Raw genomic sequence first — 288,358 nt, forward strand, 5'->3', positions numbered from 1 at the left:
ATTAAAACCACCCAACCCAAAGCAAAATATTCATTAAGATGTAAAGCTCCAATATTCATGAGAAATGAACTTGAACTTAGATTTATCCTTTGTCGTAAGTTAACTGTATTGCCTACAGTTATAAGTTTGTATAATTTAAAATAGGAGAAAGGACATTCTTCATCTTAGGTGACCAAGGCTTCTGACTTAAGAAGTGTTCAGCTCCAGCATACCTTGTTTTAGAGAAAAGAGGCTGAAGGGGCCTGTGAAATATCTGGGCAAAAGCAAAAGCAAAAGCAAAAGCAAAAAGCCCTCCAAACAGCAATGGCGTACACACCGACACACGGGCACACACACACACAGCACACACACAACCAGCCTGGGAGACACGTTTTTGGGAGTTCTGGTGGAGTCAGGGTTCACCTACCCACGGCAGCATTTCTCAGAGAGAGAGAGAGTTCTGTGGGTGGACAAGCCCCTGAGAGCTCTCCCTGGAAAGGGCTCTGAGGACGAAGAAATTGGACAAGTGCTGCATCCGCCACCTCTCCTCGGAGTTCCCCTGCGTATTGGTCTATTAAAGCCACGGAGAACTTCTCCAGGAAAGACAAATGACTATTTCGGCTTCTCCAGTATTTTCCAACATGTTTGATTATGGGCTTCTTGCCCACTCCCATTAAATTGATTGACCTCGAATGGAATTTCTGTTTCTTGGAACACACTTTGGGAAATGCTGATCCTTGACGTGAAAAGCTGACAACGAAGGGAAGAAAGGATCTGCACAGAGCAAAAGGGAAGGGAATGCTGGGAACCTGAGAATCCAAATTCCGGCACGGTGTTTGGTGCCCACTGTACAGTGTCTGTGATGTCACCTTGAGTTGACATGAGGAACCATAGATTCCACTCTCCCCTCTGCAACCGGTAGACAATTCGCATCCCCATCTGAATCCCACTTTTCTCAATTGTAAAATCAGAGTTAAAGAAATGATCTTGATTGGCCGTTCTAGGCCCAATTATATGATTCTATCTCAGCTATCACAATGGGAGAAGATAGGATTTGCTTGACAAGAATTCTCTTTATAACTAACTTTTTTGGAATGCAAAATAAATGGTGTTTGAAGTAGAAATCCTATGATACAACCACATGTGGATAGGTGATTCTTAACGCTCATTAGTCTGGTCATTTTGATTGAAAACTCAGTCACAGGGTGCAGCCTGGAATACTCTTTAGTGTTAGTGCTTGCTCTCATTAAACACTTAAAAAAACAACAGCCCAGAAACGTTCAGCAGCTAGCTCTTTGATTAAAGCCAAGGGCCAACTTTAAAATTAGTTCTTTTAATTACTTGTCCTTCAGGTTGTACAATCTACATTATTCTTGGTTATTAATCACAGTTTGCACTTCAAAAAAAAATCAAGATGTGGTTGAAATAACTGACTTAATGAAGCTAATATAAAATATGAAGAAATACAAGAGGGCAAATTATCTTGCAAAAGTGTCTATACTTTGCAAATGTCATTGTTTTCCTTTAACAGACAATTAATTAGAGAGAGGAGGTATAATTGCTAGGGAAGCTCAATCATTGATCTGATGTCACCTATGAGCTGACAGTTTCCCCCATAACTTTCATTACCTGGGCTCTGTAATTAAATATGTTGGAGATTGAAGACTTAAAGTCACCTGCAAGTTGCATCCCAAATTATATGAAACAGGAAACTAGATCAGTCCCCAAATGAACTTAAGATGTATTTCCATATTGAATCAAACTACTTTTTCAGGATCCATTTGTAATAGTCACTTTCAGACACACATTTGATTAGGAAAGTAGAAGTCTTGATAATGGAAACGGATAGCATTACAGACTCCTCCCCACAGAGACCTTACCATCAGGCACCACTCCTGCCCTCATCATGTTGGATCTGGTCCACCTCGTGGTTCTCAACTGGGACTGTCCAGTAGATTCACCAGGAGAGGTTTTTATTTATTTATTTGTTGTTATTTTTAAATATATTTTTATTGATTTCAGAGAGGAAGGGAGAGGGAGAGAGAGATGATGAGAATCATTGGTTGGCTGCTTCCTGCATGCACCCTACTGGGGATTGAGACCACAACCTGGGCATGTGCCCTGACCGGGAATCAAACCGTGACCTCGTGGTTCATACGTTGATACTCAACCACTGATCCACATGGCCGAGCCAGGGGAGGTTTTTAAATTTTCCATTGCTCAGGTTGCACCTAAGACGAATCAAATCAGACTCTCTAGAGTGGAACCTAGGCATCAGTATCCTTATAAATTTTCCAGAAGATTCTAATATGCAGCAAAATGTGATAATCAGTGAAGCAGAATAGCCCAGTCAATAAATTTTCAAGTAAACTTGATGTATCGTTTGGTTTGAAATCGGCAGTGTGAAGCACACCTGCTTCTTTTCAACTCTTCTGTAGAAATCTCAACAGAAATGAACAGTCGAAGGTTCTTGTGGACATTGAACCAGACTGGGCCACTTGGAATCCCATCTGGATTTTTGAACAGAAACTGAGAGCTAATGTTTCTGTATGGTGGGAGGTGTGGGCTGTGGAATGGCTGAGTGTTCTGGCATGTGGACTGAGGAGCTGAGAAAGTTTCAGGGGAGAGGGGAGAGAGACAGAGAGAGAGAAATGGAAAGAAAGAGAAGAGAGAAGAGGTGGGCAAGATGAATCAGAGGTAATAATGTGTCTAGATCCCCAGGCAGACAGCTGTCATTTCTGCCTGCTTGGCACCCCTCTCCACTTTAACAGTGTCTTTTTCTCGGTCAGGGACCATACCACTCCCGTTCCATACAGGCTGGGGATAACAGACCAGTGAAGCCCACTAGCCTCTTGCTCCCTGAGCAGAGGCTCCAGGCAGAAAAAGGTGGTGCTGTCATTTTGGTGACTATCATCAGGAGAAAATGTTGGTTCCCGCTGCAGGATCCCCGGAGCTGCCCTGATTCCTGCACCTCCTGCATCTGATCACTCAACAAATCCTTGAATTCTGGGATCAAGGGTGTATGTTGCTTGCAATTCGGTTTCCTATAGTTTTCTTGTTCTAGCTCGAGTCCATTTGGAGGCTTTGTAGCATTCTGTTTTGGGGTTCATGAGACAGACTTGTATCCTTAAGATTTTTTTTTTAGCTTAGATGTTTTTTATATTTGTAACTACACATCTTAACTAGTACAGACTTGACTTCCCCATGTATGTGGATGTTTTGAGACTGACTAAAGCAGGAACAAGGCCTTCTAAGCCCCACTCCAGCCTTCAAGGTCATAACCAAGATAACCCAACTATTTTATCATTCTGCATGCTTTCTGAAGTCCCAGTGATGGATTTGCATTTTGTAAGTATAAAAATCTTGGAGAGAAATTCATAACAAAGCTATACTTTGTGAACAATAAGATTAAAAGCTTATCATACACAAACATGGTCCTACATAATGTATGATCCTTTGCATAGGAGCCCAAATCTACTCCTGAAGAAAGAAGCTCTTATTTCCTCTATCAAACAACATTAAATAAAATTACAGCACTGCCATCAAACCCAACTGTACGCCCGTACTTCTTCATCCCCAATGGTACTCTTCTCTATTAAAAAATCTTTATTAAATAACAACATGTGCCAGCTAATATAAGAAGTACTTCCTTGAGCTCAACATCAATATGCTTGGCACGCACTTCAAGGCCATCCCCTCAAACTCAGGAAGCACACAAGTTCTCCCTGCTGCATCGCAAGGTTACGGTGACATAACCTTGACGACCAAAGGAAGCCTCCCCGCTTTCTCTGGGCCCACGCACGGAAGTGGTGAGGCGTCTGGGGTGCTCAAACGGCTGACTTCTTGTAACATCTGGATCCGTGGAGCTAGGTTTGGATCATATTGTTAAAATTCAGAGGTAATTGGTAAAAAAAAAAAAAAAAAAAAAAAAAGCAGCAAAGCAAAGCACAGTGCTAAGCAGCTTAAGTGATTAACAATGTTGTGATCTCGGCAAACTCTGGATGAACTATAATGAAATGGAAATAGTGGGGCCAGTGCCAATAAAATGTGATCATAAAGTCTGACCAGTGCACATTTCCTTTTTTAAGCGTCTAAGAAAAGGTAAATATTACTTAGGAATATTCTGGTAAAGAAAGTGGGATACATAAAAAGGAGCAGTTTAAAAGGCAGTCTTCTGATCATCATATTTTATTTTTAATACAAATAGGTAATAAAATAAAAGGTACTCAGGTATCATTTAAAGAAGAATACATTTTCTATACACCCAGCCATCATTTACAGATTAACACTGCAAAGTATTTGAATTAATAACTCTTAATTTTTACATAAAATTATATGAAAAAAACAAAATTATACGTAAGATGAGAACCAAAAATAAGAACCAATTCAAAGCCCTAAAATCTTGCCTGTGTATTAATTCCTTCACAGTTCCAAAAAGGCACACACGTCTACAAAAAGGATGTAGTTATTCTTAACATCGAACATTATTTACAAAAGAAATTCACTTCTCTCAGTTACTTCTGATTCTGCGGGCCTGCCCGACACGCACACTGTGGTGTCCACAGAGTCAGAACTGCTGTCCTGCGTGGCCTGGGGGTGGCCACTCTTTGCCCCGGAAGGAGGGGTTACACCAACTCGTAGTATTTCCCAGTCTGGGGATCAAAGTAACAGTTCAGACATGGGTCATACAGAAGAGTCAGCACTTCCTCGTCCTCTTCCACACTCAGGTCTTCTTCACCTGCGGGAAGGGGAACCACAGACATGTTAGCTACTGGCCTCGCCCCAGATTCCTAAACTGCAACATCAGAAGGGTGAGGAAACAGGAATCGCCATCTCTCCCTGGGGACTTTCTTTCCGTGGGTAGATGTCGGTGCCGATGGAGGAGCGCTGCAGACGTGATGAGACGATGCAGTGCAAGGCAGGGAAGAGTCAGCAGTCACAGGCTCGCTTTGGTGGGAAGAAGGAAAACCGAGTGTGGAGAACTGGCAGGGAGGGGGGAGGAGTGGGCCAAAGGACTGAGGGTTATGTGAATCAGGGTTAGGGAAACCCGTAGGATTCAAAGCAGCCGTCATAGTTTTATGCTTCTTCCGGGGCCAGAGCTGTGCAAATGCAAAAGTGTGAATTGAATGACATAATAAAAAACTCAATCCCCATTCATACAGCCTAAAAAGACTACCAAATAAGCATGAATTACGATAAAATGTTTAGAACACACAATACAATATACAAGACAATGTATTATAGAATTATTCATCTGAAACATACTTTTATTAACTAGATTAAATTCAATAAAATTAAAAAATATTTAGAAACATAAATAGGATATATAAAGCACAGAAGGCATACGGAAACACAATGCCAGGTGACCTGTCATTTTATTAACACTGCAAAGTATTTGAATTAATAACTCTTAATTTTTAGTGGTGGGAAGTATGTGAACTTTGCTGGGAATAGTGAGCATGACGAGGTTTTTTGTTGTTGCTGTTGTGACAGCCATTTGGATGGTTTGCATGAAGAGAATTGCTACTGCCCAAGTTATTAGCAAGGTTTGCTTGATTTCCTACAAATGGCATGGAATGAGAAACCTGTTTTACTAGATGACTCCCGTGTACCTTTTCTGTGCCCAATGTGTGCTATGTACTTGGGTACCTGACACCATCATCAGCAAGTGCCTTCTGGGTACTTCTGAAAATCCACGTAGCAGAAATTCAGAGGCTGGGAGGCAAGATCTTCCTGAGCTGGAGAAAACCAGAGCAGGCTCAGGTAGGAAGGACGATTAAGACAATGCTCTTCTGTCTTCCTTGTCATAGGCTACTAAGAACCAAACTTTTGGGTCACGGGCTTACCAGGGGCAGTTTTGGAAGGTGGTGGGCATAGGCAGGGCTGGCATGCAATAGAGGCTCAATAAATACTGACTGTTCTTTGAAAGGGTGAATAAATGATTGTGAAACAAAGCCCGTGAGCTTAAGTGTCATTGCCCAGAGCCGTGGTCGGCAAACTGCGGCTCATGAGCCACATGCGGCTCTTTGGCCCCTTGAGTGTGGCTCTTCCACAAAATACCACGGCCTGGGCGAGTCTATTTTGAAGAAGTGGCGTTAGAAGAAGTTTAAGTTTAAAAAATTTGGCTCTCAAAAGAAATTTCAATCGTTGTACTGTTGATATTTGGCTCTGTTGACTAATAAGTTTGCCGACCACTGGCCCAGAGTCAGGGAAGGTGGTGATAACGGTGGGGCTTCATTTTACCGCCACCCCCAAAATCAGATCAAGCTGGTGCGTGGACCTTGTTGGGACAGTGACGGGGTGGACTTAAGCACCAGGAAGTGGAGCCAAGATGGTGAAGTGCGGGCCTGGAATGGCACCACAGCCATTCCTCTGCCCATCCTCCTGCTAACCACCCCAGACACTCAAGGTGGTTTTTCCCTGCACCAGGCTCCGAGCTAGGTGTTGGGGACTGGGGACGTGGTGATAGGAGAACCAGGCCGTCAGGAGTGTGAAGTGACCCGGGGGTGGGTGGGGGAACACAATCAGCAGACCCTCTAGGCCCTAGAGTCTAGGGCATGTAGTCTGGCAGTCCTTCAGGTGGAGTCTAACAGAGGAATGATTGCGTCTGCCCTCTCACTGACCTCTGGCAGGGCCCTCACTGGTGTAGAAAGCAACTTCTCATGCAGGAGCTCATTTGACCCTCACTGTCCTGTGAAATAGACAGGACTTTTCATGCCCAATTTACAGATGAGGAACCAGGGTCCGCCAAGTTAAATAGCTCATCTGGGGTCACGTGGTTGGTTAGAGGCAGATTCAGGGATGAACCTGGGTTTCCAGACTCTCAGGTATTCTTTCGACCATACTAGCTTGCTGTTTTATTAAGAAGGTGGTGTAACTCAACTCAATTGGGAGCTATTTTATTACAGGAATTTAAACATGAAAAAGAGTAAAATTGTGAAGGTGTCCTAAATTTAAAAAAATCAGGTTTGGAAACAAATTTGATTTGTCATATTTCAAACACCACTGACAAAGATGAGAGCGTCCATGTGGGAGGCAGAGGCGAACAGCTCAGTGAGCCCCAGGGAACGTGACTTACTTACTACACCCAGAAAAGACACAGCTCAATGGAGGTGACAGCGGCCTCTGGCTTCACGTATATAAGGTGGCAAATGAGCGAGAAAGGAAGGTTCTGTGTGGTTCCAGGAGAAAGCAATAGGGTGGCCAGGTGAAGGTTACAAGGGGATAGATTTTGGCTCAGCAGGAGGAAGGATTTTCTAAACATCTGAGCGACCAGGGAATGGAACGTGGACCCTGGGGCAGGTGAAGCAGGGGCTGGCAACCATTTGGGCGCGATTTCGTAGCTGAACCTTGCCTACGACAGGGGTCAGGCTCCAGTGATCCCTGAGGGGCCTCTGATGAGTGTCTGTGACTCTCGGCTGCAGCGGCTTATGTCCGAGAACTGCGACAGGCTTTAGCGAACAGCCACATCACAGTGGCAGCTGACCTGAGCGCCCTGCAGTTTCTTACTGAGAACAGGAGCGCGGAGAAGCAGGCTGCCTGTCCTTCACTTTCTGTTGTCACCTTAAGAGTGGTGCCCAGGGCGCTGCCTCCACCTGCTTCCGCTACGTAGCAGAGATTGGGAATGCTTTTCTAGTGGCTGTTTTATATCGAAAAGGACCCCCGTTAGGTCACTTCTGTACATCAAAGGAGAGTGTGCACTTGGTTTACTTTCACATATTCAACCCATCACCTCTTCCTTATTGGGGCGACTGCAGAGAACAGAACCAAGCCAGTTTATCAATAGGAACTACTGTGTGCCCGCGATGTGGCTGAGCAGTCCAGCTGTAGATGTGACACACACACAAAACAAAAGCAGCCACTACAGGTAGACAAGGAGCTGGACTGGGAGGCGCAACGGCAGAGAGGTGAAGAGCACCGTGGGGCTGCAGAAGCCACAAACCTGGGAGGGATGGGAGCCTGCTGCTTCGGGCCCAGATCACCTTAGGCTGCTTCGCTCATTCCACCTCACAAGCCCTTTGTTTGCTCATTTGTGAAACGGGGAGAACGGTGCCTCTCTCACAGGGCGCGGTGGCAGACCCTGGACACGGGGTGCCAGGCATCGCACAGTGCACTCAGTAGCTGTTCAATGAGGATCATTACCGCTACTATTAAGGATCATAACAATAAAATAAATCACGAACTAGAGGCTGTGACGTTTTTAGTAACACAAAACAGGGGCGCTGGTAAAGCTTCAAGGATGAGAAAAGGGCTCATGGACACAGGCAGTGTGACATGTAGCCAAGGGAGTGGGACAGACCTGGTCCAAATCCCATTTCTACCACTTCCCGGCTGTGGGACATTGGGAAAGTCACTACTCTGAGCCTCACATGTACCGTAAGGATAGTAACAGTGCCTGTGATAGTACACGTGAGAACTAAATAAGGTAACACTCATCACACTCAGTAAGCATTCAATAAATACTGTTATAGTCGTCACCATGGGAAACTTAAGATATTGGAGTTAGACACGAGTGGAATATGTTCATTAATACCTTATTCCCCACCCCAAACTTTATCTTTCTGATTTTTCAAAAGGAAAAAACAGTTGGTTTGAATGAAAAATGAAGACCACAACTAGAAAATCAAAACAGTTTTTACACCAACAATCACATATTTTTCAAAAAGTAAAACTAACTTTTCCGTCAGGTGTAATGCTAAAACCACGTATCGCGGATTATGAGTTAAACTAGCTCAGAGAGCTACATCGGACGGCTTTTCTTGTGTCATCAACACATCGGGGAGATTCTGACTTTGGGCACAAAAGAGTTACAGGCTGTTTAGTTATTTAGTGCATCTGTGCCTGCACTTTCCCCAAGGATAAAGTTTTAAGCTGATGCTATTTTACTTAGAAAACAATTCTTCTTATAACCAGTCAGGAGTTTTTCAAGATGTCAGTAAGGGTTGTAATGAGCCCTGGGTCTTATCGCCTGCTTGCCGGAGTGGGCCCAACCCTCAGGAGTGGCCCTGCTACGCAGCGCAGACAGACGGGAGCAGTAACTGCTGCAGAAACGCGCTCGTCCCGTACACATCTCTACAGAACGCGGACCTCATGCGTGATAACCATGGGAATACGGCAGGTTTTGTGGGGTTCAGTACTAAAGCCTTAAATGGATGAATTTTAAACTCTACCAACACTGGCATTCATACAAACATTGGGTGACCTTATGTATAATTTTACATTGAAATAAGTGCTTTAAACTTACATAAAGGGTTTTGTTTTCATTACAACTTAATTTTCAAAGCCTCCAACTTACATCATTTTGCCATTGTAATCCCTACGTAATGAAATTATAATATCATTAAGCAATTGTCACCATGATATCCAGCAATGGGAAACGTTTTGAAAGGTAATTATTATGCTTGGGTATGGGGTAATTTTCAATTATATTCTTGGATAGTGCAGAGTTTGTTTTTCCCCCAAATGTGAAATTGCTCTATTTAAAGACTGGCTGCAGAAACTCTAAAAGGACAAATTAACAAATAAAGCCATTCTCTCCTACCAGACTAAGAGCATCTGGTCAGGGATCCAAATTACATTTTTACACTTCTGCACACAATAAAGCCATTTCTAGTGAAATAAAATTGCCTTTCAGATAATAATCTATTTATAAACTTTCAGCTTCATCCACGTTGAAATTGGTTAACAGCAATAACTGGAGAAAGACCAATGGAGCCAGACGAACGCAGCATCATTACCCGGCCTCCCCTCAGAGGCCCTCCCCTCAGAGCTGAACGGGCGAGCAATCCCTCCAGGTCACCCTTTGAAAGTCAATTAATACAAGTGCTTAATTACCTATATTTAATGCGTTGTAACTGAAATAATAGAAAACCTATATGCACAAGCTAAGTCTTCAAGCTTAAAAATAAATGATGTGGCACCACTTTATCAGATTTAAAATCTCTGAATCAAGACACTGTACTTGATTTTCGATTTTCTGATGCTGCCATCTAGAATTAAAAAAAAAAGTTAATGCATTTTCTCTCCTATAGATCTTGAGAACAGATTGACTGTATTTTCATGTGCATACTAATACACTATTATTTAAACAATCCAATGGGGAGGGATCACCATAGGGAACAGTCAGCCTTAGGAGCAATAAAGATGACATTTTAGATAAGGTTCTCCCGAGAAGCAGGTGCTTGCAAACTCTCCCACCAGCCTATCTCACAGGAGGGCAAAATTAACTTGCACTAAAGCCTGAGGAAGTCCTCTGAGAACTGCTGAAGTTTGGTTTTCAGCAGATACGTACTCTCAACGGGGAAGATGAATGATCAACAATGGAATGAGAAGAGTGAAAAGATACTTCTTCTTTTAGAAAGCTATATTGTTTTTCGGAAGGCAAATAACATGCCATGATTACAGTTCAGGTTCCATTTGGGAAATAAGTGCATCGCCCCTTTTGTAAACACCGGTGGCAGTATTTTACTTGTAAAGTGCCATTTAAAGTGACACATTGAGGATTTAGATGATTAATTAGGAGTTAACTGCAATTTCATTCTTTCTGGGTAGTTTCCACTTGTAAATGCGCACAGTATATCAAATCATCATGTTGCGCACCTTGAACTTACACAATGTCATCTGTCCATTCTGTCTCCACAAAGCTGGAAAACTCCCACAAAACAATCGTGTGGCTTTCGACTCTGAATGCCTTTTTGTCTCACATGAAGGAAGGTCCCTGCCTGCCTATTGGGCTGGGAAGCCTCAGAGCCCATCACCTCTCAGGGGTCTGGTTTCAGGAGGTGCTGCACTGCAGCTGGTGGAAATGCACCTGGTCCCAGCAAGGGGCGCTGGACCACTTCCTGGGCCCCACCCTCTGGGCCCCTGTGAGGGGTAAGTGGTGGGGTGTGGTTCTGGAATACGGGAGAGCGCCTCAGACACCAGCAATGTGTTCACCTCTCTGCTGGAGGGTCCCCTCCAGTGCTGGGGGTGGGGGAAGGCATCTCTTTATCTTAATGATAGTGTTGATTCTCCCCCCCACTCCCAATCACTTCTATGCAGAGGAGACACCCTGGGGCCCTGCATAGCTGCACAGGAGAAAACATCTCCCTGCTCCAAGGTTAGTCAGGGAACAAAGGGCGATACTTACCTCACAGGGGAGGGGCAGGGATTCTGGATTCAAGAATGTCATAAATACTAATGAAGCATGTCACAAGCTGAGTTGAGGTGGGGGCTCTATGGATAAGGAGAATACTAAAGAAGATACTTTTTTTAAAAAACGCAGAAAGCTTCAAGAAAAAGAACTTCCTAAATGAAAAGAAATTGCAGTGGACATTTCAGCCGTCCAGTTCTCATTAACCCAAATGGGAATTCTGTGGTCCTGTCACAGCGCAGGGCTCAGGGTGTGGAGCGGCCTGGTCAGCGTCTTGCTCCACATTCAGTGGGTCGGTTGACCCAGGCTGTGACCTTAACCTCACCTGTAAGGTGGGGACACGACAGAGCCCTATAACGGGGAGTGCTGGGACTAGTGGTTGTGAGGAAATACACAGGAAAACTCCGCCCAGTGCCAGCACATGGTGGGTGCTTTATTAAGGCTGACTTCTATCATTACTTTTTAAAAATAAATATACTTTTATTGATTTCAGAGGGGGAGAGGGAAAGAGAGAAACATCAATGATGAGAGAGAATCATTGACTGATTGCCTCCTGTATGCCCCTTACTGGGGATCCAGCCTGCAACCCGGACATGTGCTCTTACCAGGGATCGAACTGTGACCTCCTGGTTCAAAGGTCGATGCTCAACCACTGAGCCATGCTGGCCGAGCTGTTATTACTATTAATCATCAGTACTGACTTTTCTGGGAGAAGGTCTCCTTTACATCTTAAATAAATCTTCAAGATATAAGGATGATCCAGAGTAGACCAAATCCTCCTCCTGTTTCCAGGGAAGAAGACTCACTGGTCCACTCAGTAAGTATTATGGGGTGTTTACTGTATCCTAGGTGCCACTGAGGGTGCACAGTTGTTTGACGAAACAGAATGCCTGGTGAGGTAACGAATACAGCGGATTTTAGGAGACTGCTCAGTGCTAGGTAAGTGTGAAATAATCATATGGCACAACATGGTACTCAACACCAGGTAAGTGTGAAGGTAGTCCTCCATCAGAGCCCAAGTGGGCGGCCAGATTCCCCTCTCTGCTGGCTGTGAGGAGCCATGAGATTTCTCTAAGTTCCTTACTAGAAATTTAGATACTACATCTATAAAATAAGCATCTGTTGCCTGTTTATGTCTCATGTGAAATTAATAAACATTCATAAAGGAATATCCTATATGGTTTTGCTAAGCAAAAGGTACAAAAGTGTTATTTTTATGAGACTGGCAACTCTAAGAGTTCTTCTGAATGCCTTTCTTGGTCAAGATCTGTGTCAACTGCAAGAGAGGCTGCAAGCCTGAAGACAGAGGTCATTTTTATTCTACTTTGGAGTTGGTAAGTGTGAATAATTTAAGGGTCACATCTGTAAAGAAACAAATGTCAAATACAAATTGACAACTATATTTCAAGCAAAGTCTGTTCACTTTCAAAAGGACAGTTTGGTAGTTTTCTTGAGTGAGTTCTGAAATCTTACCTTCCCATTGTTACATTTCAGAGGAGCGTCAGGAAGACATTTTTAGTAAGTGTCAGGGCTCCGTGCCCATGGCAACTGATATTCGCAAGCACACGGTGGCCCAGGAGGCGCTGGGAAGAGCCGTCCACTCCTCCATCCGAATGGCCCGAGCGCAGGCTGCTCCGGCTGGCTGGCCGGCTCGGCTGGAAGCCGGGCTGTTCACCTTAAGGTGGCTTTTATACATTGAGACATTCTGGTCCAGAGAGACTGTGGCTTGACAAAAATACAGTAGGGACTCAAAGGCCAGGTAAGGGGTGCCCTCACTGTTGTGGAGCCTGGGGCAAGTTTTCCAGAGTTCTGTCTTGGTCATGCCAACTTCCCCTGCTGTTAAATGCAGTTATGCCTCCCGCTGCACAGGTGCATCTCAGCCTCTTCATCTCTGATTCCTTCCTTGCTCTAAGTCCCAGTGTCCATGTGTATGGGCCAATAATAGTATGCACCTACACCTCATAGGCTATCCTGTGGATTAAAGTGCACACGGGGGCCTGAGTCACAGGCAGATGAAATAAACCTTAGTTATTAGTGTTGTTGCCCTAGAAGTCAGAAGATGGGAGACCCCTGTTCCCTGTGAACCAGCCTTCGGAAAGACTTCACTTCCCAGTGCAATGGTTCTGCTGAAAGGCACTGATGTGGAGGAAGCCTGGGTCCTAATCCTCGCTTGTGTTCTAACATTTGACCTTAGGCAAGGTCAAATTGAGGGAATGGGCTACATCAGTGTTTTGTTTTGTTTTTTAAATATATTTTTTTAATTGATTTCAGAGAGGAAGGGAGAGGGAGAGACAGAAACATCAATGATGAGAGAGAATCACTGACTGGCTGCCTTCTGCACATCCCCTACTGGGGATTGAGCCCACAACCCGGGCATGTGCCCTAGACTGGAATCAAACCTGGGACCCTACAGTCCGCTGGCTGACGCTCTATCCACTGAGCCAAATGGGCTAGGGATACATCAGTGTTTTTAACTGGTTCATCAGAGCCCCAGGGCAGGTTTCTGAGACCCTAACTTCCCCTTTAGCCAAAGCAGTTCTGCTTTTATCTCATATATTGGGATTCCACATGAAATTTCATTTGAAAGAAAGGTTTTTCACTGCTTATAAATAAAGTTTAAGAGCCGTTACATAATGTTGCCTATAACTGCTTTAATGGCTCTAAATTTAATGCTCTCATTGTTGAATTTTAGAAATATACCTAATATACTGAAAAATTAGAATTAGGGAGAAAATGGAAAGTCAGATTTCAATGAATTAGCCTACTTGGTTTTTCAAGGCTATGATAAGAAATGACCAGTTGAACATTCTCTCCCTCTTTCCCTCCCTTTGTCCCTTCCTGTATTCCTTTTAGTGAAAATTCAGAATATCTGATATACACCAGAAACAGCATAGGGTACTCGGACCGAGGAGTGAGCAAAACTGACAAAGTCTCTGCTCTTGAAAATTCAGAGGCTACTTAGGGAAAAAAGACAACAAACAGTAAACAAGTTACAAACTGTAAAAAGGCTGTGAAGAAAGTGAACACAGCGAAGTGAGAGCGACGGATTGCCGCAGATAAGACGGTCCAGAAAGGCCCTTGGGAAGGTGGGCTGCCGGCAAACAGCAGGCCTGGCGATCCAAGCCCAGTGGTCTTGTCCTCCATGCACCCCCTCAGCCCCGTGGCCGTGCCCTAGAAATGGTCAGCAGTCACCTCACCCCTCTGCCACTCCCATGGAGGCAGTGTGGCCTCCTGTCATTTCTGACAAGCCTGGGGAGGGGGGAGGCAGGTCCAGGGCTGAAACAGGTGACCAGAAGTCTGTTGTTTTTTTCCTTAAAGAACTAAGCTACTGAGCCCTTGAGATATTTTAATTTGCTTTTCCTATTGATTAGGAATTCTCAATAGAAGAACAATCTTTCACTTCCTGGTTTTGTGCATATTTTACAGTAAGTAGTCTATTTACTTGGTTCAAAACTAAGAAAAAAAAAAGAATAAAAACAGTGATTGGGCTCTGGGACAAAGCTGCTTGGATTCACATCCCAGCTCCACTAATGACTGTGACCTGGGGCAGGTTATTGGTGTCCTTAGCTGTGAAAAACAACTACACACACACACACACACACACACACACACACACACACACACACAGTACCTTCCTCATGGTGTTGCTGTGAGGGCTAAATGTAACAACTTAGCACGTGTCTGGCACATAGTAAGTGCTAAATTAATGGTGTCATGGAACAGAAACGCAGAAAGCGTCCCAGGCTGCCCACAGCTGTGCCTCCTTTCTTCTTCTGATGATGTAAACTGGAGAACTGACCCCATTATTTTTCCTTGACAAGCACATTCTTTATAAGAGCAGATAAAAATACTATCTCGATATATTGGTAAGTATGAACTGTTCTATGTTGTTTAAAAATAAGCCAATAGCATGTAAAGATAAACCAAATAAGAGACACTGGTTTTTTGATGGTTTTAATTAGCTACAAACCACCCGAGCATATCAGGAAAGGAGAAAGGGACCGCTGACCAAAATCTAGGGTGACAGGCAGAAGGGGTGGCAGATCTGGTTAACTTTAACCAGAACATTTTTATAATCCTCTGAGTTTAATTTGTTCATTTGTCCTCGATGAAAGTTCTGTTTACTTTTAACGTAATTGAGCTCCTGCTGTCAAAACCTCCCTTTGCAACGGGGACTTGACAACATCCTTTCACCTGCTTCTCATAACACACCTTGTGGGTGCCTTTGCTCAAGGACCGTGGTCTCTGTTCCTGTGTCTTATTTAGGACACTTAACATAACACATTATTTGTTCCCTCACAGCAAGGTCTCCGCTGACAGCCAAGATTCTAGTTTTCTGTCATAAGTAATTATAAATGTACGCCTCTAAAAAGATTCCCAATTTGAGGGGCATAATCTATTTCAGATAGTAAATCACAGAGACATCTCTATCCCTGGGGCGACCCAAATGTACAACTCAGATGTATGAGCTTTCACTCCGAATTATCCATGTCTGAAGAAAAATGGATGTTCCACTTTCTCCCTGGGACAACTAAGAACCCCACTCTCCCCTCCCCCAAACTGGCGTCTTTGTTGGAGCAATTTATATTGGTTAAAATTTTTTTTAACCTGATACAGAGCTTCAGTCGTCAAAATCCAACTCAGAAAACCATCTCAGGGAGTCCTGCTCTGAGGCTGTCACTCCAGTTACGAACTTGAGATCCCCCGAGCCCCCCACCTCACGCCCTCTGTTTCCACCCAACGTGCTTTTGTGTTCCTCCTCTCTACACTGCTGACAACCATGTTCCCTACTCACAGCCAGAAACTAATGGTTCATCTTTACAGCTCTCTCCAACAAAGGGTACCCCAGGCAAATTTTCATTCCTGCTTCCTTCCAATTTCTCCATTACTAACGCTACTTATCTTGGCTCTGTGCCAACATTTGCTTTATGTCAATATAATTGGCAATTTTTTTTAAATTAAAAAAAAACAACCCCAAAATAACCTCCAAACCCCACTGTATCTTAACAACAAAAAGCATGAATCTCAGTGATACTGGAATGAGTCTGCTTCACAATAATAGGATGTGGCAGACTGTTCTAAGTGCTCATGTGCAGTCTACCTCATTGGATCTTCGTGAAAAACTTTCAGGTGGGCACTATCTGTTATTAGTCTGACTTTACAACTGCAGTAACCAAAATCGTGAAGGTCACAGCAGGAATTGGTAGAGCTGGAATTCAAATGAAGGTCAGTTTGACACCAAAGTCATGCTCTTCCTCCTTAAACCATATTTTGTCCTGGAGTAACCTTTAGAAGAACAAGGACAATTTCTCTCTTTGTTCTTTTTAGTTGTAAAGAACCCATCATTGTATGAAACGAGGCACAGGTAACTGCTTTTGGGCGTGGGAGTCTAGGCGTTCAGGATTTAATAAAAAAAGTGGCATCTCAAAGTGACCAGTTTTCTCTATTTATAGTTAATTATTTTTATTTTTTTATGCATAGCACTTTTCATATTCCCACCTTGAGCAGTCAAACTCCCAGAAGAATCCTGATGCTGCTCTGCTGGCTGCCGACTGGGAGGAACGATGGGTGGGCTCAGCATGTTTAACCAGTCCCTAAAAAGAAACAAAGAGCCAATGAACACCATGCCTGTAATTCCATATGCAGTTTTTACCTTTCCCTGGATCTTCCTCGTTTATATTTCAGAAAGACAAGATGTTCAAAAGTTAATATTTATTTTATAAACTGGTTAATGTAGAGTCAATCACTTAACTAACTACAGAGCTCCTTGACTTACCATGGAGTTACCTCCTGATAAACCATCATAAGGTAAAAATACTGTAAATTGAAAATGCATTTGATACACCTAACCTACCGAATATCATAGCTTAGCCCAGCCTACCTTAAACATGCTCAGAACACTTACATTAGCCTACACTAGGGCAAAATCACCTACCACAAAGCCTGTTTTACAGTAAGGTGTTGAGTATCTCAGGTAATTTATTATGCTATTGCTTTCATATCACTGTAAAGCCAGAAAATTAAGTCGAACCATCATGAATTAGGTATTGTCTGCAGTTGTTCAATAAATACATCAACTACATAAAGAGGGCATTCTTCTCAAAAGTTTGTTATTAAACTGTAGCACAGTTTCTCTCACATAAGAACATTATTTCAATAACTCAGAAAAAATGCAGCAGAGACAAAGCTCCTTATAACCTCAGGGTAAGAAAGCCTGACAAAGACACATGTCACATGCCACGAATGACAACACTCTACCTGGTGACTCAAAACAGAAGTTAGTCTTGGAGTGATCGTGCACCAGCCACAGTGGTGGGAGTCAGTCTGCATTAATTCGGGGCTCTACAGCAGCAGGGGGTGAAGGAAGGGAGAGTGAGGGAGCCGGGCCCTTGAGTGACTCACTACTTCAGTTCTCCCATTAGGCCTGGGGACAAAACCACTCCGGAGCACCTCCTACATCCCCTCTCCCTCTGCCTCCAATCTCCTTTCCCAATGGCTTGATTTTCCTTCTTCCGCCATTCTTTTCCAGTCCCCTGCTCCCTCTAGTAGACACTAGAGGGTGTGATGCGAGGGGTGACATGCAGAAGATGTGAGTCCCTGTGCACTCTACTTCACCCCTTCTTAGCTCGAAACTTGCTCTTGTGCTTCTTTAGAGAAGGGAGCAAGCAGGGGAATGTGAAGGATTTTACATGAATTCTATTTCTTGCATTGATATAGTACCCTGTGGTTTACCTTATTCTTCTCAACAGAAGCATGTCATCCTGACTAAACAATTTTTTTCCTGTACTTCCTTTAGCCTTTATCTATAATGGGAGATAGTCCCAACCATAACTAAGAGTAGTGGTTCTCCAGGCCAATCCTGGCTTCACCTTTCCTAATGTAAGAACTTGGCCAGATCACTTAACATCGTAAGCCTCATCTATAAAAAGGAGATAATAATACCTCAGCGTTTTGTTGTTAGGATTGAATAAAAAAATGGATGAGAAACATTTGGCATGGCTCTGGGTACAAAGTTGCACTCTATAAATTTCAGCTATTATCACCACCATCTTCATTATCAAGGAAGATCATAGTGTGACTTTATCTACAATGATAAACCAAGGTAAGAATTGGATTCTGTTGACATTAAACCAATAAAGGATGGTAGAATGATTACAAGTCTATATAGTAGAGATTTTCCTTGCAAGCTATTTACGCTTTTTGTATAAAAAGTACCTTAATGTAAAAATTATCCATTTCCTATTTGGAATATTTTAAGATACTTTAAGTAACTGCACACCTCAGCTATTACTAGATTATGGCTAGTGAAATAAGCAAGGTGAGTATGCTGTGTAATTGAATTTCATAGTAACACATTAAGGACATAAAAAAGGATTTGTCATAGACTTCCAAGCTAACGGGGCATTTTCTGATAAGCACTTTTTATTTACTAGTAGTCCATTTAATTATAGTAGACCAAAAATTCCTACATTATAGACAATTACAAGGTCGCACACAAATTATCAGCCCAGTGATCTCATTACTCAGTAAGAATGATGGAGAGCAAGGATGGATGAACAGGAGAAAAATAATGCTGTCCTATGATGATACCCCCAGAGAAAAATTAGAAACTCCACCCAATGGCAGCAGAAGCACCTACTCATGGTCCATGGACATGGGAAAAAATGTCGGTGGGGTTGTTGTGTGACTGTTATGAAAAGCAAGGCATTCACTCCTTAGGCTAAATATTTGATTAATGTTTTTCCTTCTTAGCAGTAGCCATGAAAAGTATAGAGATCTTTAAAAAATATTTTCAAAATTATCAAAAAGTTGTAAGAGTACAAAGAATTCCTTAGTCCTTCACTCAGGTCTCCCCACTAAACATCACACTTGCTTGTGATCTATCTGTCTATCTACCTAGTTATCACCTACCACTACTTCTTTGTCTAGATGGGTTGGTACAGGATGGCCCTTGGGCAAAGCCTGTCTAGCCCACGGCCTGGTCTGTCCAATCTGAAAACCAAGAATGGCTTCTACAGCTTTACATTTTATTTTATATTAATTCTTCATTGTTGAAAGATTACATATGTCTCCTTTCCCCCGCATTGACCTCTCCCAGCCTGCTTCTGCCTCCCAGCACAGGCCCTCACCCCCTGTTGTGTCCACTGGTTATGCTTATATGCATGCATACAAGTCTTTTGGTTGATCTCTAACCCCGCTTCCCTCTCCTGCCTTCCCTCTGAGGTTTGATGGTCTGTTCTGTGCTTCTATGTCTCTGGATCTATTTTTGTTCGTTATGTTGTTCAGACGTTTTTATATTTTTAAATGGTTGAAAAATTTTAAAATAATAATGTTTCATGACACATGATAATTACATAAAATTAAAATGTCAGTGCCCATAAATAAACTTTTATTGGAATGCAAAAATGTTCACTTGCTTATGTATCATCTGCTTCTGTGCTACAGGGACAGAGGGAAGTATTCACGATGGTCCCTGACCTGTCACATGGCTCATGCTGATTTCTCCAATTCTAATACAACCACAGGTCTGTCTCATCTCTCCTCCTTCCATATTTGTAACTCCCCTCTGCTGTGGAGACCTGGCTCCCATTATTTGCACTATTTTTACTATTTTCTGAACTACAGAACACGCCAAAAGTCACTGCAGAATTGCTAAGCAAACAAAACAAACTACCAACAGAAAACCTCTAACCTACTCTCTAGGGTTCTCTGTTTATGGTTCTTCTTATTCTTTAGTCAAAATACTAGGTCCTAATTTACTTGGGCTAGTTATTCCCCCTGTCCCCCTTCAGTGTGGTTACACAGATGGTCCTTGATTTACGATGGGTTGATTTACAATTTTGACTTTACAATGGTGTGAAAGCAATAAGCATTCAGTAGAAACTGCACTCTGAATTTTGATCTTTTCTTGGGCTAGTAACATGCGGTATTATTTTCTCTTGTGATGCTGGGCAGTGGCAGTGAGCCGCAGCTCCCAGTCAGCCATGTGATCACAATTCATACTCTACGGTGTGTTCATATGTTAGATGATTTTGCCCAACTGTAGGCTATCATAAGTGTTTTGGGCACGTTTAAGGTAGGCTGGCTATGATGTTGGGTAGGTTAGGTGTATGAAATGCATTTTTGACTTAGGATCTTTTCAACTTCAGATATAACCCCATCATAAGTCGAGGAACATCTGCATTATTCATTTGAAATATAGCGTCATCAGCTTTTGTTTGTATCACATTTTAGGGTTTTTTCTCATCCTTAATGATTTTTATTACTTGTGTTGTTGTTGAGAATGTTACACATTAACAGTTCAAAAGTCAAAACTACACAGAAAGGCATATTCAGGTAAGACTTACATTTCACCCATCCTTCCAGTCTGTTCCCACCCCTCATCACTTCCATGCCATGGAAATCAATTACATTAGTTCTGGAATTTCCTTTCTATTTTTCTTTTTGCAAAAAATAAGCGATACATGTCTATTTTTTATTCATTATCCTTCCTAAATAAAAGGTGGCATACTATAATTAATTTTTTGCATTTTTATAACTTAAAACATATCCTGAAAATCACTTACATTAGTTCATAACTTCCTCATTCTTATGGCTGCATAGTACTACACTGTGTGGGTGTGCTATCGCTTATGTCACCACTCTCCTATGTTTGGGCATGTTTTCAATATTTTACATTATTGCAAATTAACTGAAAGAATATTGCAATTAATGCTGCAACAAATAACCATGGGCATATCTATTTTTGTATATACACCAAGTGGCCAGATTATTATTATCTCTGAATGCATAATAATCTGGCCACTCAGTGTATATCCTATATAATAAAAGGCTAATATGTAAATTGTCCCCTCGACCAGGAGTTTGACCAGCAGGCAGGCCGGCCAACCGCCCATGTCCCCTCCCCCTGGCCAGGCTGGCCGGACCCCACCCATGCACGAATTCATGCACTGGGCCTCTAATACACACACACACACACACACACACACACACACACACACACACACACACATACACACTGAGTGGCCAGATTATTATGCGTTCAGAGATCATCATAATCTGGCCACTCAGTGTATATCTGGAGATATATCTTCAAGGTAAATTTCTAGAAGTGGGATTCCTGGAAAAAAGGTAAATATATACTTGGTTTTGTTAGACAAATTCCCTCCATCAGGATTGTTCACATCTGTGTTCCCACCAGTAATGCATGGAAGTGTTGGTTTCTTTACAGCCATGTCACAAGAACATGTCACCAAGTTTTTAATGCTTTCTAATATGAGAGATGAGAGCTGGTATCTTAAAGTAGTTTTAATTTGCCCTTGTTTTCATTATGAACATCATGAGTGGAGGTGACTGTACTTTATATTACTACTTATGTATATGCATGTGGTATTTTATATCTCTGTCTATATAAATATTTTGTCAGTTCATATCTTTTGCCCTTTTATCATTTTTTATCTCTTTCTTTTACCTTGTAATTTGTGTTCATTTACTTTGTTCTTGTCATGCAAAAGTTAATTCCTGCCACCCCCCCCCCCCCACTGCCCCGGTAGTCAGATGTATGAATCTTGTGTTTTATTGCCTCAGTATTTTGAGTCATACTATATGGTGTGTGCTTCTTCTGGTGTAAGGTGCCTCTGATTTTATCTTGTAAAAATGATTGCATAATACTCTTGATAAGTGATATTTTAACTTATTATTTAGAAGATTTTATACCATTCAAAAATTTTGATCAAAGCAACTCATTTGTTTGGCTTTTTAACTAAGAAAGCACTTACAAAGTATATTTTGAAGAAAAAAAGGTTTCCATGTTAGCTATAAAATATGAAAACTATCAGCTAAACAAAGTCATCCAGGACTTTTTCTTGCAGAACTTTTGAGAGCCTTTAAGACACTGACTCTCCTGAGGGAGGACAGGGTATACAGCACCACCCACGTGTGTGCATCTGGAACTGTTACATCTCTTGGTATCAGGAGTCCACAGACCACACCTTGAGAGATGCTGCGTCAGGTTAGACCATTTTCTCCTGCTGACATTTTTTTCATTTTACTTTATGTATGTTTAATAATTTTTCTTTTTCAAGAGCATCCCTTTTTGGAGACTTATTAAAAAGCAGAAATGTATAGCCTAGTACCTGTATCTTACATGTTTACATTTTAATGTGATACTTAATGCTGATCCATTGCCTTGACTCCCAATTGGCTCCTTCAAACCTCCATGCCTTCCCTACAACAAGCAGCGAACATCTAATGCGGGGGAGTTCCATCTTGGGCTCACTCAGGCATGCTGGTCTTGGTTGTAGTTCTGAGCCATTTCCTGGGCCTGTTTCTTACCCTGACTACCCATGTCCAGAATCTGTTCTAGCTCTTTGTCCCATCATTTCCATACTTGCCTTGTCTTTGTACTTGATACTAGTACTCTGTTTCAGTTGCTTTCCTCAACCCCAACTAAAATCTCTTACCCAAGGACAGACTCCATTTATCTGGTGTGAAAGCCTCTAGCTCAAGCATGTCAAACTCGCGGCCCACGGGCTGCATGCAGCTCACAACGAATATTTTTGCGGCCCAGCCAATATAACGGTATGCAAGAAACGTTTTAATAAAAATTTCGTAACTTAATTTTTACAATATCCTGTTATACATAATTCTATATAATAAAAGGCTAATATGCAAATAGACTGGCTGAACGACTGATTGCTACGATGCACACTGACCACCAGGGGGCAGATGCTCAACGCAGGAGCTGCCCCTGGTGGTTAGTGTGCTCCCATAGGGGAAGCACCGCTCAGCCAGAAGCCTCTTCCACCTCTGTGGCAGCGCTAAGGATGTCCCATTGCCGGCTTAGGCCCACTCCCCACAAGGAACGGGCCTAAGCCGTCAGTTGGACATCCCCCGAGGGCTTCTGGACTGCGAGAGGGCACAGGCTGGGCTGAGGGGCCCCCCCCACCCCCCTGCCGAGTGCATGAATTTCGTGCACTGGGCCTCTAGTTATTAATAATGAACTACAACGTTTGCTAATGACTATTATAATCGTGTTGCATTCATTTCCCTTATGCACCTTACGCGCGCAAGTGCACCATTTCTCTCCACTAATACTAGCAGCCTATTGCCACATCATTAGTCTTGGATTGACTTGTTTGGTGTGCCCAACAGGAAATATTTCACTTTCAGAGAACAAGAAAAATAGGTTTATTTGCATTACTCTTATTTTTTTAAAAAAATATTTTTATTGATTTCAGAGAGGAAGGGAGAGGGATAGAGAGATAGAAACATCAATGATGAGAGAATTATTGATTGGCTGCCTCCTGCATGCCCCTACTGGGGATGGAGTCGCAACCCAGGCATGTGCCCTTGACCAGAATCAAACCCAGAGCCTTTCAGTCTGCAGGCTGACACACTATCCACTGAGCCAAACCGGCTAGGGCTGCATTACACTTATTAATTTGTGCAGTTATTCAGTGTCTGGTAAGTTAATGTTCAAGAAAAAAATATTAATTTTTATCAAAATGTCCTATTATTTTATGTTAACAATTACTCATTTATTTCAGCCCTTTGTATTCAGCATGTCTCTATTGAAATAAACCTATGTGTCTATGAAAATTGAAGCTTTTTTTTTTTTTTTGTGTGTGTGTGTGTGTCCCACATAAACTTAAACCTTGTTTATTTGGCCTGTGTTAGCCTTTGAGTTTGACATGCGTGCTCCTGCTCCTTTGGTGGATAAGCACCCTTTTCCATCAAGCTTGCTGTCTGAGCATGCTCAGGTCCTTCCTCCTCCTCCTCCTTCCCATGACCCAGGCAGCCCTCTATCCTGCCTCTCCTCTTGAAACCTGGGGGATGGGGATGGTGGGGGGGAGGGAAGGGAAGGACTTCCTGGCGCACCTACACATGCTGAGGCCTGGCACCAGATGTGTTTTACACAAAAGTCAAGACACTGGATTCACATTAAATACCACATAGAAAAATACCATGCAGCTGAAAAAAAATCATACCATCTTGTGAATTTTCACAATGGTCAGATTGACCTAATACAAAAATCTTGGCCAAAAAAGAATCCCACACTGTTTTCATCCCACAGTAAGCATGAATTGAGTCAGAGCTGGGTCAGATATTTTATTTTATTTTATTTTTTAATAACTGGGATAATGTCTTCCATTAAGATGAACTATAGTTCCAGTTCCTTCATTTTAAAACAAAATTTTGTTTATAAGACAATTTTACTAATTATTTGACTAATGTATTTCCTATAAATACATTGTGTGTGTGTACACACACATATACACAATAGATGATATGAGCTTGACAGCTTAATCATCTCTCTACACGTACGACAAATGTTCACTAAAGTCCTGTTTGTCAGGCCTGGGAATCAAAGAGCTCAGTCAGATGGAGAGAGCATCCTACCCATGGGAAAACAACACAATACGGCCATGCACAGGGCTGCTGTGGGCTGGTCAGACCATCCCTTCGTTCCCTTGGAGGAATTCCCCTGTAATAAAACTGTCTACAATATCGTATACATTTAAATACTTATTTGGGGCAGTAGTTCATTGAGAAATCTAAACTATGACAATAATTACTAATATATAGCTCTCATTACAACCCACTATCACAAGGCCTGGGTCAGAGGAGCCAGCCCAGTGCAATACTTAAATAGGAGGTCTTACATGAGGAATGTATCAATCTCTAGCAAAGATTAATGATATTTATTTATCGTTTGGGATCAGTGCACATTTCTTATTCCCTGAAAGAAGTTTGGGTTTTAAACATACGTGGCCAGGAAACAGACAGGGGAGAATTCACAGATACTTTTAAAAAGCTGGTAAAACCTTTTCCCAGAAACATGTACATGAACCCAAATTTTACTTCCAACTCAGGAGGTCAGAGATCATCTGAAGCCCATTCATGGTCTTCTGGACGCCTGAATTAAGGACTTCTGCACCTTGGAGTAGCATGGAGGCAGTGTTTCTAGTAGAGTAAGAGCCCTGCTTGGCAAAGTACTTCCGTAAAGAGCCAGACAGTAAATACATATGTTAGGCTTTCCAAGCCATAAGGTCTCTGTTGCAGCTACTCAACTCTGCTGTTGTAGTGTGAAAGCAACATAAAAAATAAGTAAGTAAATGATCATGGCGGTGTTACAATACAATCTTACTTACAAAACATCCTGCAAAGGGTAGGATTTGGCCCCTGGCTGCAGCTGAGTGACCTCTGCCTTAGAGGAAGGAGCTGAAGAGGAAACTTCTTGGCTGCTAGGAAAATTCCTGTCAATGTTCCTCTCAGCGCCTTTTGAGTCCACCTTTCTCACCATCTCTACTTCCACTTCCAAAGTCCAAGCAACTATCTTGCCTCATGTTATCTGTAGAAAAAGCTCTTAATTGATCCCCTTCTAGTCATTCATTCTGGCTTCACTTCTGTTCTCCATACTGTAGCCAAAATTCTAATCTAATTCAAGTCAATCCTTTGTTTTAAACCCTCCAATGTCATTTGGAAGCTATTGCACTTGGGAGAAAGACCAGAATCTGGCCTTGGAGGCTTTGCATAGAATAACCTCTCTGTATTTTTCCAACCACATCTTGCATTATTCTCCCTCTGACTCACTAGGCTCTAGTAACATTGGCCTTCTCTCAGTTCCCGGGATGTGTCCTACTCCCTACCATCATGGGGCTGTTTGTCCAGGCTGTGTTCCCCTGTGTAGACCATGGTCTCCTCCCCTCTCCTACCCTCCCATGGCCTGGTGAAATCATACCCAACCTTCAGATTTTGGCTCAAGCATCACTCTCTTGGGAAGTCTTCCCTGATGCTCCCTTGCCGTTCTAGCCAAGTTCCTTTATTACTCCTTTTAATAGAGCAACTGTGATCTTCTCATTAGAGCTCTTGTTTCAGCTCACAGTTAATCCTCACTTGTTTGATCATCTGATGAATGCAGTCTTCCCCATTTGACTCTAACCTGCACCTAGCAGAGTGTCTAACACAAAGGAGACACTCCCTCATATTTACCAAATGCCTCTCTGTCAGTCCAGAATACTGAGTGCCACTCAGCGTTCCAAGTTTCCATAACAGTAACCACACAGCTGCTGTGACCTACTCTGTATTTGCCCTCCACCTTGCTTTCTCCACCTGACAGGAGCATGGGATTGTTTCCTCTCATGTGCGTGGTACATACACACTTTGGGGAGAACCTGGGATACACGCCTTGTTTCCTTATAGCAAGACAGAAAAATTTAAGTTTCTGTTTCAGAAAACAGAATACTTGTCCAAAAATATATTTACTAGTATTAAAAACTAAGACAATTTATGTTTCTTTTTTAAAAAAACTTAAACACACAAAAAAGAGCTCTTAGTAGTTTTCTTTATAGGATTCATCTTCCATTTGAAGTAGGAAGCGCAAACCGTAAGTGAGAAACACAAGCTATCAGCTGGGAACGCTTTTGCATATCCCTGAAGAAGGACGAGAATAGGTATTGAGATACCGTTGTTTAATTGTAGTTTGTTTTCCACAGGGTGTCTCTCAGTGATGGAAGAATGATCCCCATCTAAGTGTTGGGGGCTGCTTTCTCCACATTCTCACCACGTGGTTACCTAATCTATACTTGATTACCATCAGTAACTGTGTACTTACTACTTCCAAAGACCACATTTCATCTTCAAACAGCTCTAACTGTTAAAAGGTTTTTTCCTCATGTTGAGGCAAAATCTGTTTTCTTTTCACCTCCATCTGTTTGTCCTACTTTTACGTAACCTTGGCACTCTCAAGAAATAATTCTAATCTCTCTTCAAGACACAGTAGGAGAGGGCTAAGGGACTGTCTCTCCACAACTCCTTTCTCCCCTTGTTCTTGGAACAGCTTCCTCAAACCACATGGCTTTCTGGGAGTTACCATGTTCCTACATGAGCCCACAGTGTCAGTTGATGGGTCCCGATGTGGTCATATGACTTAACCCAAGCCAATCACTGTGCTTCCCTAAAACTTCTGAAACTGCATCTGAAAATCAGACAGTCCCCAATAAAGATGGAAGCCAACAGAAGTGAAACTCAGATGCCACTGGTTACGTATTTCCTATCACATTGAGAAAGCTAGTCTGGAGAAAGAACGAGGAAGCTTAAAGTCTAGATTCTGGGAATGAAACAATGTTGGTACCTCTGAATGAATTGGGAAATTGGGGAGAGGAAACCAGTTTGGGGTGATATAGGAATTTAGTTTAGTACATAAGGAATATGAGGTCTTGTAGTTTCTCTAAGGAAAGGTATGCTGGAAACATTTAGGGATCTATTACTGGGTCCCAGCCTTAGCTCTTGAATATGCTGACATAGCTCCCTACCCATTGCCACCATCCCAGCCTGTACTTCCAGAATCTCTCCCTTGTTTATCCTGCAGCCAATCTGCCTTCCTCTAATCCAATCCAGAGTGAGCTTTTAGGGCAAAATCCAAAATCACTGCATTGGTTTAAAGCTTTGCAGAGTCTGGTCCTTACTATCTCTACAGAATATTTTTGTGCCCTTCCTTCACTGTTTCTACCATACCAACCCCAGCTACAGAGGCAGACACAGCCACATCTTTAGTGCCATTTTAAAAAAATCTCCATGTTAATACTTTGTTACTATTGCACAATAGATTTGAAGACATATGTATATACATACATATATATCCATGAGTAAAAACAATTTAACTCTTTAATTATGAAAAATTTCAAGCATATGTCAAACTCTGAAATTTATACTACTCAGATTTAACAATGTTAACATTTTGCTCAAGATTCTTTTTTTTTTTTAAAGATTCTTTTCTTGGTGCTAACTTTTTAATTCTTTCTTTATTTTTATTTTTTAAAATTTGTTTTACAGCCACAGTTTAGATTTAACACTACAAGTCCTCTGCTTTAACAGCTGAGCTATGAAGGGACCTTCGTTCCTTTTGTCATAATGGCCTAGTACTATAGATTTAATGTTAGTATCCCCCTCAAATTCATATGTTGAAACCTACTCCCCACTGTAATAGTGTTGGGAGGTGGGGCCCTTGGGAGGTGCTAAGGTTATAAGGGTGAAGCCCTCATATATGGATTAGTGCCCTTATAAAAGAGCCCCTAAAGAGCTTGCCCCTTCTGCCATGTGAGGTTATGGTGAGAATGCAGCTATCTAACTATGAACAAGAAAGAGGAGCTCTGACCACACTATAAGCTCCATAAGGCAGACAGACAGTCTGTCTTCTTCACCTTGGGCTTGACACATATTAGATGCTCAATAAATGCTTGTTGAATGATGAATGAATTCCTGTATGAAGCCACGGCTAGAAAAGAAGGACCTAGAGGTAAGAGTGAAAAGATTGGGAAGTGGATGAGTTCTCTGAGAAAGACCTGGCAGATAGGAGGGTAGGAGAACATACTCTGACTGCAGTGGGAGGGATAGTAGGGGCCCAAAAGGCATCTAGTGGAGAACTATATAAGAATTATTCTTCCCAGGCATTTCTTTTCTCCTCCTAAAAATGCTCCCAGAGGATGTTTGCATTCTGGTGACATCTGGAATAGGATCACATCTCTTCCACACAAATGTTGAAAAATCTATTGCATAAACAAGTGCTATATTTTCATCTCTCATCAATCCCTGTGTATTTGAAGACATGCAACAAATACTCATACAAAAAGGAAATCATGCTCTTTCTTCTCCGGCCTCTACAAAATCACCTCTCCTGCCCACAAGTGCTCAATGCTCCAAGAAATCACAGAAATGATTAACTTCCCTTACTCTATTAAATATATTTTACATGTTCTCTGCAGAACTGAATATCTTTCCTGCTTGGCAGTATTTTCCCTCAGGTTAAGAAAATATTAATGACATAGCATCCTGGGACCATTTTACAGACACCGACTCATTAGACATGGTAGATAATTCAATTCTGGAGGCACAAATCCAGGTATCAGCCATCAAATTCAACTACAACATGTGAACAGTAATATCCTATCTGCTTGAGACAATCTGGAAAAAGGCCAATCCCTTCTGTGCCTTCTCAGTGGTGGTATCAGCATTGCTGCTCTACAATTTTAGGTCGAATAGATGTTTCTTGAGCCCATGCTGTGTCACAGACTTTATGCTGGATATTGAGGAGTAAAATGTGGCTCTGCTCTGAGGAATTTAGTCTTGTGGAGGCAGACTATTAAACCAGCATTTAGAAGACAGTGAAGTAAGTATGTTAGATAGAGGGAAGCCCAGAGAACCCTCACAGTTAGGGGAAGGGTTCACAGAAGGCTTTCTAGCAAAAGTTGAAAAGGTTGTTCCTGAAGGGTAAGGATGAGGCAGCAAAATAGAGAATAAAATGGGAGGATATCCTAGCAGGAAGAGCATGTACCACAATAGAAAGGGGTGGAGGTTTGGGGGTACCCATTGTGAATTGATGGGCACTGTGAGTAATATGTGTTGGATGATGTGACTATGGTCAATTGCTGAAGAAGGCAGGGGTCGTTGATGGCAAACAAAGGAGTTCCTACTTTATTCTGAAGGCCCTGGGGATATATTCATGGATTTTGAGCTGGAGGAATCTTTGATTTGCATTTTAGAAAGATCATAGAGGCAGCTATAGAGGGAATAGATTGGTGGGGAGAAGGGCTAGAACGATCAGGAGTTTGTTGTATAATCTAGGCAAGGAATAATGTTATTTTGGAAACTTAATACATATGCATATGAAAATACAGATAAGGAACATAGAACTTTCTCTTTGACAAACTTCATTTCCCATTGTATCAAAATAAGGTTGTGATGTACAGAAATCCCCAGAGGAGACATCTTGTTTTTACCATGCTGTGACAGTGAAGGTCTTCAGCGATGGCAGTTTGCCTTTAGAACCTTACACTCTAATAAGGACTATTTTAGAGTCTTTCTGTGTGGCCCATCTACTATCTCAGTCATATTCAAACAGTTATTGAGGGTACAAGTGCCCAACACTGTGTTCGATATATAAGAATATTGAATAAATGTAAGACATAGTCCCAAATAAGTGGGCAAAGATATGAACAGGCAGGTGAGAAAAAAAGACATGTAAATGCCTCCCCATTCCCTTCATGGAAAGATGTTTGACCATATATATATTTATATAAATGCAAATCAAAATAATGAGCTACAATGACATACAGCAGCTCGGCAAATGTTCTAAAGTTTCATGAAGCTCAGTGTGAGCTGGTAAGAATGTAAATCGGTGAACAATTAGGTAATATCCAACAAAATTACCAAGTAATTTCACTGCTAGACATTTTCTATAAACACATACTTGCCAAGGTCACAGAGATGCCCATGAGGATGTTTATCAGAGCACTGTTTACAATAATGAAAAGCTGGAAACCACCTAAATGTCCATCAGCAGATAACTGGCTGAGTAAATTACAGTAATATCCAGCAATTAATGAAGAAGGTGTTCAATTATATGTGCAAATTCAGAAAGATGTCCAAAATTTATTCTGTAAAAATCTAAAAAGCAAGTTGTATAACTGTATAGAGACTCATCCTACTGAGTTGAAAAAAAAAATATACCAATAAAACACTTCCTTGTATATTCACAGAAAGTTTCTGAAGGATGCCCACAAAACTTAACTGTCATCATACCTGGGAGTAAAAATGTGGAGTGGGGGGTGGGGTGGGAAGAGTAAGACCTATTTTTCACTTTCTATTTTTCTACTCTAGTCGAATTAAAAAAATTTTTTTTTTTTTTTTACTACTTTCTTTTTAAAGGCGGATTCTCTCTCTTCAGGAGCTTGCAATTTGATGGCATCTATAAGAGGACTCCTCGGAAACACAGCTTCAAAACATCTTTTAAAAGTGTTTTAGGTGACAGCACTTACTGGGAACAGCAGTCCCACTGGTCCCTCAACCAATGGAGGAGAGAGGAAAAAGGGGAGCTTTCCTCAGGCCAACGCCATCTGAGCTGATCCTGGCAGCCTTCCCCATTGGAAATACGAACTTCAATGATAAAAGCAGGGCGTTTTGGGTCTTTATAAATAAATGTTGGCAATGTTCCTGAAATTGTCAAGTTTATTTGCATAAACAGCCACTTTAATGCGATAGATATGACTTAAAAAACAGATGGTGGCTTATTATTTGTACTTTACACATCATTCATGAGTCTAATTATTAAAGCAACATGGTTCCTGGGCTGACCTCTGCAATGTCAGGTCTGACAAGTCAATGACATAACCTGACAAAGAAGGATTACAATGGGAAAGCTGGAAGATGCTCTACGGTAGAGAGGAGGAGAGGCTAAAGCCCCAAGGAAGCAAACATACTGACTTTTTTCATTCTAGGAGATGCATTCATGAGAGCATGTGAAAAGAAGTTTAATATTATGTTGTGATCTGCTGTTCAAAGGATTTCTTTTTTTAGTCGCTGGGAGATAAAGGGTCTGAGCGTCATGGAAAACTAAGCAGTGACTCACTTATCCTTTACCTTTTACTGGAGGGGACTCATTTCGGGGTGAAAATTCTCAAGGAAGTCAGTTTATCTCCTCAAAACAGAAAAAACTAATCAAGCATTGTCTGATTAATTAGAGACACTTGAAAAAACTGCTATCAAGGCCCTACAGCTGTAATCAATTTAATCAACATGCACAGAGCGAATCTGGTTTTCTTGATTAACAAAGCTGAATGTTAAACAGAGAAGTTTGACATTGTAGTGCCATTAGCTAAAGCTGCAAATTGAACACTTTCCCTAAATGTTCAAAGTCAGGTCAGGACAAAGTGAAAACTCTTTTATGAGGACCACGGGCATGAACATTCCAATTCTTCCCTTGATATTTCCAAGCAGAAGAATAAGTTTAATCTAAGTAGCAGAAACTTCAGGATGTTTCAATGAAGACAAAAAAGTGATGTGAGATTTCTCTCAGCTTATTGTCATCCAAGTTGGTTACGGAATTCATGAGGAACAGACATGCCAGACACAAAGAGATGACATTTTCTTATTACATTTTTTAAGATGTGAATGTGAAATGCCCCTATATAGTTTCTGATGAGTAAATTGAAAAGTTCAATTTGGCTTATTTTATTTGCCTGAAGTTAATTTAAATGTCAAGATGTCTAATGTAATACTGGTTTAGTAACAGTTTGTTTCTGGCTCTTAAAAAGCACATTTACAACTATAAAGTTGTAATACCATTCCCATGTATTCTTGAAATGAAGGGGAAAGAGTGAACATGGCATATTGTAGTCATTCAATAAATACTTATGGAGTGAACCATTGCAGAGTTAAAGCTTACCCACTGGTAATATATTATGGTAGCTATGATTTTGGCTGGCCAATTCCTTTCCCTCTTCTGAGAAACTAACTCTTCTCTTCTATGGGTAACCCACTTCACATTGTTTTGGATGCTAAGCCTTTCTTCACTCCCAATATGGGGGCAGGCATTAGACCCAAAGCTAGGCCAGAGTCTATTCCTGGGCTTTTGCTGGGTATATAAGAAAGGTTCTGACTCATGTCCACCACAGAGTGCACATGTAAATGACATCTATTGAGTATATTCTCCCAACAGAAAGAAAAGGCTGAGAAAAGCCATATGAAGCTGTGATATTTTTCCAAGAGGTCCTTTAGAATCTCTACATTTTTATGGGAGACTTAAATATTATTCCTTTATCCAGTGGAAGGATGAGGATTTACATTCCAAATAAGTACAGCATTACTGAAGATGCAGGGGAAACAACTATCCCTACAAATATCTGGGGTAACAATATAGCATATAATTTAAGTTGCACAGTTTTTGATATGAGATTGCAACCTTTGGGTTAAACTCTGTGCTTCTGTTTCTTCACCTGGAATATGGGGTAACAGAATTTACCACACTGGGTTGTAGCAGGGATTAAATGAAATAATATTGCATATGGAAACTCTCCCTATCAATGCTTGCTACAGAGATGGAACCAATAAGTAATAGATGCAGTAAAAGTAATAATGTTAGTAGTTATTATTACTTGAAATTACAGAACAAGATTCACTCTTAAGCAACCTTTATAATACCCTTTACAGAGTTATAGGACAGCTATGTGTTAAGTGCTTTGTAACTAAGTTATTAGCAAATCAAGAGCAGAAAACTTTGCAGCCTTTTCTAACTTTAACTAGAGAATAATTGCCTTAAAATTAGAATACAAAATAAAACCTCCTTAACTGTTCTGCAGAATGATGGGATTTAATGGTGCGGAAAGAGTAGGTGGGCTAACTTAATGCTCTAATTCAGCTCTCTGTCTTTTGTAAAGAATAACTGTGGGCATCATTTTCATCATTAAGTCAGATTACCAGATGCCACACTTATGTACTGATTTCCATTTTCCTTTCAAAGTTTGGTTATTCCTTTATTATGTTCAGTAGTCAAATGAAACAATGATATGCTAAAAAGACTGCTCTGTGAGGTGAATGACAATTTAATTTTCCCCCAGCGTTGGCTGGCTGCACAAGAAAATAAAGAACTGGAGAAAGTTGACAGGATCTTTAGCTGTCTAGATTTATTTCCTATCAGTTTCAGGGTGTGTTAATTGTAACATTTCTAGTTAATGAAAAATATTGTGATAGAACACTGATGTGGGTGATAAACGGACTTCTGAACAGATATGATGGTAATATGCTATTTTTAAAACATTGGGAGGAAGTAATCAGAATTCTTTTGTTGCGTGGACCATTCTACTGAGTAAATTGGGCCTGCCAGGGAGGGCAATAATTCTTTCCCTTGCCAAACCACCATCATCATCATAATTATTTATGGTGTTACTGCAGCTGCTATTCAAACTAAATATGGACCTTGTTCTATAGAAAGCTGACATGCTAAATTGTAAACAAGGCAGAAAGATAGAGACATAAAATACCAGAAAGAGCAAACTGACTATAATAGACTAAGAATTACACTATTGATGGATTCTTTTATTCAAGTGTAGCATACATAGAAAAGCACACTAATAAATGTATCAGCTCAATTAAAGATCTCATAGTGACCATAACCACCACTTGGGCCAAGAACAGAACCTCACTAACTCCTCCTACCAATATCACACTCCGGGTTAACAACATCATATAAGTTTCAGGTGTACAACAGTAGATGGTCACTTCTAACACTACCAATCAGTTGGCCTGCTTCTGAACTTTGTATGAATGGAATGATACAATATGTATTCCTTAGTTGTCTACCTTCTTTCCACAAATACTACATGTGTAAAATTCCTCCATGTTTTTGAGTGTATATTGTATAAATATATCACAATTTACTTTTGCTCCCTACTATTGAAGGAGGCCAGGTTATTTCCAACTTAGGGCTGTCGTGGCTGTGTTTATATTGGAAAGCAAAACTTTTTCCTTTCCCACTTGGGTCCGGTGACTTTTAGAGCAGACGATATTAGCAAGGTGATAATTCCCAGGCTCAGGGAATGTCATGTAGGTCAGGAATAGAGTCCTTTCGCTAACCTAGCTGACTAAATGGAAATTCTAGCTCAAAGAAATTATAAATCACGTGCTAATCCCAAGTGGTTGGAGGCCTAAAAATTAACTGACAATAGCCAGATTAGTAGGAGAAAAGACAATTTATTTACATGTGTACCTGGGAGTTGCTCAGTAACAAGTAATTCACTAAATAGCCAGAAATGATAAGTTTATATGCCAACTTAACAAAGGGGGTGGGTTTAGGTCTTCGGGGGGAAAGTATGGAAGGTTCTATTGATGTTTTTGATGCTCATGGGAATGGGCACTCTGTATTTTCAAGAGGCCTTGCTTCAGTCAGGTAATGGAAGTGCAGATAATATTTCTTTCTGCATCTTTTATAGCTCAAACATTTTCACTGTAAAATCATATTTATATCAATTCTTGGGGTCTGAGTGAGTCCCCACAATTTATATATGCTTTTGGGTGAACATACATATATTCCAATGGTCCTATATCTAGGAGAGTAACTGTTGGGTAAAAGGATATGGTATGTTCAGCTTATGTAGATGCTACCAGAACAGTTTTGCAAAGTAGTTGTGTTAATTTACACTCTCATCAGCAATGTGTGAGAGTTCTAGTTTCTTCATATTCTCAACAAACTTATTGATATTTTATGTATCAGCCACTGTAACGGGGCATAGTGCAATCACAGTGTGCTTCATCTTCCATTCTGGGGCATGCTTTTTTACCTTCTTAAGTAGCATTCTTTAGTAAATTCCTAATTTTAATACAGTCCAATTTATCAATATTTTCCTTTATGAATTTGAGACTTGTTAAGGAAATATTTTCCTATCTCAAGGCCATAAAGCTGTTCTTTAAAGTTTCCTTCTAGAATTGTGTTGTTCAACATGGTAGTCACCAACTATCAGTAGCTACTGAGCACATGAAATGGAATTAGTCTGAGTCAAGCTATGAATATAAACACATTGCATTTCAAGGACTTAATACCAAAAACTGTAAAGTATCTCATTCATACAATATTTTTATTTATTGATTGATTTTAGATATAGAGAGGAAGGGATATATATATATATATATATATATATATATATATATATATAAAGAGTCAGTAAGAGTGAGTATGTGAGAGAGAAACTTTGATTTGTTGTTTCACTTATTTATGCCTTCATTGGTTGATTCTTTTTTTTTTTAATCGTTATTTTACTTTATTTATTTATTTTTTTAAATATATTTTATTGATTTTTACAGAGAGGAAGGGAGAGGGATAGAGAGCTAGAAACATCGATGAGAGAGAAACATCGACCAGCTGCCTCCTGCACACCCCCTACTGGGGATGTGCCCGCAACCAATGTACATGCCCCGACCGGAATCGAACCTGGGACCTTTCAGTCCGCAGGCCGACGCTCTATCCACTGAGCCAAACCGGTTTCAGCTGGTTGATTCTTGTATGTGCCCTGACTGGGGATTGAACCCGAAATCTCATATTTTCTCTAGCTTTTCTGATTGCCCTCAGAGGGAAGTTCAGAGTGAAACAACTAAGTATGCCATTGCCAGAGGCAGAACTTACATTAATTAATTAAAAAATACAAAATATATTATGCCTATCATTTAATGCTGTAGGATTTTAATTATGGTTTATGTGGGTAACTGAGTCAGGACTATGGAGAAGGAGCAGTCCCAATCTCACTTTAGTCAAGGAAGGTTTTACAGAAGAGGGGGTGACTTTTAGAGTAGATGATATTAGCAAGGTGATAATTCCCAGGTTCAGGGAATGTCATGTAGGTCAGGAATAGAGTCCTTTCGCTAACCTAGCTGACTAAATAAATGAAAATTCTAGCTCAAAGAAATTATAAATCTCGTTCTAATTCTAATTGGTAGCATTGCCTGGAGTACCTTATTGAGAAGGATTTTAAGTTTACAGTGATGCTCAAAGGGCAAGAAGATTGTGATCCACTAGCAATGTCTGCATTGGACAAAGGATGGGGCATAGCTGCACGTGTGTGTAAGTCATAACATTCCAGAAATCCTATGCAATGATTGAATTATCATGCATCAAGAGTGTGTTAGAATTGGACTATTTGTAAATTAAAATAATTTAGAAACATCATGTAAGAGTACCAAACATGCCATCCCCAAATTATGCTGCTTTGACCTATTATTTTTGACTGAAGATACTTCAGAAACAGTAGACACAGGGAGGGCTCTCTGACCTCCTCCTTTCTATCTAACAGCAAGACATGAAATTTCCCATGGGGAAGGTGCCCTTTATGGTACTGGGCACAACTCAATCACCAAAGATTCTAATTAGCCCAGAGATAGCACCGAGAGGAATCTAATAAAAAAAGCTTTACTGAAACAACCCTTATCTTCCATTAGTTTCCCCCATATAGGTATCCTCCCACAGTCTGCCACCCCTAAAAGCCTAAACCCAATCCCCTTTGTTGTCACTTCTCTATAAATTTATTGTTATGTGTTAAGATGCTATATAAGCTCCAAGTTCTAACCACTCCGTTGAGTTACTCATCACTGATTTTCTCCCATATATATGAGCACTGCACACATAAATAACATCTGTATGCGTTTCTTTTGTTAATGTGTCTTTTGTCAGTTACACTTTCAGCTGCAGAACCTAGGAGGATAGAGGAAAAAAAGTTTTTCTTTTCTCCCCTACAATCACATCACTTCAATTTGGTTGTTGATCAATATTAACGTGGTGGAAGACCTTTAATGGAGGCCCAAAGGACTTTCTATTCAGCTATGATCTATTAAGGTTGTAATAAATGCCCAGCAGAGACAGTGACTCTGCTTTTCAAATTTATGGAAGACACTGGGCTGAGAGAGAGAACAGGTTGGATGAGAGGACTGAGATTCAGAATGATCTTGATAGTCAAGAGAATTGGTTCAGACACTAATATTTATTCCACCAGTATTTACCAAGTCCAACTTTGTGTCAGATCCTGGCATGAAATCCAATGACAAGCAAAAACAGATTTCCTGCCCTCTTCGAGCTTACAGTGCAGAGGGTGAGACCAATATTAATCAGATAATTACACACAAATGTGTCAGTGCTGTAGCGTTAAATAATGCTATGAAAACACATGGTCAGGAACTTGAGGGTTCCCTACAGGGAGTGATGCTTGAGAGGAAATCTAATAAAGCCTATAGGTATTAACCAGGCAAGGTGGAAGATAAGGAAAAGGAAAAACATTCTAGGAAGAGGGAATAATGGGCAAAGCCCTGAGGGAAGCCATTTTGGCTCTGAGGGAGGCAGTTTTGAAAGTGTAGCTAAAGCACAAATCTGGAGAGGAAAAATGGCACAAAAGAAGGCTGATTCAGTGGGCATGCGCCAAACCACTCAAGTCTTGCAGGCCATTGAACGATTTTGTCCTTATCCTATAAGCAATGGGAAGCCATTGAATGGTCTTGATATGGGGGTATCACAGCCATATCTGTGTCTAGAAAAGGTTACTCTGGCTGCTCTGTGGGGAACTGGTTGTGGTGAAAAGGCACATGTGGGTGCAGGAGACCACAGGAGGCTATAGCAATGGTCCTGGAGAAAGACAGTGATAGTTTCAGGTGACCAAAAGCCGAAGATAAGCCATTAGTAGGATATGGGTACTAAAAAAACAAATGTGATTTAAGCTACACTAACAGACACGGTGTCCTGGTCAATGGTCTAATTGTAGTCTGAAGTGTGAGATCACCTTGTTCAATTTAGGTAACATCAATTTGATAAACCCAAAAGTGTCCAAAGGAAGGCAAGTAGGACTATGCCAGAACCTGGAATGGCAAAGTGGACTTAATGCTGGAGAAATGAGACTGAAGGAAAAGACGGAACAACCAAAAAGCTATATTCAAAAGTTTCAAGGGGGATTGTGTGAAGGAGTGATGATTCAAATTACTGTTCTAGAAAGATAGCTAGGAACAAAGGGAGGGGGTATAAGGAAACCTATGGAGACTCAGTGTAAGTAAGGAATGCTCAGTAATGGACTGCCTGTCTCGTGCCATACTCAGCCTACCTCCCTGGCCAAGGTGTGTACAGGAGACTTTTGAACAGATGCTGGGTTAAATAATTTCTATGATCTCTTTAAACTCTCTAAGATTTTCTGATTCACTCAAAGTGTGATCTTATTTGGGAGGAACTTTATTTCTCATATTCCTATTAATATCCTACCACACTACCATCACTTTCTCCCATTTAATAAAAATATATATGTCAGGCCCTGTGAAAACTCTTTACATTCATATCCTCATGTAATCCTTATAACAGCCCTGTAAAGTAGATAACTGAATACAACCCCTATTTTTTAGATAACTTAATTGAGGCTTAGAAAACTAATTTCACAAGGATCTGAATGTGGCATTTTGATTCCAGAGACTGTGCTTTTAATCAGTGCACTATGCTACTTCTTACACCCACTTATTCTACTACATGTCAATGAATGGCATTCTAAGCTTAACAATTTTAACCAATTTCTAAACCTTATATATTAAAGTATGTAAAATGCCTTATTTACAGTGACAAAAATATAGTCAATCTCATAGCTACTATGTAAGTCAGAATAAGGCTAGCTTATGCTGGGTAACAAACAGCTTGGTAACATACAGCCCCCAAGTTCCAGTGTCTTAAAAACAATAAAAGTGTATTTCTTGTTCATGGTAAATGCATATAACCGACGAGCAGGGAACTCTGTTTATCATAGTCATTTAGAGACCAGGCTTATGAAACCACCACCACCTTGAATGTTCATGGTTGGTGGCAGAGGAAAAGAGAACTCTGGTAGAGGGTTTTACACCTGCAATTTAATGCTCCTGCCAAGTAACAATGTAGGCGATTTTGCTCACAGTTCATTGATTAGAACTAGTTGGACTATTTGGCTCCACCCAAACCAGGTGGACTTAGAAAAGCAGTCCAACAATGTGCTTGGAACTGAGAGTTTAGAATATTTGGTAAATCATGTTAATAACTACTGCAGACAATAAATATGCAAGGAAGCCAGAAAACACAACATTTACTATACACATTTCAGAATTTCTACCAAAAAATATGACTACTTCTTTACATTAGCTTGTTTACTTACCCCAAGTTGAGAGTGTTAATTCATTAGGAGAGGGAAAATGTACAAAATGTGCTGAATTCTGGTAAAAGTCCTCACTGTATATGTAAAACACAATTTGAACCATAATCATGTCTGTGATTCAAGCCCTGGGCATGCCATATTAGTGTACTTATTTGCACTTGGGTTACATGCAAGTGTTTAGACAGAAAATGTACTATTTTACTCCCTTACAAGTTTTATTGTACCTAATTATGTAAAGCCATCATTGGTGAGCTAAAGAGAAGATAATGTGAAACAGCTCAAGCCATATATCAGGTTTTGAATATTAACATATAGAAAAAAACCATTTACATACATTATAGAAATTTTATTCTGAAAATTCTTGGCAATGCCACTCCATCATTGTGAAATTAACTAAAACTCTATTATTCATATCCCGATTTTATTTATATAAAAATGTAAACCTCTTAAAACTTTTGCTTTCTAATAATGTTGGTAATAACAAAATAAAACAAGTAATTCACCTTATTTCTTGCTATGAGTCAGAGTACTCAATTCAAATTTGAACTATGTTTATCCACTATCTGTGGGAAAATATAGCTGTTATTCATTAAGTACTCCATGATCTCAACTACAAAAGTAAAAACCTACAATGAAAATATGAAGACAAATCAATACTATCTATGAAGCGTTTCCCTGGAAATAGTTGTTAGAAGATAATGATTTCTTCTTGTAAGTGATTTAAATGCCCAAAGAAAAAGTAAGTGTGGTATTAGTGTGCTTAAAACACAGTTAAAGTTTGTATTACATATGCTATTTTAGGAAAAACTGATTTTAAAAGCCAGTGATATTTCCTATAAGATCATTGCTGTGATATCTTAGATGGTACTTTTTTATAATTTTAAAGCTACATATTTTAATAGAGAATGGTCCAAAATGTTTTTAAGGTCAAACTGAAAATATGTTGATGATTTAAAAATGCAAGCAAAGTGCTTTATTATATTATACTACCAGCATGTTATTGTGGTTTAAAAATATCATTAAATCAGCACAAACCCACACTTATCATTTCCTGCACATTTTTCACACCAAGCTGCCTTCTGACTATGAGTAATCTGTTAATCTGCTCTTCGCCTCACAATTCGTCAAAATGACAGATTCATTCCTTCTCTAATACATAATATCTTCATTTACTGTACGCCTTGCTGCATCTTTCTTTTTTGCTAGCACTGAAATTTAGAAAATCACAAGTAAATTTAGAGAATGTCACATGGGTGGCTGTTCCTGCATGTTTCCCATTTCTTCCAGTATCCCAGCAGGAGAAACTAAAAGTTCTCTGGACTCTTAATGTGAGTTAATAGTATTTCTGACATGAAGGCAATTTCGGGTTTCAGTAAAAGTGCTGTTAAAGAGGTTGGAAGAGGGAAAATGGTAAAATACAAAGTAATTGTACCCTTTACCAAGTCAAAACACTGACCGTAACAGAATTTTCTTCTAATGCTACTGGGCAGTAAATAGATTGTCACCCGCCACCTCTAACCACTAGGTGGAAAGAAAAAGATATCATTTTAAAAAAGAGGAAGAAAGAAGGAAAAAGACAGCATCCAGTAGTTTAGGGATGACTTTACCCACGCAAAAGACAGGGCTGCATTAGCATAAACCGCCGCTTAAGGGAAGTCACACTGTGGTTTTATTTAAGCTGAGACCTTCGTTTTTATCATGATGCTGACTGCCCTCAGGTCAGGCCAGATCTCAGCCTTCTTATTCTTTGCTATTTTGATAATACAAATGATTTTGCTGTTTAAAAATTGTTTGCTATCAATTCAACAGACGGTATTTTACTCTCCCCTCATTTCTTGCTTTGATCCTGTTGCTTGTTAGTCTATAAACTCCACAAATAAAGAGAATGAAGAACTGAAAAATATGAGAGTATGTAATATTCTAGATAGCATTCTTTCATTTTAAGTAAGAGATAAAGCACATCATCTACAAATCACCATTTGGCTTCACTTGTTACTGATCCAGGAGTTAACACATCATAAAACCAAGGTTACAATTGTTAAGCTCAAAGGTCAAAAGCAAAGACATTGTTTACAGCAAAATGAGAAGCTGCCTTCTAACCAGTCTTGTTTCAGCACACACACACATATATATTTCCCATGCACACACCCAACACCCAACAGCAATTTCTTATCCCAAGCACCAAATTGCGTCTGATTTGTCTTAATCAACAGCAAGGTAGTGGAAGGCTTTTAAGAATCAATGGACAAGAAAGAGTCAATAGAACAATAATGTTAGTGTTAATTCAATCAAATCAGCTAGAGGTTGTTTGCTTTTTCAAGTCATTTGAAACAGGCTGGATGTTTGACTTGTACGGTATTTATTATACTGAGTGGGTTTTTATGTGGCAATGAACAGCGAAATACGAAGCTGTAAACATAATATATTGCTTGAGTGAAAAATTATGTTTTAACCTTAATCAATTTCAAAAGTACTGTTTTTCATTAATAAGAGAAACAAAAGAATTATGTACGAGGAAGAAGTAAAACTAACTGCTAACAAAAGCAGAGTGTGAGGGGCAGAGGTTTGGAAAGGCTGCACCGGGGCCCCCAGCACCTTTCCTGAGACAGTCACACACTCACTGCCTAGATGACACACAGGGGGGACTGGTCTGCAATGGGAGGCTGAGAGCTCCCTGAAGGCACACTAAAGCCATCTCTCCACAATGCTCTGCACATAGTAGGTGCTTAAGAAACACTGAATGTTGCTGAAGGTATGAACCGGAACACTTTGAATCGTTTTGTGCTGTAGAGGTTCCTTGTTTGAACAGGGAAGCTATTCTGCATTTACTAAATGAAGGATGGGGTGGCGAGTCCACGGTTGCGACTGGCTGTGGCCACGTAACCCTCATGATGGTCCTCCTCTCCTCAGGTTCATGTCATGCCTGCAGTCCCCCATCGCATCCCCCTCAGGTAGAATGGAGGTGAATGTTATAAACTGAACTTAGTACTTCAACTTTTTAAAGGTGGTCGTTACTCTAGAAGGGGAAGCTGAATCTTTTAATTAAAAGCTGAAACTGTAAAATGTTAGAATGGTCAACAATAGCTTTGGTAATTACTCTTTCACCGGACCCCACGCCAGAGGTAATCTGAGTTCATCATCTGGATGGACAGCAGGGACTGGGGAGGCAGGGAGCGGAGCACTAGTCAGAAATACTGGGACTCTTCAGGAACCATCACTTCAGACATAGAAGCCTTGGGGAGGCGGGGGAGGATGCACTCTGTTGTTCTGGATCTCTCCAGGGAATGGGTTTCATGAGTTTGTAATTCTGGAAAACGTGATAACTAAAATATTGATGAGTATTCCCTCAGTCCTAATGGCTTAAGTCTCTCATGGAGCGCAACTGAAGGGGACTCAGAGTGAGGCCCGAGAGACCTGGTCAGAAAGCAGGCAGACATCTCACCGGAGACACTGAGAGCTGATGCCCAGGCAGGCAGGGCCAGGATGGACAAGCGGAAAGAGCAAAGAAAAAGAATACTGGTCAGGTTGGCAGGGGTGGCACCTAGTCCTCCAGGGTGATGGCTCGTTGGGGCTTGGGTCAGGGTGATTGGGATAGGTATGCGATCTGAACTAACTGGCTCTGGGAGAATAAATGCCCAGAATCAGGACAGAATCAGGCAGGCCAAGTGCCAAGAGCAGAGGCAGAGGAGAAGGGATGGGGCAGGGCACCACCAGCTGCTCAACTCTGTCGGTGAACCATTGGGTCCCAGGGAACCGCTGGGTCCTGGGGAACCCAATGGGAATGGTACCCTTAAGTAGTGCAGGGCATGGTCCTAGGTTCAGAGTGGTCAGAGGTGAGAAACAGGGTGATTCCTGAGGGATTTGGTTTGTGCCAGGGGTGCCTTTAGCTTGGGTTTTCTCTGGGGCAGGGCTAGAGAAGCCATCTGAGCCTGGCATTGGCTGTAAACTGGGGAAGAAAGGGGTCTAGCTGAGTCTCTTTGTACCTGGTATTTATAAAGTCTGTTGAAAAGGTTGGACCAATGGACTGCAGACCTCTGGGAGCAGGAGGGGCATAGAATCACTTGAGTTTAAGAGGCACCAGCTCCACAGACTCAGATTATCTAAAAATCTATCTATCTATCTATCTATCTATCTATCTATCTATCTATCTGCTATCTATTATCTATCTATCCACCTACCTATCTATATCCATCTATCTATATTCTATATCTATCTACTTACATCTATCTATCTATCTATCTATCTATCTATCTATCTATCTATCTATCTGTCTATCTATCACCTATCACAATCAGGAAATTATTCCTTGTGCTTTGGTCCGAAGGAGAAATATTTCTTAAATTTTTTTAAAGATGATCTAAATGTAACCATTTGAAGAAAAGCAGGACTTGCAATTTCTGTATTTCATTTCATTTATTTATACCTTTCTCTCATTTGTACTGGCGGGACAGAAACGTAAGCTGTAGAGGAGAAGCCCATCAGGCTGTGTCCCGACAACTGGCGAGAAAAGAAAGATGAAATCACTGTGATCAGCCCAGAGCAGGCTGGTAGGTTACCACGACAGGCCAGCTCGCCTCCGTCGGGCTGGCTGAGCCAGTGAGAACTGAGGTCAGCGGCTATTAATCATTTGTCAAAGTCTGCAGGGCTTTATCAGATAATTATAGTTATAAGTATGTTTATATCACAAAACATGTGGCAAAGCCACAAAGGATTCAAGCCCTAACACAATCTGCACTGATATTTAAAAATACAGAAGATGATAAATCATAAAGCAAACACTTGAGAAAACCATGCTCTTCATTACTGGGCATTCTAGAATTATCTTCTATATTGTTTATTTCCATAAACATTTAGCCTTACAAAGCCTTCCCCCTTCCCCTCTAATTTTCCAATGAGTTGTAAAAATAGCAAGTATAATCATCATTTGAAAGATTGGTTATCGACTCCATCCATATAAACAGACTACCAGAAAGTAATCACAGCTTATTTTATAAACCCATTTCTGAGCAAAAATATCTTGAGCCATTCTGAAGAATCTACATAAACACATACATAGATGTGCCCAAGGGACAGCTCTAAACCCCACAAACCAAGAGAAGGCATTTGAAAATAAAAGACTTCAGGCTGCACACAGCATCCATTTTCTTCCATTTGGCAGCAGGTTTACATGCTAGAAAACACTTCTCAACATGAGTGAACTGTGAAATTGTTTCCTCCTACCCAACACTCCTCTAAATTGTATTAGATTGTTAGCCACTTCTGCACCTTGTCATCGAGACTGTCAGCGCCCCAAGAGGCAATGCAGGTGGACACTGGAGGCCAGGGCCCCAGCATTTGAGGTGCTGCCTAAATGTTAGTCAGTCTGTTAGGAAAATACAGTGGGAAATATCATGCCCATGCCTAACAATGCAAGGGGCTTTGTTGAAAATCTAGACAAGCAAGAGATTATGGTGAGGTGAACCATGAGTATTTCAATTCCTAGATTGAAAACATTCAGGAAACGATTACCTTTATGTCTCACTCTATCCAGTGTCAAACATTGCCCAATGAGTGCAAGTGAATTCTTTTACTCAGAGGAAAACAATATATGAATATATGCAGTGTTTTAGCTATTTTCATCCTAGTCAACACTTCAAAACCCAAATTTACCTGCTTTGTGGATTGCATTCTACCTTTAACTTTAATAATAAACACAACAAACTACAAAGGTAATTACGTTGCAGAAATAAAAACCTTTTCAGAATAAAATGTAAAGGAAAGGAAAGACTTTGGGCGTATTGCTTGTTCTGTTACATTAATGACACTAACTGAGAGTTGACTCCGTATGTATGTATGTATGTGGGAGAGAGTTATAGAAAACTCTTAGGTCTCTGGTGGTACAGGTATTGCACTGAAGCTGGTGTGGCATTTCACCTCCGGAAGGGCACTACCTGCTCTGCTCTCCATGGACCTGCCTGTGCACATGCCCCAGCACCGTCACCTTTGCATTGCTGTGATCACAGCCACATGGAATCCAGGAACTCAGGCACCCCTTGCTTTTCATCCTTATTCAAAGCCTCTGTAGGCTCACCTTTCAATCCGGATTCAGGGTAGGTGCTTGTTTATCCAAGAGGGTAGACTTACAGACTTCTCTTTTCATTTTAAAATAGTTTTTTCTTATTTATTATCAATATCTTTTAACTTTAACATTTTGCATTTTAGAGTCTAAAACATGGGGTACTATTTGTAAGAAATAAAATAAATACAAATCTTAAGAATCATAACTTTTAATTTTGTTAAATTATGTGTATTACATGATTCAATTTATCCCATTTTATATGAAGATCTATGCTACCCTCATAATTTTATCATCTTTCTTATTTATGGCCCAATAATGCCTTTCTGCCAGTTCTCCAAGCTGCTGAATTTATGAGCCAAGAGCCAAGCCATGTAATCTTCAGGTTTCCTGAACAGCTATATAATGACGTTCCAGAAAACTGGTGGATAACCTGCTGGCAAATGGGATTAATGACATTTTATTTTTTCCTTTAGAATTTGGTTTTTAATTTTATTATGTAAAAATCTAAATTAATTTTTCCTAGATGAATGGACATTTAATTGGTTAAATAAACATATTATCTGTTTAATTAGTGAATTTTCTTATATTCTATCTTTGAGAAATGAATTTTAAATGAGAAATTTAAAGTCACATACTACCACATCTAAACATTAATTAACTCATCCAAGATTATGAAGAATATTTTCTATATAGGGCTCTCTTCAATAGTGGGCCTGGTATTCCTATGTAAAATCTATGAGTCTCATTAAAGTCCCAGAATCTCAAGCTGGGAAAGACTCTCGAGAGCATGTAACTCAAATCCTTTCTACGACACATGAGGGTGCTCATATAATTAGGTGAGGTCTGCATAGATTGAGAGGCTTGTCTAAGATCATTTACTGTGTTAGTAGCAGAATGAGGATGAGAATTAGGGTCCGTTTCCTCTTTTATTGAAACAAAAGTTTCCACTTTTTAAAAAAAAAATATTTTATTGATTTTTACAGAGAGGAAGGGAGAGGGATAGAAGGTTAGAAACATCAATGAGAGAGGAACATCGATCAGCTGCCTCCTGCACACCCGCTACTGGGAATGTGCCCACAACCAAGGTACATGTGCTTGACCGGAATCGAACCTGGGACCCTTTCAGTCCGCAGGCCGACGCTCTATCCACTGAGCCAAACCAGTTAGGGCAAGTTTCCACTTTTAACATTTCTTATTATCACTATCATTTGTTCAGACTACAAATTCTGACTTTGTTATAATTTGGACCAAACCTTCAAAGTTTACTCATATATAGAAAAAGAGTTTGTTAGTCAAATCTAGATGAGCTACATGATTACAAGGAACATATTCACATATCAAGAGATAACCGATTCTAACGATGTTAAAACACCTTTTATATATACTAAAACTACAATCTCACTTTTGAAACTAGTATTATATTTATTTATGATAGTGACAGATCAAGTGTATAGACCAGGAATATTTACAAGAGGTCACCAATAAAGAACATTTACTCTACCCATGTCATGGATATTCTGGGCCCCATTAAAATTCTGTGAACTCTGTAGGTGGTCTCCTGGCTTTTACATGGCTTCGATTTGCTGTTCATTGCTGATCAGACCAGAAGTGGTTACTTGGCCCAAGCTATGTCAATCACATTCTCCTTCCTGAAGTAGGAACTGGATTCAGGCATAGCTTGCCAGCCTCAGCATGTATGTGTAATATGTAAACTCCAGAGCCGTCAGCCAGCCATGTGACTGGAACCAGAGAAAGCTGGTGCGCAGAGAGAAGAATGAAGCAGACCCTGGGAGCAAGTTTCAGGCCCTGCTAAGGCCTGGTTGCCCTTGGTCCCAGGATATAGCCTATATTCTTATTTAACAAATCCCTCTTCTTATTTAACAAATCCATGCTATCTATCTGTCTCTCTCTCTCTCTTTTAGTATGAGCTAAGTTGTTTTTGACACGTCTAACCGATGAGTCTAGTTCAGACACTGTAATAGAGATCACACTCCAGAGCCAGAGCTATGATGCTGTCACTGGTGTTTGGCTCATTCAATGGGACGGTCCACAGTACAGGTGAAAGAGCTTGATAATGAGGTGCATTAGGATAATGAGATGCATTATAATAACTAAGACCTTGTGTGTGCAGCTCGAGATAGACTGATTTTTAATAAATTCCTCGTATACAATAAATAGTAATAAAGCAATTCTGGTTTATACAGATAAACTACCTTATTTACTAGTAGCTATTTATTAGAAAGCCATATGATACTACATATATTTCAAAACTGAAATTCAGATTTCCTTGTCCCTAATGAGCCTGAAACAATGAGACTTCTTTATATTGATAAATGACTCATATGCCAATGACATTTTTAAAAATATATATATTTTATTGATTTTTCACAGAGAGGAAGGGAGAGGGAAAGAGAGCTAGAAACATCGATGAGAGAGAGACATTGACCAGCTGCCTCCTGCACACCCCCCACCGGGGGATATGCCCGCAACCAATGTACATGCCCTTGACCGGAATCGAACCTGGGACCTTCCAGTCCGCAGGCCGACGCTCTATCCACTGAGCCAAACCAGTTTCGGCGCCAATGACATTTTTAAAATTATGAAATAATTTTGATTATGAAAATTTGAAATAAGAAAAGAGAATAACTATTTATACTTGTATAAGCTATTTTGATAAATTTAAAGGTACCAAAAACCATAAAAAGGATTTATGCTTAAAATGTACTAAATATCAAATACCTATTAAATTGAAGTATCTAAGCAAGTAGGGTAACAATGACTAAATTAATACTTAAAAGAGTTTGCCAGGAACTGTGCTAATAACTTTTCATGTATTAATTCATTTGATCCTCCCCAAAACATTATGAGATGACGATGCCTGAATTTGAGTTTAATGACTTGCTCAGTGTCCTACAGCTAGTAAAAGGCCAGAGTGCTATTTAAACCTAGGTAGGTTGTTAGCCAATACACCATAGTCTAGATAACAAAAGTAGACTGAACGAAGACTTAAAAAAAAAAAAAGAACTTTGGAAAGTTCTTTGGTAGTTTTGAAAAACAATTTCATGAAACCAAGAAAAAATGCATAATATAACTAATCTTTAAACAAGGAATTTAGATTTGTAATGATTCTTACCGGGGGTTAGAAGGAGAAGGTGGATTCATTTCTTTCTGATAGTGTCGACCCTGGTTGACAGGCTGTAAGAGACAAACCATTTGTGAGTAAAAACTAATCAGTATCATACTCTTGACATATACTTTCACGGACACTATCATTACTGCAATTTTCCTCCCAGAAACAATCTGCAAGAAGGGGCTGGCTTATTTTAAAGAAGAGTTGAAGGCTGTTTGGGAGATCAAGCTAATAACAAGGTGATGCATATGAGGAAACAGGCCATTTTAATGGCCAGTCAGTGGGCTAGATAGCATCCATGGTGCAATCAAAGTTCATGGTGGATCCTCCTCCTTTCAGAATTTTGTGCTATTAACACTGGTTGAAATTTCCAGATACAGCGAAACCAAACAAGGTATCTTGTTGTATTAATGCTGCATCGCAAGTACAGGCAATAACCCAGAGCCTGGGGGATGTAGATTATATATATTTCTATCTCATTGTTAGTAAGTTTGCAAGGAGAACATCTGTTTTCATTAATGGAACTAGAGGCCCGGTGCACGAAATTCGTGCACGGAGGGGGGTTGTCCCTCAGCCCAGCCTGTACCCTCTCCAATATGGGACCCCTCAAGGGATGTCCGACTGCCCGTTTAGGCCCGATGGGATCGGGCCTAAACGGGCAGTCGAACATCCCTCTCACAATCCAGGACTGCTGGCTCCCAACTGCTTGCCTGCCTGCCTTCCTGATTGCCCCTAACCACTCTGCTGCCAGCCTGTTTGCCCCCAACTTCCCTCCTCTGCCGGCCTGGTCACCCCTAACTGCCCTCTCCTGCAGGGTTGATCACTTCCAACTGCCCTCCCTTGCAGGCCTAGTCCTTCTCAACTGCCCTCCCTTGCAGGCTGGGTGCCTCCCAACTGCCCTCTCCTGCTGGCCATCTTGTGGTGGCCATCTGTGTCCACATGGGGGCAGGATCTTTGACCACATGGGGACAGCTATATTGTGTGTTGCAGTGATGATCAATCTGTATATTACTCTTTTATTAGATAGGATACCTCCAAAGCACAATGAGTAAGAATCTGAAGGTTTATGTGGCTTCTATTTGGTTTCTAGGACAAAGTTCTTTCCTTTACCCACCACTCACTTCTCTCCTTTTACTCTTGAATGTTAATTTCAACATAATTTTTGTAACACCTCTTGAAAAGGATCCCACCAAGTTTTTGATAGTCCACATGATAAAACTTACAGAATAATACAGCATGAGACTTTCATTCTCTCACTAAGTTCTTCATATAACTGTAATTCCTCAGCCTCTAAAGAATGAAAAAGGAAAATAAAAGTGCCTTCTCTCATTCCAAGGCCTTTCTCAGTCAGGCAACCACAAAAAGAAAGAATGAGCCTACAATTCATGTCATGTAATCTCTATCAGGCATAATTCAAATCAAATCCCATCAGGCAAAGTCTGGGATAATTAAAATGTATAAGAGAACAGTGGTGACCTGGGGGAGAACTTATGAAACCTTGTCTCCTGCTTTTGCTGACTATTCTTTTCCTTATGCTAGACTCCAAGTCCCTATCGGGGACTTGGTCAGGCGGCTGTGGGTGCTAACCCACGCCACCTGGATCCGTGATCCGGGACCTGGGCAGGCGTCTGCGGGTGCTAACCCATGCCGCCTGCCATGGTCCGTGATCCATGATCATGGACCTGGGCAGCCTGCTGCAGGCATTAACCCACGCCGCCTGCCCTGCTCTGAGATCGATGATCACGGACCTGGGCAGCCGGCTGTGGGCTTTAACCCACGCTGCCTGACCTGGTCCATGATCCCTGATAGGGGCTTTGAGTCAGCTGCCACTGGCGATGGCTGACTCGAAGCCCTTATCCAGGACCTGGTCAGGCGGCTGTGGGCGCTAACCCACGCTGCCTGCCCTCGTCCGAGATCGGTGATGGTGGACCTGGGCAGGCAGCTACGGGCGCTAACCCACGCCGCCTTCCCTGGTCCGTGATCCCTGATCGTGGACCTGGGCAGGCGGCTGCAGGCCTTAACCCACACTGCCTGCCCTGGTCCATAATTGGTGATGGCGGACCTGGGCAGCCGGCTGCAGGCCTTAACCCACACCGCCTGCCCTGGTCCATGATCGGTGATGGTGGACCTGGGCAGCCGGCTGCGGGCGTTAACCCACACTGCCCGCCCAGCTCTGAGATCAGTGATGGACCTGGGCAGGCAGCTGTCCTGGTCCATGATCTGAGATCGTGGACCTGGGCAGCCGGCTGCGGGCGTTAACCCACGCCGCCTGCCCTGGTCCGTGATCCCTGATCGTGGACCTGGGCAGGCGGCTGCAGGCCTTAACCCACGCCGCCTGCCCAGCTCTGAGATCAGTGATGGACCTGGGCAGGCAGCTGTCTTGGTCCGTGATCTGAGATCGTGGACCTGGGCAGCCGGCTGCGGGCGTTAACCCACGCCGCCTGCCCAGCTCCGTGATCTATGATCGTGGACCTGGGCAGCCAGCAGCGGGCCTTAACCCACGCCGCCTGCCCAGGTCCGTGATCGGTGATGGCGCCTGCCCAGGTCCGCGTCCCCCATCAGTGATGGCGGACCCGGGCAGGCGGCTGCAGGGCCTTAACCCCTGCAGGGCCTTAACCCGGGTCCGCGTCCGCGATCGGTGATGGTGGACCCGGGCAGGCGGCTGCAGGGGTTAACCCCCTGCAGGGCCTTAACCCGGGTCCGCGTCCGCGATCGGTGATGGCGGACCCGGGCAGGCGGCTGCAGGGGTTAACCCCCTGCAGGGCCTTAACCCGGGTCCGTGTCCGCAATTGGTGATGGCGGACCCGGGCAGGCGGCTGCAGGGGTTAACCCCCTGCAGGGCCTTAACCCGGGTCCGCGTCCGCGATCGGTGATGGCTGACCGGGCAGGAGGCTGCAGGGGTTAAGGCCCTGCAGCCGCCTGCCCGGGTCCGTGTCCCCGGTGATGGCGGACCCGGGCAGGCAGCTGCAGGGCCTTAACCCCTGCAGGGCCTTAACCCGGGTCCGCGTCCCCGATTGGTGATGGCGGACCCAGGCAGGCGGCTGCAGGGGTTAAGGCCCTGCAGCCGCCTGCCCGGGTCCTCGTCCCCGATTGGTGATGGCGACCCGGGCAGCCGGCTGCGGGCCTTAACCCCTGCAGCCGCCTGCCCGGGTCCGCGATAGGTGATGGCGGACCTGGGCAGCCGGAGCTAACCACCTGCCCCAGTCCACCATCATGGCTTGGATCTCACTGGCATGGGTGCTGCCCTTTCCCCGGCCATCTTTGCTGGTTTAACGTGTATATTTGCTCCTGGTTGGCTGGTGGGCGTGGCTGGTGGGCGTGGCTGGTGGGCGTGGCTTATAGGTGTAGCGAAGGTGCGGTCAATTTGCATATTACTGTTTTATTAGATAGGATTACACATGTGGATCTTGGGTTAAGGTTGTCATTTCCCCCAAGTGTGTAATAAAACCTCAGGCATTAATCAGAGAGCTGAAAAAATGTGATGCCAATACCCAACAAAAATGTAAACTCTCAAGTTTTCCCTTCACAAGAAACCTTTAAGTTACTATTTCAAAACACAGCTAAACCACCATATTCCATGCAAGCCTTAACTTGCCTCCATCGGAATCTGGTGTTTTCATTTGTTCTATAAAAGGAAAAATTCTATTAGACCTGACACAAATTCTGTTTTTCAACATTAGCTCCAAGTATTTTTCTATGTGACTAACCACACCATGTAATTATAATATGAAGATCATTTTTAATGTTCTCATTTCATGATAAGTTGGAATTTGGTATACATTTTTGAATTGCATTCAAAGGGCTCCAGTTAGTTCCTTACCCAATGGGGCTGGCGTTAATGTTTTCTCCCCCATAATGTGACTCCACAGCACTGACACCAACCAAGAAAAAGTGTGGCCAAGGTGCCTGAACATGGAGAGCACATATTGCTTATTTTAATAGATCCTAAAATATTAATGACATGCGTGATGGGAATTCTTTAGAGTAAACTGTCTTCCTCTATAAATAATGTCTTGGAAGTGTTCCTTTAATTTAAATCGAACACCCTGTATGATGATCACACTCACTTAGCCTGCCTCTCTGTGATGTATCATGAATGTAAATGTACTCAGATACTTTGGTAATTGAACCAATATCAATGCATCACCATTTCAGTGATAAGAAACAACAGCTGGGAGACCAGTGGAAGGAAAATCATGTTATAAGACGTATTTGATCTCACTAGAGAAATAAGACTTTTAGCAATTTGCAAGTGAAATTTAGTTCTAATGATTTAGGCTTTATTATTTCACAGCAAAAAAGGATTAGCACACAAAATGCCGAACAGGTTCTCTAGACCAACTCACACTGGTGCCAAAATACTCGCAATAAAGTCTTCATTAGTATTCCAGTACTTCAGCTGTATTAGGCCTCCCGTGAATGGAACTCTGCCTATGACTTTAAGAGTCATTTCCATAACTCTCTAAGCATCACAGTCCTGACACTCAGCCAAATTTCTATTTGCTTAATTTCATACCATTGATTCTATTTACACCTGTCCCCACCCCCGTATTTCAATGCCTTCTCCCTCCTCTGGGGAATAGAAATGGCTGCAGAATCTACCTTGTTTGTGACTCAGCCACCTCTTAGCCCACATAGACTTGCCCGCCCATGTTTGCTCATGTTTATATCAAACAGATCCAATGATACAAGGAATAAAAGGGAATACAATTAATAAAAGGTTCACACTTACAATGATTTTTAAGTGTCAGAAAACAAAAAAATAACCACTGGAAACTTTTCAAAGTAATAAGGATTACAGATATGAATAGATAAAAAGGTAAATAAAAATACTCACTTAAAATAATTGCAGGCATTGTTATTTGGTCTGAATACTGGATTCTTTAACTTAATTTGTACTATTGAAAGCTAATGACCAATTGTTACTAAAAAAAATTTTATTCAATAAGAAACTTAAATTTAATAATAGCATTTAGACTTATGCATGTAGCTGCTATAAAGGGACTTATAAACCTCCCTGCTAATGACTCAGTGGGGGAAGGATGCGAGTGCCATACTAAATGGGTGGCCCACTTCCCTTTCTCTGCACATCTTCTAATTTTCTAATCCAACTCAGGGACAGGAAGGGATTATGGGAATGATGCAGCTAAGGAGCTCCTTCAAGATATTGCGGTTCCCATGACTTTGCTTTGATACTTTGAAAGGGCAGAGCTTTCACTTGGGTGAGGTCTTTTGGCTTCTAGGCCCAAATCAGAATGCATGAGCTTTGTGTGCTAATCCTTTTTTGCTGTGAAATAATAAAACCTAAATGGTTTCTAAAGCTCTCTGACCATGGGTGGGGGGGAGTGGGAGAATATAGTGGGTTGAATGAAGCCAGATGTCCCTATCCACAGGTGGAAATAGACATGTTTCTATACATATGCAGCAGTAAACCTATTTCTACTATTTCTAGGTAGGTAACATCCTTTGAAAGCACCAGTTAAAAAACTAAAATTGATCTTTTGATTTTGGAATTCAGCCATATTTAGAGAATACTATAAGAAGAAGCCAAGGAACACCAACAGATACCTACCAATAACTGTGGCAATAATGCTAATGGTGGTAACTGATATTTATTGTGCACTTACTGTGTTCAACCCTTGACAGATAGTATCTCATTGGATTCGCACAGTGATTCTATGAAATGGACAGGACAAACAACTCCATCTAACAGAAGAGGAAATCCAGCCACTGGGTGTTAACCAAGGTCATGCCGGCCAGGATATAGTGGAACCATAATTGGAAACCAGGCCATCTGGTTTCAGTTTACCCTCTAACCGCTAGAGAGTATGTACTTAGTCCAGCTGGGGCTCACCTGGAGTGGTGAATACCTAAGTTTTTATATAACAAATATGACAATCTCAGTTCAGTTTACGTCAGGAAAAAAAAAGGGGTACTGAAGTACATTTATTTGAAATATATAAGACTACCTCTTTACCATAAATTCATTTGATTTCATTCCTATGACATATTACTCTATATTTAACATTAAAGAAACTAAGTGTTGTTACATTGCTAATTTTGGGACAAATATAAGATGTAATAGACAATACTTTGAGAATGAGGAAGGCTAATTTCATGCAGCTCAGTACTGCACTGACTCTAACACCAGTTATATCACCCTATAGTGCCATGATGTCCGCTCCTCTGAGTTACCTACAGCTTAGCTCAATCAACTATTTACCTTTTTAGTTCAGGATTAAAAGAAAACTCATTACACCTAAAGACAGCGGAGAAGTTCATGAATCTGCAGGTCAGAGCAAATTAAGACCTATTAGAGCCTGAAATGCCAATATATTAGGTATTACATATTGGACACAGAGCAGCCAGCAATCATCAGGTAAAAACTGATAAGCTGATGAGCAAAGAAATGGAACAGATCCTAGAAACTCAGGACCTCGTCCTTTTGGTGGCGCTGTTGCTATGCACTAGTGTCAGAAAACCACCGTCACAGAAAATTAACTACCACTGAGCACAAAAGAAGCTCTGCTTTTCCACGATCAAGCTGCTAGAAATTTGGGGGTGAGGGAGAGAAGTAAAGGCTAATTAAAAGAACAGGAGATAAGATAATTCTGTCATGTTAAAAGGTAAAGACAATATTTTCATGTTGTATGTAAAATCTTATGAAAATGGCAATAAAGTTGCAAGGTTAATCAAGACCATAAATAACGTGTCACCATATGCTTGTAATTTTATTAAGTGCGATTTGCCTCGTGTTCCTCCAAATATGCTCTGAAATATGCCATTTGATGGATGCATGTGATGAGTTTCTTTTCTTTTTTTTTTAAACGAGCTGAGGGACTAATGTACTTGGTTACAGGAATGGTGGCTTTGAGGCCCTTGCTTGCTTACAGGCTAGCATGCATGTGAGGCATGCTTTTCGAGAATCTAGGTTATAGATGGGAGAGAGAAATAATGAAATAATGAAAGAATTGATTTTTATAGTTCTGAAGGAGTTGGTCTGGATTCTAATGGTTAAGCTCATATTACAAGAACAACAGAACCTCTGCCCACTCTTACAGCCCTCAGTGTCATAAAAAAGGGAAATGTCCTAGAAATCTTTTCTGGTCACTCAGGTGGCCCTTGGAGGAGAACAGCTCTGGGGAGCAGCAGATTATAGTCAGCCTGAGCGTCCTCTGTTAGGCACAGGACACATGCACCCCAGGCTCTCATTCAATTTTCATCATGCCGGTACGAGGAAGGCTCTTCATTATTCCCATTTTATAGGCAACTGTGCCAGTAAATGAGCCAAGGTTGGCTGATACAGTCTATATTTTGGTCATCACATGAACCTGTCTCCATTAATAACTATCATTTTTCTTAAAAAGACACACACACACACACACACACACACACACACACACACACACACACAATATAGTTTTATGCATTGTCAATCAAAATCCCTCACCAAAATAAAATGCACTTAGAACTCCATTGTAACCAACTCCTAGCGCCCCTCCCAAGCTTGCCTGGGGCCCAGTTTATGACTAAAATCTCATGAGGGCTACTCCTGACAAAAACCCTCCAAAATTGATTACCTGTAGCTTGGTTTCCACAGAAGTTGTAAAGTATTGTTTTAATTGAATTTGGTTCTAAGTTAGAAACTTTGAAAAATTTGTCTGTCAAAGGCTAGGGGATTCTCAGCAGGCTTGATTTATTTAGCGCGAGATGCCCACAAAAGCCAATCTGCTATGAGAAATATGGTTACATTTAAGTACACTTTTAAATGACTAATTTATAACATCTAAACACCATTTAAACAGTACATATTACTCTGAACTGTACAGATGCTGGGGGAAGCTGAGGAATCAAAGCTTGTAGTAAACACAATAGAATTTGCTAAAGACCTCATTCTGGTTCTAGACTGCACTGTGTGTAAAGTCCTGAGATAAAGATGCTAAACTGAATGTGACCTGCCTAAATCTCCTTTTAAAATTATTGGTCATTAGGCCCTGTCCAGAGGGAGACTTTTCCTTTATGTGTATATATAATACCCATTTATCAAATCTGGGATGTAAACTATTACCTGCCTCTTTAAGAATTTATTTAAGCAAAGAAAAGCTCATTTATTTTAAAATTTTGATAAAAACTACTATTTTAGAGTAAAAAAATATTTAAATACTAGAGGCCCAGTGCATGATTGAATCATGCACGTTTAGGAGGGTAGCTGGGTGCCTGTCCGCTGGTGCACCAGGCCTTTCGGAAGCCTCCGCTGCGCCTGAGGCTTCTGAAAGGCCTGGTGCACCAGCGGACAGGCACCCAGCTCCCCCTCTTTTGATGGTCCGCGGTGGGATGTGAGCTCGCTGCCCCAGAGGCCCCTTCTGTGCCGCAGCACAGCCATGGCGCAGACGCTGAGCTCCAGCCGCCGCTGGCGACGCGAGCTCAGTGTCCCGCTGGCCCAATCGGCCACCCTGGCCACCCCGAGTCCCGCTCCCCCGCGCCTCCTGGCCAATCGTGGGCATAGCGAAGGTATGGTCAATTTGCATATTTGTCTATTATTAGGTAGGATTATTGATTGATTATTCAACCAATGAGTAACAACCAGCCAAGACTGAGTGTGACCTCATGCCAGGCTCTCTGTTCAGCATAGTCCTGCCTTTAGGGAGCTTACAACCAGATGTGGGGGATGTTGGCAACAAGGGTACCTGATGTGGTCAATGCTATCATTGAGCCTGAAGGCAACGGGAACCCAGAGAAGAGATAATTCTGTGTATGGTGGCTGAGGGTCAGAAGCGTTTCATGCAGCAGTGACATTTGAATTGGGCCACAAAGAGTGTTTAGGAGAAGAGGGATGGAGGGTCCCCAGGCAGAAGGAAGAGGCATGAGCAACGGCATGATTGACATGATCTGGATGAAAGGCATGGCAAGCTGCACAGTGTAGCTAGAGCATGGAGTAGTTAGTTCTGTGTGTGTTGGGTGGGAGGTGGGTGGTGAAGCTAAGATAAGTGAAAACTCATTTCAAGTCTGGTTCAAGGTAATGAAGAAACCAAGGTACAGCCACGAAGTTATCTTGTTAAAGGAGAGACTCCACCTGACTTCCATAGATTTACTGCTGTTCCTTTTCAAACTTGGAATTCCTTTCTCTTTCTTTCTACATGGTGAGTTTGCGTTCATTCCTTTTAAAAACACTTTTATGTATGTATGTATGTATGTTAATCCTCACCTGAGGATATTTTTTTAATTTTTTTTTCCTTTTTTTAATTTAATTTTTATTTTATTTATTTATTTTATTTATTTTCTTTTTTGTGAGGATATTTTTCCCATTGATTTTTCGAGAGAGTAAAAAGGAGGGAGAGAGAGAGAGAAAAACATTGATGTGTGAGAGACACATTGATTGGCTGTCTCCCGCTTGTGCCCCGAATAGGGCCAGGGATCAAACCTACAATCCAGGTACATGCCCTGGATTGGGAATTGAACCCAAGAACCTTCAGTACACGGGCCCACACACTAACCACTGAACAACACCGACCAGGGCTGCTCTGGTTCTTGAACTCTGGTTTAACGGCGCTTTTTTCTGTGAAGCATGCCTGAAACCAACACGTAGAATGAATGCTGCCTCTCACTTGTTCCCAGAACTCTATTCTATCATCACTCACTACCCTGACTGACAGGACTCTGCTTCCCTGCAGTTTGGTGAACATCTCAAGGCAGGTAAAGCTTTATTTGTATCCCCAGCATAGTTCACAGCATGTGGTACCACTCCAACAAAATGTGAAATGAATTGATGTGACACAGACAAGCTAGGCTGAGGTGAGAGTCACCATGGAGATATTCCTGGCTCTAGTGGAGAAAGGAAGGTATGTCTCTCATAGTGAGGCCTGGAGAAGGGCTGCAGAAGACTCTGGAGCTAAGTCTTGTGGGATAAACAGGTATAAGGTACAAGGATATGTGCAGAGTGCATTTCGGGACTCACAACTGGGACTAAAGCTGGGAGAGAAAGGTGGGGAGCAGCGAGAGATGAGATGAGAGGGGGCAGGTCTTAGATCATCGGGGCCCTGCAGGCCAAACTAAAGAGGCAATGGGGGGTTGTGAAAAGGTTTTATGCAGGGAAGAGATAAAACAGATCTGGGCTTTAGAAAGATCACCAATTTGAATAATAATAATAAAATTACCACTAACATTAATTTATTAAGTGCTTATTATGTCTCAGATACAGTGCCAAGTGCTTTTCCAAGGTCATAGCTTGGATGTGAACCTTGGCAATATGATTTCAGAGCAGATGCTCCTATCCCTCAGGCTATGCTGCTTGGACTGGAGATACAGAGGTATTAGGAGACTGTTGAAGGAATTTGCATAAAAAATAAAGTGCCAAGGTTATGGTATAAGTAAGGAGGGTTAGGAGGTAAAAGGAAGAGACGAGACTCAGGATTTGGAGATCAAGTAGATGTGGACCCCAAAGTAGGGGGAGGGGTTTTCCAAGTTTCTGGTCTGAGTGCCAGCCTGGATGGTAGCCATCACTGAGCTACAAGAAAAGCAGGATATTACTGTGATAAATAAAGTTATGAGTTCTTTTGTTCTTTTTCACGGCCCCTGGACAACTTCTAAAGAGAAAGGTATGAGCTCTCAGAAAGACCACAATAGTTCTTGTAAATTGCTATTTAAACTCTCTATGAGCAACAAGATGCAGGAGTTCATTAAGAAATGTAATTTTCCATTTGGCGATAGTTCCGATATTGAACTTGATGCAGTAATAAACACATCTTATGAATACCAAAGGTAGGCTTTTCAATTATTTTCTCTAGCTAGAATATTTCTATTTTTCATTTGGTCAAATAGAGGGGTTATTAAGTTCATTATCAATGATGTTGTTTTTGGGCAAATACTTTTAGAGAGGAGTAGTTGTCATGCATGAGGACTTCAGTCCTTGCCAGACAGGACAGTGATGAGAACACTGTATCCAGGGCAACCGAGAGCTCAGCCTTTTCAGTCCATAAATAAGCATCCCTCAGCTTGCTCTTTGTAATGTTGGCCTCCAAGCTGCTTCATGACAGAAGGAGCTTGTTCAGGAGGCCACTGTTCCCTTTCTTTCTTTTGGTTTAAATACCTGCCGAGGAATGTTTTATAAGAAAGTCAATGTTTCAATTCCATTGTAAATAGCATTGGCAAAAATATGCAACTTACACTGATGCTTTTAGCGCTGGCTGCAAGGGTACTGTGAGTACCAACCAGCACACAGGGTATTTTTGCTGCATGGGTAGATACTTTTTATGCTTGGACATTCAATTAATGAAAGCACAACTAAGGCAAGAGAAACCTGGAAGGTGGGAAAGGTGAGGAAAAAGAACACTAATGAAAAATGAACAGCATCTCACTCTACCACACACACACACACACACACACACACACACACACACACACACACACCTCCTTAGAGCCAATTTAAATTCCTCCTCCATGGACTTGTAAGTTCCCTCCAGAGCAAGAATATCACCTGCTTGATATTGGTAGCACTCATTAGACGAGTGAGTCACATGGAGAAGTCACTGGCTCATGGTGGTCAGGAGCTCAGACTCAGGAGTCATGCCACACTAGTTCTGAGTCACTTTACTCAGGGCTCCATTTTCCCATCTGGAAATGGGCCTTCCCAGTACTCACCACAGGGGACAGCAGTGAGGAGGAAGTTAGGTTAACACCTGTCAGGCCTAGTGCCGGGGCCTCTGAGATTTCTAAGATCTACAAAGATGTTGGAAACTTGGAAAAAAGCTGGCTTTAAAATTCAAAAAGAAAATTGTAAAATTAATAAATATTTAATGAAATACTTAATACAGAAGTTATACATTGCCAACTACACTAGAACTCAATCTTTATATATTTTAATACATTATATAAATATGAATCAAAGTTACACAATTATATATTTCCTTTAAAAAATTGCTGTTGGATAAAACGTTTACTGTTGGATTAAAGTGTATTTTAATACGTTTGATCTGATGTTGAATGTGGCCTTATATGTAAATGTCCCTTGGGCCTAGCCAGGTCTTAAAATGTCTCTGGGTGCTTAATAATTATGATTATTATAAAAATGAGTTATTACTCTGCTTCACAATAGTTCTTGTGCTGTACAGACTGTTTGTTGAAGCTTCTGCTTTGTATTTCCAAGTAAGTCAGTAGGTCCTGTAGGACAGTATTGTGGAGAATGGACCTAGTCAGAACACTGGGCTCTGCTCTGGGGTCCAACACTGACCGGGGTGGAAGGTGGGCCAATTTTAGTTCCTTCACCTGAAAACCAGGAAGACTTGGAGCTGCTCCGAGTCCTCTGCCGTCCTAGTGTGGATGCTGGGCCGTGTTAAAGCGCTCCACCTGTGTGGGCAGATGGGCAAACAGGAGCCCCTGACGCATCCGCAGGCCGACCGTGCCCTCAAGCGCAGGGAAGAGTCAGTAAACATCTGTGGTTTCTACAGAAGGTTCTTTTCTGACCTTGCATCCAAGCAATCCTTAGAATATTTATAGTCTCTTCCTATTTGTTCATTCATTGAACAAATATCAACCCTCCTGTGTGCCAGGGCTTGTACAAGGAGCTGGGGATGCAATGGGACATCTAGAATCTACAGCTAAATTATTCTTGTTTCTTTCAATGTGTGGTTTTATATATTAACACACAATTAGCATGCATTATTTGAGGTTAACTAAGACAACTGAGAAAAGTCAATGCCCCCACACCTGACAGACTATTTCCGAATGGGCTCTGAGTGTTGCTCATAGTGAGGATGCTTGTTGGGCCCTGGTTTTCCCAGGCAAGGAGGCTTTGTAAGGAAGGAGCTTGCTCCTTGTTAGGGCAATCAACAGACCAAAGCCCAGGACTTACAGGTGGCAGGCAGGAGTTCCAGGTGGTGGTGTCGTCACTGCTGGTACTTATGCTGACGTTACAGTTGTCCACCTGGGAGGCACTCAGGCCATGGGAAGCCCCCGTGTCCTCCAGATCATCATTCTGCTGCTGCCGTAGGCTTGCCAGCATTTGCAACTCAGATTCACTCATCTGGCTGGGCTGGTAGTTTCTCCAGTCATATTCCTGACCAAGAAAGGAAAAAGATGACAGAACAAAGGGTCACTTCGCCTTTCTTAATTTTATAGGCTATCATCAAGTGCTCTAGCCTTACCCCTGATATGGCTCCCCAGTGACAGAGGTCATGCCCAACATGCCTTTATTGATGCCTACCCTACCTGCCTGACCTTGTCTTTTTGCTCCTGACATGTCAGCCACACTGTGCTTCACTAAGATTCTCTAAAGCACTAATGTCTGCATTAGTGCCTGTTCCCATGCCAGTCGCTGGGCCCCATCTGCTGTCTAACTCCGAGGTATTTTTTAGTCCCAAATTATGTTACTACCTTGAGGAGGCCTTTTCTGACAACCACAAACTGGGTCAGCTCCTCCACTTTATGGGCTCACACAGAAGCTTAAAGTATTCATTTTTAGCATCTATCATAATTGCAGTTAGTAATTGGTCTTGGCATTCACAGGTGGTCTATGAGCTCCACAAAGACGGTCTTACTCCCACTATACTGCCCATGTCTGATGCTCAACCACTATTTGAGGACTGACTAAATAAACAAAAATTCAAAGCAGTTAAAAAAAAGAAAAATCGCTTCCCATAAAAATGTCCACGTTATAAGACATTGATGAATTTCATCCTTGTCATTATGACCAAATACATTCAATTTACAGTAAGATTGAGCATGACTAACGCTGTCAAAAGCCATCAAATAAAATATGAACTTAAGATGGGAACATGTAGGTCTGAAAGCCAGAAAGACCTCACAGCTACAATAAACACTTTTACTGACATGGACTTTACTATATTAGTACATGAAATCTGTCAGGCACAATTCCCCCCTGTTCCCCCCCCCCCCCCGCCCCCGCCCACCAGAATAGTACTACAAATCTTTAGAGGCTAATATAAATATTATTTTACTGTAGAGCGAAGAAACTGGCATATGGAATTTTTAAAACCTTTCCTTTCTCTCTGGCCTAAACCAAATTTGATAACAAATGTTAATTTCAACATTGCTAAGTGTTAGCATCATATATGAATGAGCATTGTGATTTACACCCAGGCCATGCAATCTCTAACAGGAGAGTTCATGAGCATTTGATAGCTTTGAGATTCTTGGGACAAAATAGACATCATGAGAAGATGAACAAAATTTATATTCCAAAGAAAAGCACTAAAAAGAAAAAAGGGAAATATAAATAGTTTAAATTTAAAAGAAATAGTTGGGGGAGCAATAAACACAAGAAGAGATGCTCAACATCACTGTCATTAGTGAAATTCAAATCAACACCACAATGGATACCATTCACACCCACTAGGATTGTTATAATACAAAAGACACACAGTAACGAATGTTGGCGAGGACACGAAAAAACTGGAATCCCCATACACTGCTGGTGGCAATGTAAGATCGTGCAGCCACATTGGATAACAGTTTGGTGGTTCCTCAAAATGTTAAACCTGGGCCCATGGCCCAGTAATTCACTGCTAGCTATATATCCAAGAGAACTGAAAACATGTGCTCATATAAAAACTTGTAAATGAATGTTCATAGCAGCATTATTCATGGTAGCCAAAAAGTGAAAACCCCATCATGTCATCAACTGATGAAGGGATGCTTGTTTATCCATACAATGGAATATAATTTAGATATAAAAAAATAATGATGTACCGATAAACCATGAAAACATTATACTAAGTTAAAAGGTCCTAGAGTATATAAGTCCATTTACATGAAATGTCCAGACTGAGGAAATCCATAGAGACAGAAAGCAGATTTGTGGCTTGGGGGAGGAGAGGGATTGGAGGGTGACAGCTAATGGGTATGGGGTTTCTTTTTGGGGTGATGCTAATGTTCTGAAATTACATTGTGGTGATGGTTACAGAATTTTATGAATATACGAAAAATTCCTGAATTGTATACTTTAAAAGGGTGAAGTTTATGGCATAAAAGTTATATTTCAATAAAAGAGCAGTCAGTAATCAGATGTGAACACAAGACCAGTCACTTGACTTTGGGCTCAACAGTGATCAAGTGAGTTGCTGTTCTGCAAGAAATGGAACTAAATGTTCTCAATCTGTCAAACAGGTATTAATATGTGGTATGATTAACCCATCTATTCATTTATTTATTGACTCCACAACCTGTACTGTGCCTGAGGTATACCCCAGATGCTAGGATGGAAAAACAAGAGAGAATGGGGCAGTGGATAAGCCAGACAGATCCATTCTGGGCCCTAGTTTCACCATTTACCAGTTGTACATGATGGGGCAAATTACCTAACCTCTCTGTGCCTAGTTTCTTCACCTGCAAAATGGAACCATAGTATATACCTCATGGAATGTTTGGTTAATGAAATGAAATACTGTATATCAAATGCTTAGCATAGTACCTGACAAACTAAGGGTCTTCAAACTTATGATTTGTACTTTTATCAGCAAGTGTTTGAATATGTACTTTCCAATATGTAGGTATATATAAATTAAACACATGTACAACTATATTAAAATAGTATGTATAGTATAAAACACACATAAAATTGAAATGAAAATGGTTAGGCTTAAAAAAAGAAGTGGAAATAGTTAAAACATTTTATTCCTGAAGCCCAATGGATTGTTCCTGGCACATCTTCTAGCGTGAGTACAATTCTCTTAGGAGACCACTGAGTTGGCAATCAATACATATGCTCCTGTTATTATTATTCTTTCCTCCCATTTTCTCTGTCCCCCTTCGTCCACTCATTCATCCATTCTGTGCTATGCTGGGAGCTGGGAGTATAAAAAAAGCAAGACACACATCTGTCCTCATGGAGCTCAAGTCTAGAAAGGAGGCGTAACAGTTATTCTCAAATGTACTGTGATCAACACTACAACAGCGACATGTCTAAGATGCAGCACAGCCGGACTAAGTGCTCAGGAGATTCAGAGCCTCCCAGAAGTCCACAGTGGCATTTGATAGTAATTCAATTTATTGACCAACGGAATGGGCAGCCGTCAGAGGAAGTGAACGCTCTCTACCACCCGCAGAGGTGAAGCAGAGGCTGGGGAAATAATAGCTGGCTGCAATATTGCAGTAATCTGGCATGGTGAAAATGGCTTGACATGTTAATCCATTAATTTATTCCACAAATACTTACTGAGACCCTGTTATGTGCCAGGAACTGTTGGTGCTAAGTTTGCTTAGACCTCTGTATTTCTATGACTTTATGTCATACAGTAATAATGTATTCTGACAACACCCTGGAAGGGGCAGCCAAAATTGAGCTGAGCCAAAGAAGTGACTTTCTCCAGGTTCATGAGTAGAGCAACTGGTGGCAGAGACAGGTAATTAGCTTAGTCCCCTGATACATTCTTGATTTGCAATCTCTTAAACCATATCTAAATCACCAGAAAGGCTAAATTATTCACTTTTTAAAGAAAGGATTGCAATAAAGTCTTCACATTAAAGTGGACTTCAGCCACAAGATGTCATCTAACTAAATTATGCATCTGCTGAGAGGCAAAGTGCTTTATGTAATTCTATCTCTGAAAGTCTCAAAATGCTATGTATAATACAATTTCATCTCAAAATATCCTTGTAAGAAAGAGGGGAGACTTTATCAATCAGATGGTTTAGGAACAAGGTAATAGGCACAGGGCTATATAATTCAGCTGTGTTCAGATTCCACGCAAGCCCTTCCATCATGAAGCCATTCAAGCCTTTTGTTTCTAAAGACATTATTAGGAGCCTAAGACAGTGAAGATGCAAACACAAGTAAGATATGGCCCCTGCTCTCACAGGCCTTCCAATCTAGTAGGACAAAGCTATCAAGAAATGAGCATAAAATAAGTACACATATCTGAAGTATAGTATTAATAATAAAACAGAACCCTGATAATGGTTAAAAGGAAAACTAACTTCAGCAAAATCATAAAATACAACAAACAAAAATAACCTTTCAACTAGAGGCCCTTTGATCTCTCTTCTCAAGATTTTAAGACAGACTAGCTTAATCAATCAAACATCGACCTACAGAGTTTTGTGAGCCTCAGATAGGAACTGTGGGAGACACAAGGCTAAGTTTCCAATGGTGGCATAGAGCCGAAATGAGACATGGCCATGGGTTAATAGATCAGATGAAGAACCTCATTCTATCCTACAAGGATGGGAGTGTAATAGAATTGGGAGAAAACTGGGTCGCTATTCTCATTCTGGAGCCTGTAAAATCTCATCCTCTCCTTCTAAATCAGGTTTGCACCGTGACAGTGCCTGACACCCACGCATAGGGAACATCATGTAACAACTCTTAGTAAAAGGTCTATAAGCAATAGCTGACTATGTGAATTCTTTTAAGTTATAGCAAGACTCTAAGGGATGGTGGCTGTTAGAGTAGAATACAAAAGGCAATGTGAGAAAAGGGAAATAGTCAGTCTGCCATTCAGAAAAGAGAGAGTTCACTTATAGAACCAGTGAAGGCTTCATGAAAGAGATTTAATCAAAATCTTATAAGACCAAATGGCTTCCACTTTGCTGCCCAAGTCTTATGAAAAATCTAAGATACCAGTTCCCAAATGGAAACTGCAAATGCCATAAATAGTAGAATGGATAGTGTGAGAGTCCACACAGTAAAACACTGTAAGCAATGAAATGAGTGATATACTGAATCTCACAAACAAGATGCTAAGTGAGAGAAACCAGACACAAGAGAGTATACATTGTGAAACTAGTCTTGGGAATCAGGAGTAGGTTGTGAGGGGACAGTGACAGAAGGGGGTGAAGAGAGGGAGGGAGCTTGATTAGGCTTCTGGGGTGCTGGTATTGTTCTCTTTCCTGATCTGGCGGATGGTCACTAGGGCTTGTTCAATTTGTGAAACTTCATCAAAGTATGTGTTTACTTCTCCATGACCAATGAGAGCACGGAAGTCTAAGACTTTCCTGAAAAGTGATTAGTTGTTTATCATTGGCACTTACTCGGGGCTGTCTCAGTGAGAAAACATGTGGCTGGGGTGTCAGTACCATTGGTAGTTTAAATTTGTATTTATTGTTAAGAATTTTGATGCTGTAATTAGAAAATTTTGGAAGTTTTTTGAACTCCCAAATGACAGCAAGAAAAGTAGAAGTCCATTTTCCAAAGATAATTTTAAACTTTAATTGGCATTTAATTTGAAGATTAATGTCCTCTCTATTGCTATTTACAGACAGTGTTTAATTTCTATGCTGATATTTTAAATAACGGCTGATAGTAAATTAGTGGTCCAGGGCATCTCTTTGCCAGCTAGCGCTCCATGAAGACTTGTTCTAAATTCCTGAGCTACATACCCCACACAAGCTTTTGTCCTGATTCATTGGGGACGCAGCCCACTGACAAGAATGAAGAGAAGACAGAAGCCACAACATGAGCTGTAAGTGACACATACTTGAGGACATAGCTCATTCACAATGTATGGCAGCTTGCAGTATGTGTTTCAACAGGCAAAGCGGTAAATCAAAACTAAAGACCAAGCCACGGCACAACTTGAAAAACTTTGCTAAACTTAAGGGATGGAATTTACACAGTATAAATCAGGAGTCAGACTGTTAGAAAGAACCAACTGTATGTCAATGGCATACACAGGGTAGGCTTACCCAGCTCCACTGCCACCTCTGAAATGTGTCTCATAAACATTTCAGCTTGAGACCTGGAGACACTTCACAATCTCTGACTCAGCCTGTACTTCACTATCAACACACACTACTCTCTTAAGAATGTCTCAGGTAGAGAATTCTTGGGTAATTAAACCCAATGGTGGCAAAATTCCTTGCAAAGAGAGTTCTTTTTATCTCATATATGTGGATCTCTCTTCTTTTTGGGGGAGCAGGGGGAGAAGAATTTTTTAAAAAGATCTTTATATTGATTTATTATATTTATATAGACTATCCTTTTAATCTGTGACCTATAAATGAATAAATACATACATTTTGCCTTGGTAGTCAGAGAGCTAATTTCAGGAGGGATTTTCTGACAAATATAGCTGAACTCTTATTAACCTAAAAGAGTTGATAAACAATTAGTAATTTCTCAGCACCTATTTTCTGAGTTCAAGGCACTCTCTGATTTTCACAATAAGCTATAGAGTGGAAGGAAGCTAGTAAAATAAAAGGGAACCGGTTTTATATTACATCCAAGGATATGCCTTCTACAAGGCGAATGTAGCCTTGTGCATAGGCAAGTATAGTAGCCATTCAATAAATGATAGATTAAACTATTATTTAAAGAACCTGGAGGAAAACAATTTCTGAGACTTCTCATAGAAATGAAAATAGCAGAGGTAAGCCAACGGACGCTCTTGAGTGGGAAGGCGATAACATTGGGTTTGAACTGTTTGCGAATGTAAAAGCCTGCTTGTGATACAGTGATGACAGACAGACTAACACCTGTGCATGGCTTCTGCACACTGAAATACTGAAGAGCTGCACGTGGCAAGAGAAGTGATGCTGTCACATGAACACAGAATTTAATTCGGGGGTGGGTTGACACTGCTCAGTCACTTACTAGATGTGAACAAGCTAAGGCCTCTCTGCTTCCTCGTCTGTCAGACAGGAATAAGTAAGGCCTCGCGTGCCGGGTGGAGATAGAGACTGCAGACAAAGCGAGGGGCACTTTGTAGAGGGCCTAGCACATGGCAAGTACCCCAGATCCTTAACCACCATCAAGATTCTTAAGCAAAGACTTTGACCTCGATGTGTTTAGGAAATACTCAGTCTAGTGTCTGTTACTTAAAATGGGAAAATGGTAAGTCTGACTTGCTGCTATTTAAAATTAGGCAAAGCAAGACACCAAAGACGATGGATTTCTTCAATAAACATTTGCTTAGTAGGATGCATCAGAATACTGGAGAACTGACAGTGAAATGTTAGAGTGTGTTGGCTAAATAACCAATGCATTTTCATTGATCCGTACTTCTGATAGTCTCTTAAATTTTGTCAAGTCTCTCTATCTACATTTCCTGAAACTTTTGAGAACTTGAAATTGCTTGCATACCTAGCTGCTCAGAAACGAAGACATCAAAATGTCTGGATGACATCTGCAATTCTCTATCAGTGACCAAATTTTGGACCATAATTCCATCTTAGATTATTTTAACATACTTCTACTCTAGACCATTTTGCCTTGGTCAACAACTAAATTAGACACTAGGCACAAAGAAAGTGAAAGGAAAAAAAAACCACTCGATAGCATCAGTAGGAGTTTGGATTGAAAATATTCAAAAAGAAGGCAGAAGGCTAGGAGCAAGTTCCACCTGAGAAATTTCTATGCTTAATGCCAATTCTTAATTAGTAGCACAATTGTTACTTGATTACCAAATTCTATAGCTTCAGCAATATGCCCAGCAGTACACTGACAGATGAAACTGAGATAATTACCTTGTTTTTCAGAGAAAAGAAGTGGTTTTGAGAAAACTTCAAATATTAGACTCTTTTCCAAAGGCTATTAATTGGTAGGAGTGTCCAATTTAATAAACAAAACATTCCTACCATGGTTAATATGGTTTATGAAATGCTACTAGTCCTGCCCAAGTTCAATTCACTCTATCAATCCCAAAGCTACCCATATGTGGGATCCCCTTTCCACGTCCCGCATGGTCCAGGGTTCCGGTTCAGGGTTCGAGTTCTGGAGAAGGGGCCGCCCACAAATGAAAAGAGACTAGAAGAAATTTAATTTGGCGATATGAGGGGCCAGGCGGTAGTCCAACTCTAGCGGGAGAACTACCCTCTGCTCTGGCCCTGCTATCCCTTTTATTGAGGCTATGGGGAAAACACCTTAGGCAGGAAATAACAGAAATATACACAAGATAAACAGAGGTGGAGGCTGCTTCAGCCAACAATGTTTAATCTAAAGGGTGAGTGGTTAGAGCAATTTAATGTTGTTGACAGCCTTCCTGGCTTCCTGTCCACATCTCTCTATTAGTGAAACAGTAATTGGTTTCCGGCACCCATCTACAGTTGAGCTCTGGGAACATGGTTGGCACACCGAGGGTGGTCTCTATGGAATGACTGAAGAGACATCATGTCCAGCTTCTGAATATTTTTCTCTCTTCAGGGTACCCCTGAGAAAATACCCATGTGTAATATGGCAGAACTGACCCATTAATTCACTCTGACGTTAGCATTCAATTAATTTATAAACAGAGGAAGCACACATAGTCAGCACTTACTGAACAGTACCCAGAACCAGTTCATGGAATTTTACTAAATTTGAAAAGGTTTCATTTGTGTCAGCACACCAGGTATACTGATTACACTTCTAACTACTCAAATAGATAGAAGAAAATATCCTGTTGGATTATGGGCTAAGTGTTCTACATGTACTATGTCATTTAATACAACAATCCTATGGAATAAGTATCATTTTCTCCAAGTCTATAGATAAGGTAACTGAGGCTCAAAGAGGTTAAGGAATATGTCCAAGGTCACTTAAGTACGAAGAAACAAACCAGGACTCTAATCCAGGTGTGTCTGATATGAGCTGCTGCTCTAAACCAGGAAGTCCACTGCTCTTGACTTCTTGGTTTTAAAGAATGAAAATGTAGATACACTTGACATAGAATCCTATTTGGGGAAGGCCCTGAGGGGAAAGCTGCACACCAGGTGGCCCAGAGCAGCATGAGGCCAGTGAGCACCTGTGGTGGAAGCTGCTGAAGGAGGGACAGTCACCCCTAAGTAAACCTGCACCGTTGGGCCAGGGCAATGAGCATGTGAGTAACACACAGGGCAACTGGACCCAAAGCAGGTGTTTTGCAACAATGCACTATTGTTGTAGCTAAAGCAAGTCAGGGGTCAGAAAGACATTTATGAATTCTTCAAACAATGGAGTATTGTTGGAATGACAGCTGCAAAGGCATACTTGAGTGGCAAATTCAAAGGAAGACAGATGGCTTCCCTTTGAACAAAGAGTAATATATACCCTAGAAAACACAGAACTTTATATAAGTGGAACAATGTTTTAAACATTCTGAAATAACTTACAAATTCACTTTTCTCTAACTTTGTAGAACACCAATTGCATAGAGGAGTAAACTTTTATTACTTTTTAAAAATATGATGATAAATATGTCCTGCTCCACTACTGGGATCAAGTTCCTCAAGAAGGCAGTGAAACTCATCCTTCTTCATTATCCAAAGTAAATTGCTTGACCTGGAGAGTATTATGCTAAGCGAAATAAGCCAGTCCGAGAAAGATAAGTATCACATGATCTCACTCGTATGTGGAATCTAATGAACAAAATAAACTGATGGACAAAATACATCCAGAGACATAGAAGCATAGAACAGACTGTCCAATCTCAGACGGAAGGCAGGTGTGGGTGGGGAGAGAGGAACCAGGGAACTTAGATGCATATATGCATAGCCCATGGACACAGACAATAGTGTGGTGGAAGCCTGGGTGGGGTGGGTGCAGGGTGGAGGGGGCCAATGGGCAAAAAAACCAACAACACAGGGAACATCTGTAATACTTTCAACAATAAAGATAAATTAAAAAACAAACAAACCACAAAGTAAAGTGCTTGATGATTAAGGGGAAAACATTATTCCATGGCCTAAGATATCTTTAAAAGTGTCCTCCTATAGTTCAGTTTTGATTTTCAAAAATGGAAATGTGAAAATTAAAGTCAAAAGTTCTATATGAATCATTTTATAATTTTTTTTCCTATAAAAAGTCAGATCTTTATTTTTCCCCCTACAGAGAATAGCTGGATTTGTAATTGGTAGCTTATTTTTTCATTATGAAAATAACCATTTTTCCATAAGCTCAAACTTTTTCTGGAGCCATAAAGTCTGTATATACATCTTTTTTGTTTGTTTGTTTAAAGATGCACACAATGACATTTGTAGGTTTAAAATGATTCACTCAAAATTGTTTGAATGCAATTATATATGTGGAAAATTTGAATTACCAGCTATCTACATTGTTGCAGTATTACCCAGTGGGCTGCACTTCTTTCTTAATTAAAAATATCTGAACTTGCCCCAACCGGTTTGGCTCAGTGGATAGAGCTTCGGCCTGAGGACTGAAGGGTCCCAGGTTCGATTCCGGTCAAGGGCATGTACCTTGGTTGCGGGCACATCCCCAGTAGGGGGTGTGCAGGAGGCAGCTGATCGATGTTTCTAGCTATCCCTCTCCCTTCCTCTCTGTAAAAAAAATCAATAAAATATATTTAAAAATATATCTGAACTCTATTAAAATATGAATAAAACATTGTAAGGAAGAATTTACCAAGCAGTTAGCAAATCAATTTCAGTAAGCATTCTTTAAGAATTACTAGTATCCTCCATATCAGGGGATTAGAAAGACAGTTGTCCTGTACCTTCTTCTTCTTCTTCTTTTTTTTTTGGTAAGAGCCTTTAATTTTCCTTTATCATAAAGTTGCTTCATGCTGGCACTTTGCCAGAGCTCAGGGATGTCCACTTATAATTCCTGATTGCAGCACCTTGAAGGCTAAGTGGAGGCTCAGATCTGCCTGCAGTGATCCACAGCCCAATAAATGACATGATCATCCACCCCTCTGGTTGCTCAAGTTCCAAACCTAATGTCATCTTCGATTCTTCCTGTTTCCTCTTCCTTAAATCCTGTCAGTCCTACCTCTCAAATATGCCAGTAATCTGCCACTTCTCTTCATCTCTACTCTGAACTATCAGAGTGATGCCTCAACTGCTCTCCTTGCTTCTGTTCCTGCTCTGAGGAGACTTTTTGAATGTAATGCCATTGCTTGCTTAAAACCTTTCAAAGACTCGGAATAAAGGCCACCCTCCTCACTTTATGTGCTCTGGGCTCTGTTTACCTCTGACCTCATCCTCTTGTATTTTCTCCATGCCCATATATCCCAGTTACCATGGACCCACTTTATTCCTCAAAAATGCCATTTCAGGAGCTTTCTACTTACTGTTCCTGATGTCTAAAGCACTGTTCCCAGGTTCTTTACAGAGCTGGTTTCTTCTTAAATTACATCTCAACCCAAATGTTACCTGAGACCTAAAGTACCACCATTCTGCCCAAATCTGCCACTCTATTACATCACCCTGGTTTTCCCCCCTACACCTTTATATAGTTTACAATCATTTTATGTATTTGGTTGTTACTGTCTGTAACTCCCAACAGAGATAAGTCCCCTGAGGAGACGGGCCTTATTGTCTTGGTCAGAATATCTCTAGCACCCGGGAGAATGTCTGCATGATAGCTGTTAACGGAAAAGGAGATGTTCTTACTTATCCCAGGAGTGGAACCAGAATAGCTGTATCCCACCACCTGGAGGTCCTTTATTTTGCAGGCCCAGCTTAGGTGGCAGAAACTGCCATGAACCCGTCAGCGCTCTACATAAAGGGACTACCGCTAGTCAACCAAGATAACTTCACACCTGCATTAATATTATTAGATGGACTTCTAGTCCCAGGATAACTCTCAAAATTTTCTTTCTGCATTAGTACATTTCCTATGAGTCATACCAGTAGAATCCTTGTAGCCTGTCTGAGCTGATCATGTCTGTGTTAGAATTTAATTCTTGAGCCACACTAGTCAAAGTATTAAGTCTTAAATATCTTGAAAGAAAGAAAAGTTTTCCATTCAAATTAAATCCATTTGTAGAGGCAATTAGGTAAAAGAAAAAAGATCCAGATGGGAAAGAAAGTAGAATTATATTTGCAACAACATGATTTTATATATAGAAACTCTTAAGGAATTCGCAAAAACATGGAGAGAACTAATGTTCAGCAAGGAAGCAAGATAGAAAATCAATAGAAAAAACAATTGTATTACTACAAGCTAGCAATGAACAAGTCAAAAATAAAATTAAGAAAACAATCCCATTTACAACAGCATCAAAAAGAATAAAATACTTAAGAATAAATTTTACAAAACAAGTGCAAGACTTGTACACTGAAAACTACTAAACATTGCTGAAAGAAATGAAAGACCCAAATAAATAGAAAAACATCCCATGAATTGGAAGGCTTACTATTAAGATGGCAATATTCCCCAAATTCCAGCTGCCTTTTTTAAAAACAGAAATTGACAAGTTGATCCTCAAGTTCATATGGAAATGCAAGGGACCCAGCCAAACAAAATCAGGAAGAATAAGGTTGGAAGAGTAATACTTCCTGATTTCAAAGCCTACTGCAAAACTGTAGTAATTAAGGCAGTGTGGTACTGCATGAGGATAGTCATATCGATACATATATAAAAGCCTAAGTGACCGTTTGACCAGTAGCTATGATGTGCACTGACCACCAGGGGACAGATGCTCAATGCACAGGCATGGAAACATGGAACAGACTGATGAATCTCAGAGGGAAGGGGAGAGCGGGAGGAGCAGTAAGAGATTAACCAAAGATCTTATATGCATACTAGAGGCCCAGTGCATGGATTCATGTACTGGTGGGGTCCCTCGGCCTGGCCTGTGGGGATGGGGCTGAAATCGGCAGTCCGACATCCCCCGAGGGGTCCCACATTGCGAGAGGGTGCAGGCCAGGCCAAGGGGCCCCACCGATGCATGATTCCGTGCACCAGGTCTCTAGCAGATCAACAAAAGAGAATTGAGAGGTCAGAAGTAACTTTGGCATGTATAGTCAACTGATTTTCAAAAAAGGTGACAACTCAATAGAAAAAAAAGTCTTTCAATCAATGGTGCTGGCACAAATGGATACCTACATGCAAAACAATGTAGTTGAACTTTCAAAATAATTAATAAAAATTAACTCAAAATGGACCATAGGACTAAATTTAAGAGCTAAAATTATAAAACTCTTAGACAATAACAGGAGAAAATGTTCATGACCCTGGGTTAGGCATATAACACCAAAAGCACAAACAACTGAAGGGAAAAAAATAGATAAACTGGACTTCATCAAAATTAAAAACTGTTGTGCTTCAAAGGACACCATCAAGAAATGAAAAGACAACTTACAGAATGGAAAATATTTGTTTATCATATAACTGACAAGGAACTTGTATCCAAACTCTTACAAGTGACAATAAAAAGACAATAATCCAGTTTAAAAATAGGCAAAGGATCTGAATAGGCATTTCTCCAAAGGAGATATATAAATGGCTAATAGGCACATGAAAGATGCTCACCATCTTTAGCCATCAGGGAAATGCAAGCCCCAACCACAATGACACCACACCACAGGAAGGCTTAAATAAAAAGACAGACAGTCAGAAGTATTGTCCAGGATATGGAGAAATTGGACCCCTCTATTGTTGATGGGAATATAACATGGCACAGCCATTTTGGAAAACGGTTTGGCAGTTTCTCAAAAGTTAAATGTAAAGTGCCTTATGGACCAGCAATTTTACCCTTAGGTATATACCAAGAGTACTAAACCGCATGCCTACACAAGAACTTGCACATGAATGTTCATAGCAGCATAATTCATAATATAGTTCCAAAGTGGAAACAACCAATGTCTACCAACTAATAAATGAATAAGCTAATACGGCATATCCATATAATGAATTATTATTCAGGCATAAAAAGGAAAACCTGCCACCACATGGATGAACTTGAAAAACTTAAGCTAAGTGAAAGAAGTCAGACACAAAGGCCATGCTTCCACTTACATGAAATGTCCAGAATAGGCAAATTCATAGATACAAAAAGTAGACTGGCAGTTTCCAGGAGTTTAGGGGGACTGTTAATAAGTATGAAGTTTTTTGGGGGGTGATGACATGATTTAAAATTAGATAGTGGTGATGGTGGCACAACTGTGTGAATATACTAAGGAAAGACTAAATTCTATATTGTGAGAATTAAATCTTAGTAAAGCAGTCCATAAAAACCTATGGGTTTTTGGGATCTGGGGAAAATCCCTCTGTGGAGCTAACACACATGACACTTTTTAGAGGACACTTGTTTCCACAGATTCTTACCTGCAAACATCAAGTGGAGAGAATGTTGCTCATTAGAACCCCTTCACTATGACCTCGAATTTCCTTTTAAATGGTGTCTCTGGAAGAGCACTCCACTTTCCTTGTAAACTCACTCCGAAATGGGGCAGACCGCCCTAGGCCTTCAATAATTCTATCTCCTATTAAACTGAAATGATCACATTCACAAATTGAGCCATAGATTGTAGTGATTTTGTGGGCTGTTAGAGATCAAATTTTATTAGTCTGAATGTTGACACTGAGGGCAAAGCTCTCTGCACAAATGGGAAGCAATGCCTTTGTGCCTCTATCCCCTCATCAGAGACAAAGCTCCTCTCCCTGTCATTCTCTGAAGCCACTGCTGTTAGGGTTTGTGGCTGTAAAATGGACTAGTACCAACTCAGAGGGCTCCTGAGCAGAGCAGACACGGGTCAGGCTTGTGCTGTGAAGTTTGCAGTGCGTGGCTGTAAGAAAGCTCTCCTGAAATAATGCAAATGACTTCTGGAAACTGTCTTATCCTAAAAGCTTCTTAAACGAGGAGAATGGGAGGGCAAGTTCCTGCTCTCTCTCCAAACTTCAGCCCCTTTGCTCCCTCCCTTATTCCCTGGTATTATCAGAAAGCACTATTTTTCAGGCAGTGGACTTGCTGAGTGTCCAGGTACTTAAAGTCCATTTGTGCCAAAGTCCCCAAGCTGATTGTGATGCTCTGATTTTTATCTCTACAGGAAGATTTAAAAAATGGAAATAAGCAACCTTTGGGATATATAGGATGACAGATTCTACCTAATGGAAGGTGGAGGCAAAGAAATTAGGGAGAAAATGGAGTGGAATGCTCCTCCAAGACTTGCTCTGGTTCTGTTTTTGGCAGCCCAGCATGGTAGAATAAATCTCTAAGGTTAGTTATTGGCTGCATTCCAATCATTAGCACAGCCAAAGAAAAAATGACAGAGAGAACAAGAACATTTGTTTTAGAAATATTTTCAAAAATAAAACATGCAAAAATATTATTGACTACTTTCATCTGAAATCACCATAAAAAATCCATTTTTATTAGGTTAAGCGATTTACTATTTTTTTACACGCACACATACAAACATGCACACAAGCATAAGAAATAAAAAGGGGAAAGTTCATTTGTTTTATTTTTGGATGTTTCTTAAAGAGAGACCATTGCTTTTATGACTTAGTGCATGTTTATGCAGAATAGGATGGTGGCCACAGCCAGTAGTTCTAGACACAGAAAATTTAGCTTCAGGTTGTGACTCTCAAACCAACTGTTGTCCTGGAAAAAACTGTGTAACTATTCCAAACTGCAGCTTCCTCATCTGAAAAAAAGGGGATGATAACAGTCTCTCCCTCTCGGGGTCATCATGAGGATTAAATGGAATGCTTCATGGAAAAGGCTTGGTACAATGACTCCCATGTGGTAAATGTTTAAGAAATATCAGCTATTTCTATTTTATAGCTGATGATGTATATGTGTCTTACCTGTGCTAGGTAATAATTAATCCACTCTAAATTGCTTAGAATATAATTGAACCAAAGCTTTACATTTTAACACGTTTGGAATACTTAGGACATGACAAAGAGAAACACTCTTTAATGTTTAGAAAATGGAATATAAGTGTCATCTGTCCTGCATAGTCTCTGGTTTCTAAGTGCAGCTACGGGGGAACTGAAGGAAGAAAAGGACAACACAGGAAGAAAAAAATCAATCTGATGGACATGAAGATAGCCACCAAACTAGCCTAGGGATTTATTCAATGACATTGCTTTACTGTTAACCTTCACTCATACCATTTATTATTTGGAGAACTGCTGCAAAGTGAATAGAATAATGATGTTTTTATGGCTCCTAATGTAGATTGTTATTGAAAATCTGTCAACTTTACTGGCAAGCCTTTGGCTCAAAAATAAGATCTTCATTTATAATTTGCAAGCAGTGATGACTAAAATAATGAGAAGTAACTGGGAAATAAAAAAATAACTATTATGATAATTATCTTACTCATTAAAAACATGAGGCATTCTATTATCATTGGGATGTGCAATACTCTTTAACAGCTGCTGTTAGTGAGCTAAAACACATCTGAATAGGAAAGCAACTACATTACTGATCACCCAAATGATGAAAAATAGATACTGCTGAGAATGTGTGCAAAGTGGAACGGAACAGAACACAGCAGGATGGGCGCCCGCGTATGTAAACCAGGGTGGAACCACTTACTGCTACTCCAGGAATCGGTCTCAGCTTCTCCTCTGAGATTTCCTTCAGGGAGGCTTTGTTCACTGAAGCTGGCACTTGGTGGGCTGGTGGGTCCTTTGCTTTGATAATGGGATCTGGAGCATTCTGAGAGGGTTCACTGCTTCTTCCAGGGGGAGAAAGGCATGGCACAGGCACCAAACTCGGTTGAAAGCTGTTTCTATCTATCTGCTGCACCAAGAAATTCTGGCTTTCTGATGCTTCTGCTTCTGTGTAGGCACTTTTTAGATATTCTTTACTTGTCCACCTTGCAGCCTTTCCCAGCATGCTCTCTAATGTTAACTGAGTTAACCCTGAAGGACTAGTTGTTGGACTAGGAGAATCCTGGACACTGTAGTTACCCTATACAGGGGGAACAAAGTGAAAATCATTGTGAGCTGAAACATGTGGTGAATAAATTACTAGTATAATTTCTTAATAAGTTAATATATTCTATGAATAAACCAAAATATATACATACTAGAGGCCCAGTGCATGAAATTCATGCACGGGGATGGGGGGTGGTGTGTCCCTTAGCCCAGCCTGCAACCTCTCCAATCTGGGACATCCCTCTCACAATCCAGGACTGCTGGCTCCCAACTGCTTGCCTGCCTGCCTTCCTGATTGCCCCTAACCGCTTCTGCTTGCCAGCCTGATCACCCCCTAACCACTCCCCTGCCAGCCTGATTGATGCCTAACTACTCCCCTGCCAGCCCAATTGCCCCTAACTGCCCTCTCCTGCAGGCCTGGTCACCCCTAACTGCTCTCCCCTGCAGGCCTGGGTCCCCCCCAACTTCCCTTCCCTGCAGGCCCGGTCACCCCCAACTTCCCTCCTCTGCCGGCCTGGTCACCTCTAAGTGCCCTCCCCTGCAGGCTTGATCGCCACCAACTGCCCTCCCGTGCAGGCCTGGTCCCTCCCAACTGCCCTCCCCTGCTGGCCATCTTGTGACAGCCATCTTGTGTTCACATGGGGGCAGGATCTTTGACCACATAGGGGCAGCCATCTTGTGTGTTGGAGTGATGGTCAATTTGCATATTACTCTTTTATTAGATAGGATAGAGGCCTGGTGCACGGCTGGGGGCCGGCTGGTTTGCCCTGAAGGGTGTCCCAGATCAGGGTGGGAGGTTCCCTTGGGACATGGGGTGGCCTGGGCGAGGGGCCTGTGGTGGTTTTCAGGCTGGCCACACCCCCCGGCGACCCAAGAGGAGGCCCTGGGTCTGGGATTTATTTATCTTCTATAATTGAAACTTTGTAGCCTTCAGCAGAGCCCAGGGCCGGCCAGAGCGGGTGGAAAGCTTGGCTTCCTCCATCACCGGGGGCAACCCAAGCCTCCTGCTTGCTCCGTGGCCAGCCGCCATCTTGGTTGGGTTAATTTGCATACTTGCTCCTGATTGGCTGGCGGGCGTGGCTAGTGGAGTGATGGTTAATTTGCATGTTTCTCTTTTATTAGTGTAGATATTTTATTTTATTCTGCAATAAAAAATATGAGTTCCCGTCGAAACCGGTTTGGCTCAGTGGATAGAGTGTCGGCCTGCGGACTGAAAGGTCCCAGGTTCGATTCCGGTCAAGGGCATGTACCTTGGTTGCGGGCACATCCCCAGTAGGGGTTGTGCAAGAGGCAGATGATTGATGTTTCTCTCTCATCAATGTTTCTAACTCTCTATCCCTCTCTCTTCCTCTCTGTAAAAAATCAATTAAAAAAAATATATGAGTTCCCAGACAAGCTAAAGGAGTTCATCACCACCAAACCACTATTGCAGGAAATATCAAAGATTCCTCTTTGAGAAGAAGAAAAAAGATGAATAGAATGTCAATATATATCAACAGTTATTTTAGATGTAAGTTGATTAAATGATCCAGTCAAAAGACATAGGGTGGTTGAATGAATAACAAAACAAGACCCTTGCATATGCTGCTTATAAGAGACTCACTTCAGATCAAAAGACACACAGAGACTGGAATTAAAAGGGATAGAAAAAGATATTTCATAAAAATGGGAAAGGGGCATAGGGGAATAAAGCTGGGGTAGCAATACTTATACCGGACAAAATAGACTTTAAAACAAAGGCTATAACAAGAGTCAAAGAAGGACCCAGCAACTCCACTTCTGGGTATTTATTTGAATAAACCCAAAACACTAATTCAAGAAGACACATGCATCCATATGTTCATTGCAACATTATTTACAATAGCCAAGATGTGAAAGCAATGTAAGTGTCCATCAATAGATGAAAGGAAAAGGAAGAAGTGGTGCATACATACAATGGAATATTACTCAGCCACAAGGAAGAATGAAATCTTGCCATCTGCAACAACATGGATGGACCTAGAAGATAATATGCTAAGGGAATTAAGTCAGACAGAGAAAGACAAATACCATATGATTTCACTTACACGTGGATTCTAAAAAGCAACACAAACAAACAAACAAAATGGAAACAAACTCATAGACACAGAGAACATTTTGATGATTGCCAGATGGGAGAGAGGTTGGAGCAATGGGTGAAAAAAGGGAAGAGATTAAAAAGTACAAATTGATAGTTGTACAATAGTCATGGGGATGTAAAGTACGGCATAGGAATATAACCAATAGTATTGTAATTACTATGTACGGTGTCAGATCGGTACTAGATTTATCAGAGTGATCACTTTGTAAAGTTATAGAAATGTCTAATCACTGGATCATACACCTGAAACTAACATAATATTGTATGTCAAATGTAATTGAAAAAAATAAAAATAAATAAAAATTAGGTCTTTCTGAAAAAAAAAAAAAAAGAGTAACTAAAAACAGCAATGTAAAAAGATACAAATTATTTGCTAAGATGCCCTGCTATATCTACCTCTGATCCGAGTAAGGCACATTTTTTTTAACCAGTGAGTAACAAGAGAACATTTAAAAAATAGTCACTCAAATATATTAATTCATTCCAAAGAATGTCTAAAGAATAGAGGATTCATAGAAAGTTATCTAAAATATCTAAGAATTTTATATTTGATTTCCTGACAAACTAACACCATGGGAAGAGAAAGAACTAGAATTTATGGCAATTAGCATATTTAAGCAGGAAAATGCTACTCTAAAAAAAAGTGGGCCTACTGAAGTATTTTTGCCTTATATTATTGTAGGACAGTTTTATTGTTCAAAAGAAGCAGATAATAGAACATGTTTGGTGAAACAGTTTTCTTACATGAAAATTTCAATTACAAAAAGTGTTTTCCCTCTACAAGATATAAACCTCATTAATATAATTATTGGGAAAACTGAAAGTGAAAGCTAGAATTTTACAAATATATAGTTCTGGGATTACCCCTAGAAAAGCAAAAATTTTAATTTTTAAAATTTTAGAAAAGAAGGATTAAACATAAAATCAATGTCCATAAGGTAAATAATGGAAACAAGAAATATAGTACTACTAGAGGCCCGGTGCACGAAATTCGTGCACGGAGGGGGGTATGTCCCTCAGCCCAGCCTGTACCCTCTCCAATATGGGACCCCTTGAGGGATGTCCGACTGCCCGTTTAGGCCTGATCCCACCGGGCAGTCGGACATCCCTCTCACAATCCAGGACTGCTGGCTCCCAACTGCTTGCCTGCCTGCCTTCCTGATTGCCCCTAACAGCTTCTGCCTGCCAGCCTGATCACCCCCTAACCACTCTGCTGCCAGCCTGTTTGCCCCCAACTTCCCTCCTCTGCCGGCCTGGTCACCCCAAACTGCCCTCTCCTGCAGGGTTGATCACCTCCAACTGCCCTCCCTTGCAGGCTTGGTCCCTCTCAACTGCCCTCCTTTGCAGCCCGGGTGCCTCCCAACTGCCCTCTCCTGCTGGCCATCTTGTGGTGGCCATCTTGTGTCCACATGGGGGCAGGATCTTTGACTACATGGGGGCAGCTATATTGTGTGTTGCAGTGATGATCAATCTGCATATTACTCTTTTATTAGATAGGATAGAGGCCTGGTACAGGGGTGGGGGCCAGCTGGTTTGCCCTGAAGGGCATCCCGGATCAGGTGGGGGTTCCCTTGGGTTGTGGGGCGGCCTAAGCGAGGGGCCTGTGGTGATTTGCAGGCTGGCCACGCCCCCTGGCGACCCAAGCGGAGGCCCTGGTATCTGGAATTTATTTTCCTTCTACAATTGAAACTTTGTAACCTGGAGCGGAGCCAAGCCTGGGGCTCCCTCCGAGGCCGGCAGCCATTTGTGTTGGGGTTATAATTGAAACTTTGTTGCCTTAAGCGGGTGGGCCCGGCCAGGGTGTGTGGAAAGCTTTGCTTCCCCTGTTGCCGGCGGCAACCCTGGCCTGCTCTCTCAAGCTCCATTCTGCCGCCATTTGTTTGAATTTGTTTACCTTCTATAATTGAAACTTTGTAGCTTGAGTGGAGGCAAGGGCAGGCAGAAAGCTTGGCTTCCTCTGTTACCTAGGAAACCTTGCTCTCTGTGGCTGTAGCCATCTTGGTTTGGGTTAATTTGCATACTCGCTCTGATTGGATGGTGGGTGTGGCTTGTGGGTGTGTCGGAGGTATGGTCAATTTGCATATTTGTCTATTATTAGATAGGATTTTTCTTAGTAGATTTTTTTGCTATAAAGTAAAATTAAAGAAACAAACGTAATCATTGCTGATACTTGCCATGGTAGATTTTTCCCATTTGTATTATCTATTTAAATATATAATAAATAAATGGATGTTAAAATGATAAACTTAGAACAAAAATATCAGTAAAAACAGAGTACATTTTAAAGATATTACTTGATATCTATGGAATGTGTATCTTCTTAACAGTCACAAAGAATCAAATACCCAGTAATTTCCACTGTTTGGCATTTGTAAACAAAATATTTGAGTGACTGATTAAATTGTTCAGTTTCTTCCTGAATGTTTGGCCACCATACACGCTCAACACACAGGTCACTATCTAAGGTAACATTTCCCTTTTGGTAGAAGTGAAGTATGTATGTGTAAAGAAAGATGAGAGAGCCTGCTAAAGGTTGGGCACAGGGCAGGAGAGGAATTTATCAAACCTTTCCATTGGAAGTGATCTACCTATCTATGTATCTATTTATCATTGTTCTGCCTCTCTTCCTTTCTTCCTCATCATGGGCTAAAATATTGCTCCAGGCACTGCAGACACTGGGAATATAATGGTAGACCACAACTTAATCCCGGCCATCCAAGGACTTTTTCCTGAAGGCAACCAAGAGTCATAGAGTGATTTGAGGCAGAGGAATGCCACATTGGCACAAAATAGAAGGCATGGGTATGATTTTTGTGTGAATATTTTTTGTGGGATGTCTAGAATGTTCTATGGAGATAGTAGAAAGGGAGACCAATTAGGAGATGATTAAATTGTTATAACCAGAAACAATGAGGTGGCTGTTAAGGAATGGTGGTGACAATGGGGAGGTTGGCTGACTTGAGGGTTCTATAGAAGGCAGAGTGTTATTCTTTGTGACTTTGGAAAGCTTACATGGAGTCTGAGATCCCTAATCATGCCATGTTATAATTCTTTCTTATAGGAAGTAGGTGAGATTAGCAGACAACAGGGCTTTTATGAAAGGCACACTCAGCTCTTAGAACCTTCCGTAAGAAATAGCTTGCCTCTCTGTAGTAAGGAATGAAAATTGTGAAATGTCTAAGGATTTTTTATGAATATTTCTTTTTCTTTTAAAATATATTTTATTGATTTTTTGCAGAGAGGAAGGGAGAGGGATAGAGAGTTAGAAACATCTATGAGAGAGAAACATCGATCAGCTGCCTCCTGCATACTCCCTACTGGGTATGTGCCCGCAACTAAGGTACATGCCCTTGACTGGAATTGAATCTGGGACCCTTGAGTCCACAGGCCAATGCTTTATCCACTGAGCCAAACTGGTTAGGGCATGAATATTTCTTCTTGGTACTCATTCTGGGGCTACATTTTCCTTCTCTATGCTGGCTTGATCTTCTGATACATATATGTATTTCTTCATAAATGATAGAGAAACAAATTTTCCAGAGTCCCAGATAGAGTAAAGAAAAGATGGTGGGTGGGTGTCACTCCATGGGCTTTTTCACCTAAGGAGGGGCGACTATTTCTGCACTTACAACAGTCCTGCAGGCGATGGGCAACCCTCTTGCTGTCACTGGGTGAGCTGTCCTTTACCATCAATCACTCTGTGAACTCTGAGGATATTCACAGGGTTGAAGAACCCTGCCTTCAGGCAAAATCAAACAAAAAACAAAACAAAACAAACAAACACAGAGAGTGCCAGAAACCTAAACAATGCCTGTTGCCCCAAATTACTAGGGAATTGAGTGGCTACTCGTACAATTTTTGTTTCATATAGATAAAAAAAGAATAAAAGTTACTCTTTTTTGGAGAAGGAAAAGAAAGAATATCAACATCGCTGAGTCTTAGTTCTGAGAAAGTATGGGTGGAACTCAGATTTGTTTTTATTTTGTTTTTTAAAATTCAGTCTGCCTACTAGATAGTGCTCTGTCTCCTCCAACTTTTTAAAATTTCAATTTCCTATAATTATTACAAACAATTGGCAGTAAAATTTCTGTGACCAAAAGACCCTCTACATATTCATTTCCATCATATTAAAAAAATTAAAAGCATATACTGTGGATTTAAAACATACTGGACCTAAAAAATAGGCTGGTAAGTGAAGAAGGTATAATGATGACTCTTTGGGCTCAAATCTTTGGGTCATCCTGGGACTCCATTGTGTATATGACATAGGCAGAAATTAAGAGCTTTTGCAATAAACATTAGTTCAATAAATATTTATTTAGACTCCTGCTCTGTGTAAGGCATTTTCTAAGTACTATGTAAAAGTCACCAGGTTCGAAGGACATGGACACTGTCCTCAAGAGAAATAAAGTCTATAGAGAGATAGATACCTACAAAGGTATTGATTTCATAAGGAAGAAGTAGAAAATGTAATTTTAAAAGCTTCAGATGTACTATGATGAGAATTTAGAGGAATGCATGAAAAACCAGATGTTTGCTACATCATTTAAAAAACACTTAAAAAATCAATCCATTTGATAGGAAGCCTATTTCTTCCATCTGTGGTAGGTCAGAGTACAGCCTCTCTTCCTTTCAGTAGTTTACTCAGTTGTAAAATACTTCTTTTTGCTTGGCATGAGCAGTGATTATATACAGACATATTCATGAGCGTGTATATGGACATTCATCTCACATTTTGCCTAATGTGATGGGCCAAGTAGTGGAGATGTGCCAGGAAGTGGACAGATTTAGCTGTGTTCCCTGGTGAGCAGTATCTTGGTTGTATTGCATTTCCACAGTAATATGTTTCCATGCTGTTTTAAATATATGGAAAAGACAAATAACTGGAGAATCTGGACAGGATACAAAAGGCTAGCTTATGTTGGCTGCCTCAGAACCACTAAATCTGGTTTATCCCAGATTCTGAAAGGAGAATTAAGATAAATGAGAAAGGCAAGATGATATATGAGACTGATATTTTGATTTAAGTTGGGTCAGCCTCTTCTTTAGAGAGGAAATAAACGGAGAATAAAAAATAGTGCAGTATTTACTAGAAGCAGTGCACTGGTAAACCCTATTCCTTTCTTTAGTAACTAGAGGCCTGGTGCAAGAAATTCATGCAGGGGAAGGGGATCCCTCAGCCCAGCCTGCTGTACCCTCTCCAATCTGGGACCCCTCAGGGGATGTCCGATGGCCGGGTTAGGCCCGATCCCAGGATCAGGCCTAAACCAGCAGACAGACATCTCTCTTGCAATCCAGGACCACTGGCTCCTAACTGCTTGCCTGCCTGCCTGCCTGCCTGCCTAATTGCCCCTAACCCCTCTGCCTGCCTGCCTGCCAGCCTGATTGCCCCTAACTGGCCCCCTGCTGGCCTGATCGCCCCTACCTTGCCCCCCTGCCAGCCTGATCACCCTTACCTTGCCCCCCCTGCCAGCCTGATCGCCCCTACCTTGCCCCCCTGCTGGCCTGATCGCCCCTACCTTGCCCCCCTGCCGGCCTGATTGCCCCTACTTTGCCCCCCCTGCTGGCCTGATCGCCCCTAACCGCCTATGCCTTGGCCCCCAGCCAAAGCCACAGTCTGGCCTCCCTCTGGCAACCTAGCCGATCAGAGGAAGGCGCTGCCCCCAACACACCGCTGCTGCTGCCACTGGCAGCCACAATGACTGCCTGAGCCTCGAGCTGGCCCTGGGCAAAGGCAGCCGCCATCTGTGGCTTGCCTGAGCCTCAGGCAGCTGCTGCGGCTTTGTCTGGAAGGACGTCCGGATGGTTGTCCAGAAGATGTCTGCCCTAATTAGCATATTACCCTTTCATTAGTATAGATGCTTTTGCCGCCTTACTAAAACAGATGATATAGGTATAGATGATGTTTATTGATCTCACATATGTAACTCATTTGGGCTCTACCATGCTTTTGGATTAATTTTTTTTTATATAACATACATTTGTTATATATGCAAAAGAAGTCAGCTTACTATGATCTGATTGAAAAACAACCACTTTTTCCCCTTTGGTTTATGATTTAGCTACTGAAACCTGTACAGCAATTGCATATAATTTGTCAGAGTAGTAAAGAAATTGTCAAGCCATTTTCACATTCCAATAATCTGTTCATTTGTTTTTCAGAAGAACAAATACAAAATGCTTTTGATTTAACTTGATATATTTTTTTTAAGTCCCAAATCTCTTGAACTGTTTGTCTTCTGGGCTAAGAAGCATTTGCTTGTTAAATATTCAATCCCGCCCCAGTGCCAGGGACATCAATGGAGTTTGCCTGATTAACTGTAGCACAGCATATGCAGGCTGAGGAGAGAATGATTTCCCCAAGGAGCCAGCACTTCCTCTGTTGAACTACTTTCTTAAAAGGACATGCAGATGGGCATTTGGATAAGTTCTGGATGCACAAAACCGATTGCTCTTGCTGAGCTGCAATTTCAAAAAGATAATTTTAATGACTCTTGAGGGCCATCTACTTGGAGCAGATGGGACCCAGGCTCTTTGTATCACAACTTTAATGTTGAGTGAGTTAGGATGGAACCCTGTTTTAGGCTTTGTAAAAGTGAATGATTGTATTTATTTATATTTCAATTGATGTTTTAATTCAGTCCACCATGAATAATGTCTCATATAATGTTCTTGAAAGTTCTGTAAAAAATACATCTGCAATATTCCAAACACACTTTGATGGCAGCTTTGAATGTGTAATTGAGATCGAGTCTGCAGGGGTTTTCACTTTTGTCCAATATTTTTTACTAAATGTGTGAACTGACAGCACCTTTTACTAGCAGACAATAGAGATGATATAGGTATATATTTCCAATGTCAATCAAAGAACACAGTTATTTGCATAAATATAGCTAAAGATATTAGTTATAACAGAAAAAAATAGTATCTTCTTTGATAATAGCAAGATTAACCACTCAAATGTATCTTAAATGTCCTTACTAAAAATCATCCCCAAGAAGTATTTCTACTTCAACTTCTTGATTTTATAGGAACCATACAAGTAATACAGTTTTCTCTGGGTAGCAAAGATAATTGATAGTGGTGTCTTATAATGCATTTTACTTGCTTATAAACAAATAAAAAGTAAATGTGGCTTTCTAACAAGCAACTAACCTGCAGCATGCTTGATATTAAAAGTGGTTGAGCAAATTATTTTTGTAAATATCTTTACCTATAGCCAATGATGCTTCACACACAAATCATAGCAGAAACTATAGGGACTGTATGGGACAAGCAAACATCATCATGTGAATATTTGGGAAAAATGATGAGACTTCCTCACTTGTTCAAGACAAAAACATCTTTTTCTCTAAGCTAGATTTCATGTTCTTTTAACTAGTAACATTTTAAAGACTTTATCTGCAAATTCCTATCCACACTAAATATTTATCTGCGATGTTTATCTTTTAGCAGGAGCTGTAGAATGTTGTTCTCAATGAACAAGAGTTTTATAACCTTCTTTACCTGCCTATAACAATGAAGAGCCAAGTCGCAGGAACCAAGGGGCCTGTGACTTTTCCAGAGGAGAAAAAACCTTCAAAGAATAATAAAGATGTAGATGTGAACAGCTTAAAAGAACTACTCACACAGCATAATATTCAATTTGCATGGTAGGTTTAGATAGTATGTATGCTGTAATTTATAATATACAGAAATAAAAATGTCAGGCAATATATTCATAATAGGGTCCTTCCATATTTTTCCCAATACATAAATTGATGGTTAGAAGTCTTTAAAGGCTATGCAGAAATACAAATAAATGAAACAGTGTTCCGTGCCAGCACAGCCAGGTTCGATAAGCCTGAGAGGGGGCGGTGAAGGATTAAGAAAAGGCAGACAAGAAAAGAAAGTTGGGTCTGGGTGGAACGCTGCCCTCTCTTATGGAGAGCTAGCGCCAGCGCCAGAGACTACTAGCTGAGTCTTTATTTTATAGCCAGTTTCCAGGCTCTTGACAACATTCTCATGGGTTTCGAACCTACTCCATTACATGCACCTGATCAAGCTTTGTTTACTTGCTGCACCTCCCGCAGCCTGTATCACTCAGCCACGTGGGACCACAGGTTTGGACCATAGGTTCAAGCTTACAACTATAGTCTTTGGCTATAGTTGTGCTGGGACTTGCACGTGGCTTTGTCAGGAGCGGATCGTGCCCTCTCAGTAGTCCCAGGCTTGAACCTGTCCAAATGCTATAGCCACTCTCCACAAAACAGCTTAACTACCAAGTGCTAAAAAAAAATCTTTAAAGCAACAATACCAGTAAAGCTGAGAGGAAGGACTAAAAGAGTTTCCTCAAAAAATTAAAAATGGAATTGCTGTGACACAGCAATCTCACTTCTGGGAATATATCCTAAGAAGCCAGAAATACAAATCAGAAAGAATGTATGCACCCCTATGTTCATAGCAGCATTATTTACAAACCTAAGATCTGGAAGCAGCCTAAGGTGCCCATCAGTACATGAGTAAATAAAAAAAAAAACTGTGGTACATTTACAAAATGGAATTCTATGCAGCTATAAAAAAGAAGGATTTCTTACCCTTTGCGATATCATGGAGGGACCTGGAGATTATTATGCTAAGTGAAATAAGCCAGACAGAGAAAGACAAATATCACATGATATCACTTATTTGTGGAATATAATGAACAAAATAAACCCATGAACAAAAGAGGTCCATGGAGGCATGGAACAGATTGACAGACCTCAGAGGGAAAGGGGTGGGAGAGAAGAGACAATATTAACCAGAGAACATATATGCACATATGCACAGTTCATGGACACAGACTATAGTGTGGTGAAGACCTGGGGAGGGGAAGGGACTGGGTGAAGGGGGGAAAAGGGAGAGAAAATGGAGGGCATCTGTAATACTGTCAACAGTAAAAAGAAAATGGTCCTTTTAATTTGATGTTTGTAGCTTTGTACTTTAGGCCTCCAAAAGTCAGATCGAGAGAAGATCTGAAAGCTTCCTAGCTAATCTGAACATGTAGTCAGGACACATAATTCAAATATGGGTAATTTTTGGCTCAAATGTTCCAATTTGGACTGTTATACAAGACAAATTACTTGTCCTTGCAAATATCTGCTTCAGTATGTGATACACAGCCAGAGTTTGGGAAATGACAGTATTTCTAAGTCAAAAATTAAATTAGGGGAGCAATAAAATACTACTATAAAGCTAACTACTTCAAGTTGCAAACCAGATGTATATACTTAGAAGCCATATTGAGAATAATGGTAAGATACAAAACAGAGACAATAGCAGGAACTCGCTTCTTTCTTTTGGAAGCCGCAATAGTGTGCAAGGCACTCTGTTTTGCTAGCTATCCTGAGATAATTCATTTTACATGGCAGTCTTGATTTTACAGCTCTCCACAAACTATATTTCCATACTTTGCTTTTCCAGTAAGATGTACAACTTCAAAATTAATTGAGTATCAGGGATGTCTGTATATATGACTGCGTAAAGAATAAGAACACATACAAAAAATTCATACTTTTGAGGCTTTCACAGTAATGAAGATCCGAGATGTGAATTAATTATTTTAGAAACTTAAATTACAAAGACAATGTATCACTTAAAGCTTATTTTAATTAGCCTTTACTATCAAATGTGCTTTTCCTCTATCATAATAACATGATTTAAGTTTGCCTAATTTATATGCTACCGAATCCATCTACTTTCTCTTTAAAAATACTCAATTGTCTAACAGCAAATAAAGTCTTTTAACTACAAGTTATAAACAGGTTATAATAAGTGATATAATTATTACTTATTCATCTATTATTATAACATAACATGCTTTTCTTAAGTATAATTATGTTACTCTAAGGATACAACATTCTAAAATAATGCAACTAATAGTAAGGGAGCCTAAAGCAACTAAACTGATTTTTCTTCAAAGACTATATGTAAATAAACATGTTAAATTTCGAATACAATTTCTCATTGACTTATATAATTAATAAATGGGAGAAGTAATCTTACAGAAAAAGAATTTACAAAAAGAAAAAAAGCCTCAAGTGAACCAATCTGATAAAGAAGCGATCATTACAAATTCTAGAACTTGTTTAAACATCGCCTGGCATTTTGTTGTTCATATGTTTTGTATTTTAGTTTTTACTTTGCTATTGCCTCTAACAGCAAACTTCAAAGCTTGCATAATATGGCGAGGCTTCTGCCTCTCTTTCTGGCTGTCCTACTTAACAGGCTCCAACTAAAAGTAGGCCAGGCAGGTGTTAGCAATGACATGGCCCCACCACAGACTCGAGCCATCTGCTCCTGGTCAGGGCACAGGGGTACCACATAGCTATGCCAGTCAGAGCTTAGGTAATGCATGATCAATTCCTCTTCAATTTTATGTAGTTGGTAATAAATGTTGAAGGATGCCAGGAGTACATTAGCTTATAGCAAAAGAAAGTCATAAAGTAATAACATTAAAATATTCAGAACTAATATTTATTTCCCCATGAAGTTCTATTGCTTCTTCCCAAGGCTTATCCTTATGTGGTGTTATTTAAAGGGCAGTTTCCCCATAAAAATATCTCAAAGTTTGTCAGAGAGCTACCCTTTCCTACCTGCCATCATAGTGACTCTTTTGGGTTAGGTAAGAAAGATGGTGCTGTGGCTATAGGAAGAAAATGGGTCTATCTGATAATTAATGAAATGGTATGAATTAATTTATCAGATTAGCCAATTAATACTGTAGGAGAATAGACTGCTGCAATGGGGGCAATACTAGATGCTGAAGACAAATGTCCATTTTACAGTTTTATAGCTTAAGGTTATTCAGGGTGAAAGGAACAAAGATGTCCATAGCAACATTTAAAGTGCTGGCATCAAATGTACTATTTTATGCATAAAAGAGTTTGTAGTAGGTTAATGTTTGATATGACTGATAGTTTCATCACACTCAGAAGCAAGGGTATTATTAAAAAATGATCTCCCCATGCACTTTGCTACAGAAACTCATTAAAAGTTGCAAAAAACCATAATTACTGACTGAACAATCTCACTATATTCTCAACTGGCTCTGAAGGTAGGAGCTATGGATTTAATCTACATCCCACTGTCCAAAGGGGATTCTTGATCAGTTATAATTATTAAAACAAAGTTTTATAAGCACACACAAGTTTTCTAATTATTTCTATAATTTCTGCATAGAAATGATTTATATGATTTTACTAAACCATAATTTGACTGTAATCTGCTTTTTAAATACTATTTTTTTCTAGAAAATATTGTCTATTACTTAAGAATAAAACTAAATAAATTTCACAAATAAATTCATTTTATATGGGGAAGAAGGAGTTATAATGTTTACTTATTCATGTTTCAGAACTATATTCAGTTTGTTTTTTAATATATTTTAAAAATTTTTTTATGAATTTACTAATTTATAAGATATATTTATATTCTAAATAATTGCAAACAAAAACCTCCTGTAAGGCAAGTCCCAGAACTAATCCATGATTCATTATCTAAACTTTAATTGGCACAACTTTTGAAATTCTAGGACCATATGGAAAATAATGAGTCCTAATAGGTCTAAGGTGATAGGATGGCAGGGGAGCAAGGAAGCCAGAAAACCATCAATTCAGAATGCCTAGCAACTGCAACACCATTTCCCCAGAGATCCAGAACAATGTGTTCTCAATGTTTTACTGGTTTTGCTATCATAAAACTAACCCGCATATTACTTCTCATTCTGTGTGAGACAACGATTAAAGTGAAAAGACAAAAACAAACCAAAAACTGGTTTCTATAATTAAAAATGAAATTGGCTGGCTGTTAATAAAAAAGGCAGCAATTTAGAGTTACCATAACAACCTGAGGCAACTGTTGACTGACATTGCAATCTGCTGCATTTTTATAAATAGCAGTTGATTTCCCCTCTTTTATTTTAACTAGTTTTAGTGCTTATTGGAGGTAATGGAACAACTGTGCTTTAACATGATTTCACTCATCAAGCAGTGTACCTCTTCGCTGCTGTCTTCACCATAAAAATCATCCTCCAATTGGGTCACACTGGTATCCTCTGTTAGATCCAGAATAAATGGGCACCCCTCTGGGGACATGTTCTGAGTCTTTCCATGAGGTGCTGATCGCGGTCTTGATGAAAAGGTGAAAACATCCTTTGGGACAATACAGGTCTCCTCTGCCTGCTGGTCCTGCTCACTCTCCTTGCTGGTTTCCAGCCACAGCTGTGAGTTGTGGCAGGAGTCATCACCCAGAAGAGACTGTCTGCTGGACGCCAAGTGGGGAATGTGATCATCACTGTTGGGAAATACCCATTCATCTGACGTTTGGAAGAGACGACAAAAATTAGAGTAGTGTTCCATGAATGTTATTTTAGGCAAGTAGGTTAAAATTTCCTGTTATTGAAACAGATTTATTAAATAACACAAAAGCCAAGGATGGCAATTTATCCACCATCAGGTAATCTGCCAAACATTTAACCCATAGATCAGTGCCTACAGCTCTGGGCAACTCACATACACTTCCTCACCATCTGAGTTGAAACACTGGCCAAGACATTTATAAGTTTGAAATAATTATCACCTGTCTTGAAGCAAGTTCTTTATAGCACAGTTTCATTAATTTGACATTCCAGAAGGGGGAAATCATCCAAAATTAAAGGGGCTGACTTACTAATGTCTTCTTTTAACTGAAGGGCAGGGTGCTTAACAAGCCTCTTTAAACAAGTGTGTGGGCATTGTCTGGCTGGATTATAAATCATGGAGGAGAGGAAACCATGAAAAAGATAACAGCATTTCTTTTCCATTCTACCGAATGAAACAGGAAACTTCACAGACTAAGCTGAGTAGACTTTTCAAGTGATAGTAAATTCACAGAAATATTTGCTAATGTGACTGGTGGATTCTGCTGGTGAAAAAGACCTTTATATTTAATTTTAGGAGAGAATGTTTTGATATGAATTTTTTTTTGCACAGCATTATTTGTTTTCTTTAAAAATACTATATACTACCACTGAGATACATTTTTTAAAATCAAAACTTTAAAAAATTATAATCTTTTCTCAACACTGAGGTAGATTTTATAATTATGATCTAGGCAAGCTGGAAATGACAAATCTATATAATGACATAATTAAAAGCATGCCTTTGTTTAGAATGACAGCAGAAGAGTTGAGCATTTTTTCTAACTTAGTTTATTTTTCATGCAACTTATTTTTCTGCATTATGTCACAATGTGGACATGTTTATTTTACCCCTGATTCTTGAATCCTATTATATTTACCATCACAATAAAAATATTGTAGAGATAGCTAAGATTTGCTAACTTGAAACTTTAAAGCTTTTACTACAAAAGCACAAGCAACAAACAAAAAGACCTTTAAAAAATAACATTGGTGACACAAATAAAATTGTATTTATCACAATTGTATTCATCGGTTTCTTAATCTAAGACTATCATTGTATAGCAGAATTTGCCTATAAAAAGGGTGATAAATGCACATTTCTTAGAGAAACTCTATTAGGGACAAGGCTTTCACATTTTCAGGGACAAAGTCTAGGGAAATGGCCAAAGGCAGGCTGCATGTACTTCACCTGAGCACCTCCATGGGGATGTGAAGGCCCCGAGTCAGTGTAGCTGTGGGCAGGTGGAATGAATAGATTCACTGGGCTGTCCTCTTTTGGACAGCAAACCCCTTTGTATGGTGCTAAGCACATAGCAGGTGCTTTATAAACAAAGTTGGTGCTTTAATAAAGGTTGAGAAAAATTAAAAACCCCCTATGTGTTGCATTATGTTCATGGATATGTAAAAAATAATGGAGGAAAAGATACAGGAATCTTCATTATGCAATTAAACAACTTGTATGACCTCTTGCCAAACATATTACTAACTGTCAAAAAGTCAAGGTAAAAGGAGTGTTTACACCGAACAAACTCTAATTATCTCACTACCACATGCTTTTTTGGAATTTGTAGTTTTACCTCAAATATTTCCATATCAATGTAATGAATAATTTGGTGTGTTTTCTTAGGAAAGTATGTAAATGACTGTGTAATCACAATATTGCAGCAAACAAGATAAATGCAAGAATGATCACCTAAACATCTAATTAGTTTTTCTACACAGTCAGATTTATGCCGAAGACACTAATTACGCCTAACATTTTAATGAAGGTTTCAACATTGCATAAATAAGACTGACAAACTACAAACAATTATAATTTATTTTCCCTTCTCCCTTGCTCAACAACAATTTGCAAAAAAAAAAAAAAAAAAAAAGAAAAAAAAAAAGAACCCCTGAAACAATTTGCCTTTGTTAAAAGTACTACACACCTGCTAGGCAAGATATGTGGATGGGCTCAATGCTCTACAACCAGCCATCTCCATCGTAGAGAGGACTGAAGAAATGCAACAATTACCTTTGGGCAGGGTGACAATGTCATGTGAAAACTTCAAAGTCTTAAACTTTCATTCTGAACAGGACAAACAGTGCATTAAAACTTGAAAATAAAAATATTCTTTCATCCACTAAAGTTTGACATAAAATTGGGGTTAAAATGATAGATTTTAGCAAATGACTGCATCATGGCTTTTCAAAATGACTGGGTTTGAAATATTTAACACATTCATATCTTATTAATTATTGACAATTATGGCATAAAAAAGATGCAAACCTGATTCATCAGGAGACTGTGGAGCTGGAGTGCTGGGGCTCAACGTCCCAGCTCCTTGCTGGGACTCAGTGATGAGGACAGCTGCTTTATCTCCATTTCTGCTATTTCCTGAAGAACTGCCTTTAGTAAATAAATAGTTTCCATCATATTACTTTTGTGATATTTATAAAAATTATTTTTTGAAGAATAGTATTAATTTGGCGTACTTTACTATATGATTATTGTAAAGCAAGCTAGAGGTGACACTGCAGGTTATATGCAATTTCTTTTCAGTAGAATGTATTAAGATGAACTCAGCGGCATTTTTGTAGAGGCTCATAATATAATCCCTGAATATTTGCATGGGGACATTTTAGATTTAAGTTTTACAATATGTGATAAAAGAAATTCTAAAACCCATGTAATTTTTAAAGGGTCTTATATTTTTTCCCATTGGTTCTACATAAAATGGAATGTTTTCTTTAAATTACAATTGTTACTGAACTCCCTCCACTCCTTTAAACCAAGCTCTTTCCTTCAGGATCCTAAGAAAATGGGTAAGGCATTAGTTACTGAAGAATTAATTTTTCTATCTATTATTTTGTAAAAATAACATGAAACCTAGCAGGCTGAATTATGGCCTACCCAAGAACCCTACATTTTTGAGAAATTATGCTAACAGGTGTGCACATGATACATTCTGGGCTTGATTTAGGATAAACTAATGCAGGTGTAAAGAAATGTACACATACATGCTTCAAATCCATCATTTAAAAAAAGTAACTACAATAGCCACCTATATTTGTCTAATGCTTTACTGGTTGCAAAGAGTTGAAATTTTAACCTACATTGTAGTATCAGATGGCAAGGAGTTCAAAGGGAGAGGCAGAAAAAAAACACCCAACCGAACAACAACAACAACAAAAACAATGTGAAAAGAGCTCAATGTAAAAAGAAGAGCCATAAATGAAACATGAAAAATTATGAGTTAAGCCCAATTTCAGTAAAGTCTATAGTCAGGAACTTCCTCTATCAAATGTGGGCTTTAAAAAAAATAATAACTTGAAACTTATTCAGCCTTTGAGAGTAGAATCAGAAAGTCCTTTATTTCTGTGGTACTGTCTATTTAATCCAGCAAATCTCTGTTAGGACTCTAGAGCAATTCTTTTGCAGAAAATTTGATTTCTACAATCCCTATAGAACAGACATTTAGATTTTAAATGAATTGGTTCATATTTCTTTGAAACTTACAACCTGCAGAGAGAGATTGCATTGCTCTGAACAATATACAGATATAAGATAGCATTGAATTAGTGCCATACCGCTGGGTGTCTCTGTCCTTTCTCTGTTGGTGCTTTTTAACCGTAATCTTCTCCTGTTATTATTCTTATCTGCTGATGGTTCTTGAGGGGGATGTGGATGCATAATATGCAGATTGGCTGGTACATTTTCGTATCAAAGAACAAAAAGCCAGAACAGAAAGTACTATATGGTTTGAAATAACTCAGTAAATATAATTATAGCTATAATGAGAATGTTCATGTATCATTTTGACATTATGTAAAGCTGTATAAAAACTTATTCCTTCACAGAAAATAGGTGTTTATTCTTATTCTAACATTAGGATTGTATCAGGTTTTCAAAATTACCAATACATTTTATTCATGTGACATAATCTTATAGAGAGCTACAAGTAATCTGATTAATGTTAATCATGCAATATGCTATATTAAAAATATAAAAAATGAAATTGACAGCCAATACTGAAAAATTATTGCTTCCTTTAAAAGAGAAAGCATAGTTGCCTGGTTGTGGGTTGTGGGCTTGATCCCCATTAGGGGGAGTTCATGAGGCAGCTGATCTATGTTCCGCTCTCACATGGATGTTTCTTTTTCTCTCTCCCCTTTCCTCTCTCTCTAGAACTCAATAAAAATATTAAAAAATTAAAAAATAAAAGGAAGCATAGTTAAGTATGATGCAATGAGAATTTAGAGGGTTGTTTCCAGAAGAACGCTAGAAGACTGATATCAAACCTAAAGAATTCTTAAGTATAATTTAATTCTGTAATAATATATTCATAGCAAGCAGCATTTAATGTTTACTGAATGCTTAATTTCTTGGCACAATATGACTGAGTTTTTCTCATTAAAACCTCACAATGACCCTTTGAAGCAGCTGTTATTGACCACTACTACTATGGCCAGTAGTAATTGTATCCCCATTTTACAGATGAGGAAACTGAGGCTTACAGAGTTTAAAAAACTTGACCAAGGTCTCACAGATAGTGGTAGGTCTCACAGACAGGTGGGGCTGGGACTGAATATCTATGTTATTCATTTCCTTGCTCAGTTTAATACTCCATGGAAGATATAATTTATAATAGTGTTCATTAATTTCTAAATCAAATAAAATGAACTCAAATGTCTCCATTTCAATTCTCACAAAGTCAGACCAGTAAGAGTAGAAAAACTGACAGGAAGTGGGTTCCGGTCTCAATTCCTTCCAATGATTACAGACTGCAAATCGCTGTACCTCTCTGTTAACTTTGAACTCTCAATCTATAAAATGAGATGAAGTCTTTTCTTCATCAACAGGGTTGTCTTAGTATTAATAAGAGAAGATAAAGAACACTTTACAAATGAAAAAGATTAATTAAAAGATAAAATTAAGTTAAAAAAACTTAAAATGCACATGACATTCCTAAAATGTAGTGATAAAAGGATGTTATATTATTTCCTTAGCAGTCATCATAAAGTAAAAACACAGGGTAGTATAAGAATTTGAAATAATGGAATAAATAGAATGATAGGTTTCAGAGGATATATATATATATATATATATATATATATATATATACATATATATGAATTCTAAACATATTTCAATATCTATGTGGTAATTGTCTGGACTTAAGATCTAGTCATAAATATAATTTCAATTTTAACAAGGACATTTCTCACTATTTTCAGTAGCTACCAATCTTTATGCATGATTCATTCTTACCACGAACAGGTACAGTCAGCTTTATTTGGCGAATATTTTCTTTATCTCCTTGCTCCTCAGACTCAGAAATCAGCAAAGCTGACATTTCTGCACTGTTAACACACCTCTCTACTGTGGATGGCTGGCATGATCGGTTATTTTTGGACCCAATGGATCTTATTGTCTATAAGGAAAAGAAATTAACTTGCACATTTTAAAATATAGGAACTGCATTTATTTCTAGAACCTACATGGAAGAAATAATATTTAGAGAAATAAAGAGTGAGGAAAAAATCTAGAGGAAATGAGAAGGTTCAAAGTTGTTAGAGAGGGAAGTTATGAAAGAAAATTAGAAACAAGGAGAGAAATAATAAGATAAAAAGACAAGTCTCCTAGACATGTAAATTAAAATGTGCTTATTTGCTACACTCCATCTTTAGGAGGTAGGAGTTGAGGTGAAAATCACTGTGATTTTCAGAAATTCAGAGGAAATTAAAAATAAAAATATAACATTTGAGAATCTGTTCAGTGTAAGGTTTCTGGTGAGGATCCAACTCCCTCCTGAAGGGAACCACAAACTGTGCTCACATATATTTTTACCTTTAAGTTTTGTGAACACATTTAATGAAAAGAATACTCAAAATTGTTAAGTGTGTTGACACGACAAAAAGAAAACAGTTTTAAGGTCTTTTAAAGTCCAGACTTTCTGTTCAAAACTTACTCAAGCCTTCTGCTCTTGGCATGTAGTCTCTCAAACCCCCTCATTCTACCGCATCCAACCCCGCACTGGAAACAACCCTTCCCTCCCTTGCCACTCACTGGAGATAAGCTCCTCAACCCTTGCTCCTACCTCACTGGACATCCTCAGGTTATTTCTTCTGCCAGAGAGTGGAGGTGGCCCAAGAACTCTGGATCCAAAGGCGATATGACAAACATCTTGATTTTTACTGTTCCGCACACTACCTGTCCCTCTGTTAAGGAACTGATCTGTTTTGTTAAAGGAAGGTAATAACAGTAGATTAATGAGTGTAATGGCACTTATTAAAAATGCAGAGATAGGGGCCCAATATCAGATTAGATCTGTACAATTAGAATCTTGGGCACAGGGGTGGGCAGAAATCTATAATTTTAACAAGCTCACTATCATTTGAGAACTACTACCACAAATATTTTTCCTCAAAGAAAAAGAGAAAGAAAAAGAAAAGTGGGAAACTACTAAAAAATACATCTTATTTTTCTCTTTAAGGGAATAATTTAAATAAAACGATCCAGCTCAACTGAACAAATATTTGCTTGAGTACTCTCTCAGGTATTTCCTAGAGGTTGTCAATGACACAAAATAGATAAGACATATTGCTTGCCATCAGGGAGTCTGAAGGGAGGTGATAGTACAAGTAAACGTAACTATAACATAAGGCAGACCACTGGGAATGAAGCACAAGTGACCTCCTGAATGGACCTTGAATGACTGAAGAGTTCAAAAATAAGAGATGTAGGGTGCCCTAGGCCAGAGAAAGTGTCTGAATGAAGGCATGGAAGAGCAAAAGGGTAGGGTATGCTTGGGGAATAATGAATTTACCAGTTTAGTTGGAAGGGTGGACTAGGGTCACATTGCAAAGAGCCTTTACATGCTAAGAGCTTACTCTAAAGTTGGTATGCAACAGGGAATCACTGAAGGTTTGGGGGAGAAGGAGACAACTGGTATCACCTCCAGAATTAGGCAGGTATGCTCACCACACCCTGCTGCCTTTTCCTTCCGGGCACACAGATACATTATATTTCTGAGCCTTCCCTGTAGTTCCATGAACCATGTGACTGAGTTCTGATTAATGGAACGCGAAAAGTGTAAACCACTTCCTAAAACCCCCTGCATAATCCTCTGTGCTCTCTCTTCCCTCATCACTTGACAAGATGCAAAAGATTCAGTGAAAGGCTTTTCCCAGAGAAGCCACTAACTAGATGAAAGGAGCCTGGGTCTCTAAATGACCCTATGGAAGGCTGCCTAAGGAACGCTTGATTAGACCAGAACTGTGTGGTTCCTTGTGACTGTAGTTAGCCTCCACTCACCAATAAAGCAGGTGAGGGTGATGGGCCTTGCCTCAAAATACTGCCCACAACCTAAAAAACTGTCTGGTGTGCCCACTTGCAAGACAGGACCAACTGGAATATGATGTTGGCTCTGAATGAGTCCACATTCGTTTTATAGTCCTGGACATTTAAGAGCTACTGACCAAAAAAAAAAAAAAAAAAAAGTACCTAACGAAATAAAAAGGGCTTCCTCACATATACATAAAAATAGAACATTACAACTGCAAAAACAATATTTCCAAACAAGCAACCATGATTAAATTTCCCTCATCAGTCCATTCAGTTCTCTGTAATTGTTCCTCTGGATCTTGGGTCAGTGAACTGCTTTCAAGAAGCCATCTGCTTTCAGACTAAAGAGTCCTAGAAATCCTGACTCAGTCCACTGGTGTGGTGTGAAATTTGTCTAAGCTTTGCCAGCTTGGAAGTCTGGACCCAAGAAGCTTTTCTGAAGTATCTATCAGTAGTTCAAAATATTACCATTGTAATTAGGTATTAATAACAGGAAAAAAAGAACTAAGGGAAGGCCAGACATTATAAGCATGGCCATCTGGGCAGCTTCACTAGGAAGCTGCAACTTTACTCTCCCCAGGGAACCACTGATCCATTCCCTCTGCAGACCCATCACTGAGGGAAGGGACTGGACAAAGGGGAGCTGGGCACATGTGCAATAAAGTCTGGGTGACATAGGAAATGCACCTGTCAGTCTAAACTGGGACAGAAATCATTGGCCAGAGGGGGTGGGGGCCACTACAAGCCAGTGAAAATTTGGAAATACATAATTCCCAGATAAAGCAGTTCATACGCTTGGGACTCTTGGCTCTTGTTGCCCTCTTGCAGTTGCCTGTGTTCCTAGAAGCTGAATGGCCCATGGCCATGTGGACCCCATGTCCCATGAAATGATGGACTGTAGCGGGGACCACAAGCTAAACTAGCTGATGCTGGATTAGACCGTGGAACGAAACTCTGAGCAATGGCTTTAATCCCAGCTCTACTGAAGGCAAAATGGACTTCTTCCTTGGCGGGACAGAGAGAAATGGGACCTGGGAAATTCAGGAGTTTAATTCCACAGAAATAAAATTTTCTACAATATCTCCTCCTCCCGTACAAGTCTCAGAAAATTCCTTTTCTCCTGACATCTCAAGAAGCCTATTCCCACCAGCAACCGGTGGGGGCAAGGATAGCTCCCCAAGGATAACAAAACACCTGATCCTTTCTGAAAGTGTCCCTGAACACACAAACCGTGGCGTGTAGCTTACAGCACAGCCTTCTTGCTAGCATCAGAATAAAACAGAAACTGTCTGTAGATGATTACCTTAGATCAGGTTGCTGTTAACAATACCATAGAATGAATGGCAAGAGAATAGAAAAAAAAGAGTCACTGGCTTTCTGTCTGACCTATTTCCCTGAAACATTCCTACAGACAGCTAGCTGGTCTCATTAGCCTCTGCCGTAGAGCTGCAATTTTACGTGTGGGGGAATTAAAAACCACTTTTCCAGGCAATAGCATGAGAAAAGGAATAAAAGTTGTGAAAACATGCTGTACTTAGAAAGCTCCAAATATTTTGATCTGAGTGGGAGCAAAATGTGTGTGTTTAGGGTATTTTGGGTCTGTTTTAGTGTTTGTAATAATAAAGGAAGCCGAAGAGATGGGCAAGGGCTAGATTGCGGAATCCATCTGAGAGACTTCTGCTGGACAGAAGATCTGAGGTGGATGGCTAGGTGAGAAGATAAATGATTCCAGTTTTCTTCAAATTCCCGAAGCCCTAATAGGTAAAAGACATATTCTATTTGTCCAAATGGCAGAATCAGAAGAAATGAGTACAATTTAGGCAGTGACTTTTCTGTCACTTGGAAGGTATTCAAGCAGATGCCTGGAAAGCTATTCTGAATACTGTAAGGCAGATTCAGATATCAGGTAAACTCCCTAATTTCTATCTCTAGTCTGTGCTCTCTTTTGAGTTTCACTCCTGTATCCAGTACCTTCTTGACCAGGGCCTCTTGGATGTCTCAGAAACACATCAAACTGAAAACTTGGTCTAAAGAGTGGTACCAAATCCATCCAGGTTGAAAAGTCAGAATCTAGGTGTCATTCTTGGCAGCTCCCTCTAACCTCTCCATATCCAATCCATGTCTACTTCTCTCCATCTTCTCCACCAGCAATGCAATCCAAGCGACCATCATCCCTCTCCTGGATGATTTAAAAGCCTCTCAAGTGATCTACTGTATCTACTCTGGCTCCCTGTCCCGTGCCTTCTCCAAAATATAGCCAGAATGGTCTTACTCAAACATAAATCTGACTGGGTCATTCACTTTCCTTACTTAAAATGTTTCAATGGCTTCCCTGCTACTCATAGAATTAAGAAAAAACCCTTAAAATCACCTGCAAAAATCTGCATGTTCCATCCTCATATCCCTCATTTTCTGCTCTCTCAGCAGACGGGCATCCTCAGTTCTTCCTGCCTAGCAGAACATTTGTATATGCTGGTCTCCGTGGCTATAAGAGTGCTTTCCCTCTTGGCTGTTAAGTTTCTGCTCATGTATCACTTCCTCAAAATAATCTTCCCTGACGTCTCTGACTAGGGTAAAGTCCCCCAGTACAGGTACTTCCATAAACTTTCCTTTGCATAACTTGTCAGAATTGCACTTTTACATGCATTTATGGGTTTCTCTGATAATGTGTGCTTCCGTAGATATAAACTCAGTGGCCTGTTTTGTCACCCCTAAATTTCTAGCACCTAGACCTGTGCCTGACACAAAGTACATAATAAAACCTTGCTGAGTAAAATGAATGAATCATTAAATGTAATGGGTCAGAATAGAGGTTGGATTGAATGACTAAATATTTCTAACTATGATTAGAATTTCATTTTAAGAAAAATCCAATGGAAGGTTTTATGTGTAAAACTAGGAGAAAGACTGAACAGAACTGGACAACTGCCAGGAAGTGGGGGATGAGAGAGAAGGGTCAACAGTGAGCAAGACATTGGTATTTACATAAACGGTGTGTGGCTCTCAACATCAGCAGTGCTATGGCACCAGAGTCAGATGCCTATTCAGGTTATAGGAGAAATTTCGTAGTGTTAACAAATAGACATAGCTATGTGTGAATCTGTATTTTTTTCCCCCCAGTCATTTACAAATATCCATTTAGTCAACAAAACACTGTTAGTCTCTCAGGATCAATAATGGAAAGAAATGACACACAAATTACAGATCTTTTGTGACCAGTAGAACAAATCCTAACCTATTGATTTTGTTCTCAAATGTGGATTTCCCAGAAAAAAATAGCCACTGAGGGTACTGAAGGGCTGTATGGAATATGGCATAGGCCTAGATGGGAATTTTTGGTACCATAATAAGAACCGCCCCTCCTTTTTCCCCCAGTGATGGAAACCATGAGGGTGTGGGTGTATCTTTCTGTTCAAACATCTTACAGTGGCAATTTCCTTGATGTTTTTTCATATTCTTTATCTATATGCAGGTTCTCCCATTAAGTAGTTAAGTTCGAGTAGAAAGACCACTGATTTGGTACTGTATGTACTCCCATCTACTGAACCAGCATAGCACGTGGTAGACAATGGATAAATCTCACCAAAATTGAGGATAGTATCTATGACTAAAAAGAGGATTTTGGGGAAGGAGTATTGAAAAAATCACATTGAAAAAGGTACAACTGTCTTGGGATGCAATGTGCATAGTTAATACTTTATGACATGTTTGAAAGTTGCTAAGAGAGTAGATCTTAAAAGTCCTCATCACAAGAAAAAACTTTTTTGTTACTATGTTAACTAGACTTATTGTGGTGATCATTTCATAATTATGCAAATATTACACCATTATGCTGCACACCTGAAAATAATATATAATGTTTATGTGAATTATACCTTAATAAATTTTTTTTAAAAAATCATACTGACACAGTTCCAATTATAATTACAACAAAATAAACATATCAACTAGTTCATAGTTATTTAAAATATTAAAATTCCTAAGTACCTTGAATTTCTCAGGAATTTCTTGCTTAGTGGTAGTTACCCATTGGATATTAAAGACATATTTAAACCTGACATGATATAATCCCCTAAATCACAGAAAATTACGTGATTCTATATTTTTATAAGAGCATCTACTATCAGATTTCTCTAAAGAATAATATAACACTGTGTATTTAAATTTACATTTATTTTTTAACTTTTACAAATTTTAATACATTTTCCCCCCACAAAGCAAAGTATACCAATACTCTACTTAGTTTCTCTTTTGTTGTTCCACTTATTTATGCATTTATTGGTTGACTCTCATGTGCCCTGAGAAGAGATCGAACCCGCAGCCTTGGCATATCATGACGACGCTCTAACTAACAGGATATAAACATGTATCATACTATGTATTTACTATAATAGGGTCCTAATTAAAATCTACAAGGAAAAGTAATTCAGACCTTTGGTTTCTAAAGTAAAACGTAGAAGGGACAAAGTTTCTATAATGATAAAAGTCTTAAAAGAAAACTAAAAGTAGAAATGCATACCTTTTGAATTCTAAAAGGAGCTCTTTTAAGAGCTGACATCAATATGCATAACATAAGGTTAAAATCAAGATTAGATTAAAGCCATGCTCTAGGCAGTTCATTTTTTTGAGTTTGTGGAAAATGAACTTGGTGTAGGTCAGAGATGTTACCATTAATTATTTTGCTATTTTACTGAGGGGTACATGCCTTTGTAGTTAGATTATAAAACCTGAGGGTCTACTCTCTAATTGTCCTTTAGAAAAATAAACATTCATTTTTGTCTCAAGATACAATGTTGTAATTATTATAGTCATTTCTGTTTGCAGGGATTTCAAAGCTTAACCAGAAAATCCGACTGAATTTTCAACTCTAATCATTGAGGGGTCATGCTCAAGACTTACATCTATTATCTAATAATCAAATCAGAATTAAACTTCTACTAGAATCCAGACTTTGAATTAGATTAATTTTATTTTACTAGATGTGCATTGGTATAAATAATGTGAAAAATACAAAAGAAAGGCTTATCTAGTAAAGCAATATTATTTTAGACAAGGTACCCTTTCTAAACCTCACCTTCTTTAGTTATAAGACTGGGAAAATAATTGCACTTAAGTAATGTATTTTTTGTTATATTACATGAAACATGCTAAATACTATACTTAGTAGGGAGTAAATGCTTATAAATATGTAATAAATATCTTCCCTCTTGAATAGCATTTAATAATTTGCAAAGTCCATTCACAATCCTTTATTCTCCCAGTAGTGACTGAGGCTCACAGAGATAAAGTAATTAGTGAGTGGTAGAGCTGGGATAACCAGGCAGTGCGGTTTCACCAATGCATTCTTAACTACTGCCCTCCATTATGATGCAACTAGAGGCCCAGTGCATGATTAAATCATGCACGTGTAGGCTGTCTGTCCGCTGGTCGGGACCAGGTGTGGCTGGCAGCTCCGAAGTCCCTGGGCCCCTAGGGCGAAGCGGGGCAGGGGCATGGTCCTCCTGCGGCCGGAGCCCAGGCCGGGGTCTTGCCTTTGCCTCCCGCCCAGGAAGGCTGGGGCCGCCGCCGCCTCCTCTGCCTTCCGGCTCCCTCACGAGCCCTCCCTTGGCCGGCCCGAGCTGCGTGGAAACCCGCATCCTCTGCGGACACCACCGCGCACTCCTGCGGCCCAACTGCCACCAGACTCCTCCCCCGGGAGCCGCGCTGCCCGCCCGCGCTGCCTCGTCAGCTGGGGCCTCCAGATGCCCGGCTGGCTTCCCCAGAGGCCCCTTCTGTGCCGCAGCACAGTCATGACGCAGACGCTGAGCTAGCGCCGCCGCTGGTGGCGCAAGCTCAGTGTCCTGCTGGCCCAATCACTACCCCGGCCACCCCGAGTCTCGCCCCCGCGCCTCCCGCTGGCCCAATCGTGGGTGTAGCGGAGTGATGGTAATTTACATATTACCCTTTTATTATGTAGGATTTCTATTACTTTTAAGAATTAGTTTCTGGGAAGCCTTCTTCTGTTATAGGAAACTTCTATTTCTAAGCCAAATGATGGAAGTTATATGTATATGTATATGTATATGTATATGTATATGTATATGTATATATGTATATGTATATGTATATATGTATATGTATATGTATATGTATACTAGAGGCCCGATGAACAAAATTTGTGCATGGGTAGGGTCCCTAGGCCTGGCCAGCAATCAGGGCTGATCTGTGGGGTGACCAGCAGGGCAATCAGAGGCCCCTGCTGGCACCTGCCTTGGCTGGCCTGGGGCCTGCGGACTGGGGGCAGCTCCTGCATTGAGCATCTGTCCCCTGGTGGTCAGTGCATGTAATAGCAACTGGTCATTCCACTGGTAGTTCTGCTGTTAGGTCGATTTGCATATTAGCCTTTTATTATATAGGATGTATATGTATATGTATATGTATATGTATATGTATATGTATATGTATACATCTGGAGGACCTTGACTATTACACTATGTAAAGGGTTTAGTGCTTGGAACACAGTAAAAACTAAAATAAAGTTAGCTTTAATGATGAAGACAATGATGATGATGATTTGTTGCTTAATATACTTACCTGCTCAAATTATTTGGCTAGCATTTGATTCAGTAATTTGATCACTTAATCAACCAACTTACTGAGCTCCCGACATGTAAAGCATTGAGCTAGGAGCTAGGGATACTACAATAAAGAAGACTCTGAAGTTTTTAAGCTCAAATTCCAGAATGGGAGACAGCAATAAGCAAACAAGTAAACAAGAAAATATCAGGTAATGATAAGTGCTGTGATGAAAATAAAAATAGGGTGATGTTATAGTGTGTCTTGGGAGTTATTGAAAGTCATTGATGATTCTAATCCCATGTTCACTATTAGTAAAAATGTATGTCAGCATAATTCATATTGATATAGCATGAATTATGATATAGTATATTTCATTATTAAATAATAAACAAATTTAATATTTATTTATATACTTAAAGATTTTATTTTGCCAATAATTCTGGATCCCCTTCCCATTATGTATTTTATTTAATTAATTAATTAATTTTGCCAGGTTAGTGTTAACATTTATTTAAAAATACACAAAATAGAAAATTTTTACATCCAAGTGTGATAACCTCACTTATACACTGTTCCATACTCACCTGATTTTGTTTGCATCCTTATGCAAACATTCAGAATAGATACCGTATTTTCCAGCGTATAAGACGACCTTTTAACCCAGGAAAATTTTCTCAAAAGTAGGGGGTCTTATACGCTGGAAAATAACGGTAACCCACCCATCATTTGGCAATAACTCACTTTAATTCTAAATTGTAAATACTAGATTTGATTCTGGTTTTTTGCTACGGTTCATGTAAACAGTTGAGACTGATACATAAAGTAGGTTGTCTCGGTTGACTCAAGAGTGTGGAGAAGGTCTGAGTAAACAGGAGGTGGATAAAGTGCTAAAGGACTGCTGTGTAAGCAGTGGTGGCATGTGGTACCTTAAAGGGACAGTACAATCTTGACAGGTGTCACAAACCACTACCCCAATGAATCTCAGCCCTAGGAAGGACAGCAGAGCCAGCAGAGGTGGAAGTAGAGTCTCAGTTGCTTCAGAAGACAACAGAGCAAGAGGGACTGACCATCTCGAGGCCTATGGCATTGCACTGTTCAGGGGACAGAGGGGATTGCATTCAGCCAGTGCTAGGGTCACCTTCAGTTGCATCGCTCCCAGAAGAGACCATCAGAACCTTCTTTGCAGTACAATTTGAAAATCCTGGTTTATTTTGGTTATTTGGTTTTATTCTCATAATAGAGTGTATTCTGACATGGGCAGGATGATGAAAATCATGGTTTAATATTCTACTTTTCAAACTTAATACCAACAAGGTCTAAGTTATGTTTACAAGATTAAAAAAAAACCCTCAAGGTTTTTAATATTTAAAATGCCTAGAAGCCCAATATTTCATCTTTGATGATCTATCTATCTGCTAAGACTTCTGCTAATTTCATTAAACAAACCAAATTGAATTGTTTTACTGTTAGGTTTCTATGGCCACTTTACCTTGTAAAACAACCCATTATGTATTTTAAATGCAAATATTGATATAAATAGATAAATATATTTTAATTTAATAATAATTCTTTGGATTTTCAAAAGACAGAAAAGTGTACAGAAGAAATCAGAAATGCCTCATAATTGTAGCAATATACATCTGTTGACATAATCATGAATATATTTAGAAAATTAAAATTCTCTAATAAAGATATAATATGAGAAATAAAAGTCTTATCTTTCCTCCACTGCCTCTACTAGTCCCTGTCCTAAAGGTAATTAAGTTTCTGATGTTTCCTCAAAAATGTATACATATACCAGCATCCATAAGCACTATCACTGAGATCATATAGAAACAGCATTCTTTGTCTCCATTTTTTGCTGATTGGCATGGCTTAGAGACCTTGCTAGACCATCACAAGAAGATTGGTTCATCTATACACCTGCATACACAATATCTTATTGTGTGCATATTTAATCAATTTCCTATTATGTAGAAATAGTTTGTCTCTAGGTTTTTGTTATTATAAGCAATGCTGTAATAGACATCTATGGGAAAAATATAAAGGTTGGAATAAGTCAATCCTGCAAAATTAGCACAATTATCAAACTGATTAAAGGTATTTTCATATTTAATATTATGTCTTGCATATAAAAGTTTTTTTGACATTTGGCAGAAATACCACAGAAAAATTAAAATTGACTCTATAAATGATTTGTGCTATTACAGACACTGGATCACTATCCATACTAACTTCCTTTCACATCTAAAAATTTTTAATGAAGGAATGTGATTAATTATGCTTCATTTTTACTAAAGACAGAGAAAGAAGATATACATTTCAAATGTAAGAGGTGGCTGAGTTTACTCTGAATTAGGATCAAACATTGCAACTAGAAATTGTGGCATCTCTATAACCAATAATCCTAAAACAAGGTTTACCAAAGGTCTGAATTTAGAAAAGAAGAAACAAAAATAAAAAGAGTGTCTTGTTTTTTCCTGAAGTCAGAATCTTACTCCTTTTTTGTTTTTAGATTCTACTTTACAGTAGATTTTGTTACTTGACTCAAATTTTACTTTCATAATGTGGAATCCAAGAAGAAATTTTAATAAGAACCTCAGTAATGCCAACTACAGTTAGATGATTATTTCCTGGTTTTTCTAGATGCATTAATTCACCTATTTGCGGTTGTGCTAGGAGATAGGGATGCTTCTTATTTAAAAGGAGCAAAAGTCCAATGAGACTGCTGCTGTGGAAAGGAGGGCGCTTGAGAGAACTGCCTCCTAATTTTTAAGAAATTATTAGTTTTGATTTGTGCTTAGTGGACTATCACGTCTTGTCATTAGTAGCTGAATGATCAACTTCAATAACCAGACATGATTCTCTGGTTCAATGAAACTGGGGTCCCATTAATGAAAATAAGATAATCAGGTCTCACAGTCATCTGCAGACTAACACTCACTAGCTAATGTGTACCAGGAATGGAATTGGCAAGTGAACAGTACAAATGTGTGGTAACACTGGCTTTATGGAAATACAATTATTTTATTAATTTTGTTAAATCCTTTTGATCAAGTTATAAGATATTGAATAAAAAGTACTCTAAAACAGAAGTTTCAATGTTTCTTTTAAAAAATATTTGTATTTATTTCAGAGAGGAAGCGGGGGTGGGGGAGAGAGAGAGAGAGAGAGAGAGAGAGAGAGAGAGAGAGAGAGAAACGAGAAACATCAATAATGAGAATCATTGATTGGCTGCTTCCTGCACACCCTGTACTGAGGGTAGAGCCCTGACCAGGAATCAAACTGTGAACTCCTGGTTCTGAGGTTGATGCTCAACCACTGAGCCACAGTGGCCAGGCTGGGCTCAATGTTTTCTTTTTTCTTGGGTAAACATGCTGGAAAGCATCCATAGGAAACCCCTACTTCTTCCTGCAGCAGCTTCATAAGGGATCTCTCAATATGCGCATTTATAATAAAATATAATTTACACGAGCACTGCACAGTCAATTACAAAAACACCGTCAGTTCTCATGCAATTCAAATCTCAGCAGGGGGAGTCCATTTTTTTAGAAAGGCACAAAAATACCTAGTTCATATAAAGAAATATCTCCTGGCTTTTATGTGATTAAAAAGTCTGTCCTTAGGCACTATTCATAAGCTACATTTTTCAGATAAAATATCTTACACAGAGAACAAAATTATTATTATATTCATCTAATTTCAAAGCCCACACATGTCAAAATTAGCAATTGAAAATTATTTATAGGTTCATGGCCTCTATTTCCCTTTTTATGCTATTATAATTTGCACTAAGTTCCTTAAGCATCTTTATAACCATTAAAAAAAATTATTTGTAGAAAGAGAGCCACAAAGTTCAATATATGTTCATGTAATCTTAGCTGCCATACATGTGCAATGAGATTTACTTAAGAGAAATAATAATAATCTCTATGATTATAAATGAATATTAAGTATAATTGGGATTCACAGGGCAGAAGAAATATGCTATTAGATTATTATTACTTTTTTGTATATATGACTCAAATTATGCATTGAGAGCCCATTTATGAAATTTTCAAAATATGAACTAACATCTTCTTCTACAAGTTGGAATCAAATATGGCCTATGAAAGTTTCTGTTTAATTTTGATTTAATGATGCAATTAATATTTATTCAATTTCCTTTTTAATCTCAGGCATCATGTATCCTTGAACTTTAAATAAAAAAGACACTTAAAATATTTGGCTATAGACTTACATTCTCTTTTAAAGACATAATTAATTCTTAAAACATTGAGATACAGAGAAGACAAATAGCATTTACAATCGCATAGAATTATCTGATAGGCTTTACAGCTTAATCATTTCTATTACTGAAAGCTATCACAGCCTATTAGATGCACATAGTGTGTTTGCTTATAGAAAATACTCTTACTCATTTCATTCTGTGGCAAATCTTCCATTAAGGTTGAATTTTAACCCAATGTGTTTAAAATGGCTGTCTGTGTAATGGGATCTTTTTCATCCTTTTATATCTTTTCTAAATGTCATGTAATGAAAATGGATTGTATATATCTTTCTCCCCCCACCCATCTAAAGATAGTGCACATAATAAATGTGCAAATTGTCACTACTTATGCCTTCATTGTTATAAAAAATTCTGCCCAAAGTTGGTAATTGTGGAAGCAGGTGATGGAGATATGGGGGTTCATTATATATTCTCTCTACTGTTCTGTACGTCAGTAATAGTAAAAAGCTTAACAATGTAGTGCCTATTTACACATGGTCTTCTGCCAGGGTTTACACTGAAAAAGTTATAACATCAATCCCAATTCTTTAGAAATATAACATTTAGGACATGTAGTGCTGATGATACATTAGAAATTCACCAGACTAAATGAACATAGGATAAATACAGAGTAAAACTGAGTCCATTTTTTTGCAGCTCATTCATGTCATCCTGGGTATCTCCTTTTCCTATTTCTATGTTGACCTCCCAAACTTTGGCCACTCTCCCCTCCCCACCTGTTATCTGAGAATCACAAAGTCCTGCCAGCTTTCCCCTGCAGTTCCTCTCAGGGTCATTATGTCCCACTTTCACAGACACTTGCTGCAAAGACATTTTAGTTGTAATCCTTAATCTCTGGTCTCACTTGACTTACAAATTCACATTGAATCCTGACATCAACTTCAACTTCCTAAAAATAAGTTATCATTTCTCTACTTTAGGAACACGAGGCACACTCTTCTTGTTCCCAACACAGCTGTTCTGCCCACTCAGGCTATTCCTCCTAGCAATCCCTCAGGAAACTCCTCCATGAAGTATGCTGTACCATCTCTCACATCCATAAATCTTATTATTTATTTATTCATTATAAACACCTATACAATAATTTACTGAATACTTTCAAAATCTACTTCCTCCACAAGTGCCCTATTAGGACCATTTCACCCCCTCTGAATCACTCCAGTGTTTATGAGTATCATCTAAACCATACGACCTTTGTGGGGATAAGTGACTCAGTGGTTCTCAACCCTGCACATCAGAATTGCTGGGGGAGCTTAAAAAAATTCATCCCAGGCCAATTAAATCAGAATCTCTTGGAATGAAGCATAGACATTATAATAAAAAAATTTTGGTATCAGTTATTTTGAAAATATCTCAGGTGATTCTAAAATACAGGAGGTTGAGAACAACTCATCTAAATAATATTAGGCTTCTTGATTTGTAGAGCACTATTCATTCATTTGGTCAGTAGCTACGGTGACTACTGCAGGGGCAGAGAACTGGCATGCACTGGCATGTTTTGTTAGGCTTACAAAAAATTTAGACTGTTGATAATATTTTAAAATTGGGAGATTTCTCATAAACATCGGGATACCATTCTTGGGGAAAAAAAGGAAGAACTGTGAGACTGGGCCTGCATTCCAGCAAGGCAGCACTTGGCCAGAACTGAACTGCAGTTTCCCCTTCTCCAGCACAATGAGCTTCTAGTTTGCTGCAGCCCTCACCACTCCCTACAGCTCCCTCAAAGGGGCTGAGTGTGCAGAAACCGGTTTGGCTCAGTGGATAGAGCGTCGGTCTGCGGACTGAAGGGTCCCAGGTTCGATTCCGGTCAAGGGCATGTACATTGGTTGTGGGCACGTCCCTAGTGGGGGATGTGCAGTGGGCAGCTGGTCGATGTTTCTCTCTCATCAACGTTTCTAACTCTCTATCCCTCTCCCTTCCTCTCTGTAAAAAATCAATAAAATATATTTTAAAAAAAGGGGGGGCTGAGTGTTATTCCCCACCAACTGTATCATTTGCATAGTAGTTAATTTACTGCTTTAATAGTAGAGAACACATCTTTGATGCACTATCTCAACCCTCTTTCCTAATTCCCCTCCACTACCAATAAGGCTCACTTTTGAAGTAGAAAATGTTTCTATGTGTCAAATATCCAGGCATCCAGGTCACTATTTATTTATGTTTTCTGACTGGCCTCTTTTGTAATTTGAGTCTGTAGCACCTGGCCCGGGGTAATCAGCAAGCGCTGTGTTAGAAGCTAGGGAAATAGAAGAATGAGGAAGTCATACTTTATTGGGGAATGCAGACATATGAAAAAGTACTGCAAAAAAAGAAAGTAAGAAAAAGAAAAGGGGGAAATCATGGAAAGAGAACAATGCTTGTTAGAGTTAGGAAAGGCTGCATAGAAGAGGTGGCCTTTGAGTTGGGTCTAGAACAGTGGTTCCCAACGTGGGGCACATACCCCACAGAGGGGCAATTTGATTTTTAAGGGGTCAATTCGAGAATGAGTTATTAACAGTGAATGTTTTGCATTTTTTAATGGTTCTAGGGGCCTCATATATAGTATATAAATATATATTGTGACATATTTATGCATTTCAGTTATTTGTTATATGTTTTGAAACTTTATTTGCTACTTTTTCATATCATTTCATATTATAATTTTTAAACAATTTCTTAGTGATTTCTTCCTCAGTATTTCAACTGTCCTTTCGTTCTTTTATTTTTCTCTTTCATGGATGCCATGTTCTTTGGAAGCTTGTTTAGACCAAGTTAATGGCCTTGTAGGCTCCCTCCACGTGAATAGGAGTTCACTTTTTGAATAATAAGAATTATATGTCACGGGGGGCATCAGGATTTTAGAGATGCTTAGGTGGGGCATGGCCAAAAAAAGGTTGGGAGCCACTGGTCTAGAAAGATAAATGGCGAGTTTTTCCAAGCAGAAAGGCAAGCTTTGAAGCCATTTTAGGCCAACGAAACAGCAATCCCCAAATATGAACATGTGAAAGCCCACAGGTGAGAGCCCAGAGTGCTGTAGGTTTGGGATAGGGGAGGCTGGCTTTGTGTGCGTTCCCAAGGGTCTTTTCACGTTGCTTTCTAAGATAGTCGGTTGGAAAGGCATTTAATTTAAAAAGTCTTTAATTAGAGTGACAGGATCATATTTCTATTATCAGAAAGAGAGTTCTTACAGCAATGTGGAGATTAACTGGGAGGCTAAGATGAATGACTCGGGACCAGAACAATGAATGAAAAACAAGACAGAATAGACAGATTTAAGAGATGTTTAGGAGGTATAAATGGCAGCATGTAGGAAAAGGAGAAGAATAATTGAGGATGTTTTGATTTATTATGTAAAAAAATCAGGGAAAATTTTAGTTGCTAAAAAGAAATTTAAAATAATATTTCACTGACATGAGTCAATGCTGAAGTGTAGTATTTAACTTCAAGCTATAAAGAGTAATTGCAAGGTTGTTTTTTCCCTTTTCTTTTGGTCTTACAAATAATTATGCTTGTAATTTAGGTGCCTAAGTGCATACCTGATTCTGCTGAGCTTAGAGGATGACCTCCGAGTTTTATTATAGTTTGGCGGAGTTTGGTCATGTTTAGCAGCTGTGTGACTTGTGGAACATCTGTCGTTAGTTGGCAGCTCCGTGGAATAATGTCTGTAGGCTCATCTGTTGGAAAAGGTACACCATATCCAGCTGGAAATAAAGACAAACATTCAATCCCCAAATGTAAGCCATTTCTGCCAAATGGACAGATCTTATAAATGAAACCAATTAAAGTAAATCATTTTAGAATATGATTTTGGATGCATTGCTCAACCTTATATCCTTGGCTTTCTCATCTGTAAAATGAGCCTGATAATTTTACTGCTTATTTTCTAGGACTGTACAAGGATTAAATGAGAGAGTATATAACATATTGGAGTAGGTTCAGAGACTTGTGCAATAAGTAAGAGTATTCACTGGAAATAGCTTACATTTGTTTTTAATACTATAATGTACCTTGAGAGAAGAGCTACTTAGGTATACTTCATTGAAGGTTTCTGGGATTTCACTGGCTCATTTATACAAGATCAGTAAGTACAATGATGTTACTGAATAAGCACTACAGCTATTTATGAACAAATTAAATTTTTTACTTTTTATTTTGAAATAATTTTAGATCTATAGAAAAGTTACCAAAATAGTACAGAGTCCCTCTATGCCCTTTACTCAGCTTCCCCTAATGTTAACATCTTATCTTTGAATATTTTCAAAGGAAAATTTATAATAATAATATAGTATTTTTATTATAATTTGTATTCCTAATGAGATTTGATATTGTTCATATATACTTATACGAATATGTAAATTTTAGTTTTAGTAAATTTTCTGATTATATTTTTAATCTATTTTACTATTAGAACACTTTTCTCATTTATTTGTATGACCTTTTATATAGCAAAGATATCAAGCCTTGTCATATGTAGCAAGTAGGAATTAAATTGGCCTTATCATTCAAAAAAGCAATTTTACTACATGTATCAAAAGCCTTTAAAATGTACATGCCATTTTACTCAGTAATTTCACTTTATGAATCTATCCTAAAGTAAAAAAATAAAATAAAAGAGTCAGACAAAGGTCTATGTCAATATATGTTTATAATTTCTGAAAAATAAACAGCTTGGATTTCCAGTCACAAGAAATTGTATTTATGAAGATGGCTTAGTGATATGGGCAAGACTCAAGATAAAAAGTTAAATGCCCTGGCTGGATGACTCAGTTGATTGGAGTGTTATCCTGAACACTAAAAGGTTGCAGGTTTGATTCTCTCTCTCTTTCTCTCTCCTTTCCCCTCTTCTCTCAAATCAATAAAAATATATCCTCAGGTGAAGATTTAAAAAAAGTTAAATGAAAATTATATATATAAAACTCTCTCAACTGTAGAAAATCAGTAAAGTGTATAAATGGCAAAAAGACAAGGAAATATACCAAAATGTAAAGTAAGTTTTGATGGTTAGCTTAAGTATAGTTTTTATTTTCTTCTTTATATAAATCTTAAAATATAGTGCAAAAGTTTGTTTGTAAATATGTGAATGTGAGTAGTAAGAAAAATTCAACCAATCATCCCTCAAAAACCATCCTATGTAAGTGTAAACACTAACCACGTTAATACAGGCAATCTGAATCTTACAGGAACGTGGTTGACAGGCAAATCAGATTTCACATTAAAAGGCTCAAATTCCCTCTGTGTCTGTCACCTTCTCTTTCTATATATCTACTCTCTCTTTGTACCCAGAACTGTTTCACTACTTATTGGATTATTATTTGAGAAAAACTCTTGGCAGTATAAAACCTTCCATAAAAGGAGAGATAAAAAACTATTGCTTTATTAATTTAATATAAAGACTAATCATTAAGACCATTTAATTTAGCAACTACCAACTCTCAAACTTTCTTTGAGACTTTGTAGACAATACATGAAAAGGGGCTTTAGTTTCATTTTTGTGAAACCACGCTATGCCCTGCTGGTGGTTGGATGTTCTGATAAACCTAAGTGGATGTTAACTCATCTCCCCACCACCCACCTCACCACTAACCACCCCCACCATGTTAAATTCCTAGGTCATTTTATTTTATTTTATTTTTTAGCATTTATAGCTTAATTTAAAAATAAGAATTCTGAAAAAGAGCATAGATAATGCAATAGAAAACAGTGCTATACTGTGAGTAAATAGAGGGCATGGTCTGTCTGCATCCATTCATTTACTCATTCAACAAACACTTATTGAGCCTCTATTCTGTGTCAATCACTCATGTAGTGGCTGGGAATCTAGTGGTGACTCAAGAGTGATTCTGTCCTGGCCTTCTTGAAGCTTACACCTAGCAGAGAATAGGAAACTAATTATAGGTAAATAACTATTTAATTATAGTTCTGTTAAGTGCTCTGAAGGAAAAGTTCAAGGTGTTATGAAAGAGGTAATGGGAAATCTACCAGTATAGGGTATCACTGAAAATCTCTGATAAAGAGACATTTAACCTGAGTCAAAGGATAAATAGAAAATGGCCTGGTGAAATGGGGTGCGAGTGGGTCATTCAGATAAAGGGAACAGAGCCTTTGAAGACTGAAGGCAAAAGGACTCTGATGCATTCTAGGAACTGAAAGAAAGACAATTCTGTCAAAGTGCTGCCAGCATGGAAGAGAATGGAGGGATAATCCCACTGTATATTTAGTGCTGCATCTGGTTCAAAGAGGATGCTCAATAAGTGGTCATGGACAAAAGCCCTTAATAACAGCTGACCCAGATGAAACACAGCTGCCAAGCCCTCTTTGGTTGTTCTTTGTCCAGCTACATCCTGAGAAGCAGTACTCCATACACATTTTATTTGGCTATCACAACTTTCTCCCTACATAGCAAATAACAAATCAGGCCGGCAATCAGATACTATGGGGCCAGGGCCTGCCTGCATTGTTCCTCCAGACAAGTTCTATCTTCTGGAATAGATTTGGTTTCCAGACTGCTTGATTAGTGTCTGAAAAATGACATAGTTGAATTTAAACTGCTTTTGTTAAAATACTTTAGATTTTAACAAATCTGAAAGAACATAATGTTGGCTGGAATGGTCAGCTCAGAATGACAAAATGGTACATGAAAGGGAAGGCTATGAGAAAGCTGCCAGATTTGCTCATGCAGTATCCAAACACAACCAGATGGTGTCTTTATTTTTATTTATTTTTTATGTCTTTGCTCCCAGTATAAGTCAATGTATCATTAGGATGTTTGAGTGACCTTGTAACCCTGTTTGCCATAAAGTCACCAGAAAATGAACCATTCTGTAGGTGTTTAATAACTTTGATGAGTATCTTAACTAGCTTTAAAAATTAAGTCATCAATTTTAATATATATATAAAGTACTTTATACATTAAAAATCATCTCCCTTGTAAAATAGGGAGATTTATAAATCTGTTTTGGTCATGGTTTCTCCTAATTCATATAATTTAAGTAAGGACTAATTTTATAGTAGTTCACTGTCCCATACTCAATTATATTAATCTTATTAATATGGGGATAACCTGCAGTGGCTAACACAGTGCCTTATTTATATAAAATCTCACCTCTCTAAAACACCAGGGAGAGACAAGCAGAAAACACAAAAGTCTCTAACTGCCAAAATATTTGTGTTAGTTTGTTGGGTCTGTTATATCAGAATATGGTAGGCTGAGTGGCTTATAAGCAACAGAAATTAATTCCTCACAGAAATTAATTTCTCAGCCTCCAGAGGCTGAGAAGTCCAAGGTCAAGGCACCAGCAGATTGGTGTCTGGGGAGTGTCCTATTCCTGATTCAGAGATAACCATCTTCTTGCTATACCTTCACAAGGCAGATGGGGTGAGAGAGCTCTGGGGCCTCATTTATAAGGGTACTAGTCCTATTCATGAGGGCTCCACCCTCATGAGCTAATCACTGACAAAAGGCCCTCCTCCAAATACTGTCACTTTGGGGATTAAGTGTCAACATATGAATTTTAGGGGTTATAAACACTTAGTCTATGAAAATATTGATACAAAGTCAGTTTACTTTTTGTTTGTTCATTCATTCACTCGCCATATAACTGTTAGATTTTTCTCTAGGCCCAGCATGGATTCAAATCCCAGCCTTTATGAAGTTTACTATATACTGAGAAAGATATTATTATGCAGTATACTATAGGGGTTAACAGTAACAGGAGCAAGGGGTCCTGGGTTCACATTCTAACTCCACCACTTATTAGCTGTGTGGCTTTGGCAGAGTAGTTTATCTTGTTGTGTCCTACTCTCCTTATCTCTAAAACATGGATATAAAAATACTCACCTTATATGGTTATTGTGACGATTAAATGTGTTAATGTATATAAGGGGCTAAGAATAGTCCCTGTTACATAAAAAGTGTCACATAAGTGTTTATTATTAACTAGAGGCCTGATGCACAAAATTCGTGCAAGGGGCTCAGCCCTCACAGCCCCTCGTAGTCTTGGCCGGCCCTCACAGCCTCAGCTTCGTCTGGAAGGTTGTCCGGATGGTCGTTCTGCTGTTTGGTCTAATTAGCATATTACTCTTTATTATATAGGATAACAGACAAATACTTATGTAAAATTTTTCATTACAATGTTGACAAAAATCACCACAAGTATGTGCTTTTTATAATAAACTAGTGGCCTGATGCATGAAATTCGTGCACGAAGGGGGAGAGGTTCCCTCAGCCCAGCCTGCACCCTCTCCAATCGGACATCCCCCTCGAAATCTGGGACTGCTGGCTCCTAACAGCTCACCTGTGCCTGCCTGATCGCCCCTAACTGCCTCTGCCTGCCTGCCTGATTGCCCCTAACTGCCCTCCCCTGCTGGCCTGATCTCGCCCCCAACTGCCTCTGCCTGCCTGATCTTGCCCCCAACTGCCCTCCCCTGCTGGCCTGATCTCCTCCCTAACAGCCCTCCCCTTGCTGGCCTGGTTGCCCCCAACTGCCCTCCCCTGCTGGCCTAATCTTGCCCCCAACGGCCCCTCCCCTGCCAGTCTGATCTTGCCCCCAACTGCCCTCCTCTGCCGGCCAATTTGGTTCTGATTGGTCCCCTCCTAGGCAGCCATTGGCTCCTCACACTTCACCCAGATTTGATTCTGATTGGTTGGTTTCTATGCCAGTCAGCGTCTCTGGGGCTATCAACTGGGCCTGTTCAGAAAGGTGGGGCTGATCAGCAGCCCCGGTGGAGGCCTGGAGAGAAATGGAGGCACGGCTGCTGGCCAGACTGGGAGAAAAAGAGAGGCAAGTGCTGATCAAAAGCTGCCACAGAGGCAACATATCAGTCCCTGCTTCTCTCTTCAGGCCTCTCTCTGGCCCTGATTTGCAGCCCCCTCAGCAGTCAGTGCTGGGGCACCACGCCTGCAGTGGAAGCAGTCAGCGCCTGCAGTGGAAGCAGTCAGTGGAAGCAGGCAACCCAGCACTGACTGCAGGACTGACTTCTGGTTGGTTGAGCCTTGGTCGTTACCAGTTGTTAAGACCCAGGGTTTTTATATATTAGGAAGGTCTTGATATTTATAGGGATAAATAAACCTGGATTATAACCAAAACTTAGCTATCCTGAATGAATCCTTTCGAGTTTTTAAAGAACTAATTTATTGAGGAGAAATTCACATTCACATAAAATTAAGCATTTTAAAGTGAATGATTCAGTGGCATTTAGCAAACTCACAATGGTGGGCAACCACCACCTCTATATACCTCCAAAACATTTCTGTCATTCCAAAGTAAAATCCCATACCCATTAATCAGCTACTGCCATGCCCTCCAGCCCTCAGTCCCTGACAACCACAAATCTGAATTCTATCTCTACAGATTTATCTACTCTGGACATTTGGTGTCTGCATGTATACCACATACCACATTGTGTTTATCCAATCATCGCTTAATAAACATTTGGGCTGTTTCCACATTCTGGCTATTATGAATAATGCTGCTATTAACATACATGTACATGTATCTGTTTACCCTTCTTTTTAGTATATACTGCAGAGTGGAATTGCAGCGTCATATAGTAATCTATGCTTATGTTTTTTAGGAACTACAGCAACTGTTTTCACAGCAAGTGAACCATTATGTGTTCCCATTAGCAATGTGCAAGGGTTCCAGTTTCTCCACACCCTTGCCAACACTTACTTTCCATTAAAAATCATTATAATCATCCCAGTGAGTGTAAAGAGGTGTCTCATTGTGGTTTTAATTTACATTTCCTTAATGACTAATGATGTTAAGCATCTTTTCATGTGTTTGTCATCCATTTGTATATCTCCTTTGGAAAAATGTTTATTCAAGTCCTTTGACCAATTTTTAATTGGATTGTGTGTCTTTTTGTTGAATTATAAGAGTCAGTTACATATTCCAGATACCAGATTACATCAGAATATACATTCCCTGTATGTAGAACCAGAATATATATCTTATCTTGCAAATATTTTCCCCCCACTTTGTAGGTTTTTCAATTTGATAGTCTCCTTTGATGTACTAAAGTTTAACTTTTATTAAAGTCCAATTTATCTATTTAAAAATGTTTGTTGCTGTGCTTTTGGTGTCAGTCATATTTAGGAATCCTTGGTCAAATTGAAGATACTGAAGATTTAGCTCTATTTTTTTCCTATTAGTTCTTATAGACGGGGAGGGGAGGCAAAAGTAGATTTACAGTTGTGAGTACATGAAACACAGAGTTTATTCTTGTATTATTCTTGATTAGTATTGTATTATTTGAATTACAACTGTAGACCTACTTTTGCCCACTCTTGTATTTAGGTCACTGATCCATTATGAGTTAATTTTTACATATGATGTGAGGTAGGGGTCCAGCATCATTCTTTTGCATGTGGTTGTTCAACTGTCCCAGAACCACTGTTGAAGAGACTATTTTCTCCCCATTGAATGTTCTTGGCATCCTTACCAAAATCAGATGTATGGGTTCATTTCTGGGCTCAATTCTATCCCATTGGTCTATATGTCTATCCTAATTGTGTTATACTGTTTTGATTACTGTAACTCTCAGGTAAATTTTGAAATTTGAAAGTGTGAATGCTCCAATTTTGCTATTCTTTTTCAAGATTATTTTTGGCAATTTGAGTCCCTTCTAAATACCTTATGAATTTGAAGATCAGCTTTTCCATTTCGGCAAAAAAGGCCACTGAAATTTTGAGGGAGATTGTATTGAATCTTTAGATCCCTTTATGTAATACTGACATCTTCACAAAATTGTCTTGCAATCCATGAACATAGAATGTCTTTCCATTTATATGGATTATCTTGAATTTATTGTAGCAATGACATAGTTTTCAGTGAAGTTTTTCACTCCCTTGGTTAAATTTATTTCTCGATATTTAGTTATTTTGGATGCTGTTATAAATAGAACTGCTATCCTTAGAGTTTTTGAGATGTGAAGTTCTATCATAAATATTTAATAATATTTAATTATAAAATTGATATTTTAATTGAATAATTGTGTCTGGATATACAGATATTCATGACCCATATTTGTGGGATCTATCATTGGCTGCTGGGCACCTCTGCAATGCTAAGATTTTATCCCCTTTCTTGTCCTACAGTAGTTTGTTAGGAAAGGACATTTTGAGTTCAGTTCCCAAATAGGAAGGAGTGGGAATGAAGCTTTAAACTGATGAGATTGGGTCTGATGTGCACTCACCTGACCTGGAGATAAAGAGAGAGGTAGGAAAATACTCAACAATGTTAATTATTAAAAACACTAAACCATTCTAGTTATTAAGAAAAGTAAACTGTGTACTGTGGGGAAGGAAGAGTTAGTCAGAGACTTGGCCTCGAGTTCCACCTCTGTGACCTCAACAACACAAGATGCCTCATAACTAATGGGCCTGGTTTCCCTCCCATGTATAATTAAGACATTGGATTAGATGACCTCTAAGGCTCTTCTCTGCTCACTGAGTCTGTTAATGCAAGACATCAGTGATTATAGTTTTTTCTGTGGCCTTTGAAGAGATAATTTTCTTCACATTGCTTGACACTCAATAAAAGTTTATTGAATACAACAGTAAATGAATAATCGAATGAACAAACAATTAGCCAACCCTACTTCATTAATTCACCAAACATTTATGACAGGTTACTGATGTCAGTTTATGTGGGAGAGATAAAAATATGGAGACCCAACCCATTCCCTCAAGGGTCTCTCAGAATGAAATCATACCTTTAATTATTCTCTTTTTGCATCTCTAAACACCGAACACACATTTCCCAGTACTGATACTTTAGAAAGAATACTGAATTGGGGAGTCAGGAGACCTGTAAAGTCATCATTGCATAGCATACATCTATGTTTAATGGACAATCACTTGCTCTTTCCTGTCTTCTCTTTTCTCTTCTCTTTCTCTTACCTATCTACACATACTCTGTTGTGTTTTTTTTAAATGCAGAACAATACATGTTAGTCATTAATTCAGTCATGCAAATACCTAAAAATGCCACTCCATGCCCCCTCAGGAGCCATAAAAGTAATAAACTAAGTTAAATCAGCTGCTTTACTAGTTGTCCAGCATAAGTCATTCTTCTAGGAAAGTGAAAAATTAGTTAATTGCTATTTTAAGGTTTCAGTAATTCACTTTCTATTATATCCACTGTATAAACAGAACAACAAAGGATTAGGCAGCACTTTCTAGCTTGAAGGAGTTTAAAATGATAGAAGTTTATGGGGGGAAAATGGGACATATGTAATACTTTCAACAATAAATATTTTTTAAAATGGTAGATGTTTAAATAAGCCAAAGGACAACACAGTACTGAGCTCAAATAAGCATTTAATACAATATTTATTTATTGAATCCCAAAATGGAATGTAAGAAACAGGTAAAAAAGCTCCCTGTTATAAAAGTCTCAACACTATGACTAACCTGTCTCTGCAGAAGAAAAGGACCCTTCCTTCAGAAAGAAAGACAAAGAGATATCCATTATTAATTGTAATACAGACACCATAAACACAGCTGCTCACCAAATCCTGGCATTCTTATTTCATGACATCTCTTATATGTTGCCTTTTTATTTTATTTTTTCAATTTTTTTATTAAGGTATTATATGTGTACATATCTTACCATTGCCCCTCCCCACCCCACTCCCATATATGCCCTCATCCCCCAGAGTTTTGCATCCATTGGTTATGCTTATATGGATGCATACAAGTCCTTTGATTGATCTCTTATCTCCCCCACCTCTCCCTAACCTTCCCCCTGTAATTTGACAGTCTGTTTGATGCTTTACTGTCTCTGTATCTATCTTTTTGTTCAAGTTTATAATGTTCTTTATTATCCATAAATGAGTGAGATCATGTGGTATTTTTCTTTCATTGACTGACTTATTTCACTTAACATAATGTTCTCCAATTCCATCCAGGTTGCTGCAAATGATGAGAATTCCTTCTTTTTTATGGCAGCATAGTATTCCATTGTGTAGATGTACCACTGTTTTCTGATCCAGTCATCTGCTGACGGGCACCTAGGCTGTTTCCAAATCTTAGCTATGGTGAATTGTGCTGCTATGAACATAGGGGTGCATATATCCTTTCTGATTGGTGTTTCTAGTTTCTTCGGATATATTCCCAGGAGTGGGATTACTGGGTCAAATGGGAGTTCCATTTTCAGTTTTTTGAGGAAACTCCATACTGTTCTCCACAGTGGCTGCACCAGTCTGCATTCCCACCAGCAGTGCACGAGGGTTCCTTTTTCTCCGCATCCTCGCCAACACTTGTCGTTTGTTGATGATAGCCATTCTGACAGGTGTGAGATGGTACCGCATTGTTGTTTTGATTTGCATCTCTCGGATAATTAGTGACGTTGAGCATGTTTTCATGTGTCTCTTGGCCTTCCTTCTGTCTTCTTTTGAAAAGATTCTATTTAGGTCTGTTGCCCATTTTTTTTATTGGATCATTTATCTTCCTTTTATTAAGTTGTATAAGCTGCCTGTAGATGTTGGAGATTAAACCTTTATCAGTGATGCCATTTGCAAATATGTTCTCCCATGCAGTGGGCCTTCTTGTTGTTTTGTTGATGGTTTCTTTTGCTGTGAAAAAGCTTTTTATTTGATGTAGTCCCATTTGTTAATTTTCTCTTTAGCTTCCATTGCCCTAGGTGTAGTGTCAGTGAAGAATTTCTTTTGGCATATGTCTGAGATTTTGCTGCCTGTGGATTGCTCTAGTATTTTTATGGTTTCCCGTCTTATGTTTAAGTCCTGTATCCATTTTGAGTTTATTTTTGTGTATGGCGTAAGTTGGTGATCAAGCTTCATTTTTTTGCATGTATCTGTCCAATTTTCCCAACACCATTTATTGAAGAGACTGTCTTTATTCCATTGTATGTTCATGCCTCCTTTGTCAAATATTAATTGAGCATAGTGGTTTGGGTCAATATCTGGATTCTCTATTCTGTTCCATTGATCTATATGTCTGTTCTTGTGCCAGTACCAGGCTGTTTTGAGAACAGTGGCTTTGTAATACAGCTTGAAATCTGGTATTGAGATCCCTCCTACTTTATTCTTCTTTCTCAGGATTGCTGTGGCTACTCGGGGTCTTTTTTTAGTCCAGATGAATTTTTGGAGAGTTCTTTCAAGGTCTGTGAAATATGCCGTTGGTATTTTAATGGGGAGTGCATTGAATCTATACTACCCTGCTTTGGGTAGTATGGACATTTTAATGATGTTGATTCTACCAATCCATGAACATGGTATGTTCTTCCATCTGTTTACGTCTTCCTCTATCTCTTTTTTCAGTGTCCTGTAGTTTTCCGTGTATAGGTCTTTTACCTCCTTAGTTAAGTTTATTCCTAGGTATCTTAATTTTTTTGGTGCGATGGTAAATGGGATTGCCTTTTTAGTCTCTCTGTCTGTAAGTTCACTATTGGTGTATAGAAATGCCATAGATTTCTTGGCGTTAATTTTGTATCCTGCTACATTGCCGAATTCATTTATTAAGTCTATTAGTTTTTTGACGGAGTCCTTCGGATTTTTTATGTACAATATCATGTCGTCTGCAAATAAAGACAGCTTTACTTGTTCTTTTCCAATTTGGATGCCTTTTATTTCTTCTTCTTGTCTAACTGCAATGGCTAATACTTCCAGTACTATGCCAAACAGGAGTGGTGAGAGTGGGCATCCCTGTCTTGTTCCTGTTCTTAGGGGAAATGTTTTTAGTTTTTGTCCATTGAGTATGATGTTTGCTGTGGGTTTATCATATATAGCTTTTATTATGTTGAGGTATGAGCCTTCTATTCCCACCTTGTTGAGAGTTTTTATCAAGAAAGTGTGTTGGATTTTGTCAAATGCTTTTTCTGCATCAATTGATATGACTATGTGATTTTTATCTTTCAATTTGTTTATGTGATGTATCACGTTTATTGATTTGTGGATATTGTACCATCCTTGCATTCCTGGGATAAATCCTACTTTGTCATGGTGTATGATCTTTCTGATGTACTGCTGGATCTGATTTGCTAGAATTTTGTTGAGGATTTTGGCATCTATGTTCATGAGGGATATTGGTCTGTAATTCTCTTTCATTGTGTTGTCTTTGTCTGGTTTTGGTATTAGGGTGATGCTGGCTTCATAGAAGGAGCTTGGAAGTGTTCCTTCCACTTGAATTTTTTGGAATAGTCTGAGGAGGATAGGTTTTAGTTCTTCCTTGAATGTTTGGTAAAACTCTCCTGTGAAGCCATCAGGCCCCATGCTTTTGTTTGCCGGAAGCTTTTTGATGACTGCTTCAATTTCGTCCATAGTTATTGGCCTATTGAGCTGTTTAGATTCTTCTTGATTGATTTTTGGAAGGTTATATTTTTCTAGGAATATGTCCATTTCCTCCAGGTTGTCCAGTTTGTTGGAATAGAGTTGTTCGTAGTATTTTGTAACAATCCTTTGTATCTCAGCGGGGTCTGTTGTTATTTCACCTCTTTCATTTCTGATTTTGTTTATTTGGGTCCTCTCTCTTTGCTTCTTGGTGAGCCTGGCTCCAGGGGCCCACGGCCTCACCCGGACCCGGGACCCAGGCTCGCCCGGATCCAGGGGCCCACGGCCTCACCCGGACCCGGGACCCAGGCTCGCCCGGATCCAGGGGCCCACGGCCTCACCCGGACCCGGGGCCAGGCTCGCCCGGATCCAGGGGCCCACGGCCTCACCCGGACCCGGGACCCAGGCTCACCCGGATCCAGGGGCCCACGGCCTCACCCGGACCCGGGACGGGTTTCTACATTCTTAACAATAATTCTTCCCAGACCCCTCATTAGCACTGTGAAATCACAACTGATTTTATTTTCCATGTTCAAACACATCATAATCTATCAGATACATTCTTTTCCTAGAGACTTTCCTTGTAAAATCTCAATTTTTCTGCTAAAATCTGGACGGATATTCTCTAGATGTATTGCACATGTGTGTCATCCTTTGAATTCCTTTAACCATAACTATAGAAATTCCCTTTGCTTTTCTCCTGCATGAAATCCTCTGTTTCTTGGGTCCCCTATATGCCCTTTTCTTGATTAACTTCTTAATTTTTCTGGAGAGTATCTTCCAGATCTTTTCTGAGAAGGCATATAAATAAATACATTTTTGAGACCTTGCATGTCTGCAAATATCTTTTTTCTGTACTCATTTAATTGATAAACTGAATGGGTACAGAATTCTAAGCTGAATATTATTTTTCCTTAGACTGTTGAAGGTATAGTTTCAAGGTCTTCTATCATATAATGTTACTGTATGAAGTCAGATATCATACATCATTCTTATTCCTAATCCTTTGTATGTAACTTAAATTTTAAAACAATTCTAGAAGCTACCAAGATATTCTCTTTTTACCTCCTGATCTGAAATTACACAATGATAAGTCTCTTTTGTTTTAATGAGCTAAGTTAATTTGAAAACACCTCGTCTTCAATTTTGGGAAATCTTATATTTCATCTGTTCTGTTTTCTTTAGTCTCTCATCTTGGAATCTTATTGCTCTGATGGTGGACCTCTTGGACTAACTTCTAATATTTTAAACATTTACATCTTACTTTTAGTCATTTGGGCTTCTTTTTTATTTTATATTTTTGGTTCTTTATCTCTAGAGGAGGACAATACAGTAAGAGTCTCATAATATCTGTTTCTGTCCAGTATTTACTTAAAATTTACCAGATATACCAAGAGATAAAACCAAGAGAAAAACAGTCAACAAAAACAGATCTACAGGAAAGCCAGATATTGAAATTATGAACCAGGACCTTTAAAATAATTTTGGTTAATATATTTAAAAAATTAGATGAGAACATAGAAAATTTCAGCTGAGGAATGGAAACTATAAAAATAATCTAATAACACTCTAGACTCAAAAAACATAACTAAAATTAATATGCTGAAGTATGACCCTAGCCAGTGTGGCTCAGTTGGTTGGGCATTGTCCCATGTGCCAAGGGATTGCCAGTTTGATTCCAGGTCAGGGCACATGCCTGGATTGTGGGCTTGATGCCTGATAGGGGGTGGGCAAGAGGCAGCCAATTGAATTTTCGCTCTCACATAGATGTTTCTCTCTCTCCACCTCCCTTCCTCTCTCACTCTAAAAAAATAAAAAATCAATAAGAAAATATAGAATGCTGAAGTATGTATTTATTTAGCTCTTCAATAAATACCCAAAGAAACACATACACAGATCCTCCAAGAGAAATGATTCTAGCAGCATTATTTGAAGTAGCCTAAAATAAATTAATTGTGCTATATTCCACAATAGCATACTATACAGTATTGAAAATCAGCAGCAACACAGATGAATCTCATGAACACAATGTTTTCAGAAAGGATGTATACATGAAAGAATATGTATTACATGATTCCATTTATATAAAGTTGAAATTAATCTGTGATGTGAGAAGTTATAATAGAGTTACCTCTGGGAGAAAAAGGAGGGTGATTATTGGGAGGGGAGAAAAGCAGGGCTTCTAGGATGCTTGTAGTGCTATATTTTTTAAATCTGAGTGGTAGTTACAAAAATGTATTCACTTTGTAATTCCTCAAGCTGAACACTTGATTTGTGAATATTTCTACATGCATATAAAAGTTATAATATAAAATATAATAAATTTGAATAAAATATTTATGGAAGTAAAACAGGGGCTGGGTGTGTACTTGGCTGTAGCTTCTAAACCTGACTTTCTGGATCTCCTTGAGATTCTATGAACTGGCTAATTTTCTTAAATACATTCTTTTTCTTTTTCAGCTACCTAGAGAAAATTCTGTTGCTTACAACTAAAATCCATGACTAATTCAGATGGTAGGTACAACCATAAACAAAAAAATATAACCACAAAAATAAAAAATATATCTTTGTAACATTTAGCTACAGTAAAAATAAACATGTGATCCAAAGTAAAGAATGCCATATGCTACAACATGGATGAACCATGAAAACTTATGCTAAGTGAAATAAACCAATTACAGAGAAACAGTTACTATATAATTCAACTTATATGAGATATCTAAAATAGCCAAAGTCATGGAATCAAAGAGTTGCCAGGGTTGGGAGGAGGGGGAAGTTGGGCGTTATTAATCAATTAGAGGCCCAGTGCATGAAAATTTGTGCACTTGGGGGAGTCCCTCAGCCTGACCTGCGCCCTCTCGCAGTCTGGGAGCCCGTGGGGGATGTCTGCCTGCTGTGGAGGCAGGAGAGGCTCCTGCCACCGCCACTGTGCTTGCCAGATGTGAGCCCGGCTCAGGGCTTCTGGCTGAGCAGCACTTCCCCTGTGGGAGCACACTGACCACCAGGGGGCAGCTCCTGCGTTGAGCGTCTGCCCTCTGGTGGTCAGTGTGCATCAGAGCGACCAGTCGTTTTGCCATTTGGTCGATTTGCATATTAGCCTTTTATTATATAGGATGGGCATAGAGTTTCAGGGGAGATGAATAAGCTCTACAGGTCTGCTGTACAACATTGTACCCATAGTCAACAATTATATACTGTATACTTAAAATTTATTAAAAGGATAGATCTCATGTTAAGTATTCTTTCCACAATAAAATAAAATTTAAAAACCGCTACCAGGGGCTTATACTCTCCAAAGACATGTCTAATGTTAAAAGCATATTGGAGAATTTAAAAATCTTGATAGCAATTTGAACATACCATCTTTATCAGCAGTGTCTTGAGGCTTGGATTTTAAAGTGAAGATCTTCCGCAGCTTACAGTTAGCTGAGACAATAATTCCATCCAATGACTGGAAAACTGCTCCCTTGAATATTTCACTGGTAAATGCCACCAAGTCAATGCATAGGTTGCACCACTAAAATAAAGGGGAAAAATAAATACTTTTTATAATCACATAAATGAACAGGCCATTTTGGAAAAGTCTAGAGAGTTGAGGCAATTATCTGGATCAACCAGGCCCATACCAATTTTCCCCTTTAGGTAAATATATCTCTGTTTTGGCTTCCATTTTCTTAAGAACTGCCATGACTTCTCCAAAGAAATGAACATAATCTAAAGTATCCACTGGTCATCTGACTACAGATTGCCCATCATGAGACAAGGCTTTGACAACTCTGGGAAAGAACTTTGGATCTGTAGGCAGGATGCCAGTGGGAAGCTAATTGCTGGTGCATAAGACCACTTAAATCTTGAAAATCATGGATAAGTAGCCAATTGCTCCTTCAAGGGGACTAATTTGAGCCCAATTAGCCACTTACATTTGCTTGGAAAAAAAAATAAAAAGCATGGATAAAATTAAAAGCTGGGTTTAAATTGTGGCCAGTGCTGTCTACTAATAACTAATTAAGCTATTGTATAGAAATAGATTCTTCTAAAGAATTTGTAATTATGCCTGGTATATGCCAGTTTTTAAAGTGCTCTTGGCAGGGGCTAATTTCTGCCTATTAAACAATTAGACCCCTCAATACTTCATCAAATTAATTCTTTAAGTGATCTGACTGAGTTAAAGAAAAGGAGAAAACAATCATTTAGTAAGGAATTAAGACTGCAGAAGAAAAGCAGGAAAAATAATTTTTGAAATTAAAACAAAAGCAGTATTTATAATTGTGCTGCTTTTAAAATAGCAGCCTCTTCCATTATTTGTTCAGAAGCACAGTTTACATAGGTTCATTTTATTAATCCATAAAATCAAAAGCTATATTCATTGATAAAGAAAATAAAATGTTATTTCTTAAGGCAAATTCTATTTAGGAATAATTTTAATATGGAGAGGTTGTTTCCATAGCAGAAAAGTAGAAGAGATTGCAACAAATTATTGATTAAATAAATGAAAATGATTTTCTTTGTAGATATCTCAAAAGAAACATTATATTCTCAGGCCATGGGTATGCTCTGGTCGTTTTGGGAAAAGGGAGTCTGGAGTAATAAAAGATAGGAGGTAGGGCTGAGTGTGATGTAATAATGAGGATGGTGAGCTCTGGGGAGGTGTAATTAGTGGGATGGTGAGCTCTGGGGAGGTGGGGGAAGTAATGTGGGATGGGCCAGTGAGGCCAGGTTCTGGAGGAGCTGGAAGATCAGGAAGAGAACCTTGGGCTCCAGAAGGTAAAGTGTTAGGACAAAAGCAGAATATGACAAAGCAGAATATTGGGAAGTTTTCACTAACGATGATGCAGAGCTGTTTTAGGGTGACACAGGGTTATGGGGGAAGGCTGAGGTAGAGTTAAGACAGACAGACAGAGGCACAGAAAGACTCGTTTCTGTCAGTCACTTAAGCATAAAGAGGAGGGAATGCTTAGAAGGTTAGCATAGTAAGTGGAATGTAAGGGACAAATCTGTACGCATGCCACAGGTAAAAAACACCATGCCTTGGTAACATCCAGGTTATAGGAATGAAGGTCTTCAGGTTTCCAGATATGCAGTAATAATTATTAGCATTATTATTACATTAGCAATATTATCACTGTTGGTCCTTATTCCTAGAATTATGCCCCAATTCCAATCATTCATCTGGTCTGTCCCAGTAATTGCATTCATCCACCCTTTCCCACAGGTGCTAAGCACTTATCAGGTGCTAGACACTGGGCTTGGCTCCAGGGATGCAGCAATGAATGAGACAGTCCTTCCAGTCTGGGAAGGGGGGCAGATATTTGGAATCTATTACATATAGTTAGTATATAGGGGGCTCAAGGTAGGAGGATGGAGAGGTTCAGAAAAGGCTTCTTTTAAAGAACATTTAAAAAATTATATCATGCTAGTATGTGCATATATAAGCATGTATATATACTAGAGGCCTGGTGCATGAAATTCATGCACAGGTAGGGTCCCTAGGCCTGGCCAGCGATCAGGGCTGATCGGGGCCTTCCAGCTGCCAGCTGGGGCCTTCCTTCATTCCACGCTGCCCCCTGGTGGTCAGCACACATCATAGAGAACTCGAGCTCCCAGTTGAACTTCCGAGGGGACACTTTGCATATTAGCCTTTTATATATATCTATAATAATAAAAGCGTAATATGCTAATTAGACTGGACAGCCAAACGACCTTCCAGATGTCTTTCTGGATGACCTTCTGGATGAAGCCAGGGCTGCGAGGGCCAAGGCAGAGGCAGCTGTGTGGCTGCGAGGGCCGAGCCCCTTGCACGAATTTCGTGCATCGGGCCTCTAGTAGATATATCATTTTATACAAAATGAAGTACTGGTCATCTCTCCATTTCTCTATTCATACTGTCAAGTCTTAATTTTCTTCTATTTTTATATAACACATCTTGCTTTATTGATTTTAGGTATTATCTACTGACTTCCTATTGTGGTAGATAAGACTTAGCTCACTTACACATACTACTTCCCCCACTTTATCCTCCCTAAATAAGTATCTCATGCTTTTTCTTCCCCCCTCAAAATCCATTTTCTGTGTTTTCCTTGTGACTATGTAAATATTGTGTACAAATGAGCCAAGTGATTCTCTATGATTACCTTTTCTTACTTATACACATTTTTATATTTCTAGAGTTAACAGTTGCTGTTTTAATTATTTGCTTTATTTTCTTTGAAGCTAACTCGTCCTACATCTGGGAAATGCTTGTAGATGACTTCTCAGTTTGGTGTGAACAGAGAGTTTCCAGACCCAGGGAGGTATGCAAACATGGTGGGCATTTCCTCTCAGGGCCCTGCCTGTCTTCCTTGCTAAGATGAACTCTCCAGTTGGCTGCACCTGAACACCCCATCAGACCCCACCAGCTCTGGTTAGAAATTGGTGTCCCCCTCCTCCTGAGTCTCAGAAAACCAGGCCCTTTACCAATACATACTTTTCTTATCCATCACAGTCAAGTTGGTTTTCCCTCTGCCTGGACTCATGGTTTGTGGAAAATACTCAACCAATAATGGTATGCATGTGTGTGTGTGTGTGTTATTTAATATATGAAGACATGCATGATTATATACATGCCTATCAAACTTTCAAACTTTCATTTTATAATCATTCAACAAACTCCATAATGAGTGGGAACTCATAATGTATTTAGTGAATCCATCTACTAGAAGTACAGATTGAGGTAGTTCCTGAAAAACATAGAAATTATATTTTTGGTTTAGCTGATATTTATAAAGGTTCTAATTTTCATAAGCTTCAACAAATAACTCATTACTCATACAAATGCTGTGGTATATTTTCTGAAGTTTTGTAAAGAGCATAAACTTTCAACTAGTAACAGGTGGATTATATGAATTACAGTTGATCTTTATAAAATATTATTTTCATTATTCTTGGTGATATCAGACATTCTTAAAACACCCGCTTTTGACTTTTTCTTGGTCTGTTATCACTTTATTTTTATGTGCAACTCTAGTCCAGCAGGGAAGAGCTCTTGATCTAAATATTTATAATCATGGGTCCTTAAAAAGATTGCACCAGAAAGACAGCAATGTGATAGATAAAAGGCAGTGCTGTTTTTTATTTATTTTTATTTTTTATTAATAAGAGAAGTTATGTTACTTACTTCCAGAATGTAATTTTGCATGAAATAATTGACTGGCAAAGGGTAAAAGAATGATTCAAAGCATGAATTTCTGTTTTTTACTGACTCATATTTTGGCAATATGGCTTTATTATACCAATGAAAGGATGGCACACTGTGAACACACACAAACACACACATACATGCATGCATGTGTGCACTCATACACACATACACTCAAATGCAAGCTCTTGGTTGTCCCAGCACTGCTTTGATTTCTCAAGCCATTACTATACAAAAGCTCTGAAAATAACTGAATTCATTCTGCTAGGGTAGAAAGAGCCTGAGTCATAACAGGGCACAGCTCTAGCCATCATTGCCTTTTAGGAAGCAACAAACAAGAAATCACAATTTCATAACCTAGCAATCTGTTTTCATGCTCCTAAAATGATAACAAAGAACAAAGTTTTAAGATGTTTATTATGCCTTCCAAAATAAATTTTCACATGTTAGTTTTAATTTCTCAAAAGAAAATCTGCTTATAATGACTTTATTAATCTCTATCACCATCATATTGTGTTTATTAAATGTGCTAGCAGAGACTGAAATAGTAATTTTATAACCACATGGAGAAGCAATTACCTATTACTATTGTATTAAAAACAATTTCCCCAGGAGGAGCAAGTCATGACAAGTCCTATATGAAGAGAGGGGAGCTGAGGAGGGGAGGTTGGGACTGCCAGCGGCAGTTCTTGGCTGAACCAAGAAAAGGCAAATTCCTGGTGGAAATATTGTCATTATACCTGTTCAGCAATTAATTCCTAATTCCCATCCGCATCAAATAAGCTATCTCCTCCTGAAATAGCAGCCCATCTTTCTCTTGCTAATCCTCAACTCACCCTTTCACTGTGCCCTCTGAAATCCTTACTACTGAAAAGTACTTATGCCCTCTGTATTGTTCTAAGGGTCCTACACATCTTACCATAACTGACGCCTGGCTTTTCTCTGAGACCTTACTTCCTCTTCAACACTAGAGCTAGTTTACTTAGGAAGTCACATGTGCTTCTCCAGCCCCCTGTTTTGAGGCTGTGGGGCTGAGTGGCACTGGGAGAAGGTATGCTCGATTGCTCTTTGGAGTTTGCAGCACACATTGGCAGGTTCTTCTATCCTTTTAGCTTCATTAATCTTCCAACTACTCTCCAGTTACTCCTACCCCTTCAGACACACCCTAACCAGCCTATATACTCATTCCTGAAAAATGCTGGGACCAGTAGCTGGTGTTGAATCACAAGATTCTTGTTTGTTTGTTTGTTTGTTTTTTGGCTCTCTTGCACTTCTCTGGCTTTTCAGATCTCTGTAGGGAGGTGGAAATGGTTGTGTTCCCTGGGAAGGTGGGCACCTCCTGTGTGATCCATTCGCCCTGGGCCTAGGAGAACACCCCGCAGGGGAATGTAGTGGGCAATGGGGCTCCAAACTGTGAAATCCCAGTGATGTCCCCCACAGCCATATGTCGCTAATGCAGCCTCAATGTGCTGGGGTGGGGTGAACTTGGGGAACCCAGCCACCTCCTTTGTAGCTTTGCCCTCCCAGCAACGGCGACCTCGGACCTCCATGGAGTCCGCGTCATGTGCCTCCACCTAACCTGGGATTAGTCGCAGAATGCTCCCTTCGCTCAGGGAAAAAGTGTTTCCACAGTACCAGTTCTTGGATTTGCAGATAATGTGCTCTGCAACAGGACAGAAGGGTGAGGGGAGGCGACCAGGCTCTGTGGCTTTGTTTATCTGTCTGCAATGCTGATTGTCAGACAACCATGGCTGCACCTCGGTGCTTAGTCCCTGCCCAGGTCATTGGACTTAGCTGCAGCTGATACTGTCCACTCCTGCAGGAATGCTCACTGTATCTCTCTGCTCCTCCCTGCTGAAGGGAGCGCTAGCCACAACCTAATTCCTCCCCTATCCAGGCTGAGCCCCGCAGTGAGCTCCAGGTGGCAGGACTGCATCTGTGGCTCATTTCAGCTTTTCTCCCTTCTTGCCTCCCCGGCCCACCTTTAGATATTTCAATGCGCAGATCTCTCAGACATGTTTGTGCATTGAGCCAGGGAATGCTTTGTTGAATTATAGCTGTTCATACTGTTGAAACTTCCAAGGGAGATTCCAAGGGGATCTATCATGATGCTATTCCTAATGTTAGTCAGGACTTTAAGAAATTCTTTTATTTACTGATTTTATAGAGGGAGGAAGAGAGGGGGGGGGGGAGAGGAATATTGATTTTTGTTGTTCCATTCATTTATGCATTCATTAATTGAGCCTAGACTGAGGATTGAACCTGAAACCTTGGTGTATGGGAACGGCACTTTAACCAACTTAACCAACTGAGTTACCCAGCCAGGCAGGATTTTTTAAATGTATACCTAAATGACATTGTATCTAAATTAATCTGGCTCCTCCATTACCTTTTCACTTAATAACACTGAAGAAATTAAATACTGTTTTAAAAAATGTCTAAATCACTGGCTCTATGGAAAAAAATGATGTTTGAGGGGAATTTTTAAAAACATTATACCACACTTTCAGTTTGTAATAAAAGATACAGGATATTCCATCAGAATTGTAATTCAAGAAAGTGGAACTCCTAAAGAGCAGTTTTATCTATTTAAATGACAAACACTGGGTATTTGAGTGGTAAAGGTTACTAAAAGATTTTGGCATTGTAATCTATCATACCATTGTTATATCTTCTATGAATGATTCATTCCCAATGATATATCATACCTGAACTTTCTATTCAAATGGAATTAAATTTACTGTGCATGAATACTTACTTTGGTGGCAAGACATTGATGTTCATCAGATACTATCACTAACAAATTGAAATTATTTTAAAGAAGTAGTAAGATTGATTTCAGTGAGTCTTGACTAAGTGGCTACATCCATTGTTTAATCTGATGATCATTAATTTTTATAACTATTCTTCACATTGAAAACCAAAGCTAAAAGTATAAATTGTTGTAATTTAAATGGTAGAGTGAATCCTTCATAATTAAGAATAACATGAAAAAGAAAAATTTTTATTAGCAAGGTTGAACATTTAATAGTAACTGGAATAGTAAGTGGACTATAAATAAGTATTTATATTGGTGTGGCTATAAGAATATTAACTTTATTTGCTGCCTCTGGCTATGTAAAGATTTTAGCTAAAGGACCAAGTCAAAGTGGACCATTTGGCAATTATCCTCTAAATCAGGGTTGCAAACTATATGCCTAGAGAGCCCAGGCATATAAGTTAAATGAGTAAAGCAGGAAGGAGCTGATGTACCTGCATTTCTTAAAGCTCTGTTAAAAGTGTACAGTTGCCCTTCAGCTCCAGCTGACTGCTTGCTCTGCAGACTTAACATTGATAACTTCTGACTTATAAATGTTAGCTGAATTGCTTTAGAAATTCTGCATTACAAAGTTTACCACTAAAATATCTATAGTTCCTAAAAAGTAGGAAAAAGTGAAGAATGTTTTGGCAAAAAGCAGAGAACTGAGGCCAACACTACATCAACACTCAGGAGGACCTTAGGGATGGTATTTTGAATGGGTGAGTGCTCTCCGGCACCTTGCAGCTCTCTATAGAAATTTCTCCTAAAACATGGCTTAGCTTTAATTCAGTAAAAGCTATTGGGAACAAACTGTATTAGCAGTGGAAAGGAGAAGACCCTCTGCTGTTATAGCATCTCTTGGATTGAGAGGAAACTGAGGGGAAATGAGAATAAGTTTTAGAACTGAATTTCATAATATTTATTTGAGTACTCTAGATACTTCTGGATTTACCAAATATTTAAAGAGCTTATGTAATTTCTCCAGGATGAACTCATTATTTTATCTCCTATGTCAAGAGGCACATTAAGACTTATCAATTTGCTCAACAAGCATTTATTGAGACTTTCTATGTGTCACGTACTTAAAGGGACTAGAGATAAAAACCAAGTAAGACATGCCTGTAAGTCTAAAGGGGGATATAGACAAGAAGACATATGGTTAAAATATAGGGAGAAGAAATGTTGTGAAAATTATGATTTGTGAGTGGCAATAATAAGCTATACCCAAAATACCCAATCCACAGAGGGGAAATAACAAAGTGCTTCCTGGAAGAAGTAGCACCTGAAGAGCAAATAGAAGCTATAATCCATACCTAGGGCTTGGTCCATGTCTGGCATTGTTCCAACTTTAGGACCTCATCACTCACATATATCATCCATCCATCCGTCCATCCATCCATTATCCATCCATCCACTTACATTATTTATTGAGTGCCTAGGAGGAACCAGATACTGGTACAGGCACTGGTGATACAAAAGTGACAAAATGAAACTAAAACCGCTGCTCTCATGGAGTTTACTTTCTTGTGACAGCTGCAGTGGTTTTAACTGGTCCTGCAGGTCTCCAGTTTTATCCTTCCCACCCCCCCTCCAAAGTGATGTTCTATCTAAAATGCAAATCTGACCATGTGAAGCCCTGCTGCAAGCCTTTCACTGGTTCCCTATCCCCTGTAAGATACAAGTCCAGGCTTCCTGGCTAGAAATACAAGGCCAGAGGGCTGCCCCTGCTTACCTCTACAACCTTACAACTTACATATGATTCTGATCTGTCTTCAGCAACACCAAGTTATTGGGTTTGCCTACACATCTCATGCATCTACTCTTTTTTTTTTAAATTTAATTTTCAATTATAGTTGACATACAATATTATATTAGTTTCAGGTGTACGACATAGTGTGTGTGTACATATGTGTGTGTGTGTGTGTGTGTGTATATATGTGTGTGTGTATATATATATATATATATATATATATATATATATATATATACCTTACACCCGATAAACAAAACAGAAACAAACTTAGATACTGAGAACAAATTTATGGTTGCCAGATGGGAAGGGAGTTGGGGGGGGGGGGGGGGTAGGTGAAAAAGGTGGAAAGATTAAGAAGTACAAATTACCAGTTATAAAAATATTCACAGGGATGTAAAGTAAAGCAGAGGGAATATAGTCAATAATAACGTATAATCATGCAGTTACTCTTAATGCTGCCTTCTTTTCTAGGAACCCTCCCCTCACTTAAACTGGTTAACTCCTATTCCTCCAAGGCCCAGCTCAGGCATCCTTCTACAGAGGCTCTTCTCCGACCACGCCCCTGTGATTCACGGTTCCCTGGTTCCTGCTCTCACAGCATGTGCCACATGACAAGGAAGAGGTCTCCTTACAGCTCATTTGCTTATAGCTTCTGATGTTGATTCACGTCCATTTCTCACTGCTACCGCCCTAGTCCTCATTAACCCGGATTTGGATTATTGCAAATGTTCTTCTCATCTCTACTTTCTACCCCTTTCAAATCACTCCAAATATCACTATCAGATTAGTTTTCTCAAAATAAAGACCTGTGTTTTCCTCTCCAAACCAAAGGTTTAAATGGCTTCCTTTTCTCTACTACAGTGGCTCTCAAAGAGTGGAACATGCACCTTTTGTGAAGTGATCTTAATTGGTACACAGGAGTGGCATTAAATGACTCTGAGGACAGGAAGTGGAGAGCAGAAGAGTTCCCATCACCAATAGGGTTGTCACTTCCCGCTGGTGTGGCACCTTAGAAACCAAATGGGCTGAAGAGTGAGGCTGTGTGGACAGAGATGGCAGGCACTTGGGCCTACCACCGGTGCAACCAAACCTGGGCATCTATTCTGAGCTTCAGAAGATTCCCATCACAGGGCTATCAGGTGAGAGGGAGGGCGGAAGGGGAAGAGGAGGTTGTAAGGTAGAGAAGGAATTACAGTTGGAATTTGATCTTGCTTTCCCACTCACTAGCTCAGCAACCTTAAGCAAGTTACCTAAATCAATTTGAGCTTCAGTTTTTTAAAGAAAAATGGCAGTCATAACCATCTGCAGCTGATCTAAGGGTTAAATGAGTTACTATAAGTAAAAAAAATATATATTGTTTTGTTTTCAGTATGTTTATTTTGATGCTTACATTTTATTTTTGTAAATTTACATTGGTTTTCCATTTGTAAGGCATATAAAGTTTTCCTTTTTCCTTTTTTTCCAGTTTTACTGAGATATAACTGACATCTATCACTATAAGTTTAAGGTGTACGGCATAATGGTTTGACTTAACATATATTTTGAAATGACTAGTGCAATAAGTTTAGTTAGCATCCATCATTTCATGCAGATAAATTAAAAGAGAAAGCAAAAAAAGAAAAAAAAATTCTTTGTGATGAGAACTCTTAGGATTTATTCTTTTAACAACTTTCCTATATATCACACAGCAGCATTTATTATAGTCATCATGCTATACATTACATCCATAATACTTTCTAATCTTGTAATTGGGAAGGTTGTACCTTTGGCCCACCTTTCTCCAATTCCTCCTTCCTCTCCCTTAACTTTGGTAAGCACAAATTTGCTCTATTTTTTTCTATGAATCTTGTTGTTGTTATTGTTATTTTAGATTCCACATATAAGTAAAATCATATGTATTGGTCTTTCTCTGTTTCACATATTTCACATAGCATAATGCCTTCAAGGTCCATCCATATTGTTACCAATAGCAGGATTGCCTCGCTTTAAAAAAATATATATTTTTATCAATTTCAGAGAGGAAAGGAGGAGAGAGAGATAGAAACATCAATGATGAGAGAGAATAATTGACTGGCTGCCTTCTGCACACCTCACACTGAGGATGGAGCCCAAAACCCAGGCATGTGCCCTGACCGGGAATCGAACCGTGACCTCCTGGTTCATAGGTCAAAGTTCAACCATTGAGGCAGCCGGCTGGGCAGGATTCCCTCATTTTTAATAGCCGAATAATATTCCATGTATATATAACACACAATATCTTTATCCATAAAGATGTTATCCATTCAATGGATAAAGATGATAAAGTTTGTTTCCATGTCTTGGCTATTGTAAATAATTCTGCTATGAACATGGGAATGCAAGTATCTTTTAAGTTAATATTTTCATTTCCTTTGTGTATATTCCCAGAAGTGACACTGCTGGATCATATGGTAGTTCTATCTTTAATTTTCTTGAGGATTCTCCATAGTGGCTGTATCAGTTTACAATCCCACAAACAGTGTAACAGAGTTCCTTTTTTTCCTACATCCTCACTAGCATTTGCTCTCTTTTTGTCTTTTTGATGATGGCCATCCTAACAGGCTTGAGGTGATATCTCATTGTGGTTTTGAGTTACATTTCCCCAGTGAATAGTGATGTTGAGCACCTTTTCATATATCTGTTGGCTTTCATATGTCTTCTTTGAAAAATATCTGTAAAGGTATTTTGGCCATTTTTACATTGGGTTATTTGTTTTACTACAGGTTTTTCTTTTGCAGTTACCATGAGGCTTACATAAAACATCTTAAAATTATAGCACCCTTTTTAAAACTAATAACTTCAGTAGAATCCCTAAGCTTTACACTTTTACTTCTCATCCCCCTTACATTTTAGGTTATTAATGTTATATTTTACATATTTTTATACTGTGTAACTAATAACAGATTATTGTAGTGATGGTTGTTCTTACTACATTTGTTTCTGAACTTTAAACTAGAGTTTTAAAGGAATTACACACCACCATTACCCTATACAGAATCCAACTCTGACTATGTATTTACCCTTACCAGTGAGTTTAATACTGCCTTCTTATCCTATATAATAGAAGCCTAATATGCTACGTGTCCAGTTGTCCGTTCAACCAATCGAAGTGTAATATGATAATGATATGCTAAGGCCACTCAACTGCTCGCTATGATGTGCACTGACCACCAAGGGGCAGACAGTAGACTCGTCGACCAGTCGCTATGACGTGCACTGATCACCAGGGGGCAGACAGCTGACCAGTTGACCAGTTGCTATGATGTGCACTGACCACCAGGGGGCAGATGCTCTGACCGGTAGGTTAGCTTGCTGCTGGGGTCCGGCCTATCAGGACTGAGGAAGACGGGCCGGACATGCCCTGGAGCCCTCCCGCAGTTCCTCCCCGCGTGTCCTTCCCTGGCCCTGATCTTGCACCGGTGGGGTCCCTCGGTCTGGCTTGCACCTTCTCACAATCGGGGACCCCTCGGGGGGTGTTGGAGAGCTAGTTTTGTCCTGATCCCGCAGGCCAGGCTGAGGGACCCCACTGGTGCACAAATTTGTGCACCGGGCTTCTAGTGTTTTTATGATATTAATTGGTGTCTTTTATTTCCACTCAAAGAACTCCCTTTAGCATTTCTTGTAAGATGGGTCTCATAGTAATGAATTCCCTCAGCTTTTATTTGTTTAGAAAAGTCTTTATCCCTCTTTCATTTTTTGAAGGGCAGCTTTTCTGGGTAAAGTATTCTTGGTTGACAGATTTCTTTTTCAATATTTTGAATATGTCATCACATTCTCTTCTGGCATTAAAAACTTCTGTTGAGAAAACTGTTGAGTCTTATGAGGGGTCTCTGGCATGTAACTTCTCTATTTTTTCTTGCTGTTTTCAAAATTCTTTTGTTGACTTCTGACAATTTAATTATGATGTGTTTCTGTGAGGCTCTACTCAGGTTCAACCTATTTGAGATCCTTTGAGCCTCTTGGAACTGGATGTTTATTTCTCGCCCCAAATTTAGTAAGTTTTCAGGCATTATTGCTTTAAATACATTGTCTCTGTCCTTTTATCTTTCTCTTCTCCTTCTGGAATTCCCATAATGCAAATATTCTTTCATTGTGTTCCATAACTCCTATAGGCTTTCTTGACTCTTTTTCATTCCTTTTACTCCTCAGACTGAATAATTTCAATTATCCTATCTCCCAGGTCACTGATTTTTTTCTTCTGTACGGTTCAATCTGCTTTTGAAGCTCTCTATTGAATGCTTCAGTTCAGTTACTGTCTTTTTCAGCTGCATGATTTCTGTTTGATGTTCTTTGAGGTTTCTATTTCTTTGTTGAACGTCTCGTTTTGTTCATACATTACCTTCTTAATTTCATTTAGTTTTCTGTCTATGTATTCTTGAAATTCATTAACTAAATATCTTTAAGATGAATATTTTGAATTCTTTATATGAGAGTTCATAGATCGCTTTTATTTAGGATCAGTTATTAAAGCTTTATTAGTTTCCTTTGTTGGTGTCATATTTACCCAATTATTCATGAGCCTCGATTATTTACATTTGTATCTATACATTTAGGATAGGAGCTTAAAGTTGTCTTTTAAAATAAATTTATTTAAGCCTCCCCCTCCACCTAAAGTGAGTAGATTTAAAGGAAAATATTAAGTACATATTAGAACAGGTAGTACACAAACATGGAAGTCATGAGAGAGGTATTAAAATGACTGAAGTTTGAGAGACTAGTCAGTCATAACAGGCCCAAGTCTCTTAATCTATAATCTATTGCTTATCTATGCATATATTACCAGTATATGCTGCTTTAGCTCTCAGAGGTTATATAACAGGCATAAAATCTTCATCCTATTCCAGGCTGTTATAAGACTGATTTTTCCTAAAAACTATTTTTTAAAAATATAGCAACAATGATCAATCATTCTCTGTTCTCCAAAATATGTACTACTTTCCAGCCCCCAAATTGTTCCTTTGGCTTGGAATGACTGGCTTCCCATCTCTACCTGTTGAAATCCTACAATCCTTCAAAGTCCATGCTAAATGCAAGCATGCAATCTCTTTCATGCAACCTTTCCTCATCCTGAAATCAGATGGATTTCTCTGCCTTTCACAGTACCAATAGCACCTTCCCTTTTGACTGTGCTTCCCATTACTGTTTTGGTGGTATTTCTGATATTTAAATAATTATATTCGTCTACTAGTAGATTTTAAGCATTTTCATGTGAGAAAAAGAGTATGAATTTTATTCACCTTTATACAACCATAGCACTTAACAAAGTGCCTTATACATGGACTAGGCACATAATTAATATTTGCTGAATTAAATTTAATATTTTAAGCAAAGTTCATGTGACACTTACAATTTTACGCTTGATCATGAAGAGTGGAATTTTTGCATGGAGAGGGGTTGAGGACAGTTCTTTATGGACCGTTGATAAGTACAATCTTCTTTTGATATTCCCTAAATCAGTAATTCTGAAAAAAAGAAAGAGAAAAGGAGAGAGAAAGATTTCCATCAATATAATAACCACGTCTTTGGATAATCATCAAAATGATATAATTTATCGTATAGGCTCTTTCCAATAGGGAGATCAAACACAGAATTTAAGAATTGCCTTTTTTTCTTTCAAGAAGTAATAAAATTTCTTCCTTAAATTCAAAGTGCTCACAAGCTTGAATGTATAAATTCACTCAATATGCTAATTTATTTCAGTACTTTATACTAGATTTCCAGTCTGCCAGCCTATGAAAAGAATTCAATTTGTATGAACTGAGAAACTGCTAGCCTTTAATAACCATGCTTGTTCCAGACCCTTAAGTTTGTGTTATCTTGGGACATACTGTCACCTACTAAATAAGAAAACATTATGGGTTTCTTTCCCTAAAAATGCACCTGTCATTTTATATAGGCTGTTAGTCTGCTTAGAGACAGACACAAAACACTGACTGTCGGTTTCACTTCCTAAGCACATATCTTCAAACCAGAATTATACTACGCAAGTTTATTGCTCACTATTCAGGTCAACCTGCAGTGATACCAAGGACACTGAATTTGAACATCTTTAATAGATTTAGAGAACAGCCATGATCACAAAGATTAGGTTTTCTTCAAATTGATAGCAGCTCATTTTTATGTTCTGCTTCCTTTAGGTCTCAGAGATAACACTGCAGGCTTAAAACCTCCAAACCTGTCTCAGGCTGTTATATTATAGAATTGATGCTTCCTGAAAGGCTATCTTTTTGTTGGAGTATAGTTAATTTCCCCCCTATTTTTAGCAACCTTGTCTACATGTACCAACTGCTAATTTTCTACAATTAGCAATTCCCAAAGGAGAAAATATTTAATTCAAATATTTGTAGTGTAATTAACTATTTTTTAGTCAACATAGCCTTCTTTTCTACTTTTAAGTCAGTTTATTGGGGTGACACTGGTTAACAAAATTACACAGGTTTCAGGTGTACAATTCCACAACACATCATCTACACACTGTATTAGGTTCACCACACCAAGTCAAGTCTCCTTCTATCATCACTTAACTCCATATACTGGCCAACACCTTCCCCAACTCCTTTTCCCCCCAGCAATTAACAAACTGTTGTCCATGTCTATGAGTATTTTATTTTTTGCTCAATCCCTCCACCTCCCCCGCCCCCCCGCAAGACCCCAGCCTTTGGACAGCTGTTAGCCTGCCTCTATCTATGAGTCTGTCTCTATTTTGCTTGTTAGTTTTCATTTTGTTCATTAGATTCCACATATGAGTGAAATCATATGATACTTGTCTTTTTCTGACTAGCTTATTTCACTTAGCATAATGCCCTCCAGTTCCATCCATGCTATCACAAAGGATAAGATTTCCCTTTTTTTTTTTTATAATACGGCCAAGTAGTATTCCATTGTGTAAATGTGCCATAGCTTCTTTATCCACTTGGCTGTGTCCAAATTTTGGCTATTGTAAATAACATTGCAATGAACATAGGGGTGCATATATTCTTTCGAATTAGTGTTTTGGGTTTCTTCAGATAAATTCTCAGAAGTGGAACAAGTATATCATAAGGCAGTTTCATTTTTAAATTTTTGAGGTAACTCCACACTCCTTTCCACAGTGGCTGCACCAATTTGCATTACCACCAACAGTGTGTAAGGGTTCCCTTTACTCCACATCCTCATTAACACTTGTTTATTGATTGATGATAGCCATTATGACAGGTGTGTGATGACACCTCATAGTGGTCTTATTTTGCAGTTCTCTGATGACTAGTGATGTTGAGAACCTTTTCATATGTCTATTGGCCATCTATATGTCTTCTTTGGAGAAGTGTCTATTCAAGCCCTTTGTCCATGTTTAAAATTTTTTAGTGTTGAGTTTGATAAGTTCTTTACAAATTTTAGATATTAACCCTTATTAGATGCATCGGTAAATATGTTCTCCCATTCAGTGGGTTATCTTTTCATTTTGTTAATAATTTCCTTTGCTGTACAAAAACTTTTTAGTTTGATGTAGTACCATTTATTAACTTTTATTTTGTTTCCCATACCCAAGGAGATATAGCAAAAAAAATATTGCTATGAGAAATGTCCGAGATTTTACTGCCTATTTTCTTCTTGGATTTTTATGATTTTAAGTCTAACATTAAGTCTTTAATAAATTTTGAGTTTATTCTTGTATATGGTGTGAGTTGGTCTAGTTTCATTTTTTTGCACAAATATGTACAATTTCCCCAACAACATTTATTGTATGTTTTTGACTCCTTGTCAAATAGTAATTAACTATAAAGGTACAGATTTATTTCTGGGAGCTCTATTCTGTTCCATTGATCTATATGTCTGTTTTTATGTCGGTAGCAAGCTGTTTTGAATATTATAGCCTTGTACTATAGCTTGATATCAGGTAGTGTGATTCTTCCAACTTTGTTCTTCTTTCTCAAGATGGCTTTGGCTATTTGGGGTCTTTTGTGGTTCCATATAAATTTTTGAAATATTTGTTCTAGTTCTGTGAAACACACCATTGGTACCTTGATTGGAATTGCACTGAATCTATAAATGCTTTGGGTAGTATGGACATTTTAATGATGTTAATTTTTCCTATCCATGAATACGGTACATGCTTCCACTTACTTGTTTCTTCTTCAATTTCTTTCTTTAGTGTCTTCTACTTTTTCAAATACAGGTCGCTTACATCCTTGGCTAAATTTATTCCTAAAGTATTTTATTCTTTTTGAAGCAGTTGTGAATGGGATTGTTTTCTGAGTTTCCCTTTCTAATAGTTCATTAGAAATAATTCATGTAAAAATGCAACTGATTTATGTATATTTATTTTGTATCCTTCTATTTTACGGAATTGTTTTATAACTTCTAGTAGTTTTCTGGTGGAATCTTTAGGGATCTCTATACACATATCATGTCATCTACAAATAATAACAGTTTTATTTCTTCCTTTCCAATTTGGATGCCTTTTATTTTTTCTTCTTGTCTGATTGCTGTGGCTAGGACTTCCAGTACTATATTGAATAAAAGTGGTGAAAGTGGACATCTGTGGCTTGTTATTGACCTTAAGGAAAATGCTTGTAGTTTTTACCCCTTGAGTATGATGTTGGCTGTGGGTTTGTTATATATGGCTGTTATTACATTAAGGTATGTTTCCTCTATTCCAACTCTGCTGAATTTTTATCATAATGGGGTGCTGAATTTTATCAGAAGCTTTTTCTGCATCTATTGATATGATCATATGGTTTTTATCCTTCATTTTGTTTATGTGGTGTATCATGTTGGTTATTTGTGGATAATGTAGCTATCTTGCATCCCTGAAATAAATCCCACTTGATCATGACATATTGCTGGATCTAGTTTGCTAATATTTTGTTGATAATTTTAGCATCTATGTTCATCAGGGAAACTGGCCTATAACAAAGCCTTTTCTGTAGCTCTTTCTTGCCTCCCCTGCCCATGTTTCTAATCACATTATTTCATTCCTCTACGATACTCTACATATTTTTCTGTAGAAAACTATTATTAAACAATGGTAAGAATAAGCACAGTAAAAATTAGATGAGATAATTTCAGATTATGGCCATAAAGCTAAAAATTCTAACCTACCTGCACTATACAATGCCATAAAGTAATTTTAAAAAGCAATACAATATTTCAATCCACAGAGATAAGGTTTAAAATGCAAAACTATTACGTAGTTTTACACTTAGATGTATATAAATAAATGTTGTATAATATCTGCCATAAAGCAATGTGCTCAAAGTGGGATGTGCTTATGGGGCCTAGGGGTGCTACACAACTATTCACTGCAATGCAGGAAGAAATTACTAAAACTATCTTTCATCCCACCCTTTAAAAATGTTATTTCTGTGCACATTTCATTATATAAATACTAGAGGCCCAGTGCATGGAACTCGTGCACTGGGGGGGGGGGGGGGGGGGGAGGGGTGTCCCTCAGCCCAGCCTGCAACCTCTCCAATCTGGGACCCCTCAGGGGATGTCCGACTGCCCGTTTGTCTGACTGCTGATTGCCCCTACTGCTTCTGCCTGCCAGCCTGATCACCCCCTAACCGGTCCCCTGCTGGCCTGATTAACACCTAACTGCTCCCCTGCCGGCCTGATCTTGCGCCCAACTGCCCTTTTCTGCTGGCCAATTTGGTTCTGATTGGTCAGTTTCTATGCCAGTCAGTGTCAAAAGCTCCGCCTCCTAGGCAGCTATTGGCTCCTCACACCTCACCCAGATTTAGTTCTGATTGGTCGGTTTCTATGCCAGTCAGCGTCTCTGGGCCTATCAACGGGGCCTGTTCAGAAAGGCGGGGCTGATCAGCAGCCCCAGTGGAGGCCTGGAGAGAAATGGAGGCACGGCTGCTGGCCAGGCCCGTAGAGAAAGAGAGAGGCAAGTGCTGATCAACAGCTGCCACAGAGGCTACAGATCAGACCCTGCTTCTCTCTTCAGGCCTCTCTCTGGGCCTGATTTGCAGCCCCTTCAGCAGTCAGTGCTGGGTCACCACGCCTGCAGCCTAACAGTCAGTGCTGGGTTGCTGTGGCAACCCAGCACTGACTGCAGGATTGACTTTCGGTTGGTCGAGCCTCCGGTCATTGTGGATGTGACAGACCCAGGGTTTTTTATATATTAGGATATTACTGTCCTATATGTAGTACAGTAATATATTTATATAATTTGAAATAAATAAATGTACCTAGGTGGTTAGTATGCTCAAACATTTTAACAATACAGGGTCAAATATATTTGGAAAGCATTGTCAGAAGTAATTCTATTAGCTCTCTTCTATAAGAAGCTCTGATTATGGAATAGAAGAAAAGACTATATAGAGGTTCTGGAAAGAAAAAGGGGGAAAAAGTTTGTTTGATGCATCAAACAAAAAGTTTAGTTGCATCAACCAAAAACTCATTTGAGACAGTTTTATTAAAGGTTTACTTTACTTGTAGGAATAAAATTATATAATTTTTATTTGAATTAGGTAAGGATCAAACTCCAAACAGAGAAACATTTGGGTATATACCATTTCCTCAATATACAAAACAGTAAGAACATTCATTCATTCATTCCTTCATCCATTCACATGTTCAACAAATACCCATTGAACCAGGCAACAACCTGGGAATACACTGCAGAATAAAATAGTAAGAAGAAAGGCAAGGCCCCTACCCTCTTGGAGCTTCTATTCTAGTGGAAAAGGCAGGTGGAAAAGTATAAAGAGACAACATAAATGCAAGTATCGTAAGGGCAATGAAGAAAACACATAAGAGACTAAGCTAGACAAGATGAAGAAATGACCTACTTCAGACAGGAAAGCCAGCAGGGGTAGCACCTAGAAGGCAAGGGAGGGACATGAAGTAGAAAGGGTAGGCAGGAGCCAAGGCATGCAGGGTTGTTATGCCAAGGTAAGGGGTTTATAAATTTACTAGGGGCCCAGTGCACAAATGTGTACGCCTTGAAAGGAACTGTGGGCTGCAAAGCTGTGGTGGGCACAGGGGCAGGTCTTGGCCCATCCTCTGCGCCCCTGCTTGGCCTCTCCCACCACGGCCCCCGTTCCCATCTGCTGGCAGCCCTGCTCCTGCTGCCGCCGCTCCCATGTGCTGACGGCGCTGCTCCCGCTTGCACCCACTGACGGCACAGAGCAATTGGGGTCGGCACCGTCAGTGGGTACACGTGGCAGCTGCCAGCCCTGATTGCCCCTCAGGAGCAGGGGGAGGTGGAGAAGCCCTCAGGGGCGATCGGTGCTGATGGTGCTGAGCAATTGGGACAGGCGCCGGGCACCGGGAGCAGATGCAAGTGGTGGCTCCAGCGCTGGCTTCAGGTGCGAGCGGGGCTGGTGCCAGCAGTGGGTGCAAGCACTGGGCTAGACCATGGTGCACGGGAGTAAAGAATTTTCAGTAACCACCAGAGGCTCACTCTAATGACAGCAACCAGTACCCCGCCTTGATCTGGCAGCCCAGCTCACCTGTTCCACCATCCCGCTGCAGCTGATGCCTGCCATGTTCTGCACTCTGCCGCCTGCTGCCAACACCCACCAAGTCCACATGCACCCCCTGGTGGTCAGCGCACGTCATAATGACTGGTTGTTCGGCTGTTGCTCCCTTTGGTCTATTTGCATATTAGGGATATATACATACATGCGCGCGCGCACACACACACACACACACACACACACACACACACACACACACACTCTCTAGAGGCCCGGTGCACAAAATTTGTGCATGGGGGGCGAGGGTCCCTCAGCCTGGCCTGCACCCTCTCGCAATCCAGGATCCCTCTCACAATCCGGGACCACTGGCTCCTAACTGCTCACCTGCCTGCCTACCTGATAGCCCCTAACCACTCTGCCTGCCTGCCTCATCGCCCCTAACCACTCTGCCTGCATGCCTCATCGCCCTTAAACCCTCTGCCTGATTGCTTCTAACTGCTTGCCTGCCTGCCTGATCGCCCCTAACTGCCTCTGCCTTGGCCCCTGCTGTGGCAGCTTCGTCTGGAATGATGTCCAGAAGGTCGTTTGGCTGTCCAATCTAATTAGCACATTACACTTTTATTATTATAGATTGTTCACAATAGGAAGCTATCAGAGTCAACATTCTACTCAGTATGATGAATGGATATGACAAAAATAATTATGTTCTCTTTTATTTCTTTACTAGAGGCCCAGTGCACGAAATTCGTGCACAGATAGGGTCCCTAGGCCTGGCCAGCAATCAGAACTGGCTGGGCCTCCCTCCCCAGCTGCTGGCTGCTGGTCGGGGCCTTTCTTCATTCCATGATGCCTGCTGGTGGTCAGCGCATGTCAGAGTAAGCGATTGGTCTCCTGGTCAAACTCCCGCAGGGACAATTTGGATATTAGGCTTTTATATATATAGATTGGGATAAAATTTGTATAATTGAAATGCATAGATTTCTGTGTAAAATCTTTAAAAAAATTTTTTATTTAGCTTCATTCTTGAGAGTATTATAGGATGTCCCCGATTTTTCCCCTTTGGCCCTCCCCTTCACCCCCGTCCCATTTCTGCCCCACCCCAGGCCTTCACCACACTACTGTCTGTGTCCCATGGATTATGCATATATGCATATAAATTCTTTGCTTAATCTCCTGTATTTTGATAAATGTATGCACATATGTAATTACCACTCCAATCAAAATATAGAACATTTCCATCACCTTAGAAAGTTGCTTCCTGTCCCCTTGTTGTCAATCCTTACTCCTGATTTCTATTATCATGGGTAAGTTTTATCTGTTCTTCAATTTCTTATAAATGTAATAGTAGACTATATTATTTTGTGACTAGCTTCTTACACTTATCACATTATGTTTTTGAGATTCATCCATATTGTAGCATGTACCAATAGTTCTTTTTTTTTTAAAATTGCTGAGTCTTGTCTGGCTGTGTAACAATTCATTTATCTATTTTCCTATTGATGGACATTTGTTTCCAATACTGGTTTCTTATGAAAACTTGTAAGAACATGCTTGTAGAGTCTCTTATGGATGTGTATTTTCATTCTCTTGATAAATAGGAATGGGCTTACTGGGTCATTGGGAAAGATACACGTATAAGTTTATAGATACAGTTCTCCAAAGTGATTGTCGTGGTTACACATCCTCACCAACTCTTGTTGCCATCAGACTTTACTGTTAGCCAATTCTAGTGGGTATGAAATGAATATCATTGTGATTTTATTTTCATTTCTCTTATGAATAATGGACATTGAACACTTTTACATGTATTTACTGGTTCATCTTGTGAAGAATCTGTTAAGTTTTTTACTCAATTTTTATTGGGTTGTTTTCTTATTATAACTGTAAGAGTTCTTTATATATTTTGGATACATATCCTTTGTCATATATTAGTATATGTATTGTGAATATTTTCTTGCCTATTATATTAATAGTATGTATTTTTAATATTTTATTTGGAAATGTCTGATTTAGGGAAAAGTATCAAGAATACGACAGAGAAACTCATGTATGATTTATCTAGTTTCGCTTATTGCTTAATGATGTCTTTTGATTAGCAGACATTTTTAATTTTCATGAAATCCAGTTTATCATTATTTATATAGTTGTGCCTCCTATGTCCCAAAAAATCCTTGCCTATCCAAAAGTTGCAAAAATACTTTCCTATTTCTTTCCAGATCTTTATAGTTTTAGTTTTTATAGTTAGTCTATGATCCATCTTTAATCAATTTGTGTACTATGTGAGGTAGTTTTGTGTGTGGGTCTATTTCTTTCTGTATGTTTAACCAGTCATCACAGCACGATTGTTAGAGACTTCCCTTTCCTCATTGAAATGCATTGGTACTTTGTTGAAAATCAATTGACTATACATACATACTAGTATGTGTGGATCTATTTCTGGACTGTACTGATCCATTTGTTTTACTTATCCATTTGTTCATTCTTATACCAATGTCACATTGCGTTGATTACTATAGATTTATAGTAAGTCTTAAATTAAAACTAGTTCAAAAAAACTCAAGTTTTTTATTTTTTCCCCAAGGTTTGTTTGGCTCTCGCTTTTCCATATAGATTTTAGGACACTATCATTTTCTATTGAAAAAAAAAAAGGTGTTGAGAGTTTAACTCAGATTGTGCTGAACTTAGAGATCAATTTGGGAGGAACAATATTGAGTTTCCCAATCAATTTACATGATATATCTCTCCATTTATTTAGTCCTTGTTTAATTTCTTTCACAATGCTTTACAGTTTTCAATTTAGAAGTTTTGCACATCTTTTGTTAAATTTATTCCTAAGTATGTTGTTTTCTGACATGATGAAAAAGCATTTGAAAATACCAATTACCAGCCAAATGTTACTAATATATAGAAATACCATTGATTTTTATATATAGACCTCGTTTCATGTGACCTTGCTTAATTCACTCCTGAATACTAACAGTTGTTTTGCAGGTTCCTAAAGATTTTCTACATAAATAACCATGTCTTCAGTGAATAAAGACTTTTACGTCTGTTTTTCCCAATCTTTATACCTTTTCTTTCTTTTTCTCACATTACTGCGCTGGCTAGGACCTCCAACATATACTAAATAGAAGTGGTGAGAGTACAAAACCTTGCCTTGTTCCTGGTAATAGGGGGAAAGTGTTCAGTATGTTTCTATTAAATATTATGTTAGATGAAAGTTTCCTTTATCAAATTGAAGATGTTCTCTTCTATTTCTAGTTTTTTGTGAGTTTTTTTTTTTCTAAATCAGAAAAGGGTGTGATATTTTGTCAAATGATTTTTCTGCCCTAATTGAGATGATCCTATTGTTTTTCTCCTTTATTCTGTCCATATGATTTATTTTCATATGTGAAACCAGCCTTGTACTAGTATTCTTGACAGAAGTTTCAATTGTGCTAGCATTTTTTTTTGAGGATGTTTATAGCAATGTTCATGGGGGACATTGGTCTGTAATTTTCTTGTGCTGTCTATGTCAGCCAACACCTGAGGGTGGCTGAAGGCCAGACCAGGGTGAGGGGATGCCTGGGTGGGAGTCTGCAGCCCCTGCTCTCCAGTCACTTGTTACCTCAGAGAAGTGCCATCCCATAGCTTCACCCAGCGGGTGTGCACCAGTTCCAGGAATCCAAACCTGAACACAGGAGGTAGAAGGGGGGACCTGGACATTTTGTATAATGTGTTCCCGGGACTTGGAGATTTCAGGATCATAGCAGGGTCTGCAGGGGGTCCGAGTTGGGTGCAGTCACCTTATCTGGGCCGGGGCTTCTTGGATGGGATTGGCCACAGCCACTTGCCCTCAGAACCTACATGTGCCCAGAGGAGGGCCCAGGGGAGAGTGACGTGCACCACTGATCATGGACTTTAGTGTTTTCTACCACCTGGAGCTGAGAAAAATAATTTTTTCACACCCCCCCAAAAGCTAGTTCCATAAAGTGATTTGGAAAGTGTTTATTGGAAAATTTGTTTACAATGGTGCTAGTTATTTTTTAAATGTTAACAGAATTCATTCAAGTGTGAAATTTTCTTTGGGGGAAGATTTTGGTTACACATTAAATTCTTTAATAGATTATAGGGCTATTGTTGAGTTTATTGCCATAAAGTTATATTTTCCCCTTTATTATCTTTTTAACATCAATAGGATCTGTAGGGGCATCCTCTCTCTCTCATTCCTGACATTGATAATTTGTATCTTTTTTAAATAATCATTCCTGCTATGGTTTATAAAGTTGTTCTTTTTAAAGAAACAACTGCTGGCTTTGTGAAACTTCTCTATTTTTTTTTTTTAAGATTTAAAAAATTGATTTTGGAGAGAGGGAGGCAGAAAGGGCGAGAGAAAGAGAGAAACATCAATGTGAGAGAGAAACATTAATCTGTTGCCTCCGCACATGCCCTGACTGAGAATTGAGCTCATAACCTTTTTTTTTTTTCTTTTGGTGTATGATACCCCAAACAACTGAGCCACCTGGGGCCAGAGCAAAATTTCTCTAGTCTTTGTTTTCAACTTTGTTGATTCTGATTTTATTTTTATTATTTATTTCCTTCTACTTATTTTGGTTTAATTCATTCCCCACCCTCTCCACCAGCTTCTTAGGATAAAAAGTTAGATCATTAATTTTAAACATTTCTCTTAAAAGTATAACACTTCTCTTAGCATTATGTTACCTGCATCCCACAAATTCTAATATGTTGTATTTTTTTTCAGCTTGAAATGTTTTCTAATTTCCCATATGATTTCTTTTTTGGATCTTGGAATACTTAGAAGTGTGCTGTTTAATTTCCAAAGAGTATAGTCTTTTCTATATATTGCATTGCTATTGATTTTTAATTTAATTCCATTGTGGTCAAAGAACATACTTTGTAAAGTTTCTTCTTTGAAAAACAATGTAACATGACACCGTATGACTCAGCATATGACTAGTGAGTGGCTTATATGCGCTTGAATTTCTTTGATGCTAATATTTTAAAACATTAAAATCTATTTTCCCTTAAATCTACTCAATACTGATTTTTCATCTATTGACCTTTAGTACAATCTATCATGTTTCTGGGCAATTTAGCACCTGTATCACAATTTCCTTTTATGACATCAGTCTGGATAATTTTAAATATCCACACGGAGAATAAAATTTAATCTAAATCTAAACTCTTCCATGTATGAACAGTCTCACTTTGTAGCCCATCATTACTAAGAATTGCTCGACTTTATGGTCTCCTATTTAGCTTTTCCTCCTGATCCATTAATTCATTCAACTAACATTCAGTCAATGCCTTAGTAGTGCAATACAGAGATATGGAAGTAGCTAAGGCATGAAAATCATTACCCAGTATGATTTCCAGTAGAGGGAAAAATAACCATTCTTTAGCTGCTTTTAGCATATTCTATAGACATTATCTTAAGTCTCAGAACAATCCTTCTCTGCAGGTAGTATGCTTATTCTCTATTTTGCACATGGGGAAACTGCACTTTCAGGGCATGGGTCCCTTGAAAATGTCACACAAACTATAAATGTAACAGCTCCCTTTGGGTGAGTGATACTTCTCTTAGGTACTGCTCTCTTAGGTACAGGCATACCTCGGAGATATTGCAGGTTCAGCTCTAGACCACCGTCGTAAAGTAAATATTTTGATAAAGCGAGTCACACAATTTTTTTTTTTTTTTTTTGGTTTCCAAGTGCATATATAAGGTATGGTTACATAATACTGTAGTCTAGTGAGCACAACAGCATTATGTCTAAAAAAATGTTCATATTTTACTTAAAAAGTACTTTTTTGCTGAAAAATGCTAACTATTATCTAAGCCTTCAGAGAGTTGTAATCTTTTTGCTGGTGGTGGGTCTTGCCTTCAACTTGTAAACAAAAAAAGCAATATCTGTGAAGCCCAATGACCTGAAGTGCAATAAAACGAGGAATGCTTGCATTGCTCAGAGAAGTCATCTGTTAAATCTGGGCCAAAGTGTATTTAGAAAGTGCTGGAGAGCTGCAGTGGTAGTCCTGGATCTCTTTGTGCTCACGTGTGCTTCATTACTGGCTGAGATCTCTGATTCTTGTGAGTCTGTGTAACAATCCAACCATTTGAGCTATTTCCTGTTCCTGGTTATGTTGTGCAGCCTCTTTAGGAAGCAAATCCTCAAAAGCAGAGTCTGCGAAAAGGACATAGGTATGAGGAGCTTGTTGGAGGAGGGGATTCTATGAAGCAGGAATGAGGTAGAAGGGAGAAGGAGACAACAAAAGAAGAAAAGCTAAGATTAAGGACACACTGTCGATGACACTACTGTAGGCCTCCATTCCACCAGGACGTCTGGAGACATGTGCAGACATCTCTCAGAATTGTCCACCTGAGGAGTGGGAGGGGGGAGTATATTCCTACTGACTCCCAATGCCCAGTGGTTAAGGGCTGCCTCTGGGGGCCTTAACATCCCAGTATTCCTGGTGGCACTATGGGACGCTATCCAAGCAAACTTACATCCAACTGTCCAATGAATCTACAACTGAAATCAGAGGACGACCCAGAGGATCTGTCATGGAACAGTGGAATGAGCTACCACAATAACAATACCATCATGCTCACTGCTATTTAAACATATTCCATCCTTTTGTATTTTTTGTGCCTTTGCTTCGGCATTTCTCTTAGAGATCCCCTTCTGTCATTATGCCTACTGAAATTATATTCATCCATCACAGCTTGGGTTAAAATGCTACCTCCTCCTTGAAAACAACTCAGATTTACAAATTGAAAATAATCACATTCTGTTCTGACTTATCACAGCATTTTTTTGACCTCTAATATTGATTTTTTTCATTTCCCCTTGGTGTTCTAGGTCAGTAACTGCAATACACTTTATGGGTCATAATCTGATGCAAATATGCAAATCTTTTCCTTTGTTCTCATGGGTGAATAACATGCAGTTCCATAAAGTTCAGTTTTACCACTTCCTAGTAACATTCTGATTGAGTTTAAAAGGATTACTAGAATTTGGTATTTCAAAGTTCATTTTAGAGTTTAAAAGTTTCTCATTCTAAATTTCACAAAAAAGTCTGACTGTCCTGAAAGACTTAAAATCTTGTAAAGTTCCTGGTTTGCACATGCACAGGTACAAGAGAGGTAACATTTCTGCAATTTAGGGGAAGAACTTATTACAAATTTATCATCAGTTTTGTCATGTTCAGTTGACTGTAGTTTTCAAGTACTGCTATTTGTTTGGTGTGAGGTAAATTGTTATTATGACATTATCAACAAGTGTGGAAATATGCTATGATGATTAAGAGCAATACTTTTGAAGCCAGATTTTCTGGGTTCAAATTCTGGCTTCACCATTGCTTAGCTGTGTGACACTGGGCTGACTTAACCTTTTGTGTCTTAGTTTCTTCAGTAAACTGTGAAACACAATAGTACTCTAGGATTGTTGTGAGTACCACATAAGTGTATGCGGACTGTTTAGTGAACTGTGTGTTTTTGGCCTTTAATTTTCTAATAACTAAAATTTGAGTGGCTCATAAATGACTACATAATCCTCTATCAGTGTCCCAACCTCCATACTGAAAAGTGTGAATGGGTGGGGTTGCAGGCTGACATCTTTCCTCCTGATGCAGTGAGTCTTGGTAAACATGAATGGGCATCACTGCAGGCTGTTGTCTGCAATCTGTCTCGTCTAGCTTGTAAGCTTCCTGGAAGCTGAGACCACATTCTGGTTATCACAAGACTCTCACACAGTTAGAGCTTTATAGTTAATTGGGAAATATCTGCTGACTGCCCTTATTGAAGCCCTACTGGAGTGATACATTTGATCATCTATTTATTGAACATCTACTTGATGCCAAACATGAGAGGAGATACTGGGATATCACAACGAATAAAGCAAATCCCTGCTCTCATTAAGCATGTAACATGGGAAAATAGCAATAAGCAAGTAAGTACACATGTGATATGTCAGCCCTCAATAATGCCTATGGAAAAACAATACAAAGTACAGTAAGTGATAGAGAGAGGTGGGGTGGGAAGTTTTGTGTGTGTGTGTGTGTGTGTGTTTTTTTTTTTTTTTTTTTTAAAGAAAATGTAGTTAGAAAAGGCCTCCAGAGAAGGTGACATTTGAGCAAAGAGTTGAATGAAGTGAAGGTTGGAACCAAGCAGATATCTGGAGGAAGAGGATTCCAGACAGAATACTCCTGAGGACTGTGTGAAAATTCAAAATAAAGATCTGTTCCTCTCTATAGTGGATCTTTTAATATAATTCAACCAATACTAAGAGAGGTGGGCCCCCTGAGTTGTAAGGCTCACAATGAGTGTGTGGCATGTCTCTGCCCTCATGGAGGCCAGGTTTTGATGTGCACAAAACAGTTCTCAGTTAAATCTCACCATTATGGCTTTGATCACTCATCCAACTTAGGACAGAGGTATCAGGACTAAGCCACTCATATGGTGATGAGGATTTATTCTACTGTCTTTGCAAAAATAAATATGCAAACCTTCCCTTCCTCATAATTAGGAAGAGTTGGTTTTGGAGGGAAAATAAAATCGTATGCTAAGCTTAAATGGTTCTAAAAGCAAGCTGAATTGCTACTTTAAAAAAAATTAAAATTAGTCATTCATGAGAGAGAATATATAAATATATGTGTGACTACTTAAAAGCTTCATTATGCATATGTCTTTTTTGGGGACAATTTAGTTGCTGGAAGGAAGGCTGCTTGTAAAACAGCTCTTCACTTGTATTATAGGCTTGATTTTCACCATCTAAAATCTCCCGTGACCTAACAAAGCAGAAAAGACAAGCAACACTGGAATCATTACTCCTGCACTTAAAGATACTTAAAAAAAACCAACAACATATGAGTTCATACATTTTTATATCTCCAAGTGAGCATTTATAACTAGGGGTCAGCAATGTGATAGAAAAAGTAATAAGACCATATTGAGAAAAAATGGGGTAGTCAACAGGAAAATCAACCTCATTTATTATAATATTCTAGAGATCAGCAGGTGTATAATTCTCACAGCTATGGTCATTAACGACATTCATTCCAAACTTAATATCTACATTTGCAAACCATTTGAAAGTAAAATTACTTTTCAATTCAATTTTCAATTCACTTTTATATCTTCATCTTTGATTGACAATTTTTCACAATGGCAACCTCAGTAAGTATTTGAGTAAATGGTGACAACCACCCAAGAGTACAGATAACCTCATCTGTTCAGATTACCCATTTACTTTTCTTCTGTATGTGCAATCATTTACAAACACTTGTGAATGTTCATTTCAGATTAGAATGAACTTGCAAAACTGATGTCAGACTTCTAATGATTTAATTCATTAACTAGAATCATTTGTCCCTAAAGCCAAAATGGTATTTTTCTTATCATAACCTAAAAAAACTCCCACAAATTTGAATGCACATTTTCAGTGATGCTACCAAATAACTGTCAGTATAATTACAAGGAAGAGTGAATTTACAAAGTAGTATATTTAAATACATGCAATGATGTTTAGGTGTATAGCTACTATGGCTGTGTACTGAAATTTAAAATCATATATATATGATTCGTTCCTATGCTTCACAATCACCAAAGAAAATTTTATTCCTTTAGTTTTTCCTGGATCTCTTTGGCTGAAGTTTAAATCCATTTAATATTCTTTTATTCTTAATAAAGAATATTAGTAATTCTGAACCTAAGATGCTTTCAGATACTTATTAAAACACAATGTAGCCCTTTAAAAATATTTAACATTCATTACAATGCATATTTCACAAATGCTTTTAAATTAATACCTGGTGCTTTGGAATCTTCCCTGAATACCATCTGATTCCCTTTCTAAAAACAGCTTTAATGAGGTATAACTTACATTCCATAAATACCATTTTAGTGTACACTTGAATATTTAAGGAGTTATGCGAAAATCACCAAAATTCAGTTGATGAACATTCCATTCCCATCATCCCCCCGCAAAAATCCCTTGTGGCTGTTTGCAATCAATCATACTCTTACCCAACCCCAACCTATCACTAATCTGGATTTAATCTCTAAATATTTTCTTTTTCTGGATATAAATGGAATAAAAATACAAAGTCTTTTGCATCTGACTTCTTGCACTTAGCATAATGTTTTTGGGGTTCATCCATATTGTAGCACATATTACTTTTTACTACGGAATAGAATCCCAATACATGGATATGCGGTATTTTGTTTATCCATCTGAGCTATAAACTGTCTCCAGGTTTGGCCAATCTAAATAATGGTACTAAGAACACTCATGCTCAGCTGTGTGTGTGGACATAATGTTTGCATGTTTCTTAGTTACATACCCAGGAAGACACGACATAGTGGTGAGTATGAGGTATTATCTCATTGTGGCTTCAATTTGCATTTTGCAAATGACAAATTATGTTGAGATTATCATTAAGCCATTTGTCCATCTTCTTTTATGATATGCTTATTCAAATCTCTTACCAAGTTTTTAATTGTGTGATACATTTTCTTATTAATGAACAGGAAGAATTCATTTTATATTTTGGATATAAGAACTTTATCATACTAGTGTATATTATTTGCAAATATTTTCACCAGGCTGTGACTTGCCTTCCATTTACTTAATGGGTGTGTTTTGACATGAAAAACCTTTAATTTTTATGAAGTCCAATTTATCCTTTTTGTTGTCTTATCTACAAGTGTGTGGCCTAATCCTTCAGGGTCATAAAGATTTCCTTCTATTTTCTTCTAGAAGTTTTATACTTTTAACTTACTTTTAGATCTACATTCAACTTTGAGCTAATTTTTGTATATGGTGTGAGGTAAGGTGTAAATTATTATCTTTGCATGTGTATATCCAAATGTCCTACCAGAACTGTTTTTGGAAAGACTATTCTTTAGTCTTTAAATTGCCTTAGCATTTTTGTAAAAGATCAACTAATCATAAGTGTAAGGTTTTATTTTTCAACTCTGCATGCTCCTCCATTGATCTACCTTTCCTCATCCCAGTACCATACTACCTTATTATTGCAGCTCTGTAGTAAATCTTGAAATTAGTAAGTTTAAGTCCTCTCCCTTTTATTCTTCTTTTAGAAACTGTTTCACTACACCTGTGAACTTCCATATAAATTTTAAAATTAGTTAATCAATTTCTACAAAAAAACTACCACCCACTGGTGAATTTTTAGAACTGGGGAAAAATGCCAATTTAACATTAAATCTTCCAATAGAATGGCTCTCCATTTGCTTTATAATTTTCAGTATATAAATCTTGCTCTGTTTTTGTTAGTTATTCCTAAGCATTTTATTCTTTTTTATGTTATCATGAATAAATAGAAGTGTTTCCTTAACTTCATTTTCAGATTCCTCTTTGCTAGTATATAAAGATGTAATTGATTTTGTATATTGGCATGGTCTTATACTATTAAGCATAATAGCTGTTTTTGTAGATGCGTTTTGTCAGGTAAAGGAAATCCCCTTCTCCCATGTTGTGAAGCTGTTATTTTTATCACTAACTCAATATGAATCAAAGATTTCGATGTAAGAGCTAAAATTTAAAATCTCTTTAAAAACATAGGTGAAAATCTTCATGCCCTTGGGTTAGGTAATAGTTTCTTAGCAACAAAAGAAAAAAAACAAAACAGATAACCTAGACTTCATAAAAATTTAAAACTTTTGCCCATCAAAGGATACTCTCAACTCAACAATAAAAAGAAATCATCCAATTATAAATGAGCAAAAAATTTGCATAGACATTTCTTCAAAGAAAATATTTAAATGGACAATAAGCAAATGAAAAGATGCCCAACATTATTAGCCAATATGGAAATGCAAATCAAAACCATAAAATACCACATCATACCAACTAGCTCTAAAATTGGTATAATAAAAAAGACTAATAACACGTGTTGCTGAGGATAATATTGTTGGTGGAAATATAAAGTGGTACAGCCATTTTGAAACAGTTTTGTAGTCCCTCAAAAGTTAAATTCCACATGACCCAGCAATTTCACTCTTAGGTATACATCCAAGAGGACTGAAAACACGTCCACACAAAAATTTGCACATGAATGTTTAAAGCAGCACTATTAATAATAGTCAAAAAAGTGAAAAAATCCAAATGCCCATCAACTGATAAGTGAATAAACAAAATATGAATAAATAAAAATCTATACAATTATTATTCATGCACAAAAACAATAAATCACAGATACATGCTACAACATGAATAAACATTGAAAACATGATGTTAAGTGAATGACTGGTGTTCTCATAAAAAGAGGAAAAATTAGAGATAGGGAGAGGATGCCATGTGGCAATAGACACAGAAATTGGAGTGATGCATCTATAAGCTAAGAAATGCCACAGATTGCTGGAGACTGCCAGAAGCTAGGAGAGAGAGGCATGGTACAGATTCTTGTTCAGTGCTTTTAAAAGAAAACCCTGCTGACACCCTGGTTTGGGATTTTTAGCTTCCAGACTGTGAGACAATAAATTTCTGTTGTGGAAGCCATCTAGTTTGTGGTAATTTGTCATGGCAGCCATAAGAAACAAATGCAGTAATATTTACATCTTTATTACTGAAGGGTTACAGGAACTAGAGTCAACCTTTTGGAGACTCAATTTCTTCACCTACAAATTGGGGACAATAACATCTATTCATTCATTGTGTTGAGAAAATGATCATGAAAATACTTTAGAAACTGTGAAGTGTTTTATAAATATAGGGTATTACTCTTCCAGATGTTTGCTTTTAATGGATTTGTTATCTCTAATTAATTGGATTTTCTCTTTCTTCAAGATCATCTGTTTTCAAGCAACACTTGCCTCTCTCAGTTTGGGTATAAATTGCTTACTTTAAAAGATAACAATCTCTAACATAGAATGGAGAATTCAAATTAAGGAACTCTCACAACTAACACACTCTCCTAACCCTCCCAAAATACACTTTCCCATAAATTGCCAGTGAATTCACCTGCCTTTTAGAAAATACTATACCAGGCACTGTGCTCTTTTGTTTATACACAGGGTTAGAGTATTGCTTTTTCCAGTTAATTGACTATTCTGTTCAACTGAATAACACCATCATAAATGATCACTTTCTGAAGACCATAATGAATAAGATGTACCACAAAAAGTATATATTTTTAAAAATCAGTTAAAATGCTCAAGTATCAATATAAAGTACTACTGATTATTAGAGTTTCCCAATTACTTAAAGTCTGAAAACTTTTTTAAAAATTTGCTGTAAGTTGTGTCAGTGAAAATTTGACAGTATCCAACACTGGGGAAATCCGTCAGATGTCCTTAAACACCTCCAACATGCACTCTTTAGATTTTCTCTCCTCCTCACCTCTGCTCACCTAAATGTATCACTATAGCTGTAGACAGTTCTGACTCCTTAAGTATTATTTTCTATTTTATTTTTACATGAAAATCTCACATATCTTTAAATGCAGGAGATTTCACAAGTACATAAAGATACACTTACATGGATATTCATTATAACATCAATAGAAAAACCAAGAAACAGGAAAACTGTGAGGTCCATCAGAAGGGTCTATCTAGAGATAAGTATCCTATGCTATAAACATGCAATGATACATATGGCAGCTATTCAAAAGAAGGAGGCATATTAATATGTAGTTATATGGAAAGATTCCCAAGATGGATAAAGTAGTAAGCCCCACTGTCACCACACCAAACAAATTTTCAAACAGTATGAATAGTATAATTCTATTTGTGGGAAAAAGGATTGTAATATCATATACACATACACACTCCTACACACACAATCTCTGTAGGGATTCACAAACTGTTAAAAGCAGTTACCTTTGGAGAATGACTCCAAATTTTCTTATTATGTGCATGGATTGCTTTTATTATGTAATATAATTTATAAATAGAAGCATTTAAGCCTATAAGTACAAAGGAGTGATTAGCGGTTAACTATTTGAAATAAAATATTCTACACAAACAACAATACACAGAAAAGAATGTTTAAAACATTATTTACTTCAGGGAACCTCAAAAAAGACATTATGCGACATTTTTCCAGTACCTCAAGGGAACTATAGCTAGGGTCATTCTGCTAGGCCGATAGTCATGTGGAGAATCAATAGACTATCCTTCGAGGTTAAGAGCACCACAATTTACTTATAGTGGCTTATTGAGTGCTAAGTTCAATGGAAGTGGACATTTTGTCAATAACATTCTAATGGATGCTACAGACGACAGTTTAATGCTGTAACACACAATCTGGAAGTCCATATGATAAAATCTTTAAGTCTCTGGAGCCAGAGGATGATCCTTTGTAGAGGAGCGAAAGAACACCAAGAAATATATCATTGCAGGTCCTGATGATTGTTCTGAAGTAAACGGCAAATGGATTTGGTTATTATGGATTGCATTACTGGTAACAGATTGGTGCCATTTTCATATATTCTTTAATTTTTTAAATTCTGGTAAATGAAGGTGAAAGTAGAAAGCTTTCCTTCAATTGAATTAGGCTGGGAGCTTATCAATGTAAACACATTTCCCAATTAAGTTAGACAATATGCAGAATTCACCACCTGAATAATCCTGTTGGTTAGAAATAAGAGCTTGAGATGAGGAGGCAAATTAACTCATTTAGTTCTATACTCAATTCACAGGTTTCCAGCACAAGGGTAAAGTGGCCACATGAGCTGTATTTGTGCCAATTGTCAAAGCAGAAATAAGGCAGTGTTCCTAGAAGGCACAGAACTATTGCTCTTTAAAAATATATCAAGCTTATATTATGGGGAGAAGTATACTAATACTTAGCATTTTCACATTTGATTTCTGAAGCACTCATTATTTTCATTCTTCTCTCCTCTAAAGCTGGATTTATATATTATTAAAGCAATATTTTGGGAAGAATTAAAATGTGCCTTCTAATAGCTCCAAAGACTTTTTCTACTGTTTTTAAACAGTTTTCCACTCTTTTAAAACTGTTTTCCTGCCTTCTCTTTTCTACTGTTTTTAAACATTCTTTTCCTGGGGATTATTTGCACTCCCAACTCTGATTTTAAATGTTATCTTTATGTTGACAGTTCAATCTACTTACTTGAATCTTTTCCTGGATATAGCAGATATTTTCTATGAAACCCATCAAGGCAAGAGGCCTAAGTCCCAATCGTCACCATTTCCCAGTGGCTCAAACCAGAAATCTAAGAGTCACTCTTAATTCATATATCCTCTTTGCACTTTATGTTGAATTCACTCATTTATCCATGTCTATACTACCACGCTGGCCCAAGCATCACCTTTTCTTACCTGCACAGCCTTCCAGCTGGTCTCACTGCTCCCATTCTTTACTCCTCCTTTCCCCCAGTCAATATTCTCAAGAGCAGCCTGAGTGAACATCTTAAATGGGGATCATATTTCAGTGACTTCAAGCTGTTCCAATAAGATAATCTAAATTCCTAGCTTACCAGGTCTCTAAATTACCCTGCCTCACTCACTAGGCTTTATAGTCAGGGATGTAAAAGGAAACAGAATTCAATCCACATGCTACAAATGTAAAGACTGTCATGAAATAAGTCCTTATGGAGGTGTGGGGGTTGAGGAAAGGAACAAAGGAAATAATAACAAAAATTACAACACTGGGCAGCCATTACCATTCCTAGGTTTACAGCGGGGAGGACTGGAGCCAGAGCAACTAGATATTCACAGGAAGGACTATTGGCAGAAAGAAAGGGAATACACTGACTTCTCTCTTCCTGCCCTCTGATCTGCTGGCACTTCCCATTGGCTGGGAAGCTTTTAGGTCAAAGGAGTCTGAGAAGGCAGTGCATGGATCAGGAGTGGGGGAAGAGGGATTAATCAACACACACACAGCACTCTCATTCATGTCACTGTAGCTCTTCCTTACTGCTCTGTTCCACACTTGGTGTGTTCTTATAACAGGAATTTGCACAGGCCTTTTCTTTCTGTGGGTGTCCTCTTCCTTTTACTCTTCAAATGGCTAATTATTCATCCTCCTTAATTTAAATACCCTTATCACACTATCTAGGAGTATGTATCTCCTTGGTTAATCCTTTGTCTGTTTCCTTCAGAATACTCACCAAAAGTTTAAGTATTTTATTTACTTGATTTTTTTTTTGCCCTCTCCTCCAGAATATGAGGACAGTGGCAGTATGTCTAGCAGATTGCTGGCACACAGGAAGTGCTCAGTAAATATTAATTGAATGAATATTGGACAAATATATAGCAAAATCATGAAGACTGTGCCTAGACACAATATATTCACAGAAACATCTGCATAAATTCTGAACAGAATTAGCATTTAAGAAAACCCACTTAACCTTTATTTTTCTATATGGCATGTTTTAGGTTAAAATAAAGTCTTTATGTAAAGTAAAAATCCACATTGACAGATGTTCCATTCCTTGTTTACTTAAAAGGGGAATGTCTATTATTGCACCAATGGTCTAAAAGAGAATAATTGAATCATTTAAAAGCAAGGTTTATGCTCATTTTTCTTACTGCTGTTTCTATAGCAATAGCATAAATTCACCCATTTTTCTGTGATGTTCTTAGTACTAAAATATTAATCATTTCAACATATTTTTTCTTTTAACTGAAGAAAAGGAACAAAGGAACATGGAGTAGCTTTGAATATAGGGACATCTGATTGTAGGTAACATTTTTTATATGTGGTAAGATGACAACTGCGAAGCACAATCTAGAGTGGTGACGACACTTCCACACGATTGTAGATTTAAAAATCCAGGCACTTCTCTAGCCTCCTCTGAGAGGAGCATCAGCTGATCCCAGATTTCAGAGGATGGCAAGGACCCACACTTCTTTTGCAGAAAGAGTCTGCAAAAAGCAACCACTGGCTTCACATATACACCGTGCTATTTGTTAGAGGAACTGCATTTACCATGGGCAATCTCCACCTAAGACTCATTCAACAAGGTGCACCTCATCATCTAAGCAGTGAACAGAGATTAAAAGTAATTTGGAGTGTTGGCAGGAGAGGAGAAGCCAGGAAATACCCTAATTCTAGAAGGAGGTAAAAGTAGGAAAGGAAACAGAGCTCATCAAGAAAGAGCTGAGGGCTAAACAGTGGATGAGAAAGAATGTGGCCACGAGCAGATCCAATGGCAGCATTGCCCTGTGAGGGAGCAAGAACAGCAGCAGCAGAGAGCTGTCATGTGATTAGGATCATTAATTTAGTCACCAGAACAACTGGAGTGACCACAGGCCACGGGTGTGGCCGACTTGGCTTGAAATCCTGGTTCTAACACTTCTTGTCTGTGAAACCTGAGCAAGTAATTTGTGAGGACATTAGTTTCTTCATCGATGAAATGTGGCTAATGCCTAACCTGCAAGGCTCTTGTGAAAACAGAAGGCTAGCCTCTTTAATATTCCTATTCCCAACCAAACTCTTGCTGTCCTTTATTTGACACTTAAATTGGACCAAAATACCTAAACAATTCGTCTTAGTTAGAAACTCCCACGTGGGTGTATGAAGGCTGAGGATTAGAATTAAATGAGGTACAACAATTGAAGCAAATGTTTTCCATAAGAAACAGCAATCATTAAACACAGAGTAACTTCTGAAAGAAAATACCAGCCATCCTAGCAAACACTGGGGTAAGCCCCGACAGCAGCCAAGAAACCAGGGTGCTCATAGTTTGTATACTGGCCTTGTGGGTATCCTGTGTCACCAACGGCACTTCCTGAAAACAAACACCCAGGGCTTACATGGTGATGTGGCAGGGCTTAGATATAAAAATTGTGGACACAGGTTAGTCCTTATAGCCTCTTGTCTGATATCTGGGTGGTAAAGACAAAAAAGGGATGTGGGGTGAAAAGTGGCAGCAGATCTGAACACCAGCGAAGACGTGTGAAACCAGCTCCACTTGGCAAGGAGGAGCTGCCCCGTGCTGTGCTTCACCTTGTTGTTTCTCTCCACTCCACCACGGAGCCTAGACCAGAAATCCGCATAAGAGCCTGAAAGAAGTGTGAGAAGGTGGATGCAAGGGGAGGAGAGAGACCTGTCACCAAAAGCAATTTTGCCCGGGGAAACCCCAGCCCCCTCTTCTAGGAACCGAGGGAGGAAAAGCATGGGTGCTCCTTTCCTAGAGTGAGTGGGATCCAAGAGGAGAGTCTAGAGATGTCTGCACAGCTAACTCTTTGTTCTGGGGTACATCAGGGAGATACCACCTCCACCCACAAAAAACCCACGCAGCAGCTTCATCAGCATCCTCACATTCACCCACTCCCCTGCATTCCAATATCCTCTTGCCCCTGACCTACATACTTCCCATCTTCTTTCTAAGCTTCAGAAGCCATGGCTTTACCCTGTTTCTATTTTCTCAGGCTGCAAATCTCATTTAAAGCAATCTAATTGTCTCATAGTTGATAACTCTCCAAATGTACAGTGTTAATTAAGAAAAGTCTTACTTTGTTAAAGCAATATGGGGGACTTGCTAGCACTTCTAATGCAGGTGGTCCAAAGACCACATTTTGAAAAACATGGCTAAATTCACTGGGAAATCACCCCTCTGGCTTTTAGTTCTCTTTAATTCCTTCCTCTTCTTGGCTAAGTTCAGAAATAGCCACTCTAATCCCAGGCTCTGGAGTATTCTTGGTATATTCTTCAAGCCCAACTTTAATGAGGGTTCTCTGTTATCTCAGTGGTTGTAGTTGAGGCTATGATTCACCAGAAACTTTAACTTCAGGGCTATGGCTCTAGAATTTACCTTCAACAAGGTAGAGCATGACCAAAGGCCTTACTTCTTTGGAGCCAGAGACAGGACCCGATGCTATGATTAGTCAAATAAGGAGAATTACAAAACCTGCAATTCGAGTGAAGGGGGAGCATTGTGGGAGTTAAGAGAGCAGGCTTTGCAGTCAAACTGCCAGGACACGTCATGGTTCTCCCATTTATTAGTTGTAGGTAGTACCCTGGGCAACTTAGGGCTCCCTCCTCTTAACCTAGGAATACAAGTAGGCTCCCTACTTTGTAGAATTGCTATGAGGATTAAAGGTGATATGTATGTAAAGTGCTTGGCATAGTCTAAATAGGCCATCTATGTGCTTTATGTTATTCACTAGAGTTTCTTCATATTCCAGGATTTTGAGGTTATAACAAGTATCCAAATGCTAGAGCAAATCAAAACTCCTGAGAAATAAGCCACCCTATTAATACCCTTTGCAGAAAAGACAAGATTGAAATTCAGATTCTGAACTTCCATAACAGAATGTCAACTCTACTTCCAGTCTGGTGTCTACAGTATATTGATCCCACCTTAAGCAGCAGAACTGAATTTCAGCACTTTAGGCACTTGTCAGAAAATTCAACTACGAACTGACTGAATCTAGCACTTGCCAAAGGCTTGTTGAGGTGTCTGGTATTCTGAACCATATTATATTTCCTCCCTAGAGAAATCATGAAGCTGAGATTTAATATTTTGTCCTCAGTTTTTTTTTTCTTTCTTTATGGAGAATCAATTTAAGAAAAATCCATTTGAAGAAAAACTTTTGTCTTTCACAAAAGTCATATCCTGGATGGCAAGTAGGTTTCATCTTAAGTTCTGACAGCAAATGACTGGGAGTGATTGTCTGGAGTGTTCTATTAAGAAATATGATCCATTACCTTTGTCTGCCATGAACATCAGCAAGGACGTTTTTAGGACTATAGGGCAATATAATCCTTAAGGGCCATTTGTAAGCTTCCCCACACAGGAGGACAAAGACTAGGAAGAAGTTGCTGGACATATAAGGAATTGAAACTATCCCAAAGACACCTGGTCATGCACATCTGCATTCCATCCACATTCCAAGCCCGCCAACTCAGCCCCCAGACCCACTGAGGACAAGAGCTTCCCGCTAGTGATTGCATAGAAGTATGAAACTCCATCACTGATCCAATGTCCCCTTGGCTTAGTGCTGTGCAGCCCTTCCCTTGGACTATACCATCTTCCATCCCCTCTACTTAAATAAATTCCAGTTTTCTTTATCCACTGTCTGAGATGGTTATTTAGCCTGCCCAAGTACCACCATGTTAATCTTTCAGACATGTGGTTCTTTTGTGATATACTTACCCATGCTACCATTACCATAGCTGAAAGCATGGGACATTATACAACAGGCTGTGCCTTACTTAAGGACCTGCTACATGTATACATCTCTTCTTAAATTCAATGCTACAGGACTCTCACCCATGAGCCTTTGTATTTACAGTTACTCCCTTGGTTAAGTTGCCCTCCTTCCACAATCAAGTAGCCCTCAGAACTTGAAGATAAGGTTATCCTAAAAGCTACTAAAATCGATTCACAAAAAATAAGATTAGAAGACAGGATGTTTCTCAAAACAAGGCAAGGTAATCTAGTGGAAGCTAAATAATATGAATGAAACTTAAGCCCGATTAGTGGTATTAAGAATATGTAGATGAAAGAAGTTTCAAGCAGAAAAAGGAAAGCCAGAGGGAGGAAAAACATTTGAAAAAAACTGTTCTGACCCTGGGCCATTAAGCTAATGAAGGTATTTCAGACAGCTCACAATGACAAGTCATTGCAGTTTGTTTAAAGAATTCTTTGCTAGAACCATTTTAGTGACATTAACTTGTTTAAGTAGCCATCTGTGGAACGGTGCAGCAACTGGGTGGGTTTATGGACCAGTCTGGTACTTCCATTAAAATAGCTACACCTGCCACATGGAAACTGTTCGCAACTTTGCTTTGCCAATCATAAATCTAGTTAATCCCACCTTGCTTGTCATTTTAATTTTCTATAGATTACTTGAACCAGAAGGAATGTGGGTGCACTAAACTGTTTCCAATTTAACAAAGAATTTTTTTTTAAAAGTAAAACAGCTACATTCAATTTAGACAACAGTTTTAGAACTTATGGCTCAGTTTTAAATCTTTTCTATTTGAAAGATTTACACGACAAAATCAGAGCAAAACATCACAATGGGTAAGCAATACAGGAGATTGTCTATTATTTTCTACTCAAAAAATTTGTTTACTGGAAATAAGTTTAATAACAATCACCATAACACACCAAAAGAGAAGTTATTGCTTATAAATATCAGGAATGATAGTAACAAAAAATAAACACTTATATAGGGCTTACTCTGTTCCAGGCACTGTTCTAAGTTCTTTACATATATTGTTTCATCTTCAAACATTCCCATGAGATGTGTCTTATTATTCCCACTTTAAAGATGAAGAAACTGAGGCATGGAGACAGTAACTTGCCTAGGATTACATAGCTGGTGAGTGTCAGAACCAGGATTCAAATCCAGCCAGTCTGGCTCTAGCATCTGTCCTCTAAGGAAACCATTGGAGCAGCAGTCGCCAACCAGTGGTCCGCAGACCATTGGTGGTCTGTGAGGTCTGAAAGGTTGGCGACCGCTGCTCTAAACCACTAGACTATATACTCTCTTCACCTTTGACCCAGAAATTCTAATTTAGCCTATGAGTAAGGCATGCTTTCACGGGTAGGATTGAGCTACTTCTGAACCTCACAATTGCCTCAGTGTTCCCATGGTTACTATCATTGGTGTTTAAGGAAAAAATGGAAAGAATACTTATGAATTTGGTTGGGAAGGAAATGAAGAATCCAGGTGGCAGGAGAAGTTGGTGATAGTATTCCATCCTGCTTATTATAACCGGTTCTTCTTTACTTAAACAAAACCTTGCTTTTGGAAAGCCCAGAAGAACTTCTGCAATAACCAAGCAATAACTGTTACTGGCTTCCTATTTCTTCAATTTATGGTAACACTATATTTGTCAGACATCCCTGAGTGATCATTGTGAATTAGCTTAGTGATGAGAGTACAGCTTCCGAATGAGTTTCTGATAAACTTCACCATAGAGTGTGGAAAAAATTATTACTCTTGCCGCCCAGCCCCACAAACCACATGTTGATGAACAGAAAGTGCAGGGGGGTGGGGGTGGGGGGCAGAATCATCACACTAAAAAGATAGAAGTAGACACAGAGATGCCAAATCCTTTTTCAACTTTAGAGTGGCTGGCCTTGCAAGATTTAATTAGTTTACAGTTGAGAAGTAATCTGAAGCTTCAGATTATAGTTATTTAGAGACTCTTGAATTGCTCATCATTTCACTTTTTACAACATGAGGCAAAAAATAATTAAAATAAAAAAGATTCCCTACGGAGTGTAGAAAATGGCCTTGGGAGCCAGATAGCTCTGGGTTACAGCTCCATAGGTGTGACGCTGGGCTGTTCATAAACTTCTGAGCCTGTTTTCTCATCTATGAATCATCATTTAGCTTATGGAGTTGTGAGAATTAAAGCAAAAGGCCCAGTATAGTGTCATTGCTCAATAAATCTTGGTATCTTTATCACCCTTCCTGTTCTCTGTTTATACTAACCCTGAGATTTTCTCTTAAGAGTCCCCACTGCTGAAACCCACTTCGTCCTCTTCACATCTGTCCATCATCACTGGCTTGCCTGGCTGCAACAGCCTCCTATCTTGACTCCTACTTTTCCTCTCAGCAACTTAACACATCTTTAAAAAGAGAGTCACCAATGTTATCTTCCTAATTTACAAAAATGATGAATCCCTTGCTTATAGAATAAAGTCCAAAAATCTTTACCTATGTCTCCAGATTCATCTGCCACCACTTCTTCACTCACTCCGAATTCTCTAGCCCAGTGGTCGGCAAACTCATTAGTCAACAGAGCCAAATATCGACAGTACAATGATTGAAATTTCTTTTGAGAGCCAATTTTTTTAAACTTAAACTTCTTCTAACGCCACTTCTTCAAAATAAACTCGCCCAGGCCCGTGGTATTTTGTGGAAGAGCCACACTCAAGGGGCCAAAGAGCTGCATGTGGCTCGCGAGCCGCGGTTTGCCGACCACGGCTCTAGCCTAACCAATAAATAATATTAGTAGTATATTAGTAGTATGATTTACAAATGTTTTGCTCTTGAATTAAAATGACTTCCTTATCTATTGTGAGTTTTCACTTGTTCTTTAAGACTTTATAGAAACATCATCTACTCTATCAACACATCTCTAACACTAAAAATAAGAACTGCATTTTACTTAAAGGCTCCATAGCAATTGCATATACTTCTACCAGCATTTCTTGCATTGCATTCATTTGTTCCATTTCAGTCTCTTCAATAGACTATAACTCCTTAAAAAAGAAATTACATCTTATTCATATTTGTATCTCCAAATCTCTAGAACTGTTTCTGGAATCTTACATAGTGAATATTGAACAGATATTAAAGAAGAGAATGTTTCAGCAGCTTTTCCCAACCAGTTCACTCTCATCCCTGATTCAGCCTATCAGCTATAAGCCATTATTATTTCTACCTTTTAGTTAACCATTATTTTTCCTTTATTAGAAAGTAAGGAATTCCATCAATGTGGTGGATTGAGGTAATGAGTATGCTCTGCCTGCTACAAACTACAGAGACAGTCTGGAAAATTTAAGAAAAATGAAGTTTAAATGATAAAACTGTATGTTGATCAGTTGTCAGAATAAAGAGGGAATAAAAGTCACTACTGCTGAGCTATGTGTTGATGCCAAACTATGTATGTGTACGGGGGGGGGGGGGGGGGGATTTGGCCTAAATATATACTTAAGGATCAGAGCCTAATATATGTATGTGTATGTGTTTGTGTGTGTGTTAATGCATGAATGAGCAGAACAACAAATAGATGTTTTTTCTTTCTCTAGAAATCAATAAAAATTTTAAAAAAGAAAAAGAAAGGAACCAAATAGGATTCTTGAAATGAAAGACTTTTTTTTTTCATTAAAAAAACCACAACAACACCAGAGATAGGCAAAACACCATATAAGATACAGCTAAAGAATAAGTGATCTGAGGAAATTACCAAAAATGGAGAGATAAAGGAACAAACAAGGAGATGAATGGGTACCACTGGAGTTACAGCTTTCTAAGATGCTTGTTTTCTAAGGGGACACACTCTTTATTTTCAACTTTGTTAAGGTAAATATGCATGTTATAAATTTAAAGGTAACCACTAAAAGAACAGGAATGGAACATATAACATCCAAACAAGCCAAGGTTAATATCAAGTGCTATGTATAAAAATTTTATATGCATCTAAATGTATAGCCTTAAATTGTCTGTTTAAAAAGTAAGGTTAATCTTCTTGAGTTAAATATTTAACTCAAAACATTAAAAAATAACATACTCACAAAATTAGAAAGAAGGTAAAAATTAAGAGAATAATCAAAATAGAAATTTTAGAGTATCAACTGAAGCAAAAATATAATTCTTTGAAGAGACCAATGACATACAAAATTTCATGAAAGATTAATAAAGTATACGATATCAGAAATAAAAATATTAAATATTAAACAGATAGAGTAGAGAACACAAAACTATTTATACTTCTATATATAATATCTACATAAGCTCATATTTATAACTATGGTATAAAATATGAAATAAAGTGCCACTTCTCTAGAATAATATAATTATTAAAAATGACTCCAGAAAAAAAAAGAAACCTAAAAATACCTATAACCATTAAACAATTGGTATCAATCATCAAAGTCAACCCACCCAAAAGCACCAGGTCCAGATGTCTTAAAGTCAAATTCTATCAAACCTTTAAGGTACTCAGTATAGATTGAGATGACACAAAGAATAAAAGCTTCCCAACTTAATTTATCAAATATAACCTTGTTAATAAAACCATACAAGGCTGAAAATAAAAGTATATGTTAATCTAATTAACAAGCATATATCTAAAAGTCTTAAATAAAGACTAGAAAACTGAATTTAGCAATATGTAAAAGTATCATATATGATTATCAACAGTGGTTATCTCAAGAACTTAGGGACCCAGAATGATACATTCTTCCATAATCACCAGGGCACTGAGATGGGAATATGGTGACTGGTACACTGATTTCTAAAGCTTTCTCCTAAAGTGACAATGTCACTTCTGCTCATCTTTACTGGCTAAAGCAAGTCATATGGCCAACCTAAGGGATGGGAAAGTGAAATCGTACTATATGTCTGGAGGAAAACTGTAATATTTGGAAACAATCCCAATGACTATCCTTGGTATACTGTGAAATATCTATTTAGTCTTTGTCCTTGGTTCCTGACACAGAGCTCCTAAACCCTTGGAATTTCCTGAGTAACAGAGTGATAGGAGCATTTTTGCTGTTATTTATAACACACCATTCAATCTTACCTGATTTTATTCTAATAAGGTAACTCTTGGTGGACCTCTAGATACTTCAAGATGGAAACTGGTTGCCAGAGGAATCAACCAGGTGATGAAAAGGTTGGGATTTTCAACCACCAATGGCCAATGATTTAATCAAATGTGCCCACTTAATGGAACTTTCGTAATAACTCCTAAACAACGAGGTTCAGAGAGCTTCTGAGTTGGTGAACACATCAAGGTGTGCCCTCAGATGGCTTGGAAGTTCTGCATCCCATTACTCCATACCTTGCCCTATGCATCTATTCCATTGGGCTATTCCTGAGTTGTATCCTTTATAATAAACCAGTAAGATCATAGCACTTTCCTGAGTCCTGTGATTCGTTTCAGCAATTACTGAATCTCAAGAGCAGTCATGGAAACCTCAAATTTATAGCTGGTTGGTCAGAATTATGGCTAGCCTGGGCACACTAATGCAGTTAGTGTCAGAAGTTGGGACAGTCTTATAGGACTGAGCCTTTACCCTAACTCAGTGAGTTAGTAATAGAGCTAAATTCAGTTATTGAGCAACCTGCTAATGTTGAGGAATCTGAGACTATCACATATTTCACACACACAAACACAAATAAAAAGCTTGACAGATTATTATTATATACTAGAGTTGAGAACCATTGTATTCCATTATTTACTATTATATTCTGTATGTTCACCTGGTCCTAAAAGAAAAATATAAATGTATAATATTGAGTCTTCATTACTTCTAAACTTTTTCTACCTCTAGTCTTTTCCTAATTCATTATTTGTTATTTTAAAAGTACTTTCTATTTTAGAAAGATATTATTTTACAAATAGAAGCCTAAAGAAAAAATAATAATTTGCCAAGAGAACATCAATACCTATAGTTCTAAATTTTTATGACATCTTCTACCCTGAATTGTACTACACTTTTCAGACTATAATCATTCATAAAATATTTACATTCTATGCTTTTTATAAAAACAACTGTTTCTAACTTAAATAACAGAAGATGAAATTAGTGTATTACATTTTAACAAGACTCAATATAAAATTAATGATAAACTACACAAATAAAGGAAAATCATGGATAAAAGATCAGTGACCATTTTAGAGTTTTTCATCACCCAAATCAATCAAAAATTAAAATTTATATCATGTTTATTTTTTGCTTTTATAGATTTACTACTAATAAAGTTGAGATTAGTTTTAACAAATCTAGTTGATAATGTATAAGACACACAGAATCCAGTTCATTCTACCAAAATTAGCACTAGATCTGCAATACTAATAGTAGCACATCTTATGTAAAGAAAGGAAATATATAGAATTCAGATAGCAAAGAAGCCAAAGTACTGAGTAAGAACATGCTGTTTTCAGAATTTTTGCTAATGATGATTACACTTTTAATTCTTCCTAGAATTTCACTAGATAAAGCATTACTTACATCCTAGTATGCAAAGAGGACAACTGCAAGTAGCTCATGACCAAGTTTTCAAGATTCATTAATGAACTTTCCTAGATAGTTCTCACTGTAGTCAAGGAAGATAAAATTTTATAAGATAAATCTCTGTTCCATAACAAATCTATAAAAATTAACACAAATAAAGAAATGTTTGATTTGCATATACTACTTTCAATAAAATAAATCAAAATTTAGTGTATACCTCATAAGATTATCACTTTTCAATACTGGATGTAAATTCATATTCATAGCATATATGAAGTTTTCAAATAACAGTAGGATTTTTAAACAAAAATTTTTTTAACATAAATACCATATATGGCTTCATTGGGGGGCAAGAATAAAAAAATGAGCCATTTTATTAATTCACTATTAGCAAAGCACAAGGCAAGGTGTGTGGGATATAGCAGATGGAAATAATTATGACCTTTAAGAAAGGTGTTAGTCAAGAATTTCAAAATGATCTAATCCTGTGGGTAATGTATTAAAAATTATAGTAAATGAAAGTAATTTGTATCAAGAAAAACTCTCAATGGAATTAAATGCCTGAGTTGTGCCTGCAATGTACTGATGGATAGCAAGTAATAAAGTCAGGAGCTCATGGTATACACTTGTGCTCTGAAAATGCCTTGGGAACTCAAATGTAGCCCTGATCAGCTCTTGGAGAGGTCCTGGGAAAATGTGGTAGTTGATGAAGAAATTAACAACCCCAAAGAGGTAGAAATGGCATAGTAAATGAAAATAGAAATGGCTTTTTTTTGGGGGGGGGCAGTTATTTCTGTATTCTTCCACTGCAGGTTATAAACAGCTAGAGAAAAGACATAGTATCTACCACTACTGATGAGTTCTTTGATATGCCGGTAAGAGATACAGCACAGAGTAAACAACAGCCTCCCCACCTGAAATGTTCCTTCCCCGCTCTTCTTGTCTTTTGGGTCTGAGTTCAAATGCTACTTCCATAGAGGTGCCTATCCCGACCACTTTTCCGTAAGTAGATTTTTCGGTGTACCTTCTTATTGCTCTATTTACTCCATAACACAACTTAATTTTTAATTCTTCCTTTAAACGTGTTTTTCTTTCCTGCCTCCTTATAAACTTCTGCCTTGATCATTAAAAATATTCTCAGCACTTAGAACTATACTTGGTACATAATGGGCACTAATAAATATTTATCAAATGAAAAATGAACAAAAACATTAAATATGTTTTCTAGGTACACAATTACAAACAAAAGATTGAATAAGTATCTTTTCACAGGAAGGCATTTATAATGTTTTCTATACCTTTTGTTCTACACTGTAAAAAGTACAATTGTTCCCCACACATCTTCAACAATTTATAGTTATTTCCGTAAGAAATGAATACTCATCAGCTCTGCCAGAAGAAATATTAGTAGTTATTAATGAAGAGAACTCCCCATTGATGATAGCATATCACTAATGCAGAACTATTAATGATATTTCATTATGGATAACTCAAAGGACTCACATTTGTTTTAGTCTCTACAGCATCAAGCATGCAGACTAATGTTTTGCAGGCTAAGTAAAATAGTTCAAGCTAAGGAACCGACAATAACATCTTTGTAATCAAGAAAACAGATATATACATCTCCAGCCAGATTTCTTCAGCTGTGACTTCCAAGAGAAGCTCAGTGACAAACTGCTTACCACCTAGGAACCGGATGATGCCCTCTAAAGGTTGAATATGAAAAGGCTTGTTCAATAAACATTCAATATTCAATATTCTTTAATGTTTGAGTCATTCCTTCATATTGAATGCATGAATCACACTCCCCCAGAATAATACCCTTGACTTAGATAGGCTATATTTGCTTAAAATATAAGCTTTATAAGTAAATTAGCTTTCAAAACAAGTTTTCTAGGTAAGTTGGCAAAATATTGAAGTTTCATGTAGGTTCAAAATTCAACTTGGCTGATTTAGTAACAATATGACTGCTGCTAAACATGAAATAAGCAAACTGTTAAGTTATTAAGTTTTAAGGGACTAAGTATTTTGTTCACACAATGCTTATGGCAACCCTATGAGATGGGTTAGTATTGTTATCCCAAGAGGTTAAAAGATGTCCCTGGGGTTGGCTAAGCCAGTATTCAAACCCAGGCAGTCTGGCTCCTGGGTATGTGTGGCACTAATGTATCCAGTGCTACTTCAAGGTGCTAGCCTGAAAGCAGATTGTTATTGGTTCATGATCAAAATTACAAGTATTCAGAAACTTATATAGCAACTTGACATTGCTGTGACATTCAAGTAAGTAAGTGATCACTGGACTCATTGGGCATAGACCAGTTTAGGGGTTGTCAAAGACACATAAATAGCCCTAAGTATGCAGCGGGACTATGTACAGTTAGTTGAATAACATATTGGTCTAAGACAAACAGGAGATTAAAATAAAAGAAACCAAAGAAACAACATCTGATACTTCAGATAATTTAAGAAATTCTGATCTATACCAACATCACTAAATTCTAAAAGGATTTTCCCATCTCAGATGGGAAAAGAACACTGGGGGTGTTGTCACTTTTTGCCTGCCTCCATCAGACAATAAATATAAAAATAATTTTGGATTTGTTCAAGTTTGCTATTATAAATTTAGCACATATTTTAATGACAATCCTATGTAATAAAAGCCTAATATGCTAAGTGTCCGACATTCTACCAGTCGCTATGATGCGCACTGACCATCAGGGGAAAGACGGTCCAATCGGTAGGTTAGTTTGCTGCTGGGGTCCGGCTGATTGGGACTCAGCGAGATGGGCCAGACACACCCTGGAGCCCTCCCGCGGTCCCTCCTTGGTCCCAATCGTGCACTGATGGGGTCCCTTGGCCTGGCCTGCACCCTCTCGCAATCCGGGACCCCTCAGGGTATGTCAGAGAGCCGATTTCAGCCCAATCCCCGCAGGCCAGGCCGAATTTGTGCACTGGGCCTCTAGTGTTATATAAAAGCATTTCAATATGAAATATGTAAAAAATTTGTTACCCTTACTGCATGAAAATATAGTGCTTAGTCATTTAAAGTATGTAAAAAATATCTATATAAATATCCACCCAGAACTTTTATGTTTTTGGTTCTACCCCCAAAAAGAAAGCCTTTTTACAAGAGGCTAAATACAATAAAAAAAAAACATTTAATTTACATTTTTATTTTGTAAGACACACACCTCCTGCCCCTCAAAATCAATTTTCCAGAATCTAACTCCTTATATTTTGTCTTTAAAGTGATTTAAATCAGATTAGAAATTATAAGGAAGAAATTTGGGGGGAGCAATTTTCTATTTGATTGAAGAAATCAAAATATATCTAAGTGGTATTGCATGTGTCTACCAATATGGAAAAAAATGAGACAGTACATATATATTGATTTTCACCATAAATGATGCACATCCCTTTAAAGACATTTTTTAATGGAACTCTTCCTAAAATGCAGCATAAACTTATTTGTAAAAGAGCATTCTAGACATGATTCAAAAAACTTCTGCTAAGATGTGTAAACCCTGAAGAGACCCAGCGCAGTGTGATTAACTGAAATACAGAAAGCTGTTTACTCCTAATTCTGGCTCGAGAATGCTGCTGGACTTCTGGGATCTCTCTGCAGTTAGCTTCATGGGGAATTTCTATCTTTCCATTAAAAAAAAAAATCTGTTTTCCTAAATTACTACAAAGAGGGAAAACTTCAGAGAAGAAACACACATACACACATTTGCGTACATACATGCACACATGCACCAGCTGACTTTGCACACTGAGTTTATTTTACACATAATTTTAAGTCAAAAGGCTTTGCCTTTTCTCAAAGCATCTAGTGCTATCCTGGCTCAGCCCTTTTCCCTGCCTGCTTCTAAGATTCATTACAGATGGCTAAGGCTAGAAGTATGAAGGCTGGATAAGTGGGGCATTACTTGATCTTCTATCATTCTGATAAGAATTCTATGAGGCAGAGAAAAGGCATATGCCATTATCCTCCTTTTTAAAATGGAGAAACTGAAGCGCACAAAGAAAGTTAAGCAACTTGCCCAAGGCACCGAGCAAATTAGTGTCAGAGAATTCAAGTCTTTAAACCCATACTCCCTCTTCTCATCAGATACTGCCTTCCTTCCCTCTTCTCCAATCTTTTTCATGCATATTTTATTCAAGTAAACTATTTATCTAAATTGTGCTGTAAGTGTATGTGTTTCCAGACACCTCAACCAAATCATCTATACTAATAATAGACACATATATAAATTGACCAACCCTCCGTGACGCCCACAGCCAATCAGGAGTGAGTATGCAAATTAACCCGACAAAGATGGCGGGCCTGAGGGCACTGTGCATGCGCCAAGCGGCTGGGGGTGGGGCACCTGTCGCATCGCTAGGGTGACGTGGAGGGCGTCCCCAGGACCCCGCCCACTCCGAGCCTGTGGCCAGGGTCCCAGGGACGCCACTGGAGTGTCTGGTCCTGTCAGCCTGGCCTGTGGGCGGCTGGAATCCTCAGTCCTTTTGGTTTGTGCAGCCCTTGGACCAGAAGCGGAAACCAAGAGCGCGGGGAGCACCAGGAATTCTGGGAATCGTAGTTCTGGTGGCAGACGCATTGCAGGATCTCCTAGACCAGTGGTTCTCAACCTTTCTAATGCCGTGACCCTTTAATACAGTTCCTCATGTTGTGGTGACCCCCCAACCATAAAATTATTTTCGTTGCTACTTCATAACTGTAATTTTGCTACTGTTATGAATCGTAATGTAAATATCTGTGTTTTCCAATGGTCTTAGGTTCTACAGCAGCGGTTCTCAACCTGTGCATTGCGACCCACAGGTTGAGAATCGCTAGCAGGGTCGCCTAAGACCATTGGAAAACACAGATATTTACATTACGATTCATAACAGTAGCAAAATTACAGTTATGAAATAGCAATGAAAATAATTTTATGGTTGGGGGTCACCACAACATGAGGAACTGTATTAAAGGGTTGTGGCATTAGAAAGGTTGAGAACCACTGTCCTAGACACTTGAGCAAAGAGAGCCTGGAGCAAGTTACTGTTGCGGGTGGAGAATGGAGGGAAAGCAAAGGTGAGAGACATAAGTAAAGTCACAGTGTTGAGGAAAAATTAAAAGGAAGATATCCTGCAACTTCTAGGAAATTTCCACCAATAAAGCAAAGGAAAAAAAAAAAGACCTCTATCATTCTGAGAGCACCAAACCAAACTGGGTTGGGGTCTCAGATAATTCATTCATATGATTGCAAAGACAGACACAAACTCCCGGATTGGAGAGGACTCACGTGAGGGCTCCCAGATTGGAGAGGGTGCAGGTCGGGCTGAGGGACCCACCCCCCGTGCACGAATTTTGTGCCCCGGGCCCCTAGTCCTATATAATAAAGAGCTAATATGCTAATTAGACCAAACAGCAGAATGACTGTCTGGACGACTTTCCGGGCGAAGCCATGGCTGTGAGGGCCAGCTGGGGCTGCGAAGGCCAAGCCCCTTGCATGAATTTTGTGCATTGGGCCTCTAGTCAAATTATAATTTCCTATTATGTTTTCTTTGAAATGTCAGCTTTTACAATGATATCCATAAATCTTTCAAACATGAAATTGGTAAGAAGAGGAAAGAAAGAATGATTGGAAGCAAGAAATAAGAATAGTTTCAATGACTTTGCTGGGTGAAGAACCAAAAGATTTAAAAAAAATGAAAACAAACAAATCCTGGGGTAGGGGAAGCCAGGTTCTTTTTAACCTACAGTGTTTTGCCTCTTTGCCTCTTCATGCAGTAGGTGGAGCTATGGTACTGTTCCTTAGGATTACAGGACCACTATCAGTGAAAAATAATCCAATTCATTCCTAGGATATCCATTTTCTTTTGCATTTTCAAATGGTCCTTTTCTGTTTTTGAAACGTTTTCCTCCATGCCCTGAGAACCTTCAGGCTGCACTACCTGCATCCCTTTTTGCTGGGATGACAGAGGGTTACCACCTTCATTGCACATCCTCAGGATGCTATTTAGAGAAGATACCAGGAGATACAGCTGCACAAAGCATCCTGTCTTCCTCTGACCCATCACTCAAAGGTTTCCTCTGCAATCTATAAAATCTACTTTTTAGCTAGAAAACAGGATTCTCCTGCAACTGAAAAATTTCCAGAACAACCACTAGCATATGTCTTTTAAGTTTTCAATTATAATGCAGCAGAAATTACTGTTAACCTTTCATAGAAATATACTACTTGTAGAAATTAAAAAGAGAATAAAATAAATTTTATTTAAAAATAAGGAATTAAAGTCCCAAACTAGGCTAAGAAATTAATTTTGAGTATGAAAAAATCCATCCTCAAGGAATCAAAGAAGTTCACCTCTACATAGGAGGCACTGTGTCTAATAGTACTGTGATGGCTAATTTTATTGTCAACTTGACTGGGCCAAGGACTGTCCAGATATTTGGTTAAGCATCATTCTGGGTGTGTCTATGAGGGTGTTTATGGATGAGATTAACATTTGAATCTGTAGACCCAGTAAAGCAGATTGCCCTCCCCAATTTGGGTGGACCTCCTCCAGTCTGTTGAAGGCCTGAAGAGAACAAAAGGCACAGGAAGGGAAAATTCATTCTCTCTGCCTGACGATCTTCAAGCTGGGACACCTGACGATCTTCTTCTGCCTTTGGACTCGGACTCTGACTGCAACTCTGACTGGAACCTACACAATCCCCTGGTTCTCAAGATTTGGGGCTCAGACTAGAATCACACCATGGGCTCTCCTGGCCTCCAGCTTGCTGACTGCATCTGGTGGGACTTCTCAGCCTCCCTAATGTATGAACCAAGTCCTTATAATAAATCTCTTTTTATATATAACTACAGGCCCGGTGCATGACATTCATGCATGGATAGGGTCCCTAGGCCTGGCCAGCGATCAGGGCCAATCTGTCGGGTGACCAGCAGGGCAATCAGGGGGCTCCTGCTGGCACCCAGCGCCACCTGCTTGCCGGCCCCGCCCCAGCCACCACCGTCGGTCGCCTTCCTCTGCAGAGCAACTGGCGGGGTGATCTGGGGGCTCCTGCAGGCACCAGCCTTGGCTGGCCTGGGGCCTGCAGGCTGGGGGCAGCTCCTGCATTGAGTGTCTACCCCCTAGTGGTCAGTGTGTGTCATAGCAACCAGTCATTCCGCCCTTTGGTCTATTTGCATATTAGGCTTTTATTATATAGGATATAATATGTAATATATACAATATTGTAATGCTATATAATATGTATTATTAGTTCCATTTTTCTGGAGAAACCAGACTCACAGAATGATGAATTTCATGTTAAATTGCTTTGGTATAAATGAAACTAAAAAAAAGTCTTTTGTGAGCGTGTATGTGTTGTTTTCCTTTTTATTGAATTTATTGGGGTGAAACTGGTTAACAAAATTATACAGGTTTCAGGTGCACAATTCCACCACACATCATCTGTACACTATACTGTGTGTTCACCACCCTAAGTCAAGTCTCCTTCCATCACCATTTATCCTTTATCCTCTTCTACCTTCTGCTCTCCCTCCTCCCTGCACCCTAAATTCCTGCTGGTAATCACCGCACTATTGTCTGTGCCCATGAGTTTTTTTCTCGAAAAAAAAAAAATAAAATAAAGAAAAGTACTAACATAATATTAATTCCTTTCTAGGCAACAACACCATACTTGAATTTTTTGGTAAACAACAGGGATGGTTTCTAAACATATTTACATACAAAAAATCTCGCCTGTATTAACTGTGTTTAGTTTTATGTTTTATAAATAAATGCTAACATAATGAGAAAAAAAATGAGGCTATCACTCTGTCATCCTGCTACCTGGAAAATCCCATTTTAGACTTCACACAATGGCCCATATGGCTGCCTTTATCTACGCACTACTGAAAAAATAGTCACAGTTTTTACCCCCCAAATGGCTGTGATTTACCCTATCCGTAACTTTGAAGATACAGAAAGACTATAAATAAGTATAACATATATATAAGGTGTGATAAACAGGGGACTTCAAATCTGGATTTAAATTAAAGAATGAAAAGAACTCACCTTGTTTCTTAATTCCAAGAGGCTTAAAAAATTAAATCTTAAAGAAATAAGAGTTAGAAAAAAAGAGTAAATTCAAAGGGCTGAAGCCTGCTGAGTAGAAACAGAAGAAAGGAAAGGAGACCCAGAAAACTTAAATCACTGTTAAAATAATTAACACAGCACGATAAGTTATAATGGATGTACTGAATCTGGACACTTTCTACTCGAAGATTCTTTGATATTACTGTAAAAACACAGGGCCCAGAATATTGCCTCTGCATGACCATCAGATGGACAGAAAGGCACACAAGAGGAAAAGGGTGTAACCTGGTGCTTTAGGGGTTTGGCCTTGAAGGAGAAAGTCTTTTCTAATCTCTCAAGTGCAGAGAAGCAGCCAGGCAATATTCCAGACGAGGGGCCTCGGGAGGACGGGGAAGCACCTGACCTTACTATCTCCTCTCACAGGAGTCAGAGGTTCCCCAGGCTTCTGCCAATCAGTGTGGCTGGAGGGGAAGAAAGGATTCCAAAGCAGAGAACTGTCTAAATACAAAGTTAACTACTAAATAAGACTAACTTCTGGCATTAAAAAATACCCGCAGTGTACTGAAATGCCATGTGATTGGCCACCATCTTAACCATTTGTCTAGGAGGGAGAATAATGAAGTTAAGAGTGAAAGGATTGTCAGAACCTGACAGAATTGAGCTGGAGTCCCAGTTCTGTTAACCTGCTGAGAAGCCTTCAGAAGATATTCTTAGGACCTCAGTTTCTTCATCTACAAAAAGTATAAATACCTCCTTATTCCTGAGTGGCTGAGAATATGCTAACATGAGCATATCTCTCTCTCTTTCTCTTTCTCTTCTCTCTCTCTCTCTCTCTCTCTCTCTCTCTCTCTCTCTCTCTCTCTCTCTCTCTCAAACACACACACACACACACACACACAAGTGCTGAATAAACATCAGCTTTTCACCCCAGAGGTCACATCTCCAATTTCCATACAAAAGTCACTGAGAAAAATTAACATTTCCTAACAATGTACTTTACATATAACTAAAATGGCTTTAAGCAAGAAAAGCTGGTGGAAGTATTTTTGTTAAATGTGAAATCATTCACTCATTCATTCAATAAATTTTATTGAGCAACTATCATGTGTTAGGCATTGTTGACTGTTAATTAAACTCTCATTAAAAATGCTAAAAACATAATTAGTAATTTATGTATTAAGGTCATTGATGATCCTACAATTTTGATTATAAGAAATACTGATGTGTATCCTGGACACCAACATAAGGAAAAAAAGATGATACAGTTACTTACAAATTAATACCACAGAAAGAACTACTGAATTTTACATTCTATTATTCCTACTCTCAGCCACAAATCTGATATGCTTGGTGTGATCAGGTGTAGTGAAGGATGCCAAATCAATATTCTTGGGATTGTTATTAATTGGGATTGGTTCTAATTTTCTTTACCTTTCTCCCTTACCCAAGAGGCTGGGCTGTTCCTTAAAGTTTACATGAAAAAGAGTGCTTATGACCTTCTTACAACAAGAACTAATATTTGTACAGCTTAAAAAGAATTTTCTTATCAAAATTAATACATTAAGTAGGCATTTTCTCCTTTTACACAAAAAGAAACTGGGGCTCTTAGAAAGTAAAATCACTTGCACAACGTCTTGGTTACTGACAAAGCTATAAGACATCCAGGATCACTGAAGGAAAATCCTGTGTTCTTTCTTGTGGTTATATGATGAATCAAAAGACCTATTTTATAAGCATTTTAAAAGTTACCAGAGTTCAGAGGGGGCAAAAAATGCACTGATCACTCACACTAAAAATGTAGTACAAAGGGAGGTTTAAGAAAAACGAAATCTATAATAATAAAAGCGTAATATGCAAATCGACCAAATGACCGGACAGCAGAACGACTGTCCGGACGACCACGCTATGACACGCACTGGCGCCAGGCCAGCCAAGGCGAGGGCGATGCGATTGGTGGGGGGCCCATTCTACAGAAGTTCTAAATAGGAGAGAAGGAAGTGAAGATTTGCTGCACAGATCTATTAGTCAGAAACTTGTTGATATTTATAGGTATTATGTAATCTAATCTATTTAAGAGATTAAGACACAGAATTAATACTTAGAAAGTTAGATATCTTTTAGAATAGCCAGCTATTGACTGCTTTTATAGTTGGGTTATATTTATAGTACTATTCTTTGCCTTCTTAACCAATAGTCATATATATGTCAAAACAATCCACAGGTATCCCCATAAAAGATCCAAGTTAAGAATATCAGAGACACAGTGTTTGTGATGGTAATGAGTCTAGGCACAGACAGATGAAACTAATTTTACTGGGGCAAAGTCTGAAAACATCTGCTTCTATTTTGCAGACATGATATGAAAATGGAGCAATCAATGTATGTAAGTGAAAGGCTATGCCTGATGATGGTAAAATTGGTCAATCCTAATTTCACCACTGTACAGCATTTCAGGAAAGTTGTGAAACTAACCTCAGGATGAAAGCACAGGAGCCTATAATTAAAACAAAATATAGTTCAATGAAGGTTTTCTAATTTACTTTTCATTGCCCCCAATGACTAAGGGCTCTTTTCAAACTTGCTTTTATTTAAGCTAAAAGAGAAGGGGCTCTCTTAACAGACCCACTATGTTCTCTTAGTGAAATGTATCTACTGGGGAAGGCAGATTCATGTGTATAGTCTTTTAACCCTCTCTCAGCTGCATAAGAATTGGCCTTGGGCCTGGAACTCTTCCTTACCAAGAAATAATGAGAGTCCTCACAGCCTGTGCTGAACTTGACACATTGTACAGGAATATCTTCCTGTTTTAGACTCAGTGTGTGCTCTTCACTGGCCTTAAGTGTGTGTGGCATATGGTACTTGGCCAACCCCACTACTATATCTGTCTCCTGCTGGGAGAGGATAGGGTCCTTCTGCTATAGTACAAAAGGGATACGTCCAGGCCAACTGCCCAGAATGGTTTCAAGCACAGCTGCCCAGGCAAGCCCAGCCAAGATCAGCCGACTTCAACCCACCTCACAGATGCTCAAAAAACAATACATAATACTTTTAAGCCATAGAATCTTGGAGCTGTTTCTTTTGGAAAAAAACAAAAAAGCTCACCAATTCAAAGGCATTTTACACAACACTATGTTCTGTGGTAAATACCACTCTCTTGAGAGACTATAACAAACTAAAATGTATCACGTATGAATTTTGCTCTCATAACGTTCAAATTTTGCTTTCATGTAATTTGTAAATGAATTAAACTGCAGGATGGTATTCAGTCACTTTATATCACTTTAGCCACTGTAGATAAACTCAACGGATATGAAATAATACTGATAAGACCATGTTTAACATACTACCACGCTTTTCTGTCATAGAACTATCTATTATTAGCTTTTATTTCAATGTACTAATGTAATTAAATGCTTTCATCATCTGATTCTTAATCTTCTTTGTGGTCATTAGAGACTACATTATTTGTGAACAAATAAAATTTAAACATTGATTAGTCTCATTTCTAGATTTGATGAAGCCTAAAAGACAATATGAATTAGTAAATCCTCATTTGCAAAATAACAGACACACACTGAAATAGGTAAAACAAATGTGGTTCTCAGTAAAAAGAATCTCTTATTTCCTTAGGAAAGCTGAAATTTGTGACAGGCATAAGAAAATACCTTTTGGTAATTTGGGGATGTACAGAAAGGGAAATGATACCCAAGACACCATATTTTAAAATATCCCTACATTACACACACACACACACACACACACACACACACACACACACACACATACACACACCAGGAATGGATGGATGGATGGATGGATGGATGGATGGATGGATGGATGGAAGGGAAGAGAGAGAGGAGGTTAGGATATAGAAAGTGGCAAAGTACTTTAAAGTTTACTCTCATCCCAACAACCAAAACAAACCTGATAAACTACAAAAACATCGTTTTAAAAAACCTGTTAGAGAGCTGAGGATGCAAAAAGACCTAAATGAACTAAATTCCAGAGTGAATGAGCCCTTCATAGCAAAGGGGAGACCCAGGGCTGTTCTTATTCTGCAGGGCAGAAGGAAGATAAAGAGTGGGCTATGGATGGGGTTAGAGAAAACAGTCTGACTTTTCACAGCTGCATGTTGGCTGAACGAGGGCTCAGAATTCTGAGAGACCTCACCCAAAGCAAGCCTGTCCTCGCCAACTTTTCCCAGGAGTCTTCAACAAGTCCTAGGGGTGGTATACGGAATGCAGAGGGTGGGACTGGAAAGTAGAGAGAAATTCATCTAAGCACTCTGGGATTTCAGCTACCATAGGCTAGGGGTAACCAGGAGAGGGGAGAGACCTTTCCAAAAAATTCAAGGCCTTTACAGACTGTCAGGCAGCAGCGGGAAAAAGATCTCTCAAAGCACAAAAGGCCACAGGCAAGACTGAGAACAGAGAACTCTCCAGTGGACTAAAGATCTGGCATCTAGGCTACAGCCAAGCCAGACCTCTCAGTCTCAAAAGGTGTGTGTCCCTCCATGTATCATATTAATAGTTTAGGCAAAAAAAACAAGTAAAGAACAAAGTGACAAATGACATAGGGATAAAGAAAAAGTTAGCTCTATTCCTTTTAAAAAATCTGTTCCTTTTAAAAAGCTTTCCTAAGTGATACTATCAAGCAAATCCCACTTGCATTTCATTGGCCAGAACTAGGACATATGACCATCTCCAGCTACAATGGAGTCTAGGAAGGTGTGTCTCTTTAGCTCGACTCACTGCTACTCTCACCAGAATTCTGCTAAAGGAAGAAGAGAAAAATGGATAAGCAATGAGCAGTGTTTGGCACAAAAAGTAACAAAATATTGCCCAACTTTTCTGTTAGGTTGCACTCCAACTGCTAAGAGACACATGCTACTAAATACCTTGCATGCCTATAATGTGGACAATTTTCTCTTTGGTAAGCAGTTCATATGTGTTAGTAAAAATATAGGCTTCGATACATCTTCTACTTGAAAGGACGTTCCTGGCATAATATAATTTGGGGAGTAAACTTAAAACACAGATAGCAATTTTGGAACTTTACCTAAATTCATTACATACCAAATGGCTCCTAGGAGTCACTACAAATGGTTGGCATTTTATCTATTGCGTATATCAACACCAGTGAAAGCAGGCACACTTGTTACAAATCCAAGTAGCAGAAGAACAAACACCTGCACATGTTCAATATTCTAGATGCTTACCAGGAATGGTAGGATAAACCAGTTGCTACTTTCTGTCCTGCCCAAATATTTTCTAAATATTAAGCTATTTGTTATTGCAAAGAGGTAACAAAATTCACATTACAATTGGCTACTATATTTATGACAGATGGCTACATTTATAATTATTAACAGTCTTGCTACTGCTGAATATAAAACCTCAAAAAGCTACATAAATTACATGCTCAGTTGCCTTACTTTTAATTTCACTTAAGGGATCAAGAATTAATTTGATCTAACTATTTTAAATATTTGCCAACAGTATGAATTCAATGACGTATGAAAGGATAATACTAAATTCACTGTCTCCTACTTCTTGCCACTAAACAATATATCAGCTTGCTTTTCTACTGAAATAGCATAAAACAGATAGGACAGCTAATTTAAACAGTTGTTTGCACATTCAATATTTATAACCCGAATCTTGCATGACTGACTGGAAGCAGTGAGTTAGAAGGTTTAGCTCAGCTGCTGCCTGGAGTGATGGATGGCCTCGAAGAATTTCTTGTTCACTGACCAGATCAATCACATAACAGAATAATAAAAAAAAAATAAGATCAGCCTTAAACTAAATTCCCAACATTTCCATCTGTATGCAAAACTGTTGCAGGAAATGTATCATAAAATATAATGTGAAGCTACTTAAAAATAATAAAAATCCACCAGAGAGGCTGTAGAATGCAAATAAAAAAGATAGGGTGACTGGATGATATTCTACATTTTAACTGAATATTAACTGAAACTTTATTATATCTATAATCCAAAAGTGTTGTCAATTTATAGTGATATTTTGATTGAGCTCAGACTCACATGTAAAAGGGTTTACAAATCATTGAAAGGGCTGCAATTTTTTTTTGGCAGTATTTGCAGCTGAATTTTATTGAATCAAACTAAAAGGTAGTGTTGTAGCAATTATAAACTGCTGTTTTTAATTATTCCAATGTCTGTCCTAAAAAATGAGTCTGTTAAGAAGTGAGCAAACATCTTGTGTTTCAAATTACAGTAATTTACTCATTAGTGGTTAACCCCCAAACATCTGCACTGATGAGGGAAGGCAGTAGTACTGCATATGGACCACAGCTGGTGAGGCCTGCTTAATGTGTGATGAACAGGTTCGACTGGTTTGTGAGAGTCCACTGTGAGCATCTCTTCCGAGTTCCTCATTCAGTGATGTCAGGCCGGTAGCTTGAAAGTGGCCATTACACCACAGAAATTAGCAAATGCTAAAAATCAGGGCTCCTCAATATCTACCCTCCACCCCACAGCTAACTACACTACATTCACTAGCACAGGACAGTGGGAGATCATGCCTGGGGTTAGTGTGGGGGTGAGATGGGAGGCTGAGGGGACTGAGAGCTGAAGAGCATAAGATCGAGGTCTTCCTCAAACCCTGGATAAGGTTAACATCCTTGGGTGTCTAAGGATGTGTGTGGGTAGCACCCAGGACTATAGAAATGACATTTACCACTTCCTCAGGCCTTCACCTTCTCATCTTGAGTAAGGTTATCCTTACCAGGAAAAGTGGGAAGAAAAAAGAGAGCAGCTGGTGGAGAATTACAAGAAATGAGAAGGAGAAGGAAGAAGGAAAAAGAAAGGAAGAAGTAGAAGACAAAGGGCAAGAATAAAGAAAGAGGAAGAGGAAAGAGAAGGCAAAGAGAAGCTAGGGAAAGAGGAGGTGGGAAGGGAAGATAGAGAAGAAACCAGATGGAGGGAAAGGGGAGGAAAAAAGGACAAGTAAGAGAAGAAGAAAGCGGATGGAGGTGGGGAAGGAAGAGGAGACTTCTGCATATAGGCAGAAAAATGTCCAAGAAATGCTGGATATAGGGTGGTCTCTTGGGGCTAAACTGGAGGCTCTGGAGCTGGGGATAGTAACCTTTCGGTTGTTGAAGTCTCTTCTACTCTTTAGAGGCCAGAGGTTAGGGGTCTTTTTTGAAGCACTGGGTGAGGCGACTTGGCCATGTCTCCACATTCGAGCAGTACCAATGTGTGCAGCTGAAACAAACTCCAGAAGCCCCCGGTTCTGGCCACCTGTGCGTTTTCAGGAATCCCCAAAGCAGTGGCTTTCAAACTTCAGTGCCAGTATCACACAGAGGACTAGTTAAAATGGGAGCTGCTGGGCCCTGCCCCCACCTTCTCTTCCTGCACTTCAGGAGAGGGGCCCTGGAATTTCCAGTTCTAACAAATCCCCAGCTTGCTGATGCTGCTGGTGTAAAACACCGCCTTAGTAAAATAAAAAACTTCCCGGAAATTATTACAAGCCAAACCTTAAGATTGTATTAGTGAGCATCTTAGCAAGAATTCAATGAGACAAACAGGCTAACAATGAGGGGCAGGAGTCCTGGGACAGAAGAAAGGCATCACAGGCCATTTTTTCCTGATTGTGCCCTGAGCTGGCTGTGGCAAAACTGTTTCTCTAGTAACCAACGCTGGAGTCTGAATCACGCCCTGAAGTCCCTGAACCTTCAGGGCTAGCTCTTCTGAAACTACTTATATATGAATGAGCACAACTGAACTGAACAGGAATGTATGCCTGACCCTAACTCAAACATATTATCTCGCTAGGTACTTTGAAATTGCCTGGTGGAGCTGGAAATGAAGCAGAAACAGAAAAAGCTGAGATGAAAGAGTGTGCACTTAAGGTTTTCTAGTGCTGCCTTCCACACCCAGCTGGGCTACTGTCCTTGGGCTTCCCATGACACCCAACATCCGTGCATCTGATGGCCACACTGTGTTTTAATTCACTCAGGTTGATTTGGTTAACTAAAATCAGTCCAAATCAGTAGCCCATCGCCACAACCTTAACAACTTTACTACTGAAAATGAGCTGTGTGCGTTTGGGCACACGCGATGTGTACTGCCAATTCTTTAACCTTCCTTAGTAGCCTCTGCCAAGCTGGTGAGAAAACAAAGGACCCTTATACTCATTTCTTCTTGTTGGGTGTTGAAAATTTTTACACATACATCATTCTTAACATTTAAAACATATCGGAAAAAAATAGTAATAGCTATTACTACTTATCTGTTACCAGGAATTTTAGTTTCTCAATGTCAAAAGTTAACAGAAAGCCCAACTCAAGCTAGCTCACTTAATACATGGAAACTATGGAAGTAGCACAGACTTCAGGGTCGAATGACTTAGCTCAAAACAGTCATCAATGACCCAATTCCTTTCTTCTATTTCTCCCCTTCTGCCACCTGGGTCAGCTTTATCCTCAGGGTCACAGGATGGGCGCCATATGGATGCAGAGCTTTAGTGCAGCATCCCAAACACTCTGATTGGGCCAGAGTAGCTCAGATTCCCACTCCTAAAAGAATAAATGTGGCTAAATGGCTTGTGCTGGTTGACCTATCAATCAAAGCCCACACCAGAAACTACGTTGTGATCAGTTTTACTAGAAGTACACAGGCACCATTAGGCAGGAGGAGGTAATTTTAGGAAGAGAAAAATGCCGCAAAATATGCTAGGCAGAGAACAAATGTCTACTACACTTGTTTCTTACATGTGTAATTAGTAAATAATTTTACAATCCACTCTATTTTGCAACCATTTAGTAAAAATTGGTTTAGGCCAGAATTATCGTGCTAAACTAGTAAATAAAAACTTGATGAAACCAAAATATTGACACCATCAAAGTATGTTCCCCGGAAATAACATTAATTTTAAAGAGAAAAATAGTAACTTAACCTGGCAGGTATCACCTCAACCAAGTGATCAAAGTTAACATCACCTATAAGAGAACATACTGACTTCATGTGCCTCCTGATAAAATGCAATGAGGACACAACATCTCTTTCATACTATTTCTGCCAAAAACATAGAACCTGAATCTAATAAGGAAAATATCAGACAAACTCAATCAAGGGGCATTCTATAAAATAATATGAAAGGCACAGAAAGGCTGAGAAACTATTCCAAATTAATAGAGACTAAAGACACATGAAAACTTAATGCAAAATGTAATCTTAGACCCAAAACTTAATTGCTACAAAGGACAGTAGATCTATACTATAGATAATAGTGTTGTTTCAATGTTGAATGTCCTGATTTTAAAAATTGTACCATGGCTATGTAACGGAGTGTTTTTGTTCTTAGTAGATACACACTAAAGTATTTAGTAAAGGGGTATGAAGTCTGCAACTTATTCTCATAGTTTGGGGGGGGGGAATGTATATGTACACACCCACATATGTATACATAGAGGGAAAAAAAGTAAAAGCAAATGTGCCAGAATATTAACTACTGAATTTGGGTAAAAGGTTTATGACAGTTCTTTGTGCTATTTTTGCAACTTTTAAGTTTGAAATTATTTCAAAATAAAAAGGTAAATCTATTTAAAAAGTAATTTTAGATTGCAGGTCCCAAAACATTTATCAAAGCACGAGGCATCACTGTTTTGCACTGTGTGCCACGTTTCATCAGGGCAAAAAAAGCTAATAATAAATCATCAAGTTTTCTTTTAACTTATTTATTAGAAACTTAGTTGATTATTCTTGTAGAAGATCATTTGTCTCGGTCAAATTCTGTTGTTTCCTTCTGAAAATAGAGCCAAATTACATTTCCCAGGCTCCAATGCTGTAATGGACAGTATATGAGTTCTGGCCAGAGGAATGTGATCTCAAATATCCTCCCATGTGATTCTCAGGGCTCTCTGTTGTCTTGTTTGCTGAAAAGATGCACAAATCCAGCACAGGCCTCCAAGGCTTAGATGGAAGATGGAAGGATCATGGGTCTCTACCACTGATTTGCAATGAATTGTGCTACGTATAAGAAATGAACATTTACTGTGTTAAGCCCCTGAGATTTGGGGATTATCTCTTACAGCAGGTTAGCCTGACTAAATAAAGTTACCTAACTTATAAAGTAGGTTAACAGAAAGTGACACTCTGGGAAAATGCACTCAGTGAGGATGCCATGTATTTGCTTCAGATATACTTTAGAATAGCAGTTCTCAAAGTGTGGTAAGGACCCTTAGTTTTCAAAGAGTGGTTTGGGACTCTAAAGGGTTTCCAAGACCCTTTAAAGGGCTCTGAGGTCAAAACAATTTTCAGAACAAAAGTAAGATATTATTTATCATTTTCACCCCATTCTCTCACAAGTATACAGTGGAATTTTCCAGAGGTGACATGATATATTATATCACAAGAGATTGGATATGAAGGCAGATACTAAAGAGATTTGCAACAATGTAAAAACAATGGCACTCTTTGCCATTTTTTTCTTTTGTTTTGGAAAATAAAGATATTTTATGCTATAGTTATTTAGAGTTATTATGCTAACATGTAATGGGGTTACTATTTCAAAATAATAAATATCTTTTAAATTAATTTTAATTTCTAATATGGTAACTACTGACAGATACAACCTATATACACTAAAGATCTTTGGGGCCTTTGATACATTTTAAGAGTATAAAAGGGTACTGAGACCAAAAAATTTGAGAAATGCTTTTGTACAAGAAAGAAAGCATAAGCACACCCAGAAGTCACAACTTTTTATATAAAATAAGCCCATATTGTCAAAATACATGATAGGGTAGTGAGGGTATTAATTCAATAGTGTAGTGTCTAGGACATAGTAGGTGCTCAATACATAATTGTTAAATTAATAAGTTATACAATGGTGATGATTTACACATTTAAGAGTGCTGTGATTACTGAGATAATGTGGATGTGTTGGTATATGTTACCAATGTTCACAATCATTTACTACCCTCTTTTGTGTAGAAGGTTTATACATCCCTGTCCCATTGACTATAGGCTTAGTCATATGACTTGCATTGGCCAACGGATGTAAGTAGAGTGACATATACCACACATATCAGAGGAGAAACTTTAAACTCAATTGTGTGGTTCTGCTCACACTCTTATTCTGCCCTTGCCTGAAGAATAGCATGTCCCTGATAGGGCATGTATGTTCGATCCAGATTCTGGAATGAGATGACACAGAACCAACACATAGTCTACCTATAGATAAAGCAGAGCTACAGTTCACCTTCAGCTCTCAAGTAATGTGAGATAAAAATATATGAAATTCGTGTAAGCCACTTTAGCAACCCTGGCAAATACAGTATAGAACGAGCCTAACATGTTGTAGATGTTCAATAAATGCAACTAGTCAGTTATTATTTAGCCAGAAAAGTACTGAAGAACTGTGGCTTAGTCCTTGAGTGACTGCACAAAGCAGAGCCTACCCTGATTAAAGACAGTTTATACAGTACCATTGAGAAAACCTTAGGATTTCAGGTAAATTAAGTGTAAAACTAGGACAAGAGTGGTATCAAAGTAAATCTGACTATAATAATAAATGTGGCTACTATATACCCCTGAATGCCAGTAGAAGAGCTCAGAAATATCTGTAAAGGTCCTGGGCAGGTGACAAGTCTCCAGGCTCAAAGAGCAGTGCAGTGGGTTATCAGTCCCTCTGCCTGCCTTGCCTATACCCTCTTCCTGGGAATCTGCCCCAGCTTACCTCTGAAACCGAAACCAAAGACAGAGCGATACTAAGCCAAGGACCAATCTTGATTACTCTTTCAATTTTTTTGAACTAGACGATACAGACAATGAACCTAATCAGATAGTGATGGGTATTGGAGGTCTAAGACCATAGAGGAATGTGGCAGCCATATTTGCCCACATGCACAATGACAAGCAGTCAAAGAAAGCCGATCTACAGGATAAAACAGAATAATGGAGCAGACTTGCAAACAGAATGAGAGGGAGTAGTAGATGCCAGAGAGAGAAGCTGCTGTATCAACTTCTGCAGTTGGGTTCCATAAGATCTCACGTTCTTCCAATATATACCTTTTCACTTAGCATAATTTAAATAGATTTCAATCCCTAACAAACAAACAATCCTTAAAAGAAGAAGTAGCTTTGTTTTACTTAACTAATCCTGACTCCCAAATTTTAACTTATTTCTGGTAATTATTAGAGGGCAGGAGTAGTCGTGGAGAATAGAAATCTGGATTATGGGAATAGAATTAACTTTCTGCAACTGAAAGTCCAAAGCACTTACAGAAATAATTTCACTTTAAAAAGTGTCGGAAACCATGATTATAAAATCATACTGCATCTTGATCTTTTTTCAACTCAAACAGTAAAAGCAGCAAAGATATCAAGAAAAGATATTGCCCCTAAGAATCAGTGTGTTCTGAAAAATGTCACATCCCTTTTCTGGGTCTTGGGTTTTTTTCTATAAAAAACAGGGAACTAGGTAAGATTTGTCGATTCCCTATAATAACAGAGAGTTGAGTGGCTAAAACATTTTAAAAGTTTATGCTAATACATCAATTTCTAAAATATAGTGATTTTATACACTTATTACAAATCACTGTGTTTATGGCATATCAATATCATATATGATTTTAAATAATGCTAAGGTATATTTTCTTTTCCAATTTAAAAATCAATGGCATTTAACCTTAAAAAAGAGAATGGTAATACCTATGTACTAGGTGTACTGGTTAATAATGTGGATTTTGTAATCAAAGAAAACACTATAATATCAAGAGAAACATCAAAAGTGCTTTATTCAAAGTAATGTCCATCGCTAGCTACACATTTCCCCCATCTTTCAGGTAACTTGCCGATACCATCCCAATAGAACTTTTCTTGTTTTGAGGCAAACCATCCAGAGAACCAATTTTCCACTTCTTCATATGTTTTGAAGTGCTGCTCAGAAAGTGTGTGTGCCATCAATTGGAAGGAGCAAGGTCTGGTGAATACGGTGGGTGGGTTAATACTTCCCAGGCAAGATCTTTTAACGTGTCTTTAACTGGTTTTGAAGTGTGTGTTGGAGTATGTTACCAGTGTTCACAATCACTTACTATCCTCTTTTGTGTAGGAGGTTTAGACATCCCTGTCCCATTGACTATAGGCAAAATTACTTTGCTGTGTCTTCTGGCCCATTCTGGTCATTTCACGATCAAAGCATGGTTCAAATTGATTATTTGTTGTCAATAGTGATCAGTATTAATGGTTTCACCTGGTTTTAGAAGCTCATAATACACCACACCTTCCTGATCCCACCAAATGCAGAGCACTGTCTTCTTTCCGAAGCGATTTGGCCTTGCAGTATATGTTGATGGTTGACCTGGATCAACCCATGATTTTGTGCATTTGGAATTCTCAAAATAAATCCACTTTTCATTGCCAGTCACAATTCGATGCAAAAAAGACTTTCTTTCGTGCCGTTAAAGCAACATTTTACTGATGACTTTTCGTTTTTCCATTTGTCTTTCGTTCAGTTGATGTGGCACCCATTTTCCTTCCTTCGTTGTTTGGTGAGCAACGTTTAATCTTTCTGCAAGTTGTTTTTGAGTTGGACATGCATCTTCATCCAATAATACTTGTAATTGTTGGTCTTTAAACTTTTTGGTTGACCTGGATGTTCTTTGTCTTTCACATCAAAATCATTACTTTTAAAGCGTTTAAACCAGGGTTCACAAGTATCTTGAGATGAAGCATGTTCACCATAAGCTTCCCAAAGTATTCAGCAGCACTTTTCCTCAAAATAAAGTAATGAATTAAAACTTCCCGCAAATGCTCTTTTTTTTGGCACGAAATTAGACATTTTTAAGCGTAAAAATATCTATGATGTTAACACCTTCAGAAAATTTGACAGGAAGTTTTGAAGCTTGTTGTCAATACAACAAAACAGCATACATATCAAATCGTATATATATATCAACATATGTGTAACTCCATCTATTGAAAAAAAATCCGATTAACTGGTACACCTAGTAACGGCTGTTCCTATTTACTACCAACAAATGCAACCAACATCCAACTAGACTGAGAATTTCAGATGACTGATATAGTTTCAAACAGTTTATTGTAATAGCTGTTAAGTATGAAATAGAGATAAAATGTAAGATCACTAATAAGCTCCAAAAAAAAAAAGGGCAGAGTACTTGGTTTTAATTAAAGTTCTTGGGGAGTTCGAGTATGGGCTTATAATCAGCTTTCATCTAAGAGCTGAGGGTGGTGTTTCTTAGCTTTAGTCCAGTCTTGAGAACATTCCTTTGCATATACCTTCCCATCACCATTGTGAGAAATTAACGAGACTTTATTTCTCCTCACCTAAGTTCTGCCTCTCCTTGTTCTCTGAAATAGATACCATCCTGCCATGAGGTGTGGCTAAGAGAAATGCACTTTATACTCAGCAGGGCAAATAAAAGGTTAACTTAGGGCTAAGACACTAGTTTTCCAGGAACTATGGATTGAGAAAAGAAAAGCTGGATACTGTCCTAATCCTGTTCACCTCCTCTTTGCTCATTCTTGTTTCTTGTCCTATCTTTTTCTAAACAAAGAACCACTCTGACAATATATCAACATATTTCAGTACAATACAAGTATTCTTGAGGACCCTCCATGCACACAGGATTCTTCTAAGTTCTGTGAGGATTACAATGATGAATAAGACATCCTTACCTTCAAAGTAATCATGTAAACAAGTATGGGAACACTGAGGAGAATCTTAAAGCAACTAGAGGACATGGGGAGGATTTGTAAGCATATGCTTTTGAGTTTGACCTTAGGGAATGATTAGGATTTCAAAAGGTGGAAAGATGAGATTAGCTTGGATGAAAACTAAAGCCAAAGGCATAAGAGCCTGCAGGGTTGCGCAACCAGGGTATCTACGGCAAGGGGTTGGAGTGAAATAAGAAATGGAGGGAGAGGTGTCAGATCACATCCAGAAAAGCCTATGGTGCCAAGTGAACAACAACTTTGTGGGACATTTGGATGAAGAAGCTTGGGTTGCAGCAAATCTGATGTCTTTTTTTTTTTTCCTATGGACCTAGGCTGCCTAAGACTAAAATCTAAAACTGATGCCGATGATTTCAAAAGTGAAAAGGTGTTAAGAGTTCCTGGCAACAGAGAACTTAAATGCAGTTGAAGTCTGCAATGCCTGCTTTATTTCATTATGTATTATTACCCAGTTTTTAAAAGAAGGTTGAACCATATCAGAGAATTTCAACCTTTTGAGGGAGCAATAATATCCTCTGTTCATATAAAACACATAAAGGTGTTCATCCTCAAATGCATATAAGATTGAAAAAAGGGAGGAGGGACTGTTCTGTTTAAAGTAACAGAAGTGACTCAGGACTATATAAAAACCAATGGATTAGATAATCTTAAACGTTCTTTCTAGTTAGCTTCAAAACTTCATTACTATGAATAGAAATTCTAAATGTGAATATCACCAAGTTACCAATTTTAAACCACCCATATCTTGACTTCTTCCTGCAAAAGAAGTACACTATACCACAAACTGAAACTAACTTCCAGGAGTCTTAACAATGCAAGGAATTAGAAACTGCTTAAAGAAGGAAATGAACATTTATAGATTGGGTGGTCTGTGCCAGCTACTAGGTGATGTCTCTGTAAACAACCTGAAGTCCAATTAACTCTGCTGCTGCCTAGTGTAACATCTGGGTAATGTCTTTTAGCATTTGGAGTTTAGAAATTCAAAAGTCAATGACAGCCTCATCAGGGTCCAAATGCACGGGCCTCTGAAGACCTCCTGGTCTAGTTAGGGTAAAGAAATGGTTGTGGAGATACATAAATAACAGATCACCCTATACAATAAAAGCATAATATGCAAATCGACCCAACGGTGGGATGACTGGCGGAATGATGGGTCGCTGTGATGTGCACTGACCAGCAGGGGGCAGACGCTCAATGCAGGAGCTGCCCCTATCCCACAGGCCCCAGGCCAGCCAATGTGGGTGCCAGAAGGGGGAACCCCGATCGCCCCGCCGGTCGCCCCACAGATCGGCTCTGATCGCTGGCCAGGCCTAGGTACCCTACCCGTGCATGAATTTCATGCACCAGGCCTCTAGCTATGGATAAATGTCATAACAGACTTATATATAAATGCTACTATAAGATATATTTGTGATTTACTACATATATTTCATTCCACCAAAGTTATTCCTGTGTATTCAAATAAAGGTTCTATATTTGTACATCCAAGTATGAAATTCCACAATTTATGAAAAAAATTACAAAAATCAGGAATGTTAGAGATACCAGCCCTTCCCATAGGAGCTTCTCCTTATATTTATGACTGGCCAATGTAATCAAAGCTAAATGACTGCACAAAGCTCCATGGTATATTGTAATAGCTAACTAGCAATTCTTCCTCAATATTAAATAGTTCTATGTTTCATTAATGAAAATGTCCTAAATGATTATAAATTTTATAATGGGGATTATTTAGGTCCCATAACATACATATTGTAATCTATTTTGTAGATGTTATTCTTATTTTGTATACTTAAAATAATTAACTGCCAGAATAAAAATAACGTACAGTGAGAGGGGAGAAGAACCAAACCAGAGGAAACATTTCTCCTGACAATAAAAAGTGAGCTAGATATCAATGGCATCAAAGAAACATATCCTCCCAACTCTGCCATAGCAAAGAAGGGAGAGCATTTGGAAGATCGGATTGGCTGTGAGGTATCTTCAATCCCTGTTAGTGAAGAACATGGGCAATGGGAGACACACAGGCCTGTTTTTTGTCGTCTACTACACTGGAGGCCCGATGGACAAAATTCGTGCAAGAGTAGGCCTTCCTTCCTCTGGCTTCCCTCTGGCACCTGGGACCCAGGCTTCCCTCACAGCCCCAGCTTTGTCCGGAAGGTCATCCGGTCTAATTAGCATATTACGTTTTTATTATTATAGATCATTGGAAGTCTATCTGCTTTATCTATTTTGCTAGGTCTTGTTTCTTCACAGATGAACATTCTTCTCTATCTGAGGTTCCACCCTTGGCCTGGTCACCTGTAACTCCCTTCATACCAGGACTATGAGGCCAGTAATTCCTATAGTTGTCTTTTAAATAAGTTGTTAGCATCATACCCAAACAATGCACCTCCTTCCAGATAGAGACCCTGCAGGGTCCCAAGAAACAGCTGTTTTACCATTTCTCTTCAGGGATGAGTACCATGAATATTTCACAGGGAAAGAGACATGCTCAAATTGTCTCAAAATGTTTCAGAAGCACAATTTAAAAATTAAATATCCCTGCATTCCTATCTATATTTAGGAATGTAAAATTTAATACTTACGTACAGCAACTACTTGGCATTATCCAATTTAACCCTCGTAATTATTCAATAATAAATAGGTATAAATGCCATCCCTGTTACACAGAGGAACCTGTGACACACAGAGGGTTCATCAACTTGCCAGGGTCTTCAAGCTAACACATGGCAGAGCCAATTACTCCCAAGCTTACCACCCAACCCATCACAGGACCCTGACTTGATAATGTATAAGGCAATCATTGAACTGCACAGTGATTAACAAGTGCATGGCCCTTTATTACAATTTTACAGAGTAATAACACTTTCAAATATTTCTGTATGTGCAATTTTTCTTTTGCTAGCATTTTATTTTAGCTCTCAACATGTATTAAGGTTATCTAAAGAATTTTAAAAGAATAATTTAGAAAAGTAAAATAAACTAAAAACAAGGAAGAAAAGATTTCTCAAAGAACATTTATTTAATAAAGAATATTGCATCTGGTTTATATACGACCACATGTGTTATCTAAAACTTCCACATAAAACCTATTTTAAGGCATGCAAATTTAATATATTATGAAAGTCAGTATGCAAAGCATATAAAGTGCTTTTTACTAATGCGTGTAACAAAATATACTGATTATGCAAGAACATTAATTGGATATAATTAAAATACTGAGATTTAAATACTGATGATTTTAAAAAGAAAAAATAGAAGTTGGAATTAGCCATGAAATGCATTCAAAATGCTAAAGAAACTTGCAGTGTCATTATCACTTTAGTATACAATATTTCTAGCTTAAAAAAGAGCAACCACTGGCCACTTTCGCTTAGTTCTATACACAGTTTAGAAATGTATTCACTCAGTGGCAAATGATTTCATTGGGTAATATAATACATTGCACTTAGATAACACTTTTAAAAAAATAAATTATTTAAGAGCTACATAACAACCACTATTTTCTTCAAAGGAAGGCATCAAAATGAAAAAGAAAGATAAAGTAAATTTTCCACAGGAAGAGCTGTGCTTGGTTAAATGTACACAACCTCAAAAGCTCTCACCAATGTCATTCTGACCTAAAGATATCAAATTGAGGTGTTCTCTCAACTCTGGTAGCTAGCTTAAAAGTGGCTGAAGGAGACTGGTGATATGTGAAAAGAATGGGTTGGCAGCTGTGAGGCCATATTCACTTTACTTGGTTTAAAGTTTCAAAGGAGTCTACTATCTCCAACATCACCGAAGAAAGGACAGTAGGAGCAGAATTAAATAGGATAGAAGAATCTGAAACTTCTATTAAGTTTCTCTCCTGACTTCTTTGTCTAACTCACTAGTACCAATACAGAAAAGGTGATGTAAGAGTAACTTTCATTAAATTACCTTAATACTAAAACTTACTTTTGTAAGATAGCTATGTTTCAATTTTTTATTTTATGGAAATGGGGAAAAAAGCTCTGAGAAATCCACATAAATCTAAACCTCCTAAAATTTCTTAGGAAGAACCTAATATCACCAATTAACTCTGGCAATTAAAACTTAAAAAACAAAAAAGATCACATTACCATTTACTGAAGAGGCAACTGAGACAGAATTTAAGTGTCTGCCCCAAAGGCATATAACTAGGGGACAGAGCAAAAGGATGAAACAAAAACTGGAATAAGCATCATAAATCCTAGATTGAATTCTAGGTTAAAATCATTACACTCTACTCAGATGTACTTCAAATTCAAAATATTGCAATAAAGAGATCACAAAGAGTCAGTTAAAATTTGTAAGGACTAGTGACCCTTTTAGGGGGTCTCTCTCTCTTTTTTTTAAAGAATTTCCTTTATCAGATTGCAAATGCAAGTAGTACTCCAAACAGCTAAGGGTTCAACATGTAAACCCTTTCGGTAAAAATATTCCCTAGGATCCACAGGCGAGGGCTCCCAACCTCTCCAAATAACACATGATGCCCACCACTGGCTTTCATAGTGTGTTCATCCCATATGTCAAAAAAGCACTGGTTGAGCTGAGTAAAAATGAGAAAAATAATGTCAATTCTCTTAGAGGCATTAACATTACAAATCTCATAATTCACCAAGATCAGGACAAAATAAGGATAGAAAAAAGGAATTAATGCAGATCAACAATATTCAGTAAAATGAATACAATTCCTGTCAAAAACTGTAATAGACCAAAGTCCCTTAGTATGATTGGCACTATCAAATTTAGCAAAATGGATTTCTATTTCAAGATGCAGTTGGTTCCTTTCCAAGAGCTCTGGTTCATGGAGCTCCTCCCGTGCACCAGATGTCTGCCTCCAGGCTCTGTAACACCCATCAACCCACACAAGGGGAGCTGCGGCTCCCACGGCCACGATGCTGCAGTACGGAAGGGACCACGAAATGGAAGAATTCTTAAAAAGTTGTTGTTTATTGAATCATTTAACTTCAGGTCAAACAGTGAGACCCGGGTATACTAAAATACTTTGGAAATGAAAATTGCAACTAATACTAAGAAATAAGCAAATCAAAACATAGGGTTTGTTTGTATAAAGCAGGGAGGGGATTTTCTTTTGTATGCTGACACCAAGAGAGAGAAGTATGAGGGAATCCTGTTACTGCACTGCTACAGATATGCAGTGTTAGAACAGTGCTCCCTTGGCTTTACGTGCAAAAGGTAATGGTTACTAAGCTCTGAAAGCACCTTACCCACAGGTGCAAGATTCTGAATACTATATTTTTTAGATATTAAAGAAAAGAAAGATCTCGGTATGAACAAAAATAAAGAACCAACAGAGAAGAAGTAAAGTTGATTTTTAGCTTTCATTTAAAAAAGAAAGTGTAATATGAATATTGCCACATCTGAGATGCAAAGTACTAAGACAAAAAAGATTTGGGTAAAATTCTTCCTTTAATTCTCAGGCACTTTTCTCTGAAAAGGGTAAAGACAGAAACAGGAACATCTCAGAATGAAAGACCTTTCCTTCCTGGAACTCTAGTGATAATACTATATTATGAGGAGCTCCTAAAAAAGATGCAGAAGGCTTAGCAATTTCATCTCATACCAAAACTCAAATAAACTATATTTATTAGATATGTACCTACGTAGAGCGGTATAGAGCACAGGTTCTGGATTTAGACTACATTATCACTTTGTAGCCTTTTGGCTAAGTTAAAGTATTCTATAGATTTAGAATACAAGTTTGAATTCTGGGTCTAAGACCTAGTGAGTAGGTCTATAATCTGTAGCAGATTCCTTAACATTTCTGGACTTCAGTTTCCTCAATGGTAAAACAGAGGCAATAATTAACATTACCATACAGGCTTGTTTTAAAGATTAATTGAAATAAACAATTAAAGTACTTAGAGCAAAGGCCAGTATCTAGTAAGTGCTTAACAAATGTTAGCCATGGTTAAGGTGAGCTAAATAATTTGCCCCAAGTCCTACAGAGATAAAGAAGGATTTGACATTGGATCTGTCTAGTTTCAAGCCCATACGCTTACTTCTACCCAATACCGCACATGTTCCCCATAGGTCTTGCTCTTATGTCATCACTAGAGGCCCGGTGCACGAAATTCGTGCACAGAGGGGTGTTGTCCCTCAGCCCAGCCTGTACCCTCTCCAATCTGGGACCCCTCAAGGGATGTCCGACTGCCTGTTTAGGCAGTCGGACATCCCTCTCACAATCCAGGACTGCTGGCTCCCAACTGCTTGCCTGCCTGCCTTCCTGATTGCCCCTAACCGCTTCTGCCTGCCAGCCTGATCACCCCCTAACCACTCTGCTGCCAGCCTGTTTGCCCCCAACTTCCCTCCTCTGCCGGCCTGGTTACCCCTAACTGCCCTCTCCTGCAGGGTTGATCACCTCCAACTGCCCTCCCTTGCAGGCCTGGTCCTTCTCAACTGCCCTCCCTTGCAGGCCGGGTGCCTCCCAACTGCCCTCTCCTGCTGGCCATCTTGTGGTGGCCATCTTGTGTCCACATGGGGGCAGGATCTTTGACCACATGGGGGCAGCTATATTGTGTGTTGCAGCGATGATCAATCTGCATATTACTCTTTTATTAGATAGGTTAGAGGCCTGGTACAGAGGTGGGGGCCAGCTGGTTTGCCCTGAAGGGCGTCCCGGATCTGGTGGGGATTCCTTGGGGAGTGAGGCGGCCTGAGCGAGGGGCCTGTGGTGGTTTGCAGGCAGGCCACGCCCCCTGGCAACGCAAGCAGAGGCCCTGGTATCTGGAATTTATTTTCCTTCTACAATTGAAACTTTGTAGCCTGGAGCAGAGCCAAGCCTGGGGCTCCCTCTGAGGCCCGCAGCCATTTGTGTTGGGGTTATAATTGAAACTTTGTTGCCTTAAGCAGGTGGGCCCGGCCAGGGTGTGCAGAAAGCTTTGCTTCCCCTGTTGCCGGCGGCAACCCTGGCCTGCTCTCTCAAGCTCCATTCTGCCGCCATTTGTTTGAATTTGTTTACCTTCTATAATTGAAACTTTGTAGCTTGAGTGGAGGCTTAGGCCTGCAACGGCTGGCAGAAAGCTTGGCTTCCTCTGTTACCTAGGAAACCTTGCTCTCTGTGGCTGTAGCCATCTTGGTTTGGGTTAATTTGTATACTCGCGCTGATTGGATGGTGGGCGTGGCTTGTGGGTGTGTCGGAGGTATGGTCAATTTGCATATTTGTCTATTATTAGATAGGATAATAGTTATCAGGATGTATTTAAATAGGCTTTCAACTGATCTTTCACCCTAAGAGTAAACTATAGTGGGTCCTATTTATCTATGTCTGTCTATTAGTCCCCTCCAGCCCACTCATCCAAATTTGAGAGCTTCTGGGCGAGGCATGGTTAGGTGCTGAAATATCATGATAGGTAGACAGACAGGGTCCCAGTCCTCACGGAACTCAAAGTCTACTAAAAAAGACAGATAATCAAGTAAAAATATAATTACAAACTGGTATTGTCGTAATAAAGGAAAAGAGCAGGGTGTTAGAAAAGAGCATTAAGAGATGGAACTCATTTAGTTAAAGGAAATCAAGTAAGATCTCTCTCTCTGAAGAAGGGGCACAAAGCTGTGATGAGAAGGCTGAATAAGAGTAGGCAAGGCAAAGAAATGGGGATTTTTAAAAAATAATCATTGGAGAACATGCTTAGAGAAAGGAAGGGGGAGAGAGAGAGAGTGTGAGAAACATTGATCACATGTGCCCTGAACAGAGATGATCCCAAAACCCAGGTCCATGCCCTGACAGTGCTCCAACCAACTGAGCCACTCCAGTTGGGCAAAGAAATGGGGATTTAAATCACTTGTGCATGGGACCTAAGAAGAGACCTCACCAGAAGGGTGTGAGAAAGGGAAAGCCAGTGTGGCTGGAAAGGAGCCAGCATGGCTGCAAATGGTGACTGCAGGGCAGAGTGGTATGAGATGAGAAGGGAGAGGTGAGCTACCAGAGCACATAGGAGTATCAAGGATTTGGGAGTTTATTTTCAGTACAATGGGATACAGCTGCTTTGGTGATTACAGAGGATCACTCTAGCTGCAATGTGGAGACTAGATTGGAAAAGGACAAGAGAAGAATCTGGGAAACTCACTGGGATTCTCTTACAATAGATCAAGGGAGATGTGACGGTGGTTTAGGACCAGGAGGGTGGCAGTAAGGGAGGTGGAATATACAGATTCAAAGTAGATTGACTCCCCCATGTCTAACACATTGCCTGACAATAACAGGAACTCAATCATTTGTTGCCTGACTGATTCCTCAAGCAGAGCTGTTGCTGGTTCTGAGGCATCTGCTAACCCACAGATGCATGACCTCACCCTGAGCAGTTTAGTCATCCAGTGCACATGAGACCCACAGGAAGATGTTGGAGAAATTATTATTGAGTTAATAAGCCAGCTGGCAAGACTCCACTTATGAAAACCTCTTGATGTGTGAATTTTTCTTTGTAAAACAAAATGCTTCCCCTGCTCTGACAATGGAAAATTTTAGAAACCAGCTATCTTTTTGCTGTGTGACTTTTTAAGCTTGTGGGAGGAATGTATTATTTAAAATAGCCTGGGGTATGCTGTCAGAAATACAGTAAAATACTAAAGGTGCTGAAAGTAAGTCCTTTCTTTTAAGAGGAAAAAAAGCTATAGTTAGACAAACTATACTCATTCTACGTCCTTCCTTGTAAAAACATGTTCTCTATGTCATTACTTCCTAAAACAGCAAAATATTTTTATTACCTATTAGCAACAAATGCAAATGCAAAGTTAATATATTTTCTTGTAATCTGATAAATTCACAATGTCAGAACAGAGAATGTCTTCCCTATGTTATTTAATAATTTTGACCTTGTATCTATATTTCTCCTTAATCCTTAATCCCAATACCTCTGAAAATGTTTGGCCATCTTTCACAGGCCAACAGCATTAATAACAGGGTAACAAAGGAGTAGTCAGGCTTACTTACAGCTGCTCTCTTGCTAGGACTAAGACAAACCTAAGATACTTATCAATTTCTTAGAAATTAAAGCTTTATTATTATTAAACTAGAAGCCCGATGCATGAAGATTCATGCTAGAATGGGCCTTCCTTTCCCTGGCTGCTGGCACCGCCTTTCCACTCTGGCCCTGCCTTCCCATGCTGTCCAGAGGCCCTGAGAGACTGGGGTGGGGTGGAACGCCTGCGTTGTTGCCATGGTGACAACGCAGGTATCCACGCAGGTCGCTCAGCGCCTGTGTATGCAAATTAACTGCCATCTTTGGTGGATTAATTTGCATACTCACTCTGATTGGCTGGTGGTGTAGCGGAGGTATGGTCAATTTACATGTTTGTCTATTATTAGGTAAGATTAGTTAAAACAATGTATTACTTAGGCTAGAGTGGTACATTCAAATGCTTGGGGACACAAATAAAGCTTAGTTTGTTATTAAAAAAAGAGTGCTCATCAGCAAAAACTTCAGCCAAGTGTCTTGCATACCTTTTATCAAAAGGCCACCTACCCACCAGTGCCCCCGCCACTGCTTCTGAAGAATCTCAAAGTATAAGTGGTAGAGTTCAGGAGAATAAGAGGGGTTGAACGGGACTGCCATGCAAGAAACTTAATAAGCTTAAAAATAGTCAGCGTGGGGTGTGGCTCAGTGGTTGAGCATTGACCTATGAACCAGGAGGTCTCGGTTTGATTCCCAGTCAGGGCACATGTCCGGGTTGCAGGCTCGATCCCCAGTGTAGGGTGTGCAGGAGACAGCTAATCAATGATTCTCATCATTGATGTTTCTATCTCTCTCTCCTTCTCCCTTCCTCTCTGAAATCAATAAAAATATATTAAAATATATATATTTATAATTCGCCTTCTTCCATTTGGTAGGAAGCCATTTCCCCTACACTAAAAATAAAGCTTTATATGGTACTCTCTTGTACAAGAAGTATGTGTTTAGAGTCTTAAAAATGTTCTTTCTACAGAACCAGAAAAGGATTCTTAAGAGCATCAAATAATGTTTTGGTCCTATCACTGTAAGAACTATTTTAAAGAATCTTAGTAACCAAGACAAACGATAATAGAAAACCTTAGAAATTCACTAAAGTTTAAAGTTGAACAAAACAAAGTTACAAATTGTTCCATCTATCCTTTACCACTCAAGAAAACAAGATTGTATATTATTAGCTAAAATTCATATTTTAGCAACATCTGTAAAAATTGTTAATATTCTAATTCACATAAAGAGAAAAGGATTACCTCAAATTTATCTTATTTCCATTTTATTAAAGAAGCTCCTCCCTTCTCTTAGTTTGTACCAGTGTTTCTAGTACAAAATTACCTTCATTATTAGGAAAGCCACTTATTCCAGCAAGGAAAATAAAAGCCTAAGCTCAGACCTTGGACAGCTATTAATTACAAAAGAAAAAATTTAGAAAATAGCATGCTTTAAATGCAATGCTATAATGAAAATATACAAATTTATAGGAAGTAGCAAAAGTAGATTTATAGCGGTGAGTACATGAAACAGAGTTTATTCTTATAGTATTAATTTATTATTGTATTATTTTCCATATAAACTGTAAACCTATTTGCCCCACCCTGTATTAATTAAATCTTACATAATATTCAACTCTATATGAGTGTACAAATTAAATATCTTCATTCTCGAATTATCTCAGACAACAGATAGCATAACTGAGAAACAGTTGTAGATTCTCATTTTTGCTAAATAATCTGTTTATAGAAAGGTCATTTAAAATGAATACATCCCAAGCCATCTATAAACTGGTATAAACAGAAGGGACCAACATTTCTAAACTGAGCAACATTAAAACAAGGTATTTCAATCAAATTTAAATCAAACATAGTTTTAAATAGCAGACAGCATAGAACATAACATCACCATTCCCCATTTGAACCAAAATCTCAAAATTCTGGATTATTTATTTCTTCAAGTTATAGGTTGCTTATTACCAAATTCATAATCCTTTGATATTTTCTTAAAACAGATTAAATTTGCTTCCTTCCCCCAGGGAAATGCCAGACTACAGTGATATCTAAGAAATATGATTAGATTAGTTTAATTACTTCATGTCAACTTGATAAGTCACTGCTCTTTAATGCAAAAACTGCCACTTGTAATTAATGACTGTTCGTATTGCTTTAATTGATCAAATGTCTCATACATATAAAACATTGGAAGAAGTTCTGTATATCTTACAGCAATTCAGTGGAGAAGTCTTGTCCCAGGGGTATGTAAATCTGAAGTACAAGAAACCTCTGGATCAGTCCAACTAGAATGAGAGGGGGAAAAGATACATTCACATGTCCAAACCATTTATATGTGCATATAAACAAACACAATCGAAGGCCACCAACAAGCTCAAGCTTTTATTATTTCAATAATATAAAGAACTGCAATAGCACTGCCCATGTGTTACAACCGCATTATTAAAGCAAAACACTGGTGAAAATCAAATCAAACTCTAACAACAAATGTCTTTTAATGTCCCATCTATAGGCATGGTAAAATTTTTATGAAAATTTAAAAAATAATTTTTATTTACTATTTTTAATAGCTTAGGAGAGAATGTACACATAGAACTGCATTCAATAGAGACATATAAAACTGAACTATAGATTCCCATCAAGGCATTCATAAAAACTTGGAGCAATTATTTTTATTCACTGACAGTTTTAAGTGTACTAAACAACTTAATAAAAAAAAAAATAGACCAAGAAAAGCAATTCTCACTGAAGGTTTGATGAGACATATCTAGTTTATATGGTTTTAAACATGGTGTCTACATTGAGATGGATGGAGAAACATATTTTCATTTATAATACCTTTTGTAAATTTAACACAGTTTTAATTAATCTAATGCTCACAAATTAAGAACTGATAACTTTTATTCCCCACCACTGGCTTCATTTTTATTAACAAACTAGAGGCCCGGGTGCACAAAATTTGTGCACAGGGGTGTGTGTCCCTCAGCCCAGCCTGCACCCTCTCCAATCCTTGAGGGATGTCTGACTGCCCGTTTAGGCCCGATCCTGGTGGAATCGGGACTAAATGGGCAGTTGGACATCCCTCTCACAATCCAAGACTGCTGGTTCCTAACTGCTCACCTGCCTGCCTGCTTGAATGCCCCTAACCACTTCTGCCTGCCAGCCTGATAACCCCCTAACCACTCCGCTGCCAGCCTGATTGATGCCTAACTGCTCCCCTGCCAGCCTGTTTGCCCCTAACTTCCCTCTCCTGCCAGCCTGTTTGCCCCTAACTGCCCTCCCCTGCTGGCCTGGTCCCCCCTAACTGTCCTCCCCTTCTGGCCCGGTCACCCGTAACTGCCCTCCCCTGCCAGCCAGTTCACCACTAACTGCTCTCCCCTGCAGGCCTGGTACCTCCAACTGCCCTTTCCTGCAGGCCTGGTCCCCCCAACTGCCTTCCCCTGCAGGTCTGGTTTCCCCCTAACTGCCCTCCCTTGCAGGCCTGGTCCCTCCCAACTGCCCTCCCCTGCCGGCCTGGGTCCCCCCTAACTGCCCTCCCTTGCAGGCCTGGTCTCTCCCAACTGCCCTCCCCTGTGGCCATGTTGTGGAGGCCATCTTGTGTCCACATGAGGGCAGCCATCTTTGACCACATGGGGGCAGCCATCTTGTGTTGAAGTGATGGTCAATTTGCATATTACTCTTTTATTAGATAGGATATTTGGAGAAATACCAATCACTTTTGATAGGTGAAGTCTATAACTGCTTAAAAGTCGATTAATTTCATATTCCCTCTTCAGATTCCTTCACTTAATTCCTTTCCTCTTAGGTTTAGAACTTCTGCTTAATCTCTCAATTATGATACGCTTAATGGATGTTTTAGTATCACTACTTCTCAAAACGTAACTTTTAGAAACTTTTTTCCTGATGTGGGACTTTGGGTAGAATATGGAAATGTTTTGATTTATCTGACCTTTCTTACAAATCTCACAGTACAGGCTTATGCATAGAAAAAAGAAGGCAACTGGTCTAAAATGCATGTTATTTTCTATTTATTCTAACTTAGTAGGCTTAACAAATTTAAGTATTTTAAAGTAGTAATACATGTTTATATAGTCTATATAAAGACCTTCTGGGTTATAATTCCAGAGAAGCTATTTAACAACATTTCAGAACAATCTGAAATTTAGTTTCTAAAAAATAAATGTGCCCAGTATTTTTAGATCAAACAAATAGGATAATTTTTGCTTAAAATACTAAGTGGCCAGGTGGCTCAGTTGGTTAGAGCATTGACCTGCACACCAAAAGGTTGTGGGTTCGATTCCCAGTCAGGGCCCATACGGGAGGCAACTGATCAATGCTTCTCTCTCACATTGATCTTTCTCTTTCTCTCTCTCCCCCTTCCTCTCTCTCTAAAAATCAACAAAAACATATCCTCAGGTGAGGATTAAAACAAACAACAAAAACACTAAACATATAAACTGCACCAGAGACCTATTTGTAGAGTAAGCAATATAAAAAAAAATAGGGAATTACAGGCTCTGACCTTAGAAAATTCGTCAGGAACCAGATTCTACCATATTTATGGGAAAAGCCAGTAAGGCAACCACAGGGCCCTGGACTACAAAACCAAAATAAGATGCCAAAATGAGGCCAACTTAAATAAATCATTGTTAATCAATCTCTCTCTTGCATCTTCCCCTGATTGGCCCTTGAGTATTTTTCCACTGGACAAGGTCTCTGTAAATAGAGCTGAGGGAGCACCAGGATAAATGAAATGCAGTCTTTACAAAAGGTCCCTAATAATATGTCACAAATCTCACTGAATCAGCACTGTTCTCTTCAAACACAAAGAGCTACACATATAGGGCATTTTTGTATGAACATTTTTAGATATGAAAGACACCTGCCCTCAAAAAAAGAAACTTTTATAATGCAACTTTCTCACATATAGAGAAGCCCTAGTTTCCAAAAGTCTCCACTTCTAAGATTAAAAGAAGTATGACAATACTATATGGTGATGATCTAACAAAGAAAAAAGTACTTTAATAACGTTTGACATACACTGATCCTGTGTGTTAGAAAAGCTATATAAATTCTATAGTAATATTTTTTTCTAGTGGCCTAGTAAATTCAAATGGACTCTTCATGTCTACATTATATTTAAAATCACTGTAACTAATGCTGAATGTGGAACTGCTTAGTGAAAAAATGCCCGTTATGCACATAAAATTCATAAAAATGTAGTCCTTTTATTGAAATATGCAGTTTTCTACAGTTTTATAATCTACTAGAGGCCCGGTGTACAAAATTCGTGCACTCGGGGGGAAGGAGGGGTGCTTCAGCCTGGCCTGTGCCCTCTTGTAGTCCAGGAGCCCTCAGGGGATGTCTGACTGACGGCTTAGGCCTGCTTCCCCCCGGCCCCCGGGGAGCGGGCCTAAGCCGTCAGTCGGACATTCTAAGCGAGGCCATGGAGGTGGGAGAGGCTCCCACCACTGCTGCTGCGCTCGTCAGCCATGAGCCCAACTTCAGGGGTCAGCTCCTGCGTTGAGCGTCTGCCCCCTGGTGGTCAGTGTGCATCAGAGCAACTGGTCGTTCTGCTGTTCGGTTGATTTGCATATTAGCCTTTTATTATATAGGACTCGTGGCCCGGTGCACGAAATTTGTGCACGGGCGGGGGGTGGGGGGGCTCCCTCAGCCTAGCCTACACCCTCTCCAATTGGGGACCCCTCAAGGGATGTCTGACTGCTGGTTTAGGCCCAGTTGGACATCCTCTCTCACAATCTGGGACTGCTGGCTCCTAACTGCTCACTTGCCTGCCTGCCTGATTGCCCCTAACTGCCTCTGCCTGCCTGCCTGATCACCCCTAACTGCTCTCCCCTGCCGGCCTGATCTCACCCCAAAGGCCCTCCCCTGCCGGCCTGATCTCACCCCCAACAGCTCTCCCCTGCCGGCCTGATTGCCCCTAACTACCTCTGCCTGCCTGATCGCCCCTAATTGCCCTCCCCTGCAGTCCTGCTCTCGCCCCCAACTGCCCTTCCCTGCTGGCCTGATCTCGCCCCCAATGGCCCTCCCCTGCCGGCCTGATCTCACTCCCAACTGCCCTCTCTGCCTCGGCCCCCACCACCATGGCTTTGTCCGGAAGGAAGTTGGATGTCTGAAAGATGGCTGGTTGACCCGGTCTAATTAGCATATCTCCCTTTTATTAGTACAGATAGATTATATAGGATAGGATTGCTTAAATTGGCGGGGGGGGGAGCCTTTTTCAGCAGGAGGATATGCTCTTAGCAGAGATAATCCCTATATTTGGACTGATAGACAGTCATATGCACTATAATGCCAAACCGGTCATTAAAAAATTGAACCGCTTTCTTACACCTTACATCAAACAGCTGTTGCCCTTAAAACCCCTCCTCAGCCCTCACCTTAGGTTCTGCCTTTGCAGTTCACTCAGATTAGGTTCTGATTGGTCGGTTTCTATGCCAGTCAGTGTCAAAAGCTCCACCTCCTAGGCAGCCATTGGCTCCTCACAGTTCACCCAGATTTGGCTCTGATTGGTCGTTTTCTATGCCAGTCAGCGTCTCTGTGCCTATCTCCAGGCCTGATCAGAGAGGCAGGGCTGATCAGTAGCCCCCGTGGAGGCCCGGAGAGAAACAGAGGCGCAGTTGCTGGTGAAGCCCAGAGAGAAAGAGAGAGGCAATGGCTGATCAACAGCTGCCATGGAAGCTGTGGATCAGATCCTGCCTCTCTCTCTCCAGGCCTCTCTCCAAGCCTGATCCACAGCCCCTTCAGCAGTCAGTGCTGGGTCGCCATGCCCGCAGCAGCATCAATGAGCAGCAATCAGCAATCAGATTGTAGGACAGACTTCCAGTCGGTTGAGCCTTTGGTTGTTTTGGACGTTACGGACCCCGGGTTTTTATGTATTAGGATTCTTGCCTGAGACAAACTACCTCTATTTTTAAGGGGTCAGGTCCTTTTTTCTTTTGAATATTTTAGAAACAAATTGAACTGGTAAAATACCATTAGATGTTTAAACACTGGTGTTACAGTTCTTTCCTTATAGAAAACTAGAGGCCCGATGCATGAAATTCATGCAAGAGTAGGCCTTCCTTCACCTGGCTGCTGGCACTGGCTTCCCTCTGGCACCTGGGACCCGGGTTTCCCTCTGGCCGCTGGCAGGCACCTGGGACCCGGGCTTCCCTCGCAGCCCCGGCTTTGTCTGGAAGGTCATCTGGAATTAGCATATTACGCTTTTATTATAGATGACAGCTGTACACCTCATATACAAGGAGTTGGGACTAGTCATCCTTTAGGAGTAACCTGGTAAATCATGCTGAAACTATTTACTGGTTCCAATCACAGCCTTGGCATAAACAGCACTGACTTGTACCTCTCCACTTCAATAAAGATGACAGGAAACACTTATGCCTTCATTGTGGGTTATTCCACATACCTTGGGCAAATGAAAAAACCTGTCTGGGCCCTTTTACTTTTCAAGTATAAAACTGGGTCAATAATTTAGAATTATAAATTATAGGCTTATTTATATGGATTAAATTAGTTCTACTCAATAAAGATTTATTGAACATTTACTATGTGTGAGACAGTGCTGAAGTTTTTGTAGTGGGTAAGATAGACAAGGTATCTGACCCTTTAGAATTTATTGTCTAGTTCCATGAAGGAGGAGGTCAGGGTGCTGTGAAAGCATATAATCATGGGTCCTTAGAGGGAAAGGGACAATGAACGAACATTTTCTTGAAGAAATGACATTGGAATTCAGCTAGGAACACATTTTACAGGGAGAGGGAATATTCTATCATATGATGAAAAAGGTGAATTTAAAGGCCTAACAGGCAGATAGGAAAGTCAGCAGGTGAAAAGTAGCAGGAGATAGCCTGGCAAATAGCTATGAACTCAATCATTCAGGACCTTGAAGGCCATTTGAAAGGTATAGGTCATTCTAAAATCAATGGGAAGCCACTCATATATTCACTAATTTATTCAACAAAGTTACTGGATGTCTACTGTGGTGCCAGGCACTGTTTTAGGTGAACAAAATAGACTAAATTTCTGTGCTGGTGGCAGTTACTTTCTGGTAATGGTGAGAAAAATAAATAAATAAATAGCATGTTAAATGGTAGTAAGAGCTATTGGAAGAAGCAGAGAATGGTAAAAACGATCAAAAGTGCAGGAAGGATCTAAAGCATAGGTCAGGGTTAAGGCCTGAAGAAGGGGAGTCTGGGAAAATGAAGCTCTAGACCAGAGAATCAGGAAGAAAACTAGCAGTGGGCATCCTGGAAGATGAATGAAGAAAATATATCAAGGAAGAGGGTGTCAACCTGGTCAAATTCTGCTGAGATGATAAGCAAAATGAGGGCTGAGAACTGGCCAATGGATTCAGGAATACAGAGATCACTAGTGACTCTGACAAGAGCACTATCAGTAGAGTGATAAGGTCAGTGCCATTGAAAGGTTTTAAACAGAGGAATTCATAATGAGATTTATTTTAAAAAGAATATCAAAGTAAGGGCAGGGGAAGGTTTGGGGAGCACCTCATAAATATGACTTCACCCTCCAGAGCAGCTGATACTTGGGTTAACACAGGGCTTCCGGGATGCTGGTCCCCATACATGCCACTGGGCTCAGACACCACAGGCAGAGAAAAAATGGTTTCAAAGCTGAGCCTCACACAGAAAGTCCCAGTCCCATAGGGGCATCCTATATAATAAAATCCTAATATGCAAATCAACCGAATGATGGAATGACTGGTAGAACGACTGGTCGCTATGATGTGCACTGACTACCAGTGGGCAGATGCTCAACACAGGAGCTGCCCCCAGCCGATAGGCCTCAGGCCAGCCAAGGTGGGTGCCCCACCCATTGCCCCGCAGAGGGAGGCGACCGGCAGTAGTGGCGGGGGGGGGGGGGGGCAAGCTGGCGGCGTCAGGCCGGCCAAGGCAGGTGCCAGTGGGGGGAGGGAGGCCTTCCCTGATTGCCCCGCTGTTTGCCCCACAAATTGGCCTGATCACCAGCCAGGCCTAAGGACTCTATCCATGCACAAATTTTGTGCATCGGGCCCCTAGTCTATATAACAAGTACCAGGGTGAAGAGCAGGGTGGACTTACTTATTTATCTGGCTAGTAATTTACTCAAGTCTCCTTATCAAGGGAAGCTGGTTACATTTAGAAATTATAACCTAAATTGTTATAGTTTCTTTATGTGACAAATTTAACATACTTATTAAACACCAATTTTATACAATACACTAAATAGGGGTATAAAATAGATGATGCAAGATTCCTACACTGGAGAAGTGCACAATCTAATAATTGATATCACTTTATTTGATAAGTAAAAATAAACAAAGCAAAACCAAAAAAACTTTGACATATTGAGAGATACTTAAGTGTAATTCAGAAATAGTACTATTTAAAATGAAAACTTAAACATACTTAATTTCATTATTAAACTTTCTTCAGAAGCACCTAATAGAGAAGGAAACATATAATGGGGTATCTAATTTCAAATCTGTATAAATAAAGTGAATGTTTACTCTTAAAATAGAAATACATAATGGTAACTGAACTAAATTTAGAAATAGTAATTGAAAGCCAATTCTCTATTCAAGGCATGCCTTTTAATTTAAATTTAACTATAACAACTTCACACAGAAGGTCATTTTATACAAGCAAAAGTAAGTATAAAGTTGTTATAAAAAATTACAAATAATCTTAAAGGCATTAGTACAAAAATTAAAAATAATTAATCTTACGGACTGTATAAACTGTTTCATTTGTTACAGTGTTGCACATCCTATAGAAGAGCCAGATTAATTTTTAATTACAGGGCATTGTACAAAAAAACACATTAAAAGATTCTTCCATTTCTTCCAATTAGAACTATCTTCTTTCCATTTAAAAAGCAATTATAACAAGTTAAAAATTCCTAAAATAATTTTTTTAGATAAAAGTAGGAAAAGAAAGGGGGTAGAGGGATTAAGAAAAAACTAAAAAAGAAAAAAAAAAGTAGGAAAGGGAACTTGTCTTTAGACACTGAACCTTTGGTAGAGAAATTTTTCAGAGCCAACTGAGAAAGTTTACAAGGAGTGGTTTGATTTTGTCAATAATATGATTATGTACATCGATGCTGAGGGCATCACATGGAGTATAGGCCAACAATAAGAAAAACAACAACAAAAGAACACTGGATTACATTAAGACATGTTTCTGCAAATCAAATGTATCTCTCTCACAAAGACAATATCCTTAAAAAAGATGGAACATGTCTCATGTAAGAATAACTTACAGTTTCAGACACATTTCCCTGGCTCATCTTAGATTATCTCATTTATACGTATACATTTTTGTAAAAATGAAAAAAACTCTTATTTAAAAAAAAGGAACCGTGAGGAAATCATGATTTGTAAAATTATAGTAAATTAATAAAATTTATTTTAACAATGATTATTCCTTCTCTTCGAGGTTCTGCTTTTTATTTTATTTTAGGAAGAAACACTGGCAAACCATTTTAAAGTTAATCATCTTCCATCTATAATCTATGGCTTGGCTTATATCTCAGAAATCTAAAATATGCATGTAGTAGCTTGAAATGGTAGATAAAGCACAGAGTCTATGAAAATAAATGATGAATATAAAAAATAACTGGCTACTTATATTTACTAAATTACCTAAAATCTATGGTTAAAACATAGGACAAAGTTGATGAAAATCTGATTAATCATTTTGAAAAATTCTATTTCTTAAATCACATCAGTTTACTCAAAGCCTAATTTGGTGGCAGAGCCTCAGATTTTAACCCATTTTGCCATTAACTGGGCTTCTGATCCTAAATGTAGGTGATCTCTCAGTGTTTCTTCTGCTTTAGAATGCTGACTCTAATTTCCAAAGTAAGAAAGAATTGAAATCTACTCCTTGGGCTTTTGTTAAAGCACATGTTAATATCTATATTTATTAGATACTAGAGGCCCAGTGCACGAAATTCGTGCACGGAGGGGGTTGTCCCTCAGCCCAGCCTGCACCCTCTCCAATCTGGGACCCCTCAAGGGATGTCCGACTGCCCGTTTAGGCCCGATCCCGGTGGGCAGTCGGACATCCCTCTCACAATCCAGGACTGCTGGCTCCCAACTGCTTGCCTGCTTGCCTTCCTGATTGCCCCTAACCGCTTCTGCCTGCCAGCCTGATCACCCCCTAACCACTCTGCTGCCAGCCTGTTTGCCCCCAACTTCCCTCCTCTGCCGGCCTGGTTACCCCTAACTGCCCTCTCCTGCAGGGTTGATCACCTCCAACTGCCCTCCCTTGCAGGCCTAGTCCTTCTCAATTGCCCTCCCTTGCAGGCCGGGTGCCTCCCAACTGCCCTCTCCTGCTGGCCATCTTGTGGTGGCCATCTTGTGTCCACATGGGGGCAGGATCTTTGACCACATGGGGGCAGCTATATTGTGTGTTGCAGTGATGGTCAATCTCCATAGTACTCTTTTATTAGATAGAATAGAGGCCTGGTACAGGGGTGGGGGCCAGCTGGTTTGCCCTGAAGGGCGTCCCGGATCAGGTGGGGGTTCCCTTGGGGTGTGGGGCGGCCTGAGCAAGGGGCCTGTAGTGGTTTGCAGGCGGGCCATGCCCCCTGGCAACGCAAGCAGAGGCCCTGGTATCTGGAATTTTTTTTCCTTCTACAATTGAAACTTTGTAGCCTGGAGCGGAGCCAAGCCTGGGGCTCCCTCCGAGGCCGGTAGCCATTTGAGTTGGGGTTATAATTGAAACTTTGTTGCCTTAAGCGGGTGGGCCCGGCCAGGGTGTGCAGAAAGCTTTGCTTCCCCTGTTGCCGGCGGCAACCCTGGCCTGCTCTCTCAAGCTCCATTCTGCCGCCATTTATTTGAATTTGTTTCCCTTCTATAACTGAAACCTTGTAGCTTGAGTGGAGGCTTAGGCCTGGCAAGGGCAGGCGGAAAGCTTGGCTTCCTCTGTTACCTAGGAAACCTTGCTCTCTGTGGCTGTAGCCATCTTGGTTTGGGTTAATTTGTATGCTCGCTCTGATTGGATGGTGGGCGTGGCTTGTGGGTGTGTCGGAGGTATGGTCAATTTGCATATTTGCCTATTATTAGATAGGATTAATATTTTTAAAGGTATATAAGTTGATATGTCACTAAATAGTGCCTTCTATTATATTTTACACTAGAAGCCCGGAGCACGAAATTCGTGCACGGCGGGGGGGTTGTCCCTCAGCCCAGCCTGCATCCTCTCCAATCTGGGACCCCTCAAGGGATGTCCGACTGCCCGTTTAGGCCCGATCGGGCCTAAACGGGCAGTCGGACATCCCTCTCACAATCCAGGACTGCTGGCTCCCAACTGATCACCTGCCTGCCTTCCTGATTGCCCCTAACCGCTTCTGCCTGCCAGCCTGATCACCCCCTAACCACTCCGCTGCCAGCCTGGTTGATGCTTAACTGCCCCCCTGCCAGCCTGTTTGCCCCCAACTTCCCTCCTCTGCCAGCCTGGTCACCCCTAACTGCCCTCTCCTGCAGGGTTGGTCACCTCCAACTGCCCTCCCTTGCAAGCCTGGTCCCTCTCAACTGCCTTCCCTTGCAGGCCTGGTCCCTCATAACTGCCCTCCCTTGCAGGCCGGGTGCCTCCCAAATGCCCTCCCCTGCTGGCCATCTTGTAGTGGCCATCTTGTGTCCACATGGGGGCAGGATCTTTGACCACATGGGGGCAGCTATATTGTGTGTTGCAGTGATGATCAATCTGCATATTACTCTTTTATTAGATAGGATAGAGGCCTGGTGCACGGGTGGGGACCAGCTGGTTTGCCCTGAAGGGTGTCCCAGATCAGGGTGGGGGTTCCCTTGGGGCGTGGGGCGGCCTGAGTGAGGGGCCTGTGGTGGTTTGCAGGCCAGCCACGCACCCTGGCGACCCAAGAGGAGGCCCTGGTATCTGGAATTTATTTTCCTTCTACAATTGAAACTTTGTATCCTGGAGCGGAGCCAAGCCTGCTGTTCCCTCTGGGGCGGCAGCCATTTCTGTGGCAGTTAATTCACCTTCTACAATTGAAACTTTGTAGCCTTAAGCGGGTGAGCCCGGCCAGGGTGTGCGGAAAGCTTTGCTTTCCCTGTTGCCGCCGGCAACCCTGGCCGGCTCTCTCAAGCTCCATTCTGCCGCCATTTGTTTGAATTTGTTTACCTTCTATAATTGAAACTTTGTAGCTTGAGTGGAGGCTTAGGCCTGCAACGGCTATGGAAAGCTTGGCTTGCTCTGTTACCTGGGAAACCTTGCTCTCTGTGGTGTAGCAATCTTGGATTGGGGTTAATTTGCATACTCGCCCTGATTGGCTGGTGGGCGTGGCTTGGCTGGTGGGCATGGCTTATGTAGCAGAGTGATGGTTAATTTGCATATTACCATTTTATTATAGAGGATAATTGTTCTCTAACAAATTAATTTCCTATAATTTAGAAACTCCTGAGTTTATTTCAAAGCTTAGTCTTAACTACCTGATTTCTTGATAAGGAACCAACCTCAGTGTGCTTATCTATAGAAGAGCTACAGTGAGGATTAAAAGTGTTAAATGTGAAATGCTTAGGAAGTCATAGGCACATAGTAAATGCTCAATAAATACCATTACTATTACAACTAATGGTTATTAAATAATTTTTAAATCTTAAAAATACTGGTAGATTTCTAGTAAACAGTGAAGCAGAATATTAAAACAACAACAAAAAAAAAAAAAACACCTGGCATAAGGTTACTTTCTAAATTAAAAAAAAATCCTATCACTTCATGTCAACAGATGCCAGTAAGAGTCAAATTAATGTATGTGTACGAGATTTAAAGGCATAATTTCAAGCACCAAATGTTAAGTTTCAAGATTAAAAACTTACTTACGGATTTGCTTATTCTCCTTTGGTAACTGAATTTTGTTTGTCTGGCTGCTGCCTTCCAGGACAAACACAAAACTTTTCACTTCTTTATCAAACTCCTATAGAACAAAAATGAAAGCAATGGTAATTGAAAAGTATTTTGTTTGGTTTCTATTATAAAATTGGAGCTGAAAACTCACAGGAAACAAGTCCCAGATTCAAATGACTTAAAAGTAGACTTAGGCCTTGATACTCTCACCCTAAGACTTGCTGCGAACTGGAATACAGAAGCCACACTAAGCCACTTGGCAAATTCTCTATTATATCAAGTAGGCACTCTTCCTCCAAATGATAAAAAGTTCTCCAAGTTTAGGGATTCTCAAGTAACTAATTTTGAGTTTCCAGAGTCTATTTCTCTTCCTCTCCTTCAATCTGTGTGTTTCTGTCTAGCAGCACAAGCTGATATCACGTCCTGTTCCAGTATAATAAATCATCTAACCTATGTTGCATCCAGTCTGAAAGCTCCTTGCATGGCTCATACAGAATTAATCATTGCCTTTTTTTAAAAAAAAAATAGTGCTCCAACTTGAAGTTCCATATCATTTACTTAAAATCAGTACAAATACTAGTGCTACAGTTAATGAAAGTGATCTAAAAAACTAAGTTTGGAGAAACAGAAAAACAAACACACACAAAAACATGAATCAAAGTGGTAATGTAAATGGTTATATTTTTATGGACCAAATTCCCAATCTTTGAGTATAAAAGATCTTTTTCACATTAAAATATTTCACAGGTCCTCCCACTCTCCCATTTTGTATTAAGAAATGCATTGTATCTAATAGCTACTAAGAAATAAGTAACATTTTAATAAATTTATATTATACCCATCACAATAGCATCTCCTATATATTTGTAGGGGTTTTTAAATCTTTATTTTTTTAAGTAAATCTTTATGTTGAAAGTATTACATATGTTCTCCCTTTGCCCCCCATTGACCCCTTCTAGCCCACCCCAGCCCCTCACCCTAGGCCTTCACCACCCTGTTGTCTGTGTCCATGGATTATATATATACTAATATGCATAAAAGTTCTTTATTTGATCTCTTCCCATCCACCCACCCACCCACCTCCGCCTTCCCTCTGAGATTCATTAGTCTGTTCCATGCTTCTATGTTTCTGGATCTATTTTGTTCATTAGTTTATTTTGTTCATTAGATTCCATATATGAATGAGATCATGTGATACTTGTCTTTCTCCTGTGTATTTGAAATGCATTTACATACATCTAGTATATTATTTATTCCACAAGTTGAACATATACGTAAAACCTTTCACCAGTTCACCAAAATCTTCAACGTGGTCCATAAGTCCTTGCGTAGTCTGATCTCTGCCCAGTTTCTCCAACCCCATCTCCTATCTTGCACTCTCTCCTGGTCTGCATCCTGGCCTTAGTAGCCTTCTTGCAGTTTCCTAAAAATCTAAGCTCTCTTCTGACACAGGACTTTGTGCATGCTTTTCCCTTTGCCTGAAATACTCTGCTTTCCACCAGCCCCACCCAGTGCCTAGTTAGCTCTTAGAGATCAAATGTCATTTCCTTGGGAAGGCTTTAATTTCCCTGCTATATACCCTCACAGCATCATTTATCTCTCATTCATAGTAAGAGCTGTATAATTGTAAGCAAGTTGCTTACCCTCTCCATGCCACAGTCTATAAAAGGGGCAAGGCTAGTGTACAGATTACATATGTAATGAATTGATGCTATGCTTGGTGAACAGTAAGCACTCAATTAATAGTAGTTTTAAAAAGTTACCCATAGAACTGAGTCCTTAGAAAGGCATTTTTCTCTCCAGTATACAGGAGAGAAGAGAAAAAGAAGATAGGGATGGATATAGGTTTTTACATCTAGTGGCAGCAAGCTGAGGTAGTTCCTACCTGATGGCATTGGTTTTTCCAGTGAAATGGGGTGTGGTCTGGTGAGTGAGTGAGGAGGACCTACCTGGGTGTGGACTGGGGATGGGGATAGGGAGTTGGTGGCTGGAAACCTGAAGAAAATTGAGAAAATTATTTTAAAGACTAAGAGAACTTGCTGGGATATTCAGGATAAATTTATAGCATCATCAATCTAAGAGGCTGTAGATATTTTCTCCAAAGGTACCGAGAAGCCGGATGCAGACAGATAACTGGGAATTCAGAAAGGGTCAGCGTTTGCTAGGCAGGCATGATGAAAGGACAAGAAGCAAGGGCATTCAAGGTCTTGACCAGGCTGTGACTGAAATCATGGACTATGGATTCTGGGCTAGAGAGAAAAGGAAGTGAAGACAGAGAAAATATAGAAATAAAACTAAACACTGGGGAAAGTAGAATGTCCTAAAAGTCTCAATTAGGTTGAAGAACAAATATAGTGGGAATAACTGGGCAAGCAGCCTTAAGAACTGAAATCGGGGCCAGAAGGCATGTCGTGATATCCCACTTAGTAAGTTTCAGAGTCCCTGCAGTTTATGGTGATGAGGTACAGGGCATGGCAGAGGGCATGCACACCAAAGTAGAGTGGGATAGGTAATTAGAAATGAAGAATTCAAGAAAATGAGTCCCTTGCCAGGAAGCTCAGTGGGTTAGTGTGTCATCCCCATACACCAAGGGTACAGGTTTGATCCCCAGTCAGAGCACATACAAGAATCAATTGAATGCATAAATAAGTGGATCAACAAACTGATGTTTCTTTCTCTCTCTCTCTCTAAAAAGCAATCAATAAGTAAAAACTTAAAATTAAAAGAAACTGAGAAGCTAAGGGTTTGGAGAGATTTTCCTCACAGATACTGAAGTCACTTGAAACGGCAGAACTTGGTGTTCAGAGAAGGGCTGTGAGCTGCATGCCTAAATCTTAAACAAGTGAGGAGTGATGTCTGGGAGGATGCAGCCCACAATGTCATGAAAAGATTTTGGAGTGAATGAACAGGAAAAACAGTTCTAAAATCTGATTGAGCCCTTTTTGTAATAAACAGTCACTCTCAATTTCTTTCCAAGTTTTAGGTGGCTCTAATTTCTCACACTTACTTTCCAAATCACAGATGGACTTCCAAGGATCTTCCACTTTGCTCCAGGATTTTTTCCCTGAGCACTAAAGATTTCAACAAATGCACCTCCCTAGAAAACAAAAACGAAGTATTTACATTAAAGTGAAAGACAATGCTAAGGAGAAGATACTATCCATCATATAGCCTACAACCACTGTTCAGGCTTCTGTCAGGTAAGTAGATCTGGGAGAAAACATGATCCTACTCTATACCTAGATTGTATCTAGCAACAGCAGTTCTGATTTGAGTCACCTCTGATCAATAGAAATTGTAAGAAATTTTTTAAAGCAGGATAAACATTAAATGAATTGTGCCATACAACCTTATGATATCTTAGTGTTAGGTTCATTTATTTGACATGTATAGATCATGCTTACAAAACATGTTATTCAACCCAGACTAATAAATTCTGATAATTATCTTTTTAGTCATACTGGCCTGAGCTCCAATATCAGCTTTGCCATTTATTAACTACCTGACCTTGGAGTTATTTAACTTCTTGATTCTTCACCTGTAAAATGGATTGTTGGATTACACAGGATAGTAAATATAAACCATCAAGCACAATACCTTGCACATAGCAAAGCTCAATAGTGCCAGCAATAACTGTTCAAAAAAGGGCATGTTAATAATTTAGTCTGGTCGATAAAAAAGTTTGGGAGGGAGTGAGGAAAAGAATGATTCTTATTTTGAGCATTCCTGTAACTCTTTTCATACAGGGTGGGCAAAAGTAGGTTTATAGTTGTTCATATGGAAAACAATACAAAATTAATATTAATACAAAAGTAAATGATTTTGTATACTCACAACTATAAACCTACTTTTGCCCTACCCCATATATTTAATACAAATTAATTTAGAGATTTATAAAATCTGTACAAGCCCCTGGCCAGGAGCTCAGTTGGTTAGAGTGTTGTCCAGATATGCCAAGGTTGTGGGTTTGATTCTTTGTCAGGGCACACACAAGAATCAACCAATGAATGCATGAATGGGTTGAGCAACGAGTCAATGTTTCTCTCTCTCACTCTCTCCCCTACTCTCTCTAAAAAAAAAAAATCAATAAAAATTTTTTTCTTAATCTGTACAAGGAAAATAGAGAACCTTATCTGTAGATATGCTGTGTTCCCTACAGTATACCTGAAAACATGGAAGGATGCTTATGTAAAAACACCACACACATTACTGAATTTCCATGTCCTTTAATTATGAAGGAGAGGAATTAAACAAGATGATTATCTCTTAAGAAGCGTTTATTACAAGAAACTGAGAATCTGAAATAAAGACTAATTATGGTTTTCTTTTATTGACTCTGAATAATAAGCAGCATATGAGCAAGTCTGTCTGATTTTTGTAAAGAATTTCCAACTTTTAATTTTTCTCAATACTATATTTTTGTTTTTGAGTTTTAACACATAATCACTTAAGACATTTAATTTCTCCTTCCTTAGGCATTTTATGTGCAAACTGTGTATGGATAGAATTACTATAGCTTCTGGAGACAGGTCATATTTCACTATGAATTTTAAATGAGGCAGCTTTTACTTATTTTAAGAAAAATCCTTATACCTTGGCGAGATAGAAAACACTGCCACTCCCCGTTTCTTTTTCTCCTGTTTTCCAAGTTTCCCACAGGAGTATGCTTTTTTTTTTTTTTTTAACAATGTATTTTACCTCTATTAAGTGAAACTCTTTAAAATCGTTCTAATAATTGGAGTAGAAGAAAACGGCAAAATACTCTCGCGGCACTCATAAGAAGGCAGGTAGTGTTTGCTGAAAAGGCAGAAGCATCAAAGAGTTGGAGACCAGTGGAGGACTGTGGAATGGAAAACAGATTGTAGATAGAGAGTGCGACCTCTGGTAGAGGTCGGGAGGGGGAAGGAAAAGCAGGGAGGGAGAAGCCAGTGAAGTGAGGAAAGCAGGTCAGGCATTGAGATACTCGAGGATCCTCAAGGTGACTGAGGAAGACCCAGAACCAGTTTCTCCCCCGTTATCTTTGGACCACTTGCATCGGCCTGAACTGGGGGGGCGGGTAACTGGCCCCATCTACAGAGATTCTGATTCACTAGATCTGGGGTGAGGGTCAGTAACTGGACCTGGGGTGAGGGTCAGGGACCCTGCAGTGTTTACAAGTTCTCCCTAAGTGATCCTTCTATGCCCCAGTGTTTAAGAGAAACTGAACCCGTTTTGGAGAGAATAGCCTATGGCCAAAGCTTATTTTCTTTCTGGGTGTAAGCCATTCACGGGCACATTCATTCATTCACTCTCTTCTGCATAGCTCGCTACACAGTGTGAGTGCCCAAGGCGCATTTATGGGCCCGGATTCAGGAGTCTGGTTGGGGTTTAAGATCTGTATTTTAGTTAGAATCTCTGGGGTTCCAGACACCTCGAGAAGCACTGCGCTGGAGACTTGAACAAAGTCAGATCCTGCGTCCAGACGTTTGCTGCTTTCTTTTTGCATCAAGACCACTCATCCATTAATTTCTTCTTACCCCGAAAAAAGACTGTATGATGGGAGGCTGGGGGAAGCTCTGCCCTCATCCCAGCAGGCGCTACCTCACCCTAGAGGAGAAAGCTGTATCGACAGGTTGGAGACAGTTTGGGGGTTACCTGATACTCATTTTTGAACATTCCCGCAGGGGGGCCAGGGCTTGGGGGACACGGAGTTCAGGGCTTCCAGCGAGCAGCGCGACCCAGACGGCTGAAAGTCGGCGGCAGGGAAGGGCTTCGTGGTTGGCCCGAGTCGGCCAGGGTCTTCCCGGCCGCAGGTCAGCTCCACCTCGGGCCCCCGACCCGCACCATCGCGGCCCCGCCTCCGGGGAGCCCGAGGTGGGAGGGCACAGCTGCCTGGGCGGACCCTGGGAGTGATTGTGTGCGTAACCTACGTGGCGGGGCGCCTGCGAGCTACAGACAACCGCCCACTCGCCGGGAGAGGGAGGCACGCTCCGCGGGCGCTCCGCCCGGTTGCCGCCGGGTCCGCCCGGAAAAGGGCGCTGAGCGGCGCCAACACCCCGGCCGCGCCCATTGGCTCTCAGCAGGCGCCTGCGCGTTGCGCTGTATGGGCTTCTAGCCAACGGGCACGTGAAGCTACGTAGTGACGTACCGTTACCCAGGCAACTGAGGGATTCTCTGAGACTTTGTGGACCGCCCTGTCTGTGACGTGCGCCCTTCTTAGGGCAAACCCTGTGTCTGCGAAAAAGCTTAAACTCAGCCGGGCTCTTCTGGAAGCCTGTCACTTCGGCTCTGGCGCTCTTCGTTGTAAACACTGATAACTGGTAGGTTGCTGAAGGAAAAAGTCATGGAATCATGGAACCCCCACGTGGCCTTTGGTTCGAAGGTTCCCAAACTTGGGATTCCGTGAGGCAATAATAGGATTTGGTGGCCCCTTCCATTGTTTTAGAAGGCCCACGGAAGTGGGAGTATTTATTCAAGATGAGCACGTGTTAAAAAGACAAGTTTTTTTTTGGTGTTTTTTTTTTGTTGTTTTTGCTCAAAATAATTACATTATTAAGCCAGGCTTTCTAAGTTTAACTCTTTGGTTACTTCATTTAGTTTAGTTTCTGTATCAGAACTGCTTTTACAAGGTAGACATTCTTGTCAGTTTTTGGCCAAGGAACTGTGCCTCAGAAAGGTAAGATAGCTTGTCCAAGGTCACATGGCCAGGAAGTAATGGAGTTAGTGTGGAACTCATTTCTGATGCTGTACACAAGGTTGAGTTAGGTCAGTGGCGTAGGGTTAATAATAATCAGCTACCACTCATGGAGCCACCACAGGCCAGGTAGTTCACAGGTTCACAACCCCCTGAGGTAAGGGTTAGTTGAGAAGATTGAGGTTCAGAGTTGATTAGGAATTTACTTGAGGATGCAATGTTGACTTTACGTTTTGGCTTAGTCTGATATTCTAATTCACCCCAAAGTCCAAAATATGTGTTGTCCCTACAAGGTGCCAAGCACCGTGGGTCATGAACAGAGTGCAAAAATGCTATCCAGACTTTCTCCTTAGCAGCACTAAGAGAGCAGCCAAGGAACAAACTTACTTGAACACTTCCTCGAATACTAGATGCGGACAAGATAGAGGTACAATATCTAGAATCCAGACTTCCTGATTGCTAGAGCTCGAACCTAGTTCAACAACAGTTTTTGGCAAGGCTCTGTGCTGGGGGTTTTAGGAATTATGGTGAATACACATACTCTCTGTCTTATAACTTGTTATCTAATGGAGGGATATCTATTCATTTAACAGCTAATTCTTAGGAATGCAATATATTCTAGACACTATGCTAAGAGCTAGGGGCATAGAGAAGGCCCCCATCTTCTTGGAGCTTACATATTAATAGGGTAAGATGCAATAACAAGTGAATAAACAAGTAATTACAACTTGGGATAATGCCATGATTCCAGTGTTAGGAAATAACAGTGGAAGGGTCTGTTAGTTTCTTGTGATTGTTGTAACGAATTTCCACAAAGTGGGTGGCTTAAAACAACAGAAATTCACAGTTCTGGAAACCAGAAGTCCAAAATGAAGGTGTGAGCAGGGCGGCACTCCTTTTGGAGGCTTCAGAGGAGACTTTGCTCTTTGCCTCTTCCAGCATCTGGTGGCTGGCTGTTGGCCTTCCTCGACTTGTGGCTGCATCTCTCCAATCTCTGCCTCAGTGGTCACACTGCCTGTTTGTTTTCTGTGTATGTCTTCTCCTCTGTGTGTCTTTTATAAGGACAGTTGTGATGGCATTTAGGGCCCACTTGGGTAATTTAAGGCAATCTCCTTAGTGCAGGATCTTTAACTTAGTCACATCTGCAAAAACACTTTTTTTCAAAAAGGAAACATTCACTTGTTCCAGGGGATAGATGTAGATATCAATGGGAGGGTTGTGGGAGGAGGATGTGTCATTTCTTGGCCTGACCCAAACGTTGACTTGCACTATAATAGAAATCAGCTTTTGATAAATGCTGTAAGAGAGGCAAACAATACAGTGAGAGTACAGGAGAATCTAGGAAACAACTTAAGGCTTTTAACAATCTACTTGGGTCCTTGAAATGGTATTTTGACACCATAGCTGAAGAGAAACCTACAACTTTATCCTATGTTATTTTCTTTCTACCCCTTACCATTATCTGAATCTTATTTATTATCTGTCTTCAGCTATTAGAAGATAAATTCCATGAGGGTAAGAACTTCTTCTGTGTTTATCATTATATCTCATCTCCTACAGTAATGTGTGGTACATAGTAGGAATGTTATAACAAATTGGTTGATTGAATTAAAGGCACCTTGTCCTTTCAAACTCACCATCCAAAACAAAACTTCTCCCAACCTGGTCCTTTTCCATTCTTCCCATTCTTATGAATACAATAGTGTCTCCTCTTCCTCACTCTGCATGGTAGGCAGTTTCTAAAACGGCCTCCAATGAGCTCCATCATCTGGTATGCATGCCTCTGTGTAATCTCCCAGGTATGTGGATTGGACCTAGTGATACTTCTAATGAATACAAAATGGCAAGAGTCCTGAGATGTCACTTCTAAAACTGATTTTCTTGCTTGCCTTCTTTCACCCACTTTATCTGATTTCCCTCCCCTTCTCTGTCCTCACTCAGAAGGAAGCAAGTTGATGTGTTGTGAGTAGCCCCCTAGAGAGGTTCATGTAGCAAGGAAGTAATGTTCCTTGAAGACTTGAGGCCTGTCAGCAGCCACATTAGTAGGCTTGAAAGTATATCCTTTCCTAACCGTGCTGTGAAGTGACTGCATTCCTGGTCAACACCTTGACTACAGTCTTATGATAATCAGTGCCTGAGTCAGAGGCACTCAACTAAATTGTACCCTGATTCCTGACCCACAGAAATTATATTCATTGTAAGCTGGTAAGGTGTTTTTTCCCCCCCTGGATATTAAACACATTTTATTTATTTACATATTCATTCATTTATGTTTAATCACACAAGCAATACAAACTCATTAAAATGCAGATATTATGGATAATAAGCTGGTAAGTTTTAAGGTAATTTTTTAACACAACAATAGGTAACTAATACACTTCCCGTACACAATTCATCACCCAAACCTATTCATTTTATCCAAATACTTCAAAAATCTATCTACCTTTTCTCCACTGTAGTTTATACAGGCATCACTTGGAGGTATTGTGGTTTTGGTTCCAGATCACCACAATAAAGTGATACTTGCTTATGGAGAGTCTTGCCTTCGATTTGTAAAAAATGCAATATTTGTGAAGTGTAATGAGAGCTATGCCTGTACTCTGATTTTCCTATGATTTCTCTTTCCTGAACTAATTTAATAGCCTCCTAATTCACACACCACTTTGGCCCTCTTCAAATCTATTGCAGTCATAGTCATCTTTATAGAACACAAATTTAATCATATTAGTCTTTTGCTTCTAACCTTTTCATGATTATAGAGCCTGTCTTTCTCTCTAGTTTCTTTGTACATTATTCAGTCCCCTTCATTTCAGTCTCATTGAATTTTCTTTTAGTTCCTCGTGTCTAACATGTTCGCTTTCACTGTAGGGCCTTTGTGCTGTTCTGCATGGATTACTTTTGCTTCCTTCTTTTTTTGGTTATGACCTACTTGTCCTATAGAGTTTAGATCAAGGGTCCCTTTCTCAAGGATGCCTTCTTTGATCTCTCTGACTTGACCAGACCCCCCCCCCCCCCATTTATAGGTTTTCATAGCATCTTAATACTTAGCATTATTGAAATAATAATGGAAATTTTATATATATTTGTAATGTTGGCCATCTCTATTGTGCTTGGTATACTAGTTCAACCTTGTACCTGCTATAAAAAAATAGTAACTGAGTGAATGATTGAGGGAGAAGATGAAGGATGAATATAGTCTTAAAAGACAGCCATAGACTTTAGTGTTGAGAAAACAAGAAGAAAGCAATTGAAAGTACATTAAGGTAAAAAGTGAATTAATCACTTTAATTTATTGATAGAAAAACTAGTTACAGAGTTGCAATGATTAATCACAGTATAGCAGTAAGTTTCATTACTCAGGTGTTTTTATTTTTAATCACCTGTTTATTCAATTAAAGGCTGGAAGGATCCAGTAACATTTACTTTAAACTACTTATTTCTTTGAGAGAAAATAATTGTCTAAGGTCCAGTTGTCCAAGGGTTAGGTCGTTCCCTACCCTCATAACTCCTTACAAGTTTAGGACACTTATAGTTGGATTTTTATTCAAGAGTATGGGATAAGGGCCTATTTAGGCACTGGACAATTCTAAAGGCTGCCCAGTTCAGATCAAAATTGTTTTGTCTATGGTAAAAACTACCATTAATACTAACAGTGATGGCTATACAGCAAAATAAGAATGTGCTCTATTTTAACAATATGAATTCAAAGCCAGAGATAGAAAGAGATCCAATGTTATTATATCAAACTAGAGGCCTGGTGCACAGATTCATGCACAGGTGGGGTCCCTCGGTATGGCCTGTGGGGACTGAGCCAAAACCAGCAGTCCAGCGCCACCTGGCGCTCCTGCCTGCCACTCCTGCTCATCCTGGCTCTGCTGCGCCTGCCATGGGCTCGCGCCCAGTCAGACGTGATGGAGAGAGGCTTGCGCTGCTGCAGCAGCACTCGCCAGCCATAAGCCCTGCTTCTGGCGCCTGTCGCGAGGGGGTTGAGGGGAGCCAGGATGTGATTGGCCCTCCAGGCAGGCAGTGGGATGCCCTTGACTGCCTGGTATCTGCTTCTGTCCTGCTAATGTTCACGCCGGTTGTTGGAGTCACCTGGCAGCCTCTTTTATATTGTTTCTTCCTTGCAGAGCATCTAGGGAGGGGAAGCGGCCACAGTGCCCGAGGCTGACTTCCAGGAGACTGGCAGCGCTGTCAGGTTTGTGCCAGCGATGCCAGTCCGTTGGTGCCTGGCCCGTTCTCTGGAGATTGGACCTGTAGGACTACTGAGGGAGTGAGTGGCTGCAACCAGGCTGGTGAGCCACCAGGACAGCTGAGCAGCACTCCCGCTGTGGGAGCACACTGACCACCAGGCGGCAGCTCCTGCATTGAGGGTCTGCCCCCTGGTGGTCAGTGCGCAACAGAGCGACCAGTCTTTTGGTAGTTCGGTCACTTAGGCTTTTATATATAGAGATGCGTTTGTTGATTTGGATGAATGAAAGTTATGACTTCAAGAATGGCCACTAGAATTCAGTACCCTATCCTCCCCCCAAAAAGACCAGCCCAAACAACTTTGCTTAAGCCAAGTTATTTATGTACATTATAAGTGGCAGTAAAACAGTTTCTCTAATTACTACAATATTTAAAGAAGTCAGTACATTTAGTAATTACATTAAATTGCTTAACTTAATTTGACAACATTAAGAATTAGTCATTTTACAAGCTTTAAAGTGCTTGTTGTTGTTCTACAAAGGAAGTAAATTGGTGATGTATTAATATTATAAAAGGATACTGGATGGTATTTAAAATGGAATAGACTAGAAACAATTTTTAAAAGATGGAGCCTTTGTATGCCAAGGTAGTCATTCAAGTAGATGATATTATAAATTTGACAAAGTAGTTTTCTTTTGAACTAGCAATGTACAGTGTTCACCACAATATAATTATAATTTATGTTTTGGCTGCAGATTATAATCTAATCATTTAGCATAATAGGAAGAAAAAAATGTTGGTTTGATCAAAATTTGTTTTGCTATACAATAATCAAAATGTTCAATACTTGGAGGATCATTTTATTATTTTTTTCACATGATGGAATAACTTTATAAATGGCAATAATGTCACCTTGATAGAATAATTGTAAAACCGTGCCTATTTAATAGTTTTAAGCAATTAAAGTTATTAATTATTTTAAATTGAGAAAAATTAGTGATATCTGAGTCATCCACTTGACTTCTGATTTGAGAGTAGTGATGACTTTTTTTTTAAGAAGATATGTTATAGGGAAAGTTTTTGATATTGTTTGTGTATTTTCTTCTTGAATGCTTCATTTACTTTTTTCCTCTTGTCTATGAGATTCTACAGAGACTTATTCCTGCCTGTAATTTTAGATAACCAAATACTTCAAAATTTATTTATAAACTTGAAATTTCCAAAGTCAGCTATTACTTGAGGGTTTTCTCAACAGAAAAATGCTATTCCAGTATTTGAATATTTAGGTATGAATACTTTCGCAAATATAAGTTTTGTACTGCATCCACTTAGTTTTAGAAAAATGAACATCTTTGAAGAGATTTAATGAAGTGAGTTGATATTTAATACCAATTTGTTTTTAAATGCTTTTCTTTTGTCAAAAAAGTTAATTATGATCTAAGTAAGTTTTCTTAACATAACTTTCTCTAACCTAAAGATTGTGCTGATTTGTGATAAGAAAGCTATAGAAAACTGGGCATCCACATGCAAAAGAATAAAATTGGACCCTTAACTTACACTACATAAAAAGTTAACTCAAAATGGATCTAAGACCAAAACATAAACTTAAAACTATAAAACTTTATGATAAAAACATAGAGGAAAAACTCATGACATTGGATTTGACAATGATTTCTTGGATATGACACAGAAAGTATAGGCAACAAAAGTAAAAGAAGAGAGAAATTAGAGTAGGTCACAATTTATTAAAACTTCTATGCATCAAAGGACTCAATCAACAGAGTAAAAAGGCAACATATGGAATGGGAAAAATATAGGGTGGGGCAAAAGTAGGTTTACAGTTGTTCGTATGGAAAAAAATACAATAATTAGTAAGTAATTATTTAAATAACGAAAGAATAAACTCTTGTTTTATGTACTCACAATCTATAAACCTACTTTTGTCTCACCATGTATTTGCCAATCACATATCTGATAACATATATATTCAGAATATACAGAGAACTTCTACAACTCAACAACAGCAACAAAAACAATTACCCTTATTTTAAAAAATGGGCAAAGGACTTGAATAGACATTTCTCCAAAGAAAATTACAAATGGCCAATAAGCACACAAAAAGTTGGACATCAGGAATATGCAAATCAAAATCTCAATGAAGTATTATCTCGCACCCAATAAGATGGCTATTATCAAAAAGAGAAAATAAGTGTTGGTGAAGATGTGGATAAATTCAAACTTTTGTGCACTGTGGGTGGCAATGTAAAATGGTTTAGCAGTAATGAAAAACAGTACAGCAGTTGCACAAAAAATTAATATACAATGACCACTTTGGGGTATACTAGCATATCCAAAGAGTTGAAAGGAGGGTCTCAAAGAGATATTTGTACATCCATGTTCTTAACAGCATTATTTACAATAGCCAAAAGGTGGAAACAACCTAAGTGTCCATGGATGGATGAATGAGAAAACAAGGTGTGGCATATACAAACAATGAAGTAGTATTCATTTTTAAAAAGGAAGGAAATCCTGACACATTCTACAAAGTGGATGAAACGAGGGTGACCACAGACCATGGTGAGCCCAGCCCGCCCTTACCCTAGGGCAGTGGTCGGCAAACTCATTAGTCAACAGAGCCAAATATCAGCAGCACAACGATTGAAATTTCTTTTTGAGAGCCAAATTTTTTTTTTAAAATATATTTTATTGATTTTTTAGAGAGAGGAAGGGAGAGGGATAGAGAGCTAGAAACATTGATGAGAGAGAAACATCGACCAGCTGCCTCCTGCACACCCCCTACCGGGGATGTGCCTGCAACCAAGGTACGTGCCCTTGACCGGAATCGAACCTGGGACCTTTCAGTCCGCAGGCCGACGCTCTATCCACTGAGCCAAACCGGTTTCGGCGGCTTGAGAGCCAAATTTTTTAAACTTAAACTTCTTCTAATGCTACTTCTTCAAAATAGACTCACCCAGGCTGTGGTATTTTGTGGAAGAGCCACACTCAAGGGGCCAAAGAGCCGCATGTGGCTCAGGAGCCGCAGTTTGCCGACCATGGCCCTAGGGCCTTGGGAATAGAAATATCAGACCCACCTGCGGAAGCTACATTGCTAGGAGACAGCTCGCCACTCCCTGTTCTACAGTGCCTAGCCTCTGCGTGTGTCATCAAGAGAAAAGCTTGCTGAAATGTCCGCATCCACTCTAGGACATTTTGAGTCACTGGACCTTGCAGAATTTGTTAAAAAGCAGCCATGGTGGCACAAGCTGTTTAGGCAGGAATAGGGACCCTCAGCTGAAAAGTAGAGCATGGCAACCCAGCTGTTATTGGAGGTGTCACTGGATGGTGCACAGGTTTCATATTCCAGAAGGTTGGAAAGTTGGCTGCAACAACTGTCGGAAGAAGACTTTTTTCTCCTTCAGCTTGCAGACCATACTGGGTACATCAAAGTTTCCTGGCAACAAGTAGAGAAGGACATGAAGAAAGCCAAGGAACAGCTGAAGATCTGTAAGAGCAACCACCTATCTGCAGAGGTGAAACGCACAGCTGAGGAGATGCTGTCATTTGTGAAGAACAGTCTAGTGATAGATGGATTTTTCAGAGGCTTTCTGCTTGGCATGGCATCCTAAAAAAAGGAAAGGATGAACTATGAGGACATTGTGTTAAATAAGCTAAACACACACACACACACACACACACACACACACACACACACACAAACAACAACAAATATTGTGTGATTCCACATAGATGAGGTATCCAGAGCAGTCAAAACCATAGATTAAAAAAAATAGAAATGGCAGTTGACAGGGAATAGGTAGGAGAGGAAGAAATGGGAATTTGTTGTTTAATGGATATAGAGTTTCCGTTTCATAAGATGAAAAGGTTCTTCTGGAGATTGTGCAACAATGTAAATATCTTAACAATACTGAACCATACACTTAAAAATGTTTAAGATGGCAAATTTTATGTGTTTTTTACCACAGTTTTTTAAAGTTTTATGGGAGGTGGGGCTCTAATTAGTAAAAAAAAATGTCTAAAAAAGGCTCCTTAAAAATAGTTTGAGAAACACTGGTATGCGGTAATACTGTGTGTGTGTGTGTGTGTGTGTGTGTGTGTGTGTGTGTATTTTAGTTGAACTATCCTATCTAATAATAGACAAATATGCAAATTGACCATACCTCCAACACACCACAAGCCACGCCCACAAGCCACGCCCACCATCCAATCAGAGCGAGTATGCAAATTAACCCAAACCAAGATGGCTACAGCCACAGAGAGCAAGGTTTCCTAGGTAACAGAGGAAACCAAGCTTTCCACCTGCCCTTGCCAGGCCTAAGCCTCCACTCAAGCTACAAAGTTTCAATTACAGAAGGTAAACAAATTCAAACAAATGGCGGCAGAATGGAGCTTGAGAGAGCAGGCCAGGGTTGCCGCCGGCAACAGGGGAAGCAAAGCTTTCCGCGCACCCTGGCATGGCCCACGCGCTTAAGGCAACAAAGTTTCAATTATAACCCCAACACAAATGGCTGCCGGCCTCGGAGGGAGCCCCAGGCTTGGCTCCGCTCCAGGCTACAAAGTTTCAATTGTAGAAGGAGAATAAATTCCAGATACCAGGGCCTCTGCTTGCGTTGCCAGGGGGCGTGGCTGGCCTGCAAACCACCACAGGCCCCTCGCTCAGGCTGCCCCACACCCCAAGGGAACACCCACCTGATCCCAGACGCCCTTCAGGGCAAACCAGCTGGCCCCCACCCCTGTACCAGGCCTCTATCCTATCTAATAAAAGAGTAATCTGCAGATTGATCATCACTGCAACACACAATATCGCTGCCCCCATGTGGTCAAAGATCCTGCCCCCATGTGGACACAAGATGGCCACCACAAGATGGCCAGCAGGAGAGGGCAGTTGGGAGGCACCCGGCCTGCAAGGGAGGGCAGTTGGAGGTGATCAACCCTGCAGGAGAGGGCAGTTAGGGGTGACCAGGCCGGCAGAGGAGGGAAGTTGGGGGCAAACAGGCTGGCAGCAGAGTGGTTAGGGGGTGATCAGGCTGGCAGGCAGAAGCGGTTAGGGGCAATCAGGAAGGCAGGCAGGCGAGCAGTTGGGAGCCAGCAGTCTTGGATTGTGAGAGGGATGTCCGACTGCCCATTTAGGCCCGATCCCGGTGGGATCAGGTCACGGGCAGTCGGACATCCCTTGAGGGGTCCCATATTGGCGAGGGTACAGGCTGGGCTGAGGGACAACCCCCCTTCGTGCACGAATTTCGTGCACCGGGCCTCTAGTTTAAAGATAAGATGCAGGCATCATGACACTTTACTGCTAAATACATGGCATGATAGCATATATCTCCTAAGAACAAGGATAATTTCCTACATACCATTATATACCATAACACTACATGTATACCATACCTTCCTATCATTACCACACTCAAGAAATTTAATATTGAACAAAAATATATTCTAACACAGTCTATATTCAGTTATTTATAATTCTAATAATTTTATTTTTCTATACAGGATCAATCAAGGTTCATATTTCAAATTTCGTTGTAACATCTTTTACTCTCCTGTAGTCTAAAATAATTGGTTGTTTATTTTTAAACTCACCCAAGGATATGTATTGATTTTTAGAGAGGAAAGGAGAGAGAGAAACATTGATTGGTTTGTTGCCCATTCATGCCCGGACCAGGGATCAAACCCACAACCCATGTATGTGCTCCAACTGGGAATTGAACCCACAGCCTTCTGGTGTACAGGATGATGCTCCAACTAATTGAGTCACCTGGCCAGGGCTTTTTATTTTTAAAGACATTAACATTTTGGAGAATTCAGGCCATTTGTTTTATAGAATACTCCTCAATATGGATTTGTCTGATTGTTTCCTCATTAAACATTTAGGGCAAAAATATCACGTAAGTGATATAATGCATCTATTTTGGAGAAACATAATATGAGTTTGTCCTATTATTTTGATGTTGAGATTAATTACTTGGTTAAAGTTGTGAGTAAAGTTTTCTATTAACATTTTAAATTTGTTTTTAAGGCATACATTTGTTTTTAATTTGCTTTTAACGCTTAGTTTAGAAAACTTGAAAAATGCAAAAGAAAATAAAATCACTATAATTTCACCATATATTAGTAGAAATAACCATTGTTAGTGTTTTTTGTACATATCCTTAAGCAATTTTCAATTATGGACCATCTAGTTAATCCAATTTTGCTATCTAAAATTTTTGCTATTGTAAATAACCTAGTAGTGAATGAACATCATTTCCCCCTCCAAACCTTTGCTCTATTTTTTAAATTATTTCTGTAGGATTTCTAAAAGTCAATTGTTTGAATAAAAGACTAAGTTTTCAATTATTGTTTCATATATCCTGATATTATGTTCTGTCTGAGATTTTATTTGGGTATATAGTACTCAAAAATTCCTTATCAAATGTAAACACTGTTGTTTCAACAGAATAAGCAAATTACTTTAAGGACTCAGTAGAGACTGATTGGCTATCCCCTTTCCATGCAGGTAGTAGAAAAGGCTTTAATGGCTTGACTGAGGCTATGGTAAGGTTTTTTTGAAGTCAGGTATCCACAGGTAATACAATCAGCTGAGGGTAGGGCAAAGAGGGGATAGTACAGGATTATACTACCTAAACACAGCTGTCAGGGAATAGATTTTCTAAAGGTATGATATAGCGGGAAGAAATATTTGTCATTTCTAGTATATTTAACACTGCATTAAAAAAAAAACCCCGCTCTTCCTCAACGTGTTTGTTTTTATATTTGACATGTAACATTCATTAAAGTGTCATTCCCCCAATGGTTTCTCCCTCAGTTCAGATGAAAATAATTTCTATCTGTGATTACCTCCACTCTACCCTCCATTATGGAGTTAGAGTAATCTTTCTGACATATTCTTGTTCTTGTCCCTTCACTGCCTAATGCCCTTCAGTGATGTCTTATTGCTGCTAAGACAAAGGCTTGGCTCACAAGCCCTATTTGGTGATTGGTTGGATGTGAGAGATAAGGGAAAGATCAAGTCACAGTTTATGTCTCAGGTAACTGGGTGAATGGTGGGGCTATTCATGAGGAAGAGCAGATTAAGAGTTAAATTTAGATGGATTAAATTTGAGTTGCTTGTGGGACATGCAATTGGAGTTATTGAATAGGCAGCTGGGTGTATGGTTCTATAGCCAGGATGGAGATTTGGTTAGAGATATAGAATTGGGAGTTATCAAAATATGGGTGTTAATTAAGGACTGAGAATAATGAGGAAGAAAAACTAGAGGTATTGTAAAGTAAGAAGAAAAGGCTTGGGCAAATATGGCATGTAAGAGATGGGTAAAGGATCAAAAGGGAACACTCAAAAAAATAAGAGAAAGAGCACATGTATTTAGTAATTTTTATACCAATGATGTAAAGAGTCTTTCAAGAAAAAGATAGGTCAGCAAATGTCTGTCTTTCTAAGATGTCAAGATAAAGCTTGAAAAGCAACTCAGAGATCAACAGTGTTCTCTGAAAGATTACTTTTGTAGAACTGGTCACAGAGAAGCCATATTCCAGTAGATTGAGGAGTGATTGGCAAGTAAGAAAGCAGTGACAGCAAATGAAGACAACATTCAAGAAAATTGATAGTGAAAGGGAACAGGAAAACTCCAATAGCTGGAGTGTTCGGCAGTTTACAGAGTTTTTAATTATTATTTGATCCTAAGGGGAGACACTTGGATTTTAAAGATACATATAAGAGGAAGAATAATTACTGAAAGGGAAGAAGTGAATGAGATTTAGAACATGGATGGAAGGATTATGCTTAGACAGGAGGAGGAGTATATGATTCATTTTAATGAAAAACATTGTATAATTCATAGGTAAACTAGCATGTGGACTCTTACTACATTTTCCTGTGGGATTATTTGAAATTTAATTTGATATTCTTGAATAAAATCTTAGTATGCAGGTTCTTTCAAAGGCTAAAATCATAATATACTTCCTCCCCCCACACACACACAAATAGGAGCAAAAGCAAAATAAAATCTTTTGTATCAGAGCTTTAAATTAATGTGGTTTGAGTGAGAGGTCCCAGCTTCTATTCTGGTGAGGGGCACGTGCCCAGATTGTAGGCTCAATCTCCCGTGGGGGGCGTGTGAGGGGTGGCCGATCAGTGGTTCTCTTTCATCGTTGATATTTCTGTCTCTCCCTCTTCCTTTCTCTCTGAAATATATATATATATATATATATATATATATATATATATATACATATATATATATATATATATATATATATATATTTGTAAATGTGGATATGAGCATGTGCGGAGAGTATAGAGTAAAAGATAAGCCATTTATACATAATATACCAGTATTGAAACTTATTCACTCAAAGCAAAATAATATCCTTTTGGCTACTCTGTTATCCAATGGCTTTATTTTATAATAGAGGCTCAGCGCACGAAATCGTGCACAGGTAGGGTCCTTAGGCCTAGCCTGCAATCAGGGCCATCTTCCACCTGCTCTCCAGTCCCAAGTCCCGCCCCACCGCCTCCACCCACCCAGTTCCCCATTGGCCGGGCAATCGATCTGAGCCTCAGGCAGTGGGGAGGGACAAAGAGGTGGTCAGTGCACCTCATTGCGACTGGTCAATCGGTCGTTCTGATCATTATGCTGTTATGGTCACTGGCCTTTTATTATATAGGATATCTAAAATTACAAAGCAGGATTGTTTTTAAAATATAATTCAGATCCCTAGAAGTTTGAGTGATGCTATGATACATTTTCTGGGGTGCATGGTTGGAAATACACAAGCATCAGTACTGTCCTCTAAGATCTTTGGTGTGTTCCCAGTCCTAGAATTTCTCTGTTGGCCTGACAAGTTGCTAAAGATATTTTTCAAATGGATAATCATGAATAATGCACTCTTCTAAATTAAAATTAATTATAGCAATATTTAGATAATGAAGTGGTTCTATTTAAAATAGAGCAAAAATTCAATCTCTGTGTAATATTGCATAGGGAATCGGCTACTTTTTAATTATGGGATTAAAATTAAGTTACTTAATACTTTTTTTAGCTTTTTAATTTTCTCTCTCCACTTCTTACCCCATTTGTTAATCTATTTGTTTAGCTTGTTAGGGCTTTTTTGAATCATTGTATACTTAACAATAATATTTCTTACTAATTCATTCATGCTAAAATGTAGACATGGGCAAATCTGTAGTAGTAGGAAGTAAATTGGTGGTTGTCTAGGATTGGGAGTGGGGACAGGGAGTGACTGCGAATGGGAATAATGTTTCTTTTGGGAGTAACACAAATGTTCTAAAATTAGATTGTGGAGAATTTACAGTCAAGATGGCAGTGTAGGTGAATGTAGTACTCCCCTCCTCTCACAACCATGTCAAAATTACAACTAAACTATAGAACAGTCATTCAGAACTACCAGAAATCTGGCTGACTGGAAGTCCTATAATTAGGGAATTAAAGAAGAAGCTACATTGAGACTGGTAGGAGGAATGGAGATTCAGAACAGGCTAGTCCAACACCCACGTGTAGTGGATAAAATTTGAGAGGAATATCTCAGCTGTGGAGGTCACCCCTGAGGAGCAAGGGGTCCCAGCCCCACACCAGGCTCCTGAGCCCAGGGTTCCAGTGCCAGAAGGAGAAGTCCTCATAAATTCTAGCTGTAAAAACCAGTGGGAATTGAGGCTGCGGAAAATAGAGATCTGCTGGAGTCCCAGGCAGTACCTTTTAAAGGGCCTGTGCATAATAGACTCACTCCCTCTGAGCTCCAGCACTGGGGCAGCAGCTTAAAAAGCACCAGAGATATAGGAGGAGGAACTGAATTGTCCAGCATCAGGGCGAGAGGTGGGGTAGGGAGTGGGGAAGGCTGAGTGGCTTTTTCCCAGACCGAAGTGCTGACAAAGGTCATTGTTCCTTTGATGAGCCCTGCCCTCACAGAGCCAGCATATCTCTGGCACCATATCTCTGAGATCTATCAACCTGGCTAACACTGTTCACCCTGCCCTGGTGATCCCCTGAGGCCCCACCCCATCCATCATTTGGGGGCACCCGAGCTGTTTCGAGTGGCTCTTCCATGTGAATGGCCAGTCTTGGCTCATGCTTCAGGTTCTCCTTAAGTCTTTCAAATAAGCAGCATTTGGCCCCATAGATCTCACTAAGTGGACCAGGCCCAGCACTAGCAGCAGCCAGCCTTGGTTTGCAGCTTGGCCTCACCTGGACAACTCCAAGCCCAACACAAGGAGCAACCATCTGAAGATCACTTTGTAGTCATGCTGGGTGGCCCTGGACAGAACACAGATGGCAGCAGAACACAGAGTCAGCACACCCAGTGGACAGCTTTAGACCATGGCCAAAGCATCACCACCCACCTACCTCCATAAGCAACACACTCAAGGGGAAGATTCAGGGGGCACCAGAGCCCTGCTGAAGTAAGTCCTGCTCCCTGGGATGGGCCCCTGCACAACTGATCCTCCACAGTGGCCAGAGGTCCATGGTTGGTGGTCTCAGCCAGTCCTTACAGCTCACCAGCCTGGAGGTAAATCCCTATTATTGACATGCCAGCAGCAATCAGAGCTTAATTACAAGGAGAGGGTATACACCGCCTACATGGGGTGGGTGGGGGTGGCACACCTCAAGTGCCCAGCCTGGGTAACTGGGGAGGTTGTGCCACTGGCCTTATAGAACGCCTACTACATTAGCCCACTCTACCAAGCCTGAGAGATGTAGCAGCTCTACCTACTACATAGAAACAAAACGAGACAAAGAAACATGTCCCAAATGAAAGGACAGAACAAAACTCCAGAAAAAGAACTAAGCAAAATGGAGACAAGCAAACTACTAGATGCAGACTTCAGAACACTGGTTATAAGGATGCTGAATGAACTTAGAACCTTCACAGCATTAAAAAGAACCAGTGAAAAATGAAGGATACACTAACTAAAATGAATAATTTATAGGGAATCAACAGTAGAATAGATGAAGCTGAGAACCACATCAGAGGTTTGGAATATAAGGAAGCAAAAAACAACCAATTTGAACAGTAAAAAGAAAAAAGAATCCAAAAAATGAGGATAATATAAGGAGCCTCTGGGACAACTTCACACATACCAAAATTCTCATGATGGCAGTGCCAGAAAGAGAAGAGAGCAAGAAATTGAAAATCTGCTTGAAGAAATAACAGAAAACTTCCCTAACTTGGTGAAAGAAAAAGATATACAAGTTCAGGAAGTGCAGAGAGTCCCAAACAAGATGAACTCAAAGAGGCCCAAACCAAGATACATGATTAAAATGCAAAAGGTTAAAGACAAAGAGAAAATCTTAAAAGCAGCAAGAAAAAAGCAGTTTGTTATAGGGAGCTCTATAAGACTGTCAGCTGATTTCTCAACAGAAACTTTGCAGGCTAGAAAGAATTGGCAAGAAATATTCAAAGTGATAAAAAGTAAGGACCTACAACCAAGATAACTCTATCCAGCAAAGCTATCATTTAGAATGAAAGGACAGATAAAGAGCTTCACAGATAAGAAAAAGCTAAAGGAGTTCATCACCACTAAGCCAGTATTATAAGAAACATTAAAGGGTCTTCTTTAAGAATTAAAAAAAGATAAAAGTATGAACAATAAAATGGCAATAAATACATATCTATCAACAATTGAATCTAAACAAAATTAATGAACAAGCAGAACAGAAACAAATTTATAGATACAGAGTAGATTTTGACATTTGCCAGATGGGAGGGGGTTTGGAGAATGGGTGACAAACATGAAGGGATTAAGAAGTACAAGTTGTCCCTAACCAGTTTGGCTCGGTGGATAGAGCGTCGGACATGTACCTTGGTTGCGGGCACATCCCCAGTAGGAGGTGTGCAGGAGGCAGCTGATCAATGTTTCTCTCTCATTGATGTTTTTATCTCTCTATCCCTCTCCCTTCCTCTCTGTAAAAAATAAATAAAATATATTTTTTAAAAAAGAAGTACAAATTGGTCATTACAGAATAGTCATGGGGATGTAAAGTACAACATAGGGAATATAGTCAATAATATTCTAATAACTACATATGGTGTCAGATGGGTGTGAAATTTATTGGGATGACCACTTAGTAAGTAATGTAATGTTTATTCACTGGGGTGTACACCTGAAACTAATAATGCATGTCAACTGGAAGTGAAAAATAGTTAAAAATGATAAATGCTCTAATAAAAATATTTTAAAATGTAAATATGCAAAAGGACTTTAGCAGCTTTGTTTTCTGTTATTAACTTGTTTAGGACATTGTTCTTTAGTTTGCCAGTAAACAATCTGTTTATAAACAACTAGAGGCCCAGTGCAAGAAATTTGTGCATGGGTAGAGTCCCTAGGCCTGGCCAGCAATCAGGGCCAATCAGATTCCCCGTATCCCCACCTCCCTTCCCCCTCCTTCCCTTGCTCCCTCAGTGCCCTGCCACTGCCGCTGGTTGCCTGCCATATTCTGTGCCACCCCCTGGTGGTCAGCGCACATCATAGCGAGCGATTGAACTCCCGGTCTCCTGGTCGAACTCCCAAGGGGACACTTTGCATATTAGCCTTTTATATATTGGAATTATGATTTTCTGTAAAACTAACATATAATCTTAGGTAAACTTTTGAATTTATAGGAACATCAAGGTATTGTCATGAATAGTGTTAGTCTAATAAAATACAAAATATACACATTTTAATTTCTTTTTCAGGTTAGAACATACAACAAATATGCTGTTACTGTTCTAACAAACCACTTCTTTTTGTTTCCATATTCAACTAAAATGAAGATTGTTATAGTTAACCTGTCTCCTCATTTTGCTTCAAATAATGCTGAGAACTGAATGACTTTAATTTAGAAGATTCTTTGGTGTATAAAAAGTATTCAATTTATGATATTAAAAACCATTTCTACATAAGAAACCCCAAGGATGCATTTTGGCCTTTTATCTATAACAAATTATTTTAATTTAGGAATATTTATGCAAATATGAATAAGTATAGTATACAGGGCTTGTGCATTATAATGTAAATTTTAAAGTTGTATTGGGAACTGCAAGTTCTCTAGTTAAATATTGGAATAATGCCATCATTTATTCAGATGGTAAAACCTTATAAATATTTAAGTAGGAAAGATGATACTAATTTATATTGATTTAGATAGGCAGATAAAAGTTGTACCAGGCCTTGTCTTAAAGAAGTCTTTTCCTAACTTTTTAGACTTCGGAATTAAATCTAATTAAGGAAACAAAGTGTTCCTTTGTATATTATAGCCTCTTTAGATGTATTTGAAGAATCAGAAGGGCAGAAACACTAGTAAAATACCGTAGTCATCTTTTTTGTCAGCTAAGGCCATCTGTGCTGCCATAACAAAACAGTCGCAAAATCACAGAAGCTTAAAACAACAAAAGTTTATTTCCTGGTCTTGTAGTATTTCTTCTGTTTGTTCGTTATTAAATTTATTGGGGTGAATTGGTTAATAAAATTATTTAGGTTTCAAATGTATGGTTCTATGATACATCATCTGTATATTGCATTGTGTGTCCATCTGAAGAGGACACTGGAGAATATGCCTTTCCTGGATGCTGTCCACCTTCCTCGGTGTGCCAATGAATCAGCTACCTCAGGGGGCTGCCCTATCTCTGGACTTCTTATATGAAGTAATAAATTTTATTTTTATTTAAGCCATTGAGACTTAGGTTTCTCTTACATAGAGAAAATATCCTAATTTATAAAAATCTAGTATCAATTTCTTTGGTAATATGAATAGAATAATGACAAAGAAGTTTCTTAGGCTGGACTACAACTGCATCAAGGTAATATTAAGATAATCTAAAATGGAAACTGCTTCTGAAATTCTTTTCGATATTATAAATATGAAAAGATTAAGGACTTAACCATCAGAAACAAATGGATATAGTATTACCATTGTAACATCATAACCTGGTATTTTATTATTTAAGACTCATGATATTATGATGGTGCAAAGATCACTCAATAGTAAAGAATAATCTTTTAAACAAATGGTGCTGGGACTACTGGATATCCACATGCAAAAGAATGAAGTTGCACCCTTATATCACACTATTTTTGTAGTACATTCAAAGATTAACTTACAATGGATCAAAGACCTAATTTTAATAGCTAAATCTACAAAATTTTAAGAAGAAATCATATGTGTAAGTCATCATGACCTTGAATTAAACAATGGTTAGTTAGCCCTATCACTAAAAGCACATCCACAATGTAAAAAAGTACATAATTAGACCATCAAATCAAAAGAAAAAAAGTGCTTCAAAGGACATAATCAAGAAAAAGAAAAGACCAAAGAGTGGGGAAAAATATTTGCAAATCATTTATATGATAAGGTGCTTATGTCAAGAATATATACAATACTATTATGAATCAATAATAAAAGACAACCCAATTTGAAAGGGAGCAAAAGATCAGAATAGACATGTCTTCAAATAAGATATACAAATGGCCAATATGCATATGAAAAGAAGTTCACCTTCATTAGCCATCAGAGAAAAATCAAACCTATAGTGATATACTATTTCACACTCACTGAGATGGCTATAATAAAAAAGATAAATGTTGGTGAGGACATGGAGAGATTGGAACGTTCACACATAGCTGGTGGAAATGTAAAATAATGTAGCAACTTTGAAAAATAGTTTAGAGTTCCTCTAGAGATTAAATATGACCACTCCTAGATATACTCCCAAGAGAAATGAAAGAGTATGTCCGCACAAAAACTTGTACATGAGTGTTCAAAGCAGTAGCATTCTTATAACCAAAAAGTGTAAATAAATCAAATGTCCAATAATTGGTTAAAGGATAAATATGATACATCTATATAATAGATTATTCAGTCATAAAAAGCAAAGAAGTATTGACACATGCTACAACATGGATGAACCTCAAAAATATTATGCTATGTGAAAGTAGCCAGACACAAAAGACCACATATTATATGATTTCTAAGGTATACAAATCTATAGAGACAAAATTTAGGTTATTGATTAGGGCCTGGGGATAACGGGAAATGAGGAATGACTGCTAATGGGCACCTGGTTTCCTTTGGAAGATGATGAAAATATTCTGGAATTAGTGGGGATGGTTGCACAATTCTGTGAATATACTGAAAACCACGGGATTATATATTTTAAAAGGTAGATTTTGTGATATATGAATTGCATACCTATTAAAAAAATGCAAAACTGTATACAAGCTGAAAAAATTTAGTTGTATTTCTATGCATTGACAAATCAGAAAACAAAATATTTTTCTATTAAAAAAGCATCAAAATGGTTAAAATACTTTTGGAATAAGTTTAACAAAAGAAGTATAAAACACTGAATATTTAGAAACTTTGTTGATAGCAATTAAAGAGGATCTAAGTAAATGGAGGGGCATTCCATGTTTGTAGATTAGAATATTCAATATTATTATGATGGAAATTCTCTACTAATTGAGCTATAGAGATTCAATGCAATACCTATCAAAATTCAGTGTGGTATTTTTTGCATAAATTGAAAAGCTAACCCTAAATTTATATGGAAATGCAAAACACCTACAATAACCAAAACAATTTTGAAAAAGACAAGTTGGAGGACTTTCACTTTTCCATATCAGAACTTACTATACATATATAGTTATCAAGACTGTGTTATGGCATAAGGATAGACATGGATAAATGAAACACAATTGAGAGTCTAGAAATAAACTTTTACATTTATAGTTGATTGGTATTTTATAAATATGCCAAGGAAATTCATTGTGAAAAGTATAATGTTTTCAACAAATGGTATTGGAACAATTACATACCCACATGCAAAAATATGAATTTTCTTATTTCATGCCATACATAAAAATCATAGTCTTAAATGTAAGCTAAGAAAATAAAACTCATCCTATATAATAAAGAGGTAATATGCAAATTAACCCTCACAAGATGGCTGCCTATGACCAGGCCGGCAGGGGTGGTTAGTAAGGGACAACCAAACAACTGAACAAGCAGGCTGTGTGGGGTGACCAGGCCGGCAGGGGCGTTAGTGGGGGATGACCAAACGACTGAACAAGCAGGCTGCATGGGGCAACCAGAGCAGCAGGGGGGGCAGTTGAAAGTGATTAGGCTGATGGGGGGGGCAGTGAGGGGAAACTAGGCCGGCGGGGGGGGGGCAGTTGGGGGTGACCAGGCCAGCAGGGGGGGCAGTTGGGGGCGACCAGGCTGGCGGAGGGGGCAGTTAGGGGTGACCAGGCCGGCAGAGGGGGGGCAGTTGGGGGCGACCAGGCTGGCAGGGGGGGCAGTAAGAGGCGACCAGGCTGGCGGGGGGGGGGTGGCAGTTAGGGGCAACCAGGCCAGCAGGAGGGGCAGTTGGGAGTGATCAGGCCGGCAGGAGGGGGCAGTTATGGGTAACCAGGCTGGCAGAGGGGGGAAGTTGGGGGCGACCAGGCCGGCAGGAGGGGCAGTAAGGGGTGACCAGGCCAGTGGGGGGGGCAGTTGGGAGTGACCAGGCTGGCAGGGAGGGGGCAGTTGGGGGCGACCAGGCTAGCAGGAGGGGCAGTTAGGGGTGATCAGGCTGGCATGCAGAAGCAGTGAGGGGCGATCAGCCTGGCAGCAGGGGGCAGTTATGGGCAACCAGGCAGGCAGGCAGGCGAGCGATTAGGAGCCAATGTTCCAGGATTGTGAGAGGGATGTCCAGCTGCCAGTTTAGGCGATCCCCGGGATCGGGCCTAAACTGGCAGTCAGACATCCCCCGAGGGGTCCTGGATTGGAGACGGTGCAGACTGGGATGAGGAGACACCCCCCCCCCTCCCATGCACTAATTTCATGCACCGGGCCTCTAGTAGAATAAATAAAAGTGAACATCTTTGAGACATTGGGTTAGATAAAGGTTTTTTAGCTATTAGCAACACCAAAAGCACAACCCATAAAAGAAAAAAATTGATAAATTGAACTTCAGCAAAAATTAAAACTTTTGCATTTCAAAGTCGCCATTAAGAAAATGAAAATATAAGCAATAGTCTAGGAGTAAACATATCTGATGAAGATCTTTCATTTAGAATTTACTAAGAACCCTTAAAACACAACAGTAATAGAAATAATCAAAATAAGATATAGATATGAACAGACATTTCACTAAAGAATATATAGGAATGACTATTGAGGAAATGCAATAGCCATTAAGGAAATGCAAATTAAAACTGCATGAGATACCATAGTTTTGTATCTGGTAGAATGGATATAATAAGTAAAATAATAACAAATATTTGTGAGGGTATAGAGAAATGGGGACGCTCACTTTATGTTGCTTGGGGGAACACAATATGCTGTAGTCCTTTAAAAAGTTTGAAAGTTGTTTTTTTTTTTACAGTTAAACATGAAATTATCATATAAACCAGCAGATCCACTCCTCGGTATCTACTTAAGAGAAATGAAAACATAAATCCACACAAAAACTTGTATGTGAATGTTCATGGCAGCATTATTTATAATAGCCAAGAATTGGAAACAACTCTAACATTTTATTTAATAGACAAAATGTGATATACCCATATAATTGAATATTGTTCAGCAATAAAAATAATATACTATGTATTTTCATGTTCTATATCATGGAAACCTCAAAAACATAATGCAAAGTTTAAAAAGCACATATTGTACGTTTGTGAATACATATTGTATGATTTTCTTTTTATAATATGTCCAGAAAATGCAAACTTATAGCGGTAGAAAATAGATTAGTGATTGTCTAGGTCTGAGAGGGGGAATCTGGATTAACTGTAAATAGGTATGAGAGATCTTATTAGGGAGCTCAAAATGTTCTAAAACTGATTTATGCTGGTTTGCACCACCTGTTAAATTTGATAAAAATCATTTAAATTCTACACCTAAAATGGGTGAATTTTATGATATAGTTTACATGTATCAATAAGGCTGATTTTTTAAAACATACATGATAATGTGTCAAAACACAGCAACAAGATGAAGACAACAATGGAAAGTAGTATCTTGGGTTTTGCTGCCCATTTAGAAGGATCACAACAATCACAACAGTAAGATGAAACCAAACTGACTAAAAAGAATTTCTCGTTTGTTTATTTGTCTTTTTTTTGTTTTTGGCCAGTCCTCATAGGATATTTTTTCCCATTAATTTTTAGAGAGAGTGGAAGGGAGGAGGCGGGGAGAGAAATGTCAATGTGAGAAATACACATAGATTGGTTGCCTCCTGCACACACCCAGAACCTGTGATCCTTTGGTGTGTAGGCTGATACTCTATATACTGAGCACACCATCCAGGGCTATTTCTGTCTTTTGTAGCCAGATTTCATGGTGACCAGAGCCTCTGTCATTTAGGAATCTAAATATGCACAGAGACTGATGTTGTCTAAATTTATTAAAAAATGAAAGTCACAGAAAAAAATGTACAAGGGAATCTTTTTATCTTCCAAGTTTCATCAGCTGCTACCATTTTCTGTCTCTTTAGGTCTTCATTTTGTGGATTCCTTTATAATGCACATAGTTTCATGTGGTTGCTGTTGACTCTAAATTGTCTCTAAGATCATTTTCCAAAACCCAGATACTGCCCCACAAGCTAGGATTTGTGTGTTCTCTGAAATGAAATATTTTTCTCTGAAGTAAGCTTATGCAGATAAATATTTTTTTAAACAAAGCATGGTAGTGCTAAGATTAATAATACTCTATTTTGTATTTGAAAGTTGCTAAGAGTAGGTCTTAAAAGTTCTCATCACAAAAGAAAACAACAGATTTTTTTGTAACTATAAGCTGACAAATGTTAACTAAACTTTTTGTGGTTAAAAAAACTGATTTCAGAGAGAGGACTGGAGAGGGAAAGAGAGATAGAAATATCACTGAGAGAGAAACATCAAACAGCTGCCTATTGCACGCCCCCTACTGGGGATCCATCCGGGAACCCCTGCATGTACCCTGACTGGGATTCTATCTGGTGACCACCTGGTGCATGGGATGAGGCTCAACCAACCAAGCCACACTGACAGGGCTTTGGTGATTATTAAAATATACATATATTGAATTATTGTGTTGTATACTTGAAACTAATATGCTTTCTGTCAATTATAACTTAGTTTTTAAAAATTCAAAATATGTGATAAATGACAAGAGGATAAAAACAGGTTTACAGGCAAATAAACTCAGACATTCACAGAAATCAAACTCAAATAAACTCAAAGACATTCACAGAAATTAAAACAAACAAACAAATGAAAACAAGCATTGTGTTTCTCAAGAGAAAGTTAATTTGGGTGGCTCATCAGATAGTTTATAATAGCTAATACTCCTATTAAGGTCTGCTTGGTCTCATTTACTTATTCATGGACCTAGGCATGCATTCAGCAAATATTTATTGAGCACATGTTCTTACCTAGCACTAAGCTAGATGCTAAAAATATATCAGTGAACTCCACATGAGGAAAGAATATAATAAACAGGGAAACAAACAGGGTAATTTCACAAGATTGGGGTGATATGAGTAAAAGTGGCCAAAGGATCTACTATAGACAGGCGGGTCAGAGAAGCCTCTCTGGAGAGGTGACAGGTGAGCTAAGATTTGAAAGATGAGAAGAAAACAGCCATGTAAGACCTGTGGAAAGAGCATTTCAGGTCCAGAGAATATAAAAGACCTGTAGGAGGAATTGTGCCTGCAGTATTTCTGAGAATGTAGAAGCCAGTGTGTTTGGAATGTGATGATGCATATTATATATTTTATAGGTCATAGTAAGAAGTATGCATTTTAGTCTAATTGTAGCAGAAAGACACTAAGGTTTTTAAGCAGGGTGGTAATATGCAGTCAAATGCTCTACCACTGAGCTATACCCCCACCTTAGGGTGGTAATATAATGTGATTTATATTCTATACAGATAAGTTTGGCTATTAAGTGGAAAATGCAATGGAGATGGAGATAGATGCACAGTTAAGGCAGACCAACTGAAAGGCTTTTGCAACAGTCAAGAAGAGCGATGGTGTGATATCTTGGATTGTGATAGTAGCAATAGAAATGGAAAAAGTGAGTAGATTTGAGTGTTTTTTTAAGAGTTAATAGTGCTTTTTAATGAGTTACAGGCATGGGATACAGAAATAAGATAAATCAAAGCATACTGTAAATGTTTGATCTCAAGAACTAGAAGGATGGCTGTATCATTTACTGAGATGGAGAAGACTGGAGGAGTAACAAGTTTGTGTGGGGAAATCAAAAGTTTTTCTGTTTTGAATGGGTCAAATTTATGATACTATTCATCATCCTAGTAAGCAGTTGTATATTTAAATCTGGAGCTCAGAGGAAAGGTCACATGATTGGACACATATACCTGAGGGTTACTGGAATATAGATGGCATTTAAATCCACAATTTCAATCCCTGGGTGAGATTACCTAGGGAAGAGGAAAGAGCTCAGCTTTGAATTCTGGGGCTTGCCAACCTTTAATAGATAGCAGAGGAAAGAAAGGAGGCCTAGTGAAGAGGGTTGAATGGAGGCTATCTCTGACCAAATACTCTGTTGTTACTGGGCACCACCTGTTTGTTGCAGGCACCACCATGCAAAGCCATGTTGGAGCCTGAGGCAAAAGGAAAAGTGTGTATCTCCATGTATAACAAAATAGCTTCCTATATTTTGAACTAAGTGGAAAAATTTATTAAAAGACCTACAGTATAAAACTTGACTATATATAAAGCCCCATGCTGCTTAGTTAGTTTGCATATATTAGTGATTGTCAACTCATAAATCTGCCTAGTGGGAAGATTTGATGGGCAAGTGACCCAGAACAGAGGAATGCTTGGATATGACTATTCCCATTGCACAATAACAGAGGGCTATAAAATAAACAAAAAGCAGCCTGTCTTCATTTTACACTTGATTACTTTCTTCATCATGGATCTTTTAGCATTAACTTTGATTCTTTTTAAAGATTGCATTACAATATTATTTATCTTGATTACTGGGGTTTTTGGCACCCCTTGATATGTTGTGACTGCAGAGTACCTCCTTTGCCTCACCCCAACCCTCTTTTTAAAGAGAAGCTGGGAATCAAGATTTTTATGTGAATCTCACATTTTAAATATGTTGGCTAATTATTCAAAAAATTAAAAAATATAATATTGGCCAAACAAAGTATTAGGAGTTGTAACATAAAAGCATCCTAGTATCATAGAGAGCTTGTGGAACTGGCCATCAGAAGACTTTGGTTCTAGTCTTAATTTTGGCCTAACCACATGACACTTTCTGTAATTTTCATGGGCCTCATTTTTCACATTATTAAAAGTACAGGTGGATGACCCAGTGTCAGGCACAAAAATAAAAATTTTATGGAATACTAGTGTTGATTAAATCAAACGGATCTGAAGTATGAATGTTAGATTGAATCATATGAAATTATTGATAATTGGTCCTTTTGGATCTACAAAAACATTAATTTAATGTTTTGTTGCACATTGAGCTTGAGAGTATGATGAACCAGACAGTGTTGTGCCAAGCCTTATTAGACCTGAGGCAGAAGGGAAAAAGTATCCCCCTATGTTGTACTTCAAGATCATGAATTGTTGACCAGAAACCTGTAGCCAGAGGACAAGGGCACCAATGGGGCAGGATAATGACTTGGTTTTTTTCTGCCTTAGCAACAGCAAATTTTATCTGAGCTCCTGTGCTCAGGGATTCTCACCTAGGTACTCATTCTCTGTACAGACCTCCAAGTGGCTCATATCTGAATCCATTTAATTTTCTAACTTGCACCTGAGTGATTTATATGTATGAAGACCTTAAGCCTTCGTTGTTTGCAAAACAATACAACTTTGAAATTAACAGCTCAAGTTCAAGGTGAAAAGAAATGAATGAGTCTCTATCAACACTTGTACATTCATTTTTACCCAGAACAGTTTTGCATTAATCAAGCAAGCATAAAATGTAGCAATGCACCAACCTTTTCCCATTTGAGTGCAACTACTCATGCATACCAGGTGTAGGGTACTTACAACGATTATGCCATTAGTTTAAATTAGGCTTTGTAGTAATCCACATTGTAGTTTTTCCCACTCCCTTAGGCAATTAATTTTGAGCTACAGCTAATGCATGCAGTTCAGATATACATTGATTTCAGGCTGGATTACTTGTTGTCAAATTCAATTCAGTTCTTTAGTTCATAAGGAATGTGAGAATCCTATAGCATTTGTATTAGTACAATATTTTGTGCTTAAACTGTAGCATATGTTTATAAAAAAGTAGAATCTCTTCTTATACATAAGGATGCTAGAGGGTTTTTTAATTCAAGAAGCATCATAAATGTTCAATATATATTTATTGAATGAATAAAATATACTAATTATTTACTATATGTTTGATGCGGTGATATCAAAATACAAATGACCCTGCTCTGGCAGGAAAGTATGGGCATATTGGGGTATCTGAGTGAGTTGTAGCGCAGCAAGCATCAGTGGTAATTTTTCATCTTGGCAGTTTTACAAAGTGGTTTAAGTCCTTTATCCTGGAATTTGTCTTAAACCTAGTCCTCCTAGTCCTAATCATTAGTCCTCCTAGCAATTCTATGAACCTCCCAATATCCCTTTAATGAACTGTTTCTTTTGATTAACTGGCTAAAGTTAGTTACTGTTGCTTGCAACTAAAGCCCTGACTGACTGACTGACTGACTCAAAGAACTCCTAATACAAAGAAGGTGCCCTTTTTGTAGATAGGATAGTTTTGCAGTGAACCTGAGGAGTGTATACCTAAGGAGTAATCAGGACAAAGAGTTTTGAAATAATTGGGGCACAAAAGGTTTTCCGGTGAGGCCTTCTAAAAGGATATGAGTCCACTTCCATAGGCCACCTATTGTGGCATTCAAGTCCATCAACCCTGTTGTCTGTGGAAACATTTAATGGGTTGGCAAACTAACTTTTATTTACTTCACTAACATCATTATATTGAATTTTAAAAATGATGTTCCCGATTCATCAACAGCTCTTAAATTATGTTTATCTATTGGCTATGCTAGTGAAGTCTGTAACACCTTAGATAGATTTAGAGAGATTTTAGTGAGAAATGTTCCAAGATACATCTCCATGAATTGATTATAACAGCAGGTTATTTGTAAATTTTATTTACATGGTAAAATTCATTCCTCAACCTTGCCAGATAAATCTGCTGTTGCTGTAGTTGCTAGATAACTGATTCATTCATTTTGGTCTAAATTTAGTAGTAAATTTTTGCTAGTAGCCATATATAAACTTTTCATGAATGGTCAGTTCATGTAATAGAGAAGAAACGGATTCCTGACTTCATTGAGATAATTTACTTTACTTACATGTAAAGATAAAAATGAATTAAGAAACATTTGACAAAAGTATTTGTAAAAATAACTATAATTTATTTAAATATTAATTTCTTTATAGTATTTTCATATAGTATAGCTTCAAAATGCTTATATTTTAAGAATCCACTAAAACTGTTACTATCCAAACTAAATCTTTGGAGATGTCAAAATTCCAATATCTCCTGATTAATAAATATTAAGCATTGATAGGATATCAGATCTGGCCAACTTCTGGTCAAGAATGTTGTGGAAAAAAATCTCATCATTGGATAGCAGGTTCATTGGACTAAATGAGTGACTTTTAAGCTCCTTCAAATCTTGAAATTCTGTGAGCATGTATGATGTACAGTTAGAGTTACCAAATTAGAACTCATAATTTAACAAACATTTTTTATATTTTGTGACTTTCATTCCATATCAAGTTTTTAAAACTCTATAAAATTTTAGTAATATAATTATTCCTTATAGAAATTGCCTTTATTAAAAGAATAGAGTCAAATGAATTTTAAGTTCCACCAAATTATCTAGTCCATTACAGATTCCTAGTTAAATATCAAACAAAAACAACTTTTCATAACCTAGTTAAATATCAAACACTGTATTTTTAAACAAAAACAACTTTTTCATAAAATACTTACAATTTTTTATTTCATTTAAATTATATATATTTACTAAAGGTTTGATGCTGTGATATCAGAATGCTTGCTCTGATATATATATATATATATAGTGTCCCCCCAAAAAAGTATACACACTTTAACAGCGGATAGCACAATTTTGAAAATGAAATGTATTTTAATAAACACTGCCTTTATAATTATTCAAAGTGTGTGTATACTTTTTTGGGGAACACCCTATATTTATGAATGTTCTAGCTCTAAAATATCTCTCAAATCTATCTGTTTTCTGCATCTTTCTTTCAATATCTCCTAATTCAAATACCTGTCCTGTCTCACCTGGGCTTCTGCTGTAATGTCTATTGCTCTCCTTGCTTCCACTTTTGCCCCTTCAAGCCATTCTCTAGACAGCAGCCAGAAGGAGCTTTTAAAACTTTCAATCATATATCATCCCTTTCCTTAAACACTTTCTGTGGCTTATTTCTGCCCTTAGTACAAAATCCTAGTTATATAATTTGGCCAACAAAGCCCTCCAAGTTTTCACATGTGCCTACATCTCCAACTTCATCTCTATCCCTCATCTCTTTTTTCCTCTCTGCATTTTTTCTGGTTACAATATTGAGTTATAATTTACATCTCATACAATTCAGCCCTCTAAAGTATACAATTCAATGGGCTTTATTATATTCAGAGAATTATGCAACCTTCACTACAATCAATTTTAGAAAATTTTCATCACTCCGAAAGGAAACTCTGTACCCTTTAGCGATCACCTTCAATTTTCCCCAACACTCTCAGCCCTAAGAAATCACTAATCAACTTTCTGTCTCCACAGATTTGCCTCTTCTGGATCTTTTATATAAGTAGAATTGAATGACACAATGTATAATTTTTGTGACTGACTTCTCTCACTTAGCATAATGTTTCCAAGATTCATCCATATTATAGCATATTTCAGTACTTCATTCCTCTTTATTGCTGAATAAAATTCCATTGTGTAGATGTGTCACATGTTATGAATCCATTCACCAGTTGTTAGATATTTGAGTTGTCTCTACTTTTTGACTATTATGGATAATGCTGCTGAGAGTATTCATGTACAACTATTTGTGTGGACATATGTAGTATTTTCATTTCTCTTCTATGTATATCTAGGATTAGAATTACTGGATCCTATGGCAATTCTACAGTTAATCTTTCAAGGAATTGCCAAATTGTTTTCCAAAGCAGCTGCACCATTTTATATTCCAACCATCTGTGTATGGGTTCCAATTTCTCCACATCCTTGCCAACATTGTCACTACCTGTCTTTTTTATTATAGCCATTCTAGTGGGAAATGCTTTCTTATTGTGGGTTTAATTTGTATTTCTCTGATGGCTAATGTTGTTGAACATATTTTTATGTGCTTATTGGCCATTTGCATATCTTCTTAGGAGAAATGTCAATTAAGAACCTTTGCCCATTTAAAAAATTGGGTTGTCTTTTTATTAATTAATCTTAAAAGTTCTTTATATGTTCTAGATACAATTCATTACCAGATAAAATTTGCAAATATTTTCTCCCATTCTGTGGATTGTCTTTTTCCTTTCTTGAGGAAAGAATATTCATAGTTTTGATAAAGATCTATCTATCTATCTATCTATCTATCTATTAATTGTGGCTTGTGCTTTTGGTGTAATATCTCAAAAATCATTATCCAATACAAGATTGTGAAGATTTAAGCCTATGTTTTCTTCTAAGAGTTTTATTCTTTAGCTCTTACATTTAGGTGTTTGATCCATTAAGAGTTAATATTTGCATATGTTATGAGGAAAGGGTTCAAATTCATTCTTTTGCATGTGGATATCCAGTTATCCCAGCACCATTTCTTGAAAAGACTACCATTTCCCCTTTCAATGGTCTTGGTACCCTTGTTAAAAGCAGTTGATCATAGAAACATAGATTTATTTCTGGACTCTCATTTATTCCATTAATCTGTAAGTATATTCTTATGTCATTACAACATTATCTTGATTACTAGTCATTGTAGAATCTTTTTAAATTGAAAAGTGTTGGAGAGAAACCAAGATGGCGGCATAGGTAAACATCTAATCTGCAGCCTTGCACAACAATTTCAAAAATACAACTAAAAGTCAAAACGGACATCATCCAGAACCACAGGAAAGCTGGCTGATTGAAACGCCCACAACTAGAAGGAAAGAGAAAACCACAAGGAAAATCAGAGGAGCCGTAAAAGCCTGAGGTACGGAGACACAGGCGGAGACATGGTCGCGTGTGGGTGCATGCAGGGAGGATGGAGCCGGAGAGGATGGGGTGGCTGAGTGCCTGGCCGGCGTTCTCTAGTGGGAAGGAGAGAAAAGCTCCAGATTGCGCTGAACCCCAGCTCTGACTGCACTGAACCCCAGTTCTGGGCGAGACCCTGGGGAGCCAGGCTCATACTGGGGGAATCTGGGCTGTAAGGCGGAAACTCAGGGGAGCGGAGAAAGGCAGAGCTCTGGAGATGCACACGTGAATGCGCGCAGAGGATGGACTGTTGACTGTGCCGCTGAATTGCCTTAGCGGGAAGGAGACAAAAGCTCCGGAATGCGCTAAGCCCCAGTTCCGACTGCACTGAAACCCAGTTCCGGGCAAGAATCTGGGAATCCAGATTCATTGGGGAGAGACTAGACTGTTTGGCAGCGGGCAAAACTCCAGGGCACCTTTCTCTCAAAGGTGCTTGCAGGGAGTACAGAGGGACACTGAGGGACACTGAGACCCAGGAACCTCATAGGGCGGGGCTGACGGGAAGCCAAGGATGTAGGATCCACCCTGAAACTCCGCCCCATCTAAGCTGAGCACAGAGGCTTTTACAATTTTGCAAGTCTAGTTGAATAAGGCTGTCTCCCAGTGTAGACACAGCTGATCCTCACAGCCAATTGGCCTGGAGATCAAATCTTCCCAGTGTACCAACAGCAATCAAGGCTTAACAACACCAAGACTTTGCACTCAGCCCACAAAGGGGGGTACCAAGAGCGACCACCTAGGGTGATTGGGGAAGCTAAGCTACCGGCCCCTATAGGTCACTGACCACACAAAGCCACTCCATCAACACAGGGAGGCAGCCAAAATGTGGAGATACCGAAGCAGGTCACGAATAGAAGAGATGGAGGAAAGTAAACTAATGGACGACACAGTGTTCAGAACCACATTTATAAGGTTACTCAAGAATCTTCTAAAAACCGCTGATAAACTTGAAGAGACCTTCAAGGACCTTAATGAGAATACCAAAAAAATGGAAAAGGACCAGTCAGAAATTATGCATACACTGTCTGAAATAAAGAATATACAGAAAAACTCAACTGTAGATCACCGTACCCCAAGAGCCAAACCAAAGATCTGGAACATGAGGAAGCAAAAAACACCCAACCAGAGAGGCGGAAAGTAAGAAGAATCCAAAAGTGTGAGGATAGCGTAAGGAGCCTCTAGGACGGCTTTAAGTGTACCAACATCCGAATTTTTGGGGTGCCAGAAGAAGAGAGAGAGCAAGATACTGAAAACCTATTTGAAGAAATAATGACAGAAAACTTCCCCCACCTGGTGAAAGAAATAGACTTACAAGTCCAGGAAGCGCACAGAACCCCAAACAAAAGGAATCCAAAGAGGACCACACCAAGACACATCATAATTAAAATGCCAAGGGCAAAAGACAAAGAGAGAATGTTGAAAGCAGCAAGAGAAAAACAGTTAGTTACCTACAAGGGAGTACCCATACGACTGTCAGCTGATTTCTCAACAGAAACTATGCAGGCCAGATGGGAGTGGCAAGAAATATTCAAAGTGATGAACAGCAAGAACCTACAACCAAGATTACTCTACCCAGCAAAGCTATCATTCAGAATTGAAGGTCAGACGAAGAGCTTCACAGACAAGAAAAAGCTAAAGGAGTTCATCACCACCAAACCAGGATTACATGAAATGCTGAAGGGTATTCTTTAAGAAGAGGAAGAAGAAAAAAAAAGGTAAAGGTAAAAATTATGAACAACAAAAAGACATCAAATACATACCTACCAACAAGTGAATCTAAAAATCAAGTGAATAAAAAAATCTGAACAACAGAATGGACTGGTGAATATAATAGAATCAGGGACATAGAAAGGGAGGCGACAGACAATTCTCAGGGGGTAGGGGGTCTGAGGGGTGCAGGAAGAGATTGGACAAAAATCTTACACCTATGGATGAAGACAGTGGCGGGGGGGTAAGGGTATGGGGTGGGGTGGGGAATCAGGTGGAGGGGAGCTATGGGGGGGAAAGAGGAACACCTGTAATAATCTGAACAATAAAGATTTATTATAAAAAAAAATTGGGAAGTGTTAGTCCTCCTACTTTGTTCTTCTTTTTCAAGATTGTGTGTTCTGGTTCCCTTGCATTTCCGTAAGAATTGTGAGATCAACTTGTCAATTTCTGCAAAAAATGGCAGCTAACATTTTAATAGAAATTGCCTTGTATCTGTTCATAAATTCTTAACAATATTAAGTCTTCCAGTATGTCTTGTAACATGTGATATCTTCCCTTTTATTTATATGTTCTTTAATTTTTTCAATAATGTTTTTTAGGCTTTAATATACAGGTTTTGTACTTTTTTCGTTAAATTTATTCCTAAAGATTATTTCTTTTGATGCTTTAAAAATGAATATTTTATTAATTTTATTTTCAGATTGCTTATTGAAAGTATATAGAAATATAATTGATTTTTGTATGTTGATTTTATATTCTGCAGCTTTCCTGTGCCCATTTATTAGCTCTAATGGTGTTTTTGGATGATTTTTTGTGGACACCTTAGGTTTTTCTATGTACAAGATTATGTCATCTTCATATAGAGATCACTTTACTTCTTCTTTTTCAATCTGGATGCCATTTAGTTTTTCTTGCCTAAAAATCTATGTTCGATGAAAGTGGTAAGAACCAATATCCTTGTCTTGCTCCAGGTTTTAAGGGGGAAGCTTTCAGTTTTTTACTTTACTGATTTTTTTTGGTGGAAGTTACACTCAGTTTTATTACAGCACTTAACATACAGCACTGCATAGGTATCCTATCTAATAATAGAGTAACATGTAAATTACCATCACTCCGCTACGCCCACGATTAGGCGGCGGGAGGCTGGGGGGCAGGACTCGGGGTGGCCTATCTGGCCATTGAGAGGCACGGATCCGCTGCCACTGAGGGGGGCTACCCTGCTGTTGAGAGGCGCAGGGGGCGGGACTCCTGCCCCCGTGCCTCTCAACGGCCAGATCCGCGGCCGCTGAGGGGGCCTGCCGCGGACACCCAGCTGCACCTCTCAATGGCAGGGTAGCCCCTGTCAGCGGCCACGGACCATCAAAAGTGGGGGAGCTGGGTGCCTGTCTGCTCCGGCACCAGGCCTTTCAGAAGCCTCCGCCGAGCCGGAGGCTTCTAAAAGGCCTGGTGCACCAGCGGACAGGCACCCAGCTCCACTGCGAAAAGCGAAAGCGTGTAGGAGACCCTACACGTGCATGATTCAATCATGCACTGGGCCTCTAGTATAGAATAATAATGTGGCTCATATATTGTAAAATGATCACTACAATAAGTTTAGTTAACATCCATCACCTCATATAGGTACACAAAATAGTATTTCAACATTAAGTGTGATGTTAGCTATGGATTTCAACCCCTAAATTTCTTATGCACCAACCACCCACAGTTTCCAGAACTTCCCAAACTTTTCCACCTCATGGCCTTTGTAAGCCTGGTTCTTCTTATGTTTGGCTTCTTCTCATTCTTTAAATTTCAAAAAAGCCTTTCCTAACTACCCCAGCTAAAATGGACTGTCTCCTCCATTAAGTTTTCCCTAGAAGAACATCCTATTTTTGTTGTAGTAATCCCAATCTGTGGTTATTTTGTATATTTATTTGCTTGTTTATTTTATGTCTCTTCATGTCTCTTGAAGACCATCTTGGTTGTATCTCTAGTTAGTGTCCAGAACAATAAGTACTCAATATATTATGTGGAATGAATGGTGTATAAATAAGTACTTACCATGTATTCATGTGTCTTTGAGGTCATGTGATAAATTTGAAAGACCTCTTTTAGCCATAGCAGCCATTTTAGAAACTACCCAGTTGTTTCATGATGGAACTATTTTTTAAAATGTTTCTAGAATTCTTCTTTTGGAATAGGCTTTATAGCCTGTGGCTATATTTTCTTTGCATCATATAAATTCTTAAAAAAAATATGAGTTGTGTAAAATGAAATCTGAATCTGTACTATGATACATAAATACCTGATGATATGAAACAGCAGTGGATTGGCAGTTACATTTTAAATCTCCAAAGTCTACAGAGAGCCACCTGTAGCATGCTTACTAAGAGAGCAGTCATGTTATTTTTTTCACTAGCATTTTGGAAAACTCAGTGTATGCTTCTGGAGTTAAAACACTTAGGAATGTGAAAAAAAAGAAAACCTGCAGATAGCTCTTATCTAAGATTCACTTTGTAGTGTTGTATCATAAATCAGCGAATGAGATACAAGACGCCTTAATGAGCCAATTGATTAGGAGTCATTTATTGCGCCCGGCTCAGAGGGAGATGTCTTTTCCAAATCTATGAGCACCACATACAGGAAGTTTCCCATATTTATACTTTTCAAGCCTCTTTGTTTGCAGTTACTACAAAGAGCTCTGTGTGAGTTATTGTTACAGACAGTTGTAACCTTGAATACATAATGAGTTAGTATTTGGCATAAGAATATGGGAATTATTATCAGTATTGGTCTATTACATTGAATGGCTAGCTTGCAAGGTCAGACAGGTAAGTTTATCTTTTTCTATTATTTGAACTAAAAACAAAGTCATTTTGTAGAATAAGAGACTGTCTTAAAGTGACAGAGTTTACAATGAAAGAGTTTACAGTGACAGAGTTACAGGACTAGGGACTATCTAACAATAGCAGAGAATTCAAACAGCAGTTTTATACAAGATTGAGGTTACTATGCTTCAGTAGATTGTTTTTTGTTAGCCTGTAAATATGCAAGAAGCAATCCCAGATGGCCTTTTAATTGAGACCTCTAGTTCTCTCCTGGCCGCAACAGCTACAGCTCTAGGACTCTGGTAGGTTATTTGATCTCCAAGCTTCAGCTTCTCTCTTGTAAAATCATTCACTTTTAGGGACTTTTAAGAATTAGATGAGATAATGCAACTGCAATGTAATGTGCTAGGTACATTGTACATAGTAGTCTGTCAATAAATGATGGTTGCTGTTATCAGTATACTGATAATCACCTCTTTAGCCCAACCTCCATCTTACAGCTGATGAAACGAAGAGACTCAGTGATTTGCCAAGAATAAGGACTGTTATTAAAAAGCTGAAATTCAAAACTGGATCTGTACATTTCTATTTCATCATGCAGAACAACTCTCAGTTTGCAAAGCCTAACACCTGGGAGGGACAGGCTCATTTCATGGCTATAAATAGACAGAAAAGAATGTGGCATGTATACTTTACCAATGAAGAGTGAACAGAAGGACCTTTTTAGTCCTTTGGCTGCAAGTCAGAATCCTTTTGTGCAAATTGAATTTATTTTGTTATTGCTTCAGGATAAAATAGATTCCATTACCATTCTCCATCACTGTTTTTCCATTTTCCCTGCTCTGAGTATATTCCATCTCTTAGAATTAAACTGGGGGAACTTGAGTTGATCACAATAGCCATTGGGAAGTCATAGAAAGAAATAAAAATAACCTTCACTGATGCAAAAGAAGAAGTAAAAAAAACAACCTTGGGGTAGCATTAACATTTTAATTTGAAACATTTTCATAAAATTAGACTAGAAAGTCTTTGTGACCATGTATAGTACAGTACATGTATGACCCTTTTAATGATTTGATTTCACTGGCCTTCAGGAAAAATCTTATCGATAAGAAAGAATAGGTTGAAAAATACTTTGAGGGAAATTTGAATTTTTAATATTTAAATATATTCTAGTAGGTGTTTTTTAAAACTATTGATTAAATAATTTATTAGAATCTGTCCTTTGGGAAATGACTCCACAAAACAAATTAGCAAGAAGTTCTGATTTTTGCTTTTTTTCTTTATAATTATTCTACATTTTCATAGACTGAGCCAGGGTTGTACCACTTAACGCTTTCAACAGAGATGAGGATATGGGGGTGGAAACTTAACCCAGCCCCTTGCAACCTCCCCAAGTATTCCAGAGAATGGGGCACCTTTTATCTTTATACCATAGTTCCACCTTTTCACCAAGTCCTATGGCCAAGGAGCTACTTTCATCCTTGAAGGACACCTTCTCTAACTTGTCCAAAAAACCCTGTGTGGGCTAGTATGGCTCTGACATAGGCATTATAACCATACTAAAAAATGGCATGGTAACGCAATCAGAAATTAGCTTACATAGCAAAATCTTTTTTGCAAGAATAAGCAGACACTCTAACTCTTGATCACACAAGTTCATAACAGAAAATTAACTCTGTGTGAAAACTTCCAAAGTTCAATTACTAGTTAACTCACTTCATTCATTCATGCATGCATCTATTCATTCAATACATATAATAAAAGAATAATGCCATTGTTGATCTAATAGATAAGGAATTTCAGAGAGCGTTCCATAAACAGTGAAAGAAACTTAACTCATTGCTATTATAAGCTATCACTGTTTGATTACATGCATATTATTTTGATCACTCATTAATTTATAACACTACACATTTAGCATGATTGTTAAAAACATTCCTGTTTTCTGAATAGGCCCTAAGAATAAAGTAGCATTTTTCACAACCATATGATTAGCCTCTGGCCCCACTGTTTTCTGTTTACCCTTTGAAGAAAACCCCTGCTGAATGTTTGCCATTCTAGCCATTATTAAGTTCTCAGAATGTGTTCTTTTGGTTGGCTGCCTGAACTCATTAGGCTTCCATACCTAGCTCAGGAAGCATTAGCCAGTAGGTTTATTTTAATATAAACAATGTTACTGAATGTGCTCTGTTGTATTAATTTTCTGGAGTCTTTATCTCTGTATGAGTTATCTTTTTATTCCCCCTATGCCCACAACGGAAGCCTTTCAGAGCTTTTTAATGAGCAGCCAAATCTTTTCAAGATCACAGCTCTGACTTCCATGGGCACCCCCTTTGAAATCATAGGAGTTAGTGCTTTATGTATTAATCATGTCAGTACAGTTCTTCACAGACTAATTAATCTATCCAGTGAAAACATTCCAAACAAATCAAGCTTCCTTTTTCTTCCTTTTACTTAAAAGTGATTTTTGGGCACTGCTGAGAAAGATTCCCTACCTTTGTGATAATAGGGTGATACTGATACGGGGCTGGTCACCTTTTGTGGAAGTCTTTAAAGATTAACCAGGTTCTCTAACTCTCAGTGCTTGACAGGGTTACTAATGTAGGTTATTGAAATATTTTGGATTCACAATACTTATTTCCCCTTCTCCTGATAACTGTATCCCCATTTTTCTTTACGCTTATGAGGTAGTATTGTTTTGACACCCATCTAGGTTTGAGCAGTACCTATGTCTGAGCCAATTAGTGTATCACATTTTCTGGTTGTAATGACTTGTTCAGAGAAGGTCATGTGATCATTAGATCATTGGAGACAACAGGACACATGAATCCTTGGTTGGGTGGGAATGCTGGGACAAGAACTCTCACTCTTTTCTACTGGATATGAATGAGGAAAGCTATAGCCCTGTGACCTCCAGGCAGCTGTCTTGAGACTACCATGAGAGAATCTATCTGAGATTGGTGACTATGCTGCATTGAACACTACCAAGATTTTATTTGGCCCAGTTAGTTTTGCTTTTTAACAGATTAGTTTACTTATTCATGATGCTGATTCAAACTTAATTCTCTGGGAATGGAACTGACATTAGATATAAAGCACTTAAAGCTTTTCAAAAGTCAAGCACTAAAAAAATTATAGTGCTGTTTTATTGTAGTTGTTCTTCAGTTGTTTATTTAAGCACTCAAATATTGCCAGTCTTAGAAGAAGGTTTTTTTTTTTCTTTCATTTTTTTAACATAATATTATTCACTCAAGTTTCAGATTTGGTTCCTAGAACACATTTATCATCATTTTATTATCTATCTGTCTGTTTTTCTATCTAATCTACTATCTGTTTTTCACTTATCTATCATCAAACATTTTAATTTTAATTGTATTTGTCAGACTGATGAATCCAGTGAGACACTTGTAAAGTTAAAGTTTCTTTTTTTAAAAAACTTTGCGATGAATATTACTAGTAATGCAGAGTTGAGTTGTTTTCCTGGTTGTGATGAATGGTGTCTACTCTGTGTGCCTTTGCCATTCTCCTTTGTTGCATGGCTCTCTGTTTGCAGTTGTGATTCATTCTGCCATGGTTATGAGCTGGCACTTAACCACAATAAATAAAGCATGGATTGAATTAGACGATATTTAAAGCTATTATATAAGAGTCCACTTGTCAGTACTTTAAAAAATTTTCCATCCCATTTTTGACCCTCGTTTTTCCTAAATATTAAATTTAGAATGGTTTACATTATTATTTTTTTTCAAATTATCATAGTAACTATTTTCTAAATGATCTGATTGAGATAATTTATGTAAAAACACCTATTGCTAGTTTGAACACTTTACACCCACTCAACAAACTTGTGGGTTTTTTTTAATTTCCTTTTCCTTCTTAACTGCCCACCCCTACCGTTTTGACCTAATGTTTAGAGTACTTTGTAGAAAAACTTCACTCTGGATAGGGGGTGGGAAAAATTGGAAAGATGAGCAGAGAGCTTGATCATTCACTAGGTTCCAAACATGTCAGTCATTTCTATTGTGCAAAGCAGCTTAGCACTTGTAGCTTTCCTAAGACCATTTATAAACCTGTTTGTGGGAGCTGCAAACTCTTACGTGGGAAATAGCCTAGATCTGACATGGATAATGGAATGGAGCTGATGATACTGCTGACAGATTTCAAGGATGATGGCTTTTCTAATCAGGATCAGTGGTCCACAGAATAGTTGGATCAGATAATTACCAAATGCAGTGAACACTTTTTAATTCTTATTTGACCTTCAGACAGGATCAAGTCAAATAAATGTTAGGTTCTAAGGCAGAGATGATAACCTGGTACCTACTCTTACTCTACAATGTTGTGCCAAATGACTTCTTCACCTTTCTATAAAACTTCCTTCTCTGTTGATCCTCATGCTGTCCAGCTCTGACTCTCATTACTCCTGCTATCTTTAAATAACATACTAGTCTCATAGCTACTCATTCTTACTCATTCAAGCTTTTCTCTTAAATTTTTTATTTTGAAAGCATTCATAATTATAAACTATTGTAATCAAGTATATAGAGTTCCCATATACCCTTCAGCCAGCTCCCCTGATGTTTACCTCTTATCTAACTAACCTTGGCACATTTATCCAAACTGGAAAATTAGCATTGGTACAACACAATTAACTAAACAACAGATTTTATTTGGACTTTACCAGTTTTTCCACTAATGTTTTTTCCCCCCTCTAAGATCCAATCCAGTCCTACATTGCATTTAGTTGTCATGTCCCCTTAGTCTCCTCCAATCTATTTTTCCTTGTTTCAGTCTTTCTTGTTTCTCATGACTTTGACACTTTTGAAGATTACTGGTTGGATGTTTTGTAGAAGGTCCCTCAATTTGTGTTTGTGTGATGTTTCTCATGATTAAACTGCAGATATGGATTTGAGGGAGATTACCATAGAAGTGAAGAGCCCCTCCCATTGTGGTAAGCAGTTAGAGACATGAGCAGAGGAAGGATGAAGGGACAGGTACAGAAGGTCAGCAGGGCGGAAAGCCCTGATGCCCATCAAAAGACAGTTGTAGCGGGGACTTCATCCCCAGGGTGACCTTTCCTTCCCTAGCATATCCCTGGTCAGGTTGTTTGGACCCCCTTACCTTTCTTCCTTAGAGATAATATCTAGGCCTCAGTTGTATTTCAGCTCCAGGCCCAGAAAAGCAGCAAAACCAGACAAGTGACACCACTGCTGACCTCAGGACCAGATGCATTATATAATATTAACCCCTTGTCTGGGTGTTGACCAATCAGTGGAGACCTAGACCCTGAAAGGACACATCTAGAAAGCTCGTGAATATTCTGTTAAGATCTTCCCCTGGGACCTCCCCTAAAATCTCCACCATTAAAACCCTTAAGACAGAGAACCCCAATGTGCTCTACTTCCCAGGAGCACGCCCGCCCGCCCCTTCCTCTTCCCACTGCCCTTTTCCCCAGGCACATCAACTTTACCTTCCTCACTTCTAAGCTCCAAGGGCCCTTTCTTTGCCACTATATATTTTTTCTTTAGCCCCTTTCTTCCATGAATTACTTCTACCTCTGTGATTTTTTAAATAAATGTTCTGTTATAGTTTGAGTTTTGGCTCTGAATTCTTTCCTAGACAGAACTCAAGTACCGAGGTTGCTGAACCTAAGTTGGGTCTAACCCCACTGGCCTAACACCTGTTACCTGTTCCTGCTGCCCCCAACACCATCATATCACATAAGGGGATACATGATGGCATCATGACTTCATGTTGATAATGTACATCTTTATCACTTGGTTAAGGTGGTACTTGATGGATTTCTCTACTGTAAACTTACTATTTTTCCCCCTTTCATACTCTTTTGATTAAAGTTGAGTCACTAAATCTAGCCCACACTTAAGGGAAGAATTAAGCTCTACCTCCTGGAAGGAGGAATACTGAAAAAATTTTGGACATACATTAAAATCACCACAGTAATAAATAAATATGTTGGGGAATATAATTTGAGGCTCTGTAAGTATTGTGTTTCTCCTTAATGTGATCACTGTGATGATTTTCTGTTTTCCACATTTCTTCTACATTTATTATTGAAAATTATTTTATATGGAATATTTGTCCCTTCTTCCCTATTTATTTAATCACTCATTTATATCTGTATAAACTCATGGTTATTTATCTTATTTTTGTGCTATAATCTAATACTATTTTTGTTTTTCTTGTTTAAAAAGCTTTGGCCATTGGAAAATTTTCAGGTTGGTTTTTATGTCCTTATGACATCCCTCTTCTCTGTCTTTTCTTTTTAAACCCTTCACTTTGGGATTCATCAGAAATTTTCTGCTCACTTCGGTGACCTATCAACTCCCATGATCCTTGTCACCATCAACTTCAGCCACCTACTCCAGTGGTCAAGCCCTGAATCATACCATCATCTGGAAGTACTCTACTTTAAATATTAAATTTGTGTCATTATTTCAGGTCTCAGTATTTTTTTCTCAACAAGTATTCTTTCATCTCATAAGGGCTTCCAATCTCTTCACTTTTCTGTTTTCTCCCAGTCCATAAATCTTAGAGTTTAGCCAGCACTTCATCCAGTTGATGGTGAAACCACACAACTTTATTAGGCTCTTGGCAGTGTTTTTGGCAAGTGTTTTTTTGTGTGTAGAATCAGCCCTCTCTCCTACTCTCCTACTCTCAAAGGAATCACTCTACACCATTTTTACTCCCACCTCTCCTCAGCTGATGAGCTTATTTGTTGCTGCACAGAGACAATAGAAATAATCAGAAAGAACACTTTCAACTACAGCCAACAAAATTATCCTACTCTTCCTTTTATTTTTCTTTCTTGATCCTCCAATGAAAGATGCAGTCCTCCCTTCACTTTGGGCTCTGAATCCCATCCTTTCCATCCTTTATAACTTCCTTGGCTTCTTTTTAAAAAAATATGTATTTTTATGGATTCAGAGAGGAAGGGAGAGGGAGAAAGAGATAGAAACATCAATGATGAGACAGAATCATTGATCAGCTGCCTCATGCATGCCCCCTACTGGGAATGGAGCCCACAACCTGGGCATGTGCCCTTAACCAGAATCAACCCAGGACCCTTCAATCTGCAGGCCAATGCTCTATCCACCGAACGAACCAGCTAGGGCTTCCTTGGCTTCTTGATTATCCCTCTTTCTCTTGTATGTATCTCCAGATTCTTTCCTTCTCTTACTGGCTCCTTTACTTGACTATGTAAATAAAGTAAAATGAAGCCCTCCTTCAAGCTGATATTACATTCAGTGCGTGTTACTCCCAGTACTTTTGTTGTTGTTGTTGTTGTTAATCCTCATCTGAGGATATTTTTCCATTGAATAATATTTTTCCACTGGTATTTTATTTTATTTTATTTTATTTTTTAGTATATTTTATTGATTTTTTACAGAGAGGAAGGGAGAGGGATAGAGAGTTAGAAACATCGATGAGAAAGAAACATTGATCAGCTGCCTCCTGCACACCTCCTACTGGGGATGTGCTCACAACCAAGGTACATGCCCTTGACCGGAATCGAACCTGGGACCTTTCAGTTCGCAGTCCGACGCTCTATCCACTGAGCCAAACCAGTTAGGGCTTTCCATTGATTAAAAAAAAAATTTTTTTATTGATTTCAGAGAGGAAGGGAGAGGGAGAGAGAGATAGAAACATCCATGATGAGAGGGAATCATGGATTGGCTGCCTCCTGCACGCCCCACACTGGGGATCGAGCCCACAACCCAGGCATGTGCCCTGACCGGGTATCGAACTGTGACCTCCTGGTTCATAGGTCAATGCTCAACGACTGAGCCATGCTGGCCGAGCTCCATTGATTTTTAGAGAGAGTGGAGGAGACACACAGAGAGAAACATTGATGTGAGAGAGACACATCTATTGGTTGCCTCGGCATGTGCCCTGACCAGAGCTGGAGATCAAGCTTGCATCTCCTGTGTGTGGGAGGGGATGGAGGGTTTTGTTTTCTGCAAAACCTATAGTTATTATCTCTATGACTTAAAAATCTGTATCTCCAGCCCACAAGTCTCTCATGAGCCTCAACTCCAGATATAGATCTGATCCTGAGATGCGACCATTTGTGTGTTCCTTAGGTATTTCAGACTTACACATCTAAAACTAAATTCACATCTTCATCCCCAAGCTGGACCTCCTCTTTGTTTCCTCTCTTGATAAATGGTACTACTGTGTCCCTGCAGCTAAAACCGGAATCCTGCGAGTCTTTTGACTCTATTATTTCTCTTGTCTCCAGGAGTATTATTTTGTTTTTTATTTTTGCCTAGAATTTTGTCTGTGTTTTACCTTTTTTCAATTCGCTGAACTAATTCCTCACACCTTTCTTAACCACCTCTCTATTCTCATTTAGTTTAGTGCTCCAGGTCACCCTGCATTTAGTAAAAGCATTTAGCACTCCATATACTTTGTTTACTTGCCTGTATCTCCATTAAGGAGGGGTGATTGAATGAATTCCTTTGATTTTTTAAAATTAGCCATAACTACTCTTTTACTGCTCTTAATTTTAATATTTTTCTAGGCAAAAAGTGATATAGAACAGGTTTCATTTCAGAAAATTATTTCAGCCGAAACCGGTTTGGCTCAGTGGATAGAGCGTCGGCCTGCGGACTCAAGGGTCCCAGGTTCGATTCCGGTCAGGGGCATGTACTTTGGTTGCGGGCACATCCCCAGTAGGGGGTGTGCAGGAGGCAGCTGATCGATGTTTCTCTCTCATCGATGTTTCTAACTCTCTATCCCTATCTCTTCCTCTCTGTAAAAAATCAATAAAATATATTTAAAAAAAAAAGAAAAAAGAAAATTACTTCAGATACATTCCCCATGGAAACATTATTACAAAGGTTGTTGGCTTCTCAGATAACTCAGTATCTTAACTAATGCATAATATGGCTCAAATCAGCTTATAATTTTTTTTTCTTTCCAATTTTTTTATTAAGGTATTATATGTGTACATATCTTACCATTGTCCCCCCATCCCACTCCCATATATGCCCTCACCCCCCAGAGTTTTGCGTCCATTGGTCATGCTTATATGCATGCATACAAGTCCTTTGATTGATCTCTTAACTCCCCCACCTCTCCCTAACCTTCCCGCTGTAATTTGACAGTCTGTTTGATGCTTTACTGTCTCTGTATCTATCTTTTTGTTCAATTTTATAATGTTCTTTATTATCCGTAAATGAGTGAGATCATGTGGTATTTTTCTTTCATTGACTGACTTGTTTCACTTAACATAATGTTCTCCAATTCCATCCAGGTTGCTGCAAATGATGAGAATTCCTTCTTTTTTATGGCAGCATAGTATTCCATTGTGTAGATGTACCACTGTTTTCTGATCCAGTCATCTGCTGACGGGCACCTAGGCTGTTTCCAAATCTTAGCTATGGTGAATTGTGCTGCTATGAACATAGGGGTGCATATATCCTTTCTGATTGGTGTTTCTAGTTTCTTCGGATATATTCCCAGGAGTGGGAATACTGGGTCAAATGGGAGTTCCATTTTCAGTTTTTTGAGGAAACTCCATACTGTTCTCCACAGTGGCTGCACCAATCTGCATTCCCACCAGCAGTGCACGAGGGTTCCTTTTTCTCCGCATCCTCGCCAACACTTGTCGTTTGTTGATTTGTTGATGATAGCCATTCTGACAGGTGTGAGATGGTACCGCATTGTCGTTTTGATTTGCATCTCTCGGATAATTAGTGACGTTGAGCATGTTTTCATGTGTCTCTTGGCCTTCCTTCTGTCTTCTTTTGAAAAGATTCTATTTAGGTCTGTTGCCCATTTTTTTATTGGATCATTTATCTTCCTTTTATTAAGTTGTATAAGCTGCCTGTAGATGTTGGAGATTAAACCTTTATCAGTGATGCCATTTGCAAATATGTTCTCCCATGTAGTGGGCCTTCTTGTTGTTTTGTTGATGGTTTCTTTTGCTGTGAAAAAGCTTTTTATTTTTATGTAGTCCCATTTGTTAATTTTCTCTTTAGCTTCCATTGCCCTAGGAGCAGTGTCAGTGAAGAATTTCTTTTGGCATATGTCTGAGATTTTGCTGCCTGTGGATTGCTCTAGTATTTTTATGGTTTCCCGTCTTATGTTTAAGTCCTGTATCCATTTTGAGTTTATTTTTGTGTGTGGCCTAAGTTGGTGATCAAGCTTCATTTTTTTGCATGTATCTGTCCAATTTTCCCAACACCATTTATTGAAGAGACTGTCTTTATTCCATTGTATGTTCATGCCTCCTTTGTCAAATATTAATTGAGCATAGTGGTTTGGGTCGATATCTGGATTCTCTATTCTGTTCCATTGATCTATATGTCTGTTCTTGTGCCAGTACCAGGCTGTTTTGAGAACAGTGGCTTTGTAATACAGCTTGAAATCTGGTATTGAGATCCCTCCTACTTTATTCTTCTTTCTCAGGATTGCTGTGGCTATTCAGGGTCTTTTTTTATTCCAGATGAATTTTTGGAGAGTTCTTTCAAGGTCTGTGAAATATGCCGTTGGTATTTTAATGGGGAGTGCATTGAATCTATAGATTGCTTTGGGTAGTATGGACATTTTAATGATGTTGATTCTACCCATCCATGAACATGGTATGTTCTTCCATCTGTTTACATCTTCCTCTATCTCTTTTTTCAGTGTCCTGTAGTTTTCCGTGTATAGGTCTTTTATCTCCTTAATTAAGTTTATTCCTAGGTATCTTAATTTTTTTGGCGCGATGGTAAATGGGATTGCCTTTTTAGTCTCTCTGTCTGTAAGTTCACTATTGGTGTATAGAAAGGCCATAGATTTCTTGGCGTTAATTTTGTATCCTGCTACATTGCCGAATTCCTTTATTAAGTCTATTAGTTTTTTGACGGAGTCTTTTGGATTTTTTATGTACAATATCATGTCGTCTGCAAATAAAGACAACTTTACTTGTTCTTTTCCAATTTGGATGCCTTTTATTTCTTCTTCTTGTCTAATTGCAATGGCTAATACTTCCAGTACTATGTCAAACAGGAGTGGTGAGAGTGGGCATCCCTGTCTTGTTCCTGTTCTTAGGGGAAATGTTTTTAGTTTTTGTCCATTGAGTATGATGTTTGCTGTGGGTTTATCATATATAGCTTGTATTATGTTGAGGTATGAGCCTTTTATTCCCATCTTGTTGAGAGTTTTTATCAAGAAAGGGTGTTGGATTTTGTCAAATGCTTTTTCTGCATCAATTGATATGACTATGTGATTTTTATCTTTCAATTTGTTTATGTGATGTATCACGTTTATTGATTTGCGGATATTGTACCATCCTTGCATTCCTGGGATAAATCCTACTTGGTCATGGTGTATGATCTTTCTGATGTACTGCTGGAGCCGATTTGCTAGAATTTTGTTGAGGATTTTGGCATCTATGTTCATGAGGGATATTGGTCTGTAATTCTCTTTCATTGTGTTGTCTTTATCTGGTTTTGGTATTAAGGTGATGCTGGCTTCATAGAAGGAGCTTGGAAGTGTTCCTTCCACTTGAATTTTTTGGAATAGTCTGAGGAGGATAGGTTTTAGTTCTTCCTTGAATGTTTGGTAAAACTCTCCTGTGAAGCCATCAGGCCCCGGGCTTTTGTTTGCCGGAAGCTTTTTGATGACTGCTTCAATTTCGTCCATAGTTATTGGCCTATTGAGCTGTTTAGATTCTTCTTGATTGATTTTTGGAAGGTTATATTTTTCTAGGAATATGTCCATTTCCTCCAGGTTGTCCAGTTTGTTGGAATAGAGTTGTTCGTAGTATTTTGTAACAATCCTTTGTATCTCAGCAGGGTCTGTTGTTATTTCACCTCTTTCATGTCTGATTTTGTTTATTTGTGTCCTCTCTCTTTGCTTCTTGGTGAGCCTGGCTAGAGGTCCATCAATCTTGTTTATCCTTTCAAAGAACCAGCTCTTGGTTTTGTTGATCTTATGTATTGTTTCTTTGGTCTCTATGTCATTTATCTCCGCTCTGATCTTTGTTATTTCCTTCCTTCTGGTTACACTGGGCTTTTCTTGCTGCGCTTTTTCTAGCTCTTTGAGTTGTAGGGTTAAGTAATTTATTACCATTGTTTCTTGTTTTTTGCAATAGGCTTGTAGAGCTATGAACTTCCCTCTCAAGACTGCTTTCGCTGTGTCCCATAGATTTTGGATTGTTGTGTTTTCATTGTCATTTGTTGCCATGATGTTTTTTATTTCTTCCTTGATCTCTCTGGTGACCCAGTCCTTGTTTAATAGCATGCTGTTTAGTCTCCATGTGTTTGATTTCTTTGGATTGTATTTATTGTAGTTGATTTCCAGTTTTATGCCACTGTGATCTGAGAAGATGCTTGATATAATTTCTATCTTCTTGAATTTGAAGAGACTTTGCCTGTGACCCAGCATATGGTCTATCTTTGAAAATGACCCATGTGCACTTGAGAAGAATGTATATTCTGTGGCTTTGGGGTGAAATGTTCTGAAGATGTCAATTAATTCCATCTGGTCTAGTGAGTCATTTAAGATTGCTGTTTCTTTGCTGATTTTTTGTTTAGAGGATTTGTCCAGTGGTGATAGTGGGGTATTAAGGTCTCCTACTATGATTGTATTGCTATTAATCTCTCCCTTGATTTCCTCCAGGAGTTTTTTTATGTATTTGGGTGCTCCTATATTGGGAGCGTATATGTTTACCAGAATTATTTCTTCTTGTTGGATTTCTCCCTTTAGTATTATGAAGTGGCCTTCCTTATCTCTTGTTATGGCATTTACTTTGAGGTCTATTTTGTCAGATATAAGTATTGCTACCCCAGCTTTTTTTTCATTTCCATTTGCCTGAAAGATATTTTTCCATCCCTTCACTTTCAATCTGTGTGAGTCTCTTGTTCTGAGGTGGGTCTCTTGTAGACAGCATATACATGGGTCGTGTTTTTTTATCCATTCAGCTACTCGATGTCTTTTGATTGGAGCATTTAGTCCATTTACATTTAAAGTTATTACTGAAAGGTATTTGTTTGCAGACATATCTATTTTTGTGTCTGTATTCCTTCTTACCTGTTTATTTCTTCTTTTTACAGTATTCCCTTTAGCAATTCTTGCATTGCTGGTTTGGTGGTGATAAACTCCCTGAGGCTTTTTTTCTCTGCAAAGCTCCTGATTTCCCCTTCAATTTTGATTGATAGTCTTGCTGGATATAGTATTCTTGGATTCAGTCCTTTGCTTTGCAACACTTTGTATACCTCCTTCCATTCACTTCTAGCTTGTTGTGTTTCTGATGAGTAATCATTTGACAATCTGATGGGTGTTCCTTTGTAGGTGACTCTCTGTCTCTCTCTTGCCGCCTTTAGGATTCTCTCTTTATCATTTATATTTGCCATTGAAATTATGACATGTCTTGGTGTGGGTCTTTTGGGGTTGATCCTGCTTGGGACTCTCTTTACTTGCGTAACTTTTATCTTTCCCATATCCGGGAAGTTTTCTGTCATTATTTCTTCAAATAGATTTTCTATTCCCTGCTGCTCTTCTTGTCCTTCTGGCAGCCCTATTATACGCATGTTACTTCGTTTCATGTTGTCCCGAAGCTCCCTTAGGCTTTCCTCCTGCTTTTTAATTTTTTTCTCCAATTGCTGTTCAGATTGAGCTTGTTTCTGTACCTGATCTTCTAACTCACCAATTCGGTCCTCTGCTTCTTGTAGTCTACTGTTGAAACTTTCCATGGTGTTTTTGATTGTAGCTATATCACTTTTCATTTCTTCCTGATTCTTGCATAAGTTGTTGATTTTCTCATCCATCCGATGTATAAATTCCACGACCATTACTCTGAACTCCTTTTCGGTCATGTTGCAAGCTTCAGTTTCACTAATTTCCTTTCTTGGCGACTCCACATTTTCTTTCCTCTGTGGGTTATTTCATTTCCCCATTCTGGCTATTACCAGAAAGCTCAAGCTTCCGTTTACGTGGACCTGGGCCGTGTGCTGTGGGGACTTCGCTCCACCCAAGTTTCACTGAAGTGCTCTGACACTAGGACGTGTGGCTGCCTTTGGTTGGTGGGAACCAGACTTGCCCAGGGTCAGTGTCCCCAGTGTTCCGTGTGGACTCGTGTGCACCCTTGGAATCAGGGGCCCTGTCTGCACCACACTGTTGGTATGCGCCGAAAATGAGATCCTTAGGATGTGCCAGGAGTCAGAGTTTCCCTGTGTCTGCACCAAGACTCGAGTGTCAAAGTCTCTGTTGCCTTGTGTGGTTTCTCGTTGAGAATCAGGGTCCCTGTGTGTGCTTGCACCAACAATTGGGGTCGCTGGCTCTTAGTGTGAATGCGCTGTGAGTCAGGGATCCCAGGCAGCTGTGTCCGGCGTGCCAAATTCCCTGAAGTGGAGCTGCTTCCTGTGTGTGCTCTCTCTACTGAGCCAAACCGGCTAGAGCGCACATTCTTAAAATCCTGAAGGTGAGCTGGCTCCGTGGTGCACTTCTCCCAGAGTCCCGGAAGGGGGGCGGAGTCCGTCCTGCGCGCCAACTTCCCCAAAGGGAAGCCCTTCTGTGCACGCTCTAAGATTCCCAGAAGGGGGAGCTGTGACCCGCAAGCCAAATTCCCCCAAGGGGAGCCCTCTGTGCGCACTGACAGATTTCCCCGACAGGGAGCTGCTTCCGTCCCGCGCGCGCCAAATTCCCTAGCGGGGAGCGCGTCCCTGTGCAAAGCTCGGCAGCTTGGGCGAGGGGCGGGTCTATCAGTTACTATGGCGCTCTCTGCGCGCCTGTGAGCGCTCAGCAGCTTGGGGGAGGGGCGGGTCTATCAGTTACTATGGCGCTCTCCGCGCGCCTGCTGGGAGTGGGGTAGGCTCTTTGACTCACGGAATTCTGCTGAGAAGTCTGGATTCTTGTTGTTTGTTGTTCTGAAGCTGTGATAGCAGTTCTCTGTGCCCAGTGGCTGCAGGGTCCTGGTTTGTGTCAGAAGCCAGGATCCGCGTCTCAGGCAGCTCTGTTTCCCAAGATGGCGTGGTCTCCGCGTCCGCACCAGCCGCTGAGAAGTGTCCGCTTTGTGCGCGGGGCCTGCGCCGTCTAGGACTGCCCAGTTAGGGAGCCCCTTGGAAGACGTGCAGAATCTAACTGACCCTAGCTAATACACACACACACACCACACACGTCTACACTCTCCTCTATGGGTTCCTCACTCACACTCTCTCCCTACCTTCCTGCCGGTTGCCATCTTTCTCCTCTCAGAGCCTTTTGTCCAGCTTATAATTCTTATAATTCACCTAGCAATTTTCCTATGTCCGACCATTGCTCGATGGAATCCCGTTTTTTCTACCTGCCCCTTCCCTATTTACCTCCCATTTTCTTCTTCCATAGTATCTCAGCCAAACAATGGTTTAAATAGGCTTCTATGAGTTTGTATGGGACCTCTTTGCAACATTGATTGTCAGGGAAATGGCAAATTACAGTTCTTAGCAAGAAGAGAATATGTTGGCACAAATAATGTTCATGCCCCTAGTTCAGTGATGGGCAACCTTTTGAACTTGGTGTGTCAAACTTCGCCAAAAAACTGAGCATAACTCGGGTAGTGTGTCACTTTGAGGAAAAAACATTATTTCGCAAATATTTCATCCTCAGGAGCAGCAAATGTTTCATCCTCGGCATGTGGCCGCCTCAACGGCCGCGTGTCATCAGAAATGGCTACGCCTGTCAGTGCTGACACGCGTGTCATAGGTTCGCCATCACTGCCTAGTTGAATCTATGTTAATAGATTATTCCTTTCTTTTTTTTTTTGGAAAAGTTAATTATTTTTTTGTGTTTTTTTTTTCATTTTTTAATTAAGGTATTATATGTGTACATATCTTACCATTGCCCCCCCCACCCCACTCCCATACATGCCCTCACCCCCCAGTGTTTTGCATCCACTGGTCATGCTTATATGCATGCATACAAGTCCTTCGGTTGATCTCTTATCTCCCCCACCTCTCCCTAACATTCCCGCTGTAATTTGACAGTCTGTTTGATGCTTTGTCTCTGTATCTATCTTTTTGTTCATCAGTTTATAATGTTCTTTATTATCCATAAATGAGTGAGATCATGTGGTATTTTTCTTTCATTGACTGGCTTATTTCACTTAGCATAATCTTCTCCAGTTCCATCCAGGTTGCTTCAAATGGTAAGAATTCCATCTTTTTTATGGCAGCATAGTATTCCATTGTGTAGATGTACCATAGTTTTCTGATCTAGTCATCTGCTGATGGGCACCTAGGCTGTTTCCAAATCTTAGCTATTGTAAATTGTGCTGATATGACCATAGGGGTGCATATATCCTTTCTGATTGGTGTTTCTAGTTTCTTAGGATATATTCCTAGAAGTGGGATTACTGGGTCAAATGGGAATTCCATTTTCAGTTTTTTGAGGAAACTCCATACTGTTCTCTACAGTGGCTGCACCAGTCTGCATTCCCACCAGCAATGCAGGAGGGTTCCTTTTTCTCCGCATCCTTGCCAACACTTGTCAGTTTGTTGAGTTGTTGATAATAGCCATTCTGAGAGGTGTGGGATGGTACCGCATTGTCGTTTTGATTTGCATCTCTCGGATAATTAGTGACCTTGAGCATGTTTTCATGTGTCTCTTGGCCTTCCTTCTGTCTTTTTTCGAAAAGATTCTATTTAGGTCCGTTGCCCATTTTTTTTTATTGGATCATTTATCTTCCTTTTATTAAATAAAATAAGTTGCAGGTAGATGTTGGAGATTAAACCTTTATCAGTGATAACATTTGCAAATATGTTCTCCCATACAGTGGGCTTCCTTGTTGTTTTGTTGATGGTTTCTTTTGCTGTGAAAAAGCTTTTTATTTTGATGTAGTCCCATTTGTTTATTTTCTCTTTAGCTTCACTGATACTGCCCTAGGAGCAGTATCAGTGAAGAAGTTCTTTCGGCATATGTCTGAGATTTTGCTGCCTGTGGATTCCTCTAGTATTTTTATGGTTTCCCGTCTTATGTTTAAGTCCTGTATCCATTTTGAGTTTATTTTTGTGTATGGTGTAAATTGGTGATCTAGTTTCATTTTTTTGCATGTATCTGTCCAATTTTCCCAACACCATTTATTGAAGAGACTATCTTGGCTCCATTGTATGTTCATGCCTCCTTTGTCAAATATTAATTGAGCATTGTGGTTTGGGTCGATATCTGTATTCTCTATTCCATTCCAATGGTCTATATGTCTGTTCTTGTGCCAATACCAGGCTGTTTTGAGGACAGTGGCTTTGTAATACAGCTTGAAATCTGGTATTGAGATCCCTCCTACTTTATTCTTCTTTCTCAGAATTGCTGTGGCTATTCGGGGTCTTTTTTTATTCCAGATGAATTTTTGGAGAGTTCTTTCTAGGTCTGTGAAATATGCTGTTGGTATTTTAATGGGGAGTGCATTGAATCTGTAGATTGCTTTGGGTAGTATGGACATTTTAATGATGTTGATTCTACCAATCCATGAACATGGTATGTTCTTCCATCCGTCTTCCTCTATCTCTTTTTTCAGTGTCCTGTAGTTTTCCGCATATAGGTCTTTTACCTCCTTAGTTAAGTTTATTCCTAGGTATCTTAATTTTTTTGGTGCGATGGTAAATGGGATTGCTTTTTTAGTCTCTCTGTAAGTTCACTGTTGGTGTATAGCAGTGATGGGCAACCTTTTGAGCTTGGTGTGTCAAACTTCGCCAAAAAACTGAGCATAACTCGGGTAGTATGTCACTTTGAGGAAAAAACATTATTTCGCGATATTTATAGTTTAAATAACATAAATGTATAATTGTTATATATAATTGTATTTAATAAACCAAAAAGTAAATATTTAACTTACCTGCTTAGTGGCTTCTTTGTTCATCCGTCAGTTGGTTTCTTTTTTAAAAAACATATATTTTATTGATTTTTTACAGAGAGGAAGGGAGAGGGATAGAGAGTTAGAAACATCGATGAGAGAGAAACATCGATCAACTGCCTCTTGCACACCCCCTACTGGGGATGTACCCGCAAAGAAGGTACATGCCCTTGACCGGAATCGAACCTGGGACCCTTGAGTCTGCAGGCTGACGCTCTATCCACTGAGCCAAAACAGTTAGGGCCGTCAGTCGGTTTCTTTTGTTGGTTTTGATGTTATTTAGCTTGTGTGGGGTGCCGTGAACTAAGATAAGTGAGGGGGAGGGGGAATTCTTTAACTAACTTGCCTATTAGTGACTTTTTTGTTGCTGAATTTCATTGGCTAAATCTTCAATTGAAGGTTGGTATTTTGTACACTTCAGGCCCAAGCAAGCGCTACTAACTTCATCTGTCAATCTGTTTCTTTTGTTGGTTTTGATATTATTTAACGCTGAGAATAAGGCCTCACAAAAGTATGTAGAGGGAAAAATTGTGAGTAAAGCCATTGCTATATTTTTCAGGGTGCTAAAAGTGTCTGGTAGTCGGTTCCAGGCACTCCAAATTTCCTGTTCGTAGTGGCACTCCTCTTGATTCTCCAAGCAGCACCTTTCCAGAATCTCAAGCTTTGACCTCAAGTCAACAAACACCTGAGCCCAGATACTGTCTTGAAATTCTGCAAGTTGCATCTCCAATTCATCAATTTGCATCCATTGGCAACCATTTAATTCCAAACTGCTGTAGACTTCTACATCAGGATACTTAATTATTTTCATGGTCTGTTCTAGACTTCTAAATTGACTAAATCTATCACTAAACTGGTCAAGTAACGAGTCTAAAACATGCTGGTACTTCATATGCAAGAGTTCCATTTCATTTTGTACAGCTGCAGTGGCCTTCTCAAAATACTTTGTTACTCGAGGAAAATACTTATAAGTTTTAGTTTCTACATCTCATCTCGCTTGAAAATTTTAACTTTACTTTCAAAAGCTTTTATGTATCCAAACATAACGTTAATACTTTTGCAAAAACCTTGTAACTTTAAGTTCAGTTCATTTATATGAACAGAGAGAGCTGTAAAAAACATCAGGGTGTTGACCCACTTATCATCATTAAGCTGAGGAAAGTTTCCCAGATCCTTATCATGAAGAAATATCTTAATTTCTTCAAAGCACTCCACAAAGCGCTCAAGAACTTTGCCTCAGGTCAGCCATCTTACATTATTGTACATTAGCAGTCCACTGTAGGTGGAATCAACCTCCAGTAAAAGTGCCAAAAATTCTCGCTTGTGAAGGGGGTGAGCAGCTATTAAATTAACTATTTTTATAACAACTGACATTAAGACATTGAAGTCGGTGAATCCTGCCTTGGCACATAAAGCGTCCTGATGGATAATACAATGAAAAGGCACAATCGGATGTCCAATAGCTTCTGTAAACAATTTGACAAATCCGACTTTTTCCCCCACCATATTTGGTGCCCCATCTGTCGTCACTGACACAACTTTAGAGATATCAATGCTTAGGTCACAAAATGTTTGTATAACAACCTTTCATATTTTGCTTCCTGATTTACTTGTTGACACTGACACTAACTTTATCAACTCTTCTCTCATCAGAATATCGACCAATAATGGCCAACTGAGCATGTGATGTGACATCAGTAGTTTCATCAAGAGAGATCGAAAAATATTTACACTTCCTTATGTCTCTCTTTAATTGATGTTGTACGTTTGTGTTCAGTCTCATTATTCGGTCTTTTATGATATTTCTACTGAGTGGTAACTCAGATATTCTCTTAATAATTGCATCTTTATTCTGCATATCCTGAAATAGAACTGGTGCACATCTTAGGAGAGTTTTTTTAATAAATTCTCCCTCACTGAGCGCTTTTCCATGCTGAGCTATAGAGTGAGCAATGCTCAAACTTGCAGATGTTAAATTTGTAGAGCCTTTCATAAATTTAAGGATGGAATTAGATTGGCTCTTATAAAGGTGTAGCTGCCTGGAAATGTATTCCTTTCTTTCATCCTCACTTTTTTCCAAGAGCTGGGAATGATTAGTTTCAAAATGTCTATTTATATTCCACGTTCTGCTTACTACCGTTTCAGTACATAGAATGCAAAATGATCTGCCATTTTTTTCCATAAAGCCATACATCTCGGTCCATGTCTCTTGAAAAGGTCGGCCCCTGCTACTACCACTTCCTTTACTTAACCTTAGTTTTTTATTTTTGGGGTTCTCCATCAGGGGGGCAGTGACAGAAGATGGAATTATAGATAGCTTGTTAGGCCTGCAGGCAATTAGGGGTTAACTAGCCTAACTAACCACAAAATGGTGCATATAACTGTCTTTTAGGAAAGGGCAGGGTTAATAAGCAGAAATAGGGGTTAATAAGGATGCACAACAGTAATAGTGGTGAAATGGAGTCTGCACTATGGAGCAAGATGGTGTTCCTTATGTGAATTAAAATGGCTGCCGCTATTTCTAATGGCGGGAAACGGCACCCATAGCACGCCACAAACCCTCGCCTCTCCCAGCCTCCCCCTCACTTATCTCAGTAATGATGGATTAGAAATCCATGACACCCCAGAACAGTAGATAATGGTTGCTGTGGTTAACTGTTATTTGGTTACTGGTAATGGCAGGGCCCCCAGAGATGCGTCCCCCGCTGCATTCAGCTGCTCCCTGCTCTGCTGGTGGAAGTGAGGGCAAAGATCCCAGCTTAACCGGAAGTCCCAGAACTAGACGCTCTGTGCCAGACTTCTGTTGTTTTGGCCTACAGACCTCTGGCACAGAGTGTCTAATAGGGGAGGATGAAACATTTGTGACTAGAGTCTTGGAGTTAGAGTCTAACTCCAAGACTCTAGTCGCAAAAGTTCCATCCTCAGGAGCAGCAAATATTTCATCCTCAGCATGCGGCCGCAATTAGCGGCCGCGTGTCATCAGAAATGGCTACGCATGTCAGTGCTGACACGCGTGTCATAGGTTCTCCATCACTGGTGTATAGAAAGGCCATAGATTTCTTGGCATTAATTTTGTATCCTGCTACATTGCCAAATTCATTTATTAAGTCTGTTAGTTTTTTGATGGAGTCTTTCAGGTTTTTTATGTACAATATCATGTCACCTGCAAATAAGGACAGCTTTACTTCTTCTTTTCCAATTTGGATGCCTTTTATTTCTTCTTTTTGTCTGATCACAATGGCTAATAATTCCAGTACTATGTCAAACAGGAGTGGTGAGAGTGGGCATCCTTGTCTTGTTCCTGTTCTTAGGGGAAATGGTTTTAGTTTTTGCCCATTGAGTATGATGTTAGCTGTGGGTTTATCATATATAGCTTTTATTATGTTGAGGTATGATCCTTCTATTCCCACCTTGTTGAGAGTTTTTATCAAAAAAGGGTGTTGGATTTCGTCAAATGCTTTTTCTGCATCAATTGATATGACTGTGATTTTTATCTCTCAATTTGTTTATGTGATGTATCACGTTTATTGATTTGCAGATATTGTACCATCCTTGCATTCCTGGGATAAATCCTACTTGGTCATGGTGTATGATCTTTCTGATGTACTGCTGGATCCGATTTGTTAGAATTTTGTTGAGGATTTTGGCATCTATGTTCATGAGTGATATTGGCCTGTAATTCTCTTTCATTGTGTTGTCTTTATCTGGTTTTGGATAGGGTGATGCTAGCTTCATAGAAGGAGCTTGGAAGTGTTCCTTCCTCTTGAATTTTTTGGAATAGTCTGAGGAGGATAGGTTTTAGTTCTTCCTTGAATGTTTAGTAAAACTCCCCTGTGAAGCCGTCTGGCCCCGGGCTTTTGTTTGCCGGAAGCTTTTTGATGACTGCTTCAATTTCGTCCATAGTTATTGGCCTATTGAGCTGTTTAGATTCTTTCTGATTGAGTTTTGGAAGGTTATATTTTTCTAGGAATATGTCCATTTCCTCTAGGTTGTCCAGTTTGTTGGAATAAAGTTGTTCGTAGTATTTTGTAACAATCCTTTGTATTTCTCTGGGGTCTGTTGTTATTTCACCTCTTTCATGTCTGATTTTGTTTATTTGTGTCCTCTCTCTTTGCTTCTTGGTGAGCCTGGCTAGAGGTTCATCAATCTTGTTTATCCTTTCAAAGAACCAGCTCTTGGTTTTGTTGATCTTTTGTATTGTTTCTTTGGTCTCTATGTCATTTATCTCTGCTTTGATCTTTATTATTTCCTTCCTTCTGCTTACACTGGGCCTTTCTTGTTGCTCTCTTTCTAACTCTTTGAGTTGTAGGGTTAGGTAATTTATTACCATTGTTTCTTGTTTTTGCAGTAGGCTTGTAGAGCTATGAACTTCCCTCTCAAGACTGCTTTCGCTGTGTCCCATAGATTTTGGATTGTTGTGTTTTCATTGTCATTTGTTGCCATGATGTTTTTTATTTCTTCCTTGATCTCTCTGGTAACCCAGTCATTGTTTAATAGCATGTTGTTTAGTCTCCATGTGTTAGATTTTTTTGGATTGTTTTTATTGGAGTTGATTTCCAGTTTTATGCCACTATGATCTGAGAAGATACTTGGTATGATTTCTATCTTCTTGAATTTGAAGAGACGTTGCTTATGTCCCAGCATATGGTCTATCTTTGAAAATGACCCATGTGCACTTGAGAAGAATGTATATTCTGTGGCTTTGGGGTGAAATGTTCTGAAGATGTCAATTAATTCCATCTGGCCTAATGAGTCATTTAGGATTGATATTTCTGTGCTGATTTTTTGTTTAGAAGATTTGTCCAATGGTGATAGTGGGGTATTAAAGTCTCCTACTATGAGTGTATTGCTGTCAATCTCTCCCTTGATATCCTCCAGGAGTTTTTTTTATGTATTTGGGTGCTCCTGTATTGGGTGCGTATATGTTTACCAGAGTTATTTCTTCATGATAGATTGCTCCCTTTAGTATTATGAAGTGGCCTTCCTTATCTCTTGTTATGTCCTTCACTTTGAGATCTAATTTGTCAGAAATAAGTATTGCTACCCCAGCTGTTTTTTCATTTCCATTCGCCTGTAAAACCTTTTTCCATCCCTTCACCCTCAGTCTGTGTGCATCTTTTTTTCTGAGGTGGGTTTCTTGTAGACAGCAGATATATGGGTCTTGTTTTCTTATCCAATCCGTTACCCTGTGTCTTTTGATTGGGGCATTTAATCCATTTACATTTAAAGTTATTATTCATAGGTACTTATTTGTTGCCATTCTTATTCTTTACCCCTGTGTTCCTTCTTCATTTCCTATATTCTTTTTTACAGCAGACCCTTTAACATTTCTTGCATTGCTGGTTTGGTGGTAATAAATTCCCTTAGTCCTTTTTTGTCTGTGAAGCTCCTGATTTCACCTTCAATTTTGATTGATAGCCTTGCTGGGTACAGTATTCTTCGATTCAGACCCTTCCTTTGCATGACTTTGTATACTTCATTCCATTCCCTTCTGGCCTGATGAGTTTCTGTTGAGAAATCAGTTGCTAGTCTGATGGGGGTTCCTTTGTATGTAACTTTCTGTCTCTCTCTGGCCACTTTTAAGATTCTTACTTTGTCATTGGTGTTTGCCAATTTAATTATAATGTGCCTTGGTGTCGGTCTTTTGGGGTTCATTTTGCTTGGGACTCTGAGCTTCTTGGATGTGTGTGGGTTTTTTCTTCCCTATATCAGGGAAGTTTTCTGTCATTATTTCTTCATACAGGTTTTCTATTCCTTGCTCAGTTTCCTTTCCTTTTGGAACCCCTATTATGCAGATGTTGTTTTGTTTCGTGTTGTCCCACAGTTTCCTTAGGCTCTCCTCCTGCTTTTTAATTTTTTTTTTTAGAAGCTGCTCTAATTGGGTATTTTTTCCCACCTTGTCTTCTAGCTCACTGATGCGATCCTCTGCTTCTTCTCGTCTACTCTTAATGCTTTCTATTGAGTTCTTTACAGCAGCTATGTCATTTTTCATTTCATTTTGGTTCTTCTTCATTTCCTCTTGGTTCTTACTCATATTGTCAAATTTGTCTTCCATTCTTTTCAGCCACCTTATGACCATTTCTCTGAATTCTTTCTCTGACATGTTGTTAGCCTCTATTTCGTTTACTTCCTTTTCTGGTGATGCCTGCTTTTCTTTCATATGTGGGCTGTTTCTTTGTCTCTCCATGGTATCTCTTCTCTGGATGTCTGGTTATGTAGTTCTCTCTCTCCTTATCCCAGGCGAAATCTGACCTTTCCGTGGTGGAGTGTAGACCTTTTCTGAAACCGTGTGTTTGTTCCAATTGGGTATCAGTGTTCTGGAGCTCGCAGGTGTTTGGTGGTCGCCGCAGTTGCACTTTTTCAAGCTTCTGATAAGATCCACTTTCCGCTTCAAGATGGCACGGTTTCCACGTCCGAGCCGGTCGCTCTGAGAGGGAACCCAGCTGTAGTTGGGGCTGCCCGGTCAGGGGAACCCTGTCCAGCAGTCCCCCACCTTCTCCTGGAGTTTAGCTGTCCTTTAACTCACCTACAAATACTCCCCATGTGACCCTCATCTGTTCCTTCTTTCTGCTCCGGGACAAGGCTCAGAACTTGTCTGTCTATTCTGCCGCCATCTTGACCTCTCCGGTTGTCTTTGTCGATTATTTCTTTCTTTATGAAAAAATGAAATGGCTAGAGGTTGTGACTGGCACAATGCCTATGACCTGCTATCTATCAATTACTGAAATGGAATTGCAATTTCTTCATACACATTTTCTCTAGACCATTACTAAGGCAGTCGATGGCCACCAAGGCTAAAAGTAGTAATGGCCTGGACATAGGCCAGATCAGCCATTTATATCATAAGTGTTGATTATTTAGGTTTACAAAATTTGGAGGGACCTACACACACACACACACACACACACACACACACACACACACACACCTTTGGCAATTAAAACTATCCTGTGATACTATTGTTGCCGGGGCTACTATTGTGGATGAAAAACCTTCTGTGATGCAAAATCCCTTCTGCCTAGAAATTGTGACTCCTTAATGTGAATCATCCAGTTCAAATTACCAAAACTGAATTTCAAATTTACTTATACCTGAGTGGTTAATGTTCACATTTCATTCAGGTATCGGACTCAGCCCAAGAGTACACTTGGACTGCCCTCAGATTAGCAAAAATTTATAAAACTGTGGATATTTGCTACTTTGTACTTCACCTAG

The 288,358-nt window shown here is 39.2% G+C and overlaps 1 protein-coding gene and 1 pseudogene across 5 annotated transcripts; one reads left to right on the forward strand and one right to left on the reverse strand.

Moving 5' to 3' along the window:
* Window positions 1–4,227: 4,227 nt before the first annotated feature.
* CFAP20DC (CFAP20 domain containing) lies at window positions 4,228–227,548 on the reverse strand. Of its 4 annotated transcripts, XM_079794555.1 has the most exons (17): window positions 227,315–227,548; window positions 224,688–224,777; window positions 221,657–221,750; window positions 210,004–210,076; window positions 143,322–143,436; window positions 129,590–129,746; window positions 114,475–114,639; window positions 98,864–99,000; window positions 98,035–98,197; window positions 96,354–96,470; window positions 95,053–95,172; window positions 92,380–92,699; window positions 77,903–78,280; window positions 61,612–61,815; window positions 48,768–48,829; window positions 16,610–16,704; window positions 4,228–4,717 (listed from the first exon to the last, which is right to left on the reverse strand). In XM_079794555.1, exons 1-17 carry the CDS (start codon window positions 227,333–227,335, stop codon window positions 4,605–4,607), a joined length of 2,424 nt encoding a protein of 807 aa, XP_079650681.1. In that variant the 5' UTR covers window positions 227,336–227,548; the 3' UTR covers window positions 4,228–4,604. The 4 variants fall into 4 exon arrangements, with proteins under 4 accessions (XP_079650681.1, XP_079650682.1, XP_079650684.1 ...); XM_079794556.1 differs by lacking the exon at window positions 96,354–96,470; XM_079794558.1 differs by lacking the exon at window positions 77,903–78,280.
* An 8,181-nt stretch (window positions 227,549–235,729) lies between these two features.
* On the forward strand, window positions 235,730–236,170 carry LOC307113453 (FUN14 domain-containing protein 2-like; annotated as a pseudogene). The gene has a single exon. The product of its transcript is annotated as an FUN14 domain-containing protein 2-like (transcript).
* The last annotated feature ends 52,188 nt before the right edge of the window (window positions 236,171–288,358 follow it).

This window comes from Cnephaeus nilssonii (assembly GCF_951640355.1).
Source record: "Cnephaeus nilssonii genome assembly, chromosome: 17".
Classification (NCBI taxonomy): domain Eukaryota; kingdom Metazoa; phylum Chordata; class Mammalia; order Chiroptera; family Vespertilionidae; genus Cnephaeus; species Cnephaeus nilssonii.

Excerpts from the sequence above, each read along its gene's own strand:
- CFAP20DC (XM_079794555.1), bottom strand. The coding sequence starts at position 227,335 with ATGTTCAAAAATGAGTATCAG. Across the intron at positions 99,001-114,474 it reads TCTAAGCTCAGCAGAATCAG|ATCAGTTCCTTAACAGAGGG; the intron begins GTATGCACTTAG and ends TTAACAAAACAG. Across the intron at positions 92,700-95,052 it reads ACAGTCTCCTGATGAATCAG|ATGAATGGGTATTTCCCAAC; the intron begins GTTTGCATCTTT and ends TCCAAACGTCAG.